Raw genomic sequence first — 252085 nt, 5'->3', positions numbered from 1 at the left:
GATATTCCCCAATCCTTCTTCTGGCTCTTCCTCCGGGGGGAAGGTCGGGAGGGATCTTCTTCCGAGGAAATGGAGCCGAAACCCGGGACTGAGGATCCGTCATTTTGTCTTCCCCCTAAAATGGCGACACCCCAGTCCACCCCTACCGATACCCCCTGTTAATCATGGCAATCACTAATTAAGTGATTGTCTGATTCCCCTATCCTATTCCTTAATGTACCCTACCCAATATTCCTTTTTATTTAACTACAAATTCCTCTTTTTGCTTTTGATTATTTTTGAATAATCTGTTTGTTGAGTTATATTTTATAGAAAAAAAGATCATCCCAGTTAATTAATACTCAAGATATTATGCCCACCTCGCAAACAAACATTCAAATTAAACAAACCACATCGCTATCCGCTGACTCTGCTTTAAAACAAGCGCCGCTATCCGCTAACTCTGCTTTAAGAATTTAAGAAGCTGAACATCGCAAGCGCCGCGACGAAGCAAATTCTAAATCAGATGAAGTCACAAATCCTGCTGTGCTTTGTACCCTTAATTTGGACTTTCATTTAGGACAATTTTATATATTCCAGATGAAGTTTTTATATGTTTCATATGTTGTAATCACAATTAGTTTATCATTTTTTAATGTCTTTCAATTTATGTTTTTTTAATAATATGTAATGTTACAATTTGATTTTATATTAAGTTGTTTTGTTGTAATTATAATTAATTCAGTCTTTTCTGATATTTTTTGACTTAAAGGCTGTGTTTAACCATTATTGCTACAGGAATCACTCAGCTACTATATCGCTTCAAGCTTGCTGTATTGCTGCGAAATTTTAAAATTTATTAGTTATATTTAGTTGATTTTTTATTATATTTAATTCAAATAATTCCATTTAATTATTTTATTTAAATTAAATAATTGTGATTTTAATCATTCTAATTCAATTTTTTAATTTAATTTCTGTTAACTATTTCATTTTATTTCAATCGCCTGACTTTATCTGATTTCAATTCTATTTCAATTATTTACATTTTTTACATTATTTTAGATTGTTACTCAGAGCAGCAAAACAGCAAGTTTTGTGCAGTCTTGTGTCTAATTTAGGATATTACTACTCTTCCTGCCCTATAAATGCAATAATGTGTCTTTCATGTCCTTTAAGTAATTTACAATGTTATCATATGATTTTATATTATTTGCATGTTTTATTAATTTGCTTAAACCACAGAATTCTCCTTCTTTTTGTAAAGGAAAAGAGGGAGATGCGGTGGTGTGTTTTTCTTTCATTTAATATTAGTTTAATATCTGTTTCCCCCCCCCAACCCCCCTTTCCCTGCCCCTTTCCCTAGAACCTTCCCTGTCATTCATTCTAGCCCCCTCCTCAGCTTCCAGATGTTAGTTCTGCCCTAAACTCCTCCCCTGCTATTCCCTCATTGGTTGCTGTTTCTACACCCGTCCTCCTGAGTTCTGTATAAAACCTTTGCCCCCCCGCCCGCCGGGGTCTTGGGGCTCAGTGAATAAAACCATCCCGTTCACCCCCAAGTCCCGTGTCGCCTTCGTCTGTCCCCGCGCGCCACGAACTGAACTGCAGAGCTTGCAGGGGGAAGCGGCCGCCCGTTCTCTTCCCTCACCGCCCAGCACGGCACGGCTCGGAGTGCCGCGGCGAGAGGAGCGCGTACCGCGCCACAACAGAGAAGGTTACCCAAATAGCTTAGAGTAGCTGCCTTTCAGACAAATAAGTCTGGGTGGAATTAATAGTATCTTTGATCTGCATCTCTCAGTTTTTATTCAGAATAGGACATCCTACATTTCTCCGCTATGATTTTTGCTTTTTTGACAAGTTAAAACACCAGCTTTTTTTATCACTACAAGCCAGTGATAACGTTGTCTGAAGGCACCTGCTTTCATTGCCACTGTGGAGTGATTGTGATATCCCAGAGAAAAAAAATCTTCTCCAGCATTCAGTTAAACTGATGGCTGTGTAGTAGAAAGCACAGTTTAACAGCACAGTCACAAAAGCTGCCAAGTTACACCCAGGTGTTTATACTCAGAGGCAAGATTACTCTTTAACACAAAGTCTGCTCAGTGTGTAATATAATTGTAATTTTAACTTCAAGTAATGTTTAATCATTGAGTCATAGACGAGATTATTCAGTTCTTTGCAATGCATAGGCAAGTTCCACTGTCTTCAGATTTATAAACAAGCATCATAGTTACCCTGTTCTCCTTCTTTTCTTAGATGAAACATTATTTCATAATTTATAAAAATCTTTGGTTTTAAGGCAAATTAATCTTTAACAGTGGAATGTAGTTAATGAAGCTTTCTGACTGGCAGCTCTGGCATTCTCTTAAACCAGTGGGGGGTTCACATTCACAGGTCAGCTGCGAAAATAAATAAAGCAAGCAGTATTGCTTTTCCTTTATTAGCAAAGAAGGCCTAAAAAGTCATTCTCAACACAGAAAGACTTGACTTCTAATTAGTGGTAACAGCTTGCTCACTCAGTTTTCCCTCTCTGATTGTCATTTCATTGGAAGAGTAGGAACCAGAATAGGAGTGTCAGAACAGAAGAGAAGTGCTTACTGGTGGTCCTATCCTTTCATCTCTGGACAACATGGGATTATGTCTTGCAGTTTACCATATCCTCCTACATCCCCAAAGAGTTCCCAATAACCCTTCCCCTCTCTTATGCCTCCTATAGCTCCTCATAATGCATGTCCCCATAGATATTTAGGTATCTAGCTGGGTAATGCTGTGTAGTTATCTGTGGGGTGACCAGCCATAGCCCCACAGCCTGACCCAGGGGTGAATTATCTGTCTTCCCATCAACAGGGGTTTTCCTCCTATAGCCAGATGTTATTTTCCACAAAACCAGTAGGAACTCTGAAATTTCAGTTTGGCTTGAAAAAATCAGCCAGTACCTCCAGTTGCTGTGGGACCAGATGGATGCACAGACACACAGAAAACAGGATCTTATGTGGTCAAGCTGAAATAATTTTCTCAGTGTTTTTACTAAACATTCTTCTTGCTTTCCACTGGAGATTTCCATTCAGTTTTATAATATTGTATTCCCCCTAGTGTTGACAAGAGGAGTTTGAGAGGGCAAACAAGAAAAGGCAGAAATTACTTATAAAACCAGGGAAGACATCTAATCTGCATGTGTCTTTCCAGTGGTTTCATGTCACCATGAAAAATGGTCGTTTGTTTCTCATCCAATTAATGGTTCTCAACAGCTGTTTTTCAAATTAATGAGATCCTAAGATGATGAGACTGAACTGAAATGAGAAAATCATACATCCTAATGTAATGTGTTACTGAGGCACACAGACTACAGCATTCCTGGCAGATTGTCCTGAAAAGTCCTGGTCACTTCTTTGCCTACAGGAACTCGATCTCCTGACACTGGCATGGGAGTGTTTCAGCTAGCAGAGTGGGGCAGGAGCTATGTATGATCAAACACTAGCTAGAGCAGAGCTGAAAAGTCACAGCTTACCCTTTCAAGTGAGCAATTCTCCCCTGTGCTCTCAGGTGACAGATAAATACACCAAAAGCCCTGAAAAAACTGATATTGAATTTTTTAGGGTTAAGTACCTTAAAGGAAGAAGAAAGACAAGCATGGAAGCTAACATGTAAAGAAAAGACTTGTTATTACCTGGCTGTACATAACCATTCTTTCCTGCACTGACTCATAACTTCAAATATGTCCCTTGCTGCAAATTGCCCAAATCCCCATAATAGGAAATGAAGGTGCAAGGCTGTGTTTAAGTGCTGATAGCCAACATGCTCTTTGAACAGCTTATGAAGTGGTAACCTTTTTGAACACTGGTCCATCAGACATGCCAGAGCCATGCCCAAAGCAGAGAACTGAAACCCAGTGCAGATATTGCAGGTGCTGAAATAAGACATCAACAAGAATGATGAATGAGTGGCACAGTGCAGATGAAGGGGTTGGCCAAAACAGGGAGAGCACTTTTCTGAGGTCTACACACCCAGAGAGCCTTGCAGGATGAACCTTTTTAGTGGCAGCCATCTCAGTGATGATACTGCGTGTACATTGGACATGTACTTTGCAGACAGGATCTAGAGGTTTGAGATGTGGGTTCTGTGGTTCTGGCTGTAAATCAGACATTTTCATGGTCTGCCTGCATTCATTGATTAAATCAGCTTGGGATTTTTCCTGAGGCATCCAGGAAAAAAAAATAATAATTATGGTCTGTAAGCACTGTATCTTGCTAAGTTTCGGTAAGTTAGTGGACATAGATCCATGTGTGTGTTTGTAAAGTACCTCGTCCCCATATGGGTGCATGTGGGTCTGCACAGGCTCTGTGGGGCTCTGCAGCCTGCAGGAGCCAAAGGAGCAGGGAAGGTGTGGAATATGTTCTCTGTATGACAGGAACAAAAGCTGCTGGTGGAACCAAGGGCCTTCACATTAATGAGCAGCACAAGGCTCCAAACTATCGGATAAAAATCCAACATAGGCTCCTAAAGACTAAATCTGGGTCTGGGATGGGTAACTCAGCCTCTGGATATTGTGGCTGTGGGCTCTCTGTTTGACCTTGGACTGATGAAGGTGGTGATTGCTTTTGGAGCTTTTGCTGCGGGAGGTTAGCACAGGATCCCAAAGAAAACTCCAACAAATTGGAGTTAAGAACTTCACCTTGCCGAGCCCAGCCCGGCAATTCCCACGGACACAGCCCGCAGGGACCTGCCAGCTCTGCCCGCTGCCCCTGCCTCGGTTCCCCCCGGTCTGGGGCGGGCGTTCAGCGCCGCTGCCCCAAGGTCACCGCTGTCACCCAGGGCTCCCAGCTGCCACCACTGTCACCCAGGGCTCCCAGCTGCCACCGCCCGGTCACCGCTGCCACCTAGCGCTGACAGCTGGCACCGCGCACTCACATCTGGCACTCCGCAGTCACATCTGGCACCCCGCGCTCACATCTGGCACTCCGCAGTCACATCTGGCACCCCGCGCTCACAGCCGCCCCACCACCCGCGCCAGGCTGGCTCCCGGCAGCTCAGCTCCTCAGATGTTTCATTTCAGTCATGCGGTTACTCTGCGCAGGATTTCCTAAATAAAAGTTTGCAGAAAGGTATTTTATAGAGAGAAAAGCATGCGAGGAGAAGCACTCAGATTTAAAAACAAAAAAAATGCTTTGTTAAATCTATTAATAGGGTAATTTAAGTTGAATAAGCTGAGCTGTGTGATTGCCATGTTGGCGGTGGTTCAAAGACACCAAAAGGAAAACATAAAGAAAAGCACCAGGAGGGTACTAGAAACTATGTTCTGAAGGACTGAGTCCCCTAAATTGTCAGCAACTATTATAGGCACTGGTAAAAGCTGTTTTGCCCTAGACTGAAAGAGTTATAGTGGTTAGGATGAAAAATTGATACTTAAAAATGCATGTATTTTCAGAAAATACTTACAGACATGTGGAAAATGTCATTATTAAACAGAAAAACTTGGTAATTAAGATGAAAAATATATAGTTGACAAAAATAATGAAAAGCATTTTTTAAATGTATGTATATGCATACAATACAAATATATATGCATATATTTACCTTTAGCTATGTTTCAGGCTATCACCATTACTTTTATAACTACCACTTTTCATTTTCACCAAAATCTGTAGAGGACATGATTTACACAATAAATACATGAACTCTTTAAATCATTATGCAATTTCTACTTTGGTTATAATTTTTCAAGCAGTCAAAGAGTGCATTTATGACTTCATACTGCTGTAAAGAGGATTACTGTGATCAGACCAGGCTTTCAGTGTTAAATAAATACACATAGTGTAAGGAAGTAAGGAAAGTTTACCCTGATCTCATGAAGAGACCAAACAGGCACAGGTGTGTTCTGGAGCAAAATTCTGCAAGTCAACAGCTGTTTGTTTATAGAGATGTACAGAGTATGGAAGGAGAATAACTATTAGTAAATATGTCTTTTTGATTTCTAAGTGTGATAAACTCTTTCCTCATTTCCAGGAACACAGTGCAGTCTGTGCACATTGTGAGCCGGGGGACAGGATTTAATTAGAGAAGAAGGCGCTGATTCAGCAAAGCCTTCAAGCTCATGCCAAAATTCCAACATGTATTTGAGTAACACTACTTTTGAAATCTTTTGTGCAGTCATAGCCCTAATGGGACATCTGTGCTCATTAGGACCATAGAAATGCACTGCCCCAGCAAAGTTCACACAAAGCATGGCCACTCCCCAAGCACTTGGCTGAAGAAATGCACATTCACACTGGTACATTCAAAGTGATCTGTGCGTAAATGAGAATGGACCCTATCATGTTCCTTCCTCTTGCAGTCCCCTTGTCTCTTCTTCCCAGAGCTTCACTCCCACCTTGCAAACCTTTCTGCTTCTGCCTCTGGCTTTGCAAAGATTATTTTCAGGTACAGATTATTGGAGGCCATATTTTTGGGAATCACAGCTATCAAAAGACAAAGGTCTACACAAAAGGAAAATTGTACAAAGGGAGATACAGAGGTCTTCCTTTCATTCCTGAATATACTGTGAGATATTTTTGCAGACCTAGCATTTCTGTAAGAATTTGGTTACACTGTGAAGGCCAAGTTCTAGGTATGTAAGTATCTATATCCTTGTGTCTGGTGTCCTCCTAACTGGATTTGAGCTTTAAAGATGCTTAACCATCAAGTAAAGTGTCTGCAATTTGGGATGAATGTGACTGTAATTATGCCATTCTCAAAGGTTTAAAGTGAGGGTGAAATGAAATACTTGTGGATAAAAAAATGATTCTTAGAGAACATACTGCCAACAGGCAGGAATAAAGATCTTACTTCTTAGAGCAGCTATCTGGGGAAAGGACAAAGGAACTATGGACTTTAACATGAGGGTGATTTTGAAGCCAACTTCATTATATTCACTTGCCTTGCATGTTTTTAGTTTGTGGAGCACTTTGTGGCCAAAAACCAGAATCCTGGTAAGAGCTGTCCAAATGCCTAATGGAGCATTCTGAGCTCAGAGCAATGAATGGTCCTTTGGACACATTCACACCACATGGCCGAAGGCGAGAGTTTTAGCACCAGAAGTCAGGCCAGGTCAGCTACTGAGTACTTGACCTGTGTGTGGCTGACAGCAGAGACTTAGGGAAAAGATGGATATAGATCTCAGGCAAAGTTTTCCTGCAACACCTAGGTTATCTCCTGAAGGAAACTTCTGAGACCCTTTTCTTCCTTCAGCACGGGGCCAGGGACCATTGTCAGTGAGACATGGACTACCTAAAAACCTGCTCTCTGCACCTATTTTTGGTCACCAAGGCTGGGCTGACACTGTAAAAGAAATACAGGGCTGCTGGGGCTTTTTTTGCACACTGAAGAAAACAAAGTGTGAACACTCTGTAACATCACACAGGTATGAGCCAGTGGTTTGCAAGACAGAGAGGTTCCTATCCTTTATCTTTCTCTAAATACAAATGTCTTCCTCCAGCAATGGTGCCACACTCCTTGGCTAGCAGCTGGAATTAACGACAGTGTGTGGCATCTGACAAGAAGACAGAGGTCTTGTTTCATTACCATGTACACTTAGTAAGTTTATCTCCATGCACAGTAGTGATTTTACCTCTCTCTTTTGAGAAAAATAGTGGAAATAACAGTATTTTTCTGATGCTAATGCTAGACAAGGGCCTGTACAAGTCATATCTGATGTTACAGCACAATCTGTTAATTCAAAATAGAAAAGCTGAGCACTAACCATCTACAAAATAATATACACTTTACATACTACAATAAAGTTCTTCTTCAGGCTGCTTTGCCATATTTCTATTTGCCTTAGAGAAAGCTGATGCAAATAACCTAAGATCATCAAAACCTGAATGTTTGATATCACAGGAAATACCAAAATTATTGTTTCCTTTCATTCTGAATCAAACCTCATTCAGCCTAAGAGTTGAATTATTTCAGCCTAAGATTTCAGCATAAATGCATCATACTGGTCTTCATACTAATTAACTAATAATTCAGTTTGCATTGCCAGACTTTTCTAATAATCATGTGTTCATCTAGATTATTTTTAATCATAATTTCATACATTAAAAATTGTAAAATCTGTATTGGAAAATACTCAAATTTTGTCAATCCAAATATTAATATATCAATTAGCAAAATTTGCTTGAATTCTTCTGTTAAGGATTTCTTTCAAATGTATTATATCCAAAAGAGAAGGCATCAGTTTGTGAAGATGGCTGCAGCAGCATGACAGGAAATCTTAAGGACATACAGGTATTCCCAGTTTTTCAGGTGACCAGAAGTGTGGGCTACAGCACTATGAGCATAAAGGACTCAGAGACCGTGGCGTGATGTTCCTGACAAAGCAAAGTACCAGCTCTTTTCAGGAGAGCCTAAATGGATAAAGACTACATGAACACACAGGTGGTGAGTTGAAGATTTTCTGGCTTTGGAAATGAGTAGGCATATTTGGATTATTTAAAAGAACCTTTGACTTTTTAATTTTTGCCATGTTGCCTTTGTTTTGTATTTCAATCCTTTTACCTCTGTTATAAGCTTAGCAAGAACTTTGTAATAATTCTCTAAGGTTTTTTTTTTTCCATAAATTCCCAGTACTTAGAATTAAAGGAAGACTGTATTATAAAAGGGCACAATGCAAGTTCAAATGCAAAATGTTTCATCTGTTTTAGTCAGAAACACACACTTGTTACTGCACAACTAAATGCATAGCATTACATTAAGAAGACAGCAAATTTAAAAACGTAGGTCCTGAAGGGCTAGAATTTTCCCACGGTGTGACATCCCCGGCTTTCTTTTTGACCCCGTCCCTATTGCACAGCATTGCCACTAGATGTCAGATGATGAAAGGGCCCAACTGGTCCCCACTAGTGAGTCTGGTCAACAGATGAACTGCGAAAAAGTGTTGCAAAGGGTGAGTCACCCGGTAAAAAATAGGTAGCTATGGATTTTTAGCTGTTCGTAGTATTAAATTATAGGTTTTCTAGAACGAAGTGCACTGCTGTGACACACAAGAACACAGGAAAACTCCTGAAGTCACCCTCTATCTCTGGGCTGTTACAATGTTTTTAGACCTTCTTTCAAAATGAACCCTGATTTATTGCAGGAGTTCTTCAGCATTATCACAATGATAACACTAAAAAGAAATGGAAAAATGAGACTCAGAACTTACTCAATGGAAATTAAAGTGAGATAAATAAAAATAAATTATCAGGTCTAATTCCTTCAGTCAGAATAGACTTACCTGTATTTAATCTCAGCTGTCTCCATGGCCTTGACCTTCAGCCCCACACTCACAGCTAAATTACAATAACTGTGGGGTTTGGTGGTGAACATGTTTACATCCAAGGAAGTTTTCAAACTGGACACTGTAAAGGAGAGGAGACTTGGTACAGTCTGTGTTGTGTCATGGAGTGGATGAATACTCTAAATAGAAGTTTAAGGGAATTTTTGCAAAGATCAAAGCTAGGAAGACAGCCCTGGACCATATCCTGGTACACAGCAGAAGCATCAGCCTAGGACCATGAATGCCATCGTGATCAAAACTTCCCAGGACAAGAGCTAGAAAGGTTAGGGACATGGAAAAGGCAATGTTCTACATAGAATAGAAGAGAAAACTTCTCACTTTTACTAGCATTCAGGCCAAGCTTTGCATTCTGTGATTACAGCAGTTTAATCTGGCTTCTCTATCCAAGTTTATAGGAAAAAGTGTACTTCAGAGAACTTAATTTTTTTTGTACCTTGTGTAAAGTAGAATGATGCAAAGGGATTTTGCTCACAGTCAATTATACTAAAACCAAAGCTGACATCAGATTTATTCCTTCCCAACTAGAGAGGGAAAACTATGGGACATAATATGTATAGTGTTGAATTCAATAACTTGGGATGCATTTAAATTGCTTTAGAATGGTGCTGTAGCATTATTTCATAACACTGCACAACCTTAACCCTTCAGTTGAATACTCTTATTAAGCACAAAGAATTGTATTTCCACTAGTGGAGACATAACATTTTTTTTCTAGATCTGATTTCCTTCCCTGAAGTGTCTAAAGGATTGATTTCCATGCAGTCTTTCAATCACTGTTCATGGTCACAGCTGTGAAAAGGCACCTGCTCCTGCTATCTGCTTCCAAGGCTTAAGCTGGGTTATCTTTCCTTTCAAGAAAGAAGTGCCTCAGTTATTCATTAGAAATAAAGTTTCTGGAATGCTGTGTCAGCGTGTTCTTCCTCTCTCTTTTGCTGTTATTTGCTACATCATTGTGACTCTCTCCCTCTGACTGCCCCTGAGGGATCCTGGCACACACTTCTGCCCCAGTGAAGGGCTAGAAGGGGACAATAATTTTGCCAGCAGAGAGGAATGGACTTTGCAAATTCAAGGATTACCTGAGAACCAACCCTTGAAAATTACTTTGAGAAATCAGTCTATTCCTGAGCTACCTGGGCAGAAACAGCATAACAATGTTATAGACATGAGCACAGTTTAAAATGTGGAAGTGTGAAATACAAAATCCTATATTAGGGGATAAATTTGAGGTCAGTTTAGAAAGTCAATATTAAATTAACAGACTGATAAGCTTGTTCCCAAACAAACTCATAGAAACAATTATAAAGGAATGGATCTAATGTTATTCTTTCAAAACTGGACTGACTCAGTACATTCTGAGGAAGTTATTTCTGACATATTATTGTGAAACAGGAGGTGGAAGAACAAAATGTAATCCACCATTGCCTGCAAAAAAAGCACATCCTGAAAAGCTTTGAAAGATCAGGACTGGAACATTTATCAGCTTCTAGTTTTGAAGAGAAAAATCCTGAAATGTCTGTGAGACATACTGGTTTCTTGTCTTCAGTGGAATAAATTGACCAGCAGCAGAGAATTAATGCTTCATGCTGTTAAATTAATAACTTTATCCATAACAAAATTTCATCCTGCACAAATTTGCATTTGGACATGTTTCAGGAGTCAGTAGAGTGCAGAGATTTTCCTCAAGAAATCAAGCAATCTGCATGTATCTGCCCTGTTTTGAAATATAATTTTAGATAAGAAGAGGGTTGTTTCAGTCTTATTTTTTTATTAGTACAGCAAAAGTCAGTGTTTCCTCTTTGCACCTTTGATGTCTTCCCACACTCATGTGGATAAGTGTATCATACCCAACCCTTCTTTCTTGTCCATATCATCACATTTTCTTCCCAACTGGCCATCTGTCATGCATATGGGTCTTACTCAGTTCCTTTCTCTTCAGGGTGCTCTGATAGCATATCCAGAGTTTTAGTAGACTTTATTTTGGGAGATGGTAAGGAAAATAAATCTGAATGTTAGATAAATGTCATAAATCCAGCTTTAGAACCCTGCAAAAAAATTGCAAAAGCCTTTTTTTTTCCTTGAATAGTCCACTGTTTCATAACATGGTTTTGTGGCTTGGTTTTTCAGGTTTTTTAAGAGCATATCCTTTCAATCATCTCAGTCTGTTTGGGTGGGTTTTCTTCATGGTGCCACAGCAATCTAATGCCATTGGGACATTCTGTTCAATGTCTGCTGTTTGTCCAACTACACTCCAGAACATCCTTCTTTCACAAGTTAGAGTTAACACTAAAGTATTCCATCAGTGTGCCTCTCGGTCTTTAGTCAAAACAACAACCAACGTTAAGCATGTCCAAGGCATCTGACAAGCCATTGACTGCAGATCTCTCTGCCAAACCTCAGGCTCCACAAAGCTCTGGATTACGTTTTCTAATCTGCCCCAGAGCTCATCTTTCATCTGTTTTAGTTCAACATCCGTATAGACAGTCATCTGAATAATTTAGGGGCCAAATCCAACATGATTTCTCCAGTCCTTTGATTTACCAGTGAGGTCCAGCTCTAGCCATAGATCTGTGACCCAGGTGACTTGTTACCCCCCAGGCAAACACTTCAGCAGCTGGAGAGGGTGAAGATGGATGCGTACCATTTCTGCAAGAGCATCAATCAAATTGTCACTTAGAAGAGGGCAAAAAATGTTTGTTTGGATCCATTCCAGCCCAAGTTTACAGCAGAAATTCCAAACCCTAATTCTTCCACTGAGATATACTGGCCTGCCCCTTCAGTTACTGTGAAACTAGGGACCAAAGGGATCAGAATCTCTTCTGTGAAAAATGTAAAGTTCTTTCAGAAAAGAATCAATCATCATTGTGCTTAAAGCTGTGACAATCTTTTTTTATTTTTTTTTTTGCTGGGCTTTCTAGACTTGGAGCAGTCAGCCTGTTTATACCATTTTGGAGCAACAGTCCAGTGAAATCCCATATACTGCAGCCACTCTTCACCACAGCTTCCCACAAGCTCGTAGAAAGTCACACAGGATTTCACTGGACTTTGCCAAAAATAACTAATTTCAGACAAATTCTTTGTAAAATAAACTTCCTGAAAAATATGCAATTTATATGATTTTTATTTTTCAGTAGAAACTGAAAAATGCCCCAGATTTCATAAACTGGTTCCCTTATTCTTCCTGGCATGAGAGTAATCTCCTAGATCTGTTACAAGACTAATTTTATTACCACTCCATCTGTCATTCTGAGGCTCACAGGGTACAGTACCACCTGCAAAAATGCTGGACAGACCAGAGGTTGCTGGTTGTAGCCCAGCTAATACTTTAACCAGTGCTGGGGACTGGTCTCCAGCAGTAGATATGACCAGATCAAAGAGAAATCATAGGACTGAGGCAAAAGTGAAGCATATAAGATGGAGCCTAAAGCCTAAGGCTATGTCTCCAGCAGGAGGTAGAATACAATTGAGACCATTCACAGGCATGGTGCCCAAGAGACATGAAACAGCTCACACTCAAGCTACTAAACTCTCTTAATCTCTTAGCTAGTTTGTCTACTTCCAAACAAGTTATTTGGGAATTGTCCCTGACATATGACGTGTCCTGAATAGTGCCTGGGAACCATTCAGAGGGTTGGTGTGAAATGAAGACACGCAAGAGCCATTTCAGCAATTTAGCAGGAAAGAGAATTGAGAACTAGTGCCTGGGAATGTTTTTCAGTACCACAAAACTTACTGACACCAGTTACATCCTGAGCATCAGTCCATCTCTCTCAAAGTCCATCAAACATCAGGCTCACAGATGCTGGTGCTGCAGTTTTCAGTGAGGCTTATTGGCAAAATATTTTGTGGACTATTTCCTTTGAATTTCTATGCCAGTTTTGTTTGTTTCCATTTAATTTTATGCCTGACAAGACATTTATGTCTGACAAGAGCATTCAGATGACTTTCATAAGAATTTGAATCAGAGCTGAAGTTGCTACAACTATTTCACAAGAGGCATCATAGCAGTGACTTGTAGGCAGCCACCACACCACAATTATAAAATGGGAAGAAATGATAAAGTAGGATATCCTTTGGAGACTGCTATTGCTCATTCAAACAGATGTGAGACACACTGGTCTAGTGGTAGGATGAACAGAGAGAAGACTGTGCTGGAAAGCTGGCCCAGTAAACTAGCACAGAATCTTTTTAGATGCACATACAAAACCCCATATACGTATGTATGTGTGTGTACTTATGAAACTTTAAGGATAATTCAGGCAACATACTGCAGAGATGCTCTGTGAGGGGTAATAGCAAATGGCTATGCTAAACCTGGCTGATCTGTAGCCTTTTAACTCTCTTCTGCTCCTCCTTCCACCCCACACAGCGTCCATCAAGGTGACTTTGAGTTCACTGTGACCAAGGTAGCAGTTCTTGTTGGAGCAAATTCAGTGCAGACCTTCCATGACCTCTTTTTGAGAGATTCTTTATACATGACCTACATTAGTGTTTCCTCTGCTGCTAGCCCAGTAGTACAGTTCTGACAGGTGTTCTTAATCTTCCTGTCTAAAGGGAGCACAAAGTGAAGCTGTCAAGGAAGCCACTGCCATGTGTCATTCATTGAAGCATCATTATACTCAGTCCAGACCTGTGATTTACTCCAGTCTCTGGACAGCAATTGCGAGGATGCCTCCACTGAACAGAACTAAAGGCAGACAGAGATTGCTCTACCATCTCTCCAGCCTCCCCAAGGCCACTAATTTCATAGGCAAGGTGAGATCTACACGCAAGACAAGGTTAATCAAATCATGGTTCCTGCAGTTTTAGAGGTAACAATGTCTAGAAGATCCACAAAATATTTATTACATATTCTTTCACATAGTACAAGGCACAAACTAGTCCTGAAATAAACTGTTCAGACAAAGATCTGTGAACACAGAAGAAGACAGAAAAAGACAACACAGAGGTATCCCCCAAACCACACCAGATGGAAACAACAGCTACCGCAGAGGTATCTTTAAGTCTGAGGACTTAAATCAGCAGACAGTGAATTAAACACATGTAGCAGACACCTTCTTACCTCAAGCACATTTTTCACCATCACTACTGCTCATCCCCTCTCCAGGAAGATGCTGATCATTCTTAAAATGCTCTCGTTTCATCTACACAGAAGTGAAATTTGAAATATTTACATGAATTAAGGTTGTCAATAATAAAAATACCTTAAAATGGTTAAATTTACAAAATAATCAGTGGAAAAGCAGTGAGTTTTTTCATATCTTTTCCCTTACAATAAATTTTGATAATTTATGTCTCTTATCTATCATACTGGTTTTCTCTGACTCATCTAAATAATTTTAATTTACTCTCTTTTTTTCTCCTAATGAAACGGGAAAAATGAATGTTAACTGAAAATTGAAGAAAGAGGCTGTTTTAAAAAAAACCTCCATGAATTTTACAAGAAATCTTTTCTGGGAAATTCTGACCCACCTATCTTAAAATCAACTCATACTTACTGAGCAAACGAAATAAGGTTGCACAGTGGACACAATGTTATTACAGCTGCTCCAACCACTGAGGAAATACATTGATTCATTCTAAAGAAACCACACTCAAAAAAGCTATAAAATCTTCATAGGAGGTATTGAATTCATTTGACTTGGTGAATAGAGGGCTTGTGAATAGGTGAATAGAGGGTGAATAGGAGTGGGTAATAAAATAAACATATAGGAAACTAAACCAAAGGTCTGTGCTACTGCAGTTAGGACTCAGCAAAGGCACTGTGAAGAACATCTGACTTTCCTTGAAGACTAACATTAGGAGTGGAATCAAAGATTTAAATCTAATTTTTCAGATTTTTCCACTGGATATTAAGCTTAGAGAAGAGCAGCCATGGGATGGCTGTTTTTCATGAGCCTTTTCTACCAGTACTAGAAACTTCCCTCATTTCGTAATGATGTTTCTTACTTGCAGTTCCTTCAGGTTTCTTTTTAGACCAAACAGTTTCATATAACTCCCTATAGATTTTCTACTTAGCACATTACACCAAAATCCTCAAATATTTTGTTCTGTGGATTATTCATTCTATTTTTTTTTAAGGTATGAGAATGTCTAGCTGCATCCCTGCAGATTATATTATGTAAACTGTACCAGCAAAGTGAAATTGTCTGAACCCAGTTGTGTAGATGAGGACTCAAGATTAGTCAGCCATAGCAGGGCTGCTGGGAATGTACAAGTGTAAATGTTGCATGCTTTCCTGAGGGAGAGACCACAGGAAGAGGAACGAGGGGATAGTTTATTATCTCACTGCTCCTCACATGCCACAGCAGGCTGAACAGACCTGCCTCTGCTCACTGTCTGATATCACATAATCAAAGTTCTTTATCAAAGGCACTATTTAGATCTCACTTCTCCCAGACCGTGGTACGGTGCTTAGACCTAGATGACCTTTAAGGTCCCTTCCAACCAAAACTATTCTATGACCCCATGATCATATAGCTGCAGTGAAGAAGTCTTGCCATTTCAAATACATCTTCAAAAGTATGAAAAATACAGCATTGTCAGTTTATAATACTTGGGGTTTTTCCAAATCTATGATTTTAAAAAGTTAAAGAAATATGGGAAAGAACCATCCAAATAGTATTTATAGAACTTCAGAGGAATCAGTAGCAAAGTAGATACAACACTGAAAATGAAGAGTAAATATTTATCCTTGCAGCAAACAGGCCTGATCCTGTCAGCCTGTGCTCTGTGGAGGCAAGGAAGTTAATATGAGCATATTGTCTGTTTCCAAAAATAGCACATTTATTGATTTATTTCTGTGATTAAGCTAAATTAGATTTCTTTCCCAGCTGCTATAACAAATACTCTGAAATGTATCAGCTCCGTATCCAAGCCATTTAATCATCAGATTATTTCAAATCCCAATATATAATTCTGCTCTTCTCCCTGGGATCTGCTGACAGGACACATGGGAATGGTTCAAAACTGCACCAGAAGATGTTCAGACTCATCATTAGGACATATTTCTTTATGACAGTGTGGTCAAACACTGGACCTTCCAAGAGAGGTGGCTGATGTCCCAAGGCTGTCAGTGTTTCAGAGGCATTTGGACCATGCCATTCGTAATGTGTTTTAACCATTGGTCAGCCACGAAGTGGTCAGGCACTTGGGCTGGATGAGCACTAAAGTCCCTTCCAACTGAACTCTTCTAGTCTAATCTAGACTAATCTAGTCTACTTCATGTTTATTTTGGTATAAATCCTACCATAACAAAGATGTGAGTAGTTCATGATGACCCCATGAATGTCAAGAGCAAGTAAGGATGTTAGCTTTGAACTGACACCAGTATTTTAGAATTGATTTGACAGTCAGTTTGGGTTGTTTGGCAATGAATGTATGGAGGTGCTACACGTACTGCAGCCCAGATAGAGAAGCCTGTGCTGCCTTCGGGCACTGTGTGTCAACAGCTCAGGCTTTGCTAAAGCTGGAGTTGGGGTAACACAGATTTCAGTGTTGGCTCATGATGTAAATTTGGTCTCTGAGGCACCCTGGTGAGGGGAGAGCCACCATGGCAATGCAAAAAGGAGGTCACAGCAAACTGGGGCTTGGTGTCTTCTCCCAAGGGACAAGTGATAGGACAAAAGAAAAAGGCCTCAGATTTTTCCAGGAGAGGTTTCTATTGGATAGTAGGAAAATTTTGTTCATGGAAAAAGTGATATTAAGCACTGGAGCAGGCTGTCTAGGGAAGTGGTGCAACCACCATCCCTGAAGGTGGTGTTTAAAAAGACATTTAGATGCAGAGTGTAAGAGCACAATTTAGGGGTAAATGCAGCAGTGCTGGGTTAACAGTTGGACTTGATGATCTTAAAGGAGTTTTCAACCTAAATTATTCTAAATAGGTAAAGAAACACCTATAAAATACAGAAAACTTTTTGTTGTTGTTGTTCAAAATAAGTAATCTATTGATTCAATAGTTAATTATCCAACAGTTAATTTTCATTTATTCAAAATGTAAATAAATTTCCTAAATCATTAGAAAGCTGAAAAGAGGCAAACAGTTTTTCCTGTGGCAGGCAGCAATATCTACTGACATGGGTTCAGTACCAGACAAGTTCTGCAGAGGTTCAGGGGTATCAGTCAACAGCTGGTGGTGCTCACTGGGACTCACATCTCACACCCTTCCACAGAAGAACTGCTTCTCTGAGCTCTGTCTAGAGGTGGTTACAAAACTCTTCCCAGTGACTCAACATCAATCACATGGTTCTGCCGACAGGCATGTTAGCCTAGAGAGAGCGGTGGGGGCATTTAATGAATGCAGACAGGATGTGGCAAGTATGAAGTTCAAGCCCATAAATTTTTCACCAAGGTTTTTCTTTGTGACAGTAAGTTAAAGGTGCATGAGATTGAATTTGTCTGTTCTGTTTGAAATAAAGCATTGACAAACCAGCTAAGATTAGGTAAAGGACTCCAAGAAGAATCTAGATTTGCAGTTCCTCTAATGAACAAGTTATTTTTCCTTTTTTCCATTTTTGTCATTCTTAAGGATTTTCTTACTTTTTTTCCTTGTCCAAAGCCCTCTAAATATGCAGAGAGAAGGAAAATGTGATTAATAGTATGAAAACCAGTTCCTAGAGTGGTTGCTATGGCAGTACTCAGCAGAACATCAGGTAGAGGTAGAAGAACGTAAAAACTGGACCATGAGGTCCAGAAATAGGGTTGATCCTTTTCTAAGTTTTTCCTTTTATGTAAACACAGAGCACGATGAGGAATGCTAAAACTCAGCCTAGCAATATAACACTACTCGAATAAATACACCTTTATTTAATCCTTGTTGGCATTTTGAAGAGCTTCAGTCTCACCTCAAAAACTCCTGGACACAAAATATTTTTACTTTTCTTTTATGTAGAACCTATTCTAATGGAATTCAATGAGAAATCCCTTCTGGTCTTTTCTCAAAGTCCTGCATTTCCAGGGAACAGGATGACATAATGTGAAACCATTGAAGAAGCTGTTTCCTTTCCCAAAAGAACCAGAAAAATATTCTGGAGAACAGCTCTTCAGAGGAAGAACCATCTTGTGGTTTAAGTGGTCCTATGCAAGACTGATGAGCAAAGAACCAGATATTCATATCCAGCCAGTATGTATTTTGGAATTCAATCTACAGCCTCTTCAGCCTGTGCTTTTATCAACACAATCAGGTTTCATCAAGGAGAAGATGATGACAGAGCAGAAACCACTCACCACTTTTCCATTTGTATTTTGAAAGAACTTACTGTGTGATCTTATAAATGGGGCCTAACACAGTAACTGCACAATTCTTTAGCTGAAAACAGAGGTAGAGGATTTGCATATCACTCATTAAAACACTGAGGAATCATAGTTTAAAGTATGGATATGAATGAAGTCTCGTGCCTTTTGTTGTTGTTCTGTTCTTTTGTCACAGCTGTTTGCATTGTACAAAAAAACCAAAATATATTTAAACACATTTAGTTTTTGTATTCCTTCCTTTGTGCCTTTTTATGCCAATCACAAATTTTCTCTATGAGAAACTATTTCATCCAAGACACTTCAGATGACTGCCAGGAGATTGGCCAATGGAGCTGTGTTGCAGAGAACCTGCAAATGTGTAAGACGCTTGCACCCAAAGCAATTTAAGCAAGAGCTTTGCTGCCTCTATTCCTTTTCCTAATAGATGGAATAAGCCATTTTGATCCCCAGGAGAGCCTGAGACCTAGATATAAGTGAAATATGAAGCTGTTATGTCTTCCCTTAGAACTGTGGAACCTATGCGGAAGACAAACATATTTCATGTCTGCAATTCCTTGAAAGATTTTTAATCTTTTGCCCTACATCTTGTGAATAGATCTTCTTTTTCTATCTACTTCAGAACAAAACCAAGGGGAAAAAACTATGATCCAAAACTGGGACAAATTTGTCCCTGCTTCACATAGCCTCCAGTTTTGCACAGCCAAATGAGTGTCCTGCATGCATATCCCTTTATTCTCTACTTCCATCAGAGAAAAGCAAAATCTTTCTCAGATTTAGCAGACATTAATGAACAGTCCTGAAAATCAGGATCAACACAAAAGGAAGCAGTTGTCAAGAGTTTAAGAGACTTGTTCAAAGGCACAAAGCTGTAAGCAAGTACGGTAACTCTGTGCATCAGCATCCATAAAAGACTAGCTAAGATAAAGGCAAACTACTTTTCCCAAGTTAAGAAAAGCTGGTGCCATTTTAACAGATGAATTCTCCATGACATCAAGATCTTTTATTGGGAGTCTGATTATTTTCATCAATACACCTCTCAGATGAAAATTTGGAGAAGCCATACCACCATCTGTCCACCAGAACAGAATCGCCTCAGACAAAGGAAACAGGACATTTGATCAGATTTTGTCCTTGTGGATAGAGGAAGGAGAGGAATAATTACTCTATGCAGGAAAATGAAACTACTTCTGGGATCATCTGCACTAAATAATTTACTTAACTTTTTTACACATTCTAGGATATTGAATAAAAACATATTAAAACATCAAAATAAATAACAAATCTAAAATGTGTGTTATAACAAATTATCAAACATATTTTCTAAGTGACATTATTATCACAGTAGAAAACATATCTATTTCTGTACTTATAAGAAACATTAGTTCATATCTATAATTCTTGTGTTTCATAGAATCAGCATTTAAATCATAGTATTAAATATTTTTTTATGGACTTGTAAATACTCCAAGAAACTTGAGAGCTAACTGAATTTTAATGTTCCATCAAAAATGCCAATTTTCTAATTAAAAGTTAAATAGGATATTAGAAGCCATCTATTTTTTGTTATGTAATGTTTCTTGTTGGGATTTTCAGTGCAACTTTGTGAATTTTAACATAACACATTAGACCTAAACCATCCAGAGACAATGATTTTCCATTTATTTTCACATTAAAATATTTGAATCAAGGAAAAGACTGAAAAACATTCAGACTTGCACAACAGGAATGCATTTCTCCCTGGTACTTTGTCTTGAAAGGAGCATGGAAAAGGTTCTGGTTTTTAATATGCATGATTTATGAATAGCAATAATAGCAATGATAAGCAATAAGCTTATTTGATGTCATCAATGGAAATCTTTTGAAGCATTAGCTCAGTCGGCTAGAGAGGTGACATTTTTTTACCATTTCAGTCTGAAAAATGGTCCCATCTACCACCACCATTTTCAGCAAAATAATAAATACTTGCTTATTGAAAATAAAAATGTGCTATTCCTAATTGTCTCTTTGAAGGAACATAATGTATTCTTATTCTTAATTTCTGTAGAGTAAAAAAAACTGTGACAAGCTTCTTGAGTTACATTTTTTCATGCTGAAAGGTGTTTTATGGAAAGGTTACAGTGATACTGTACCTTCTTTCTCTATGGGTTGTGACACAGAAGCAGCTGTTGAGAGGGGTAAAGAGATCTGAAGGGAAATGCAGGCCTGACTGAAATCACTGATTTTTATCATTGGCCTCAAGGGGTCAGAGGTTTACCCTGAGACTTAAGACTTGTGGTATCTAGGATACCAAAACCTTACCCCACACATAATTTATAGTAACTTGAAATGCATTTTACCATGCTTATGCAACCAAATCACTGCACAAGAAATCTATTATGTATGTATTTTCCTTGTTTTGGAGTTTCTCATTACCAGTGGTTTACAATAATGCCTCCTCTGTTATTCGTGTGAAGTATAAAGTTGCAAAACCTGGAGAAAATTAGGCGAGTCCTGTGCAATCTACCTCCACTCAGGTACTGCAAAAAGGCTCTGCACTGTCCCAGGTGAGCTCTGGCACTTGGTGCTGGCCCTCCCTTCAGTATTTCCTCTCTCTCTATAGTCGAGCTGCAGCACAGCACACTCCTATCTAGAAAGCCAAGGCACAATGAGGGTGCCGAAATCATGTTGCCACATGCCAGTGAAAGGTTATTTTGGGACGTCTTTGTCACTGATATCATCATCTTTTTTTTTTTTTTTTTTTCTGTCGTACCTTGTCACAAATGAGAAATGTAAGCGCTGAAAATGATTAATTTCTAATGTACCCTGAGCACACCCAGCAAGGAAGAACTTAAAGGAGAGCGCCCACGTGAAAGACATTCTGGTTCACTGAGTTCACACTGTCTGGAAAACACATTGAGTAGTCCCCTGCAAAGATTTACCAAGTTCCCTTTTGAAGACTCTCGAATTACTCCTCTTCTCACAAGACAGGTGCTTCAGAGCTTCATTCCTCTGGTGATTAGAGACCTGCCTGGCATTTCTCTGGGGTTTTTTCCACAGACATTTCTATATCCTGTAAATTTAATTGTCTTCCCTCCAGCTTAATCCCTAATATTTACTGTAATCAAATAATCATGTCCCCTCCTCATTGCAAAGATGCAAATTACTGCTGTCAACTGTCAGCAGTTTGGACTTTAATTGTGAAATTAACAGCTGCTCTCCCATTACATAGTTTTTTTATACACAAAATCGTTCCAGAGCAGAAAGCAAGAAACCTGTTCTATCAAAATTCAGCAGATTTAGCTCTTCTGACACCAGTAAAGATGACAGTGAAGGAAACTGGTGAAGTCCAGCTTAATATATGACGAACATCTGTGAAATTAACTGTGGAATTAACTGTAGAATTAATGGACTATGTGTTAAAACAATGTAGTTATCAGTTACTTTGCAACACATTGTAGATTAATAATCTTTGACTACCAGAAAATTTGGGCATATAAATACCTGTAGGATACAGTTTTTTAATAACAGCAATGTGTATTTTAGCTATCACTAATGTGTATGGAGATATCACTAGCATCGGTGCCATGTCTTCCTTTAGCCAAAATTTCAACTTTTTTCTGACTTTTTACTGTTTCATCTAAACCTCTAGATTTCTTTGTCTTTTATATATTTGTCTTATTTTCTACAAGGTATGGATAAATATACTGTATAACTTTTCATTTCATCGGCTTTGAGAGTTTTGAGTGATTTTACCCCACAGAAGTTTCTGCCATACCATGCAAGTTGCTACAGTGATAAACTCTGGAAGGAAAAGTCATTCAAAGGTATTTAAGGGGATAGCATAATTTTGTCCTCACTCTGTAAACTTATTGAATTTAGCATTCATTTCTTCTTAAACACATATTGCAGATATATACTGCTTCATATTTCTTTGTGGTCATAGCCATATGATGCACTCTTACCTTACCTTTTGAAACTGATAAATCCAAGCGTAAACTTTCACTTTGTTATTGTTCATGAGTTGTGCTACTCTGACTTCCCCATTCAAAAACAAATGCCTCTGAAGGGCCCACACACCAAAATCACAGCGTTCCTGGGCTGTCTCTTTCCCTTGAGGGTGTGAAGACAGGCTGTTAGATTTTGAGTTGTACAGCCTGGAAAAGGCTTCAGGGATGCATTCTAGGTGCCTTCCAGTATCAATAGGGGACCTTCAAGTGAGCTGGAGAGGGGCTTTTCACCGGGGCATGTAGTGATAGATAAAGGGGGAATGGCTTTAAACTGAAAGGAAGTAGTTTTAGATCAGATATTAGTAAGAAATTCTTTACTGTGAGAATAATGAGACACTGGAACAGGTTGCACAGAGAAGCTGTGGCTGCCCCATCCCTGAAAGTGTTCAAGGCCAGGTTGTAGGAAATCTGGTCTAGAAAAACATGTTTCTGTCCATGGCAGGGAGTCAGAATCAGATGTTCTTTAAGGTCCCTTCCAGCCCAGACATTCTCTGCCTCTGTGACTCGACGTGCTTAATAGCATGAGTTCTGTTTTACGTTCTGCACTCCGTGCACTAGCGCAGGTTTCGCATTACCCAGCAGGGCCTGCTGCCAGCAACACCACCTGGTGTTAATACGGAAATGCGAAGATGCTTTAAGGGGTGGAGAGAACATGATTACAAAGCTAATGTTTGTGAACCCAAGGGTTTCATTCTGAAAGCAAATGTGAAATTTGAGGAAGCCATAAAGGCTGCCAAACCCAGCAAATCTCTCCTCATACACACCTCTTTATACCTGTATTCTCAAGATGGGAAGTGCTCTTAGACTTCAGTTCTGCAAATGCTCACACACAGAGAAAATATATTTCCTCAGAGCAGAGGTAAAAACAGCAGAGTCTTGCTGTTTTCCCTGGAAGTACCTTAGTGTGCAAAGCTAAGCAAGCACAAAGAAATGTGAAGAACACAGACTGCCTTTTAAACACTGTCTTAATTCTCTCTTTGTTTATGGCACTGTAAATTTCATGCATACCCTCTGGAGTTAAAACAGGTGAAAGTGACCAAAAGAATAAAATCCACCATAAGAACAAGGCCTAAAATGGAACAAGGCCTACAGATTTAATAGATAGTTTCTCCTCAAGATTCTGTGCACCATAGATCCTCTGTACAACACCTGTACAGAGGTGTTAGTGTGACAGACACCCCCTACCCTTCCTGGCTGCTGTGCTAAGTCAACAGGAAATGTGTCTTCAAGAAATCTTTTTCTTCTTTCTTTATAGATCTCATAAGAAATCAAATCTGTCTTGCATTGAAATCCCAGCCCTACTGAAATCTCCAGCAAAACTGACACTGACTTTAAGATACAAATGACAATACCTTAGTTGATGTTATTCAAGGTCTCCATGACAGCCAGAGACAGCCACTGGAAAGCACAAGGAGAAACACATCAGCAATAGGCTCTGTCCTGGCAAATAATTTTAATGTTTGGAAAAATATGTTCAAGATTTAATTTCTTTTGCATCACTTAGAGATGATCAAAGTCCTCAGGTAAAACTATCCTTGATCCTGTTAGTAGTGTGGGAGAAAAGTGTTGCATTCTTTAAAAATTGATGTAGTAAATATTATATCATTCATTCTGGAAAGCAGATAGAAATTTTTTTAAGGTCCAACAGAAACAGGATATTCTGATTCATTTGTACCAGTAACAAGGAAGAAAAGGCAACCTCTAGCTGAGCATGATTTTTAGGAGAAGTAATTTCCTTCTCCTGCTTTAAACTTTCCCCTGAATACAGAATTCTACACCCAGGATGACCAAGGCTACAGGATACATCTTCAATGCTAAGTTATGTGCATTTGTATCTAATGAAGGTTTTTAAGAAGTTTATCTGATCTTCATAAAGTTCTATGACTTTCATCAGCCATTTGAAGGTTTTCAAATTCATCTGTGTCCAAAACAGACAAAAGGAAAAGGATGTAGTTTTATTTCTTCTCATCTGAGACTTTAAATAAACAGATATAATCTTTTGTCTATAGTCTATTGTTTGAATCATAAACAACTATCTGTTAAGAATGACCTTCAGAATGCTATACTGAGAAACAGAATATGAAACATTTTTTTAATACAAGGGTTCTGCCTCACATTTTATAATATTTGTAGAACAGAAAATATCAAGAAATGCACATGTTTCCAAAGTGCCCTGTTAGAGGGAAAAAAAGTGATTGAAGTAAAATACATCATTTAAGTATTTCATGTGTGCTTTTCTCCACTAGCAAATAATCAAAACTAAAAATTCAAGTGCTAGGTCAATTTAAAATTTTTACTATTATTGTTAATTTTCATTTCCATGGAGAAATGTTTTAACTACAACAGAATATTGCATCTGAAGATATGTCTTCTAATTTACTTCATTGCCCATTAACAATGTCAATATTTAGGCTATCAGAACAAGCAGATAAAGAGAATGGGAAACTCAAGGAGAATATATATCTGTTTAAGGAGCCTGTGGCTAGCGTGGCAATTGCTAAAGAACTTGTAGGAAGAGAAAGGCAGAAGGAATGGCTGGTAAACTTTAAAATGGAAGAGGTTGATGTGAGATGGAATAAGGCTGGTGAAATGTCATCTGGCAGTAGTTCCTAGTGAAGGGGAGTGGAATCAAAACCACCAGATAAGTCTCAAGCTTCCCCAAGTTAAAGACTTGGGGAAGAGTGGCTGGGAAGTTGCCTGGTGGAAAAGGACCTGGCTGTGCTGGTCAAGAGCAGCTGAACGTGCCCCAGGGTGTGCCCAGGTGTCCAAGGAGGCCGATGGCACCCTGGCCTGATCAGCACTGCTGTGCCAGCAGGAGCAGGGCAGTGACCGTCCCCCTGCACTCAGCACTGCTGAGGCCACACCGCCAACCCTGGGCTCCGTTCTGGGCCCCTCACTGCAAGAAAGACATTGAGGGGCTGGAGCGTGTCCAGAGAGGGGCAGCGGGGCTGGGGAAGGGGCTGGAGCACAAGGGCTGTGAGGAGCAGCTGAGGGAGCTGGGGGGGTCAGCCTGGAGAACAGGAGGGACCTCACTGCTCTCTGCAGCTGCCTGGTGGGGGTTGCTCCCTTGTCCCAGGCTACAAGCAATGGGATGTGAGGAAAGGGCCCCAAGTTCCACCAAGGGAGGTTTGGATATCGGGAAGATTTTTTTTCACAGAAATGTTTGTGAATCACTGGAACAATCTGCCCGGGGAAGTGGTGGAATCATTAGGCCTGGAGGTAGTTAAAACGCATGTAGGCATGAATCATAGTCTAGTGGTGAGCACAGCAGTGCTGGGTTAACAGCTGTACTTTATGGTCTTCTCTAAGCTAAATGATCCTAAATAGGCAAGGAAGTTCCTTGAAAATAAGCAATTTTTTTTTTTTTTAATTATGTAGTTATTAAACACTTTGCTTTCTCAAAGTGTGACTTTAGTAGTAGAAGCTGAAAGTAGAAACTGTCAGAATCTTGGAAAAATTTCTGAACTAAGGGTCAGAAATGGATTATATAATCCCCATTATGGAAGAAGGAAGGACCCAGGACTTAATATTTTCTACAGTTTGTTTCAGCTACCTAAAGCATTTTCTATTGCTATTTTAGGACAGGCTAAATCATTTCCTAGTGGTGTTTGTTTGTCATTCTTTTCAATAAAGAAAGCACACGTGACCAGCTAACATTAGAAGGCTACCTTGCCTATGAGCTTGTAGACACAGATGTAGCAAACAGGGCGAAGTTTCCCAACTGACTGATTCATACTCATCTGCCCACTCATCCTCCAATGCCTCCACAAAAGAAAAAAAAAAAAAAAAAAAGGCAAAACGAAAAAACACAACAAAAACCCAAATAAACAAAATCCCAAACAAAAACAAACAAAAAAAAGACAAAACAAAAAAATTCACACAACCCATGGAGTTATGCAAATTTAACTGGCATGAAGTTGAATGCTTTGTGGAGAATGTAGAGAAGAATAAAAATGTTGTTTGAAGAATAATTAGGGAGGGATACTACAATAACTCAGAGGGACCACTGGGAAAACTTTAACATTATAGAAATTTCTGAATTTGTGTCTTGTAGGGATCTCAGACATTGCCCATGAACAATTGAATAAAAGTTCCAGAAGAGAGCGAAGATGAGCTGCTAGGAACAGAGGTGTGGCATAAACCACACAGGACTGAGGGGCAACACTCTGTGGCTCATTTCATTGAATAGTATAAACAGTGGGAAGAAAGACATTTTTATGTTGTTTTGTAAGTAGGTTCGACAAAACAGAGAATGTGAAGATCAGCGACCCTGTAGATCTGAGATAAGGTCATGGTAATTTGCCATAAATGAGAAACTATTCGTTTAGAGAGAAAATGGTAATCTCGGTTCATTGTTATATATCTGTCAAAAGGTATAGGTTTCCATTGTAATTAGCATTTCTGATTAGTTACTTGATCCTTCCTTGCAGTAAGTGCTCAAAGACTAATTGCTGTCCATTTTTCAAATGTTCACTCCACACAAACAAAGATGCACACCTGAAAAGTATAATAATGTGGTTTTTAATGAGCTGTCCCATGAATCAGAGAACACAAAAAGTATCTGTCTTTATTGCCTTTGAGTTCAGCAAAGTCCTTATCAGACACTCCACATAATTAAGCTTCTGCATCTTAGAACACAAAACTCAGCATAATTGGATCTCTGTGTTACACAAAAGTTTCACTGCCAAGCCAGGAAGCACAGCTCATGCACTGTGAGCGGTGAGACAAATCACACTTGACAAACTCAGATTAGTCAAAGTAAACAGTTTTGAAGCAAACAGAGTTTGCCACCTAGTCTTCAACAAGCTGTGAAGAATGAATGCATTCATTAGCAATCTAATGGCTGAGCCTAAGGACATTGCAGGTTTGTATAGAGATCATTTCCATAACAAGGTCATTTAGAACTCCCTAGTCTCATGTTTGTGCAACTCTTGTCAAATCCAGAGTTGAGGAACTGGGCTGGAAAATTTGATTTGAGAATGTGTAGAGATTCACAGTGGGAAATGCAACCCAGAAATCTACCATTTCAACTACAGAAAGCTGGCATCCTCACCAAATGCTGGTCAACTTAAGTAGTCCTGGGACTTCTCAGGAGGGAACAGGGTTTTGCATTATTAGGTCCTAATTGGAGGAAGTGCTTGCTTCACTGTTTCATAATAACACACATAGCTGCACATCTATTGAATTTTCTGGACTGGATTTTAATGAACATATAATTATTTTGTTTCCTCCAAGCTAGGCTTTTAGGAGGAGTAGAAGATGAAAGGATTGTTACTCTTCTTCCACTAAATTTCAATTTAAACCCACTAAATTGATGTGTCCCAATTTCTGTAGATTACATTCTCCTGGCAACAGCCCAGAAAGTAGGGAGTAAGCTTGTTCTGGGTCCGCTGAATAGAGGAACATTCAAACAAAAACACTTGTATACCACGAAACACATTGAGCCACATTAAGTACATCCAGTACAAATGGTAAATGCAAATATTGCAAAAGGAATTGCTGTAGAAGAGAAAGGGTGTCAGTGCATCCAATACACCAAACTACAGAGACTACAAGTTAAGGCTGACTGCCCAAAAATTGCCCTTTTCTGTGGTGTCAGTCTTGCATTAATTAGCCTTCCTAATGGTTTAAAACAATGCCAGAGGTACATCCTGCTAATGCACAGGGATGACCCTATGAGGTCACAAGGAGTTAAACATTCAAGCCATGTTTTGATGTAGCCTCTTGAAGTTTTGACATTCACCTTATCTCGTTTCATAGTCAAGGAACTGGTTATACAAACCTCAAATTCCAGTCAAAATACCCATTGTCCCAATTAGATCCCTTTAGAAAAATTGTGTACTTTTCTTTTCCAAACATAAAGAACATATTTGAAGGTACATCCTTATTCCAACAAAAATATTCAAATGCCCAAGAATCAAATCCTACAAATATCTACAGTCAGGGTAGCTGCATTAGTAGTAAGATTACCAGATAGGGTGATCCACACTAAGTGTTGGGAGCAATATATCTCACCTTAAGTCTCTCATTAACAGAAATTTGCATTTGGACATCAGAGTACAGATAAATTGGCTTGCATCAAAACTCAAAAATTCACTATTGTAGATCTGCTGATGTTTTAGTCAAATTAAATATTTTGTTTGACCTGAAATATTTTATTTACTTCTTTTAAAATTTTAGATACTGTAGCTTTGAAATATCATGAGTAGCATAACACTATTTTATCTCAAAGTTACAAAACAGACAAATATTTGGGAAGGGCTGAAATTATTTAATGAATTTGGGCTGAGGTCACAAACTGTTCTATGCAACATGAAAGCACAACATTGTTTTAACAGATGGCTCATTTCTCTGGAAGAGTTCAGTCCATTCTGTTCCTGATAATATTTGGACTATATTAGCAAAATGCACCCTCCTCTGTTTCTGCACTGCAGGTACATTTGCACAAGGTCTATCCACACATCACCAGTTGTTAGTGACAAGAGATAAAGAATAAATTTGCACAGAATTTCTGTTTGGAGTTAGTTATCACCAGTTATGTAGAAGTGCATTTTTCTTCAGTTTTTGGGTACACTCACAATTTTCTTCCTAAAATATTTGATCCATCTATTGTCATACTGCCATCTTAACAATAGTCTTGGGCTCAGAAGTGGACTCCAGCTTATACAAAATATAAGTAGACATAAATCACTTACAGGAAGATTGAATCACAACCACAGAGCCAGAGAAGGACAGTGAGGGAAACTGGTTGTGAGAAGGAAGTTCTGTGAGAAGATAAAAAGATAATAGTTCCGTTTTCCTCATTTTGTTAAACTCTGGACTGTAGTTTTGATAAACTTTGCAACACAAACCTGAAAGAATAACTTAATATGATTTTTCTTCTGCAAAAGGAGGTGAAAACTCTTTCACAGCCTGGAAGGCACCAAAATAAAGAATTGATTCACAAGACAGCTGAGGCCCTCATAAATCAAAGTCTGTGGTTACCTTACAGACATGAAAAAGCAGAACAATATGTGCGTCACCGTCAGACTGTAGTACCACAGTATTTCTGATCATCCATTTAGATGTTTGATTTTGGAATAATCATGGATAACACTATATAATTTTATTTTCAAGAATAACCTTAGATACTATAATATTCTCAGCTGCATTAAAAGCAGAGTAGCCAGCAGGACAAGGGATGTGATTCTCCCATTCCTCTCTGCCCTTGTAAAAAGCCACCTGGAGAAAGATGTGGACCTGATGGAGTGAGTCCAGGAGACAGCCATGAGAATGGTCAGAGGGTTGGAGCAGGCTGAGAGTTGGGGCTGTTCAACGTGGGGAGGAGAAGGCTATAGGGGAACCTTAAAGACACCATCAAGTACCTCTGGGGGGCTACAAGGGAGATGGAAGGGGACTTCCTGCAGGGCTACATAGTGATGGGACATTTGGGAATGAAAGTGGGGAGGTTTCAATTAGATAGAAGGAAAAAATTCTTTGCTATGAGGGAAGTGAAACAATGGAAGACATTACTCAAAGGAGTAGTGGATGTCCCATCCCTGGAAGTATTCAAGACCAGGTTGGATGGGGCTCTGAGCATCCTGGTTGGATGGAAGGTGTCTCTGTCCATGGCAAGATGGGCTGGAACTAAATGATCTTCAAGGTCTCTTCCAACTCCCACCACTCTATGATTCTATAAGTACTTGTGAGGTAGGATTTTCTTCTAATGACTGACTTCTGTGTCTTCTGACCCCAACATATGCCTACTTTCAGGCAGACTGGCTCCTGTCAGTTCCCTGCTGTACTTGCAGTGTCCTTCAGCTCCCTCCAATGCTCATTCTGAACAACCCTCATCCAGAAATGATGGCTTTGTGTCTTTCAACAGGATAGCCTGAGATATAGGTTGGAGTAACAAATGTGTGGTCTGGGCACAAGGTTTCCTCTGTTCCCCAGCCTGTGCTGATAGCAGTTTTAGTCATGCTGCCTTCCTTGATCACCACTACTCGGTCAGTGCTAATGGAAAATAGAAATTATAAAACCTATATATTTTCTTCTTAATTTGTATTTTAATTTTTTGCCTAAAATATCATCATTCTTAGGTTTTCTTTCAGAGGCAAGACATATTGCCTCTTGTTTTGACTATCTAGTTCCTGCCATGAACAATCTCTGAACCTGCTGTTTTCAAACAGCAATATCTGCCACACATTTATAGATAGTTCTTCAGGGAGAGCTAAGAGCTGTGTTCAGTGTGTCAGAAATATGACCAAATTAATGCAAACTTCCTTTTAGTTTCATCCTTGGAAAGCTGGGTGCTCAGAAAGTCACAAAGATAAAGAATCTCAATGTGAAATTTCTGATATGGAAACATAGCAATTCTCTTCCTCTTCTTGGTTTCATAGGAATGTGGGAGCTTGCTCTTTGTCATCCTTACACACTGGCTGCTGAGCTAATACTGATTGCATTGCTCTAGAGCTGTAGAATTGTAACACAGTAGAAAGGAGTCCTCTTTTGGTAATACCTGGAATGCTTTAAATGAAAATTTAATTGAGTAAAAATTTTAGAAACAAAAAAATCTATTCAACAAATTGGATATGATCTGCCTTCTGCACTGTTGGTGTGATTGCCATATTCATACTCACATAACCTCACATCTTCCAAAATTTCAAAGAAACATCAACTAATACATGGTCAAAACATACATGGACATTAAATAATAGAAGTGAGAAAAGAAAGCATAGCCATGGTGTCTAGCTGAGCACTATGCAGTGTGTCTGTCAGCAGTTTCATGCTGGGATGCCATCACTGTGCTGCTATAACCAGGGGAGCTCTCTGTTTAGACATCTCTCATTCCCCAGTGCATTTCCTTCTCCCTGAGTTATTTTCTTGGGAATCAACCTGAGCATCACTTCCTGGTCCTGCATTGCAAAAGCACATTCCCATTAGCATTTAATATTTGAATATATGTTTTGAGCCTCCAAAGTGCTAGTCAGAAGAGAGATGGTGACACTCTAACAACATCCCTGTTTATTTTCTTATTCTGAAAACATAAGATGATGACATTATCCCAAACATCCATAAAGTGACATAAACATTTTCACAGAATTGTCTGAACAATAAAATATCACTGTATGTAATTCAAAGCAAGAATACATTTGCTCTGCTAACTAGGGTAATGCTGTTATTATCATCCAAAATAAATATTTGAAATAAATCTAAGAATTTTGCTACAACAGAAAGGATAGTAAAAGATAGATAGAGATGCTGAGCATTTTTAGGGAAAAAAAAAACCTTCTGACTTTTTAAAAAAAATCTGCTTCCAGAAGCCAGAGAGTCAGTTAAAATTCATCCTGGGTCAGCCTTCATTGCTCTGAGAAATTAGATCATTAGGCAATGCTGTTTTAGAACACACATTTTATGGTCACTACAGAACAGACACAGGATTTCAAAGCATGTGTCTAAAAGCCAATTTTTTTTTAACCTATTACCAGATAGAAACCTTTCCTTTATGTTATGTGTAGGCTTTGAGCAGTGCTCTGTATCTATGTTACCTTGATTTTCTATTGTAATGCAGCATTACCTTCAGACTAATAAATGTATATTAAAGCAAATGTAAAGAACACATTTTGTGTCATTCTCTTTAAACAATTCCTAAAGGTACATTACAGTAACTCTTCAGAAAAAGCTACCTGTTGCTTCCTTATATCAGCAGACAATTTTCTCCACACAAAGGGAAATTGCAGTGCCAGCAGCTTTGGCTGTACTTAGTGCTATTTTTATGAGGCTTTAAACAAAGCAGAATTTCCTAGACTGGATAATAAAATATTTGTATATCAATATGGATATTTTAAACTTTCCTTATATACAGTGATGCAGATGTATCAGGAAGAGGTGACAAAAAGGAACTCTAAGGAACTCAAGGGATGTGACACCTCTAAAATCCTTATAACTTTAAAGTGAGGACACCCATATCAAAAGAACAGTTTCTAAAGGTATTTGATTTCTCTTTGTTGGTGTTTTGTTTTTGTTGTTTGGTACTTAGGTTTTGGTTTTGTTTCATTGGGGTTTTTCTTTTGTGTATCAGCTGTCAAAGAGAAGGTTTTTTTCTTAGAAAAGTGATGAGTATTTTCCTGCTATGTTGATGCCTTAAGTTTTAGCTTTCATATATTCCAGATTCAGTACTGCATTAGTAGATAATTCTGAACTTAGTTAGCAAATTCTCCTCACAGTTCAGTTAGACAAAACAATCCTTTTGCAGCCTGAAAAACAAGGACACTATTGCAGCTTCAAGCCCAAGAAAGTATTAACAATAGCAAATTGAAGAGAGCATACTGGGAGGATGGGACTTTATAACCTGAAGTTGTAATTGGGCAATTAATCCCAATATGTAAATGGACCAAAACTTATAAAAGTGTGAAAACTCGTGACCAGGGGGTCCATCTTGGGCAGAGCCATGGTCAGGCTCTTGTACTATCCAAGGTGTATCCTTTGAAGGCCTTTTTAATAAATACCTACTTGAATCCTTTAACTCTGTCTAGCCTCTGTTCTAGGTAGCCTCTTAAGGCATCAGTGTCACCTTCTCATGCGAGCACTGCTGAGGAAGGACAACTTATTTTGGTCTTAGCACATACAGAGGATTTGAAAGTAAGTAAAGTTAACAGGGAAGAAAAATACAAGATTATCCTCTAGGTTCAAATTACACTTGTTTCTGGTTGAACTGAGTATAAGAACTGCTGGTTAAAATCCAGTATGCATTCTGCTACATGAACAAGAGAGCTTTTTATTTTTATTTGATGGATGTCCTGTTATGCTAGCACATGCATAAGGATGTGCAGGATAAGAAACAGGAGACTATACTCACTGAGATGAAGAGGAACTTTGGACAACAGACTATGTCCTACAAGCTCAGTCATCTACCTCCTACCAGTAAAACCTTTCTAACAATTTCCATGAGCTCTGGATCCTGCCCAGAACAATGAAGTGGCAAACCGGGAAGTGTGAAAATCCAAAGCCACTTGTGTTCAGCAGCTTACAAACCCGTCACTCAGCAGGTAGGTCCACACTGACCTTCAGTCAAAACTGGGGGTTTTCTGCCACAGGTCTTCTACTGCAGTAAGTGCCAAAGGGTTGAAGAACAATCAGTTCAAAAGAATCAGTGAGTTAAAATAACATATGAATTTGATAATTTCCTTGGTCATGTCCACAATATAGAAATTTTTCAGCACAGGGGAAATTCTACCCTTTCTGTTGTGCCCTTGGGCCGCAATACGTCTTGGATGGCAAGTTGAGCTGAAATGCTCCCCATGTGTAGGGCTAAACTTCTCCCCTCAAACACATCATAGTATAAAAGCATTTATTCTAATCTACATATGGATTAATAATTTGCCAAGGCCTGGAGGTAATGTAATATAATAATTATAGGTAAATAGAATACGTGAATGTCCTTTAAGAATATTAGTCCTCATTTAAGAAAAAAAATAATAAGAGCCAACTTGCCTAGTGAGAACTTACATGTTCTCTGGAAAATTAGCTCAAGCGTACCTTTCATTGCATAACATTCTGGAACAAATCTAAGTATTTTGATACATATATAACAGATTTAATAAAAATGAAGAATGCAGAATAATTAATAATTTTTATACAGTTATTTTTGCTCCATCAAGAAAAGAAAATCCTGCTGTTACAACTACTTGCACAGTGACCTTACTTTTAGATTAAGTTTGCATTCCTCTTCACAGTATTATTTTCCTCTGTTTCTTCTACCTCCCCTTTAGGTGAGAATATTTACTATATATTGTTGGGAAGGGATAGTTCAATAAACTGTTGACAAGCAATGTGCCACCTCTACAAGCTGGATCCAAAATAATAAATCCCTATTCTACATTTGGTAAAATTGTCTTAGGCTTACAAAGAGATGTGTGAGCTCTGGCCTATTCTTTCTTATTTTTAAGACAAATCAGTGTTTTTTCAGTGTATTTTTATTGTTGTTTCAAAGTTTTTCACACCTCTGGGCTCTCACTCTTCAGGTCATCTTTGCAGGTGCTTCTCAGCAAGCTGCCAGCACTTCTTGACTTGCTCTAACACTTCAGGAATTCTCCCAGTAATATGGATACAAATTATTCAAGATCCCTTGAATGATTTGCTAGTAAGAAATACCATGGGAATAGTTACAGGCTGCTAATTTGAATCAGCTTTTGCCATGAAGTTTTGATCCAGTTCTCTCAAGCAAAACTAGATATAGGTATTTTCATTGTTCTGATGACGTTCACAAAATACTTTAAAGAAATATAGTAATTTTTCTCTGGGATTAGCGTAAAATTCAGGCTTTGAAAGAGTATGTGGTTGGCAAATATAATGTTGAGAGAAAAGGAAAGGTGTAAGTGTAGCACTTTTTTTTCCATGTACACTTCACTTTGAAGAATAAACCAACTGGCTTCATCAGTCAGCTGTCAGTATCCCCTGTAAATTACTTCAATTGTGCTTGGAACAAAATCATGGTTGTTCTAGGATGGCTGTAGAGTCTGAAAAGTACAAGCTGAGGCCACTAATATGCTGCAATCACTGCTACAGAACACAGGGAAGGAAAAGCAGATGTTTCACAGCCATTTGCATTGACATCATGATGGTTTGTGGTCCAGAAAATCAATGCTGGCCATGGTCCAGCACACTTTATTTCCTTAACCTCAACAATATTCATAGTCTTACTTAATTTATAATTCATTCAACTATGAGCAAGTAAAAATCAATTAAGGTTTGGTCAGGGATTTTTCTAGATTTCATTTACCTTTATTCCTGGCTCTTGTGAACATACATACAAATAGGAAAAGGTCCAGCCTGGGATGTTAGTGTCCAGAGGCATCAAATGCATCAAATGCAGGTTGATAAATGCATCAAATGCAGATTGATATGAATACAGAGCACTCCTTTACATGCATGCAGCTTTGAGCACTTGTGTCGTTTGCACAGGTTCTTCAGGATACTACCACCTCTTGTACTGCAAGAAAATGAAGCATGCAAAGTACATTTGGTCAAGAAATATAGTACCTGAAAAAAAATCACTCATTTTCTTTTGTACTACAGATCTAAAATTCAGACAATCTAGTTCTAGTTATCTTGCTTCTGTTGGCCTTAAACACAGCTGTGTTCTCCAGAGAGAGTGGTAGACAAATGAGTGGTGTCTTTTAATCCACAGTTCTTAAAAGTAGCCTCATCAAGCAATCTGCTGCAACCTCAATTATCTTGGTGTTAGAGCATTTGCCCTACCTGCTAAACTGAATCTATTCACAGCAGACACTTCCTTCCTCTTTCCCATATCACCCGTGTAGCTATGGGGTGATTATCACATCTTCTTCAACCCTTTCTTCTCTAGATCTAGCAAGCCCATTGTCTTTATCATTTCCATGGAGGTTACGTTTAAAATAGCATTCCTGTGGCTCATCTCTCTGCCCCCTTCACCTGGTTCCCACATTCCTAGATATATGGTGCACATAACTGTGTGTGAAACTCTCCTCAGAGATGTTACCAGCACCTCTTGGGGCAGAATAATGACTTCATTTGTTTCACTTCCGGGATAATGTTTGTCTTTTTCAAAAGAGGAAAACACTCTTTTTACTCCCATTCAACTTGTGATCGACTCTTAACCAGTTACTCATTATGCCTAGTGATGTGCAATATTTAACCACAATCACAGCACATGATTCTAATTCCTTTTAAAACTGCACTGTTTGGCTGGATCTTGGAGGTCAAAGGATAAGTTTTCAACTAAAATATATATCACTGTCTGATTTAAAGTGCAAGAGTAGATTCTTCAAGTCTCCACTGTTTCTAACTCAGATACTTGTACTTCACATGAAACTATTAATTTAAAAATTCATTATTCATTAAAAAATTCTCTACTGGATCTTGATTCAGAACTTGAAAACTTATGATTGCCATATTTTCTGTTACAGTGACTTCATACCAGATATCTACTACTGTAGGATTCTCTTCCTTCAGTCCCACAGGGATAAATATATTTGATAATCATTAAAAGCTAATGAAGCTTCAGTTGGTTTTTCCATGCTATGTGAAAGAAATCCAGCTGTTGGGAAGATGCTGGAATCTGTGAAGCAGCTGATTAAAGTCACACCAGACCATTTCTAAGTACCTCAATGCAGCTCCCGCCTATCTAGTCCACCTGAGCTGTATGAATTGCTTCTCCATCCTCACCCACTCTGCAGCATAGTAAGCATGCTATAACCCTGCCCAGTTTTGTAAGGTAAACATAATTTTAGAATATACAGCTATAAATATTCAGATAGTTGTATTAGAAAAAAACTGAACAAACTACTAAGAATCCTAGAAAAACACACCCCTTTTGCTTCTGCCTTACCACCAGGCCACAGCTGTACTCCCTGTCAAACTAGAGCAGATATGTGGGTTTGACGTCTCTCAGATTCTGCTTCTACAAATCCACAGATTTTTTCTAATTGTCAAGTCATTCATACATTTGAGATCACCTTTAACTGCCTGAAACATGCATCTGATATCTAGTCACCAACCTTAGTCTAGAAGTTCTCCCATTCATGACAGTGAAACAAGAGCTGTATTTTATTCTCTTTGGTAATGTTCAAAATATGTCAGTGGCAGGAGTGTACACTTGCCTAATACAAATGAAACAAGTAAACCACTCCTCCCCTCAACAAAGAAATTGCACTGTAATGTCATTAATGTCTGATGGTAGCTAGAAAACTGCTGAAGAGGATACACACTCATGTTCAAGTGGGTTGTCTTCCCAGTTCACTGAGGAAGTGTGGATAGCTTCCTGATTTCTGCAAGGGTGCTTTACATCCCATGATAGCTCAACAAGTGAAGCATTCACACAGTTCAATTGGTTAGTCAGTAAAGTTTCATGAGATACAACCTCAAAGTGGAAGCTGGCAGAAATTGTTTCAAGCAGATTCATCATTACAGAAATTTTCCTAATCACAATTAATAAAATTTTTCACGTATAGGAACATTCAGGTCTCTTCACAATTTCTCCTCCTGTGTACTTCCAACCATAAAATCTCATGGTTTAAGTAGCATAATATCCCCTTATCTGCTCAGTGTATTCATTTGCTACTTGTTCACCATATGAAATGTGTATTGTCATCCTGAGGTGTGACTCATGTCACACTTTCTTCCATTCATAGCAGTAAAATCTACCCATTTCATTTGCCCTTACATATAGAGTCCTTAACGACAGAACCTCTTTCTATATTCTTCTGTTACACTTGGCTTGCAAGTTAGGGTTGTGCCACTATAGAATTACATGGGGTGAACAACCTGCTAGCATATATGCACTCTATAAAAAATAAGTAACCATATCTTCTAATTTCACGTTTCTCCTCAGTTCAACCTCCTATTACAAGACAAAGTTGCAAAGAAATAAGGCACATATAAATTCATAGAAATATTATGCAGAAATTAATAATCATGGGAAATATCTGACTGCAATAGAGTCAAATTTTGTAAAGAAGAGCCACAGAACAGGCCAGCTATACATCAGATCCAACAGGAAAAAAACTGTAAATAGCCATTGATCAAACATTAAACCAAATTTGCATCTTAAATACCTTTGGTATAAGCATGTGAACTTTGTTTTCATGCAACAATGCTCACAGCTTTGGCTTCTTGGGCATCTCTAAACCTGTTATGATCATCTGCAGGTTTTGATTGGGCACGTATGGTTTAGGGGCTTTTTGAAGCCTGGGGGAAGGTGTGGCAAATCATGGCAGAACTCTCCAGAAACCCACTTCTGCTCTTGCAATTAATGTAACTGCCCTCAGTTACATTCAGATTGAAATCAGAACAGTAAGAAATTTTTATTTCTTCATAGAAACAATGATAATAAGACAAGGAATTGAGTCTATTAATTCTAAAAATACTGGTATCGCCAAGCTCATGGTGCAATTGCGCTTTAAAGATCAGTCACTTCTGTGTATATTAAGTGTGGGAAAAGTCACCCTTGCTTGCCAAAAATATTAATATTTTTGAAATTAATACATATTTCTTCTCAGGACTTGGGAAGCTGTTGTAATCCACAGCACAACAGGTACAACAGCCTATACAGTCTAGTGTCCTGCTCTGACCTGGACAGAAAGCACATTCCCAGAGCAGCACTGCTGGTTTTGCTGTACACGAGAGATGAATTTCAACTGTAAACTACAGAAAAATATCTGTATTGCAACTGTGCAAAGCATACTGGATTTGCTTTTTTCCCCTCTCCTTGTCATGGTACAGCCATGGATCTGTTATTAGTGTAATGGAGTCAAACTCCTTCCACCCTCTGCAGAACAGTAATGACAACAACCTCCAGAGCAAGGCAGCAGGCTGGGGCAAATTAATTCTGCCTGCAAAGGTGCCACTCATTTGTAGGAAGAAAAAAAAGAAAATAAACCAAAAACATATAAACAAACACACAGACTCCAAAAAAATATAGGCAAGTAGGCTAGTTTCTTTCTTTCATAAAAATTTAAACTTGCATTGTGTAAAAATGCAAACTTGATTTACAGTAAACTTCTGGGACGTAGAATGAGGACTGGAATAAGTCTTTCAACATGCAATCTCCTGTTGTTACACATTACTGTAATTGATAATTAAGGATTCACGTATACAAAAGCCTATTGTTCCTGACCTGTGATCAGCCATAGTCACCTGGCAGTGAAAATTGCCTCTGGAGAAAATGTAATGATGTCAGTTATATTTTAAAGGGCCAAGGTACTGGGTGTGCCTCCAGGAGTGTTCCATGCTGGACCAGGTGTGTGTTTCCAGCCTTGTAACCAATCTGCACTTGTTGCACTTGGGTTCACACCTTGATCAGCTGGGCATGAGGCAACTGCATCCCTTTAGGATGGTGCTGAGCATTCCACTGAGGATGCTCAGCCTGCTGGACCAGACCTGAGCTGTCTGGGATATTCCCCTCCCACACAGGCACCTAGGCCTCAGCACTTGCTGTTTCACCCTCTACAGCCACTTAACTCCTTAGAACAGACAGAGACTGGTTTACTCAAATGGGGTTTGGTTAAGCAACCACTCAGGGTAGTGAGCAGCTGCACGAAAAAGGCTTCTAAAGTCAGCAAGGCTTCTTTGTGACTCACTCCTCACCATCCCAGTGCTAACAGCCCTTATTTGGTTGTGCACTTTTTAATGGTTGGATTGTTTTTTAATGGTGCCAAAGTCAAAATCCATCATGTTGGAAAAATCAGCATAACATGATTTGTGGGACACAGAGGCTGCAAGTTTGTGCAAGGAAGGAAATTTTTTGGTGAAAGAGAACTTCAGTGATATAACCAGATTTACCAAGAAAGTGATGTTATTGTCTTTTTACTCAGTTACTGGAAACTAGACAGGGCAATAGAAAAGGACCTGTCCCACATATGGAGTTGTGAGCAGCAAACAGCTTCCAGACATGAATCAGTGCTGAGAATCAGGAATCATTTGAATAGCAACAATAAGATTATGAAACCTTACAACTTCCAGGGAAATGTTGTATAAATTGTATGTGTGTTCACATACATCTGTTTATGGTCTTTTGCAATCCTCATGGCCGAATCTCAGTTCTAATGAGATAAATCAAGCTTCTGCACTGATCTTATATTGACTACATTCAAATTCAATCTCCTGTCTTCTATACTAGAGTATAACACCATGGAGGTAAGCCTGTAATTCCTTCGGAGCTGTTTTACTTCATGTCAATTTGCAATGAAATCTTGTATCAACTCTTGGGTATTTCAGGGTCACTGAATTTTTGTATAGAAGTAAGATTTTTCAAATCAGCCTAAAAGCAAAATTTTGGTTGATGTAATCTATACTCCCAGCACCTTTTCCAAAGATTTATACAAGTCTATGAGGTTCAGCACATGTCACATTCTGCAGTGTCTATCCTGTCTTTCAAACCCTGTTCTCCACAGCCACTAAAGCCCAAACTCACCATGGTGTCCCAGCATGTACAGACCCTTGCAAATCATCAGGATGAGTCAGGAGGAGCTGCAGACATTGGCTGCTCCTCAGTTTGGGTTACAGTCAGTGTGGTCAGGCCAAGTCCAGCATGCCTCCCATGCTGTCACAACTTCTCTGTCTGTCCTTGCAGCACCACCACAAGCTCAGTCTGTTTTAGGTGGAACTCTGCAGCTCATTCACAGGGTTCTGCTGCAGAATTTCAGGCAGTCTGAGGTTGCCTTAGTGCAAATGCTGTTAGGGGGTTCCTACATGAAGTAATATGGTTTTGTCAAGACAAGACGTATGCAGTGTTCTAGTTTACATCTTGTTTCAGTCATTTAAAGTATTGAGACAGACATACAAATGGATGGAGACAGCCAACTACAAAAAGATTACTATGGGAGGTAATGTAACTTTTCCTATCCAGGAAGGTTTCAAATCATGCTGCAGTGAAATGCAGCTGACTGACCTGTGACCCTCTTCTCTTCCCCATGTCCTGTGCATTGCTTTTGGAAGACAGAATGACTGCATGCAGCTAAAGGTTATGAATTCTATTTAAATGGAGTAAGTTCAATTATTACGTAGACATTTTTGAGAGATCCACATGTCTGTTGGCTGGAAGAAACAGCCTCTTTATCACTGACCAAAGGACAAGACAAATCAAAGAATTGAGGGTGTCTGAAGGTCACACAGGTAAGTAACACTTACAGGAAAGCCATTTGCCTTGTGGTTTGTTGCTCAAGATTATTATTGTAAAAACTTATCTCTATACTTGCATCTTTTCCCACCAGATGTCCCAATTAAACTGTTGTAAATACAAAGTAATTAGAGAAACAAAGCAAAGCAATTCTAGACACTGTGAGAAGATGGTAAATCCACAAGTTGAGATGTGTTAAGTTTGATTGCTTAACTACAAGTTACATAGATGTGCTAGTTGTCATCACATTGTTTGTGCTGCATCTGAACATCTAATCCCTTCCTCGGGCCTTTCCTTCCCTAGAGCAGTGGGATCTTGCTGAGAAATATCTCAATGCAGTTTGATCCAGCCAAACAGGAGAGAAGGATTGGCTTGTCTTGCTCCTGAGACGAGCTGACGCAATGCCGAGGGGCCCTGGCACGACCCTGGTGCCCAGGCAGGTATGCCTGGAGGGTTTTACCATCACACAGCCTGCAAAAATGATACATAGCCCTATATCATAGGTGCCAAGGTACTCTTTTGCAGACAGCCCCCTTGGGTAAAATCTATGGAAATGGACTGCAGAAGCCAGGAAGTTTCTGAATCAGACTGCAGTTCGCAGGACTTAGCTTCAGAAATTGTGATGCAAAAAACAAAACATTTTACTCTGCAAAGATATTTGCCGTGTCTGAATTTTATTTTTAGTTAGTCAAACTGAATAACCAGATAACAGAACAAAACCAATCATGTGTCCTGCAGATCCTAAAAAAACAGGTCTGTCCTGTTTCTGGTAGGACTTCAAATACAATATTGCATAATTCACAAGTGACCCAAACAAAACATTTCTCAGGAATTTTTGGCAATACTTTTTTCCTTGATATTCACCATAGTGGGTAGAAAACAGCCAACATCTAATCACCCATACAGTCACTTGCTTGCTCCCCATGCACAGTGGGAGAGATTAGGAAATGTAGAAAGTTTAATAACTGAAAGGATGGGGTGGAGTGGAGGGACGTTTTGCACAGGCTCAGCACCTGCTGCAAACAGATTGATGTCCAACCAGCCTCCAGGCAATAACTACCTTGGAAGACAACCCTCACTCCACATCTTTCTTCTGCTAGCCCAGTTTTATTGATGAACATGCATTATATCATATGGCATATTCCTTTGGAGAACTCAGGTCAATTGTCGTGGATGTGTCTCTTCCCAGCCACTTTTCCACCCAGCCTCTTCCATACAGTGTGAGAGCCAAGTGTGAGCAGAGAAAGTCTTCACATTGTGGGAACACTCTTCACCAATACCCAGAGCATGGGGGTAGAGCACCATGCATACTGCTATGAATAAATTTAATCTATCCCAGATAGATTCATAACATTCACAAAGATATTTGAGCAGTTCTCGACTTGTATGAACTCTTTTGTCTGCATTCAGATTGGGCCAAATTCAGCTGATCCTTCTTGCCCAAGTCAAATGACCAAGACAGTGATCATTCACTACTGAATCATTCATTTCTACTTCACTTTTTCATCCTAGTCATGCTCAAAGGAGACTCTGGTATTACTTTTTACGTAAGTATTTTTCTCTAGAACTCAAAATGTCTGGTGTCAATCAATGAGTTCCACACAGGACATAGTTTATGCAGCATGCTTGATCACAGCAGGGTTACTCTCCTCAAAAATGTGACAGTATAAGCTTTTCCATGGCAATGTTGTAAGTCTTCTTAACGGAATTTACAGCAACTTCTATTATTAAATGTCTCTATAGTATTGCTTTGGATCTCCTTGACCTTTGTTTACACAGGTCATACTCTCCAACACAGACACAGGTTCTCTACTGAATACGAGTCACATGACTATGATTTTTGTGCAGGAAATTATTTTTCTTGACCCATGATATTTTTTATTATTCAAGACCAAGACGAAGCAATAAAGTCTGCAAAATTCACACAACTAAATGTAAGGAAACAGAATCTGTTCCTTTTTGATATTGATCTTATCAGAATTTGATTTATTCATGCTGATTTTGAGCCCAAAGTAATGAAAATTTTTTCACTGAATTTTTAAAATTTCCATTCAAAAATTTCCATCAGGGGGCCGGGGAGGTTACAGGGTTACAGCTGCCCTGCTCTGTCAGTGCTTCATGCAGCTTTCTCAGGTTGCACTGGTACAGCAGGAGGTCTAAGATAGCCCTATTTGTTAGGAAAAGCTCCTCTCTTTCCCCTGAGAGCTCTCACCTACTCTTGTAAGTTATATTCTATATCTAGTTCTCAAATGTAAAGAGATTCTTCTGAAAGGTCATCCCATTTGTCCCAAGGAAAGGGACAAAGGCACCTGATGTCCACTTAGTCCAAGAGGGTACTTTTAAAGAGCTGTCTTCTGAACTGCAGGAACCTCTGAAAGTTTACTGAGCAGGGCAGTGGTTTCAGTGAGACACTGCTCGCACCCATCTCCTCTCTGCCTCTACATTGACTGGTACAGGCAGGCAGCCAAAGGTCTCTTGCAAAATGCCTTTGTGTATAAGTAACATGGGAAAAGCGCAGTGTGAAGTGATTACACAGTAACTGTACAGATAAAGTTACAGAAAAAGAACTTCCCTATGACCCTGTGGTTTCACTACTGGAATAATATGAAAAGAGAGAGACAAAGCTGGCTGCTAGCTGTGACGTGACATCAACAGGGAAGTTACAGGAAAGATTTGTTTAACGTGATTTCATTTACATCTTAGAGTATTGATGACATTACACTAACAAAACCAAAAAGTGAGTCACATGCATAATTGCTGCTTGGAGCTATCAGGATCTATATAAGGGTTTTAGCTCTGGTCTTGGGTGACAGAAAGTCAAACTCTTTCTGCTCCAGCAAGGCTCCTCATCAAAATGGGCACCATGCACTACCTCCTGCTTTGTGCTGTCATCTTCCTACCTGAGATTCCTGCTTTCCCAGTGCAACTGAAACCAGAATCATGGAATAGCATAGAACTTGAGAAAGTAAAGGTATGTTACATGGGGAGAAACACAACTACATTATGAATAATCTGATTTTAATACCTTTAATACCTTTTCATATTAACCTTGTCTTACATTACAACAGTTTTTGCAGACATGATATAAAACAGTTTAAACTTGATGAGTAGCTTAAACCTCCTAAGACTAACTTTAAAAAGAGACCACATTCCAACTGGTAAATAATGGGAGCATGTAATTTTAAAAATATTTAAAAAATGTTATGTGTACTGTGTTAGAAGACTCTAGACTTGAATGCTCAGTGAACTGTGGTAACTTGGAAGGGTTTCTTACTTGCAATGTTTCATTGCTGTTACAATTCTTTTTATATATGCTGATCTCTACTACTGAGAGAGCAGAATTCGGTAACTTGAAATGGAAAGATACAACTAAAACTAGACATGGATGATGCAGGATGATGAAACAATTAAAAAAAATGTAAAATGCAATTACCAAAATATCACAGATATACATATTAATCTTTATTTTCCCTCTCTTCTTCCAGGGATATCTTGATAAATTTTTTCCAATTTTGGCAAAAACACAAAACCTAAGCATAGAAGAAAGGATTAAAGAAATGCAGAGGTTTTTCCACCTGACTGTAACTGGAAAATTAGACACAGAAACAGAAGGAATAATGAAAATGCCCAGATGTGGTAGGCCTGATGTAGCAGAATATCAAACATTTCCTGGAACTCCAAAATGGAAAAAGACACATTTAACTTACAAGTAAGTGATGTTTCAAGTTTTCTGGGGAAGAGAATTGCCTTGTATCTAACTAGGTGTGTTTCCTTCACTGATTAAATGAAATTAACCTGTTTTTCTTTGCTGACAGGATTCTCAATTATACACCTGATCTACCCAGAAGGAAAGTGGATGATGCAATTAAAAGGGCCTTGATGGTATGGAGTGATGTGACTCCGCTGCAATTCCGAAGAGTCTTCACGGGCCGTGCAGACATTGAGATTAGATTTGCACGTCGTGGTGAGATACCTATCCTCTTTAAAATACATTGGTCCATATTTTACTCAAAGCATTCATTTTTATTGACATAGCTTTAAGATGGAACAAAGAGTTTGGAAGTAAATCAAAGTCTGCATAAATTTTATCTTCTTTATATCATGTCACCAAATTTCTATGTTATGATTCAGTTTTACTCTTACAAAAGAGTTAGAAAAATCCTTTCAGAGTCACAGCTGTGAATGAAGGGAGAATTCAGCTCCCAGTATGAGACACTTGAATTTAGATACTCAAGGCTCTTTTTGCCTTGATAAGTGGGCAAACTCCTGGGAAGAGCTCTGTAGAGCAAATCAGCAGGTTCTGAAGATCCAGCCTCCACAGGCTGGATTCCAGCAGGTTAAGACGCATTTACTTAGGCCTAGACTTAGCCTGGTTCCCAGAATAAGCACCCTTTGGCAGCTGGGGTGCATTATGGTTGGCCATAGAAAGTGTCTTCTGGTTGATTTGCTTCTAGAAGGAATCGTATGTTGCACCCCAAGATTGCACCAAGGTGCAGCAGCCAAAGCGTGGTGAGTGGGGCTGAGCAGAAGTCACTTCAGAAGTGCATCTGTGGTCTGGAGTAGTGCATGGACGTAGCCCTACCTGAACTTGTGCCTGGCATGTAAACTGACAGCTCAGACAAACTAAATGCCTACTAACTTGTTCTGTAGATCCATTGGCAATAATTACTAGAGCTCCATTGACACCAGGCTTGCAAGCAGATGAGCACCAAAATGTCCAAAGCCTGTGTGTCACTGATGGGAAGAACATTATGGTACCATAAAGACATGACCTAATGTCCCAGTCAAAGGCAGAAATGATGCTGCAAGCTGGAATGTGTTTTAATCCCACATCACACACTAGGATTAGGTCTTTCCTGCCTGTGTTAGCTGTGCCTTAAGGGCCATGGTCTGTGGGAAAGGACACAGGATGGCATCTGATTTCCCAACTACTCCTCAGTAAAGTCAGACACTCACTGTGAGGGAGAGGGAAATTTTCAAAGTTGGTTCAACTCTAATCCAGCTCTTGCTCTCAAAGTAGGAAACAGTAATATTCCACCTGCACTATGGCAGAAGTAGATAATAGACCATACCTCAAGGCTGGGAATAAATAAATTTATCTCTTCAGAAACAAGGTTATCTATCCCAAATCACCATCCACACTAAAATCAGTGCAAGTTAGAATGTCTAGAACTAATATTGCCCAGCACTTTTTCAACATCAAACACATTCATACATTAACAACAGTAGGGTCAAGCATTAAGCATTTATTCTGAAATAATCTCTGATTGCTGCCTCAGGACTACACTCCTGACAAAAGCACTGGAGAAATATATTCAGCTCTTCTTGAAACATGCAGCTGACTGAACTATCAAATACAAGACTTGAATTAAGTAATGAATTTGGAGAGTATTTCCCTAAGCCTCACTTCTCATTTTCACAACCTTGCTGCCATTGTAAGATTTTTTTAAGGATTTGCAACCAGCAAAACTAGCAAAAACCAACAGCATGCTTTTCTATTTGCTGAAGTTAAATATGACAACTGATCTCATCTGATGACATTGATTTATTTCAAATGCAGAGCATGGTGATGGAGCTCCTTTTGATGGACAAGGTGGCACACTGGCCCATGCGTTTGAACCTGGAGATGGGATTGGAGGAGATGCTCACTTTGATGATGATGAAAAATGGTCAGATATCAATCGAGGTAAAGCTCATAGGTGCAGATGAAAGGGAAAGGCAAATATTGTCCATGTTGGAAGAACACAGCCACGGGAAGTGCTTTCAATTACACTTCATCCCTCAGTATTACTTCAATACTAACATTTCTATTCTTTTCAAATATCATTTAAGTACTAGGGCTTCATTACTATGAGCACCTACATAATGCCTGTTCTGTCCATCATTTAAAGCACTTTTTGCAGGCTAAACAAGGACTGTGAGCCCTTGTTTCCTACATCAATTGCAAAAAGGTGAATTTACTTGCTTCTAGGAATGAGGTTGACCAAACGCAGAGTCCAAAAGAGACTCAGGGTCTCTAGAGGCATATGCAAGGAACAAGTAGATTTTTAATAAAATCTTACCGTTATATATGAAAGCTCAACAATAATGGATCAAAATCCTGGAGTTTCATTGCAAGATGGATTGAAATATACAAATTCTCCTGCTCGTTCAATTAATTTGATTTTTTAAAAAAAATGCCATACCTTTAACATCCATTTATGGATTTCTACGTTGCAGATGTCAATTTGTTCCTTGTTGCTGCTCATGAATTTGGCCATTCTTTGGGACTTGCTCATTCCAATGTCCGTGGAGCTCTGATGTACCCTCTCTACTCGTATCAGAACCCAGAAACCTTCAGACTTCCAGAAGATGACAGGAGAGGAATTCAGAAGTTATACGGTAAACTCATGATTAAATTTGATTTTCAAGACAAAACTTGCTGGGGTACAGCTTTCACTGTCCCTGATTGCAAGGGCCTCATCATGTTACCAAAAAGAAAGAAAGTGAACAAACTTGGCAAAAAACAACTCCTGCATACTCTGTCCACTCACTGTATTTCCTCTGTAGTCTGTTCCCACTGCAAGCAAGAGCTGACAAAGCAGCAGTGCATGGCTTGCTGCTCTGTCCTCCCACACACCTGCATTCTGCCAAGCAAATCCTGTGGTCCTTGCTCTGCAAAGGAGCTCTTTCAGTGAGTGGTGCCCCTGGCAGGAAAGGACAGGTATTGTGCCACTCACCATGTCCAGTAAAGGCAGAAATTCCTCAGCAACAGGGGAACATAACTAGAATTGATCCCACAGGACCGAATTTGTCAGGTTTGCTTTACTTTAGGCACTGCCCAACTCAGGGCATGCTAGAGGAACATTAGGAAAAAAACCACAGTTGTTTGCATTGTCAGTGTTCAGTAGGGTCTCTATCTTTGTGCTTCTTTTTTCACAGGGAAAAAGCCATCAAACTCTTGAAGAAAGTGCTTAACGAAGATCAAAGAATTCACTTCCCATTGTTTTGATGTTCCAAAACAATTTTAATCCTCCGGCTAATTAAGATGGTAAATTTTCAGGCTGCATTTTCCCTCCCTGAATTTTTATAATGATTTATTTGCACATTACACAATTTCACCTAACAAAAAAAAATAATAATAAAAATAAGTATGCTCTGTTTTCTTAGATTTTCTTTTTTCTTCTGGCATTTCACTGAGGGATTAAGTTACTCCTACATGCATGATAGACAGTCAGACAAGTATCTTTGTGAATAGGTTTATAGGCACCTTAAGAGCCCGACTGATGTAAGAATAGAAAAGGGTTTGTTCTTACATCAGTGGCTTGCTTTCAATTCCCATGCATGTCCTGCCACTTCACAGTATTGACTCCTCAGAACCAGTGTGCTTCCCATATGGCTCACACATAGAGGAGGTCTCCACAGTGCTTCCTTCAGTATGGGCTGGGATATTTTCCCAAAGGGAAAAGCTTTTCATCATCACGTCCTCCCTGGCTTTCCAGAGAAGCAGGTTTGAGAAGTAGTGGACTGGGATTCCCATTGTCCTCTGTGATATTCAAACGCCCTTGGGTATTTTAAAAAATATTTTTAAAAAAAGAAAAAAAAAAAAAGACAAAAAGAGGATATTCAAAAGCTTCAAAATTTGAAGGTAGAAGGTGCATTTATTAACAGTTTCCAACAGATGGCTCCCTGCGCACAGAGATGCGGAGCATAAACACCAGCTCAGTGTCACGGCCAGCATCTTCACCGCTTCCTAAACCAGGGCTACCCAGCACAAGGAATGACCGTGAGCCAGCCCCCAGAGGTGACACTGCACAGCAGGGAACGTGCTTTATCAAAGACTGTGCAGAAAAATACACTCCTAAGGCCACACAGAACAATTCATGTACAGGGCTGGAGAAGGCACTCTACCAAATGAAGCCAGGAGAACAAATACTTGACTGAAAGTAGTAGGTTTGTTTTCTAGCGTACAATTAACATCCTTGTGAACTGAGACAAATTCAATAGAACCCAGAAGTGTATTCCTAGTCCTGACAATGGGACACATCTGGGAGACAGCTTCCTGTGGCCACATAGGGTGACTGGCCTGCAGTAGGGCCAGCACAGGTGTCTGTGTCCTGAAGGATCCATCTCAAGAGAGGCAGCAGCACCAACTTAGCATCACCACAGCAAGTGAAATAAAATAGAAGCCAGGAATTTCGTCCTCAGAGACAGCCTCTGATGAGGCTGCCAGCAGCATTTTACTTCTTGTTGAGCTCCTATTGCCTTTCCATTGCCATACGGGACCTCTCCTCTGGGGAAAAGCGCTGCCATCGGCACCTAACCCTGCTTAGCAGGTGCGGACTGTGCAGTACTTGCCTCCGCCTAGCGGCACCGCTCAGCAACCTGCGCTGGCTTTGCACCCGGCGGTAAAGCGTGCCTTGCCTGCAAGCGCACAGCTGCACCACACGTACCATCGTCGGGAACCACAGCAGACTTAGCAAACTTCCTTCTTCCCTTTATCCCGCCGCATTCTGTGTCAGTTTTTACATGCTCTCTCGAATACACATCGAGGCACGTTATGTTACTCAAATGGCAACTTGTCCCTCCTTTTCCATAACAAAGAAGAAAAGACTCACCACAACATATTTTGGTGGGTTGGGGATTTGACTTTTTACTTGCTTCTACTACTGTTACTTTAAATAAAATGATCTTTAAATGCATACTTGCTGTTCCAGGTAGTACAACAAGCAGCAAATGAATTCTCAAATGTGTTAACATTTCTCATGGGTCCTTCGACTGTGCCCACTCCATCAACACACACATCTTCTAAGAGGGCAAAATCAATACCTGCTATACCTGGTACTCACAAGGGTATAAGCCATGCTATGCCTAACAGAGTCTTTCTTTATCAAAATGGTTACAAAAACTCACAGCAGTTAAGGATAAAAGGGAAAAATATTGCAAAATACACTAAGAGATTTCCTAGTGTTACTTTAATGCTCCCGATGCTGCTCTATTTTTTAATATTTGGGGGAATATGCACTATGAACTGACATTGCTTTGAAGTAGAAAAGTATATAATAATGGTGCTGTTGTTGGTAATTTGGCTTAGCATGGACATTTTTGCCTCAAAATTCTTGTAATATTTTCTAGGGGTTCCAAATATGGATGGAAAGAGCAGTAGAAGAGGTGGGAAAGAATCATAATGAGCTGAATTTAACTTTTTTCTCTCTGATTATGTTACTTCCTTCATTCTTACATTCATTGCCAGAAATATGAATGATGATTGATTCTTTGCATAAAAATAGTAAAGTTTTTACATCCTGGGAGCAAAAAATTTGGTAATAATTTGAGCAGAAGTCCAGATGCTGGCACTACTATAATATTGGAAAAATATTCTTTTAAGTGTGCCTTAATTTTGCAAATAAAACTAAACCACTAAGAGTTCCTCTCAACATAACTTTCCAAACAATTTTCCAGGATTATCTAGTCCTGATTCAAAAAGATTCAATTTTAATTTCCCAGTGAATAGAATACTATATGATAATAAGAAGTATGATCACTTCTCTTACTCATGTTTGCTGTGGCTATGAAGCAGAATGTTTGTATCACATCATTATCAGGCTACTTCCATAGTTCCAACAAATCATCATCAAAAGAGAATGGATAATTTATAGTCAGTACTTTCCACTGAGCTATTTGCTCCCACAAAATGTCTACAGTGCAGAAATGTGGATGTGGGATGCTCTGTACACATTCCCTGTATGTAAAACCAGAAATGAGACCACCTATTTGGAAGTGTCTGCCAGCTGTGCGGATCTGAGCTGCTTGCCAGGTCAGCTCAATTATTTCTCCATGTTCTGTCACACAACCTTTAGAAAAGCCCACACAAATTCCACCCCCCATTACACTGCCCATCTTCATATTCTGGTTGAACACACTGGGTTTCAACAAAAAGGTGCTCAGGAATCCAGCTTACCTATCACTTAATGCATTAATCCTAACCTTTGCACTCTGTCATCCTGAAATCTTTATTACCCTGCTATCTCTTAGCTCTAATTTCTGTTGTAAATCTTTCAGTTGTTACCTGTGCTTCCATTATGCTTATATGGTACTTAAAGTGATTGCTCCTCAGTTCTGTTTGTTTGGCCTACTTGTTATAACAGAAGAGGAAACAGTAAAAAATAATATTCACCCCTTTCCCACAAATTAATTACATGCTAGAAGTAGTACTTCAGGACTAGTTTATTTACAATGTAAAAAATCACCTAGCAAGAACTTCAGTGTGAATACCCTGGAAGCGCCTGATCAGAACAAACACATTGTTTTAAAAAGGATCCAGTATTCTGAGTATTTTTGTTAACTTGACTGGCATTCCTCCAGGCACCTGTAGCTTCTGTATTTTGCATGTAAAATGTTGCCACTATATCTATTTAAATAAAATATATTTCAGTGCAATCTACCCATCCATTCTGAGAATACCACATTTTTTTCACATCTTCAATCCCATTTATAACTCATGAGATCAAAGTTTTATTTTACCAAGCAAACAATGCAAAGAACCAGCAAAAAAGTAACCAGAAGTTTTATAAACCAAGCCTTAAGTGCCTAAATGCATTTTTTAGTCAAGCAGTAATTTAAAGAGTTGAAGAAGAAACATCACCTGGTAATTTGTGCTATCAGAGAGGTACAAATAGTGAAAGTTACTTTATTCCCTGTTGGAACTTCATTTTTAGGCTATATCTATAAAGCACAGCAAAAAGTACCATCTTTGTAATTAATTCAAATTTAATTTCAGGTATCAGATGATATAAACTGCGCACTCCCAAGATGATGTACATCATCCACAGCCACAGATGCTTCAAAGTGTACCTGCTTCAGCATGGGCCACCATCTCTTCCATAACCACTGCCACAGACGCTTTGAGATATGTTCTGCTGGGGACTTGGCCACGGCCACAGGTGTTTTGGGGTGTCCTGCTCTTGAATGGATTCATCCACAGGTCACAGTCCCTTCAATTCAAGTTCCCACTGGAGTTCCAGCCTGTCCAGCACAGCCATACAGACAGCAGAGATGCCTGGGCCATCTGCCAGCCCAGACACGTTCCCATTGCTGTTCCCAGGCACAGCAGAGTCAGATGATAACCAGCAAAACACTACAGCAAGCAGCAGAAGTAAAAGTCAGCCATTAATGAGCACTGGGCTCTAATATACTGTCAGGTAAGCAAGAACAGGGGCCTATCAATCAATAGCTAAATAGCAAGAAGAGCTACTAATTCAATCTTGCACATTTCACTGAAATCAGTCATTACCTCAAATCTTTTGAGCCCCCCATTAGGTGCTGAAAAGGACTGTTATCATTTAACCTCAGAGGATTCCCAGGAATTTGTGTTAGCAGAAGACTTAAATGAAAAATGTGAGATTAAAAGAAGATGGATGTACAGGCAATCACAGTGAGAAGTTCAGATATTTGAAAAAGCTGTCTCAAAGTACCAAGAGTTACTGATGGAAAACAGTTTCTTGTGATACTGGTTTTTGCCTTCTTGAGTCCTGCAGCACATTTTTTCAGTTCAGGACCAAAGTCTGATATTTCACCCGGTCTGGTTGAGGAGAATGTACTTTCCAATTACTTTGTGTCATTGCTACAGTATTGTCCCATGTGTGCCAATATTGTGTTGCTCACAATGAGCAGTGTATCAAAACCCCAAACGAGCCTGCAGCTCACAAACTGTTAATTCCCCTAAAGGTGACCCAATCTGCCAAACAAAATTATGCCCTGACCAAACTAATTCCAGTATAAATATTTTGTCTTACTATTATGGTAGATTTGAGCAGAAACAAAAGTGCATCCTCTGGAATCTAAAACATTTACAAAATGAAGACACATGGCAGCATATTGCAGCAGTGACCTAGTTCACTTGCATTTTTATAGCAACAACAGACATATCTGCAGTCTTTGCTTAAAAGACATCAGTCATAATTATTATCTGGAAAAATGAATCAGTTGAAGTGGATGAAAGCATTTTAAGACCATCAATACTGAAAGCCAGGAACCTGCTTTTAAAAAGGATCCTGTGTCTAGAGTGTTTTTGTCAACTTGACTGACATTCCTCCAGCCACCTGTAGCTTCTGCACTTCACATGTAGAATGTTGCCACTGTATCCATTAGAATAAAATACATTGCAGTGCAGTCTACTCGTCCATTCTGAGAATACTGTAGTTGCCATTACAAAAGCAAGGAACTCTATGACAGACATAATTTACAGATTTTTCAGCTGCTAATTTGCAAACAGTATTTATTGCTTTCAGAAAGATTTTGGTTTGTGCTTTGTACCAGGACTGATTAATTTTCTTGACTGTTTTTCATCAACAGAAGTAAGAACAAACAAGAACATATATGAAACCTACTAGAAACTCCATCTTATTTCAGGATACTCAATAACATTAAAATAAAATTTAGGAAAAAAAGGAAAAACTTGGCAGCCCTGTAGTTGAAGTAGACTGCTCAATGCTGCCTCCCTTGCAATGCACTGTCACAGAGTGCTAGGCTCTGAACTAATACAGTCTAAAGTTAAGAATTCTTTGCAGCTGATCTAGAAAGTTTGGCTATTTAAAAATAAAAACAATTGCATCTTTTACTAATCAGCAAACACTTTTAAAGGAAGCAAAAGGACTGCAAAGCAAACTTATAAGATTGTGAACAATGCATAGGTTGTACAGAATTATATAATTATTTTTTTCAAATAGAAAAAGAGAAGTCTGAATGTTAGAGACTGTGATGGTAGTAAAGATCAGATAGAATAAGCCAGGCTTGGCAGAGAAAACCTCATCTTGGGAATTTTTGAGTGCCTTAACTGTGGAGTTTTAATGTAGCTGTTTTTTAAAAGAAATTATGTATTTTTCTGTGTCTTCCATCAGCCCTGGCTCCCGCAGTGCTGAGGAGGCTGGGTCACAGTGGGCAGAATGTTGGTAGTGGCTGTGGCAAGGGCCAGGAGCCATGTCTTTGGGTCAGTGGGATGAGGCAGGAGGCAGAGCTCAACCTGTGGCACGTGGGCTCCATGCAGACCTCAGGACAGGGTCATTTCATTTCAAGTCCACAGCTGGGATGTTTTCTTTGTCTCTGCAGGTTTTCACCTAAGGCTGTTAAAGGAAAACATTTCACTGTCTTACATTTTTTCTCCTAGAAAACACCCACTGGGCATGAAATTCCCTAGAGGTTCATCTGAAGAATGCATATGCATATGGCTGCTATTCTGGATTTATTAATTGCAATGCAAATCCATACAGTGCATGAAATCCAGGGCAGACTTTATTAAACAGTTAAATTATTTTCCTCCAATGTTTCATTATATTGATTTTAACCCTCTTTCAATTCTCAGAAACTCATAAATCTAAGTCCATGACAAAAAGACAATACTGGTATTTTATAAAATCTATTGACAACTTCCCAAAGTCAATCTAAGTTTTGACATGGCATGTCAGACAATTTTTTATGATTCAGGTGTCTCTGCAGCAGATTATGTAATGAGACCTGGCACAGCACTCTTAATTCCTGCTTAGCTGAATCTTATTTGCCATCTTTCTATAATTATTTTAATTTTTATTTGAATAAAAAAGAATAACAGAAATATTTGAATAAAAGAGGCCGCTAATCAGATAATACAATGCACCTAATGCAAAGAAAGAGAATATGGTCTAAAGGAGACTCACAGACTTACACTGGGAATGAAACCATCTCTTGTTTTCTTTCCTTACTGTCTGCTATGATTTTTCAAGACACACCTCTCTCAGAAATGTCACTGCATAGAAAAAAAGTGCACAAAAATCATGTTCTTCAAATCAAGTGTGACACCCTCATGTCACTCAAAATGTTGAGAAAAGAGATAAAACATTAGAAGGACTGATGCAAAAAGATCTGTCAGATAAATATCAGTCATGTTTCCAAACCTCACTCTGAAATAGCTTTTTACTTTTTTAGTTTCAAGGGCATGCCAGCCTGTGAGATGACACACACTACAGCTCCTAATAAGCTTAACAATTGCACCAGACCTAATCATACTGGGTTCAGGATTTTTGTTATCAGGTTTAGTGCAAATAGAGGCCAGAAGCAATAGCAGCAAGATTTCATCATATTCCACTAACAGCATCCATCCCAAAGCAAAGAGTGTACCTGGCCACCCTGTCAGTGCAGTGTACACATTTGCATTATCCAGCTCTTCTGGACTCTGACAACATCAGCAAAAGCTGCTTGCCCCACTTATTTTTAAATAACATAATCATAATTTAATCATAATATAATCATAATTTAATAATTACATAATAATTACTTTGTTATTAGTTCTTATAATAATAACAAATAAATTTTCTTATTATATCTACTGTTTCCTCAATCTGTGTATTTGTTCAAGAAATGAAAAGTAGGAATTCTCCCCAAAATCAACACAATATTTGGTTGGCGAAAAAAGGACAAGTATTTTCCAGAATATTCTAGAAACAGAAATATAAAGTAAGCACAATTTTTATTGAATTGTCCTCTGCAGATTCTTCTAGTCCCTATGTGAAACTACTTTCTGCCTAATTTTTGATTTTTTTTTCTCAGTAAATGGCCTTCATGTCATTAATTTTCTAGTAAGTTTGCAATGAGGTCAGATTAGTATCTCATTTTTTTCACAAAAATTAACACAGCAATATGTTCACAACAGGCATGGATGAATGACTAATAGAGAGCACTAGGATCCTCCTCCTTTCCAAACGCAAGAGAAGAAACCAAAAATTAAAAAAGACTTAGTGAGCATAAGACAGCCTCAGTTTCAGTACAAGTACAAGAGAGCTAAAATCTCCTTGCAACAGCAGCAGTCATGCATGATCTGCAAAGGCCAGAATTAGGGCTCAGGCTCTTTTGAGCTGATGAAATTGTAATAATGCAAAGGCAAACCAACAGATTGAGAAGAAAATCAGGATAGTTTTAGCAATGGACACTGTAAGGTGCTGATGCTTCATGTGGCCGCTACTTCTGAAAAAAATATGGGGCTAATCCTGGTTATGTCAATATAATTTAGAACTTAATTCCTTACTTAAAAAAAAAAAAACAAAAACAACATTGCATCAAGAAACCCAGATTTGCTAACGGTCTGGATTAAGGAGATTGAGGTTTTGATCAACCTGTGTTCTTATCTCTCCCTCTACAAAGCTCAAGAGTTTACTTTGTGTTGCCATGAAGCAAGGATTAAAGCTGCCCTTGCTAGTATTTCTGCAAAACCTGTTGCATGTTCCTGTCTTTTCCTGATTAAAATACTTTCCTCTAAGCTAGCAGTGTTGCTCTAACTCCAGCATCTAAGAATATAAAAATTACATGGGATGTGAAGCAAGGTGCCATCTATTATGTCTGGAATACTGCATTTTGGGGTGGAGAATAAAAACTAATTTAAAAGTGAGATCTGTACAGAGCAAACATCAAGCCAAGTACAACATGGGAGTGACTGCTCTTGTTGTAATTTAAATTAACATTCCTTAGGAGAGAAAGACAGCTCATCAAGTATGTCAACTAGGAGAGATGACAGATGATAGTGAACTTCCATGGCACAATGGCTTACTAGCTGATGGGATGCACAGAAAACTACAGTGCTCATAAAACTTCTACTGATCAAATACTGAGTCCACAGTTTTGAATACTGACTGGAATTGGTATTTTGGATCCCCAGGTTTGCCTTTGCAGGTCTTTTCTGATGACCAGGTTTCACATGTGAATAAAAATAGTTTTCCTTCTTCAAGCTTGGTGTTGCTGGTTTTTAACTCATCCTTGTGAGTTAACCCTATGCTGGACCTGTTTTGTTTCACCTTCACCAGCTCCCCAAAGCCATTTTATCATGTCATGGATAAAATTGATCTGAGATGTTTATGTTTAGGATGTTTAGGTTGTTGACAATTCTGTTGTGAGGCTTTAATTTATAATCCTTGTGTCAATCAGTTACACACTTAACAACACAAGAACAACTCTTACCAATTAAGGACATTCCTCTAAGAGGTCAGATTGTAGCTCTGAAAGAACTGCCTTCAGGCAGTTCCTGTCGGGGCTCTGAGTGCTCTGGCAAGCCTAAACTGGTAATAACAAGCCCTGATCAACCTCACCTGTGACCTCTGTGTACATGTCTGTGTTCATTCACCCAGCAGCTCTATTTCAGCTCCTGCCTGAGCTGCAGTACAGCTGTGCTTATTCCCAGCTGTCATGACTCAGAGACTGGTTTTGCTAAAGGGACTCCAGACTGACAAAGGTGGCAGCCTTGTATCACGTCCCCTGGAGTGACATTAGACTTATGATATAGGCTTGTTTCTAAGTCGTCTCCTGCTGTTCTTTCCCAACTGGACTCCCAGGATCAGGCTCATCACCTTGATTGGGGCTGCTGTTAGACCCTCTCACTATCAGCATCCTGCCCTGCTCAGCTCCTGTGGAACTGCACCAGGTGAGTTCCTGTGGTTACTCTCAGCACCCATTCTCACTGCTTTCTGCCACTGGATTTCATACAAAATTGGGGGGGAGAAAGAGTCTTCTCACCGATCTTATATTTATGTGGGAATCTATATGGGAAGTCATTATTTACACCATGTACCAAATAAGTTTTCCCAGAATGTTTCCTTCTCAGTGTAGGAACAACTTCCAGCTACCATAACAAATTGCCATAAATTCACCTCCCACAGAACAACAAACACCAAAATGAAACAAGACCACACAAAGCAATCAACACAAGAACTTCCAGCATCTCTCTGCCTTTACACAGCAAAGATCCTGTGCAATTGTGCAACTGTGCCTCAGTGCCTGCTAAGTCATCACTTCTAGGTTAGCTACACTCCCATCTGCCACAATCCCATGACTGCTCTTTGTTCCATCAATCTTAACTGCTCTTTTCCTGCAGATACACAAGGTTTCCACTCTGGTTAAGCCTGATGATCACTGGAGTTGTGCAAGAGCTGAAAGATGTAGATATGTTAAAGATACAGATATATCTTATATAGATATATATCCTCTAAATGCATGTTAATTTAATAAATTACCATTGTTTTTCTCACTATAAGTTTTGCCTCTGCAACCAGAGGCCCTTCTACTTAGTTACTTATGGATTACTAGTATTTCTAAGCTTTTCTGGAATTAGGCTAGCTGGAGATACTAGTCCTACAGCCATCCTAAAAAAAAAGCTTTGGAGGATCATCTCAGAAAATTCACAGTAAAAAGGTGCATACTGATCCTTGGGTACCTTAGTGATGAAAGCCACACAGGAAGCTGCAGAACAAAGACGTAAGAGAATGCTGGAAGTACAAAGCACGCAGTTATTTTCACTGAATGCAGACTGAAGGACCTAATTAGGCTAGAATTAAAAAAGAATAAAGTATCTATCCACCATTTTAATTCACCACTCACTTGCTGAGACAGAATAAATGCATGTCTGCCTGGGGGGAAGTGAGCTCCTTGAGTACAGCTTCACACCCTGCCTATGAGCTCTCAGGTGAGGCAATTCACCCTCTCTGGCTCAGATATGTGGTTAACACGGGAACACCGTAGTGCTGCAGTGAACATAAATGTAGCAGTACATGCGAAGTATTCTACTGTGGGTTTGCTACTAATCCTTAATTATTCACATGAAAAATAGTTCTTTCCTCTGATAAATATTGTTGTTTCCTCTGATAAATAAAGTTGTTTTCACTCTTAAGAACATAGTAACGAATTCCCTTTGAAAAACAAATTCACGACACCACTTTTATGTTAGAGGTTCTCAGGAAAATTTTGAAAGAACTGAACAGTTATTCCTTTTCACTTTTCCCTATCGCCTTTGTAGTCGGTTTCACAATTTTCCAAGCGTATCGGAAAATTTCAGGCGCCTCGGGAGGGCGCAGTGAACCCAGGTGTTGGTTAGGAAGAGAAATCCACGCAGTTGAGGCTCTGCTGGCAGATGTTGAATGGTATTTAGAAAACAGGCTGGCATCACCAGCCGCGCGCGCTGTTCGCAGGCGGCGCTCCTGGAGCTCGGCGCTGTCCCACAGGTGCTCGCAGACCAGAACGCCGCTCGGGTGTCGCCTCTGAAGCACCTGGGGAAGCACGCACATCCCTCCGCTCGCTAGTCTCCCCTTACAGATACCGCAGCGCCCCACCGCCCAGCCTCCCGGAAAATGCCGGGAGAAGGGAGAGAGGGGAGCGCACCTCGCCGCGCCCATCGCGGCGCGCAGCCCCGCCCCGGCCCGCCCCTCGCCCGGCAGCGCGCAGACCGCGCCCGGCCAGCTCCGGCGGCGGCTCCGCGGCCATGCGGCTCCTGCGCGGCGCTCTCTGCGCGCTGCTGCTGCTGCTCGCCCGCGGCTCCTGTGAGTAGCGCCCGGGGGCACGGGCCGGCGGAGGCGCCGCTCCTGCGCCCCTCGCAGCAGCTGGTCGGCCCAGCGGAGTTGTGGCGACAGCGGGGCCGAGCCAGGCCTCGTCCCGGAGCGGGGCCGGGGCTGAGCCCGGGCTGCCCGAGCGCGACGGGGCGCGGCAGCGGGACGGGACGGGGCGGCGGTCGCTGGCGCTCTGCTCCCGATCGGGAGGGGAGGTGGCACGGCTGGCGTTTTCGGGAGCTGTGACAGAAAGCGGAGAAGGGATGTTCGTAAAGAGAAACTACAGCGGCAGAAGAGCCCCCCGGGGAGCGTTTGGGCTGGGGGGCGCACGCCCGCCGGGATGCGCGGGCGCGGCTCCGCCCGGGAGCCGGGGAGCGTCCCGGGAGCCGCAGCCAGGGCCCCGCACTGTGCGGCCGGGAGAGCCCCCGGCAGGGGCGGGGCCGGTCCCTGCCCGCTCCGGGGCTGTGCTGGGGGCGCGGCGCTCGGGGCACTGTGCGGCCGGGAGAGCCCCCGGCAGGGGCGGGGCCGGTCCCTGCCCGCTCCGGGGCTGTGCTCGGGGCTCGGGGCACTGTGCGGGCGGGAGAGCCCCCGGCAGGGGCGGGGCCGGTCCCTGCCCGCTCCGGGGCTGTGCTGGGGGCTCGGCGCTCGGGGCACTGTGCGGGCGGGAGAGCCCCCGGCAGGGGCAGGGCCGGTCCCTGCCCGCTCCGGGGCTGTGCTCGGGGCTCGGGGCACTGTGCGGCCGGGAGAGCCCCCGGCAGGGGCGGGGCCGGTCCCTGCCCGCTCCGGGGCTGTGCTCGGGGCACTGTGCGGCCGGGAGAGCCCCTGGCAGGGGCGGGGCCGGTCCCTGCCCGCTCCGGGGCTGTGCTCGGGGCTCGGGGCACTGTGCGGCCGGGAGAGCCCCCGGCAGGGGCGGGGCCGGTCCCTGCCCGCTCCGGGGCTGTGCTGGGGGCTCGGCGCTCGGGGCTGGTGGTGGCGCTGCGGCTCGGACACCCGCTGTGCTTTGTCCCGCTTCTGGCAGGCGCTGGCAGCAGTGCCCCTTTGTAGTGGGTGGTTCTAGCAAATGCACTGCCTTGTGCTCAGAGCACCACAGTCAGGGCATCAGCGTTGAGAGGCTCTGAAATAAGCCGAGAAACATACAGGTCTGTGCTGCCAGGGTTGCCTTGTCGGAAGACTGCCATGCGGTGCCACACAATTTTCCAAAGTAAAGAAGCCAAAAGATGGTGTGTACTGGAATTGACCCGCTGTAATTACTGCTAAGGAATCTCAGTCCAGCAGTGTTAATATGCTATTGTTTAATCTGGTGAAGTGGTAATATAAACTGATTTTTAAAAAATAGAATGAGAAATGTAAACAGCTTTATAATAGCCCTTCTAAAAAGAAGGGCAAGTTCCTTTAAAAGGAGTTAACAAGTAACCTGTTTATTGCTTTGCTTAGATCTTATGGCCTCTATTTAACAACAGCCTGTCATTTCATGTGATATGAGATTGCCCTGATCTGTCTTTTATCATGTTGCTTCCTGAGTGCATGTAGTGATTTAACTCAAAATATATAGTCACTGCTGTCTCCTGGGGCAGGGGTGATCTCTTGCAACTCCTGAAACTCAGTTGTAGTCCTTCCTCTGTATATGAATTGGTTGTCAGGAGCTCAGTTATGATTTGTTGAAAGAATTGTGCCCTTTTAAGGCTCAGTTTAATGTAGCTGTTGAAATAGCTTTTTTTTTCCTCCCCTCAATCCACTTAGAAACTTCCAGAAAGTGCTGCTGAGATTTGTGTTGATTTCAGCAGATGTTTGTGATCATCTAATGAACACTACAGGAGGAAGTGTGAACCCCATCAAATACTCCAATATGCAAAAAGTGAAAGTGGCAGTAGATGTGTCTCACTCCAGTTAATATTTTTGTGCAGTCTGGTTATTTCAATATAATGCTGCTCTTTTACTCTGCTGGACAGTTTATTTCTATGTGTCAGTCAAGTCAATGGAAAAAACGTTTTTTAACTAAAATAATACGGTTTAGAAAAAAATCCTTCCCACTATTATGTAAAATCCATCTGGCTTCCTAGTACCTGAGTAAGGAGAATCCCCTTTCCCTGTCAGGAAGTGGCCCCCACCCCCTTCCTGTTGTGCTGAGAAAAGATTGCTAGTGACATCTTCCAAGAACTTACTTGTACATAAAACTACTCACAGTAAAAACAGTTAAAAGCAGCAGCAGCCTCCAGGCCTGAAAACACTGCTCTTAGAACAGGTTATATTCATATTGCTCTAAGATCTCTTTAACCATTCCAGCACCTCAACTCTTCCTCATCTGGATATCTTGGACATCACTGAGCAAGTGGGTGATTTTTGTGTTGGAGTGCACATTGTCAGTCCTTCTGTACTTTTGGGGTTTTAAACCAACAACAGCAGAATGATGGGCATAAAACTCCCCTCTGTGCCCTCCATGCCTTGAAAAGCATGCTGCTTTTGAGAGAGCTTTATATAAGACTTTTGCCATGTCTCCAAAATGAATATGTAAAGCTGTGCTTATTAAAAATGAGAGTTTATATACCAACATTTTCTGCAGCATAAAGTTTAGCTATACTGGACATAAAGTACGTGAGCCCTTAGATATGAGTTTATCTTTTAAGTGGTGGTTGGAGTGAACAAATTGACCTTTGTCACATGCAGGTAGTTGACTGACTGTTGCCATTCATTTGTGTAGGTTCCATCTACCAGGGTTCAGCTATGGAGAATAGTAATTTGGTATGTGTCTAAGCTGGAGACTACAGATTCCAAATTACTATTTTCCGTTGTGTTGATTTTTGCAGGGCCTAACAAAATCAAGTCCATTCAACATCCTGTCCTTTTCATTTTTAGCAGGTATCAGGGCTGCCCTTATCACTCACTCTGAATGCATTTGTTTAACACACAAGCACAAATCTTCAGTCTCTGCCGCTTCAGAAATCTCAATTCCAGCTATGAAACAGGAATAACTGGGCTGATTTTGCCCTTTTGAAAGTTTGCATATCAAAATTGTCTCCAGTTCGTGACTTTTGATGCACTACAACAACAAAACCACAAGAGGCCCTGGAAGCACTCAAAATGCCAAACTCTGAGGGGCTTTCACAGGAAGCACATTGCCTTCAGATACACCCCAACCAGCCACAGTTCTGTGGTTTTTTAGCTGCACCTGTGCCTGACCTTAAACAGAGCAAAACAGAGTTGTTGGACAAAAATCATGTTGATCCTGCCATCTCTGTCCTTTTCCAGTTTGTGCTGCTCTGATCCAGTTTTAAGTTGGGTATATCCTTGTGTTGGTTCTTTAATAAGGAAAAACGAAAACAAGAGATCCTTTCTTTCTGTCCCTCTCTTCTGGGACACAGGGAGAATAGACCTCAGCACAGAGTTTCTTAATCTCTGCTTAAGATTCATAGGCCTGATGTTGTAGCTGATGCAGTGGCCCCAAGAGCTCGGCCTCTGCTCCTGCACAGGATGCTGCAGCTGCTTGCTGGCTCTCCCCCCTTCCTTCCTGTGCTAGCCCATGTGTGTCTACACCTGGGTCAGTGTGGATTTCTAAGCCTTCCCCTTCTGCTTCCTGGAGAAGGCCAGAACCCCTCCCTGTTGTGCTTTGGGACAGTTGAACTGTGAATCCTGTGGTCTGGGATGAGAGGTTCTACTTGTCAGAGCCATCACTGCATAAAAGCTGTGGTGCTTTTTGCTTTGCTTAACCCAGGAGTCCTTACTGCCTCTGAAGTTTCCTGTGTGCCACTGCAGTGATACATGCAGCTTCATATTCAAAGGCACAGTCTCAGGATAGAGAACACTTAGGGAGTAGTATCATTTTAAGATGTTTTTTTATCTCCCTTGTCCCATTCACTGCCATGTGTTCCAATGTGGAATATGCTTATGCAGAACTCCATTTTAAGGAGTATTTGTATTCTGGAGCCAATGCATGTTATTCAAATGAAGAAACTTACCAGTGTTTGTGTTTGTTAAGAAGGAAAAAAAAATAAGCATCTTTCAAACTGGATAAGGTCCTCGATGTCTTTCAAGGTGTGCAGTCCAAGCTGATCTGAACTAAACTAATACAGTCCTGCCTTTACTGCCACCTCTATTTCTTTCCCCTCTCTTTTAGCCAATTACATACCGAGTCCTTTCTGCTGGTTAAAAAATTTCTCTGCAGAAAAAAAACATTGTGTGCTGTTGAAGAGGGACGTAATGCCAGTTTTGTGGAGGCTTAGGTTTCCTAATCAAATAATTGTTTAATGTGGGGGAACTTGCTGTGATATAGAACAGTTTTAGCAGGATTGTGTCCTCTCTGGGGAAGCTTAGTTTAGGAGTGTCCTATCCTTTGTTTGTTTGTTTGTTTTCCCTAATCTCCCTAATTAAACAGTGTAACATACTTTGCAGTGCTGCCCTCAGTCTTGAGATTGTAGGGATGAGATAGAATAAGTTATTTTGCCATTTGTATTTGCAAACTTCACCATTTTGAGACTTTGACTAAGGTTTTGTAAGCATGAAGAAATTTCCCTATTTCTATGATACTTAGTTCAGGTTATTTGCTTGTCTTTTACACAATATTAGGTGATCAGAACTAAACTGTTTGTTAAAGAAAGAATCCACAATTGATCATCTTGTATGTCTGTGAATGTCAGTCTATTAATTCTCTGTGGTTTAAATTTTATCACTACTTTGGAGGTATGATCCTCAGTCCCATTCCCCACCTTCCAAATGCTCAGTGGATGCATTAGCATGCCCTTAGTCCCAAACTGAATAATGTTACTTCTTAGTGGAGCTAATTGTGTTATCACTGTTGTCCATTTAGGGCCAGAGAAGCACCTATCTGCTTGAAAAGGCCTGGCAAACTTCACAGGAAGAGATAGAAGTGAGAAGTTCTTTCTCTTCTGCTGTAGGTGATGTAGGTCAGATGTTATTACTGAAGGAAAGTGCCTGGTCTTTTGCCTCTTTCAGTCTCATTTCATCTCAAGGAAGATGAAAACTTGGGATGGGGATGATGGAAAAGATAAAACAAGGATGAGAGGAGTTTCAGTTCATTTGGTGATTGGGTAGTATAAATTATGTCACCTTTAATGCGCTCAGAGCAGGCTGTTGTGCTAATGTACTTTTATATCATCATCATGACTGACTCCTGTCCAAGGTAAATTAGTCATTTATATGCCCAAAGCAAGTGGCAGATGCTGAACCTTTTTTCCTTCTTCCACCTAAAACGATCTTATTATTCCTGTGTTTTTTAATGTAGGTAATGACGTCACAAACGGCACTAACAATGTGAACAGCACTACTCCCATTCCAGGCAGTAGGTTGCCAGGTAATACTTTTGACATTTCTGTTACTGTTCCTCAATAGCATCAAGAAAAACAGTATGTGTTATTGTGTGCCTTAAAAATAATTTGCCCTTTATTTTATTTTATTGAATTGTGAGCAGTTGTAGGACAGAAGGGAGGTACTCTGCCACATCTGTTCTGAGACAACTAAAGATGTTTAAGGGGAACAGTAAAACATGATTCAATTCACATATCCTTGGGTACCCCAGAGCAACAGAGGAGAAATAAAATGGGAAAATGCTGTGTATAGAACTAGGAACACCTGGCCATGTCAATTTACAATTAAAAGAGAACCAAGAAGTCTGCTAAATTAGAATTCCGTGATCTTCAGATAAAGGCAGAGCATTTTTTGATTTGAGTCATTTTTGCCCTGTACTACTTTAGTCATCTCATTTGCTGTTAGCCAACACTACTCTGTTCATTAACTCACTCTGTCTTGTGTTAATTGCAGTACTGACTCACACCCAAATTCCAGGCAGTAGATGTGGCTCTTTTTACCTGTATGAACATGCAGTCCACATCCAGAGCTGTCCCAGGGCTGCCAAAGAAAGCACTTAGAACATGGGGGAAACTCAAAGATGTGTTCTGGCTACAGTATTGGGCCTGTGTGGAAAATATTTAACCCCAGGCATATCCATGGCTTATACTGGGCTAAAAGTCAACATATGCAAGAATGAATGTGTTTGTAATTGTACAATCATAGACCCTTTCTCAAAGGCAATTAAATCTGCAACTTAATGCCCCAATTATAAGAGTCAGTATAAGACTTGATTGTTCAGTACACAGTGTGGGGGGCTACTTGGCTGTGATTATACCAAACAAAAAGCAATGTAATGCGCTCTGTAATTTCCACCCCCCCTACCGTTTTTTGGTATAAAGATGTAAATTTAATGCATTTGTTCTTAACTGGACCTTTCTCATAATGTATGCAATTGCAAAGAGTTTCAGACTAGACTTTTCCAGTGCTAGGAACAGCAGATCCATTCAGAGGAAGTAAGTGTAGGTCTGCTTCTTGATTGCAGTAGCTCTGTTGCTCTCCTCTTAATCTCTGAGGTTATATTCTTCAGCCATGCTGAAAGGCAGCAGAGCTGCTGCATGGCACATAACCTTGCCAGTGTTGGGAGGGTGCTGTAAAAGATGACAATTCAGAGAAAGGAGTGATCATAGAATGGGCTTTCACAATGGTGCAGAATGAAGGGAGGAAGATATGGGCAGTGACACTCGCAGGAGCAGCCCAGTAGATCTTTGCCAGGAGGAAAGGACACGTAATCTGTGAGAAATACAGAAGAGGCATGCAACAGTGTGGAGAGAAGTGAGTGGAGCGTGCCTGAGAAGCCTAGAAGGAAGGAGGACTGTAAGGAGGAAGGAGGGACAAGAAAAAGAAAACTGGAAAAGGAGAAGTGAAACAAATGAGAGAAGGTAAAACCACTAAAACTGGGTTACATTTTATGTCTGGAAACAGGTACATTCTTGGGACTTTTTTGTGTAGAGAACTTAAGTATGCAGTGACATATTTCTCAGAGTATCTGTCTGCCCCTACTTCAGTATCATCCCAGTTTGCAACAGAGATGCAACAAAATGAAAGAAGAGATCAGGGAACAGAAAATAGAACTGAAATAGACAAATAAAATTAAAAGCTGCCTTCCCTCATAGTGCATAAGTAGATTAAGAAGGTTAGTGACAGTATGGCTATTTTACAGCAGACAGAATAAAACATGACATAGAAGTGGAACACAACAAACAGAGGATGTGCAAAGAATCAGATGCAAGCCCTTTGGGCTCTGCTGTGCATACAGTGTTAACTATGTTCTTGTTGCACTGAGATCTGGAAGCATTTTGCAGAGGGATAAAAACCATCTGCTTTGGGAAGGACCACTCTCTGCTGTATTCCCAACTGTAGTCTCCAGGCACAGATTCCCTGAGGACAGTATTGTGTTGTGGGTAACTTAATTATAGTATGTTAAAATTAAAATGAATAGTACTGATTTTCTTGTTGCTTTTTTTCCCTTAAAGACAATAGCAGTTCACCCATTGTCACTGCATCATCCACACAATCTACAGCAACATCTACAGGAGGTATGTATCTGTTCATTACTGTGAACCTAGAAGTTACTTTCAAACCTAACCCTGATCATACCAAATTATAAAGAACAGGCCATCAAAAGTGGGTATGTGAGACAGGTGTTATTATTTTAAGGCTGGGAAGCAACATGCAAAATAACTCTGAAAAGAAGCTATATTGTTTTTCAAATTTAGATACCATACTTCATTAGTAATTACATTTGTGATACTGTTTAAACATGGGAATCAAAATTTAACTTCAAGAAAAAATTGAAAGAAGTTTTTTTTTTTTTAATGTTTATTCTTCATCTTTAAGCAAGCTTCTTCCATTTTCATGAAGTAAAGATGAATATGTTGTTAAGCAAGCAGTGCATATCTGTTTAATGTTATTTCAGAATAAACAGATTTGGGGTGTAATGAAATCCTGGGAGCTTGAATTTCAAGAATAGGACTCTATTTCCTTTCATATAATACTTATAGAATCACAGGACCATCAAGGTTGGAGGAGAACTTCAAGATTATCTGTCCAGCCATCAGTGTAGTACTGCCATAATCACCCCTAAACCGTATCTCCATGTGCCAAATCCAGGCTTCTCTTGGACACTTCCAGAGATGGTGACTCCACCAGCTCCCTGGGCAACTTATTCCAATGCCTAACCACTCTTTCAGTGAATTTTTTTTTCTAATATCCCCTGGCACAACTTAAAGTAATTTCCTGCACCATAGAAAATAATCCTTAGAGAGGTCCTAGCACAAAATAGAAACATTTAAGCCAGTATCAGTCAAGTGGAACAATTTGTCATGAGTGTGTTTTCATTGTTCTAGCACTACTGTATTTCCTTCATAACAACTGTAAGTAAGTTAAAAAAGGGAGTTAAAACATTAATCTTCTGGAAGAACTTGCACAGGTAGATTTCACTGCATTAGTAAGGGCTGGATAAGCGTTAATGTCATGCAGTTGTTCAGGCTGTGATGCACAGATAGACTATTGCATCTGAGAGAAGCTAGAGTCTGAGGCTCCTTTGTGCTAAGAGCTATGTGAAAGCAGAGCAGAAATGTTGTGTCTTCTTAAGATGCTTTGTGTATTTGTGGGGTTTTGTGCTGATCATAAAGTCCCAGCTATGTCATTTCATTTCTAATACAACTCTTATATTTTGTCTCTGTAATTTCCAGATAAACTCTGAGCTAACACACTCAAAAGTTGCTTGTTTTTTAAGTATAAAATAATCACGGGAAGGGAAAAAAAACCCACATCTTTGCAAGGACTTTCCTTTTGATAGCAAGCAAGTGGTGCAGCATCTCATTCTATTGCCTGCAGTGTAGCAGTTCAAGCATGTCTAACTTGGAAAGTCCCGAGATTTCTGTAATCTCTGTTCCCTTATGGCCATCCCCTAAGTGTGTGAAGCCACAGTCTTTCACCCACTCTGTGCTCCTTTGACTTCTGCTCCAGCTCTTGCAGGTTTCTTGGAGAGGTCTGAGTTTTACTAGTTTTGGATAATTACACTAAAAAGAGGCCTGAGCCCTTTACAGCTAGGCATAGAATAAATAACAGAGAGCTGTGCCATCCTTTTGGTTTTTTTGGTTTTTTCCCATTAGAAATGTTATAGATTTTAATACAGTGTTCATGTATTTTGATTATCTGTCCCAACCTCTTCAGAATTAAGACTAGTGGGTATATGTACTTACTTAATTTTGCTTAAAGTCTTTGCCATTATTTTTTGGGAGGGGGAAGAAGGAAGCAAAAGTCTGTTTCATTCAATCATTTTCCATGCAAGAGAAAGTATTTATTAGAAAGTACTTATTTTAGGAAGGGCATTCCATAATAGTCTTGCATGTTAGCACAGTGCTTACACAATTTGAGTTTTATGCCCATTCTTTTTGAGTTAGCAGTACACGCTCCTACTCCTTTAGTGCTCTAAGGATTCTTATCTATATGGTATATATATATTTTTTTAAAATTTATGATTATAGCATAGCTATTTAATACTTAAACACATGAAATACTTAATTAAATACTTACATAGCAAACTATGTAAAACAATTGTCTCTTTTAAAAACAAAGCATCATAAACCTGAACTACATTACTGGCATGCATCCTTTTTAATTAATAAAAAATAATTCGGGCAGTCAAGGTTTGTTCAGTGTAGTGTTTGATGAAGCCCATCTTAGGGAAATAAAAGGACAGATGTTGCTAGCAAATATTCTTTCATCTTCACTCTGTAAATTATTATGGGTAAGATTTTTCAAAGATGAACAGATTAATGCCTGATTCATGTCAGCTTCCCAAATTCTCCAGCTGCCTCAGATAGCCTCCCAATGATGTTTTGAAATGCCTGATGCTAAATACATCATGAAAGATAGGTCTAGAGATTAGACAGATTTTAATGGCTGTAATCTTGATTAAGTTAAAAAAAAAAAAAAAAAGAGGATTGCTACTAGAAAAGAGGGGGGGAAAAGTTATGTGCAAATGTGTTGGAATTCCTCATAGATTAGGATTTTTTTTCATCGTGACTCAGGCGTTTCATAGGGTAATTTAATGCCCATGGAATGAATACCAGTGTAACTTTGTGTAACATCATTTTATAATGTTATACATCTAACAGTTAGCCATTGTATTGCTCAGAAACAGAAGGCTCATTGACAGTCAGAAATCCCAGCTCAAAAACAACCCACCCACAGAAAACTGCTTGACACTTGCATCCAGATTTGTCCTCCTTTGGTGTCACTCATGTAGGAATGTACTTACCTGGTGTGGTCTCATGTCATGTAACTGTAGATTGTTTCATGTAGACATTTCCTTGCTTACTTCCTACAATGAGGAACCATTTGATATTTATGGATCATTGTGCCTTTGGGGAGTTTTACCTGTCAGTATTAAAATGTGCCCTGAATTTTATCTGATGTATTTTACGCATGCTTCATAGAGGAACTGAATTTTGGTAATTGTAACAAGGTAAGCAAATGAATATGGTGTTCCAGTTGTTCCATCTCAATGCATGCTCATTTCAAAGGGTTTTCTGGATTTATGGCACAATAAGTTATAACATGAAAGAACAGGAAAACAACATTTACAAAGGAGTCTGTATTTTGGTATTTGAGTAGTTTTAATGCTAAATGTTTCAGAAGTGCTGTGTAGGTGAGTTCCTTTCTGCATATTTACATTGTTATATTGATGAGGTTTTTTTGAAGTTTTTGATGCTCATATCAGCACTGGTAGCTGTAATACTTAAATCTTAGCAAAGACACAGTTTTGTATGTAATTCTTCATGTTTTACACAACACAAATTTTATTCTACAGAAGCATTTTAAATGCTGTATAAAAAGGGCAGAAATTGAGTATCACGGTTACTCTAGAATTGAAATGAAATTATCCTTCAATTTTTCTAATTTTAGACAATTTCAAGAAAACATGGATATAATGCCATATTTGGAATTCCATGTTGAAAAGCTTTTGAGGTGTGTAAAATGAGCCCAGCTTGTATGAAACTATAGAAATAATACAGAAGTAGACAGCTGCAAAGGAGCTGTTTCCCTCTAGAATTCTTTCATACATAAAAGCTGTTTGCATCCTACTGTCTGCTTAGAGAAATTTTAGTTGCATAACAGACTCATGTTTCTTGTTAGTTCCTTCTTAGAAAAAGAAATAATTGTTTTACAATAATTCTATCTGACTGCCTTTCATGAAAGTTCTAGGAATTTTGCTATAAATAGCAATTTCTATTCTTGAGTTTTGTATCATGGTATTTTTATTCTGAAGTTTATTAGTGTTTTCTGAGGAGGGAAGGGGAAGTGTTAAGTAAAAGTAAAGACACTACATCAATGAAACTTGAGAAAAACCATTCCAGCCTTTGTTTTAACCTTGGCAAGATTAAATAAATTACTTAAGCAGTACATTTACTTTAGCTGAAATGTTGTAATGTTTTATCCTTACCACATAAATACAGAATTCTCTGTGGTATGTTTTAATGTATATGGAACCCTAGTAATGCTAGTGTTTCATTCAGAAGTAAATGAAAGATCAGATCATTACTAAAATTGGGGGGTGGTGCTTTCATGCAAACCCTGTTCTTATCAGATAATCTTTGTTATCTGAAAATGCAGGCACTTCAAATAGAAAGTAACTCTTGATCCAGAATTTTACTGCATTTTAACATATTGTAAGTTGGGCATCATTCTATGGAACTGAGTTTTTACAAAAAAAAAAAAAAAGAAAAAAAGCTGACTCACCTAAAAGTCATTATATATTATCCAGGTTTTCTTTATAGCTTTTCCTTTAAAGAATTCTTGACCTTGAGGCTCAGAAATCAGAAGTTTGGTCTTCCCAAAGGAAAATCTGTATGCAAGCCTGGATACCATGCAGTGGCATTTTTGTTGTTACTCTGTCATTCTCTTTGGGTATAATAAATATTATCTTACTCAATGAGTGTACAGTTGTTTATTTTGACAAATTTTTCTGTGTGGTATCACAAAAATTCCCAGGTGTTTCCAGCATTACTACTCATCTGACCAGTACCAGTCAGCCCAACACCACCACCACTCCTGTGACCCTGACAACTCAGCCCACCAAAACCAGCCAGACAGGGACACCCACCACAGCCTCACCAGGCACATCTCCACAAGGCAGCATCACAGTGGTGACCACTTCTAAGCCTTCCTCCACTTCTGTAACAGGTGAGTTCACAGTTCAGGAGGCTCCTAAAGGCTCGGATGCATGTTCACCTAGGCTGTAGAACAGCTAGTTTGACAGCAGTGTAAAAAGAAAGAAGAAGGAAGTTATTTGCATGCTAAAAAACGAGACTAAAGTGGGAATTCATTACTAAGCTGCATACAATTATGTTGCTCTGAGCACTCCACTTACTGAGAGACCTGATGGATTTAGGGAAAAAAGTGCAAGTGGTCTTATCCAGCAGCCACCAGCAACAAGATCAGCAATGAAAAGGAGAAAGCCTCAATTTTAAATACAACTTTTGTGTTTGTTCAGCTCTCCTTTCTGCAGTTTATTTGAACTCTTTACTAATACTTCTTTTCCACAGCTGACCTGTATCTCAGAATATATCTACTGGCTTAGTAAAAAGACTGAATTCTGTTAGTAATGTAATGAATGTTACCCCAACAGAGAATAGAGCATGACTGTGCATGAGTCACCCTTTATGTAAAAGTTGTCAAATACAGTTTAAGTGTACCTGGTAATACAAAAACAGTGAGTGCAGAATTCAATATTTCTTGCACTTGGCTGGCTCTGTTCCATCACTTCATGCTTGCACTTCTGAACACATCAGGAGTGCTCACATACCAGTGAAGAATCATTGAGTAGATGAAGGTGTCAGCAGAAGAATTTGATCATGTAACACTCTGTATGTAGCTAGTACAAATAGAACTGAGCACAATCTGGTCTTCAGGTGGGAGTTTGTAGCAGATGTGACCAGTTCTAGCAGCGAAACAGCTGTGGCTTACCTGAGGCCATGTTGTCTGTGTCAATGTTTGTGTCAGGCTGCAGAGCTGATCTCACTTGGGACTGTGAGGGTACAATTCCATGAGACAAGGTAAAGCAAATACCAAGTGTTGTGTTACCACTACACTGATGGACTTGGAGGCTGTTGGGCCCCTCTTGCAGGATGACTCACTATGCTAATCTGAATTAAAGCAGCTTCCTTTTATGCTTGGGTTCATTTCAGGCCACCTTTGTGAGTTAAATTGGTTCATGGAGAGTATGAAAAACACTAGAACTGGCCTAAGAAGAGCAGGAGCTCCATGTAGAGAAGGAAGAGAGATCAGGGGAGAGAAAAGGCAGGGGGGAAAAGGGAGGTGGAGAGAAGGAACAGTTAGTCTTGAAGAGACATCAAGCAGTTGGGTCAGCTGTGCCCATGTCACCAGAATATGGGACTTAAAATCAGAGCCCTACATTTGTGTGCTTGGCTTGTGTCTTGTTAGTTGATCTTGGTTGTCTAAGTGGGTCTTTAGATGATAAATCAATGGTGAGGGCAGGATGTAGGGTAGTCCCTCAAAACACAATTTTGCAAGCTCTGTAACTTATGCCTTTTGTTTTCTTCTTTCTAGCCACATCAAAATCAGAGGCTGTCAAAACCTCCAGATTTGACGTGGGCAGTTTTGTAGGTGGCATTGTGCTGACTCTTGGAGTCCTAGTAATTCTCTACATTGGATGCAAAACTTACCATTCCAGAAGAGGCATTCAGTACAGAACCATGTAAGTTCCCAAGGGGTCATTCCTTGACCATTTATTACTTTCTTGAGAGAAAAAAGGAAAACCAAATGAGTATAATGAATTCACACATTTCTTTAATGTACATTATATTAATAGAATTAAGAGATTTAACTGTTGTTTTGTCTTTCGCCACTTCTGCCATTCCTCATTATGCCTCTCTTCTGTGTCTTGTTTTTTCTCTGATCTATTATATTAAATAATTTTATTCTTTTTAAAATGATCCTTATCTTTTAGCCTGTCCATGAATAGTTAACATTTCATTGAAAGTTTCTGCAGTTCGCAAGATTTCTTCTTTTTCCTAGACTCTGTTTGTCTGTTCATTCTTTGGTGTTTTCCTCCCCCTTGCCGTTAATGTATAGTGAATTCTAATCAAAGTTTCTTATCCTTACCAATTTTTTATCTTACCATCTCACTTGCTTTTATGCTTAGCTCTACTCCAGGCTTCAGGACCTACTCACATTTAGTTTAAGAGCTAGCTTACTTTTTCTTTCCTCTTCAGTGTCATCCATCTCAGTCAAGAAGCTTGTTTTAAATGAGGTGATGTCATTAGACCTGTTGGGATACTGGTGTTCAGGCTTTTTGTTCTATCTTGACTCCTCCTTACTGGTTATGGAATGAGGCCAGTCCCTGCTGCACCTTTACCCGAAGTGGTGTTTATGATGCAGTCTAGGACAATGGATATTGTAAAATTCACATCAACAGCATCTTCAAAACAAAGGAACCTGCTGCTGAGTGTGTGTAGTGGCTTTGATTAACTTTACTACTGGTTATGGGTAAGACAGGATAAACAGGCTTGAGCAACAGCTGATGTAAGAATACATGAATGACGTGTGAAAGACAAGCTGCTGATGAGATCAGTGAAGCTGGAGGAAAACAGTTCAGCTAACTTCAGACTTGGCTCAGAGAGGATTGTAACTCCCAGATCAATGTGTCCTTACTCCTTCCCAGCAAGGTGTCCTCTGCACACAAAATAATCTTCTCAGCAGAATCTGGGTGGTTCTTTCTCATGTTGACTTGCTTGTAGTGTAGAACATTAATTACTGTGTTTCTGTTACAGTGATGAACATGATGCCATCATTTAAAGGAGACTTCAGAGAAGACCGTGCTGGAAGCCCGCCTTGTCACAGCTGTTATAACTTCTGGAAGAGTGACTTTCATAAAGATTATCCCAGTCTCTAAACCGGTCTTGGGTGTTGTCCTGCAAAATGTTGAGAAGCTTTTAAACATCCTGATTTTTTACACTGGCTCTTGTAAGAGGAACTTGGCATTTTGCAGAGACAGTATTTTCTTTTCCCAGTAACTTGTAACCAGATTTAGAGAAAATCACATATTGAGTCATTTTAAGGTACACACACAGCTCTGAAATAGCTAATTATTAGCACATGCATTTGCATCAGTGCAATTCTAAGTTCAGGGTTTTTTTCCTAAAATTTTGTATTAAATTGTATTTATTTTGAAGTTTGATATGAACTTTAGTTTCGAAACTTCAGGTTTTGAACAACTCAGTTAATTTTTAATAGGCTTCAAAGGAGTTGTGGTTAGATAACTGTATAGAAGTGAATAGAATGGTTACTCTAAATGTCAGCCATTAGCTTACCATGAGATGCAGATGCTTTCCTTAATAGGCTGTATAAGGAGAGTAGCTGCAAGAAACATGGACAAAATGGAAGTATCCATCCATAACCCTTTTCTCTAAAAGCTTCTTTTTTTCTACCATGTCATAATGAAGCTTGTGTAATTGAAGATGTAATGAAAATAGAGAAAAGTAATTTTGCCATTATAAATATATATAAAAAAATTGGCTTTAAAGTTGAAGTTGGCAATTATTGGTTTTTATTATGAAGCTGTCTGCAGTGTTTTAGCAGCATTTGATAATCATTCAAAGTTATATAAAGAAGGGGAAAACTATAAGACAGCATTTTAGCAGACTATAAACTGCATTTTTACAGCTATTTCCAGAACTTGATCCTGCTGCACAGATGTACAGAGGCCTGGTCAGAAGCCCAGCTGAAGGCACTGGGGCATCTTTAGCTGATAGCTGAAGGCTCAAATACTCTGAGGGTCCTGTGCAGGATGGCTCGTCCTGTTCCCGTGTCACTTCTGCAGGTCCACTCAGGTTAATCTGCTGACTTCAGTAGATGGGCTCCTGACTTACATTGCTGTAAGGAAAACTAGAACAAGGATCAGGAAGCACAGGCCTGCATCTCTTTAAGTCACTGAATGATTGTTCAGTCTTGCTCAGGCTTCGCTTGTAGACCCATCCCCATTGGAGAGGGTTGATGTGTGGGTTTGCCTGTCCTGGTTGCTGGTGGCACCAGTGCCTCCTGCTGGGCACGGGGGAGATGGTGACAGGCGAGGAAAGTCACAGTGGGAACTGCACATTGGCCTGTTGGGGGCTGGGGAACAACTCGTCAGGGAAAGTTTAACTACTCCAGAACGGATTTTCTTAAGCAGTAGTTTATTCTGATATGCAATGTTAAAGTGGCCATAAGGGTTTTTTTTCCTTTTTCACGGTAAAACTGTTTCCAAGGCATGGGCAAACCAGTTACCCCGCCTGAAAACGGGTTAACAGGGCTGCTCCATTTTTTTTACTGTGTTTGAGGGTCAGGGGAGAGTGAGTTGAAGTAATATTTGTATTTTTTCTTAATTGTATTGTTTGGTGGAATATTACTGGATTTGACTTGAAGAGTTACAGAAACAATTCTTTCATAGAACTGTAATTCCTTACTTTGTAGAAATTAAGACAGTTAAGTGCAACTGGGATTGTCTCCCCTCTGCTGTACAGACAAATAAAATTAAATCTTTGGAGTTACTATGTTAATTTCAGTTGAATTTTTAATATATTATCTGGTTTTGTAATTCCCTCAGTCCTTTCCATAATCAACCATTTGACAAGAAGCATTCCCTATATATACTTTTAAGTGCTAGAATACCAGACCTAGTTCATTTTTGCCTAGTTGAATAATTTCTAATTTATTCTGTAATCTAATTACTACAGTAAAGCCAAAAGTATGTGCTTAAGACTTCAGAAGTGTCAGTGTAAACATAAAACCAGACCTCCTTTCAGTTGTTTGGAATTTAGACAAAGTGCAGTGCAGTTGATGAATTTTACCTTATCTTTGCTTTCCAACAGGAAATGAAACCCCAGCTTTGTTACTGATTTATTAAGGGAGCTGATGCTATGGTCGTTCAGCCCTTCATTCACTTGAGTTTACTAATACTTGTAAAGATGATTCAGTTGTTTCTAGTCCGTCCGCTGTATGTGTGTTTCCTTGGAGTGCTGGTGGCCGAGCAAGGCAGTTCCCAATTCCGACTGCCTTAGGAGGCAGTCCCTCTGCTGACACATCGAGGAACTGCATTTGCAGGGTCGGTTTTGAGCACCAGCATTCGATTCATTATTGCAGCTCTTTCAGACAGCCCCTCTGCAAACATTTTACCCTTCATCTTCATGGGTTTGTGCTTCATGTTAAAGTGTTTTTATTTAATAGTACAGGCTGGGGGATTCAGTCACTGACTACAGAACATGGGCAGCTTAGGTTTGCTTTCATAAATGTTACTTTTGCCCTTCAAACACATCAAGATCAGACTTATAGTCACATCTCAGGGCTGCAACATTCTGCCTTCAGCCCATGGGTCTTCCCTTTTTATGCAGCTCTCCTTTAGCCTGTATTCCAGTACCAAATTGTAGCACTTCCAGCATAACTGGTTTGATGGGGCTCTGCATCAAAGGCTTCAAAGCAGTGCAGAAATGCTGCAGTGGTATACTTGTGTTTTTATTTAAAAAAAGTCCATACTGTTAAAGCAAGATCATACTGCTGTGACTTGAACAGTAACTTTAACAGTATCCTTTTGTAAATATTTCAAACCTTTCTTCTTTGTTCAGAGCTCTTATGTACTCATGCCACCCTATTTTTGCCCTGAAACGTCACATAGCATTCTTAATATGTTTTGTTTAAAAAGATGTAAGCAACAATGTGACATTATTACCAAAAGCTAACTGGAAGGGCATCAGAGACTGGAAATTGCCTAGAGAACTCAAGAGGTTAAGAATTTAGCTGTGATATGGAAGCAGAGGGAATGAGAATGGATGTGTAGAGAAAGTAAAATTTTCTAGATGGCACCGAAGACCCAATTGGTGGTTCTCACAGCTGCAGTGTTATTTCCAAAAATGCTGTGCTCCAGCTGGGAATACTGCTGTGCTCCAGACACAGGATGTATGCAATACCCCTTCTATCTCCATCCCACAGCAAGACTGACCACTAAATTCCAACAATCCTGAAGTTCACATCCTCCACACCCTCTAAGAGCCTTGCAAACACATGCTGTCACCTCATGATAAGCCATGGGGCAGAAACACTGATGTCCAAGAAGTTGAGCTGCTCAGTCAGCAGAGCTGCACAGGGTGCTGGGGTAGAGGCCTGTTTATTGCTTAACCCGGTCAGAGCTCTGGAAAATGCTTTCAAAGAAGGAAGTTAATGCAGAATGAAATGTGAGCATGGTCAGCTGGTTCACAAGTGACAGAAGTCACTGGACCCTCTCCCAGTGAACCACCACACTGTTACCCATGGTTTAACCTTTTGCCAGGGTTGTTTGCAATGTCCTGCAGACAAGCCTGACTTTCTTGGAGTAGTCATAAGGAGAGTGTAAGTGCTCACATGCTCACATTATTAATCAGGGCATCCAGTCATTATAGCGAGGTGTAGCAGAGTCATAACCTGTATCAGCCTTCCTGCCAAAACTAGGTCACAGTTTTACCCACTAGTTTCTAGATCAAGTTCTTCCACTTCTCAAAGCAATTCAGGTGCCTAGTGCAGAGTGCTGGTGCTGTTTGAAGCTGCTCTTTGAAGGGATATTCAAAACATTCAGTGATGGGCTGACAGGTGTTGCAGGACCTGAGGGAGATACACACAGGCATCACAAATGACACTGAACACTTTTTAAAGCCCTGAATATCCTCTCATCTGATTTATATGTAGTTAATTGCAGTGTCTGAAAAACTCTCACCCCACACAGTTCTAAAGAAAAATGCATTGCTTAAAAAGTCTGCCTGCTAGTATGTTTTTTCCTGTCCTCTTCTCTGCTCAGAAACAAGGTGTACCTGCTAGCACCGCCACACTTTTCAGGTGAGCCTGACCTACCCAGCTCCCCCTGCAGGTTCATCTTAATCTGTAGAAAGTAATCTTACTAATTTCTCACCTGGAATAAATCAATGAAATTTCAAGTCCTGAGATTGCTTTCTTAAAAAGTTGTCAAAGGCTGTGAAAACATCTTAAGTTGTTACACAAGACAAAAGAGCTTTTAGAGGCATTTCAAAACCAAGAAAGGAAAAGCACATGAATCAAAGCTGTTTAAAACTACATTTGAAACATTTGATTTGAAACATTCACATTTTTAGTAATAAAAATAAATGGAAGCTGAACAAAGCAAAAGTCTGCATTTTAAAGAATTACAGCAAGCCAACCTACAGGTAAAGAATCCAGGTCTGGACTGAAGACTGTGTTATCCACACTCAGGCTCTAAGTGTGGGCAGCTGTGGACTGAACTTTAAATGAGAGCCAGACAAACTGACTCCACCACTTCAGGACCTGTTGCCATTAACCTGGCAGTATTCTTCCAGTGACTGACACGAAATCCTTGCAACCTACTTGTGAACACCTTTGGAGGTATCCACCATGCAAGTCTAGGGATACAAAGCTGAAAAAGATCATGAGTCAACCAGTAAGGGAATAGGAGCTCCCAAAATATCAGTTTACCAAAACAAAATCCAAGACTTCAGAGATGCCTGGGAGATCCTATTATTTAACTGCACAATCCCTATAAAGTTCCAAACACAGAAAAGTAGCTTTTACATTTAATCCCTAGCACAGACTGTATGGCTACCCTCTGTCTCATCTTTAAGGTCACAAGGACCAGGATTTCTGTAATTTGGAAAATCAAATCAGAAGGAAGTACCAGATGCTGTTGGAGTTTTGGGGGGGGCTACTGTTTGTTTTTAAATAGAGAGGAAATCACCAAACAGCAGAGAAGTTCACTTCCCTGTTCAAAAATGAAGACAAATGGAATGAAGTTTTACTTTACTACTGCAGGCAAACAATCCCAAACTTTGGTAAGGAAAAGACAGCATTCTAATCACTGCAGTCTACAGAGAAAAGTCAACAACAGCAACAGAATAAACAAGCCCAAGTTTGAGAAGTAGAAATATTTTAATTCAATCTTCATAAAAACTATTAGTAATATACATTGCACAAGTATCAAGACATGAAAAATCTTTACAAGTGCTGCTGTTCCTGCAACAGATAGCCTCTTTTCTCCTTAAGTCGAGAAGAAAGCTAAACCAGAAGTAGCTGAAGTTAATTAACATTAACTATTAATAACAGCAATTTTAGTATATTTCCTCACATCCACATGGAGGAAACTCAAAAGAAGAGTTATGCCAAGCTCCATTTTAGGAACTTAACAAAAAACTTCTTTGAATTAAAGTGACACTAGTGAAACTACTTTCCCTACTCAGAAAGGAAGGCCAGAAAAACCTCACCCTAATACTTGGTTATTTTTATGAACAGAGAATCTTTGGCACCGAAGGCCTTCTATACATAATCATACACGCATCATAATGAGGATATGCCTTACTATCACAAAACTTTTGTTAGCTTTCTGTACCACAGTTTTCCATTCTTGAGATACAGCTGTGTTAAGCTTCAGCAGTGAAGTATGGCAGAACAAAGACATTTTGTGAATCTCCCTCTTTACGAAAGAAATGTCCGGACTGTACCCTTTATTATCCCCCTGCAAATAGGGCATTTTCTAAGGGATGGTGCACATTCTTTGCACACCACTAAGTGACCACATGGAATAAAAACAATAGAAACTTCTTTGTCCATGCAAACTTTACATGTTCTTTCCTCTTGCAATCTTCTTAATTGTTCTTCCATAGGTAAACCTGGAAAAAATAAGGTAAGTTTTTGTCAGCCTGAATATATGTGAATAGATCAAAACGTTATTTATTTAGAGTGTAGCCATGCCCCTTTCCTTCCACCTTTTATTTCGCTGCCTCTATTGAGTAAATATAGATGGCAGTGAACATTTTCTAGAGCTCAGAAAGTGGCATGCAAGGAATTAGTCTGTAGTACTTTCCAGTTCTGTGAGATGATGGATAGCCCAGGGGTTGGAGGCCAACCAGTGTTTACATTTTAGCAAATGTTTTACTTTTCTTGGTTGGATATCAGAAACACAAATACAGCCTGACTGGTGGAAGTGGGCTATATCCAGGCTTGTATACTTTTCTCCAGTCTATTAACAGATTAAACTGCAGGACCAGAGCAAACTCAATCTCATGTCTGACAAGTTTTTACCTACAGACCGTTGGTCAAACTAGATCTCAGGACACCTATGCCCACTCTGGAAAAGCATAGATGATATGTTAACCAATTACTCATTCTCCAGTCTTTACCAAATGCCTGAACGCTTGTATCAGGATCAAGTCCAGCATGTGCTTCTCGGATTGTTGAGCTCCAGAAAACTCTACATCCTGTGATGTGCAAAAGCATGAGCAAGGCACAGGACACAGCTGATAGCTGACAGACTTGCAAGTATGCAGAAGCACTTAACTTTTGGTTAACTTTTTCAGTCCATATTACTAAAGCAGAATTAGAGAGAGGGTAAAGCATCAAACCTATTTCTTAACCAAAGTAATTTTTTTTTTATTTTAGTTGTCTTTAAGATAGAAGGTAGAATTTAAGGTACCTGAAACATCTTCTGTGGGAACGTACTTGATGGTCTTCTCCACTAGAATAAAAGAAAAGAAAATCCTTATCATTTAACTAATCTATGTTCAAACAGCATGTTTGTTTCTTTTTCTTTAGACTGTTGTGAGAGCACTGGTAAGACCTCTATAAAAGGATATCCTTTAAAAACAGAAGGAAACCAGAGACACATACCAAATAAATCCTTGTAGAGCACAGGGTCACAGTCTCGCAGACAGTTCCTGAAGATGCTGGCTGCTTCATTTCCTTTCACTAAAACTGTATCTATCAGTTCCCTTGCCTGCAATGGTAACTGAGTCTTCTGCTTAATAACATCATGCTCAAGTTCTGTTATCACTTTAGCTGACAGTAAACTGCCAAGGATTGGCAGTATACATGTTAAACGCTGGAATAAAGCCATTCGATTCTTCTGGATCAAGTACAAATCATCTGGAACACAAGGAGGAATTAGATAAGAGAATTAGGAATACAATACTCCAAGTTGCACTTCAGTTTAGCAATAATGGATATTCTTTAAACTCTACTTGCAATATTTGCTTATTACACATTATTAATAAAACACTCAGCAAGTTTTAATGGTATTCACACAATGAACAGACTTAAGGAAACCACAAACAAGCAGCTTCTGAGCCAAAGCCTGTTCAGCAAGAAAACTTCCTGCTCCCATCTCTAGGTTAAATGATCACAGAGGATCCCATGTAACTCCATATTAGTGAGATTTATACTCTCTGGGCAATTGCAAAGAAAAAACTAACACCACCACTAACTCATTGACATGCCAGAGGTTAACTTTTGTCAGTGCTGGGCTGTAAATAAAATAAAGCTCTTCTATGAAGCATCCAACACAATTACATACAAGAAAACCAGAAGTACAGCACAATCAGATTCTGCAGACTATTTTAATACTCTACTACAAACAAGAACAAGAAAATTTCTAGTAGGATTATAATGCTGAATCCATCTATGTTTTTTAAAAGAAATACAACTAGGAAAGAAGCATCCTTAATTTCATTTATAATTGAGAAGTTTCATTCTGCTTCACAAAAACAAAATCAGAAGGATTTCTTCAGGCTTCAAAACTTACATGGCATTGAAGCATCAGGAAATGTTAAAGATACATCAAATAAACAAATTGCTGTCATATATGGGCTGAGTCAGACAGAAAAGCAGATCTTTGTCCATCTTACAGAATCTGAATTTGTAGAACTTTGTGGCCTATCCTTAGGAGGTAGATATGGTGGCTTACTGATTCAAGCAGCTCAAAGAGCAGCCAAACTTGGATAAAAAATAATAGCGTACCAACTGTTTCATTGACAGCAATATAAAGGCACACAAATGAAAAAAAAATGGCTTTGGAAAGAAGAGGTGTTTCTGAACTCTTGGCCTCTGCTATGAACCACTTTCCTAAAAGGGAGTGAAACAATTCTCAGGCTGCTGGCTCCATACAGATATCCTGACAATGCTTTTATAGAAGCTGATCCTAGCAGTAATTAAACTAAATCACTTGGCGCATAAAAACAAATATAAAAACTATACATATTACTAACAGCTTCAGATTTCACTTTTATTTATGCCTGATGCCTACCTGATGCTACTTCTTCCAACTGCTTTTCTTTCTCTTCTTGAATTGTCTCATCTTCAGCCATGAGCAGATCAGACACAAGATCATTAACAGTCTTGTAGTTTTCTCCAGTGGCCAAGATTTTACTTTGCACTGTTTGCTTTATTAGCCTTCTACTGAATCCCATCTCCAAGGCAGCTTTAACCACAGGCGTGTTCATCATGATTGCATCTTCTGAATGGCTCTCTCCAGGTTCAAAATGAATAACTAAAGAAAAAGGAAAATCCTTGTGTATAACATAATGAATAAAATATCCATACAACCCCAGAAAGTCAGATACATCAACATTACCTACATACATGAACACTGACCAGTAAAAAGTTTCAACTGTTTAAAGAGAATTTTTTAAGTAGTTTTAAAAATGGAAGCCAGCCAGTCCTAGCAGCTTTTTTTGTACTTCAGTAATTTCCAACTTCAGCCTTGAAAAATGGCCTGGGAGTGTGCCAGGGGTGGGGGAGGGAAGTCAGTTTATAGTACAAACAATTGTTCTATTCCAACTCTTGATCAGTAATCTGCATTTAATTTAGTAAACACCAGACACATGGGATTCTGTGTCATTGTCCTCAGTCAGGAGAGACTAGGACAGCATACACTCCCAGAGGGTGAGTGGGTTTTTCCACCATAACTGGAGTCCAGCCTAGAAAGACTTCACTGTATCAGCTTGCCCCACCTTCTTCCTTAACTGCTGCTGCTCAGCTCAGAGCATTTACTTAGTTGTGTGCCAAAGAGATGGAATTGCATAACTGTATAGTCATGACACCCTCTAGCAACTGTTCCACCCAGCTCAACACTTGCTTTGCTTAACGCAACCCTGAAATAAAAAAAAAAAGCAAGTGTGCAACCCAAAAATTTTAATATGAGCTGCTAGTATGAAAATAAGGAAAATGAAAAACAAGATCTCTTAGAGATGTTTCCTCAGAGCTTGTCAATTCAACATTAAAATTATTAAAATTTTAGGAAACAAATCTAAGAATTGGCTATCCAAAGCTAACTCACTTAGCAATCATTAAGCTTGCAGAATGCTGGGGGAGTTTAAAAACATGCTTTAATATACATACTTGGAGGATCAAGGTTTTCATTTACAGGTGGATCAGAGGTCGACAAGAGCTATAGAACACAAGAGAACTATGTTAGGATTGAAGTATTGCTCTTCCTTCTAAGTAGCTTTCTAACATATTGTTTGTCATCAATCTTGCTAAGCTTCCTACCCATTAAAAATTTCACCTGCAGTTACACAAGTCTGCAAATTTGTGCAACTGTATAATCAACACAAAGCTACTGCTGACCACTTCCATGAAGTGAAGTCTGGTTACTCTTGCCATAAGAATTATGAATACAAATAATTCACATTGTCCATGCCTGATTTCTGAAATAATAATTACTGATCTGCACTATTCAGTGTATAATCAGTATTTCACTCTGCTAACACAAAGGAGCTCACTGCTTCATAGAACTCTCCAAAAGTAATCTGTAGAGGTTAAACTCTACTAGTCAAAGACTAGCCATGGTTCAGCACTAGTTTTTTTCATGTGCTCATGAAGAGAATTTATGATGTTAAAAACCCAGGAGAAGCATAAGCATAAATGAGACAGAAGAATTAACTCGAAAAAAGAATACAGCACTGTTCAACACGGGAAAACCAAAGTTACAGGACATTAAAAGTTTACCTGTTCAAGGAGATGGGGAAATCTGGCCTGAATTTGATCTACAAACTCTCTTCCTTTTACACGAAGCAGATACTCACACCTGAAACATTGACAAAAGTGCATCAAATTATACTTTCTACCTGCCAAAGGAAAAAAAACATAGAAGAATGGACAAGTTTAAACCCAGTGGAAGTTAAATATATTTCTCTTCCTTCAGAAGAGAAAAAATACTCTTAATTGGAAGCTTGGTGCAGCCTAGTGTCTGGTGACACTTGCATAAAGTTTTTCCATGACATCCAGCTATCAGTAAGCTTATGTATATAAATGCAGCAGCTTTACATTCTGCTACCACTTGTTATCAAAAGGGTATGTCATGAGAAATGACACTATGTCAGAATCACTACAAAGTGCAGTTTCTATAAGATAAGCTGTTTCTATCTTGCATCTCACCAATCTTACCTCCTACTCAAATCATTCTTAAGAAATAATTTAACAAAATATGATACCATTATCAAAGCCAGGTCTGCTTCACTAACACAGATTTATCTCTTATGTACATTTACTGACAAGCTTAACACAGTAAGAAACAACAACTGACATTTAGCCTTACATGCATCATATAGTCCAGCAGTAGCTGATAAATTGCTGGAGATCTACAATGAAAAGAACTATTATTAGCTTTCCTGAAATTAAGTGCAACTATTTCCATAATGGAGGTGGTGATTTCCACAGGCATAGATAACAATTAGGTATGAAATTGCCATTTAATTATAGGTGACATTAAAAAGTTATTTCTGTTCTTTTTCCAGTAGAGACATACTAAAGAGCCACTGAAACCTTCACAAGCCCTTCCACACATAGGAAAGTAAACTGTGCAAGCAGAAAAACTGGTTCATGAGCATTCAGCATGGGCACAAACCCAGAACCAATGAGTTAAACATTCATTTTACTTCATTTCTCAGCAGCCTTTGCTCCCCTTGATCAGGGAGGGGGGCACTGACTTACTGAGTGTTTCTCTTACACAGAAAAGTATGCTCATTAACAATGCAGTCTCACTTGTTGTTAGTGATCTGGGGACACAGACAGCTTTTAATAATGAAGGGGAAAGCATTATATGTCATTGTCAATGAAGAAATGTTTTAATTACACACACCTACAGCCTTCAGAGCTTTTCTACATACATGCAATACATCCAAATTAGAGTGAATCTGCATATAAAATAAAGTTAAACAGAACTAGTAAGTGCAGTACATATCTACCAAAATTAAAAAATTTAGGAATATGAACAAATTATGATGAAGATTTTGCAAGTTACCTTGGAAACCACTTTGCATGCTCAATCCATGGATCATCTCCAGATTCCCAGCACCTTAAGCCACCATCACAGCAAAAACACTTCACATCATCATTGCGACCTTAAAAAAACACAAGGCAAAATATCTAGCAAACCCTGACACAACTTACTTGAAAGTAAATGCTGATATAGCAGCATGAATAAAACTGGACAAGTCTGGGTTTCTTACCTACATAGTAAAAGCCAGCATCTGCAAGCTGTTCAGGCTGAACTGGAATTCTGGTTGGCCAATTTAAAAATGTTTTAACACGTGCTTCATGGGTTTGCATGCTCACATTTGAAACATTGAAACTCTGCTGGTCTCGGATAAGGTTTTCCACAAAAGGGCAGTTGGGATAGTGTCTCCGATGCTCTGACACAGCATTATCTTTTGGTTCCCAATTATACAGCTGACCACCACAGGTAAAACAAGCAACTTTGTCTGCTGTCCCCAGGTAATAAAATCCAGCCTTTGCCAAATCAGTGGGTGAGAGAAACGTCAGTGGCCATGACTGAAAGGTGCATAGCCTAGCATCTTCTGTCCTCATAGAATGATTGTGAAGCTTAGGGCTCAAGAATGGAAGGTCTTCAGCTGCCCTAGTAGTTACTGGGTCATGAGGAAAACTGGAAAATGAGCCACTGAAATATCCAACCTGTTCTAAACTTGGAGAAAGTGCTATGGAATGTAGAGACGGTGGCAGACTGTTTGCAATTGAGGGTGAAAAGGCAGAACGAGATGACAATCCCGCGTTGTTATCTGAAAGCATTCTTTGAACAAAACTGCAGCGAGGATACAGCTGCTTATGTTTTTCCATAGCATTATCTCCTGGCTGCCAGTTATCCAATGTTAAGCCACAACTGAAGCACTTAACTTTATCTTGCACACCCGTGTAATAAAACCCAGCCCGGGCAAGGCTGCGCTCTGACACCGGCGTGTTCATGGGGAAGGTGGAGAATGTTGACATTCTGTAGAGTTCACAGGACAGGTCATACTTCAGCTCGTCACACAGAGCACTCTGCCTCATGATGCTAGTCAAGAAAGGGCTATCTTCCACTGTGTTCAAAATGGACTGTTTTGGGAAAAATGGGACAAGTCTTCCTCTGGGAGGTAGTTGTGTGCATTAAAGGCAATTTGGAACAACCCCTGTCTGTACAAAAGCAACTTTTAAAGTGTAACTTCAAATGTGCACATGAATAGAACTGACCTCATGATTTAACAGCCTATAAACATTTGGCAAGTTCTTGTACCCTAGTTTAGCAACTTCTTTCAGCTCAAAAGTTTCCCCATCCCATTTTAACAATTGAAGAAAGCATGTTGAAAAACAATTTCCATTAAATCACATAAGCATCACATGCTTTATGTGTTCTGTATATCTGGGAGAGCAGTAACAATTTGTCAGGCTAGTGGAGGTTCAGATCAAAAGAGGAAAAAAACACAAATGGGTTTATCAAAACCCTTTGTCAATAAAGAAACTAAATTGGGGGGCAATTAAAGCAATATTGTTTCTATCCAAAACATATGTTAGATGATTTAAGGACAAGATTTCACCCTAAACAGCTGATAAATATGTAGCTTATACACACACAAAGATTTTAGTTTGTAAAACCACACTAGGAGGCTGAAAAGAAGACTTTATCAAGTTCAAAGGGCACACAAAAAATAGAGACCCTGAATGATGGTACTAAACTAATCTTAGTATATTTGCCACTACTGAACTCCAAAAAAAACCACCTCTCAAGTTCTGCATATTGTTGTAATAAGTTGTTAAGACTAAAGAAGCTGGTTTACACTCAACTTCACATGTATAGAGTATTCAGCTATTAGAGAAACAAATCCTATACACTGTCTCAGACAAGGATGAACTCTCTTTATTAACAAACCTGGGACAGGTTTGTCTACAAGTCAGCACCGAATCAACAGAGCACTTCACTTTTAACTCGGTGCCTTAGTTACAAGTACAGAGTTAACCAATTTAACATAAATTAATTGCCTTGTGTTGAGACATTCAGATGCTTTATACTGTTGAATTAAGTTTTTCCTGTATGCCATGGTTATGGCATACAGAAGCAAACAGAACTCTCAGATTAAAAAAAAAAAAGTATTTGATGCCTTAGTTTCTTTATTTCTGCACAGAACTACCTCCCGGAGGTAAGACTGAAGTCCCTTCTAAAGGTGCCTACGCCTCCATATTGGTACTGACTGTCCTCAAGGAGAAATTTTAAGTATCTTTTGTGGCAGAACAAAACCTGTAAGGAAGAAAAATAGTGTTTTAAAATACACAAGATGAGGTGCATGTAATGTCTATGCAAACAGCAATTACACTAACTGGAACAGCACAAGCTTTCTGCATTTATAATATGTTAAGGGCTGGGAGAGACCCTAAAGATCCTCTAGTCCCAACCTCCCTGCCATGGGCAGAGACATCTTCTAGTAGGAGCAGTCACATCCAACCTGGCTTTTTTTGTAGACATCCCAATTGCCACTATTGAGATGTCCACAACCTCTCTGGGCAACCTGTTCCAGTCTCACCATTCTCGCAGTAAAGAATTCCTTCCTAATATCTAACATCAGCTTCCTCTCTTTCAGTTTGTACCCATTACTGCATATCCTGTCACTACAGTTCCTGACGAAGAGGAAGGCTCTCTGGCTTCCCGGCAGACCTCCTTCGGACCTTGGCAGGTTGCTAAGGGATCTCCATGCAGCCTTCTCTTCTCCAGGCTGAATAGCCCCAAGTTCCTCTGCCTGTCTAATGTCAGCTAGGAAGTTTCAGGGAGTCAATTTCACGTACTGTGAAATGGAGTGATTTCACACAGTCCATTTCCCTCTTATTGACGCATATGCAAAATTGTTTAACCCACAAGCAGAATTTTTTGGCAGATTAATCAGGCTACTTAATCGCAAGCTGTATAACTAAAGGTAAAATCCTGTACTAAAGAAGTTGCATACATTTAAATTGGTTTAAGCTTGTAGATTCCCAAACAATGAAGACACAGTTTTATAACACTGACGTAAAAGAGTACTGGATTTTCTTATTTAGGTAAATCCAATTATATTTGAAGCAAGGGCATCGGCAAAACTGAACTTCCCTAAAAATTCAAGTACGGGCAAACACAAAGTTCAAAGGGTTTTTACATATTTAGCTATGAACACATATAAAGTTAGGTATTTAGTAGTCTGGTCGATCGATTTCCAAACAGCTTTTCCAGGAACGCCTCGGTTACGATGACACAGCACTGCAGAAACAGCTCCCTGCGCTGAGGCCCCAGCTCCTGAGCAGCAGCGCCCGCACGGCGGCGACAGCCAAGGCCCGGCCCCCGGCCGCGGGCCGGCCCGCTCCCCGAGCGGGCTCCAGCGGGGCACCGCGCCGGGGCACAGCCGGCACCCGCAGCTCCTCCAGCCAGGCCGGGCACAGGCCCAGGGCACGGGCACCCCCTGCTCCCACCCCGCCGGGCCGCGGCCCAGCCCCACCCCCCTGCGCCCCGTACTCACGGCCTCAAGCGCAGCCCCGCAGCGGGCCCCACCAAGGCCCAGCCTATATGCGGTGCGTGGCAGGGGCGGGGGGAGAGGAGCCCGCCCCGCGCCTGGAAAACTCCGGCCAGGCCGGCCCGGCAGCTTCGGGCTTGGCCCGGGCGCGGGCCCCGCCTGATGGCGCTGGCCCGCCCGGCCCAGCCCGGCCCGGCCCAGCCCGGCCCAGCCCGGCCTTCCCCGGGCCCGCGGGCGCCCTCGGCCGGGCGCGGGGGGGAGGCGGCGCTGCCGTCAGCAGCCGGGACTTTCCTCCGCCCCCTTCCCCGGGCGGGGGAAACCCGAGCGTGCGGGGATTTCCAGGCGGCTGGCAGGCGGGCAGGAAGGGGAGCGGCCGGAGGGGCCCGCGGAGCCGCTGGGGCCCGTGCGGGACGGCGCGCCCGCCGGGGCCGCGGGGCAGCACCGCTCCCCAAACCCCGCGGTTCTCCCTGACACCGGCCCCCATCGCTTTGCTCGGCCGCGGTCCCTAATACAGGCATCTCTGCCCCCTGCAACATGACCCGTGAAAGACTTCGGTCACTTGAAAGCACTGGGGAAGATAATGAGGAAGATAAATAAGACCATAAATTTCCACTGGAGGGGTTTAAGATGTTATCGCTGCATATCGAAATCTGAAAAACTTCCACAGTACTTACCAGAACGCTGACCAAGAGCTCAAAATGTCCCAGCACAGTCATGGTCTGGGATTTCCTATGAACAAACAGCAGATGAGAGATTTTAAAAAGCCCTGTTTTGTGATGACAGATTGGTAGTAGGGTGTTCACACAACTGAGAACTGAAGAGTTAAAACAAGGAAGTGTAACAGCATTATGACACTTTGGGTAATTCTCTATATCAGAGTTCCAGTAAAATGAGTTCGCGAGAAACTCATTCATATATTTTCTAAGACTCTTTCAAAATTCCTGCTATATGTGATGACATTTATCATATATAACAGTACGGTCAAATTTGAACGGTGGCAGTGATATCTAGTACAGCACGGCTTCTACTGTAACACTATCATCATATAATGACAGAAAAATTTTTGCAGCAGTTGCAGAAAAAAAAGTTAAAAGCTTCCTTTTGAACTTTAAAATGGTTGTCAGATCCGTGATATATTGTTTTAAGGAAGCTGCTGACACCGGGAAGAGAAGGTTCAAAAATGGAGCCAGCTCTTCAAACACCTTATGTGAAGAGCACTGAGGTGTGGTTTTGTTTGACATTGGGAACTGTTCAGTGCTATGCAAGGAGCTGAGCTCTGTATTTATGTGTGGCTTTAACTGCAAGTGCTTAAAGATGTACTTTGACTGGTTATCTCCAGTTTCAGAACTTCAAGCAGGACTCCCCAGATGAAGTTATACTGATCTATTATAAGAGATTCTTGACGTTTTACTGTACATTCTCCCAAAACAAGTTAACCCAGTGCTTCTCCTTAACTCTCCTCCCTTCTTTATGCCACTCCACACCCAGCCACTATCTGCCCTTGCCCCTCTGTACCCTTGGCCTCCTGCTAATCTGGCAATAGCAACTGCTATTTCCTCCCCTCCCAGGCCTCCAGGCCAGCAGTTTCAGGTTCTCCCTTTGTCCTTGGCAGCCTCATGTCGAAGTGGAGGAAGGGAGGGGGGATAAAATAAAAAGCAGGCTAAAATGCTTATGATAGGAGAAAAAGAGGTGCAGCTGCCCTGAGCTGTCAGGCACTTTCTGCTTGCTTTGCCTCATTCAGTACAGTAGCAGCCCCCCATTCCCAGTAATTTCTTCGCTTTCCAGAAAAAAAGTTAAGAGGGATCTTCCCGCACTTAGCTGCAATGATGGACTGTCCTTTACCCAAAGGACATGAAGTAAGAATGTAACTAAAAGGTTCTTCTTAGGACTGAAATTCCTGAGGAGCAGTGCATTATCATTAGCGTGTCTGGCTTCAGCCTAGGGCCAGGGTAACTCTCCAGAGATGGAGTAAGAGGACAGCAGTGATGCTTAAGCCCTACCCAAGCTAAATTCAGGCTTTGGCTTTGGTTCTCAGGCTGTGGCCTATCAGTAGGACTGTTTCTTATTCCAGCCCTTTCACCAACTGCAGCAACCTTCCAAGATCACAGTCTTGACCTGAAAACTAGTGAGTGGATGGGTAAAACAAGACCCTGGGCTTTGCAGACCCTTAGCTCTGGAGAGGAGGGAAGAAGGCAGCATTCAGATAAAGCTGTCCTCAACCACAAGAAACCGCAGAGGTCAAAGTACTAATAAAATTGCTGCTGCCACATTAGCAGGGTTTATGCAAATAAACCTCATGGCAGTGTTGACTGAAGTAGCAAAGGTGAGAGGGCAAATTTCTGGAGGTGGAAGGCAGTGACCTCACAGCATAAGTGCATCATCACACCAAGTAGCACAGCCGGCCCTTGAAGTACCTGATGCAACTGCGAGTCCAGAAGTCTTTTCTCAAAGTCCTGCTGAATGTCAGTCTCCCCATGCTGTCATCCTTCACTGATGCATTCTCCAGTTTACCATCTTCCACAACATTAAATGTCTGGCTTTAATGGTGCCTCTGTAATACACCTCTAAACATCTATGAAGAGGAGAGATGGAGAAAACACATATTGTCATTTGCTTTCCCATTGCTAGTGACTCCTGTATCCATTCTCCCAAAAATCTAAAACCCCTTGTAAAACCTGTTTTAAAAAATAAAACCAATTATCACTGCCCACATTTTTCAGCTTCCCAAAGGTATCAAATGCCTTCATGGGACATGATCTGCTTATTCTGAACTCCATAGTGTTGGCTTCACTGCAAGCATGAATCTCCATTCCAGCAGTAAGGAGTAGGTTTCCTCTTATAAACTGACCTAACATGGTGATTAGGGTTCCATAAAAAACTTCAGAAGGAATTCTTTAACTCTTTCAGGACATAAGGGGAAGATGATGAGAAAAATAAGAAAAAATATATATTAAGGATAACTTTGGAAAAGCTGACTTGAGGCAAAACATACCATCTGTAGATAAAGTTGTGTTATCTTTTCAATTTACAAATGAAGCCAAGTCTCAAGAGCAGAGTAGCTCTAACATCCTCTAAACATGAGATCAGATAAACTATGTTGTGATGATCTATGTGGGTGCAACTACCCACTTCGTTTTGACTAAACACAGCAATATAACTTTAGTCACAGGTTTGTTCACCTTTGCCCAGGGGGAGAGGAATTGATGTTTCTCTTCAAAACCTCTCTTCACCGGGAGAGGCCTGATGAGCTTAATATCCACAGACTGTGAATAGCCAGAAGATGCACAGGAGATAAGAGATAAGAGAACCAAAGAATGAGAACCAGATTAGCATCAAAGGCAAAGGATCAATAACCAATAGGAGATCGAACACTAAAAGTTGTGTAATTTAAGACCAATGAACATGAATTTCTTTGCGTTTTTTATATATAAATATGTGAGAAGTCTGGTAAAGAACCATGTGTATGATATTCACTGCACAACCTGGGCATGTGTCAATGAAATAATTTCTGTTGCACATCCTGGCCAGAATAAAGTAATGCCTTGATTCTCTTAACAGTGAAAAGATGTTGTTGTAGAGTTTCTGTTTTTCCCATAGTTTCTTTGACAAAGGCACCTACATCTACACCAGCAATAATTATTACTTTTACTTTTTCTAAATCAAAATTTTAAATTGCATTTGGGCATATAGCAAAAAAAAAAAAACAAAAAAAAAACCACAAGGGACAAATATCTAGATATTTAGGGCATCCATGACTCATTGTGATAACTCTAAATGTTCAAGGAAAAAAAAACCATCCTGCTGCTCCCTTTCTGAAGGTCAATACATTCACAGTCTGAAAAGTTTCCATTCCCTTTGCACACAGACAAGAGTTTTCTTTTTCACATCCTCCTACGCAAAGGATCACGAGTACCAAAGTTTAGGTTTACCTAAATCAGTTGTGGATTTTCTCACATTTAGTGCTGCGATAAATTCTCCTGTAAGCCATAAGTAGTCTCAAGAACATATCAAAGCCACACTGAATAAGTTGAGGCTTTTAAATCAGTCAGAAACTCTCATTAATATTTACTTGAAAGATAAAAAATAATCAGAATGAGTTGCAAGAAGATCTTGGTTCAATTCTCTTTTTAGGTTGGAGAATCTGCTCACTTTTCAAAGTTTTATCATCTGCTTCTAGGAAGACCATTTTATTCTCCTGGTGGTAAAACAAACATACCATTCAACAGCAGATAGAAACGTGAAGAATGGCAAAGCAGAGATGACTTGACTAAAATAAACCACAATCAGGCGGGAAAGAGGACCACTTATATATCAGGGAAATAAAAATACTTCAAATTTTGTCAATTCAGAGCTCCACATTCCTGGGTTTTTCCAAAGGAGTTGTCTTTCTAAACAGCAAGTTGTCTGCTTTGACTCCAAGTTACTTCCTGCTGTCAGAGTAAGAAAGCTTCTTTATCTCATTTCCCTCATTTATTCCTCATTATCTCTCTGTAGATTTTAAAACCTTCTCAAGGTGTTTAATTTGCTTTAGTTGAACCAGCTCTTGCCATTCATGTTCTTGGGGAATTTTTTGTCAATATTCCTTCAACTGAAAGAGACTCAAATGTGGCACTGTTTAATTTCCTGAGGATTATACTGGAGGTTTTCTACCAGGACTGCTGCTAGATTCAGGCAATTACAAGTGATTTGTAAATCATGCTAAATATGATTCCATCCCACTGTACCTAGAAAATAGGTGATTGCCTTGACAGAGTGCAAAGAGTTTAAAAGGCCAAAGATCTCAGAAGTCAAATCATCCATTCAGAGGCTACAGATACAGGATGAAGTTTCCCAAAATACCTACATCACCTTTTCAAATGGCATATAAACACAGGGGAACACACTAACTTCTACAAACTCACATACAAAGAGGAGTTTGAGCTTTCTGTTGCAACATGCAAAATAAGGCCCCAATTCTGTAAGCAAAACCAGAAATCTGATCTCTGTGCCTGCCTGAGTTCCCAATGCAGCTCATGGGGAACTGGTTTGTGATTTACAGCAAAACCAAAAAACCCCAAGCCCCTGTGTGAAAACTGAACAAGCCATAAATCAGCTCTCCATGAACAACAATGGCACAAGCAGTTGTAGCAGACACAGGGTTACATGACAGGACTGGGGGCTGCTTAGGTTAATCCTGCTGCCAAATGGTACTAAAACTGCAGCCTGAGAGAAGCTGAGCTTTCCAGTTTTGTATTCTGCTGCATAGTACTATGGTTTTTAAGGACAGAAGAGAAACAAGAGGAATCAAAGGTGTACTGAAAATGCTTTCACTTTCATTTCTTAAGACTTAGAGGAAAAAACAAATTAAAAGTAGTGTAGTATGCACTACTGAAAAAATAGTTTCTTTTAGACATTAAATTGTAATATTTTCATGAGAATATATTAGAGTAGAACAGTGAAAACAAAAAGTGATGTGTCTTTGATAAGGGGTTAAGCTAGCATTTTTTGGCTAGTCGCTACAAATGGATTAACTTACATATTATGACAAGGTTAGAAGACTGGGTTTCTAGAAGATGGAATGTGCTGTCATATTTTTACAGATTGAAAAGTTATTGGGGTGGAGTGGACAGACATGCTTTCTTATACAAAAAAAAAAAAAAAAAAAAAAGGATTGCATAAGTGAGATGCCAAAATCAGGCTAAAATGACATGAGATTTATGAGATTTCATGCTGAATACTCACTTGGTGTTTTTTAGTGGACTAGCTAGAAAAACTGCACTGTTCCTGATGCACTTATTCAGAAGGACCACCTCAGACTCAGAAATCAGAGTATACTGACAGGACTTAATTTAGCATCAACCAGTGACTACACTGACCTAAAATCCATCTATCCCAGTACCATGCAGTACCAGATATCCCTGGTATCAGCTAATCTCTTTCTGTAATGAAAACCACCTCAGCCTTTAGTACAATAATCTGGGCCTATTATCTGAAGGTCAATGTTATTAATTGTGATAATCCAAAAGGTCACACCAGTCCTTATGAACAAAGATTTTTGTTTGGGGAAAAAGAAGTTTGCATGCAAATTGAAACATTTTTGTGTCAGGAATTCAGAGTGGCAGTGAGCATAGCTGGCTTGGGAAACAGGAGTTAGATGCTGTGTTCATTACCCCACAGTGCTGCTGAGACAGAGGGTACGGTAGCCTTGGGGAAGCAAAGGGTCCTTTGTTTCTCTGCTGAGTTATTTCAGCAGAGAAAAGAGCACTGTCCTAAAGATCACTGAGATCAAAGGATGTGAAAAGGGCAGAGGTAAGATTCTCCCACCCTTCTGTTGTGCAAGACTTAAGAAAGAAAGCACCCCATTCCTAAAACACCAGACAATAAGAACATTTTTTGAACAAAAAGAAAATCCTGATAAAATGTGCTTGTACAGCATCTGGAAAATTAAGCCCTAGCCCTTGAGGCTTTAAGTCTCTACTTTAAAAAACATTAATGTCTTAAGTTGACATGAGATGGATTTTATCCTTTTCTGAGAATAAAGTACATATTTAAAACAGACTAGACCACCATTTCTGAGACATAAGGTGCTGTGCTCCCTTCAGGCTCTGAAATACTGGAGATTAAATTACCATCTAAGGGCTGGCACAGTAGAAGTTTCATTATCAAACGTGTTGAAGCCTTAGGCACACGGCATGACTTCTAGCACCACCTGCACATTGGGAAGTACAAATCAAGGGTCTGAATAAAGTACCAGTGTCTTGAGGCTTGATACTGGCCACTTGCCACTTCTTTATGACTTCCTTAGTTTGATTTTAAAGAAAACTACCTTTTATCCTGTCTCAAAGCTCTTCCTAATAGATTTTTGAATGTATATCTAACTAGGAACATTGTTTGTGTCTGAACTTTGTCAAACACATAGTGTAGGTCTCCAGAACACTGTCTCTTTCACTTGGCCACACAGTTATAAGCACAAAACAAGCTACTGTGAGAACATTTCCAAAATTAAGCAGGTTATCTTACTTTGAAAGTATATACAAAAGTTTGGCATTGGCCCAGGACTGTAGGAGTTTCTGGTTTTTGTGATTCTGTTTTTCTTACTTGGAAACAATAGTGGTATTCATGCCTGGGCAGTTCATGAGGTTACAGCTTCTGAGGCTGCGTTTCTGAATACACAGCAATCACTATAAAAGATGCAGCATACTTCAGTGTTACCACAGTGATTTCCCTTCTGCTGGCTCGTGTAGAGTAATTTAAAAATGTGTGTGTTTTAAAGTGAAGCAGTGCTTATGCATATGAAGCTACTCAATCCTGCATCCAGACATGTAGACCTGTGGGCCAGGACTTGGTAGACTAGAATACATGTACTTTGTTATTGTGAGTGCTATTCTTTTGTTTCTGTCCTTTCAAATCTCTGTCCCCCTTCAGGCCACTGCTCTCTACCCAATGCTAATCTCCTGCACACAGAAAATGAGCACATTTATACAATATCCTGTTTGTCAAATGTTGTTTTGTCCTTTTAGTTATTACACACAAGCATTCTTCAGCTGACAAGTTGTCAGCTGCATTGTTTGCAGGTTGTCAGGCCTCCCACATTACAGTGTACTTGCCCAGCCTCAGAGAGAAAGACTATGGCTTTTTCATAGACAAAAATAAGCAAAAAAATTCATTGTAAACCAATTTAATCTGTTCAATAAATAGTTGAACAAAAGACAAGTGTCTGCAAAGCAATGTGTGTTTGTCTTCACTAACATAACACTATGGCAGGCACTGCAGTGAGCTAGAGAAAGCAGGCATGCCACATCAGCTCAGAAACAAAAAGAGCTGCTGACCAACAAAACTCTCGTGAAGCACCAAAAAAGGGTGCAGAAGCTGAATGTCAGTAAAGAGAGGGACAAAGGTTACAGTGATGCAATTGTCAAGAGAGAATCATCTAGTAAATTCTGTAAGGGCTATAGAACAGATATTTATATCTGAGTTGGTCAGTCCTTATAGTTGAATGGAAAGAAGAACACGCCTTTAGGACGTGCTTTTGTATTAAATCCTAAAATAGATATTTCAAATGGATTACATGCATCACCCCAAAGTGCGTTTTTCTTTCTGTTGATTGCTAAGGAGGTGGGAGTGTTAAGGCACTAGGGAGGTTGTTCCAAGGTCTTGCATTTTTGTAAGATCATTAGGAGGCAAACATAACTAAAGTCAGAGGACAAGGGAAAATTATAAACAAGTCAATGGTTGTTCCAGATATAAATGTTTTTAGTGCGCGGTTTATGTAGCAAAGGCAGGAACTCAACAGTTTTCTCACGAGCCAGACCTGTGGTCTGCTGCACTTTCTAGGAATAACAGAAAATACAAGAAATTCTATAGCAGCAAATTATGAGTAAACACAGCAGGTCTTCAGATACTTTCTTCCCTTTGTTTCTGTTCATTTTGCACTTTTTTCCCATTAGAGACAGAATTTGATTAAAAACTGAAGAAAAACAAAACTAAAATTCTTCCTTTTGGGGCATGAGATCAGAACAAGAGTTAGTTTTTTTGTTTCTTTTTAAAAGCACTATTTTGGAGGGTTTTTTTTTGTTTTTTTTTAAAAAGCTAATTAAGAAAGGGTCATTGTTTTACTGGTGCAATTACATATAATGAGCTATGGCAATAACATATTCCTAGGAGGATGCTATCTGTAGGTGTCCCTTGGCAGACCTCAGCGCATGTAACACCAGCCCAGGAGGACTAGGCCGGGTAGCCACATGCCCTGGTCTCAAAAAACCTTTTCTGAGCAGCAAGCACCTTCTCATGGTTGGCCTGCAGTAAGGGCACTGTCCCCACTGCCACATCTGAACGTGAAGATCCACATACTCACCAGCCATGGCAGCTGCATTTCACATCGCAGCAGTTCAGCCATCTCATCCTCATCCTGTATGTTCAGCAGGTAAAATGAAAGCAGGAGGTGACTGCTGTTGAGGCAGCCAGAGGGAAGAGAGGGGTATAGGGATAACTGTTCATTGGGAGGGTGGTCCTGCAAAAGAACGCAGCAGTGCATTTCACACATCAGAATTTTGGAAAGCTGAGCAATCCACAGGCGGGTTCAGGCACATAGAAACTTTTGACATACTTACAAAGTGTGGCATGGGGCCAAATTTCACAAACAAGTAGTCAAGATAGTCAGAATTTTCTGGCTGCTCCCACCAAGGACTGTGTTTTCCAGAGAATGATCAATCATGTGGCATGTCAGTGGTATTTTATTGCCAAAGAGGCTTCAGTGGAATCTTCAGATTTCAGATTGGTTTCTGGGAAATAAACTTTCCAGAGAGCAGGATATTTGACAGCATTAGCCTCAAAATTTGTGGAAATTGTCTTTGAGTCTGAAGGGATGTGAGAGTTCATAGACTGAATATGGAATTCTCCAGTCCATGGAGCCAAGGACTCAGAGGAGCCATGCACATCACTGCTGCAGGGCTGGAGTGTTTCTATGGTGAACATCTGCTGTTCCAGCAGAAGTGTATGCAGCAGGCAAAGTCCATCCTTGAGGTTCCTTGGGCTAGCTACAGTCATCCGAAGTGCTACAGACCACAAACCTCAATGGAAGGCTGTTGTGAAGAGAGGGAAGAAAAACAGGCAGACTATCTCCCCTGCCCCTTGACATCCCCCATCATCTCCTGCAACCAGCCACTGCTGAGCCCACGAGACTATGCTTCCCCCATCTGTGCCCCAAAAGGGAGCTGCAAACAGCTGTCTCTGCCCCTCAAAGAGAATTTACAGGAGCTTGTTGACCTGCAACACAGGAGAAGCCAAGATTCAGGTAAAATCTGTGACATGTATAGTGTGGTATCCAGTTCAAAGGACAACCAGGGCAGGCCATGTCCTGCCACGTGGCCATATTCCTGGAGCAGGAGGTGGTTCTTGTGAATTTGGTTAATGCAGATCAGCAGGTCATAGGCTATGACTTAGGCAATGAACCTCCAGGGCTGCTTCTTGTCACAGGATGTTAATGTGGTAAAAATTCATGTAAAGAGGAAGAACAAAGTACAGCATTGTCTGCAATAATTTAACTACCCATGTGCTAAGAGCTGAGGGTGCATGGCCTTTTTGCATCCTACCAGAGTTTACAGGTACTATTGCACTTTTCTATACAGTTCTATTACGTGAATTCATAGAATTATTTCACTGGACCAGGTTACTCAAACAACCACTAACCCAGCTTTGAACACTTCCAGGGATGGGTCATCCACAACTTTTCTGGGCAACCTGTTTCTGTGTCTCACCACACTCACAAGAAATAATTTCTTCCTAATATCCAATCTAAGCCCACCTTCTACAGTCACATCACATGTTATAAAGGTTTTTCCTCAATGACTTTAACTTCAGAGAAACCTCTCCTTCAGTCATACTCAGCCACTTGCCATTTTCTGAATGTTGATTCTGAAAATTAGGGCTAGGAAATATTCCTGGCAGTTCAAATGCCAGTCCTTCTCATAGTGTGCCACTCTACACAGTGGACTCTCTGCTGAATGCTGATTCAGCTCAACTCTACGTTAGTTTAAAAGAAATTGAACCTGAAGAGAACTGGGTATCAAAGACTAAAGTATGGAGGTTTTCAATTTATTTTTTTTAATCAGTTGGTTAACAGAAAAAGAAAAAAATTTCCCCCCTAGTTTTGCCTAGCAGAGTTAATTCTTCTCTGTCAGCTCTTTCTGAAAACTAAAATAGTAAAAAGTGAATTCACTTTCTCTAAAATTAACACAGAATCCCAAATTAATTAAATTATGATCAACAATAGAGAAAAAGATAATGGATTTGCTAATCTCACCCTGTGTAATTAGGCATGACAAGACTTATCTCTGCTCCATTGGAAATGTAGCAACGAGTACAAAGCAGAGACCCAGGGAGCTAATTTGGTTTCCTGACCCTTGGATTTGCAGAGGTACCTTTTTAAAGCAGTGACTTGAACATCGCGCAGACACTGCCTGACACAGGCCGGTGGGGAAATGCCAAAAGGGGACTGGTGGTGTTTTAGCACCACCGGGTGGACAAATAAGGGGAAAAAAGTTCATTTTTGAGACTGTATGCATGGGTGTCCTGGCAGGAAATAGTCCCATCTCAGAGCAGGAGCCCTGAGCAGTGTCCCAACCTCACCCGTGCTGTTCTTCTTATTGACAAATATCTCAGGAAGTTCTCACACATCCCTTCACCGAACTAGGCATTTGTGTTAGACTGCATGTGATCCCAAAGTCGGGAAAATCTTCCCAGAAAACATTAGATTTGCAAATACAAACATAATATCTGTAATAAATATGACCACAATAGAAAACAAACATGATCTATATTTTTTAATTCAGAATTTCAGTTGCCTCAGAAATAGCTCAGATATTGCTCAGACACTTCTCAGTGTTTTCTGCCAGTTTTGTTTTTCCTTTGAAATCGATGCCCTGGTAGGTAAATGAGTGGGTTCCTTAAATCACAGGAAAAAGCCCTGCTTAATGTAGTGTTTCAAAGTGTTTCTTACACCTTGACCATTCTGTGGTCTTTTGGACAGTAATTGTTGTGTGTGGCTGGCCTTGGACAGCTTTTAATGCTACTCACAGGAGATATATGAAGCCATGTAGCAGCTGTAGCTACTCAAGAACTGCTTTCCCCTGGCACCAGATAAGATAGTTTGTTGAATTAAGTAAAAGTTCTCTCATCCTCCCACCTATATTCTATGTGTTTTACTGGCACACTTCTGCTGAAAGCTTTGGCCAGCTCTGTGCCCTGTGACTTGCCTGTTATGGATCTGTTCTTTGGATTACACCACAGCCCAGAGAGCCCTTTGTGCTACTCCACGAGAGCACATGCTGTCTCCTTATGGGACACTTACCTTTGCCTGACATAAGCCAGGGAGAAGGTGAAAGCTTGGGGCATTCTGGCAGCAGGACCCCCACGGTGGCCCGTGTCCCCGCTCACCAAGCTGGTGGAAAGTAGGCAGAGATGGCTCCTTTCCAAGTTGATGCGGGAGACAAGGAGTGGCAAGGTTCCCAAAATATATCCTATAAAAGGATAACACTTGGGCGACTGGTGAGTATCCTTTGGGATACCTGACCTCACTGCTGTAGCCAGGACATCTCTCCTGGCAGCAGCTCCAGGGCATACTACACACACCCTTTCTGCAAATTCCACATTTAATAGCACATTTGCTGCTTGCTTATCACACACAGCCTGCTTGCTTAAAATAGAAGCATTTGAGCTGACGCCTCAGGTCCTCTCAGCTTTGAATGAAGGAGGGAAAAAATCCCCTTCAGAAATTCCAAGTGTACAAATTGTAGTTCTTGCTAATCTGTGTCATGTACTTCTCCTTTGTCCCACTCACACAGCTCTGAGGGTCAAGTGAACTGCTCAGTCAGGTCAGGTAGATTTCTCAGCTCTTTATAAAACATCTGAGTACTTGAATCCAAAATAATGTAGCCACAGACAACTATTCATGTGCCTAAAGAAAGTGAGAAGGACTAGTATTTTGCATGTTAAGGTAGTTTGGTGGAAGAAAATCCACCTCCTACCTACCTGCCACTGTACCATACCAGACATGGCATTTATGTCTTCAGCCTGAGCACTCTATAATCCTTGGCTGTTTGATAGTTGAAGCATCTGTAGGAAGACTGGCAAATTGTGGCATTGCTGCAAGTTATTTACAACCCAGACATGTTGGTTGTAATAATTTAAAACTTCAGAGTAAGGAGGGAATTCACAGCAGCTCCTCTGCATCCTGGGTACATGAGCAGGCTATCAGGCCAGGGGCCTCAGCCTGGTGGCCCAGGTGCCAGGGCTGGTTCACCCTTTCAGCTGATGGCACACGAGCGCAGCCACAAGAGCACGACCCCTCACTTGCTCCTGGGAACTGCACAACTCATGGAGCTGGAGACCTGAACACACTGGGACACTGAAATCACTCAAAATCAGCAGGGATGGGCAGTAAGTGTATTACATCCTGTGCAGTATCCCCTATCACAACAGCATCAACCACTTTCTCTCTTCTAAAACAAATAAGTTGCAAAGACAGCTGGGCTGAAGGGAAGCCATCTGAGCTATGGACTTAAGCAAGGCAATGAAATCCCTGAAAGGCAGTATTTTAAAAAAATGTGTTAAAAGTTCTGCATCCCTAGAACTTCTTGCTGGTTCATTCCAAGAAGCTTCTCAACTCTTGCTTTACCTGTTGGAATTTTGGATCATTTGAGTCCTCCTAAATGTTGCATACAGGGAAAGTGGGTGTCTAATGCCGGGTCCAGCCTCCATTTGGAATAGGAAGATCCTTAAGTATCTGGTTCTCAGCATCTGGGAGATCTATTATAGAGCTTGTTCAGAAAGCACACTTGGTTCTGGCTGGAGCAGAGGGCCTGCATTTTGTCTCTCCTTACCGTGCACTGCCCAGCTGTTTGTGCACCAGCTTTCTGTGTCAACAGAGCTGCTGCTGCCAGGTTCATTCAGCAGTTTCACAGGCCAGCATCTGTGACCTTGCAGTTCCCAGGCCTCCCTTGGAACAAGGCTGATTAAAGGAGAGATTGTGCTCTCTCACAGCTGTCCCGGTAACTCACAGAAATAGGAAAATATATGAATGGACCATAAATGCATTTGAATACAATGAAGTTATTGTTCCTGCTCACCCAGCTGTGGCAATGACTTAAGGAAAGCAAAGAGTTTGTGCCTTGATTTTCATACTAGGCGTACGAGGGCTTTAAAAAGCACAGATGGAGTATATGACTCAGGTCTCTCTTACCCCTCTTGCCACATGACTGGCTCAAACCTTCAGGCTCTCTCACCTACTGCAATTCTGTTCAGAGCTGTAGCAATATGTTTTATTTCCCAACTGAACTTCCATGGAAATGCAGCCCAGAGACCTGAACCTGTCTGACTTAACAGTGCTCACCATTTCCCTGCCTGGGGACCAATCAGCTTCTCACCCTGTCCCCTGCCCCATCTGATCCTCCCCAGGAGGCACCAATAAGCAATTAACCTTCTCATTGAGAGCTTGTTCCTCACAAACACCATTCCATAATTGGGTAACAGACATGGAAAGGAAACAGACCAAGATCCAGCCAGCACGTTCCTGCACGCAATGCCACACTGTGCCACTTCCCTCTAGTTCATGGTGCCACCTACCAAACCACCTGATTACATGCACCTTTTCCAGAAGACAAAGAATGTAAGTGGAGGGTAAAGTCACAGAACTTTAGTCATAAATAAAGAAAATTGTGGGTTCCCTGCAGTTCTGATTTTCTGCCTAGGTCTCCATTCTGACAATATCTGGCAACATCCCAACATTTTCATACCTTTGCAGCAGCTGTGCAAAGCAGTTTCTTCCTCAATGCAGTGTGTTCCCTTTGCTCCTAGTGAGTGGGAAAAGTGAGTGCACTCACAGAAAACCCAGGTACTCGCGTTGGTTAGTGTAGACTGTAGATTAGTTTAACAGCAAATAATGTAAAGGAATGTACTACTGAAATGCAATGGGCTATTTTTGAAAGAAACACTCTTGTTCCACCATTGCAGCTGGTGGAATGGTTCTCATCCCAAAGGAGATGTCCATTTGTATGACCATGATTAAGCTGCTGGTGTTACCCAGCAGCTGGATAACTCCACATCACAGGGATTCATCACCATTAATCAGGTGCCAATGAATTAGGTAACTCTCCAATTACACCCACAGTTCACCTGAGAGCATTATAGATGCAAAACCTGGGGGCTCAATATCTGGGGCTTCAGTGTGAGAAGTACATAGAGCTACCATAAAATAGTACCTGGGTATTGCTTTTTCATGAACATGATGATCGAATTGAGTGAACATCAATCCAGGGAAGTGTTATGCTAGATATCAGACTAGATAATGATGAAAATGTCTCCTGGATTTACAGCTGTGAAATGGCTGAATCCTTTCTACAAATGACTGGGCAGACTTAACCCTGTGAATCCAAAGTAGAGCTGGCTAACCAAGTTGTCCTGTAGACAGTTTATCCTGTGTCATTGGTGAGCAACAAATCTCCTAAATATGCCACTTGTATCTACTATCTTGTTTTTGAACTTATATCTGAAGATGATATAAAAGAAATTCAAACAGTGTCTGGGTCTTATAGACTAGATGGGTGTTACAGACTATCAAGTTTTTTAGTTGCCTTTATCTGAAGCTCATTCATGTGCAAAATTGTAAGTCAGTTATTTCTTCCTTGCTTCTCACATGCAGATTTTTCTCAGCATCAGGAATTTTAAAAATCATTACAAAATAGGCTGGGACTGAAATGAAGCACCTATTAATATTTCTGATTTTGGGAGGAAACCAGATTTTACTAAAAGTGCCTCATTAAAATGGAGCTAGTCTAATCTAAATCATGGCTAATCTAATCATGGCTTCCTTACTGATTTTTTGCCTTCTTCCTTTAAATAATGGTTCATGGTCTGGAAGCAGCTTTACATAAATTGCCCTATGAAACTCAGTATCGTAATTCTTAATGTAGTCAGAATGAATTGTAGATTTGCCTCCTTTTCATAACCCTTTTAAAAAATGAACCCCAAATATTCTCAGCTGAATTGAGCAAACCTTTTCATCTTTTCAGAGATGAATATTAGCAGAATGAGGAGAAAAGAGCAAAAGATAAGGGATCTCAGATACAAATGCCACCCAAAGCTGATGTTCAAGAGCTGATAGGAGAATACAAGGAGCTGCAAAGGAGGAAGAGCACAGCTGCAAGAAGTGATGAAGGGAAGCTAATGATAGATGAAGGAGGATGAGAAACAGACACTCCAAGGCATGCATTCAATTCTGCAGGTTACATAAAATGATTATTACAATTTATGCACTTCCCTCCTTTTCTGGATGATGCACATTGCAGATAGAGTTGGTAGCAGTGCTTGCAATTACCCCCGCCTGACAGTTCTTGTTATAAGCTCCTGCTTTCAGTTGCTGCTAAGTTTGTTCAATGTTACTCATCCACTCTGAAATGTCTTTTGCCAAGGCTTGGCCTTGGGCTGATTCTTTCCCTTTCCATTTTCTTTTGGGAGGAGGAAGGGGGAAGGCAGTTGCAGTAAAAATGGTTCTGTGGTTTCCAGGGCAAGATTAGGCAACTGTTTATTTGAGCAAGAGCTTGAAATTTGGCAAAACAGGGGTAGGTCACCCCGATGCCAGAAGATGTAGCCAAGTTATAAATGTGTTTTCAAAAAGTCTTAGCTCATGTAGTTTAGCAGAGACTTGTCAGCTTGGCAGATGAATTTTCAGAGGGTTATGTCAGCACAGGGCACAGTGTGTGCCAATTTCCAGGCCCTCACAGGACTGTCCCCAGCAGAGCTGGATGATGCCTGCCTCTGGTGCTGCCACAGGTCCTGAGCAGGGCAGGAGCTGCCTCTGGGTGCCCAGGCTGCCACTGCCCTGGGGGCTCAAGGCTGGAGGTGGGGGTGGGCAGGGAAGTGAGGCTGAGGTACCAAGGTAAAAAGGCACTTGGATAACAAACCATGCAGAATCAGACTGTGGTGACACAAGGAACTGGAAAGGTAACTGCTAATGACCCAGCCTAGCAAAGAGCCCAGGAACCTGAAACAGGGTGACTGGTGGGATAAGAGGTGCAGGGTGGGCAGGAGGATGAGGAAGGAAGGCAAGACATCTTGGTGACATCTACCCTGTCCTTTCCAGAGCAGAGCTGAGGTCACCTCCAAGAGAAATCAGGAAGTCAACTGGCCTGTGTGATTTTTCCTGCTCACAGGGAAAAGTGCAGGTTTTCTGCACTGGCTGAAAACCTATAACTACTTTTCCTTCATTAGGTCTAAAGCTTCAAGTCTCCAGCAGAGAGATGGATTAGCACTTCTCATTGGAGCACCTCAGCTTTGAATCAGGGCAGACATCTCTGCCATCTCTCATGCATGCTCTCCCCTAATGCTGCAGGGGAGATGAGGAGTGAGAGGCGGTGCAGAGCCAGACTGGCTGTCTGTGCTCCCTTCTTTGCTGCTTGGTGAGGAAAGAAGAGCAGCTGTCCCTAGGCTGGGCTGCACAGAGGTGACAAAAGGTGACAAAAAGGTCCTGATGCCAGGCCAGGCATTGCTTCCAGCCCTGAAGCACAGCACGGAGCAGTTATGGAGGAAGAACTGAAGAAAGGCCAGAAGCAATGGCCATTAACCCTTTCCTTACTCCTGGGTCCTAATGATCTCTTTCTTCCTCAGCCAAGTCAGCAGTCACTGTTCTCTCACAACCCCACCAGCTTGTCACTCCAATATTTTCAATCAAGATAAAGCTAAAACTCTGTCCCTGTCATGCTAGCCTGTCTTCATTCTGCACTTCAGCATCTTCCCAATACCACTCCTCCAGTGACCATTATATCTCAGGCCTCAGCTCCAGTATCATCTGAATATCCCAGAACCCTCCTGATAACTCAAACCCAGTGAGAGCCCTCTAGAGCCCTCCTGGCTCTTGCATTAATCTCTGTTGCTCTGTAGCCTCCACACACTTACACTCCAGTCATCCCCACATCACCACCGACCCTGCTCCAACAATCCCCCATCCCTGGTGCTGCCCAAGACCCCAAGCTCTGGTTCCCAGTGGCACCCTGAACACCTTCTCCTCTTCATGCAGGGAGAGGTGCACACAGAGATGTCACCAGCTAACAGCACAACACTCATCTGACTTTTCTAGATACAGCCCACTGTCCCCAAGGTTGGGGTTCCTGCCAGCTGACCTTGGACACCTGGATTCAGTCCAGTGGGTGTCTGTTTCCTTCACAGTGGTGAATGGAGATAACTGAATACTTTTAGGGTACCATTGACCTGCCTCCCTCTACATATTTACTTGCCCCAAAAGCATCATTGCCTCTCTAATCACTCTAGGTGGAGAGAAGAATTATCTCAGTTTAGATGTGTCCTTTGCTCGTAACACGGTGGGGCAAGAAATGCCAGGGTGGTAAGTTATTGAAAAGCAGAAATAAGGGAAAGTTCCAGGAATGATTTCTCTACCAATTCCCCCTTGTTCCTAGAACACACCATTCTCACCAGGGTGTTTTTTAGAACACATTTAAATGTTATCTTTTGTTAAGGTCAGGATGTTCCAGTTTGATCAGCTTGACCAGAAAAGTTGGTTGAAAGTTATAGAGACTGGAGAACGGAGGAGACAAGAACGTTATGCGCTGGATAACTCCTGCTTGGGCTCGTGTCTGTAATTCTCTTATCAGTTTTCTCTGTTGAAAATGATAGTGTAGGAATGGAAAGGCTTCAAGAAGGGATGCAAGGGCTTGGAGCTTTGGGAACAATTTCACACAAGGAGTACTTGAATGAACAACAGTTTTTCTGCTCAAGAGTAGGAAGAATTAAGGAAAAAATGACAAAATATAAATAGGAATAAAGTGAACAGAAAATTATTCCTAATTTTTTGTAAGTTACAATTTACAAAAAAAAATATCAGACAACATCAAATGAAATTTGTAGAGAACAAGTTCAAGACAAGTGAAATGCAATGTCTATTTTCACTAGAGTTAATCAGGCAAAGAGGTGTGTGACTCCTTGCCACATGATGTAGTGGGTACTGAAATGCTCACCGTTTGTCAGGAGAGTGTTCAGGGCTCCTACACCACCCTCACAGTGTGCAGTGTGTGACAGGCTCCTGTGCACTTCAAAACAGATGTGTGTGCCTGCGTGGCTCCCAGTGCTTCCAGCCCTCTGCTCTTGGCCACAGCTGGCAAGGAGGTATCTACCTCTGCAGGGCTTTGCCCTAGGTGTTTCTAGGAGAAGAAGATAGAATTTAAACATGAAAATTCAGAAAGGAAAGCACAGTGCACAAATATGTAGATAAATAGATCTAAGGTTTTTTTTTCCTGTTGATCTCAAAACAGTTGTTTTCAAAGTTTTACAATAGGAAATCTGATTTATTTTTTTGTGTGTGTGTGTGTGTGTATTGAAACAAGAAAATCTGAAATAGTATTTTCTTTCAAAAATTAGTCTCAGCTCCAAGCTCCTTTTGCATAGCACAGGCTGGTTGCTCATTCACTGAATATTTTCATTATGTGCTTCTGCAGGGAAGTTAATTTGTAGCCATATTTACCTGAAGACTATATGTATTACAATGAATAAGCATAAATAATGTATGTTTGAAGGCAAGATAGAATTGCCTGGCAGCCTTCAATCTGTCATTCCTTTGACTGCTAACTTGGCAATTTGTATGGGACAAGTTATAAACCAAATAATCCCAAGGAAAGGCTTTCATTGCCTACACAGTGCTGCATGTATTTATTTTTTAATTCCATTCAGGTCCCAGGTGCTCTCAGAATGCCAGAGTTTCAGTCAATATTATTTTTTATACTCCAAAATCTTCTTTGTTTAGTTTTAAATGGAGCTGTTAAATCTCCTGTGATGACTGGGGCAATGTTATTTTAAAAAGATATCAAAAAGTGTTGAAGCTTTTTAAAGTCTCCTGAAAGTTTCTGGTCAAGATAAAGTTACTGAGGAGTGCTAAGACACATCCAGTCACAGTCTGGAGGCTGACATTATAATCTCTTGAGGTTTTTCTCTTATCTTTAGTAGGGTGACATGGTGCCCAGCAAGAGCTGCATGCTCCTTTTGAACACTTTTACTGATGGTGATTCTACCACTTCCCTGGGCAGCCTATTCCAATGCCTGACCACCCTTTCAGTGGAGAATTTTTCCCTAGTGTCCAATCTAACCCCTCCTGAGGCCATTTTCTCTTGTCACTTGGTCCCTGTGAAGAAGCATCCTCTGAAACTGAAGGCTCTGCAGGTTGCCCTCAAAGTGCCTCTGCAGCAGCACTGAGTAGGGAAACTCTTAATGGCATCTCAGCACTAACCCACTGCCATGGAGGAACAGTATCCTTAATGCACATCACCCACTTGCCAAGGGACTTGCAAAGCCTTCTTCTCCCTTTGTAAAGAGGCAGGCAGTGGTTTGCTTGAGTTGGCAGAGAAGAAAATCTCCTAATGCTCTCCAGCTCATTCCCTCCTTCTTCTTCACATACAAGTGAAAGGGGGAAGGAGGAAACTGAGCCTGCTTCTGGGGATGAAGCAGCTGAAGATCCAGTTAAAGCTGCCAGAGAGATTTCTTCTTTATTTACTACTGCAAAGCAGAATATATTTGCCAAGGATTCAGTTAATCTTCATTAAAAAATCAGTTGACCTATAAGGCTGATGCCTTTCTTTGTATCACTACAAATGACACATCCTTTTGCTGTTTCAACATTGGTGGCATGAAAGTTTAACAATTAACAAAAAAAGCTAAAGTTACCACATTAAATTTGTAAGTATGCACTGTGAACAACATAAAAATAGCTTAGGATGCTTGAATCATTCCAAACCAAACACAACCTAAAAATAATGAAGTTAAATTTAACAGAAATCAAATATATTTAAGATCCAGGAAATGTTAAGCTAAAATAACCCCACTTTGCTCTGACTCTAGAAAGTTATTTCAGGATCATAAACACTATTCAGATTTTAACTGAGCTAGGATTTTTTTGAGGTTTCATCTGTATATTTTCTTCTGTTTGAGATTCTAGCCTTTACAAATGTTTAGAATGAGGCATTCAAGAAGCAATGTAGCATTTAGAAATGGACATTCCCAATTGACTATTCTGTCTAGAGAATTTTTCAGTAGGTAAAGGATTGAAGACAAAGGAAATTCTTCAGTTTAAGACATAACCATTTCAGAAGTTAAGCATGGCTCTGTATAAGTGAATTTTGCTTGAATAATGACATTTTTAAAGAAAACCAAGAGACATATACTGCCATTTACTTCACACTTGGTAAAAACATCATTCAGTTGCTTAAGTAATGTAATCTATGATGAGGATCTCTTCTGATTTTCAAAACATCAACAAGCTTATATTCAGGTTCTATATTGGGCGTCCATGCTTCTATATCTTATATTTTAAAATTAGTGTGGTTCCTACCAACACTTATCCATAAAGCCTCAAAGCTTCTGAATTAGGCAACACTGTGTAGGATACATTTCCTTTCTCTTTTTCTTCTTCTATGTAAGCAGCTGGTGCAAACTCCATCTCTTTAAAAATAAGTTGTCAAGTATTTTCTTCTTTCCTGAGAGATAGTTTTTATTTATCTTAATTTTTCATATAGCTGGGTTGAGTTGCCATTCTGTTTGGAAGAAGGAGGGGAAAGACTACTGCTTCAGAGAGGACTGGCTATATGAGTTTAAAATTCTTTTGGGTTGGAAAAAGTAGCAGAATTATACCAGAAGAAAAATTGGGAAGGGTCAAAAAGCAAATTTTAAAACATCAGTTGTAATTTTTAGACAGCTCATTTATTATAAAGGAGAAGAAGAAATGAAGTCTTAGGGTTTTGTGTCTGTCAGTGAAAAATGTAGATTCTCCCGGCAGGTAACAGCAAATTTCAACCCAAGTTTGGTGTTTATGAGCTCTCTCTACCAGAAAACCACAAACTAATCACATAAATGCCACAAAATACAGAAAGTCAGCTTCAGCTGGACACTCACAGCCCTCAGGCCGTTTCAACAGCATGAGGGTCACAAGGACAATCTCACCTGCTGGAGTTACTTAGTGGCTTCTCCAAGCTGGTTAAGCCAAATCTCTCAGCACACACTTCCTAAAGCTATATGGATAGCTTAAAAAAAATTCCCTTGCTCAGATATAGCACTGCCACAGAAGCCCAGCTTTTTAAGGGGATCTCTGCTCTTAGTGAATTTAATGAGTTAATCCCATCATCACAGGATTTTTCCTGGATGTGTGGAGTTTGGAGGACTTGCTCAGGCAAGGATGCTGGTGCCTGAGTCACCAAATCACTGGAGATCCCAGTCTTTTATGTATAGCTCCCTGTGGCTATACATATACATACATATACACATAGATATACATATACACTGTTCTGACAGAAGCACAGTGCACAAAGGGGCTGTTGGAGTATCTGACACCCTGGCTGGAACACATATGGTTCAAACCAGATTTGCCATTGTAGCATTTGGATCACTTTTCAATTCCTCCCAGATCTTCTAAAGCAAAGGTGCAATTTCCCATGTAAAGGGAAGGTTGAAATCATGGAAGTATTCATCAAGGAAAACTGGATTCAGTTGTTGTTAAAGGTCCTGAACACAGATCTATGATTTACTGTATGCTGGAAGCAACGTTTAGAGTTCCCTGTCATGGCTCTTAATTATGTTGTGCAGAGTTCCAAGCTTATTTAAAGTTGCAGCAGACAAGTATGATTTGTATGCTTAGGATCAGGATGATTCACTCAGACACATGAAAACCCCTGGCCTGTACTGGCAAGGACAGCTCAAGGTCTGCTGAGAGTGGGCTCTGCTGGTATAGACTGTAGTTATTCCCTTGCTTTATTTAAAGCCAAAAAGAAGAGGCAATTTGAAAGTAGTAAATTTAAAATAATTACTATTATAAATCAGGGGGAAAAATCCAGCTAAATGGAGAAATCTCTTTTAGGGGCTGCATGTCCTACTGTCCCATCAGCTGTGTTTCAATTTTTTTTTCCCCAGACAAAAAAATAAGATAGGACCTAAACCAACAATCCCATTATTAACTTGCAATTTATGGCATAACACAGCTGTCCAAAAGGATGCTGGATTACTGGCTCTGTTTGCTTTTATCTATCCACATTCTGAAATGATTCACTTAATTGAGTATTTCTTAAGTTTAACTGTTGTCATGCTTTGACAATTGAACTGCACGATGGGAATGGGATACATTTCTGACACCAGGCTATAACACCCTCCACTAAAAAACACAGCAAAGGTGACATCATGATTTTTTTGGTAAATGATGTAGAGATTCCACATACCTACTGAATGGATGAACCAAGCAATTCACCTTTCATCAAAACCACTTTGAGATAGCTTTAGAGGATTAGTAAACTTCATGGGAAGTTACAGATGAAGGACAAATGTGCTCTCATTTAAGTCAATAGCACTGACTATGACCACACCACTACTGGCACCTTTGCAACCACTTTTGTCAGTCCTGAGCCTGACTACAGGTTCCTGTTCCCCTCTCCTGGCCAGACAGAATTGCATTAACAAGTCTGTAACAACTTCACTAGTCAGAAGTATCAAATGACTGGTTTTGGTTTGCCCTTCCACACAAAGCAAACTAGAAGAATTTGCTTGTATAAAATGGTTATATTATTAATATCTTATTTTCCATATCAGGGAATTAAGAGAATTACTGCATTTTGTAGATCAGGCATCCTGATTGCTGGCATCAGCTGCAGTCAATAACCTCAGAAAGATGGTGTGGTATCTTCTGTGCAAGCTGGACGTGTATGGTGCTAAGGAGGTCTCTGCAAACTGGATTCAAACACTACTTGAAGAGAACAAAGTGTTCCCAATCCTCTTTCCAAAAATAGAAGAGGGAGAGACAAGACTCCTTAAGGCATTTGCCAAAATGATAAGGGAGATGAACAAAAACCACTCCCAGCAGTAGTTCAAGCTCACCAGAATGCTGCTTTCTTATTCCAGTGCTGACGCTGCTGATCCCAAACTCTTGGCAGTCCCATCTCACCTGTGTGGGGCAGCAAGAAACAGCAACATTATCTTGCCTGCATTTTGTAACAAAATCACTTGAGCGGGGGGGGGGAAATGTTAGCAAACTTCTGAAGGAAGTGACAGACTCTTTGATGGTATCACCTACTTCGGCATGCCTGGGCCTGAAGCCCCACCTCTCACATGTTGTTCCCTGTACATTTAGGTCACTGAAGTACATCTCCAGGGAGGGGCTGTCTCCTGAAAGCTTCAAGATACATTGCTTCCTGTCTCCCTAATCAGCTGTGCAACAGGGTAAATTTAGAAACAAAAGGCAGCGCAGCAGCGCTGGCAAATGGGTTTAATGCACATTAAAACCTGATCTGGAGAAGTCAGAACAGGTTGTGCATGTCTTCAACTCAGGCTCTGAGCAAAATCATAAATGACTTGCATACATTTAGCACCTTTCATCCGGAGAGAGCCTGCAGTATTTTACATAATAGCAGTTATCACCTACCCACCCATGAGCAGGCACCTGTGGAAGGCAGGGCAGGCTGCACGGGCCAGATGGGGCACAAGCGTGGTACAGAGGCAAGTGAAGGCGATCATCTCTATTCAAGCACACAGGAGGAATTTAGGTGGGCACATGAAATAGCCAGGTTGGAATTTAGCCAGGGAAACAGTATGAAACAGTGCTTGGTTGGCAATAAATACAGCGAATTATTTAATGACCCTGAGCCAAACACAGCATTTCATCTTAACTTACTGAAATTTCTCCCAAACATGTTTATATTACACAAAATTCTCTTTCAAGTCTTCTGAAGCTTGTTTATCCAAGGGTAGAAGTGCGAACAGCAGAAAGTCAGCTACAAGGAAGACCTTCCTCAGTAGGGAAAAAAAAAAAAAAAGAAATTGTAGAGAGAAAGTTTTGAGGTAAAGGGGGTGGGAAACATGCCACTCCCTTAAGGAAAATACATACCAGTAAACAAATGATGTGTAAGTCTGCAGGCCATCATTTTTACCACACTGCTCTACACCAGAGAACGTGCAAAAAAGACTGTTCCATTAGAAAAGACCACACACTTCTTTGGCTGGATTTTTTCCCCTCTTACCCAGTTTGATGCTTTTGTTTTTGCCAAGACTGGTATCTGGGCTTAGCTTCAAGCTCATCAGTACTTCTCCCCTAGAGTTTCAGCCAAAAATACATCTTTTCCACAAAGGCTGGATGATTTTCAGGATGACTTTACTTCTCTGCAGGAGGTTTTTCTCCTGCTAAGTGGGAGCTGTGCTCAATCTATTGTATCTTGGCCACACTCAAACTCGACTTGCTGGTTTAATTCACAGACAAATTGCACACATGCAGTACATTTAGTTAGAAGACAGATAGCAATAAAGCACCCCTTACCACAGTGGAAACATTTTGTCCAGTTTATTAAAGCAGTTTACCTTATTTAAAGCATGCAAATATTTTCAATAGAAGAAAAGAGGAGGTACCAAACAACATTTTAAGCAGAGAAATAATCAAAGCTGGACAAATAGAAGCAGAGAAATAATCAAAGCTGGACAAATGGAAAGTTTTAACAATTTATTTAGCAAATAAGTTTTTTGGATTTCATTTTTGCATTTTTATGCTATCAGTATGCTTGCAGGAGCAACAGGGGTTGCTAGCTGATATAAGCAAGGGGTCCATTGATCTGAAATGCTAGGAACCTGCATTTTCTAACCTAGTCCTTGAGCTCTAGCAGTGGCTCCAGTTCTTCAACTTGGTGCTTGGAAGTGGACCTCACAGGTCAGCTCAGTCTTTCAGCCAACCCAAGGCTTGGTCAGCTCCATCCCATTTCTGAGAGATGCTCATCAAACTTGTTCTTTGAATGCTGCCACAATAGAGCTATTACAGCCTCCTCAGGCACAGCAAGCAAACAGCCGGAAGAGTAAAGAAGGTTTTTCTAACCTAAAGTACACTTTACTCCATGGATAACAGATTCATAGTGGCACTTGCCTTTTACTTGAAGATCATCTTTCCCCATTTAGTCAGCTTTTCTGTAGAAAAACAGCCCAGTTACTTTAATCTTCCTCTCTCACATTTTCCTCATCACCACTGCTTGCCTCTGGACATGTTCAGTGCCTGTCTCTCAGCAAATGCTGTACTCAAAAGTCTGACCAGCACTCCAGCTGCTCACTGATATGAACCAGTGCAGGATTCCCTTGAGCCTGTTCTGTTTGCACTTGTGCATCCCATGAGAGCACATATATTTTTTTGTCAGCTAAGTAACACATAAGTCAATTTTGTGTTGATCTCCTGAGCCACAAAAGCAATTTTATCTATTGAGTTAGTTATTAGGTCCTAATTTAAGATTCCTCTAGCTGACTACTTAGTACATATGTGCAGATCTGTCTCCATTGGTTTGTCTCCATTTTTTCTCCAAACACTTCATTGACTGATCTTGTCTTATGACACACTCTAAGCCACTCCAAATTTTGTGTATTTCTAAACACAGTTCACAAATACGTGCAAAGTATTAGTTCATATAAATGCATAAAATGTAAATCTCTCATCTGAGATTGGAGTATTTGGATAACACAGAAAGTATATCATCCATTTTTACAGATGACACAATGAGAAAAAAAAAGAAAAACAAGAAAGTCTAAGATAGTAGCCACTGGAGTCAGTTCTAGAAGCAGTACTGTTTGACTATTATGGGATACAAAAATCTCCTGTTTGTTCCAGTAGCAGGCTAGGTCCAGTACAAGCACAGCATGGAGTCCAAAGGGCTAATTCAAGATCTAAGGTCACATAGTCATAAAATCATTATGGCTGGAAAAGACTTCCTTTGATTGAGCATGCCCTTGTCAGCTAGACATGGCACTGAGTGCCATGCCAGTAGTTTCTGGTACACCTCCATGGGTAGTGCCTCCACCACTTCCCTGGGTGCTGAGGGGGCACTCCATTCCCCTCATAGAGATCATCAAGAAAGACATTAAACAGGTCTGGCCCCAGTATGGAGCCCTGGGGAATCCAACTTGTGACTGGCCTCCAGCTGGATGTAACTCCAGTCACCAACTCTCTCTAGGCTTGGCCATCCAGTCAGTTCTTCAGCACCCACTACGCAGTGCACCTGTCCAAGCCATGAACAGCCAGCTTCTCCAGGAGAATGCTGTGGGAAATGGTTCAAAGGCTTTTCTGAAGTCCATGCATACAACATCCAGAGCCTTTCCCTCATCCACAGGCAGGTCAGATCGCCTGGTCATAAAAGATCATGTTGTCAAGCAAGAACTGCCTTTCCTAATCCCATGCTTCCCAGACTTCTGGCTTCAAAAGTATCCTGAGTCTGCCTGGACATCTACTTGGCATTTTATATTCCAGTGCTGCTGTTCTAACAAATATATACCTAGCAACAAAGAGCTCAGAAGTAGCTACAAAGTGCAGAGTAAATCCATGTTAATAAATTTTAAAACAGTCTAGGCTCACCTATGGAGGCATTTTAAATCTTTAAAACAAAAGAAACCCCAGAAACTGTAATGGGATCTTGGGAATATGAAAGTAATCCAAAAAACCATCTTAGTCTCTGTTTAAAGACAATAGCTCAAGCAAGTAGCAGTTTGTGCTGTGTATCAGTGGAATGTGGCACTCCATTGTATTAGGCACCCACTAGGGGTTAATCCTTGCTATGAGTAAACTCCTTGCTCTATAATGTACCAGTTCGTGTCTCAATAGCCACACACACACATCTCTCTTTGTGACTGTGACAGAATTCATACACACTAAGGTGCAAAGCATGGATTATGCATTAAATGTGAAGGTAGATGTCAGTGTAGAGAAATCTGTCCTGCAGCCAACCTCCCTTTGGTCCCAGATAAAAGCAAAATGTGCTCTCTCACAGGGAGCAGAGACTGGCAACACTACTTCTCTTACCCCAGCTCATTGGTTTTGCATTGTGTGCAAAGAGCCTTCAAATCCCCAAAAGCTGACTACTCAAGTCTGGTTTCTTGAGAGACAGCACAATGGAATAATGTGTGTTCATATTCTCTCATTATTCATTCTGGTTTTCTGATTGAAATGATTCTATGTCACACCTAAAACCCTAAATATTTTAAAATAAGCAACAACCATGCAGACTTTGTAACTGGGATGACACTTTTAGTGTTTTTTTTTATTTTTTTCCTTGTGAAGCCTAGAACAGATATACTGCTCATAAGAAACTGAGTTGTCTTTAGGCAGGAAATTAGTGTTTATGTACAGAATATCTATATATAGACACACACAAATATATGCAACAATACTCTATGGTGTATATATGTATAATGATGCAAGACTCCGCCCCCCCCCCCCCCCCATTCATGACCATTCAACATACTTCTACACCTAAAGGTCACTCTGGCTTCCCAGAAGCAGCTCAACAAGAAAGCTCAATCTAAAAAAATAACTAAACTTAAGGACTTAGGCACAGAAGTGTTCAGGGAAGAAAGAACTGGTGCACGTTAATGTGTCAGTGGCAACTGTGCAGGCTTTCCTACCAAACAGAAAGGAATTGAAGCTAACTGGTGAGCAGCACAGGAGGGCTAACTTGAGTCAGTTCACCTGCTGAGTGTTCACATGCCAGTGAAAACCATCATTTGGTATGCATGGATATACAACCTTCCTGTAATGCGTTTGTGTGTTTAAACTTGCAGAAGCAGATGCATACCTTACACTACATTGCAAAGATTATATTCATATGTGGTGATGTCACCGAGTAGAAGCCCCAGAATAGCACAGCTTGAGAATGAATTAATAGGAAGCACTTAATGCTTAACCCTCAAAGCATTTTGCAAACATTAACATTTCAGTGCTCCCAGGACACAAGTAAAACCATGCACACAGCTTTCCTGAGAAATGGTAAAATGCCTCGCTCAAAGACTCAGCAGGAAGTCAGATGTGCCATTAAAAGGTGGGAACTTGGCAACATGTACCCAGGTAGATTGTACCTGATTGCATTTTTAAAAAAACCTTCTTTATCCTGTTCCAGATGTTGCCAGTGCAATCACTTCAATAATGCGGTCATGTTAGATGTTAGTGACATTGAAAATAAAATGCAAACAAATATGAAGTGCCAAGACCACCAGATGTCTGAGCCTTTTCCAAAAAAGTGAGATATTTCCAAAAGGAGCTAAGAAACATGGTCCTCATGCTGCAGCAGTACAGGTCTGCTTCCTTCCTATTTTTGTGAACATCACCAGGCTCCATTACTTTCTTTTCAAGGTGATGATAAAGCAAAATTGCAAAATGGATGATACAGCACATATTACAATAGCAAACTTTACCGGCAGAGATGACAATTGTGAGGAACCTGAACCTTATGGCAGTCATGGATCTCCATGTAAAACCAGCTTGTTTTCCAAACCATGGCTAGTATATGGATGAGAGGAACTCGGATGCAGATACTACTGTTTGAGTGACAGATTTTCTAGCATTCTTGCCACTATGCTGCAAAGAGAAATTTCTATTTCTCAGTGATTTATTGGTGTTTTTGACAGTCATATTAATTAGAAAAATCTATATCCACAGAAAGATTACCAGATCCTGACAGGCTGTTCACTGGAACAAAGACCTATAAAAGGAGAGTCATGTTTTAAGTGAAACATTTGAAAAATAAAGGAAGTCACAGTTTTACACGCTGGCAAATACAAATCTAAACTCCATTGATTTACAGCAGTTGCTTGAATCACCTGTAGGCAGGGATGAAGGGGGTGGCAGGTAAAGGCTGCATTGATAGGAGGCCTTTAACCAGCCCAGCAGTTGTCACCTTCTGGAGCAGTGACACTTTTCCCAACTACAGCCTGAATCTCACCTGTATGGAAAGAGCCAAGCTGCCCCACAGGCTTTGCTTTTGCCAGCAACTTTTTGGACTACATTGATAACCACATTCAGGCTAAACCCCACTGGCCTAACCAGAAGGTACCTCACTGTTACTGCCATTTACTGTGAGATGTCACCATCTAAGTCACACAATTTATTAGCACCGTGGGATTGGGATTTTGTCATACACAAATATAACCAGTTACCTCGTTTTGACTGTAGACTTTGACAGCCCAGGATTGCAGCTGAACTTCTCAGAGGCCTCTGGGTCACACTTCAACAATGGATAATGGGTATGAAAGGGTTACATCGCTAAGCAAAGTCTGAGAATAGCCTCTTGTCAGTCAAGAGAGCTGAGACAATCGTATTGCGTATCCAACAATGAAACTATGAAGGAAACACTGAATTACTCTGTCAGCTTAAAAGAAACCCATAATGGCTAACATCAGGTTAAGTGCTGGGTAGGAGTACTCCAACAGGAGGACTGTTGTCCCTGCTCCTGATAGGACAGCTGGCTGCAGAAATCAAAGCAATGACACAGCCAAACTTTTCCAGTCTCAAACAAGAGCAGGAATCCACCATCGGTCAAAAAAATTATGCTTGCTCATAACCATCCTGTACCAGCAGTTGGGCAGCAGCACATTTGGAGTCAAGACTAATTCTGTGTTACATTACAGACTTCAAACACGATGGCAGTGGCAATTCAGAATGGAGGAAATCTGCTCTCCTCTGGGGACAAACCTAGTATTACAGTCCAGTCTTTAGGTGTTAGGAAAGCAAAACTCACAGATGGTAAATACAATAAATAATTTAAAACACACTAGAGCAGCTCAGAGTTGACATATATGAGAGGAGAAAGAGCATTTCAGGTGAGATTGAATGTAGCCTTTTTATGGACCTCTAGTTTGCTGTTTGCAGGTCACTGAAAAGAAAGCCTCTTAGGCTGCTCCTGACCCCTCCCCTTAAAAAACAAATGAAACAACCCCCTTCCCCCAGTCACATTTGCTAATAGACAGAAAAATCCCATAAAACTTTGCCTCTCATATGCTAAGCTGAGCCAATTTAATACAGAAAACTCTTATCATCAGAGTGACCAACTGCATTCCCACATAGAGAAAATAAAATCAGTCTGTGACAGCCTAGATCTGTAGCATTCACTGTTACAACCTCTGCATTAAAGACAGAGAAGTATGTCTGAAAAAGTAAAAACAGTGAGTCTTCCACCAAATCCATTAGGCAGTTTTGTCAGATGTGTCAGTACTTACGTTTCTCACTCAACAGGCTCCCTCTGTGCCTAGAGAAAACACATTGGCTCTTTTATTTAAGAGGCATTCAGTACTGGATATGGTAGTTGGTACAAAGCTCTACCCTCTGTTCTAAAGACAATTTGATTCTTCAGTTAAGAGTTGGATTCACATTGACATTTCATGTCAACCAAGATCTCTCCATCCTGTATCAACATCTTCCTATTTTGATGACACCGAAGTTTAGAGGGAGCAGATAACCCCTGTTAGCAATAAGAAGTGGTGACAACAAAGGTCAAGAAGCACACCATTACTCTTCAGGAGGAATATATAAACCCTGGATGCTGACACTGTAAATGAAATCAGTGGCCCTGGTTTATCTCTGAACGAATGTCCAAAACAGGAGGTGCTACACAGATCATAGCCTGATCTCAAATAATTATTCTGTTGATGATCAAAGATGAAAAATGCTTTCTTTGGCTGATAACTGGCACTTTCCTCCTTGGAAGCATATTATTTCTGGCTTATTGAAATGAATACTTTTTATTTTTAACTAAGTGTTGAAAATATTTCAAAGAAAATTGTGAAGTGAGCCTGTAATACCTGGACCAAATATCCTGTTTTGCAGTAATACAGTCTATTTAGGGCTGCCTCAGAAGGTCACTCATACTTCAACTACTGCAGTATGTCACCACCTTATAAATGAGAGTGATACCAGCAAACAAAATCGGTACCTTATCATTCCCTGGCACTGGCCGCCTACTCCCAGGTGGAAGGTGTGATGTTACATTTAAATTTAAAGGATCTGGGTGACTAAAGCTGGCTATGAACTCAGAAGTACAGGACAAACTGGTTAATCCATCAAGGGCTGTATCCTTAACTAAGAAAACACACAAATGTGCTGAATTCCACAGGATTGGGGCATTTGGTACTGAACAGTAACAACTCTGGAACTGCTAAAGTGCTAAGAGTGTATGACTTTGGCCTTTCCAAACTGCACTACATTTAATAAAAAAAAAAAACCATCTTTCAGATTGTTTTACAGATGGTCAAAATTAATGAAACCTGTCAAGATAATTTAAACTAAAATCTTTGGGCATTTTTCAAGGTATGTCATTACGTATTTCACAATTCATAAGTCAAAACTTGGAAATGGAAATAGTGTGTCTTTATTGATAGTCTGCCACAAATTAATGCATAAACTTAAGAGTTAGCAAAAAATGTATCTGCCATCCGAACATGGCAAGCATTATCTGCAAAAAGTGGATGCTTTCTTCTAGTAGATACCAGATGTTCTGTTATTACCAGGTCTCACTATAGTGCCATTTGCAATTAAAGTATTGTTTTACACAAGCTGCATGATGCTCACCAGAGTCACTGTCTCTTCATTCCTGCAAGCACACAGACATGCACACATCTTATTAATGTTAAGCCTTTACTGAAGTCAGTGGAACTCAAATTTGTCTCTCAGGTGAGCTTGCACACCATATTTGCAGAACTGGAGTTTACAACTACAAAAGCAATGACAAGGGGGATAAGAACAGATGCACTACAATAGGCATGCCAACAATTCAATGCATCTATCTTACTGAAGGAAGTCATATCTTTACATACTATTGAATGTTAAAAACAAACAAAGATGGTTAAGCACAAAGGATATATTTATACCAAATAAAACAACTGAAAAAGTATTACATAAAGAAAAATAATGTAACAGAATGTACTTAAGTACCTAGCTTACAGTCATGCTCTAAAAATAACATTGTTAAGTAATATATATAATTTTGGACATAATTCTCTAACATACAACATGATTCTGTGATTCTAAATGTGGAGAGTACTTTTTCCATGATACAGAACACAAATTATTTTATACAGGCACACCTGCTAATTTGTATAAAAAACATGCTTGTAAGTGAAAAGATCACTGTAGTACTAATTTACCATGTAGTGTTAATCACGTTGAAATTGTCTCTTCTCCTTTTGCATTGGTGAGCGCCAACACTGAATGGTACAATATTTGATCCATATGGTAAACTGACACTGCAACCTGTTCCCAAGCAGCAGCCCTACCCGGGTGTTAACAGAACAGTTCTGTACAGCCCCATCTGTCTGCATATAGTGTATTTAAAACTAACAGCTATTACAATTATTACAATGATTTCTGTTTCAATATATACATCAGTATAAAATACTACCCAAAACACTTTTGCATTTCAAACAATTTTAACCACTTCATCAAACAATGCATTTGCAGAATAATAAAAAAAAAAAAAAATCCGAATTAATATTGATTGCCAACAGTACAGCATCTCTATGGTATGTTTCCTAGTAAGTAAGAGAATGGAAATGTCTTAATTAAAATAAGTATCACAAAACATAATTAATGTTAGAGCTGTTCAAGGATTCCCAGTTTGTCAGTATCTAACCTAAGCCATGCTACTCAAATACAGTATAAGCCATTTAGTGTTTCTACAATGAGAATACAACATTCAAATATTAAAGCTGTGACGAACACACAAAAGCAAGGAAAGAGAATTTGTTCTGTACTCATTTCTGTTGTAGTGAGGTACAGCATGTCAGGAGTTTGCACTCAGTGCATATCTGGTTGTGTGCATAGACTGAGGAATGAGATGCTGCAGAGAAGGACCTGGGGGGTCTTGGTGTGTGGCAAGTTGAACATGACCAGCAGTGCCCTGGCAGCCAGGAGGGCCAACCCTGTCCTGGGGAGCATCAGGCATGGCCTGGCAAGGGAGGGGATTGTCCTGCTCTGCTCTGCACTGGGATGGCCTCACCTACAGTGCTGGGGGACAGTTCTGGGTGCCACAATGTGAGAGGGATGTTGAACTACTTGAGAGTGTCCAAAGGAGGGCAATGAAGGTGGTGAAGGGCCTTGAGGGGAAGCCGCTCCTCACGGCTGAGGTCACTTGGTCTGTTCAGCCTGGAGGAGATGAGGGGAGAGCTCATTTCAGTCTGCAGCTTCCTTGTGAGAGGAAGAGGAGAGGTAAGATCTCTTCACTCTCAAGACCAGTGACAGCACTCAAGGGAATGGCCTGAAGCTGAGTCAGAGCAGGTTTAGGCTGGATCTCAGGAAAAGGTTCTTCACCCAGAGGGTGGCTGGGCACTGGAACAGGCTCCTCAGGAGAGTGGTCACAGAGCCAGCCTGACAGAGGTCATGGAGCATTTGAATAACACTCTCAGGCACATGGTGTGAAGCTTGGGGTATCCTGTGTAGGGCCAGGAGTTGGACTTGATGATCCTGACGGGTCCCTTCCAACTCAGCTTATTCTGTGATTCTCTATGTGCTGCGATACCTGGATACAACTGTGGAAGACAGCTGAAATAGAATGAACTCTGAATTTCCTTGCTGTTGTGGTTTTATGTCAGATTGTTCAAGTTAGGAAAACTTAGTGTGTGTTTCTTTTCCTGAAGGGAGGGAGAGAGTAATTCAAAATGAAGTTGCAAAAATGCTACTAAAATCCCTATCTTGGACACAATAACAATGCTTTAGGAGCTACTGTGTCATTGCACAATATAAGTGGCTTATTAATTGCTGAATTATTGGTGTAGCAGAATATATATCATTGTGAATGTGTTTTAAAAATTATTATTTTAAAACTTGCCTGTATCCCATAACAAACCATAAAATTTTGTGTTTTTCAAACACTAATACATTTATGTAAAGTAGTAAATGTACATTTGTATTGGCAAATTTAAAATCTCTGCCTCTGCTGCTTCAGTTTTTAAAATAGGGTTTGGTTAAGAGTTTTCATTCTTTACAACATCCTAAACCAGAATTATTTCTGAAGCATAAAAGAAATCCAAATGGCAATAGTAATATGATGGGGTTTTTTGCTTGTTTTGCTGATTTGTTCTTAGCTTAAAAAATAATCAGTGTCTTGAAAAAAAAAAGCAAAACAGTAAACCCCAAAAAAATCTCTTCTCAGGAGAAGTTCCTGCTAACTGAGAAATTTTTTCCAAAACTAAGTTTCACGCTTACAGTATTTTACAGTCATGTTATACACCCTTGAAAATAAAGGCTCACTGTTGAGAATGGTGACAGGCCCTTAATTATAGAGGTGTTAACTGGTGACACTATTTTTCATCAGAAAAAAACGCAAAAGCCCCACAAAAATTCATAGCTTATATTGAAAGTTTGATTCACGCTCATTTTGTTCATTTAAAAATACTCTTTGGAAACTTGTGTCAACTCCTGCAGACAACTTAGTGATACATCTTTTCCTGTTAAAATAAAAATTATTTGTATTCACCTCTACCCCATGCTAAACTCTACTACTAATATACACTTCATTACCTGCTCTTGTCACCATCTAACACATATCTTTACAGTCTTCTACATATAGTGTCCAGGGCTTATTTTTCACCAAACAGAACTTGATAACCATTATACTTAGAAGTTTTTTGGTGTTCTAGCCTTTTCATTGCAACTCACAGTGATATTAATAGTTCAGAATTTTTGTCCGTGTTAACTTAAAATAAACTTTTCATATTTTTTTTTCATTAAAGATTTTAAAATGTGAACTGACTTAGAGATCAAAACTGAAAACCAGAAGAGAGATTAGATGTAATTTTAAAATTGTTCTGCTACTTTAAGATGCATTTAAAATTTGTACACATGACAAAGGACTATAACTTTTACATTGCTGTAATCAGATTCTAATTCAAAGTCTCACAAATACACATGAAAAATAAGCCACTGGTCATGAAATCTAATGATTACATTCAAAGCTAGCCTTTAAAAAAATAAAAAAGTTACAGGCAAAACATATTGGTTTATGTACTCACTAGCTTATCAGGCTACAATAGGCATGGTTTAAGTATAAAAAAAAGCAGACAATTTAGATTTAAATAAGACTGTGTGAAATCAGAAAAAACCCTTAGATTTCACTTAAAAAAAAAAAAACCAGAACACCTATAATTACTTCCCATTCTACAGCTACAGTTAAATGAACTAACAAAAATAATCAAAGTATTTTTGACAAATGGAAGTTAGGCTAGAGTATGTGGCAACAATCAAAGTTCATATATGTTTCTATGTAAAATGACTCATGATTTACTATAACATAAAATATGAACAAGAGCACTTTGTGGCTAATGCAAGAGCTATTAGTAAAACACTTAATGCCAGTCTTCAGCCCTCCTTTACGTCGTATCTCCAAATCAGTATTGACTTCTTTTGACCAGATACATCATTTTTGGCTCGTCACCCCAGTATGTCATGTTTTACCACTTGCCACAGGCAGCAAGAGACAACTAGCTGAGCAAACTACAAGCAGTGACATGCAGAAATTAACTCTCAAATCTGAGTACTTAGATAAAATGATACGCAAGCGCACACTAGGACAAAAGGAATGGCATTCGTCATTCAAAATAGGCTCATCATCCCTCCCCACCCCCCTCCAACAGTAGTTGCAACAGCAATAGAAAAAGATCAAGAAGATGTCTGTTCTTCAGAGTCAACTGTGGAAAAAAGTCAGCAATATATAACAGCAGCGATGGACAAGGAAGAGCAAACCCAAACAATCTTGAGTATTTGTTCATTTACTTTTTCTGAACACAAGCCAAAACATTGCTTGTTCTGAACTTCAGATACAGATGTCCTAATCTCCTTAGATCCTTCACAGATTTAGAATTCAGTCTCCCTGAGGCCCCTATAACCAAGTAAGAAAACTCTCTTTATCTAGCTTGGTGGCTGCCAAGACAGATTCCATGTCATTAAGGATGTCAGAGCTCAAAGCCTCTTGCAGACTTGGCATCAGTTCTTCTCCTTCTATATTCATCCCATCTCCTTCCAGTGTCCCAAGGTCCACATTTGTCCCTGGAATGGCTTCAAGGTAGTCTGGGAAACGGTTCTGATGGGATGGTATGTTACTTTGGCCGATACTGTCACCTAGTTATAACACAAAGATGGATATTAAGTATACTAGAAGTACCAAATCGGCAATTTATCAGGACAACTGGTTAATCATGTACTTCTTGCATCATACAAGCAGTGTGACTCACAGAAATCCATCACAAATCCCAAAGATAATTTGGCTGCATGAAGATGTACAAAGAACAACCCTTTGTTCCCAACTTTCACCTACTGACCCAAATCTTACAGATCTTTGATGTCATCTAGCATAGCTTAATTTTTACACTTGAAGGAAAAAGACAATATTGAGTCAAATATAATTTTGGAGTAGTATTAACAACACTGGATGAGGTACTTGAGGTATAATGCTTAGCTCTGAACAACATTACTTCAAAAAGCAAACACACTTAAATTCCTTATAAAAACAGGAGTAATACTACTTACGAGCAATTTCCCCATCCTCCCAATATAGTTGATTACAAATATATTTTTTTCACAAATCTAACCATAATGTTTTTATCAGAAAAATAGGGTAAATAGGAAAAGGTAGAAAACAATGCAAAAAGCATCAGAGCTTTTCAGAATTGCTTGTTTTCTTTGCAAATGGATACAAGTGTATTTGGAAAGCATGCATCAAAAATGTACAAAAATCAGACCTGTATCCATCTCATCCACACTGTTCAGGAAGTCATCTGGGGTTCTGGGTACACTGTAACTGCTCATGCTAAGTCCACTATCTGTGCTTTCATCTCTGGAGTGATATGTTCCACTGTAACAGAAGATAAAGAGTTAAAAAAATGAGGGTAGAGCACTGAAAAATATAAAATAGATGCAGACCTTTTCCAATTAAAACCATATTATTTATATGGTACACCTTTTTTATTTTTATCCATAAGGATAAAAAAAAATAAGGCTCAAAAAATATACTTCTAGCTAATGTTCCCATGTTTAATCAACCACTGAAGTGTATTTTTAGGTCACTGCTGTTATAAATAGCTGGAACTCCTTTAACAATTCTTCAGTTGCTTCCCACTGCTGCATTACTACTTGTTCAGTCACACATGTCAAGGCAAGAGAGCACCCAAATATAAATCAAACACTGGTACAGGAGCCATCCTATAAACAAACCCTGCTCACAATGATCTTGCTGACAGAATAGTTAACCAAACTGATGGCATGGGGCCTTACATACCTTCACTTTCTGACTGCCATCTCCTGCCAGCGCAGCAAGCAAGACCAAGAGAGTCACAGTGGAAAATGTGGGAAGGGGAGGGCAAGTAGGCCACTGTGTTGAGATTATATAGCTTGGTTTTGGTAGCAGGGGTCTGCAGGGATCACTATGCTGTGTGACACAGCAGGAAGAGCTGATCCCATGTCAAACAGCTGCTTCCAGCTGTCTCCAAAGTGGTCCAGCTGCCCAAAGCTGAGCCCATCAGTGACAATGGTGGTACCTTTGTCATAACATATTTAAGAAGAGGGGAAAAATGCTGAACAGCAGGTGGAAGAGAGGAACAGCCTGCAGACCCCAAGGTCAGTGCAGAAGGAGGAGCAGGAGGTGGTCCAGGCACCAGAGCAGATATTCCCCTGCAGCCCATGGTGCACAGCCCATGGTGAGGCTGCTGTGTCCCTGCAGCCTGTGGAGATGCCAGGGGGAGCAGAGATCTGCCTGCAGCCCCTGGAGGATCCATGCCAGAGCAGGTGGATGCCTCATGGGGGCAGTGACCCCACGGCAAGCCTGTGATGGAGCCAGCTGACAGCACCTGTGGTCCCATGGAGAAAGAAGCCCATGCTGGAGCAGCTTTGCTGGCAGGAGCTGTGGCCTGCATAAACAGCTGTTGAAGGCCACCATTACTTCCCTCTCCTCTGTTATTCTGTCTAACAATCTCCTAATATTCAGTCTTTACAAAATATTTTCAAAATCTCTATTTCTTCAGGTTGTGTATTCTGAGATTCACTGAGAATCCATACTGATTTTCCATGTGGCATCTCCAATGAACATCAACTTGGTTTACTGTTCAAATTATCATTTGAAGATATACTAATCCTTCTCATGATGTACTTGTGAAGTATATAGTATATGCCTTTTTTGTCAAGTATGAAGAATAAAAAATTATAAACAGCTATTCAACATCGGATCTCAGTAGACTGCCTTCAGCCACGTATATAAATATATATATTTGATTCTGTGAAGACATCTTAGCCACGCAAGTAAGGAACCTAACATTTCTTTATAAATCATAAATATTTCTCTTTTTTTAGATTGATTTAAGAACAGAGTCACCACACATTCAATACAATCCTAGTAATTAAACAACTTAAAACTTCTGTGAACAAAAATCTGGTTTACTTTATGGGACAAAACACTAAAAACAGAACTGAGACTATGCTGAACTAAATCACTCCAGAGGAGAAAGGTTTTTGGCTGCTGCTCTCACACTTGGAATGTCCAGTACTTCTCTTCAAATCACTTCTTAATACATATTTCCTCTTTCTTCAACAAGGATTTGTTCATTTAGTAGTCATACCACCCAAAATTACCACATGCAACTAAACAGCATTACCCAAAATAGAGTGGATTCTCCTTCAAATAGTAATTGTTAAAATATGTGTATACAAAAGAAGAAATACCAATTTAGGAGTTGGACAGAACTACCATCACTATCACTATAAATCTAACCAACAGAAATATATAAACAAGTGTGGCAAATCAAAAGTCTGCACTAATGAAGTCTGCACTGATGAATATCCCATTCAAAAAAAGAGAAAAAAAATCAAATATACCATAATGATAGTAAGTACTGAAGACAGCAGGCAGATATGATTATGCATTTTAAACCACTACTGAGCGTTATCTCAAATTGCTCCAAAGTAGTGATTTTCTAAGAATTGTTAATGCTTCTATTATATAGGCAGCAGAAAACATTAAACAACCTAAACTCTGAATATATAACTCTGGGGCCTAAATTTAGTGCTGTCTCACCAAAAACTTCATATACACCCTATAAAGATAGAAACGAGCATTTCTCAAAGTCTGAACTTTAACATGAGGAGTATCAACAGTATCAACAAGATCTTTAGGTCAGAACTATTGGACTGCTTTCTGAGACAGCATTGCATATTCACAAATGTCCTTTCTTAAAAATCCCTTTCCCACATCCATATGACAAAATTAAGTGTGGTGCCACACATACACCAGCCTAGAAAGAGACAAATTTTCAGACCTATATGTAAATTAGGATAATCTGAACTCAACTCAAGCACAGATTTTCAGTATTTTGTATGGGGTAAGAGCTACATAAAAAAAACCCCAGTTAAACATATATGTAACTAGGCAAGCAGTATCTTTTTGCACTTTGCAATAAATACCAACCTGCCATAAAATTACAGAATGTAAATTTGCTCTTTCTAGCTTTTTACTCTGTTTCTAGTTAATGGTAAAGATACATCACTTTATATTTTGTGTAGACTCACAACGGATAAACTGTATCAGCCCACTGCCATGGCCCATTTGAGACCTAAAGATGCATTTCCTTCAGGTCAGAAGAAATGTTTTGAAGATGTGAGCACCTGTATGGTGTATGATGGCAACAGCCTTCCAGAAGTTCAAGCTAGAATGTTACTACTCCATATTGATACCATTACCTATCTAAGAAGGCTTCCCTTCCAGAAGTTCAAGCTAGAATGTTACTACTCCATATTGATACCATTACCTATCTAAGAAGGCTTCCCTTCCAGAAGTTCAAGCTAGAATGTTACTACTCCATATTGATACCATTACCTATCTAAGAAGGCTTCCCTTCCAGAAGTTCAAGCTAGAATGTTACTACTCCATATTGATACCATTACCTATCTAAGAAGGCTTCCCTTCCAGAAGTTCAAGCTAGAATGTTACTACTCCATATTGATACCATTACCTATCTAAGAAGGCTTCCCATAGGAGAGCAAGTCAGGTTTAAATTGTCTTGTCTCTTTTATTTCTTAGAACAAAGCCAGCACAGTTGAGGCTCATGCAAGAACACCCTACAGGATGGATTCCACATAGGATAATCCCTCAAAAAAAAAAAAAAAAAAAAAAAAAAAAAAAAAAAAAAAAAAGAAAATCAAGTTTTCTAATCAGAACTGTCTGTGCAGGAATAAATCTTCCCAAAGGGATTACCCAAAATACAGATATCATTTATCTCAAGCTGCAGCAGTGTCTCTAAAGTTGTAATGTTTGGTAGGAAGCATTTGCAAGCTGAAATTTGAACCGCATTTCCAACAAAATAAACACTTCAAGTCAGAGGGATGTAGGAAAACGTTTTATGAAAGATGAGTCTATACTGTAAGATTCTAAATCTTGAATGAAAATACCCACTTCAAAATAATACAGCACTTAAAATGAAACATACCACTATTTGTAGACCTAACATTAGCAGAGTAAAAATACTGCTAAATACCTGAAGTGGAGGGGAGGGGTGAATGGAGAAACCTTAAAATGAACCTCAAGCTGCAATGCTAAATGTACCTCACAGTTCATTTGATCTCACAGCAAGCTATTCACAAATTGAGCCAGTAATTTGAAATGACTGTTAGTCAACAGATTATGCAGAGGCAAACATGTTACGACTTTGAATAAAAACCTTCCTACAAGTCTGAACAGACTACTTCCTCCCACAGGAGACAGCTTTTAATCTTCAGCTTTTACTAGACTTGCCATTTAAGGAAAGATTCATTTACAGCTGTGGCTCTTGGCACAGACAGATGTTCAAAATAAACTATTACATGTACCAAACAGAATTTTAAATCAAATTTCTTTCCTCTAGTAGCTACTCCTACAAACCTGTTAAGAAAGGGATCAGAACTATTTGTAGTCATTGTTCTCAGTTCCTGAGACATTCCAGGAGATGACACGGGGTTTTGAGATCCACCATCTTGTTCCATTGTTGGAAGCTGGCTACGGAGAGCCAATTCCTAGAACAGCAGGAGAGGGAGAAAGAGAAATCATGTCAAGCATTTGAACGCACTTTTTGGATACATGAACACATGACATTATAGATAATTGATGCTTTTACTGCTTCCAGTTAGAAGAGTTAAGTGAAATTAAACTAGTTTCTGAGGACAAAACAAGAATATGTACTGGCTTCAATGAAAATGCAAGTTCCAGCAGCCATGACCACCATTACAGAGACTGCACTGTAAATGTATTTATGGATATAAATATCTGTATGCTTACACAAATATTTTCTAGTTCACTTCAGTATCTTTCCGCTAAGTCTATACTTAAACGAAAACCAGAACTGTTATTACTATCTGACTCCTAATACAACCTGTTTAGCTCTGCTAAATAGCATTTTATCCCCATTTCTTTTAAATCCTGATTTAGTTCCTGGCTTCCTTTGTACCTTTCTTGTTTCAGTCAGCAAACTTTCAAGTCTTTCCCTAAATGTATCCATTCATTATTCCTGTTTGAGCCATACATTTGAAATTTCTGACTGATCAAATCAGTGATTAATTCCCTAAGTAAATTTCAAAGCTCTTCAAATTCTGAGTAATTTCTTAATAAGGCCAAGACACTGCACTTCTGAAGTTACAAACCTAAATTGAATATAACTTCTTACACATCTGAATGTTCACCAGCTTGAATCAAACCATCCAGAAGGCTTGCAATTACTAATTACCGAAAGTAAGTGTTAACATAAAAATGCATTCTCTTAAGGGCAGATGGAAATAAGCAACATTTTATGTCATTTCCAGTGATTCTCTCCCCTTTTTAAACAAGTAATCCGTGAGTTACATATGTGAAGATACAGTAATTTTCTTCAAGCAACCATATTCAAACATCATCAATGTCCCACCAAGACTGAGCTTTGTTATTGCAGAGATTGATAAATCTATTGACTATCTTGTCACTATTACTGGTAGTGTGTGACTTCCAGGCTGTGCCTGGGAAGATAATCTCAGGCAAAACCAATCCTGTCAGTCTTGACAATAATCAATATTTCTCACTTGTAAAAGGAGAGGTCTTAATCCATTTTCTGTGCTAAGCTTAAGGACTACTGTACGGTAGTCTTTTAGTATATAAAACTAACTTTGCCCCAATTTTCTTTCCAAATGATTTCTTTTTATGAATTCTAAGGTTATTTTATTTGATTTCCAGCAGACTGTGTATTGAAGTTTTTCTACTGCCAGGTTTTGTTTTGTTTTCTTTTCTTTTTTCTTTCTGCATATGTTTCACTCCCATTCCTGTGGATTACAATTCTACATTCCTTTAAGTTTTATGTCTTGCACTAGAAAATTTTCTCACTACAGTTGATTAGATCTCTGCAGATAGCGTACAAGCATACCAATGTTTTTTGTGTTCATCACACCATTTACTACTTCAAGTAAACCCAGCCCTCTGCTCATCACCACTTATCTGGCCACTGTTCTAACAAACAGTAATAATACCCCATCCCCATTTTCAGATCACAGGACGTTAAGCATCTTTTAATAATTTCTAAAGGCTTATCCATATTATTTTCATTTGCTTATGTAATAAAACCAAATGTAAAGCCTATATAATGACATCTTATTCACAGCTAAGTTTGCAACCTTGTATCAGTCACAAGTTACCTGATATACAGGTAGACTCATCCATTTGTAAAGAAGAAAGAAGCGTTCCTTCCTGGAATTTCCCAAACAGTGATCTAAAGAAGTCAGAAGGTCTTAGACCAGCTATCCCAGAGATAACTCAAGAACTGCTCACCAAGTGCTTTGTCCTTTTCCCCTTCCCTCTTGGTTTGATCTGTACATTACATCTTTATTTCCTTGGGCTGCAGTCCCTGATTTGGACAAAGAGGAGGAGCCAAAAGTGCCAGCAGACTGCAGAAGCAGCTTAATCACATACCAGTGCCACAAAGAGTGGTAACAAAGCAAAATCTACATGAAGTCATTCTTGTACATGAACTAAAGTGACATTTTATTTCCTTTGTGTGGCCTTTCCAATTGGAACTGCCTCCTGATTCAACAGTTGTGAGGAAGATAAGAAATCCAGACACCCCCTTTTCAAGAGCTACTGACAATAGGAAAGGAAAAAAAACCGCACAATTTTTCTTCTGTTACTATAAGAAAAAAAGTCAGTACAAAGGAACAAGAAATTGGGAAAAACAGGGAGGTTACCTTTGTATTTTTTAAAATCCTCAGAGTGTAGGAGAGGTTGAAGTTGCATCAATACATGAACTTAAACAGTATGGTAAAAATAAATGTAGCTCAAGACACTAGCCAGCTAAAACCAAAAAAAAAAAAAAAAAAAATCTCATTTCTCTAAAGGCCCAGTAAAGAGATGTATTAAACCAGGAGAGAACTATATTTTGCCTATTTTTTGGCATGTACTATGTAGTGAAACTAGTATTTTTAAAATTAGCACTACTTTTATCTTTGTTTTAACAACATTGCTAAAAAATGGAAAACTGCAGCTATTTTTAACTATTTATAAGTAGTATTACTGCTACTTTTACAGGAGTCAGAAACACTTTCCCCTCAAAAGAATGTTATTACTCATCTAACTAATAAATTTATGTCATTCTGGGAGTCTGAAAGAGAAAGAATTACCAAAAAAGACAAACTATTGAGAAACAAATACAGGGCAATTTTTAATCATTCTCTAAGATAAGCAAAGTTTCCTAAAGGCCTAAAGAGTATGTAAAGACTATTTTTCCTAAAGGTATAAAAAAATGGAAGCTGAAGTTGTGTTGCTTGAAGAACAGTCTTTTAATTTCTCCTTCCTTATAAACCTGTTTTGCATTAAAAAGGTTGTAGATTTTCTATACTTAAAAAAATGTATGGGAGTGTTCAAGTCCCTCCCAGCTCCAAAACAGAGCAATGGGAACTCAAGGCTTTTAATTCATGCTTCAAAATATGTGCTTTATTAGAAGTATTTAAAGTATGGAGGCAAAAATAAAACTATTACAAAATCCTGCCTTAGATTTACATGAATTGAGCTCATCCTATTTTTTTAAGTATGTCAAACTTGTTTAAAGTACCTCGGAGAAAAGAAAAGCTTAGCATTCCTATTGTTAGCACAAAAACTGATTTTTAGTTATTCACAGAGACTAAAATGATCTGTCATCTCCTTAAATAATTTAAAAAATAAGGTCAGCACTGTGTAATTTATCTGGCCGACCTCATGCAGATTTTTTTTTATAATTCCAGACAGATTAAGTTTTACATTAAGTTACAGGTCATTCACACCATATTCAAATTAACTTTATCAAACTACCCTTTTAAGAGCATTTTTATCTTCATTGGCGTTTGAGGAAAGGCAGATGACTTGTGCAATTCACTTATTTTCTTACTGTATTAAACCTAGGATATGCTACTCAATTTGACTTGATATATCCTGATAATTGGTTTTGCAAATTTACTTTAAAAATGCCAATTTGTAACATTTCTGCCCCCAGTGATGACTCGACTTTCAAATGATTCACAGACCTTCCTGGGCGGGAAGAGAAGTTTTACGGGAAAGAGAAGACCACAGCAGACTTACAGCACCAGTTGCTTCTTCAGATTAAGTGCTTGCATTTTTGTGAGGGCCACAAAGTTACAGCATGTATACAAAAGAAACAGGGAAGACACAGGGACATGTGGAAGACGAATGAACTCCACAATGAGGTAACAAACCATTCACTGCTTCAGTCACAACCAGCACAGCCAGTGAATGCAGTTCTGATTTACTATACAGACATTTAAACAGGGTATTTATCCATAAAGATCTACACATATGAGCAAGCAATACAATTCTTTTGTTGATCTGTAAAGCTTAGAAACAAGCAGCAGATACAGAATGAGCAAGCATATACGGAGGAACTTGTCTCATAAATATGTAGTATGCTGATCTTACTAGCAAATACTCTAATATTAGCAGCAGATAAATAAGAAATCTTCCATTCTCAGCACAAGAAAATAGTCTGCACAACATCCAAGAATAATGCCATCAGTACCTCAACATTATTTGCCTCTATTTCTTTCCACAGCACACTGTAAGGGAAGAAATCTGTTACTTAACATCTGTTCAATTTTGTGACACATACAAAACTTGACTGACACCTGCTCTAAATTAGAAATTGTTGACAACCAGATTCTAACTGCAGAAAAATGAAAAGAGGGTGAGTGGGGATGGAGTGAAATTCAAGTCATGCAATCTCTTTACTAGGACAGTAATTTTAATGTTTCACAAATAACTGATGATGATAAGCACAAGTGACTGTTTTTAAATTTCTTGCTGATAACAGCATCACTTATAAAGTTGTAATTTTTGCTACAGGTACCTTTAAAATTTTTAGAATTTCAGTAAAATACATCCTCATTCAAACAAGAAGAGCCTCTTACAGTGCTTCCTATAAAAATGAAACTGAGGAATTATTTACTCATTCCAGAAGGTGCTAAGGTCTCCATACACAACACTTGGAATGTTAGTGTCACAACAGCATTCTGCAGTACCATGGCAGAGAGACCAAAACCTAGTAGGGACACTATGGTTACCCAGTACCAAAAAAACCTGACCATAGGTATCAATACAACCATGGTACTGGATCCAAGCTACATGGAAAAAATGTCAAGAGGGATGAGGATGTTGGACTAGATGACCTCCACCAGTCCCTTCTAACCTACTGAATGTGTGACACAAAAAGTTCAGAGATCCAGTTAAAAGTTAAGGAACATTTCTCAGATGTTTTTAATCCATCTATACAAAAGATTTCATTAGATGAAAGCTTCAAGAATGCCGATGTTACATAATTTCTTCACAAACAAAAGACCTTAGCAATCCCTCTCTAAAACAGACTTAGACTTCCCAGAATTAAGAGCACTGAACAGATGAAGATTTAATTTTTATTACTCCTTAAAAGAATATCTAAAATTTAGCAAGAGATGCAATTACTCTTCCACCAAGCACAGCTTTATCACCAGGGAATTAGGCAATTCCTCCAAACTTCATTAATTTTATTCAAAAAGAAAGAAAGACTTGTCTGAAGGAAAAAGTTGAACAAAGGAATTTGAATTATTTCTATACATTTTCTAGATTCCCTAGGTCAGCTGTACAGACTGGGTCTTCAATAGTAGCATCATCAGAGAAGACACAATATATTTGCCTCATTACTAGGCCTCAGGAAACATTTAGAGAACCAGAACCCAGAAGCAGTTTTCTAAGCACTTTCTTCCACCGGTGGCTATTCATTACATTACTGAGATGATATGGAAACACAAAAAGTACATTTAGATGGTTCATCACAAATAGTCTAGTATTATAAAACTTTAAAGGTGACATGATTGCCCATTCTTCTACCCAACAGATCACTCACACACACCTTGATTCATTAGTAAGTGCAGACTAATAAAACTGATCCCAGGCAGGAGGTATGGTAGGAAGCAAGGTTAAATATAAATGGAATCCTGATTTCTGTATGAATCCTTTCATCAGTTTCCACTCCAAACAGAGCAGAGTGACCACTACATATACAGTTGATGAACTATCAGTTTAGTCCCATTGAGTTTTTGCCGTTTTTTAGGATTTAAAGCCATAATTTCAAGGCATTCCAAAAACTTCATCTTACAGAGTTAAGTATGAAACTGATAACAAACGTCTTAATTTCCTGTATTTTTTTGAGTTGGCAACAAGAAGAAATTAGTGGAAGAGTGAACTATGACAGGGCTTTAGGCATAGAAGAAAATACAGAATATACTTTCAGCATGCCACAAGAAAAATATCCCCTGTGAATGACCTAATTATGTTAGAAGATAAGGTGTTTTCAACTGGTGTGGAGGAGTTCTCCTTGTTTATTTTCTTGTAAACCCATTATTCTTGAGGACATTTTTTTTCTCCTCCAGAATAGGACCTAATATTGATTGATAAGATTATTATGTGGCTAATGCTTTGCTAATGAATCAAATTAGTACATCTCAATTAAAATCCTTCTGTTCAAGAGCTACTCTGGTATTGTCAAACAAGAAAGTATTTTTCTAGGGTGTCAGCACTAAGATCTGAGGTTCCTGTATCTCAGAACTAGTAACATACAAGGTTTGTGGTACTCTTCAGAATGCAACAGCACATCAGTACTCACTGCTTCCAAACAGAGGATACTTTCTTTTATTCTGTTTTTCTTGCCTAGTGCATAAGAGATATTTCTTAAAAAACAAAGTACAGTACAAGCCAATATAAATACTGTGCTAAGAACCAGTAGATTAAAACAATGTTAACAATAGTAAGCATGAAGTTCTCTGAAAATATCCATAAATCCACCCTTCTGGAGATTCATTCTCTAACCAACTTCTTTAGCAACTGAAATAAGATCACATTAAGCTGTTTATTATGCTTCACATTTTGAACAATTTTATTTTGGTCTGAGCTTTTCATAACTATTGTTTCCTAAACAGAAAATGTATGTGTGCAAGAGCCAGTTAAATGTAAAAGTTGAAAAATTATTCTGCATAGCAATTATTTTGTTAGTCTAATCTATTAAGTAATTCTGTTATACTATGCATTCTTAAAAATCATAACCATTTCAAGTGACTTTTCATTAACTGATAACAGATATCCTTCTCTAAGATAATACCTGCTTCAACAAACTGATAAGAGCATTCATATGAACAGTACTTAAAAGTCACCAACTACTACCTGAGGTAGTTTGCTTCAAATAAACATCTTGATGACATCAGGACTGGAACAGCAGTATCCTCAAGAATGCTAAACAAGAAGGTTGTTTTCAATGTAAAAAAATGTGCAATGAATTCCTCGTTTGCTGTTAAATATTGATATGAAGTTGTGGCAATGCAGCACTCCTAAAAACAGTGTTAGAGCTGTGACCAGAAAAGTGAATCAAAAATGTGCATGGCAGAGGTTGGTTTTTTGGTCTTTTTTTTTTTTTTTTTTTTTTTAGGATGTTTTAATGTAGCAAAAAGTTTCCTGCTAGCCTAACTTAATGCTCTCATTTTTCTGATTATGCTGAAACATCAGTTAAGAGCCTACCTGATGTTTTGGAGAATTTGCTGTGCTGGGATTGATATTCCGCAATGCCTAAGAGTAAAAATAAGATGGATAAAAATTACTTTAGCTGCATGGTTTACCTATGCAGGCTGTCTTATAAATACCATCTTGTAGTATCAAGCCCCCGAGACAGGCCAGATGAGACAGGATAAGGGAGTTAAGAACTGTGAAAATCATGACACAGTGAAACAAAATTCACAGATTTACCCAGGATGCGTATTTGACAGATAAGCTTAACGACTAAGGAGAACAACATGAAGAGAACCAGTTGTCACCTGCTCCAAAGTTAGTCAGGTTCTCAATGACAACTGAGGCAAGAAGACAATTAGAAGGCCTACCTAGAAGCATGCTAGCACAGGGTAAAATGTCTGTTTGAGGATTAATTGCAAAGCAGGAATAGCAGAAGCCCAGGTGCTTAAGCGGAGAGAAAGTCCTGATGCCACCTTTGCAATGTATTCTTACCTAGAGTACTGTAAAAAGTAATGGCTGTAAAGATGACCCATCTTACACCAAGAGATGCTGAAGATTCCTACAAAACAGTCCTTGACTACAAAGGGGATAACTGAAGTCAGATTCCAGGACAGAATACTGCAGGTGATGAAGAAAGAGAAAAGCTGTCTTGAAGACATTAAGATGTTATCCTCTTCTGACACAAGGCCCATCACCCAAAGTGAAAAGGGAAAGATTTTAGAAGGTTTTCTTCAAAGAAAAGATTAGTGCTTTTTCTGCCAGTGTCAAAAACCCAAAGAAATATCTTAAGTATCTAGCACAGATAGTAGTAACTATTAAAACACTCAGATTGAACAATTGAAACAGAAGGCTTAGAATCAAAAGGAGATCAAGCCCGAATTCCAATCCAGAGATTGCAAAGTCCAGCCCTACACTCTAATATTTGCTACAGCCATATCCATATAGTGGAGAATACTGAAAGGCACAGTTTGCAGCCTTATTATGAAGTTTGAAATTCTTCAGCATAATAAAACCACAGGTTCAAAATGCAGCACGAGTTATTAGGTTGTTTCATACTCACTCCACTATCAATCGGGTAAGATTTTGGCAACAAGGCATCTCTTCAATGTATATTATATAAACTTTGTAAATACTTCAAAATCCTATAGACTGCAACAGGTTCTAAAACTGAAGACTTTCCTCCACTTAAAAGGGAGAACTAAACTGTGGGAAATAAGTTTTTGCACGACTTGTAACTCAACAAATATGAAATACATTATTAGGAGGAATATCCAATCACATCAACAGTACATACTGTCATCCTTATAGTTTGTGAAGCCTGCTCTTTAAGAGTTTTTGTTAGAGGGCGGAATGAGGGAGGAAAGCAAAATTCTTCAGTTTAAAAAATCAGATACTTTCACCACCAAGCTGATATCAGTAAGAGAATGAATTCCAACTTTTTTAGGCCTCAAAGCTTTTTGTATAGTCACTGGTCTCTAAGACTCACTGAAACAACAACTTAGAAAAAACAAAACGTAACATACAAAAGAAATAGTGGAAGTAGGTGTCTAACCTGTGGCCTCACCTGCCGAAGCAGTTCTTGATGCTTCAGTCTCAGCCTTTCTTTCTCCATCTGTAGCTGCTGAAGTCTCATCTGTTGTTGCTGATTGGAGCTACTCCCTCCCATCACACCACCCTGGGGACTCTGAGGAGCCAGAGGAGGTGGCTGTTTGACCGGAGCACTTTGGCTGATTCGCTGATTCATGGCTAAGGAACCAAAACAACAAGCATTTAAAACATAAATTCAAAGAAATACATGCAAGGAAAGCAGTATCCATGAAAGGTATACACTAAAAAAATCTACAAAATTACAAGGCATGACAGTACAAAACATGCAGCTACACTGATGTTCAGAGTGTGAAACGTATGTTCATGTGTGAGCAATTGATGTGTGGAAAATTAATGGAACAGTCTCACAGTTAAGACTACATACTTGTTCTAAAAGCTTCTGAAAACAGTTCAATGTGCTAACTGGTGAAAAACTCAAAAGTGGTAGTAAAATATTTCACATTGAATTAGAAAAATCTCTCTTCTTTCTAATAAACTATGCTCACCACAGACACAAATAGTAAATAATTTGTTTTATTCATGTGGAATCTTAGGTTCATTTAACTTGAGAACACACAGAACGACAAAATGGATCATTTCACCTTTACTGAAAACAATTAAAGGCTACTCATTGTGGTGCAAGGTCATGCAACCAGCATTCACATCCTTGTCACATCACTATTTTAGTGTTAGAGACTTCATTTAGAGCTTCTTGATAGGCAAAATTAGAGTTGGTACAGAAATGGCAGATAAATTATACAGCTTTAAATACTGGTATCAACCTAGAAAACACTTTGCTAGTCCTTAATTTTCTTTTACCCCTCAGAATTATACTTTGCATTTTGCCTCGGGAGCAGACACTAAAAATGTAACTTTGAAAGCATAATGCACAATGAGAACCCATCTTCCTTTCCCCTATAAAAGCAAGGCCTAAGACAATTTTATTTTATAAAATAATACATGACTGGAATGCATCTATTTAATGTATGAGGCCTGATTTCTCCCTCACATGACACCAATATGGTTAAAGTCAACAGAGGCAAGAGAGTTCCCAGAGTGAAAATAGGGTGGAAAAGGCTGACTGTATTGCAAAAGCACTATTTTCAGGAGCTTTCAGCTTGGAATTAGCTCTCCATCGTGTTCTCTGTAACAGACTGAATCTATTAAATGCATTCTGTGATGGAAGCCGTGATGGGAGAATGGCAGGGATTTTTTTTTTTCTGGGAATTAGGATTATGGTTTACAGACATTAAGAAAAAAAAAAAGAGAGCTGTTCTTCTAGGATGACAGGGTGAATTGTAAAAAAAAAAAAAAAAAAAAAAATCTGTAGAATTAGTTTGAATTAATGTTTTCATCATATAGACGACTCCTGGAATACTAACATTTCTAGCTACCATAAGAAAGAAGAATTCTCTCATAAAAAAATCTGCATCATCTTTTCACTGAAAAGCCCTTCAGTCTCCACAGTCTTTTGAGTGTTCAGTTTAAGGTACAGTAGTGTTGTTCTGTTCCAAGACAGCCAACATATATTTATCATATAATACAAAATCAATTAGAGACCCAACTCTGCAGTCTACCCTTTCAACTAATCCACTGGTCCAGTCCAGCACAGACTGCACAATCTAATGGGCAGAATGGTCATATTTTCATGAGTCCAGCTAACATAAAATGCTGTAAAATAGCTTACATTAATTTGAAACAGTATTTAATGTAGTTACTTGTTAAAAAGCTTCATACATATAACTACTAATATGATAAAACTTTCTGTAAGGTAAGTGCACCTGTGAAGTAGGAATAGAAACTGGATCCCAGTACCAAGTAGAAACAATTAGAGCAGCAGTTCAGTTCCAACCTCCAAGTCTTATCCTGACTCAGCATGAAAAAAAAAAAAAAAAAAAAAAAAAAAAAAAAAAAAAAAAGAGTGGGAAAATGACATTCCTGTGGATCAAAGCCTAAAATCAAGCAGTAAATGTTACGAGACATCCAGCACCAGTTCACCATCAGAACTGAACTTCAGGACAGAAGGTGACCAGAGTGAGCCAATTAACCAGCTTTGCCATGTGAGCTGTGGTGGTCTCTGGGCCAGTGACAGGAAGACTAGTCCCAAGACACCACCTAGAAACTGTTAAGCAAAAGTTCTAACAGCATCAACAACTGTCCTTTAAGGACGTGGGCAGTGAACATTTAACTACAAGCACCAGGAGCTCCACTGGGCAATATCTGCTGGAAGCCTGACAGCAATTACTCAACCTTCATTTATCAAAGCAGAAGCAAAGCTGAAGCTAAAAAAAACAATGCAAAAAGCAAGGCAGCCCATCTAGCAGTTTTAGACAAGACACTCCTAGAGTGGGGAATAAATCTCCTCCTTTCTCTTTTTTCAAATCTGGAACCAGGACCATGCTTTTTGCTCTATATATCTTACTCTCTTTCACCTTATAAGCAGAAATGACATTAGTAGGAGACAACAGAAATCAGCCTTCTCTTGCTGTTAGTTAATTCTGCAGCCCTATCCTCAGAAGTTCCAGGATTCAAACCCTACTATGAAACAAGGCTGAAGGTCAATTACAGTGTAAAGTCAAGAGGGAGAAAAGTTTGAAAATTACAATCAACTGAAATGAGCACAACTAAGTTAAAAGCAAAGCAGCTTATAGAATTTAAGTACCCAAAGCTGAAAAATGTCTATTTTCTTTTGGTTAAAAAGGCTCCCTTTATAGTCTAGTCTCCAATTATATAATCATGGTTTCAGAGTCCTACCTCAAGGCAGTTCACTGTCAAGTCATGTTGCAGATAACCTCATAAAAATTTAAGTGTCTAACCTTAGGTAAATAGTTCAGTACAATATCACTAACATTCCTTCAACATGTAATTAATTTGTTTTTCCTGCATGCACCATACAAATATCTCTTTTCCACAAATAGGCAGTTTTATATTTCCTGCTCATGCCACTTTCTGCTCTTTTTATTTCATATACGTGTGTCTTTGTGACAGCTGCTTGTATTATTCCTGTCCTCTCTGACCACTGTTTGCTCCATTCTTCTCACTACTGACTTTGCAATTTTAACTTTAAGAAATAAATTATGTTTCTCTGATGGTTGACATTTTATTCCCTCATCCTAGATCCCCAAAATGTCTTCTAATGTCCATTTTGAAAGTAATATAATTGAAAGGATATTTCTGAACATTTTATTATTTCAAGAATGAAAGTGCAAAATACTTCAAATTGATAAGACTTTAAAGTTTCTTCAGAACAGATTGTGGAGATGTTTTTATATAAGCAAACTCTTTTTAACTGTAAAATTAAACTAAAAGTTAGGGTATTAGAAGAAGATGATGCTAACTGAATTTTACTGACTTAACATATTCAAGTGAAGAACCAGTGAAAAAACCACAACACTAGTATAAATTATTTTCATACACCTTGGTGATTATACAAGTGTGCTATCTTTAAGGGAAATTCAAAGAAGAATGTAATTATCTATAATTTCCAACACAGTATTTAATGAAAAGGGGTGGGGAAAACACATCTTGTTTCAAATGACAGGAAAAACCAGAGGGTTTTAAAGCTTTTTATTGTTGATTTGGGGTTGAGATACTTTTGCTGGCTTGTCTTGTTGGTGAGCTTTTCTTTCTTTTTACATTCCAATTCCCCATTACCTACCAGGACACAACTGCAGAAATGAGCACTCTAAAGAATATTCTTATTAATGTGATCTCTGACAGCAGACTATTTTTTCTACACCTCATGTATTTGTAATCATCCTGACATGCACGGTTCTTTTTAAGTACTTTGAATTCAAAGGTGGAGCTTCATTTTATCTGTTAGCTAGGACTCACCAGTTTCTAATGCATCCTGTTCCTTACCTTCCATGGCTATGGAAAGCATTTAAATAAGGGGCTCTGCACCCACACAGCAGAGGCTGCAAAGACCTCACAGGCAGTGCAGGAACAAACAAGTCTTTGTTTCTAGAAGAGGGGGATTTGAGGGAGGAGGAGGGGCAGACAAGTTAAAAAACACGGGCAACTTAAGACAATAAAAAGATCTTGTCCTAAAATACTGCAGAATACAGTTCAATTGCAATTGCTGCAGTATGTTTTTGACAAAATTACTCATCTTTAAATGCTACACATTAAATGTTCTACTGTCAACAGCAGAAATGCCTCTTCTGTACTATTACCAGACAATACCTGACAATTCCTGAAAAAAGTTTATACTGCTGTCAGCATACATGAGAAAAAACCAAACAACCAAAACCAAAAAAAAAAAATTAAGAGAGAGAAACAATTACCAGGCATTGGTGCTAGAGAGAAAAGGCCAACAAATTTTTCACAACTCAAGCATAAAAGGCTAACTTCTCTCCCAAGAGTCTCTGTCAGTTGAAAATCCCAAGTCCCAGGGCAGTGACAGTTTGCAGTAACACAGCACATCTCCCCAGTGCAGTATTACATGCAGAGATTGCACCCTTAATGATTAGTACACACAGCTGAATGTTTGATGTTGCTTCTTTCCTACTTATAATTTTACCCTTCAAAGCTAAACCTAATTTTAATCAGCCAATTCGAAGACATTATTTAGTTGAACAAACAAAAACAAAAAAGCTCAGAATGCAAGCATACTATAGCTGACTGTCCTTACTAATAAGAACCAATGTTTTCATTGGGGGAACTAAAGAACTTGTCCCCTTCAGCTCCATTTTGAAACTAGACAGCTATTGTGCATAATTTTTGCCTACAGTCAGGCTTTTACCTGGTGCTAGTTTGCAACACTTCAACAAAAGCAAAAATCTTCTTTGATTACATTTAAAAGAGCTGTGAAGAAAAAAAATACCAGTAGGATTTGAAAGAGCCTTGGAAGTAATAAAAATATGTTCCAAGGGGCTTTTTAATATGTTCCAAGGGGCTTGGTACAACCATTTATTGTTTAATCAGGACAATGACTGAAACATGACTGGTTAAACAACAGCTTGTTGTTTAGCCAGTCATGTTTCTGCATTGTATTCTATATAATATATTGCTATGTTACCCTAAGAAAATCCCACTCACAGTTTCATAATGCTGTTGTTATGAAACAACCTAAAAATTAGCACAAAAAATATTCCATTGCTTTTAGTTTCTGATTAATCTGACAATCCTGGATCCTAAGAGTATTGGGGAAACTACAAATATACTGTTCTCTGGGCTCATTTTGCTGCTTTAAGTGCACAAACAAATCTTAGTGTCCTAGGCAAACAGAAATATTCACAGACTCCTTTTGGTTAAAGCAAGATATATCCAATGAAGATACTATTACAGAATCATGTCCAAACTATAGACTGGTTACTCTGCATTTATCAACTATTTTCAAATTAAATTAGTGTTTTTCTTTTAGCTTAGTACCTCTATTGCACCTGCTGGTTAAAACAATAAAAATGAAGTTCCTTTTTCTTTGATTGATCTGTTATTGTTTTTGAATTCTTTCTGTATTGTCAAATGTAGATGTGCAATAGCCAGACTGACTTGAGCACCATTAAGACACTACAGCATGTACAGACTCTTGAATCACTTGTAACTAAACTGGATTAAAATGCTGCGTCGGTTCTTTCCCCCCCACAGCAGTAAACAGCAGTATTTATAAAGCACTTTCACTCAATGTATGCCAGTTTCAGAAGGATGAAAATATTCTGGCCAGCCAGAAAAGCAAATATAAATTATATTCAGCAGTAAAGTAAGTTAAGTAAGTAGCAAACAAAACTCTTTAAATAATGGGGTCTTATTAAAACTCTCTTTTAACTCTCCACATAACTCTTTTTTCACTTTTTAAAAAAAAAAAATCAATTTTAATTTTGGAAGGTTAAACAAGTTTTAAATGACTTGACTTACAGAACGCAACTGAGATTCTAAGTATTAGCACTACAGAATATATAAGACATAGTGCACTGGATAGATTATGAGAAGAAACCTGAACTAATGTTGTTTAAATTTAAATTCTATGTATCAAACACTGAAGACTACAGCAAGTGCAGGAATCAAAGCTAACCAAGGCCTCATATGTTTGTCCACTGTCTCTCTGGCAAAATATATTTAATGAAAACTAGTCCACATGTTAGACCAAAGTTTTATTAGTGAAGAGTCTACATAAGGCTATTAGCTGTGAACAGTTTCACTGTTTAATCACCACATAATACTCCCTGGGTTAACTAAACAAATGACAAGCTTCTTTACTATTTCTTACAAAATAATGTGATAACTTTTTAAAATGCAGGTTTTCCTTAATTTATTTGAGTGGAGCAAGCTCTGTATATATGCATCTGCACATCTTCATTTTTTTTTTAACTTGTCATAAGCCCATTAGAAATTATTAAACAGAAATTACAAAATCCAGTAAAAACTACTACTACAAAAAAATCAACAAGAAACACTTCTATATATAAGAAACTACCATCATGTTTCAACACGATTGAATTCAAAAACAAAAAAACCTGACGTCTTTTAATTTAAGATCATATATTATTAGCTACAGACTATATAATTACTGTGTGTATATATATTTTGATTACAGATAATGAATCATGATCAAAATTATCCACCTTCAACTTTTAACACGGTATGCTCATTAACAGGAAACTGCAAACTGCTATATTAGAAGGATATGGTGGAAAAAGTGTCCTTGTTAGGAGTGCAGTTTCCTTTCACTATCACAGCTGCTTAGCACAAGGTTGCTAGCATGCATTATTTTTACTGGCACCAGACATCATTAGCAATAAATCTCCTTTCCTGAACAGGATTAAATTACTCTGAGAACAGAACAAACCCCCAAACAGGTATAAACTTATATAAACCTACTGTCCTGATTAATTCTTAAGAAAATCTTTCGTCGTCTAGAAATATTCTACCTAAAGTAGGTAACTGCATCCTGACACAATATTTGTGAACAGATTTAGTGAGTTCTTCACTGAACTTCAGATAGGAGGTATAAATACATCCTGCTTTCAAACAAACCCAGATTTCACTTTCTGGTATAATCATAGACAACAAATAATTATTTACTGTCATTACCATAAGGCAGCACCTGCCTTTTACAAAGTGATGCTTACCAGTGAAATTTCATCTGCCTCTGCAGATTTGCAGCAGGCTTTGACAGAAGTCACTAGTTCACTGAAAACTGCTGCTGCTTCATCTGTAAACATCTCTGACACGCATACCAAAATACAGAAGTCTTTACCCCATCCTAAGTGATCTCCTGAAACTGTTCTTCTGGAAAAACAGAGACATATAAGTGAAAAATCTAATACCACTAGACCTTTTTAGATGAGTCAAATCCTCCTTTGTTTTATGGCATATGTAAAGAGAATGCCATTGCATTTGCAGACCAAAGCACTCATGGCTCACGCTCTGCTTTTTGTGCAAAAAACTGAAGGCAGATCTGGAATTTAAATGAAGTGCTGAACAGGTAAGGAATAAGAAAGCAACACTGTGGAATACCTCCTTTTAACTTCTGATACTTAAAAACTAGCAGCTGCTCCAATGATGTCTATAATCATACTGTCATCATCAGTTTTATTTCTCTTTCTAGCAGTCAAGCAGCTAATGTACACAGAGCCCCTATGGCACTTTTCATAATAATATTAAACACTGTCTTGCCTTACCTTCCCCCTCATCCAAAATTCATGCAGAACTTCAAAGAACATTAATGTTATCTCTAAGTGGGAGTGATAAAGTCGTGGCAGTGATTGCAGCCTGAGGTCACATATTTTGCTTCATACCCCATTATCGCAGCTCCAAGAATTGGAAGACCAGAAGGAAAGAAACTGGGAGTGTGCAACACTGGTATGACCATAAGCTACAAGCCTTTAAGACCCAAGTTTAGAATAAAATAACAAGGAAACTCAAACAATATCTTGTTTTATTCCAATCCCTACAGACACTTGTCTGACTACTCTAGTGGAGTATTAAGGTCTCCACACCAAACTTAAACCAGCAGAGGCACCAGAAATCAAATGCCAGTTTCCAGTATTTTCTCACTTCCTTTGAATTTAATATATGAAGAACCCTCACAAGGCAAATTATTTAAGGTTGCATTTCAAAACCAAGTCCTACCGTTATTAACTTAAATAAAGAGTTAGAATCCATTTAATGTTATTTGATACAAAAGCCAATTCTTGGAAACTTACAGTAAAAAACCTGAACATTTTTAAACTTCAACTGGTTCTAGGAAATTTATTTTATAGGAAAAGCAGATGTTCTACTTCACCAACTCCAGCTCTGAATGCATAGCTGACCTGCTTCCTCCTATCCAGATGTTCTTTGAGTATCAAGAAAATGCATTACATTATCTGAAAGGCTTTAAAATCCAGTAGGATCTGTGAAGAATGACCATTGAACAATAGCAGAAAAGACAAAATGGTCCAAAAGACAAGTTCAACCTGACAGTCCAATTCCATCAAGGGAAAAAACCCTTGTCTAAATAAAATAAAAAACTAAGGCAATCTGAAGCCTCTTACTATGATGCTTGCAAAGGCACTGAGAAGGTAGGACGGCACGCTTTTACCAGATGCTCCACTAGAAAAGAATCCTGCTGACACAGGCTTAAGGACCAACCCCCTCCCACCCCCACTCCTTTGATCCCACATCATCTTTATGACTGCCAGTTCTTGGCATAAGAAGACCCTCCTTTCATACTTAGTTCTTTCCTAGATATTAAGGTTTGTGAATCATCCTAACACAAAATTGTTTTAAGGTCGTATTTGTAGACTTGGAGGATGAAAGTCTGAGCCACAGGAGTTCACTGACACTTAAGTGGTGTAGCTGAAGACCTCTAACCCATTCCAAAGATGTTAGATTTGAATCTTGGAATTAAGTTCTTATCTTGAACTTGGAGCACTCAGGTTTTAGACCCAGCCTACCCCACAGCTGTTCTGACAGAGGCTCTTTTCTGATGCATTATTTCTAAAAGCCTTCTCCAAGAAAGAATACATATTAATTACATGCCTTTATTTTCCATTTAAAAGCATGAATGCTATACCAAAATGCTCCACACCAAGTCAGTCCACCTAAAATAATTTTTCCAACTGATTTTCCTTCCACTCGCTTTTTTTCTAGCTACAATTCCAAGCACTAATTAGAAAAGAGCTATATCCGCACCTACCAGAGAAAATAAAGATGAATACAAAGCTTCCATCTGATGAGGAACATACAGATATAAAGGTTGTCTCCCTGGAAGCTCGGAATTCAGAAGCAGTAAGGGCAAAAACTCTTCATACCTTCTGCTTCTGAATACTGGAACACAGGAGTATGTTTGCACATACCATTCAATAGCTTTCTTTTCTTCAATGGTTCTTAAGATAGGTGAAAGTGGCAGAGAGAGACATTAATTCCTCCTTCATTTTCAATCACCATTAGCATCACTGTAATAACCAAAAGCTTCAACAAGGCAAAGATGAATTTATCCTGCTTCTGGAAGTATTAGTAGTCACAAATATTGAAAACCAAGCCCTTATATTAAAGCACAGTGATAAAAAAGAGTATGGTCATCCTCAGAGGAAAAATACCAACATAAGTTTCAACCTATATTAAGCACAGAAAGGTAAACTTCTGAGTCATTCACATGCTATTTAGGGTCACAGCACATATTTGTCAAGGATCTCCACATAGTAAATAAATGCAAGGATCAGTAATTTAACTGTCAAAGAGATTTTTTTTTTCCCTTCTTGACTGGAATGACTTAAGGAGGTCAAAAGTAAGAAAGCAACAGGAACAGAATTTTGTATTTTCTTGGCTCAAATGATAAAAACATAAACCGCAATACAATGTGTACAGCTTAGGTTTTCAAGGAAAACTCCTTCAAGCTCAACAGCAGCTAGCAGCTTGTCTCTATTTGCCATCACTCTAGATCAGAAGAGCCCACATGCCTTTTTTTCCTTTCCTGCCCCTTTCAGTTACACTTGAGCTCTTTGACTGAAAAGGTCTGGAACAGATTAAAAGTCCGACCACAAAATAAAGAGCCTTGGCATGTACTCAAGCCTGTCTGGGATACACATACACAGTGGGCCCAAAAAGGGAATCTATGCAGCAAGAAACCCTTAATCAGTCTTTTGGACATTTCTAACTTCTTTCAGTTTAACTGCACAGCCTTAACATTCGATAGAGTTTCAGTATGCACAAGACAAGCAGCTTTTGCCCTTACAGTTGGACCACTCTATTTACAGGAATACAAAATAGTTGTGAGAAGCAAGAATCCTCTCATTCACAATCTCTGTCCATTAAGGCATTTTCCACACTCCTTTTTAACTCCAGTTCATCTTTGGAAATGATAAAGTAATGCATGTAAGGAAAAACAGATACCCTGCAAGATTACCTGAGTAAATGTAATTGCAGAAGGCAGTGCTGATTTTCAAAATGACTGCTTCCTTTTCAGCCTTACGAAGTAATTGTGAAGTTGCAAATTACCCACACACTCTTGCAATGTGCAAACAGGTCTGTAGCTCTGGCTGGTGTTAAAGCCAGCATGGACATCTGCCAAAGGTGACACCCCACCTTTGGGCTCAAGTTGCATAGTGGTTCAACCTGTCCAAAAACTGGTGAGCAGTTTATAAACAAAGTGTGACAATCTGGTGTTCTCCCCAAGAGTAAATGGATGTTGTAAGTAAGCACTCAAGCCTATGAACCAGAAATGCAGAATTTCTAACAGACGTTTTGGAAAACAAAACAGAACAGTGACTGTTGAGTTTTGTAGCTCTGTATTTATATGGCATTCATGGAGTTAATGCCTCTCCCAAAAGGGGCCCACAGTTGTTGTTAGGTCAACCCCTGTAAAGCTTCAAAGGTTTTGCATCCCCTCAGCCTGACCTACTCAGTGATCTGCACACTGTTTTCATTTAGCTGCACTGAGCCCAAAAGTAAAGCCTGAAAACCACAGTGATCTCTTCTTTTTTTTTTTTTTTTTTTTTCTCCTACTGTTTTTCCATGGCTCTGGAAAAATAACTAAAATCCAAAGGAGTTGAAAATAGTAAGTTATTGGGAAAACAAATCAAGGGCAAGCTAATAAGGCTGAAACCCACAGGTCATGACTTTACAAAAAAACAGATATTTTAATGCCATACTAAATTATCATTTGGATAATTTATGAAAGTAGTTTAGAGTCTCCATATTACATGTGATTTCTATTCATATTCATCAGTGCCAATATTTTATTGAAAAGTTTGCAGTTCTGCTCTTCATACAGATCAAAAATGTAACTGAAAAAAATCACATAAAAGTTCTGTTTTGTTGAATTTCTCCATGTCAACTTTGTGATTGTTAAGTTACTACTTCTATTTCCAATATTATGTAGTCTTTACCCCACAGAAAGGTTATTAAAATAGGAGCAACAAACCTAATAATTCCTCATCATATTGTTTAATACAGAAAGTTTTGTCATGATAATCACTGTGACAAGCTGGAATTATAAGCTGGTATATGTTTCAAGTGTATTTAAACAGCATGAACTATTATTTGACAATATCCTCTTTAAGATAGCACAAAGGAAAGTAAATATTTGTTTAGGAATTAAAAGATTCTTCTGTGGTAAAGTTTTGCTAATTTAAAGGGATTAGTGAGCTGGACTAAAACTGTCTTAATAACTAATTTCAGAATGTCACCACTTTGGGGAACTGTATGGATCATGTGGCAAAATACCAACCCGTTGCATTAGAAACTTGGGTAACATACAGTCCTGAAGGATATAAGCTAATAGTTTTTATCTTAAAAAAAAAAAAAGTTATTTAAATAAGGCCTCTACAACTCAAAATATATTTTAATTGTATTAATAAAAGTTTTCAAAATATGCCTGCAAAATTAAAGCTGAGTGAACTGAAGCAAATCAAGAATTCTGAATTGAGATGAACTTTTACCAAAGCGTGGGTCAAGCCTTGGGTCTAGCCAAGATGTGGTCTTGTTCTTATGGTTTATGTAGTAAATTTCTCCATCCTGGGTCATAGCTTGTTCCCATCCATCGGGGAGTGGGCCTGCAATATAGAAGGAAGGAGTTGATGGCGAGCTCTTGTTTGCCCCAGCTGAAATTGATCTAAAAATATTTTAACATTCTACATATATAACAATACATGAAACAGAAGAGTTTCAAGTTCATTTCTGGGATTAAGGGCAAAGAAGTGCTGGGTGGGAATCCAAGGAACAAGAAACACTTCTATAATTTTTATTTAGGATTTGGACTTCAATTTCCCAACTTGCTTGCATCTTTCATATGTTTTTGACACATCATTTTGCTATAGCATTCTAGTATAAAACCAGCAATAAGTCAAGCCTGCCAGAATGAAACCAGCATGTGCACCAGGAAAAAGAAGCATAGCATAATTCTACCTCTCACAGAAAAGTTCATCTAGTGATTAAGACACAGCAGTAGCAACAAGCTAACACCGAGGAGATCCTGAAATATTCCTGTCTTTCACAAACAATTAAAAAAAGAAGTGACAAAATTAATTTCCTCTTTACCTCATACTCAACTTTTGATGAAAGCATTCAAGGCTTAAGCAGACAAAAATGCAAACCTGAAGAACAAGGCAGGCAAACAAGCAATAACAAAGTAAAGGCAAGAAAGCACCATGAGCAGTCACAAAGACACAGGGCTATGAACAGCAGTGCAACGCCTCTACAAGCAGAAAGACACACACAGGAAAAACTACTTCTAGAAAATGGTCAAAGGAGCTACATAATGATGCTGTGGAGTCCACAGTTATGTCTGAACACAGAGCCTGAGGAGTGGTTCCCATATGCTCCCATCAGCAGCTTTCAAGAAACTACCTTTCATTCCTATACAGTTCTTAAACCCCTCATTTCCATCTCTATGTGACCACATACATTCACCCATACTTTGCTTAGACTAAAAATTATTTTAAAAAATTACATTTATCTTGTCTTATCTAGAAGGTGCTTTACAAATACATGTTTTTGAATTTTTATACTCACATTGACATGGACTTTTAAAAGTATCTAAATTAGATACAGGAGGATCTTCCCTGTATTTTAGATTTAAGTGCAATCCTCAAATCATACAACAAAAAATTCACTACACATGTTAAAAATGTAAAAGAAATTAGAACAAAACCTGTTGTAGCAGCAAGCCATCAAGTTCTTCTACCCTTCCTCAGTGTAATACAGTAATACAATAGCAGAAGCCATCTGGCTGTAAGACTTGGACTAATAGATTATTCTGTATAATGTAAGAGATGCTAGGTATACCCAAACATCATTATTTCACACATGAGATTCAGGTATACCCAAAAATATGTGTCTATCTGATAAATGTCTACTGTATCCAACTTTGAACTACATTAGCACTTGACTGTAAATTTGTCCTGAAGTCATGCTCCTGCTGAAGAATTCAGTCTAAAGCTGGGAGGAGAGGTGGGGAGGATAGATTTGTTTGCTTAATCTCAAAAGATGTACTTGGAGAAATGTCAAAAAGAGTAAAAAAATAATTCAATTGCATTCCAGTAATATCCCAAGGCATAATCAGGACAAGAATTTCTCACTGTGGTCTTTGAAGATCCCTTGCAAACTACATTTCTAATTTAAACTTTCATTTTGGCTCAGAAAACAAAGCCCTTCTCTAACAACTTCACTACTCCATCATTAGAGCTACAGATGAATTTCAAGTGAGGAAAAACAGTGAACACTAGACATTTTCTTCCCACCTCTAACACTCTAAATATTGCCTACAAGTAATGAGTACCTCAGCTTTTATCAGAAGCTAGTGAACAGAACAGGCAAGAAAGAGTGACAATACTGCAAATGCTGCTTAAACCCTAAGATACTCACTGTACGAAAGGAATTTGATGGAGAAATGAAAGCCCCAGTGTAAGAGCGCTGTATTTTGTTACCATGCCCAAAGACCAGCCAGCAAACCAGTAAGATGCTTTTTTACAAAGCTGGGGCACAGTAGCACAGAGACATGCCCCCAGTCATCCAACTATATAAGTAAATGAAGAACTAAACCCGCTCCTTTACTGCTGAGCCAACACTCTAGCCATGCAGGCAGACCTTCTCATTACCACCCTCCTCAAAGTCCTGCTAAACCATGCATGCCTTGGAGAAACCCAGCAAGAAATTCTTTGTAAACTGCAAAGCCATAAAAACGCTCTTAGTCTTTAGGAAAAACAAAACCAGCCTTGGGGTGTCAGTCCTGCTGAACACTGAATTCTGTACTGGTCCAGCATGTTCCTTTGTAGCAAGTAAGAACAAAATGCCTCTGAAGAAGGCTGCCAGGAGCTGATCAGTCCATCTACCTGGTGGAATAATGCTTCTTATGAGATTCAGTGATCTGATGAGTACTAGCTTACTACTAGAGTCAAACCTGGGCAAGGTTCTCTTGCTAAATATAATGCACAGCTCTGGAACAGGACCATCTGCTCACCTGGCTGTCACAGCAGCAAGCCTTCCTTGCTAAGTGCTACAAATGACTGCAGAAGCAGAGCTTTTATCTCTAGAAACTTTTGGCATTAATAATCTAGCTTGCTTCCCTGGACAACAGACTGCTCTCATGTTTCTGCTGTCATTGTTACATATTGAAAAGGCAGTTCAAAAACTGAAATTATTGCCTTCTGTAATTCCTGTTTGGTTTTGTGAGTGATTGTGAAACTAGAAGACAGGTCTGATTTTCTAAAGGGTCCCTTGACAAACTCTATTAGAGGCAACTACCAGAGGAAAGAACTAAACCCATGCTGAGGAATAGGAGACACATTCACCCAGAGCATCTAGGAAAAATTATTTGCAATTACATGCCCATTTCCCCCCAAAAGCTTCAATAGGAACAGAATTTTCAGCATTAGATAACCTAGGTCACAAAAGCCGAGTCCTATATTGCAGCTGTGCAGACCTTCTCACCAAAATTTCCAAAATTACTGTAGCTCATGAGAAACAGCAATACTGGGTCTAACCAAAAGTCCATTTAGTCCAGGCATCTAGCCTGGGGTGATGGACAGATCTTGTTGGTTGCTGAAAGTAGCCCATTTAGTGACTGTCATATTTTATAAACTTTTAAATAAAGCACCAAAAACATATAGAGACCTAAAAGGTATAGAGGCTATGAATAGTCACTTGGCCTCCAAGTATATTGGGCAGTGGAACAGGCTCCTCAGGGATGTGGTCATATCCCCAGTCCTGTCAGATCTCAAGAAGTGTTTGGACAATGCTCTCAATGGTGTGACTCTTGTGGATGTCCTGTGGTTGCCAGGAATTGGACTCGATGATCCTTGTAGGTCCCTTCCAAATCAGGATATTCTGTGATTCTATCACAAGTTACTCTTTGGGCCAGTTTCTGTCTGCTTACTAAGTGCCAAAATATCTCTCTTTCAACTACTTCTTCAGTCTCCCCTCCAACTTTTGTAAATATGTAGCACAAACAATATCCCTGTGACATGGTCCCCCTACTAGTTCTGTTTACTGCCTCCTATGACAGTTGAACTCTCACAAATGTAAGTTTAGAATTATACTAACTAATTTGCACAGAGAGATACAACCCTTCTAGGTAGGGAATTCAATCTGCACTGAGTTACTTTTGAAGACAAAGTTACAAAAAAATTAAATTCTAATTTCCAAATGCAAGCCAGCTTTCCAGAACTACTGCTAAGCCATACTTCTGTAACTAAATATTTATATAATGGTGTAACTTCATATAAATAACATGCAATTTTAAAAGCCTGTGTGCATGTCTTTTTGCTGCATGTCTCCACTTCTTGTGATTTTTTTTTAAACTTTCTCATATGTCATGGAGTCTGGAATGCAAAGCAGAGCTTGCTGCTGGCAGATAGAGTGCAACTGGAAGAGTAACAAAAGCAAAAATGTAGTAGAGATTCAACTATGCTGGGATAAGAAGTGACTCTTGCAAGACTACAGTTCCTAACACTCAATTTTAAAACAAATGTAAACAAAGCTATATTTTATCAATGCATATGAGAGGGCATCTATATCTATCTACCAAATGATTATGCATGGACAACCTAGGAACTAGAATACCTATGTTCAGAAACAGGAATCACCTGCACCTAATACAAACACTGATCTCCAAAACCTTTCCTAATCTTTCTCTGTGAAAGCTGAACTTTCTCCCATCAGTCACTGTGGTTCTAAAACTTCCAAAACTTATATAAAATCTACAATATTTACATAAAGTACATATTTATATTTATATATGTCAAATTAGTATTAAAAGACACTATTTAAAAAGGGGTGGTTTTTCCAGATCAAGAAAGAAATTAACATTATTGTCACACAGATACTTAGAAACTCAAGTTTCACAACAGATCATAGTGCTGACTGTGCACAACACAGAGTTTTGTAGTATGACTGGTTACATAGGTGCAACCTGCAACTGAAGTGAGCAAGGACCTAAGAGAAGAGCTAGAACTTGTTTTAGTTATTGGCTTATTCCTTCCTACCTGCCTGTCCCCTCAGAGTTACGAATTCAAGTGTCCATTTTCTTACCAACATTTAACATGGCACTACAGCCTTACCTTAAGAGACTATGGAATTGCACTAGGTCTACAAACTTGCATTGGGAAACTCCGTTCAAAACTGTCACATAAGAATGAAGACAAAAGAGTACGAACACAAATAGTCTGCTCCAAAGCTAATTATCTAAGGTCTGTGCATAAGTGGAAGAGGCTAAAGTATGCAGTGCTGTCAAGCATGATTCAAGCAAGAATCAGAAAATAAAAGTATCTGAAGAACAGAAATACATAAATACAATTATCCCATCTGCTGTATCATCTCTTAATTGTATATGAAACAGCCACTGTTGACATATCCTATACACTTCCTACTGAGGTAAAGTTATACATTTGAAAATAAAATGCATAATTTTACCTCAGTAGGAAACGTATAGGATATGTTCCTAAGAAGAACAGCATACCATTATTACTACCTTTTTGTTTGTTTGTTTGAAATCAAGACAGGAAAAACTATGGGGGTTTTTTTCTGTTTTTTCTGTTTTAATATACATGTGGCATATTTACAAATAACAGTAATTCCTTTCCACTACTGAAGATGCAATCCTATTTCACAGATTAACCAACAAATGACATCTAATAGAGCACTGTGCTGCTTCTCTGCATACATATGGCCCAAACTATTTTAGTTGATTACAGGTAGCAACTAAGTTAAGAAAGACAGACAAAAAAACCCTCACTTTTCACACACTGATGACTTCCTATAAAGGATGTAGCTAACTAACACTCAAAGAATAACTCATCCACAAAAATCATGCCTGGAACAGATGTCCATCAACTTCCTTAAAGAAATGTAATTTGCAGCAAGATACCTAAGTGCTTCAAGAGATGGAATTTCTTAAGACAGATAACCCACAGATTTCAATCTCATGCAAAACTACATCTTTCCCATTTTTATATTTGAACAATCTTTTGACGTGCCCTTATAACATCTTTCCTGAATTATTCTTCTTCTATTTATCCAAAAAGACAACAGGTTTATCTCCGATATGTACACATCAGCTTTCAGAGTTCTCTTCTCTCAGCATCTTCAGTTTGTTTTCCTGTTTGTAGTTCTTGTTAATGTCAAGAACTCTAATTCTGGCTAAATGGTTAAAGCTTCTCAAGGCTGTCACAACAGCTCCCAGAAATCTCTCTTATGTTTCAGCACATCAACTTGACTTACAGGCTCCTGAGGCAGTGTACTACAAATTGGACAGTAACTTTAAGGGCTAAAATTAATGAGCACCTTACAAGGCCTATACAGAAAGGAAAATATTTCTCCTTTGTGGCATTTCAGACACTTTTTTGCAAGTCCGTGATCTCTAGCTGTCGTAATACTTACACTCGTTTTTTTCCAGTATCTTTCATGAAAGGCTCTCATGCACTAGTGTATGTTTCACTGCCAGCAATATTTCATAACAGGAAACTTCTTTCTTAAACGTCTCAACTTTCTTGAGATTGGGTATTCATCCTGAATACCCAAATTCGAACATTAAGTAGTCTTAAATCTGAGCGCCAACATCATGACTGTAAGTTCCACTGTGCTGAAGTGGTACATAGTTACTTGACTTTTCCATTTCTCTCAAAGATTATTCAAGAGGCTACCAAGGAAGCATAAGCTACCATGAGCTCAGTAATAAAAAGTAACAAAACTAGCTATAAGAGACTTTAGTAAAAACAAATATACAGTCATAATTTAAAGTTAGTACATAAACATTTGCCAGATAAGTATCAGAATCACATCCAATAAATGCAGGTTCAGTATTATTTAATTCAAAGCAGACTTTTGTTAATAGCAAATAAGGGTAAGCAAGTGCATCCAAAGAGCCAGTTCCAAGTCATACCACCTCAACTGAATTAAGCTTAAAAAATCCTAACACCACATAACATGTGATGTAATTCAGTATACACAGGAGTTCTGAGTCCTTCATGCACTTTATTAGATTCAGAGCACTTGGGGCAAAAAAAATTCACAGCATTTTCAGCTGATGTTCAACACAGTATCATCTCTGAAATTAAAAAGAAATATTCAATGAACTTGGATCCAAGTAAGTGCTTTCTCAAATCACAAGACAACCCACTTGCACATTTCAACTGTTCTTTACTGCACAAGTAACAATATCTATGCAGCATCACTCTCTCACACACTTACATCAGGCAATTACATGTAAATGTTCTTTCAAAAATAATCCTTGTGTCCAGATTGTTAGACTCTTTTTTAGTTTGTTACCACCCTATTATAATTTAACAGTACATTTTTTTGCTAAGGACCCTTCATTTCTAGAGTACATAAAGTGATTCCTACTTTACTATCAATATTTTTTTCCTGTCAATTCTTAGTACAACAGAAGGTTCGAGGAGTTACCTTAAAATACAGAATTTATGTCAATATTGAAACAGCAAGCACCTAGATTTAGCACCAATAACCAAAAAAGGCAGGTCAGACCAAGGGAATTGTTTCTTTTTTTCTATTCTCCCTCCTTTAGAAATGTCCCTACATAAACATGCCCCCTCTATTGCTGCAGGTTTCCTGGGATAAATTTACACAGAAAATAATCACACTGTTTTATTTTCACATCAGAGCCTGAGACCTTAATTGCTGTGAATCACGACTTCCTGAACTTGAACAGGACTCATTTGTTTCAGGATAATCCAGCCTCCTGGCCTAGCCAGCAAAAAGTTTGATTAACTTCCCCTCTAATACTCAGTCATGAACAGCGGAGTTTGGTCATGGCTGTTAATCTTTTGGTATTGTCTGCAGCACATGAATTGCAGCATGAAACAAAGCTGTCTAAACAGACCACAAAAAGCAGCACCAGAGAATAACCCTTGGGAAGTATAGGAACAGCAGACACACACAAAATACAGTCAGACTGTGAGAAAATAAATATAACATGAACCTCAGTGACAGACAGGAGGTGACAAAGCAAGGGCAAGACCAAGCACTCAAACAAGCATGGCACCAAATTTATCTGCTTGCTCTCTGCATAATCATATGAGAAACCTCTAAAAACATAGAGTAGAATCTATAGCAAGAACAAGAACATTTTACTGCTGTCTAGTGAGAGGCCCTGCCAGGCCAGCTGAAAAACAAATTTATATTCCAAAGAAAGACAAAAGACTTCCCCAACTAGAGCAATAATGACCATCATAGCGGATTTTGGAAGTAATAGAAACACAAGCGGAAAACCAAAACATCTCTGCTTCTAAACAAGGTATTTTCTTGAACCATTTAGGGAGGACAGGAAAAAAAATTATGTTCATATTAAATGTAGGAAATGTAAATAAATGGTAGTATACCATCTCTAGTCAGCGAGCAAATGGAGGCAGAACACTGTGAAGCACAAAAGTTTTAATGTAAATTGATATTAATTGAATGAAAATTCTTGTCTTCATCAACTTAGCAGCATTTTTGGTCAGAAGAAAATTGACAAAAATTTTGCTTCCTTACAAGTTTGAACCATTAATTTGAAAAAATAAAAACATAAATCAAGGAACTCCAGTGCTCTTTCTAAGAAATGTCAATATTATACAATTATCTTATTTCAGCTATCAGCTTCTTGTTTGATGAATCAGGCATCAAAAAATTTAAAGTTTCAAACCAGGATAACTAGAAGAACATTATTAAATCTGGACTCCCTCTCCCCCTTGATTAGAATAGCTTGTGATTTACTTTTAATAAATACAAATTTTGCTTACCTGATGCTGAGTTCATGATGTTCTGCTGCACAGAAGGACTGGTGGGAGCTGTAACATTCATCTGGGAAAGCATGGCCTTCCTAGGATCTTGCCATGTTGTTGTTTGATCAATATGACTAAGACAAAACAAAGCAAGAGTTAGGACAGTCATGCATTCACAACAATGATCTGCTAGCACAGAGTGTTTAACAACAGAATGTTAAGCTTGCCAACAACAGCCACATTCAAAACCAAACAAGAACTGCTTGGATTCTCTCCAAGGATCACTGTATGTCAGATTCTCAAACTCTTGCCCTGGCCACCACCACTTTTCCAACCAACAGATGCAGCAACCAGAGGCAGAACAATGGCTAGATCAGGTTCATCATGAGTACCATAATCTAAACGGTTGTACCATAACTAGATGTTGTACCCTGGAATAAAACATTTGGTTCCTTCTCTCTTTGATCACTTATTTGCCATTTTTAAATGTGATTTCACAGATTTTCAAACCAAGCCAGTTATGTCTGTAATCTCAAGCACAGCCCAGTACCTCGGCAGGATGAGTTTCTATTCAGGGCTTAGGGAGTGGTAATGAACTGGCTAGTATGCAATCATTAGTGTTCCCAAACTTTCTCTGCATAGACCACATGCCTCAGATTATTGGACAGACTACTCTCCTCCCCACTGACAACACCTGAACAATCTCTCTGTGGTAGTTGAAGTAACCAACCACACTAAAGCAGTAATGTGAAAGGAATGTGCAGCTGCCTTTCAAGTTCATGCAAAAAGAAGAGGACAGTGGGACAGTCAAGCAACCCACCCAGCCCACTGAACTTTGGAAGCTTAGATTTCTCTGTTTTTTAAAAAAATGGCAAGTACATTCACAACTCTCATTCATGGAGGTATTAAATTAAATGAAAATACAGAAGTGTAATGAATCATTATTTTATTTTTGGAGTATGTGATTAGCATATTTTGTTGATGAGCAACAGATGCAGGCTATTCTTAAAGGCATCAACTTTATCTTGATGCCATTAAGCAACACTGCTCTGAGAAGTCCATAGGGACAAAGACAAAACTCCAAATGCACAGGAACACTGACAAAAAAATTTGTTATCCAATCATTCAGAACTGGTATCAATTAAAAATAATATTCAGATAGTATTGTTATAAATAAGAATCCAGTGCATTATTAACTTGGTACCATTCTTTCCTTAAATAAACTATCCTTAAAATTATGCTTTTCTGGATTACGTGGAATGCCCTTTTCCAAATTCTTTAGCAAAACCACAACAAGTTACAAATTCAGAAGAACATAAAATGAAGCACTAGTCACCAAAATTACTTATGTCAAATTACTTATCACATTCTAATCTTCTGTTACAAACTAGACATACCACAAACTAGCTTTTAAAAAAGTTTTAAGATACGTATATTTATGCTCTCTAAACATGCACACAAGCAATTTCAGACCAAAAAGTTACGGAAACACTGTAGTAATTCATTTAATACAGTATGTGCCAGTTTTGTCTGGGGTAGATGATATTTTCTTCACCATGGCTAGTACTGGGATATGTTTTGAATCAACATGACCTCCCTCTGATCATCACACCAATAAATTATGCTTGATGGCTGGGGTTAAACCTTAACAAGATACTATTAAGCACACTACATCTTTGGTTGCACAGGTTTTCAAATATTCAGCTTCACTGAAAAACATGCCACATATAGCAAGACTTCTTTGTTTCTTTTTTAAGCCTATTTGTTTATAAAACATGGTGCAACATAATAAAGGCTGCCATATATATACACAGGACTATATATAAGCCTTCATACTGGAGAACAATTTTTCACTTTTCTGCTGGTCAGTTTTGCAAAGCAATGAAAATAGGTAAAGATAATACAGATGCAAAAACACTGCACTGTAATGCTTCACAGACCGTGTGTTTAAATTACTGTACCAGCATGTGCTACTCCTCCCCTGCATTTCTGATTTGTTGTATTTGCTCAACTCAGTTCTGGCAATAGTGGAAACTGGGAAAACACAACTGTACCCACAACTGTACACATTCATCTATTTCCATTTAACTCTTATAAAAATCCATGTAGCACTATGATCTAATAAAATGCAAGGTACATAATTTATAGTCCTTGTTTTATATGCTATTTGAGTGCATAATAAGAAATAGAAGGAAAAATGTTTTATCCCTGCATTACAGAGCCATTTTTACAGTTAACTGTAGGAATGCACTGAAGCAACAACATCCATCAATTTTTCAAAACATATCTGAACATGGGACAGATGAATGGACTATGGAAGAAGCAGTTGTAGATGTACCTCCAGTCTTGAGCACAAGAACAGCATAATTGATTCCTCAAGACCGCTTAAGCATACCACTTGAAGTACAGTTAATGTTCATGTGGAGTTGTTAACAGGGATAGCTATTTTAGGCAGTAGCAGCTTCCAGCTTTTCCCTAGCTCAGTATCATTTGAGAAAAGTCAGCATGTTCCTTACGTGACCAACTGAACTACAATCAGCAGTCTTAGAGCCAAGAGTCATGGAGGAAAAGTCTCAAAGTAAGCAAGCTGGCTATATTAATATCAAGCTGACCATATGACTGATTCAATAAAGCAAACTTTTTTCCCTCCCACTCAGCTCAGTGCTTCATGACCTACATGTCCATTTCCTCCACACCTTCCCTCAAAACTTTTCTCCTCAACCTCCATCAAATCACAGTCCTCATATTTTACCTGCTTCACACCCTGAGTGTTTGAATGCTATGTATTAAGAAAGTGTGAAAACACATCACAGTTCTTTCCTATAAATTCGAAATAATGCTCAGCTGACAGAATAGAAAGTAGGCAAGGTCCCACTTATATGGATGAAATGTTGAAATAAATCCTAGTATTATATGGAGGAATATAGAGATTCATTTTGTTCCTATTCGCAGCACATGGACCAGCGTAACTTACTATAAACACCGTGGTTTTTTTCATTATCAAGTTAAGTATTATTGAAATAGGACATTCTCCACAGGTAAAGATCTTTCCCTCTGTTTTGCACAGCAGCACAGAAAAGGTCTCAATGGACATAACAAGAACTGACATCAACGCTGCAATATCTTTCCCTGCATTAAGTAGATTTTTTTCTCAGTGTAGCTGAATTACACAACTGCCTTACATCAAAGATCTTCTATTTTACATGAGCTGTACCATAGCTCAATAAGCAACTAGTGTCAACACAAATAAAAGATTAAAAAATATTAGCGAATCACATTAAATCAATGTAACCTATAAATCATCCACTATATATAGTATGTATTATCAAATTAAAACTTAAAATTCTACCTACTCAGAAATGAGAAACATAGCTCTGTACCGTGTGAGCAGAACAAAGTGAGTAAACATTCCTGGAATTAAAGCAACATCTCTAGGATAATCAAGCAATGTAAGACATTTTATTTCACAGAATAAATTCTCAATTCTAACATCTATCTGGCACTATATATTATTGTTCATTTCATATTCTCCGTGTTCATGTCACGGAGAAGCAAAACTTTATTAAACTGGACAAACATACTATAAACTAAGGAAATCAGACCATACCATAAATGTAGGTCTGTGGTAAGTGGCCTTAGGAAAAAAAAACTAAAACACCTACCACATGCTAAGAATTTGTTAGCAAACTTATGTGAATTCTAGTATCAAGAAGAGTGACTGTTCCAAGACACATCACCCACCATCCTCCACCAAAAAGGACTTTCATGCAGTGCATTATGAAGAGCACAAGCTGCTTCTCCTCACTCATCCTCAAGGTCTACAGCCAAATGCAAATTTTATTTGCATTTTGACAAGAACAACTGCAAAGAAAAGAAAAATGTTCTTCTATTATGTACACAAAGAGAACTTCTGCAGTTACTAAGAATCAGAATTTCTAATTGGAAGAAATCTTTACTGGCATTAAACACTATCACATGCCTGAAGATTTGTCAGATTCAAATTCTAACCAAATTTTAGAGTTTAAGGTTTGTGTTTGTTGTGGTGGTGGTTTGTTTCCTTTTTTTGAAGGAGAAGGGTGTTGAAGATTTTGATTTGAGTTTCTGGTTAGTTTTTTTTTTTAAAGTATATTGGAAAAGAAGCAGGAGATCTAGCGACCAAAAAAAGAAAAGGAAATTTACTTTTTATTTTAAGAACCTTTTGGATCCTAGTAGATTAATAAAATAACACCATTTTAAAAACAAAGACCTCATCTGCCCCTTGTACAAAGTGTAAGATAACTTCCCATTCATTCTCCAGTTGCTGCACTGAAATGACACATGCTATTTTGTTAAAAGCTATGTCAGAAACAAACTAACACAAAAAAGACACTCAAATAATCATTTAAATTCTTCAAGAAAGGTTTATCTAAGAGGCCTTCAGTTTTGATATTATGCAGTATATATTACAACTACAGAGTCCCCATTGGCAGGTACACTTTCCAGGGCATGCTGAGAACTTAATTTCAGCATTCCCAGTCATTACAAAATCATATGTCTTTCTTGCCCTTTTTGCCTTTATTAGCATACAGTCACCTTATATATGCTGTATAATTTATAATTAGAACTCCCCTTTCACAGAAACAGAACTCCTTAGGACAGACACTATTAACATAAGCAGGTCAGAACTGCAAGACTATTTCACTGAAGTGTGCAATAGAAACGTAACGTTAGGAAGAAAAGCAAAAGAGAATGAACAGATATTCTAATCCTCTGTACCAGATGATCATACTGTATGAAATTTCTGCAACAGCAAAAAAACATAAGAGGTCTGATCTACACAAAAAAGAATAGATAAGAATAAATAATCCACCACTTCTCAGTATATTTGGACATGGCTCTTCATGAAAGGCCATTTAAAAAATTTAGTCTCAAACTCACAGAAAGACAAGTTTTTCCTAAGTATAAAAGCATCACTATAAAAACTATGCAAACATCTCTCCATAATGCAATACTTGTGTTTTAACAGTCTAGAAAAGACTTATATTTTATGTCTGTGAGAAAATTATTTTTAGTCTCTAGTGAACTTGAGATGACTAACCTTGGATTTTGGTTTTCAGATTTTTGGGACTCCTAAGAATTCACTGGAAATCACATTTTATGAAAAGCAAAACACGAACGCATACCACTGACCGCATCATGACAGACCTCCCAAGGGTGTTGACGTGGCACTGAGTGCTTTTTGTTCTGGGGATAGCTAGGGAAGTTTTTGCATAATATAAGCAAATGCACAAATGAAACTAAACCTAATTATGTTCTATTTTTGGTGTGAAATTTAAACTTTAAATCCCAAATGACAGCTGCTCCATTGACTACCATGTCACCTATGATTCTGTTTTGTTAAATGAATGAGATATAGATTCTACTCTTTCATTTTTTCTTTGTCTTCCTAACCAGCTAGCTCCTTTAATCCATATAATGCATCACTTTCTGAAAGGTTTTCTCTTTTTATTTATATTTGTCTATTAACTTTAAGGACTAGTAAAGCGACAGTGTCTCCTCATAAATGCTAGAATTATTTTAGAGCTCTCACCAGCACATTTAAGCATGTCAGGTCTTGATGTATATACTGAAAGTCAGCTTTCCTGGTAATTCTGGGAGAAACTGTATATTTCTGCTCTTGAAACTACCACAAATTGTCAAAAAAAAAAAAACCAAAAAAAACCCACCAAACCCAAAAAAAAAAAAAAACCAAAAAAAACCAACAACCTAACCTCATTACCAAATCTTATACAAATTGTCCTGTGCACAGGCACTGTAGGGTACCTCCAAGATACCCACTTAGCTACTATTTTTTCAGGCAGGGAAGAAATCAGTATATCTACTTCTGCAGAGGCCTGAGCTCTAGACCAGAATTCCAATATGGCAGTCTGACCAGAGGGCAGCCGTCAAAGTGGCAGAATCCACTAATTCAAAAATAGAGCTGGATGCATATTCCTAAGAAAGTGGCAATAGCTGGAAGATCAGTTTGACAGGGCTGATAAGCTAGGTGGATTCCCACAGGTAAATTTTCCATAGCTGCATTTAGAAATGAGATGAAAATATGGTTTCGAGTATAAGGACCCTCGACATGAACCCGTCTAATTACCACTGTCAAAAACTGGAGTGAAGCATGCAGAGACTTCTAGGTTATGGCTGCTGATGATCTTAGGATATTTACACACAATGGAGCAGATTCAGCTTTGCCTGAGGATAGAAGGTGTGACATTCTTTGTGCATGCACCCTTTTTTATCCTATTCAGGGAATTTTGAGAATTGGAAAGGATCAAAACATGAATCTAATAAGTCTTCAGATATATGGGCCATATTTAATTAGCATAGCTGACTTTGCAGGTGCTGTAACAAAATTACAGATTTATACTTTAAATACATTATTTGAGAAGATTTAAATTCCAAGCAGGAACAGTATAGAGAAAAGCCTGAAGGGGAGATGAGACAGCTCAGTTAGCAATTACCTCTACCCTTAGTTCAGTCCTCCATAAACATTTCCCTGAACTTGCACCATTCTTAGACAATGATACACACTTAAAGTGACCATAAACCCTTTAAGGACTTTCCATCTGGCTTTGTACAGAAAAAAATCCAACAAAATCCAGAAAAAGAAAAGGCTGGTTACAGAGCAATGAAAATCTCATATACTGAGAGATTATATTCCACCCATTGCCGAGGAAAGCACTGTTTCTCCACTTGTGTTGTCCATTTATTTGCAATATTTCCTTAGGATTCAGGACTGTTATTAAAAGTACATGGCAGTAATATTCAAAACTTCTTAATTTCACTATTTCCCAAAAAGCATCAGAAAAAAACCCTAAAATTTGTAACAGTTTCTCTCTTAAGGATGGTAAGGTCTCCAGGTATGGTCTAATTCCTGAAATAACTAGAAACATTGATACAATTTTCTGAATATTCCTAAAATACATAAAATGGCTGTATTTTTGAGTTTTCCTTATTCTTCCTTCTGCTTGGCAGCCTTAATGCATTAACTAAACAAAGCTTGTGTTGGACTACTCCATCTACACCACTGATTATTTTCTCACCAAACTGCACCACAGGCGTATGATGCCAGAGAGCACACTGGTAAAATGACAATAGACGGTTCTAACCTTCATTCAGCTTGCAAAAGCATACCTTAAAATTGACATGCAAGTGGTTCAGTGTGCAATCCTGTGGTGCCACAGCTGTGATTTCATTAATTTTGAAATATAATAAAAGCAAAAAGTAAGAGAATGGTGGGCACAAGCATCCTGTTGACCAGGTGGGAAGAGAGCCTGTCAGAGTTCAAGTTCCTTACCCTAAGTATGAAATAAAACTACATGCTATCTTATGAAATTACAGGCAGCAGAAATTCTTCCAGCAAATTAATGGTCTGAATCTGAACTAGAACAATGCAATATGGCAAACCTAGATGCATCTGACAAAAGTCTAATTCATCAAGAAACAGATTTTGCACACAGTCATTACTAGTCAGACAAGTTCTTCAACAAATCTCCCGGGAATTTATTCCTAAGGTGGTTGAATATTGCAAGATACTAAGAGGTACCAGAAATTCCAGAAAGCATGGCCCACAAAGCTGTGGACACTAATACACAAAACACAGTGTTTAGTATTAAGGTATTCAAAGGCAGCCTTCATTAGCACTGGCCTGCCTGCAGACAGTGCACAATACATACACCAAGGAATTAAAAACTAAGCTTTCTGTTCTGATTATAAACACCACGCTGTTTTGAAACTGCAGAACAGCACTGCACTTCTTAGGAAAGCATTAACAGAAAGGTCCTCACTTCAGAGTATGTAATGCTAAAATGGATGTGAGTGCAGCAGGCAGTCTGACCACACATGCACGATGAAAAGATGGTGAGATGAAAAAGAAAAGAAAGAGATGAATGCATGATGTGATGTTCAAAGGTTTGCCAAGGTAGCACCACTTTTATTATAATTTGCTGTTGAAACAACTACCTTTTGTCAAAGCCAAAATGGAAGCAATAACATGCATTATTATTTTGCATTTATTATTCTTATTCCTCCTGCCCCTTTTCCTGCCTTGCACTTAAGGACCTCATATAGAAAAGTAGGGCTGGTATCACAATGCTTACAAGTTTTTAAATTGATTCCCAAAAGTATTATTCTTGGATTCCACTGCGGATTTCCCAAATAAAATAATTTTCAGAGTTTCAGAAACAAATAAGGAGTACAAGGACATTTTAATTTCCAGAGCTTTTTCCATTACTTTGAAAACTATAAGACATAGCAGTATTATAGAGACTAAAAAGAAAACTCCTTGTTTTGTAGTCTTTTTACCAGTTCAATTATTTTCCTTGTTTTGTAGTCTTTTTACCAGTTCAGTTATTTTCCAAAGTCTATAAAGGACTAAATGCTGTGATCACATTCTCTGTCACCAGATTTATTTAAACTTCCCCTCTTAGTTCCCCAGCAGAAAAAGAGGCTACTTTTAATGGAAACCTCCCTTACTTTCCACCCTACCCCCAAAGTTAAGAGGTTTACTTTCCATGGCTAAGTTATTCAGCATATGAAGAATTCATCTTTTTTTCTCTCCTTAATTTTCAATGAAAGAGATAAAGATATATCACCAAGGAGGGCAAATCTAAAGGAAGGAACTGTCTCTACTGCTATTTCATGTGAAATTACTATATTTGTTTGACTTTCCAGATACCCTCCTATACCCTTGCTTAGCAAATGTGGAAGACCTCCCCAAGATGCCTTCTGTAAAACTAAAGACAAGATTACACAAACACTAGCTTTCACATTTATTAAGGGATGGCAGATGATTTTCAGAAGTGATGGGCCATGGAATACTTTATTACTTTTGTGTCCTTTTATCTCAGAGATTCTGTCTCATTTCTCTCTCTTAAAAGGAGACAAAGCAAGAGGGAAATCAAATGCTTCTTTTCATGAAGAGAAGCCAGGCAATTTTACACCCCTATCAAAACACCCTACTTTTGTTGCCTGAAGGTTTTCAAGTCAGAGAGGCTTGCCTAAGCATGCTGCAATAAAAGCTGCTATAGGCAGCTGTCTTAGTATCTAAAGGGGGCTGTTCCTAGCAATCCTGTCGATTAACCCTGAGGCTAACCACCACGAAGGAAAACAAAATATTAAGATAAAAAGATTCTTTAGGTTGTTTCCTTATTGCTCTAAGTAGGAAGTCTCAGAGGGCAGTTCAAACTGGTTGCTTGACTGTTCAGACAATGATCACTCCCATATGGCCTTGACAGGATGAGCAGACTCTTAAGAGAACCATTAGGTAGGACCTACTGGAAATGAAGCCTTCTGCTACAAAGTGAACCTGTTTTTCTTGCCATTAAAATCATTAACATTGGCATCTCTTTTTAATTTATGTTTCAAAGCTCACACTTCACACCCGAAGTTGATAATCTGTTCAGATGTTCTCAGTTTTAGTCATACAAATAGTCTTATGGACTATCTTTTCCCTCATTTGAAGGCTGCACTTTATTTCATATAATACCCAAGTCATCTGTTTCCTTCTTATGACTTTGTTTCAGGGAGAGCATTTTATTTTTACAATTCAGACAACCATCACGTGCTGCTAAGGTAGGAGGCAATTACTCCTGTCCCTAAAGATTCTGCAGAATGCTAAGTAAAACAAAGAAGAGAATCTTCCAACAGCAAGTTGCTGCCTGAGTCAGTACTTGTAAGATACCTGCTCAGTCAACCCTAGGCAATCTTGCATACTGTTTTTTTGCCAGCAGAATATTCTTTTTCCTCCCCCACCCTTCAAATCCCTGAAGACAGATTTCACAATCCACCAGAGGCAACAGATTTCTTGACCCCAGATACACAATATTGTCTGAAGGCTATGCTTTGAAAAGTTATTTTTATTTAACGTAGAGTGGCAAAGAAAATACAGAGTAAAAGCCTGAGAATAAACTAAACTACTTAGTGTATAATTTTAATTATCATTTAAATGTACAGCACACTTAAATATAATAGCTATTACATTTATCTTTAAAAGTGACCTTAAAATGTTTTTGACCTGAGGCTTTTGAAGTTGCAGGTTCTACATTTCTCTTCACCATTCAGAAAGAGTTTAAGGAGCATCAATTTAAACATATTCAAAGGCCCATTGTAAAATAAGTAAAGGAAATTAAAATAATTTTGAACTCAAATTTCACTGCATGTTTCAGAAGTTATCAACTGGAAATATGAGTCTCCTTTTTGGTTTATTATTAAGAATTTGGGTATTCACAGAAATTGAAAGGTTGAAAGGATTACTGGAGTCATCCAGCCCAACTGCCCTGGCTTGAGTAAGTAACAGAGTAATAGCAAAATCCAGGATTGAACAGAAACTAAAAGTTTGATTGTAAAATCATCGTCAACAAAACAAACCCTAGCTTTCTAGCAACAATTAAAGTCTTAATCTATTTGATTAAATCATCATAATAAATACCAATACCTCAGCATTTATGTATTTCATTTGCAGTAAAAAGTAAAAAATACTTTCTGAGTATCTTTTGGTACAGAGGGAATTACAAATAGGGATGACAAAATATGCCAAGCACATGATTTTATCTAAAAGCATATCACTTTGATTACTAACAGTTCTTAAAGTATTAACAGTTTAGTCTTTGCCAAAATTAGCAACTACCATGCTTTATCAATAAACATAGTGAAGTACTTATTTAGAAGTTGTTCAACCCTTAGATGCATAACAGATCACAAAGCAAAAACTACAGATCTCCTCATTTCACTGAATTTCAGCAGATTTGTATGCTTTGAAGTTCCAAATAAATCCTATATAACTTAAAGTTATCACCTTAACTTAGTACAAATTAATCCCAATTTTATAATCCCTGCAGTCTTCATCTACTAGTTATGAAAATCAAAACTTGTCACTGGGGGAGCGGGATGGTGAAGGGACTGGATGCTACCATGAGAGAGGGGGACAAACATTGTATTAAATTATTGTAATATATTTTTAAAAAACATGTACTCACTAGACTCATATGTCTAGTATTTAAAATCATGCTTACTAGTAACAGGCCTCTCTAAAGATATGAATACACCCTACCCACACAACAGATCAGACAACAGGTCACTACTGATTACTACTAACTTCTGCCTCAGAAGACAATTGTGTGGGTTTTTTAATGGCTAACATCATTATAATCAAGCTTTCTTTCTAGCATCGCCCCTCCCCACTTTCTACCAGTTCAGTTTAGAGACTTCCCCAGTCCAAATTTTATGCTTGGATAATACAGAGCTTATTTTTCTTCAGGAAGTGAGATCAGTCCTCAACGCAAGAACTCCCTTACAGTGTTTGCTCACCATTAGTCAGCACTTCCCTATGACCCACCCCTTTCCTCCACTCCCTTTCAGTTACAAAAGCCGTCATTATCAGCTTCCAGTTTTTTAGGATTTTTGCCTGCAAATTCACAAACTGTTTTAGAAATCCCCTGGAGGGTAAAGCAGGTTTTTTTTTTCCCCATGAGTATTGTCACTTTGAACTCTTGGACAAACTGAGTTCCTTTAATCTCTTCTATAAAATAGACTTCCTATAGCCAAGTATCTTATCACCATCCTACAGGACCACTTTTGTTCATCAACTAGGTAGCCAAAATTGTTTTAAAACTTTCAAATCAAACAAAATTCTCACTGCAAGCTCTGGAGGTTGTCTAGGTTTTGTCAATTTGCTTGGGTTTAGCTCATTCAGTAGTTAGCCTAAAAAATTCCAAAGACAAAACATATTTGTTTCACAATCCATTTTTGGAAAATATAATGCTCTTGGTGTCAGAAGAGCCAGCATGCATATCACATATCAGTAATTTCAACACATGAGTAATAAGACACAGCTTTTCTGAAATTTAAGTAGTAGATTGGAGAACACAGTTAATGGAATGATATTGAACCCAGTTTTACGCCAAGCTCTCAGGAAGCAAGCCTGTATAAAGGTTACCTGATACACACCTGCTAGGGCAAGGTGCCTAAACTGCACATGAACAGTTACAACACTCAGTGACTCACTGTCACTGCAAACTGCAGAATATATCCATTCTTGCCCTTTCAACTGAGTACTCTAAACTATAATCTTCAGATCAGAGCATGTAAACAGTACCTGAAGGCAAAAGATTAAGGATATCTCAAGAGGAGATTGAAACTCCCAATATATTTTTAATTCATAATATTTCAGACATCCACACTTAGCTTGCTAGAATTGAACACTGAGCTAATATAATCCTTTTGGTCTGTCCCATTCCAATAATCTTTGATATTCCTATAAAATGGCTGAACTGTATTTAGTCACCATGTAAAGAAAGCTTACTGTAACAGATGTCTTTTTTTTTCCACATACTTTTTACAATCAGAATTAAGGAAGAAGGAAACAAACCACTCTGCTCTTCAGCTCCAAGTTTCTTAGTTTTGAACCAAAAAGTAAACATTTACTTGGCTAATGCTTTCTAAGTTGCGGTTTAACACTTCATAGTTCCAGGTACTTACACAGCAACTTCCTTCCAGAATTTATCACTCAAAGTTCAGTAGCAAATATTCACTATTTAGTGTTATCTTAAAATTTATTTTGCAATCACTTCATTATCACTACACAGGTCATAATTTTAAATTTTATCTCAAAACCTTTTAAAAGTAAACTGTACATTAAAAAGAAAAAAAATCTATTCCAAGATATTGTGATTCTAGTTGTATAAACTGGGACATTAAACATTCTGGTCACTCTTCTCTGATATTTTGTTATCCTTTAAATACATTTTCAGAAATCTATTCCTTCAGAAAATCATCACAAAATATTTATGTTCAAATGAGACCAGTAAAGGACTGTTATATGTCTGACAACGTAACATGCTTCTTTATAAGAACTCTACTTACATATTTATGTTTAGCAAGAGCAACAAAATTTAAGAGTATACCAAGAGCAAAGAATATACTGCAGGGGACATATGAAAGAATGTCAACCAGGCCCTGGGTTGACTGGCTGCATTTCAGAGTCCCATTTCTTTGTGCTACATTTCTCCTCACCTCTGACTTGACTACTCATATATGCTGAGCTTGTCAGGATTGCAATCTTAAGTAACTTGCAGTAGTCATGTAATCTTGCAGTCTTATCTGGTAACTCTCTTACTCTACTACAGAGAACAGCTGCTTGGACAGCAAGCATCACCCAAAGCAGCCAAATACCACCTTCTGTGCTAGAGCATGCATGGAGCTGGCTGGAAGTGGCTGCTGCCAACACTGCTCCCACACGCAGGAGGAGCAGGGCCTGGGGCACTCCTGTCCTGCTCAAAGAGAAGCCAAACTGCTCTTTGCTGATTGTGTCCATGCAATCAGTGGGGTATTTGTCCCTTAAATACAGTAACTGTAGTGAGACCACATCAGTGTCAGTACACACAAGACAAATTAAATCAGCTGACAGACTCATGGTGATACAATATACTCAGAAAGTCATCTGTGATGAAGGATTTCAAACAAATCAATTTCTTGAATATCTTAATGAGATGTTATCTAGCACCTTATCTGAAAATCACTGAATATGTTAGAGTAAAAATGTCCTACAGGTGAAAGCTGCTGAAGAGCAGTTTGCACTAAAATAAATCACACCCATTAAAAATTAATTTGCATCCTATCCAGAACTGTGCAAGGATCTAATAAACTGTTTAATTGCTAAAAATCAGTAGCTATTTTGTGAGATCATGCCACTCAAGTAATTTCTGTACTTTCATAAAATTGAAGGAGACTACACTTCAAAAGAGCAGATGTTAAAACACGTTTTATCTGACTCCATCACTGCTATTTATTTATTTATTTACAGTCATGTAAAAAACCAAATTCACAGTGAACACTTCAGCACAGTACTGGAGGTGATTAATTAGGGAGTGGCAGAGAAAAGGATGAAACATCAAAAGAAAGTGAATACCATAAGCATAAAAGAACAAACGTCTTGCAGAGGGATCTGGCAATCTTTTAATATCAACTTCTCCCAAGGAGCCAAGCTGCATGAAGAGATGCTGAAGTAACCAAGGAAGTAGGTCAAAATCTGCAAATTTACAAACCACAGGAAGAATTCTTGCCGAGAATGAATGAGCTGTTGAACCCTCTGGTCTGGGAGATAGACTCTCACTAGAGTGGAAGGAAGTACTGAACAAAGCTTTAGGAACCCTCTCCTACTCTCAGGCAGAGGAAGAACACAGAGCATTTTAGCTCAGGTGGGAGAATAAACCAAATTTGTTGAGCAGAAAACTACCACAGATGAGCAATACAAGTTATCAGAATACCAAGAGTAACAGAGGGACACAGAGACATTTGTGTATCAGCAGCAGCAGCACAGTGAAAAAACATAATGGAGAAGAGACACTAAAAGCTGATTTAAAATTCTCCCATTGTTAAAACAGGTTTGATTTTCAATGTGTACAAGCCAAAACAAAACTTTACATACTTGCAAAGCAAAACTACAATTCTTTCTTTAAGCATGTATTTGAAATTCACTGTAAGCATTAACTAAGAAATGGGAAAAAAATCATCAAAAGCTGCAAAGCAGTAAGTTTTACAGTAAAAATATATGCCAGCTGCATACAAGAAATGATCACTTCCCAATGCTAGAATTATTTTTTTTTTAGCATTGTGCAATCCTCTTTTGAAAATCTTGACCTCCAAGGAAAAAAAAGTTTCCTCACTCTCACATTGCAAATTATTAGATGAAATGTTTTTACTTCACCATAACTGGTAAGAACCAAGATTTTTCCCTTAGTTTTGAACTGAAGGGTTTTCTAAATATCCCAGCACCCTATAGAAATGTGCACATACTCTATGTAAGGTGATAACACTGTTCTCAGTACAGAGAATGCCAGTACTGACTTAGCAGTTTTTTGCACAAAGCTGCCCATTTGCTCCTTGCTCTCCTTGTTTTTGCTTTGCTGATCAAAGGAGTTGCCAAGTTTTTTCTTTACCATTACAAGGCAGGAAAAATGGCTCTCCTCGGAGAGGCCCCTTGTGGAGGTCACAAAGGTTAGCTCCACAAGCCCTGGAGTCTGCTCTGATGCTGGAGTGATTGGCTGGCTTCCCTGCAGTTAACCTGCATTTCCCCTCCTTCACAATAGTGCACTGGTTATGGAAACTAAATATGAAAGAACTTGGTGGGGGAGGAAAGAATTTCTATGGAGACACATTCTAAAACACAAGTTCTACTTGTTTGAACAGCCTGGAAACCTAGCATTCTAAAACATTTGATTTTTCTGAAAAACTCAAAAATTGCAGGCTGCAAATCTCTCTATTTTGAACGGTAAATTCACAAAGTTTGCTCCTTTTTATTTGCATACAAATACATAAATACTAGTCTGCCTTGGTTTGCAAAAAGTTTAAGATGTTTATTTGCCCCATTTCTGGACTTAAATAAGTGGAATCTACACATCACACCATCCTAATGAAGACTAAAATGAAGCCAACTAATCAGGATTCAGATTTGTAGCACTTTCCAACTCCAGAGCAGTATCACACCTAAGACACTTTTTTACTGTTAGGTCTTAAAGTTAAGTAATGAAGACATCTTGAGATATCAAGCAAAACAGTAATTGTGTTTTAGATGGTTGATTAAATCCACTTCCAATTTTTTATAAATTCAAATCTACCAATCCACAGGTTTTTCTTATACATAAAAAATATACCCCATAGTGTATACACTGAAAGCTCTAAGCCAGTTCAAAGCATCTAGTCCTAGAAAATGGATTCAAGTATTGGTCCAAGTAGGGGAAAGTAATATAAATTTTGTACCTTAAAGAATTAACTTTCTGAGGCTTCATATTTTGGGGACACAATTTCATACCACTTTACAAATAAAACTTTCTCAGCATCGCTCGAAAAGCTTTTTTACCACCCTGAAAATCAAGCCAGGCTCCTTCCTCTCTATATAACTACATGTGTGAAGTTCTGTCTCCAGTGCCATCACCCATATGTTTAGACAGATGAAGCCAATTAAAATTCAGCCAGTGTGTTTGATGCTGAACCTACCTCTGCAGCTGTTCTGAGTTCATTATGTTACCAGGAGTCAAAAGTACTTCCAGAATAGTCAAGATGTGCAGCCCCACTAACTAGGTATTTCAAACTGTTTAAGTACTCTCAAGATATAACAATAACTAGTAAGAGAGAGGCTCGTACTACAGTTTTATCTTCCTAGGTGGAACCAACAGACTTCCTCTTCTTAGCCAGTTGCCTCTGTTCACAAAACATTAAGGAAAACAAACCCTCTCTATTGGGACACAACAACAAAATATCAAGAATGCCAGAATCCTAAGCTGAAAACAATAAAATACATAATTAAAGAAGGAATATTATAGTTCATATAAAAACACAGAAGTGGAAGTGGGATCTTGACCCAGTTACTTGGATTTGTTTGCCTGTGAAAAGATGCAACAGAAGTAGACACCTCACAGGGTCTTCAGAACTACTTCAACAAGTTTAGATGTAGATGCAAGGAGAGATCTATAAAATAGCCATATTGTAATAAAAAGCAGAAAATATATGTAGGAAAGAGCTGCACCTGATCATCATTAATATTTACTGAATAAATTTTTAAAGGGGTACAAAAACACAATACCAAATTCCTTTTCTCCTCTTTTGCTGGACAGCTTTTACCACCATTTGCTGTTTTTTTATTAGTGGGTATAATAAGGCACAGCACAGTTCTGACAAAAAGCTTTATCAAACTTCTCAAGCCTCTTAAGGGGTGGGCCACAAAGGTCAGCACACCTAACACCTACCAAACCTAAGACTTCCTCCACTCATACAAATGCTGGGTACACAATGTGCTGGCCAGCAGAAAGCACAGACACCAGATCACCTGAGACATTTGCAATACAAACACATCGCTCAACTTTCAAACTTGCTGTGACAATAAAACCCCAAACAAGAAAGAATTGGGTCAAGAGTCAGTAACACATGCTATTTTGCCACCATGCACATCTTTGACTCCCTCAGTACTGAAGAGAAATTCTTATTCTTCTGGCTGGTGTTGCTATGCAGACAGGAAGTCTCCCATAGTATATGCAGCAATAACATTAAGGCACTTCTCCTGCTTTTGTTATTCAGGCAATACAAGGCAAAACCCCCTTATTACACCGCCACCACCTACCCAAACCACACTAGGGGGCTCTGCTGATGCCATCACATTTTCTGACAAGTATTTACTTAATGATTATATTATCCCGTTCCTATCTAAGGAATTAAATTTATTATCTGAAAAGTGTGGAGCAACATCAGCTTACTGCAGCTTCTGTGCTCTTACAGTCCCCACAGTTAAGAAAAAGCTTTGGTCCAAAATATCTAAAATATTCAAAAGTAAAAATGCCAACATTAGACACTAATAAATGAACAAAAACCCCTCTCCATAAGCAGCAGTATGACAGGGGAATAACTCAAATCTGTAACATGGGAAAAGGCTAAAGTTCAGGACTACAGTTTTGTAAGTTTTTATGTTAAAGGTTCAGATTGCTGTAATGTTTTAATAATATCATATTAGGGCCAAGGAATAGATGCACTGTAACCAGCCTCCTTCTGCTGTATGTGATATAGGAAGGACATCCAAGACTGTTTTGGAAAGAAACCCCCTTCAAGAACATACTTTATGAAAATGCTGAGTAATTGCCTGATACAAGACTCAAGCAATTTAAGAATCTTTGGACTGGCTGTAGGACGAAGTGTCTTACATCAATCCTGCAACTGTACAGAAGAAATATGTTCAGACCTATTGCCTTTTTTTGAGCAAGTTACCGAAAAATTACTAAAACCAGTCTGAACACCTGTATTTATTAAATTTTGAATTGAAAAGAGCTTAATGTATGGCAAAAAGCTTAAATGTTTCATTTGCACCTCAGTTTCATTTCATTTTATGACGCATGATGTCACTAAGAGGTCAATAAGCTTATAACTTCCAAATTAACAACAAAAAAATCCCCATATATTGACATATAACATAAAAGTAAAAGAATAGACATAAATGGGGATGAAAATAAAAATAATTCAGTTTTATGTTTTCTACTTGAGTAATATGTATGTCTCAACTCATCATTATGACACATGACCTCCAAAGTTAGGTTTTTAACTTAAAATGTGACAAGTCTTATTTTTTAATTTAGCCTATAAACACCAGTAAACCTAACACTATGTTGTTAGTGCAATTTCCAAGATTTTTATACCAAACCAACTGGACCAAAGCAATCTTTACTATAATTTCTTTGTTCATACCAAACATATACCCAGAGAGGTAAACCTGATCTACTAAAAAATGAAAACCCCTTTGTTCCTGATATTTTAAACACAAAAGTTATAAGAGAATGCAGAGATTTTCCGATAGGAAAGGGGAGCAGGACAAAGAACACAACAAAAACAAACATGCCAAAATGTTTGCTTACAAGGTAACTTAGCCCAGTGGTCTCCCAATTTCTTTACCACAAACCTTATCAGTAAAACAATTTTGAGTATGCACCCACAATTTATGCACATTTATAAATAATATACATGTAATACATGATGTATATTATAAATAATATACAAACACAGGAAGAAGAAAAGGATGTGCTAAAGATGAACTAAGCACTATTTTACTTCTTAATTTTTATTTATTAATGGTCCAAAATACATTTTCCTCACCCCACTGGGCTGTCTTTCACAGCACTTGGATTATACACACCCCATGTTGGAGACCACCAGCTTATACTGTCTGAAATATGAATGCTATCCTTCTGAAATGCACTCACTTTCAGAACTTGGTCTTTTAAATGTAAGTGGAACAACTTTTGGAAAGGCTGATGACAGCTGTATTTTAAATCAAGGCTAAAATAATATATCTTTTGATTGTAACTGACTTTTGTTTTTAACAGGGATCACATTTATTACATTCTACCAAAGGTTTTTGAGACTTCTAGTAGGGAGGAGACAAGATAAAGCTGGCAGCATTTAAGAGTGCAAAATACTGTTTTGTAAGACGTTACACAGCTTCACCTTTCCAATTGGGGGATCCATTTAGGCACATTACAAATATTACCTAAAATTAAAAGTCTACACTGAAAGCTACTGGAATTTCTGTTGCCTGTTTTCATAAATGCAAACAGAAATCTGATCTGAGGTTCATGCTGAAGGAGATTCAGTATGAATTAATTCTCCACTGAATACAACAGGACTGGGAGAGGGAGTGAAAGAAGGAAAAAAGATTGTTCTAGTACAAAGCCGAGTCCAAATCCAGAAGACAAAACAAAATCATATGCAGCAATGAAACCAGGGCTTAAAGGGCACCACCCACTACAAAGACAAGGTCCCTCCATTTGCTGATAGCTAAAGACAAGAAACCCTTTAGTTTGCCATGATTTTCACATCAATTCACATCTGGAAGGTGACCAGAGAGTGACTGATCACCTCCTGAAAACTATTACTTCAGAGGATGATTTTAGCTTGAAGGATGATGATCTATTAAGAAAACAGCTATGATAATTTACAGAAATATTTATTCTAAATGGTATTACTTTTTGCTAGATCAGGTGGTGTAGTCAAGCTGTTGAGAAGAGGGACAGGTTTAGCAATACTCTTAGTGATTTCTGAGCTATTGGGTCACAGGGTTCCATTTCTACATATGGAAAAACAGAAAAAAAAAAATCATGTGCCCAAGAAAGTCAGGAAGACAGACAACACTTTGAGAAAATCAGCTTTACATTGATCCAACACTCCCTAGGCACATAGTATTAGCACCCCAAGACAGTCATCAGAAAGACTAAAATTCTTTGTGACTACAGTTGCCTAAAAAACCCTGGAAAAGGGGCAGGGGAAATTATGGCCCACTTACTAAGCTTACATTTGTTATGAGAGAGTGCTATTTATAATGTCACATGCTAGAACTTGTTCCCAAGCTAGCTAAACCTACACGCTTAATTGACTCAATAGACAATGCTGCATTGTTAAGACTAATCTCTTCCTACAGGCTACAGTTTCCAAACCATGAAAATTTTTATACATTTTAATTTTTTTCAGGAGTTCTGAAATCAGAAAACTTCAAAATATACATGCACATACACACACACACAGTATGACAGTAACTATCACTAAAATTCACATATCCATATGCAAACTGAGTCATCAGAAAGTCCAAGTAAAAGAACATAGGAGCCAGCGAATTTTTAAAGTTCCTATTTCAGACATCCAAGATGGAAGGGACTAAGGAAGAAAGCCTGGGAGTGTGCTCATGTCAGCATGGAGCAGCAGCTCTCACATCACACTAGATTTTGACTAAGCTACCTTATAAAGTATTTGTTTCCAAGTTATTTCCCAAGAGGAAGGTTTTGAGAACATCTAATTAGTTTGAAGTCTGACAAGTTCACAATTAAAAAACAATTTAAACAAAAATTACTGAATGCTGCAGACAGACTGGATTGCAGACTACCTTAGTTTTACACAGCAAACAAATTTCATTAAGTAATTCAGCCAAGCATACCAACTATCAAAATAATTGCTGAATTTTAGGAATTGGAGTGATTCAATTACTATTTATTTCAAACAGCAAATTGGTTCAATCACTTTTATAACCAGCTTCAGAAAGCTGAATTTTGATCTCTTAGGATTCATCAAGCTATGTTGATTTTAAAATACTCCTGATTCCACCCCGCCCTGAAATTGATGAAAAGAAACAACTTGGAGAACAACACAACTAAACCTTAAATTTTCTTAAGTAGCTTTAGGAAAAAATAACAAAGTCAAAAAATAATAAAACTATGCCTTCTCAAACTACTGCCAGATGTAAGTGATTAGCAGAACTGAAGTATTCATAACATCACCAAGCAACTCTGAGAAGAGCACTTGAGTTCTTTAAGTCAATTGCGATCAGCTGCTCTAAATGCCTATAAACACACCTAACAGTTACCAAAATACAGAAACTAAAAGTCAAGATAAACATTAAAAGGCATCAGTGTACACATGTACTTATATCTTTCTGTACAGGCTTGCTGTTAAATACGTTTACCTTTGACATTTTTATAGTTATATAATGAAGATTTGTATTTGAACTCCCTCTTTTTGTTGCTAGTATCTCAACAGGATAGCACTCAACAACCAAAACAATCATCTTCTATAAACAACAATGCTTCACTGAAAAGACAGCCTCCAAAAGGATATATTTACATACATGTAATATTTCTCAAATAACATGACAGCAGGAATTATATGAGCACTACTGATAAAACCTGGTTTAGGTAAGTCTCCCATGTCTCATGTTTCATTGACTCAAGCTGAAAGCAGCCTTCTGAAACACTGGGGGTTTAAATTAACAACCATCATGGCTTTCCTCTATAATGCATCTCCTAATTTTTCCATACCAAGAAGCCATCAGGAGAACGAAACAGCTTTGCAATAACAATGTATGATTCCCTTTAATCTGAAGGGGTTTTTAGGCAGAAGGGCATCTGGTCCCACTTGTTTCACTTTTTTCTGATCGTCACAAAAACACTATTATTCAAGCTGACTGTAAAAATTAAAAGAAAAAAGATGTAGATAGAAAACTGCTAAATTACTTAAAGCATAAAAAATGGACTCCAAAAAGTCAAACCATGTTGGAAAGACGCTCTTTCAATCGCCACAGGGTCTAATGATATTTTGACAAGACTGCAATTATGCTTCTGTTATAAGAACAGATCTTGTTCTCCGCGTCTTGCCAGGATAATACTGCTTTTAATTATTGCTTTTGTTGTGAAGTGTTCCCTCAGGCAGTAATAACTTTTATAATAATTTCAGTATGTAGCATGTATTTCCCCACACCATTTACTCAAAATTTCTCATCATTTGGCCTCACAGATAATGCCCAGGCTCTTGCTTCCCGGAAGGCTTCAAAACATGGCTAACCCCTGCCATGCTGAGCAAGACACTGTTAAAACATGTCTTTGTACAATTGTTTCCCTCTGCTTCCCCCAGGAATAAAGAAACATTACGTGCCTATCAGACTGGCACAATGACAAGAGAACCAAATTTCCTTATAAACCTAAGTCCCAGTTTCACTTTCAGGAAGCAGCACACACATCTTTCTTCTTTTCCAGTAGTTGATATGCGTTTTTAGTGTACATTTTAAAAAGAGTTGCAACCACTGCTGAAGTGTCATAAGATGCTGATTTTCAATTCCATTTACTGATCACCAAAGCTGGGTAAAACAATACAAGTGCAACTTTTCTTCTTAAAATCAACTGTATAACCCACCTCTCAAACTTGTAAAGTTAAGCTAAAGGAAGTTCCAAACCAGAGTTTCAGCAAACAGGCTGTTACTGAAGCTGTGGAACTACAGACACACATTTACCTGAAGCTTGAGATAAGTACACTAATAGGTGGGAGGGAAATATTATGAAATCCCTGTCAAGAAAACTAGGCCTCAGATTTAATCCACTCACTGCCTCTTTTTACCACAAACAGCAGTGAATTAACTAACCTGGCTTTTATTTATAAGTTACTAATTAATAAAATATGACTGTCTTATTCCACAAGAAGGTGGGAAGTTTCAAAATAATTTCTATATGCCAATTAAAATTGGCTTTACAAGGTGTTTTGGTAGATTATATTGACTTGTAAAGTCAATAAACATACTGAAGGGACTCATTTTTAGCTGTCACATGTTCTCTGACCATCTTCAAGAAAAGAAATTGAAATATTAAATCTCAGTTCCACTGAAACATTCAAACTTTGTGCCTTTTCTTTGCTTGATTAAAGTGGTCTCTGTATTTCAGTAGGTTCAAGTCTCTGAAGTTTGAGGAGACTGTTTAAAAGCAACAGTATGTTTATACCTTCAACAGAGGGAAGAATTAATGTTACAATTACAAACAAAATTATAAACATTATTACCAGTTATTTTTCATTACTTTTTATTTCTCTAATAAAACTAATCCAACATTCTGTCTGATCTCTCAAACACAAATTAATTTCAGAATCCTGTCCCCATTTCAGGCACAGTTTCTCCTGCATGGGCTTTGTATGACTTCACTGGAACTCAACATTTAAATAGACGACTATTTGTTAAGAATAAATGTACATATTGTCAACAGCAAAACTGATGGATTACATCATATGGCCTTTATCAAGAAGGTCAAACTAGGTGACAGATGCCTCCAGTGTTTCCAAATTCCCTGGTGGTAGCTGAAAAATGCAAAAGCAACCAGTAAAGAGCTCCAAGGCTTCAAATGTAACAAAAAATGAAGTTAATTAGTAGGAACTTTATTTAAGAGACATAAAACCACTCACACCAAAAAAAAAAACCAGAATTGTGATTATGTAATTATTTTGAGACTAAAACCTACCGTAACATTGAGCATTTGCAATCTTAACTGCCAATTTCTTTTACACTGCTGGCATATTAGCCCGGAAAATAACTACTGATGGACTTAATCAGAGTTCAAATCCAAACCAATAATAAACACCGGCTTTCTTTACAAATGGCTGAATTGCCCCAGTCAATAGAGATCCACTGGTTGCCTCTGAACAGCAGGCTATAAGCATCAATTTAAGAAATTATCATTTTGACCCTTCCCCTTTTCTTTCAGAGGAAGCTTTACTGCATTACTCCATTCCCAACATTTCTCATAATAAAGCAAAACATAATCTTGGAATTAAAATGGACTCACCAAACAGAAGCAGATTGAAAAAAGAGTTGAAATACTAGACCTCTGGTGATCAATACTATTAATACCAAATCCTTCACTAAAGAAGGCAGTATCCAACCTCTAGAAATCTGTAGATTGGCTTCAATTAATCCTACAATCAAAAAGCTTGTACTATGAAACAGAAAAGTACTAAAAAGGAAATCAAAGTAATTAATTTTTATTGTCTCTCTCCTGTAGTTACTGGGTGACATTACCATCAGTGGCATATCTAGTTCTACTAGAAAGAAAAAACAGCTTACAACCAAAGTGTAAAAGAAGTGCATAACTCAGAACTGAGATTTATTTCTTTCTGATTTTGTCACACTGGATATGCTGTAGAGTTACTGGGTAAAGACTATTAAAACCCACATAAAATAGCTTTAAATTTGAAAATTTCCAGAATCAGAACTACCACCTTTAGATCTCAGGCACACTTGATAATTTCTACTTTGTATAGCCTGAAATTTCTCTCAAAGTTCTTGACTGAATTTACACAAAATATTTAACAGTGTTGTGCTTTTTTTTCCCTTTTTGTTCCTTTTTGTTCCAAGGATGTGTCAGCCACTGAAGTTCTCTATTGTGCAGTGAGAATTTTAATGGCACTTATTTCTTAAAACATGCTTTTGTGTTACAAGTTTGACTTCTGCTTAAAATCATATTGCATGTATTTTGATCTCCGTATCTGATTATATACATATGGGAGAATAAAAGGTTCACAGATTAATACTTCTTTCTGTAATGAAACATACATTGAAACTATTTGCTCTATCCTCATATAGTTTGACAGTTAATTAAAGCATTCAAAATTTACTTCAGTTTTACACAGCACAGCAGTTAAACCAAGCTGGTCAACTGGAAGAACAAGTCATAAATAAAAAAGGAGCAAGGAACAAGGTCATTTTTTATTCTGATTTTTGAGATGAACTGCAACTGCAGTAACTATTTACATAAGGAACAAGACATTTTAGAAAAGGATCGAACTTTAGAAAATTTGTAAAATACTACTGATTACTCACACATTTAAATGTTCAGTAAAATATCTGAAAACAATGGAACAGGCTTGAGTTCTTTGCTAATATCAGTTCTTCCAAGAATAAACCACTACAAATTCCTTTAGTAGCAGACCTGTACCTACAAGTTTCTTGTTTTCCTACATCAATTCCTGTTGGTCTGACATTCAGTATTCTTCATCACCTTGTTTAGCCTACAGCAAACAAAACAGCCACGTATATTTTCTGAGAAAAAAACTGCAGCAAAAACCCAAGCCCATCCCACCTCTTAGGCATCCATATCAAGCCTAACTTTACTACAGGACGTAAGGCAGCAGCATGCTAATTTTGTCACTACAGATTATACTGTACAAGCATGCAACTGTAATTTCAAACTGTCATTACTACTTAAAAGTGTGCCAAATCATTACTTCTTTTATTCTTCCTGCTGAACAAGTTTTCTTTAGCATGAGAAAGAAATTAAGAAATACCAATATTGCATTATTTCTTTTCTATCTCTCTAAACCCTCCCTCACATTACCTGCTGTACGAACTTGAACCTTGCCCAGCATTTCAATTTTGCTGGTAAGTGTGCTTCAAGAACTTGCAATATGTTAAACAACAAAAAGCCCCACCATGATCAGCAACAAAAAAATCCAACCAAGAAGGACGAGTGTGGTGTGGATACACTTGTGAACAAATTTATGCATTTACCCTTCTTAATACAGCTTGCATTCTGTGATTTACTCTATTGAGACAGACATTCAGAACATCTGAGACTTTTACTTGCTCAGTTATACTTACAACACAAAGCTTTTGAGAACAGAAAATACTTGTTCTGATTTTACCTGGCCTAGGAGCAGTCAGAATTTCAACAGACCTATTACTTAAAAGTTGAGCTGCTAAGTACAATAGTTACAGTGTTAAATATCCCACTTAGATCTAGTACAACTCATAGTACTTATCAATACCTCACTTTAGATCTAAACCACTCAGCTTTTGTAAAAAAAAAAAATCCCTCCATTTTATTTTTAGCACACTTTGATCAAATTATTATGGAGTACATTTTATGCCAACAAGGCAGATATTCTAGGGGAGTCTGTTATACACCACCCAACCAATGAAGAGGCAGATGAAATATTCTGTAAGCAGCTGGAAGAAGTCTCACCATCTCTAGCCCTTATTCTCACGGGAGACTTTGACTTACCAGATGTCTGCTGAAGTACAACACAGTAGAGAGGAAACAGTCCAGGATATTCCTGGAGTCTGTGCACAAGACCTCCCTTACAGAGCTGGTGAGGAAGCCAACTAGGGAAGGTCTCCCCTTGGACTACATGTTTGTGAGCAGAGGAAGACTGGTGGATGGTCCGAGGCCATTTTGGTCACAGCACTCATTAAATGAGAGTTTTCAATTCTCAAAAGTAACAGGCATCAGCAGTAATGCCACCGTGGATTTACAGAAGGCAGATTTTGGCCTGTTTAGGAGCCTGATTGAGAAAGTCACTTGGGAGGCCATCCTAAAGGGCAAAGGAATGCAAGAAGGCTGGACATTCTTCAGGAAGGAATTATGAAAGGTATGGGAACAGGCCATCCCAATGTGGTAAAAAGACAAGCTGTTGAGGAAGACTGGCCTGGCTGAACAGACAGACCTGGCCAGAAGTAATGATAAAAAGAAGAGTTTGTGATGTTTGTGAGAAGGGGCAGGCAACTCATGAGGACTACAAAGATGCCATAGATTATACAAGGAGAAAATTAGGACCAAAGCACAACTAGAAGTTGTGATCACTGCTGCTAAGGGCAATAAAAATGTTTCCATGAATGCACTGGCAACAACAGGAGAGCTAAAGAGAACCTCCATCCTTTTCTACAAACAGGGAGAAGCATAGTGACAAAGGATGATGAAAAGGCTGAGGTATTTAATACCTTCATTGCCTCAGCTCCTCTTAATAGTAAGACCAGTTGTTCTCAGAGTACCTAGCCCTCTAAGCCAGAAGACTGGGATGGGGAGCAGAATGAAACTCCCATAATCCTAGAAGAATCAGTCAGTGAGCTGCTACACCACACAGACATGTCTCTGTGGGGTCAAATGGGATCCAACCAAGAGTCCTGAGGGAGGTGGTGGAAATGCCACTTTTCCTTCATTTACCAGCAGTCCTGGGAACTAGTGAGGTCCCAGTTAAGTAAAAGTCAGCAAATGTGATTCCCATCTATGAGAAGAGGCAGAGGAGCTATGACAGTACAGGCCTGTCAGCCTAACGTCAGTGCTGGGAAGGCCATGGAATAGATCATCTTGAGTGCCTACACTCAGCACATGCAGGACAACCAGGGATCAGGCAGGCCCAGCCAACACAGGTTTGTGAAAAGTAGGTCCTGCTTGATCAGACAGATCTCTTTACATGACCAGGTGACCCTCTCAATGGATGACAGAAAGGCTGTGGATTTTGTCTAGGTGGATTTTAGTAAAGCCTCCGGCACCATTTACCACAGCATTCTCCTGGAGAAGCTGGGTGCTTATGGCTGGCAGGGGCTACATTGTTCACTGGATAAAAACTGCCAGGATGTCTGAGTCCAGAGATCAGTTGTGAATGGAGCCATGTCCAGCTGGCACACAAGTGGCACACAAATAGGGTGAGCCCAAGGGCTCAGTGTTGAGGCCAGCCCTGTTTAATGTCTTTTCTGATGATGTGGATTAGAAGATCAAGTGTCCACTCAGCAAGTTCACAGATGACACCAAGTTGGGTGTGACTGTTGATCTGCTGGTGGCTCTGCAGGGCAATCTGGACAGGCTGGATCTGTGATAACAGCTGGTCAAGGCCAACTGCATGAGGTTCAACAAGGCCAAGTGCTGGGTCCTGCACCTGGGTCACTGCAACCCCAGGCAGGGCTACAGGCTGGGGGCAGTGGCTGGAAAGCTGCCAGATGGAAAAGGACCTGGCTGTGCTGGTCAAGAGAGCTGAACGTGCCCCAGGGTGTGCCCAGGTGTCCAAGGAGGCCGATGGCACCCTGGCCTGATCAGCACTGCTGTGCCAGCAGGAGCAGGGCAGTGACCGTCCCCCTGCACTCAGCACTGCTGAGGCCACACCTCCAACCCTGGGCTCAGTTCTGGGCCCCTCACTGCAAGAAAGACATTGAGGGGCTGGAGCGTGTCCAGAGAGGGGCAGCGGGGCTGGGGAAGGGTCTTGAACAGAAATTCTAGAAACGGCTGAGGGAGCTGGGGGTGTTCTGCCAGGAGAACAGGCAGCTCAGGGAGCAGCTCATCACTCTCTGCAGCTGCCTGAAAGGAGGGTGTAGCCAGGGGAGGTCAGTCTCTTCTCCCAGGTAACAAGTGACAGGACAGGATAAAATGGCCACAAGTTGTGCTAGGGAGGTTTATGTTGGGTATCAGGAAAAACTGATTCACTGAAAGGGCTGTCAAACATTGGAACAGGCTGAACCACTTCCAAGGAAGTGGTGGAGTCATCATCCCTGGAGGTATTTAAAAGACATAGACACGTGGCACTTTGGGATGGTGAACATAGTGGTGTCAGGTTAGCAGTTGGGCTCCATGATCTCCTCCTTTCCAACTTAAATAATTCCAGGATTAAAAGTCACTTGTAGATCAGTCATTAATTCAGCTCAATAAGTTTCTTTTTACAGTACCTTTCTAATACCAGGTGCACAAAATTTACACTGTTAAAAAACTAAAATTAATGTTATGTTCCCACAATGAAAGTTAACTACAGTACCATTATTCATTTTGTGCAGATTTTGGATCCTGTTAATGGCTTGAACAGGCTGAAACTCAGTTGAGCACTTGTAGGCTCAAAAAATCAACACTTACATGCAGTGACAAAAATCCAAGTTGTCTTCCTCCCAGCACTCCTCCAAAAACCCACACTATTTCAGATCATCCAGTTAAGCTAGAAGTTTTGGACTGTTAAATTACAAGGAAATATAAATTACAAGGAAACAGAAGATTCTATACAAAGGCTACAAAATTATATTTCAGCTTTATTAGCACATCATCTTTGATAGCACACATCATGTGAGCTAACAGTTCAATTCAATATTCAAGTTTTTTAACTAAAGGGAAAAAAAAAACCAAACCAAAAACCTCAAAACCACAAACCAAAACAAAAAAAAAAAAAAAAAAGAAAAAAAAAAAAATCCAACCACAAAACCACCGCACACCCCTTGCAGATTTCAGCTGAACTTTGTTCATACAAATCTACAACTACAGCCAAGCCAAGTTTATGCATATTGTTAAAATAAAATCAAGCTCAGATCTCAGTGAATTAGCTACAGAACACATACTGGATCACAGCAAAATATAATACTTAGCAAGCATCAAAGTATGCCTTTTTTTCTGGATTGTCCTTTTATTTTTAGTTCGAGTCCTAAGTAATTAAGACGTGTGTGTATTGATGAGATTGGAAGAACCATTGTGTCACCCTAGTCCAGTTTCAGTGAAGAAAGGTGGTAACTCTACACAGATGGCTGCAATAAAACTTGAAGTTTACAAGCCAGACAAACATGACTGCTTTTTAATTTTTCTTCTCCATATGGCTCACTAAAAACTCCTTTTTCCTATTAATTTTTGCTGTTTGCAAAGTTCATATTAAGCTAAATATTAATACTATAATATTAATATTAATAATTAATTATTATATTATATTATAATATTATTTATAATATTATAATTAATTATACTATTATAATTAATTATTAATAATTAATAGGTTTATTTACTAAAAGAAACCAAAACCAAGAATGACCCGCTAAAAGCCCCATCTAAACCAAAGAATTATACAAATTTATCTATATTATTTCCTCTGTACCCCACTGATGTACCACATATTTGGACCAGAAGACTGACATTTTCAGTTAGACACCAAAGTAGACCATCTTACACCATGTTTCCAGCTACTCCATTCAGTGAGACCTGTGTTTCTATAAACAGCACAATAATGCAAATTCCATAAACAGAAGATTATGATCACATACCTACAGGTGCCTACACAAGGGGGATTGGGGTTTTTTTGTGTTTTTTGAACCAAATATATCAAAATACAATTTAAAACGTGAAATTTTGTATACTTTCTAAACTCACTTCTTGAGGACAGTAGTCAACCAACTCTGTATTTTAGATTTAGGATTGTTATATTTGTTGAGCATCACCATAGCTGAAATGATGTGCATAAAGATTAACAGAAAAACCTAAAGGGCCCCTTTTCTGGAGGTTCATAACAGAATCTGGATTCAAGACAGACAAGAATAAACATTATGCCTTATTACTCAATTACACTTGCAATGACAGTGTTCAATATCCCCAGTGAACTTATTAGAAAGAAGATATCTGAAGAACACTGCTTAGAAGCTTTAGTCAAGAATTCAGAAATAACATTTCAATAAAGCCTTAAAATTTTGTGTTGTTTCTCCTGTACATGTAGGTTTATGTTCAGCCACTATGAAGTTCATTAAAATAGTGTTTGATTGCATCACAGGGTAAATGAGTAAAAACAGCATTAGTTGAACCTATAATATATTTACTGCAGACAAAACAAATGGATTAAATACCCACTAAAGCTGCCCACAACAAGGCAATATAGAATTCACTATTTTTTCCACAGGAAATGGTAAGCATGTGATTTTGAATTGCAGAGAATAGTATTGACAGTAAATGTAAAAAATAAGCAAACTATACAACAAAAAAATAATGCACATTCCCCCCAAAAAACCCCAAACCAAAATACCTAACCTACCACACAACCAAGAAGCTCCTCTAAACTCCCAATCTCAGTCATCCCAAGTGTAAACAAAATACTTTATGGAATAGAGGCTTATTTTGACAAAAAAGTACAACTAGATTCTGATGTCAGGTGTAATGATGCCACATGCACCTCTCTTTAGTACCATTACTGATTTGCTTAATTAACTCTTGGGATGCATCTACCTCACTTCCTCTGAGAAGTCACACCATGACCTGGATCAGAGAATGAGTTAGCTGCAAAAATATAATCACAAAAAAAGCTGATATATGACTTATAGCGTAACTGTGCACAGCTTCAGGTACAAAACCCAGAAAGACTGCCTCAGACAAAATCTGTACACAGAGCTTGCTTTCCCTCTTCAAACTCTACCTCTTCTAACATCTTTAACCTCATTAGGGTCTGCTGTCTTCCCATGACTTTACTTACCCACATCCCATCTGCCATGACAAGTTCAACAATGGAAAGAGAAAAATTAAGACTGGCTGTAGCAACAAGAACTGGGGAGGACCACTGCTGACAAAAGACCATCCCTATGTACCAATGTGATGAGCTCACATTACAGCCACGCTCTGGAATCAGATGAGAAGTAAGCACTGTAATACTTCTTTCCAAAATCAAACTACATTATAAGACATGCTTTCCCTATGGAAATAAGCTTCTCTCTGTTCTATCTGGTTTCCTCTTCTCAGTTCTAGCTTGCTCAGAAACCATTATTACAGTACAGTGACAGTACAAATACAGAGGATGATTTCATAGACAAGGAGCAATTTCTTCAATTTTGACTCATCACTCACCATATACATTTAAAAAACCATGTTATAGACTGACTGAAATGCAATTACTGTATTATACATCCAGTAACATGCCAGCACTTCATGAAATTGCTTAAATATGATATATGCTTAAAAGAAATTGCATAAATATGATCTGCAAGCAACAACCAAAAAAAATTGATACATGTTAACCAGGTATTCCAGTAAGGCAGATCTCCGGATGAATTACTGATTAAGTATCACACTGTAGAGTACAGCACAGTAATTTGGAGAATTTACTCAATGTAACGAGGTCATGGAATATCACAACACAGGACTAACTTAAGTATATGAAACAGACCATAAAAATGTAATAGGCTGACCCTGGTGGGCCACCAAGTGCCCACCAAAGCTGCGCTATTTCTCCTCTCCTCAGCTGGAGAGAAAATATAACAAAAAGCTCATGGGTTGAGGTAAGGACAGAGAGATCACTCACCAGTTACAGTCACAGGCAAAACACATGATGCAGGGAAACAACTTTAATTTATTGCCAGTCAAATCGGAGTAGAATAATGAGAAAAAACCCCACAAAACTTAAAAAACATCTTTACCCAACACTTCCTTCTCCCTGAGCTCAACTTCACTTCTGATTTGTCTGCTTTCTGCCTGACTGCAGTGCAGGGGGCAGGGGAATGGGGGCTGCTGTCAGTTCATCACATGCTCTCTACTCAGGGGAAAGGCCTCTGCTGCAGTGTGGTGTCTCTCCCATGGGATGCAGCCCTTCACTAACAGCTCCAACATGACATCTACCCACAGACTGCTCCTGTGTGAATTAGCAGGAGCTGTGTGGGTCCTCCCCAGGACAGGCTGCTCCAGTGTGAATGCCCCATGGGCTCGCAAGTCCTGCCAGAAAACCTGCTCCAGTGTGGGCTTCTCTCTCCATGGTGTCACAGGTCCTGCCAGAAGCCTGTTACAGTGTGGGCTTTCCATGGGGTCACAGCCTCCTGGTCCACCTGGCATCCACCTGGTCTGGCATGAGGTCCTGCAGGGGCTGCAGGTGGATCTCTGCATCCTCATGGACCTCCATGGGCTTCAGGGGCACACCTGCCTCACCAGGGGCTGGCAGCAGAAGCTGCAGGGGAATTTCAGCTCCAGAGACTGGAGCACCTCCTATCCCTCCTTCTGCACTGACCTGAGGGTCTAGAGGGCTGCTCCTCTCACATACTCCCACTCCTCTCCTCAGCTATTGCTGTTCTGCAGCAGTTTTTCTATCTTCTTCTTAACTATATTATTCCAGAAGAACTACCTGTCACTGATGGCTTTGGTCTTTGCCAGCTTCTTAGAGCCAGATGGCATTGGCTCTGTGAGAATGGAGGAAGCTTCTAGTAACATCTCAAAGAAATCATTCCTATAGCACCCAGCTATCAAAATCCTACTATGCAAACCCAATATAGCAACTGCCTTAATTGCTCTCATTTTAATCACAAGAAAATACTACCTAAAAATAATTTTTTTCTCTAGTAGAGAAACTTCATCTGCTTTACAAAATGATTGTGTCCACCAGGAACTACATCAGATATTTGGCTGTGCTGCAAAGAAAACATCTTATAAAGGATCGTTTTAATAGGAAGAAGGGAGAATATGGCATCTCCAACCTTGACTGTTTTCCAGCCTTGGCTCAACAGGTCACTTCTGACCTGATTAAGCTTTAGGAACATTTGTGTGCTTTCAGCAGAAGGTTGGAAGAATGACCAACCTTCACTAAGTACTAGGTTGGACAGACAATGACACTAATGGCTGTGGTTGTGAACTTCAGGGGAAAAACAAATAAAAAAACTCCAAACCATGTCTAGATCACTTGTTGAGTCATGGTTCTTTGTCCAGTCAACTTAAGAGCTGGACAATGCTGAGCTGTCTATGCAGAATCAATCAACCTTTACTACTGTGAGAAGAAAGTTTCCACTGAGCTAATTAGTCAGGTGTTTTTCAGACTCAGCCAACTGTCTCCTTATTATCTACTTACTAATTGCTACATTTGAAACAACATATTCCATATCACAAAATCAGTTACAGATGGTTGACAATCTTTAAAATCACAATTCTGCAGAGCCAAATACTTCTCTTTTGGTTACTCAACTATTGTGCTATGTAGACATACTGCATGGCACAGAAAAATATGGTGTAAGCATGTGATATTCAGATACTAAGAAGTATAGCATGGTATAGGCAGAAGCGGTTTTGTAGCAAAATTTAGTAGCATATCAAATGACAGTTCCAAAGCATGGTTGAGACTGACATTGTTTCAACATCACAGAAACAGGGTATATGAAGAAACATAAGCCATCTTCCAAATACACTGCCACTGCTCACTTCTTTAATTACCATTCAAGACCTACATACATTGAATAGGTTCAGTACCTCTAGTATATCATTAAGTACATGTGTACTATCATCCACAAAATGTTTTGTTCTAGAAACTGATCCTTTTAAAAGCACATACACATCATTTTCTCAAACCAGCATACTTCCGTTTCATGGAAGCAGCTCCCAAACACCAGCTAGACTCAAGTGCAGATGACCTTTCTCTTTTGAGATGAATGCAGCAAGAGAAGTATTTGCCTCCCAACATTTATTCAGAAGGCTCCCCTTCTGCAGACACAGCACTCACAGTAGGCATTAAGCTTCAGAAACCAATGACTACACAATCTAATTAGTAACAGCAAGTATTGTTGGTTTTTATTAAAACAAACAAAAGGCAGCTACAGGATGCAGATAGGTCCTGATATGACACAAAAAACCAGTTACCAGTAAGAAACTATAAAGCAAGCACACAACACTAGGAAGGAGGAATCAGCAGCTCTTGCACCAGAGGTGGGTCTCTCGCTTACTTCCACAAGAGCCTATACACTGGAATCTATCCAAGAGAAAGCAGCAGCAGCACCATAGTTCCCCAATTATACAAATGTACTTTTGGTCAACTGCTAACTGCAAAGAACTGGGGAGAAAAAGAAAGTATACAGAATAAAAGGACAAGTGGCAGTAAGAATAAATTGAGTAATTTTAGATGGAAGGTTCAGAATGGTGAATGCTGCAAAGCATCCCTAACCCTTCACTTGAAAAATAACAAAAATTGGAAAATGCATTAATTCAGGATATGAAAAAGATGGGTGGCAGGGTTAACTGAAAAAAAGCTTCTATTCCAGGAAGATCCAGCAGATCTTCAAATTTCAAAAGTGGTTTCCAGAGGAAAAGACAGCAATCTTGAATAGAACAAATATGTACCAATTGTTCATTGTCACATTTAAAGTAAGAACTGGGCACCACTGAATGCAGCTGATGGGGGCCAAGCTTAGTAGAGATGGAAGGTGTTTCTTCATGCAGTGGACAGACAACCAGTGAGACAGACTCCTTGCCAAAGCATGCATGTTAAAAGGGATCTCAGGCAGAGACAACACAAGTCTTGGAGGACAGTTGGAAGCCAGCAGAGTTCTCAGAGAAGAGTATTTGCTTGAAGAGCAAAGAGATACGCCTGTTCTGCTTAGTCTTTGCAAGAAATTTGCTCCTGATCACTACTAGCAAAAAGAGAGTTACCTGGACAGGCATCTGGACGTGGTTTGTATAAATGGGGGAAGTTTCAACTAATGCTGTTAACAAGCTCTCTTACAAAAGCAATGTCGGCAGGGCCCAGCAGTTGCTGGGTTTTAAAACTGAACATCTTGAACATCTAAAATACTTCAAGAACATCAAGAGGAGACTTAAAGAGACCAGCATAGCTACTTGTACTGCATCCCTACCACCAGCACTGCTGGTTTTTATATCCATTTCTATCACGTATCATCTTCTGATTTTTTTCCTTCACCTGATAATTTTAATTATACTTTAGATGCGTTACTCAAAAAGATACCTCTATGATAAACACAACACCATCATCTGCTTCTGCAGTTCAGCCTTGCTGTAGGATCCAGCAGCACTATCAAAAATGCTGGGCATCAACATGAGCTAAACAGCTTAATAGCTTTGACAAATCAATTTCTTCTTTAGCAGAAATATTTCCTCAAATGGTATGCAGGATTTATACAAACCTAAATGAAAACCAATTAGTCTTAATGAAGTGCAAATGAAAGGACTGTGGTATAAAGCACAGTGTGATAGCACAAGTTGCTACTGCACTGCAGCCTATATATATTAATTTAATATAACTTTTTGGTGTTTGCTTGCAAGAATTTGTATCTTCTTTATTCTTCTGCAGCTTGCAGAACAGACAAGATTTTTAGCTGGAAGTCAAGAACTGAATTGAACCATATACAAGAGAACATCTTTTATCTAAAGTGCATCTTGCAGTTTGACTAGATGAAGAGAGACAGTACGTGCATAAATACCTGCAAACGGCAGTCGAGACTGCAAAGTTTTAATCAACGGTAGGTGCATAACTGAATGGCTGCATTCAGTTTTTATATACTTCAGTAAAGTAGTCTAAGGTCTCGTAAGTTCATGTCCCAGCTGCAGGTAAGGACTATAATGATCAAATATATTTACCAGGAGAAATCAGAAAGAAGTCATATAAGCTAGTTAAGAAGTAAAATCAGCGTGCATCAGCAAAACTGTAGGTTTGCTTATACCTTTCACATAAACAATTTTATGAAGTTATAGGCAAACTATGCAAAGATCCTGGCAAAGTAAAAGGCATCAACACCAGGATCTCCTGTATTTCAAATCAATTCCACACAAACACGTATGCACATTTGCATGCAGAAAACAAGAGCTCAACTGTTTCTTGCAGATATAAAGGACTTCTTCCAATAAATTTTATCCATTACAAAAAGCCAGCAATTGTCACTTCATTGCCACTCCCTCAGCTATTTGGTAAGTTAGTTGTTACCTTAGCTTGAAAACCACTTAAAATCGTCCCCCTTAGGTTTCAGAGAGCAAGCCTTTGAGGGCATTTAGAAAAGGTCAAGTATGACACAGACAGGAGCCTACACTTCTACTCCAACAAGCCTGAAGAACAAAGCAATCAGTTAAAGTTCATCCACAATCTCCGAGTTGCTCACCATCACAGCATAAACAGGATTCAAACTGTAGCTGTCAGCAAAAGCTACACAAATAGCTGCACCAGAAGAAAACAAAAGCATCCCCCTTCTGCTTCCCTGCTCCCTACTCCAACGCAATACCAAAAGTGAAAGTTGGAAGATTGGTACCACAATGATGAACTTGATTGACTGATTCTTTTTCCTGGATATATTACCAAATAAAAATGAAATTTAATTAATTAACAAAACAATGAACTGTCCAACTTCCTCAACAAATTTGCATAACACAAAGCTGATCATGTCAGGACCTGTCGGACAACGTCATAAAAAATGGGGACAACTTGGAATTGCAAACAATCTTTAAAAGCATGTAATTAAGACTTCCTTTGACCTTGTTAACATGGATGCTAAAATGTTAATTCTTAACTAACTGTTTATGCTAAGGGCTGTTTCACATTTTCTCTTCCTTATGCCTAACCAATGTCTAAATTACCAGAATATTAAATATCCAATAGATCTTTTTCCTGTTATTAGTCATTACAGGAAAAATAAAAAGACAAAGCTTCACAATCACAAAGATTAAGAGTTCTAACACTACAAATCTGAAAGTTTGTGCGCTCTGTTACTTATGAATTATTTTGTTCCAAAATCTTAGGTCTGCTTAGTTTTAGAATTAAAATCTCACAAAAAGTGAAAACCTGAAATACCAGCTATGAAAGAGAATGCTTACTTCAGTTCAAATTTTATATTCACTGAAAAGAAGTGATATACACAGTCAGAAATTAGGTGTGCATGTGCTTAGAGGCCAAAGGTATAAAAATAAAACACATGTCCACACTGATGATAACATAATTCTGTAAACAGCAGCATAAAAAAAAGCTTTCAAAAATATATCCACACATGAACTAGAACACAGCCAATTTTAGCTTAGTCAGGCTCTTGTGTACAAATTCCTATAACCACATAATTTGCTATTAAATGTTTTCACTGAAATCTGTAAGTATTTAAAATATTTCATTGTTAAATTAGTACAATTCATCATGACCCAAAGACTATCACTGAAGTCAATGGACACCTAAAATCCAGTTACAGCACAGTATTATTATTATTATCTGCAAACATGTTTTTCTTATACATGCAAAAACAGCCTCTAAAGATGGCATAGAACATGCTTCAAAGCAACTTTGCCATGGCCTTTCATATATCAGATTACACCTTTTTAAGTATATATATTTAAAATCCTTAACTCATGCAAAGCTGGCTGCTCTGGGAGTGACAAAAATTTTGTAAATAAAAATCGCTACTGAATTATGTGTTCATTGGACATATCAACTACACCAACAGCATAGCTAGCAAACACAGGAAGAAATTTCTCTTTTACTCTATTTTTCACCATTCTAAAGAGACAACATGAAATGTTGCAATCAAAATGATTGCAGAGGACTTGCCATCCAAGCTTTTCAAATAAGTACAACAAATTAGAAAAAATAACTGAAAAGTGAGATCCAATAAGAAAAGATACCTGTGAGGTGCATTTATTTTCTTTAATCAAAGAATTACATTTTGCCTATAAACTTAGGCTTCTTCACTTTCAGATGCTTTATTCAGCCATAGATGTTTAACTTGATAACCAGTAAAGGCAAAAAAGTTATTTGCAACAAAGGAATCAGAAAGGGAAAGTCATCCTTGAAGTTGTAACACTGTTTAAACAATACTATGTAGCGCAGACAGACTTCCAACCCAAGTTCTCAATAAATCAGAACCCATTGGAGATAAACTAGCAATAGTTAATGACCTTTATTTCACTTTCCTATAAAAAAATTCAGCAGAAAAAAAAACTGGCTTCACAACCTCAGTGTAATAATCAGTAACTACACTGAACTCCTAACACTGATCTAAGTTACCAAACAGCATGTCAGACACTCAACAAGAGATCTGGTCTTTCACTGTGATGCAGCAAAGCCTCGTTAGCAAAATTAAAGCAAAGTCCAAGATTATTTTCAAGACAGCTTTTGTCTCCTTAGCAACTGACATGACCGACAGGCAGCATGCTGGTAAAAGTTTTACTTTATAAGGCAGCTTTGTATCATTACTTTGACTTAACCAGCAATTTAGAATACTTGCCTGAAATACAGTGTGAAGTAACATAGTTAAAAGCCAAATAAAACAGCAACAGAGTGAATCCCAGAAAACAGACTCCAAGAAGCACTTCAGGAGGCCATGAAACAGTGACAGAGCTTAGTCACGCCTTACAAAAACTTTTGTTCTCCAAATAAAACTCCAGTTTTATTTAGCAAAAAGTAGCTATGAGATACCGTTTTTGTATTAAAAACAAATTTTTCCCATGTTTTAAATTCCTATTCAAGTGCTTAACAAAAAATACAGTTCATCTGGTAAATTTCCCAACAGAACTTGACATCAAAATCAGGTTGAGCAAACTGTTTGGGAGACAGTGTCCAGCCAGCACATGGCATCTATCTGTTAACATTCCAATCCAACATTCCTCCAAGAATTTGTTTCCCATCATGCTAACCCCCATGCTGTTAAATTTCCCCTAGACACAAGTCTGTCATTCTCTTGGGCTCTTGGGCCAAATACATGGTACTTCAGCCATATCTTAGGGGCACCTACCAGAGGACTGCTACTCACAGAAATCTCCCATAAATTTCCTGCACTCAACCAAGTGAAATTTTCTTTATCATTTACATGAGAAACCGAGTCAGGGAAATAACAGCATTTTAACATAATCACTCACAGCTTGTTGCCACTAGGAGAGGAAAAAAAAAGAAAAAAACACACCTTAAAAAAAAATTTACTCAAATAACAAAAGACAGCAAGTTCCACCCACCATTTTTGAGTTTTACTGCACAGGTATATGAGAACTGTACAAACAATAAATGCAAGTATGTTGGAATGTATAAAAACACAAGGACACAAATTAATACAAGAACTGAGCATCTATCAGTTTTAAGTTTTAAAAGGTTAAACTAAATCTAATTACATCATCTGAATTTTTCCCAGCTATGAAGATAAAACACATGTAGTGCTCTGGCCACATATAAAAGGAGGATGAACATCCCTAGTTTTGGATGACAGATCTCTGTTGCTGTTTACCTCATTTTTGTTCTTCTTTTCTTTGGCTGGTTGCAGAGGAGAGGTGTCTAGTCTTAATCAAGATTGCTTGTAACTCAGATTAGTTTTAATCTTGTACCTCAGCCCTGAGCAACACCTCTTGCTCTCCTGGACATCACCTCCTAAGCACTTGCACCCAGTGCTTACATCCCATACCCATACCAGAAAATGTGTCTTTGAGAGCAACAGGAACTCTGCTTTACTTTTACATGTGATTTAATTTAGGTCCTGACATTAAATATTTCAGCACTCCCAGTGCTAATTAGTTACTTTCTCTGAGGGTTTAGTTTAAAACCAGACAGAGTGAAAAATCCAATTTGCTTGCTGTCTCAGCTTTTAAAAATTTGCAGCTGTTGTGCCACAATTGCAGAGGGAAATTGAGCAAAGTATAAATGGTGGCTTTACATTTTGAATTTTAAAGCTACTGTTATTTTTTCATTTCCAGAAGGAGAAAGATAAGAGACTAAGAGATGAATCTTGTAAAAATCTTGGGTATGATTTTACCCAAACATGCCACTGATCAGTTCAACAGTATTTGCCCATTAGAAGCTTCTTGCAAAAATATGATGTAGCGCTCAGTCTTGCATTCATGGGAATTTTCAAATTAACATGCTTTTATTATTTTACTGCTTTCTGTCAAGCAGGAATTTCCATCATGTGACTGAGGGGTTAAGACTATCCTATGCAACAAGCCAGATGACTACTAAAAACCCCACTACTGTAATTTGCCATCTTCCACACACAGGGGAAAAAAAAAAAAAAAAAAAAAAAAAAGCAGCAGAAGTAGTTCTACAGCAGTGCAATTACAACCATAGAGCTTAATGTTACAACTCTAACTCAAATATAACCAGACAAAATATTTCATAAGTAGAATCACAGAAGCATCTTTTTAAAACATGAAATTCTGATTATTCTGTATTCAAACACTCTTCTTATTACTAATCAGAGATAACTTAGTATTTAAATTATAAGTTAAGACTTGGTCACAATTACAGCTTTCAACACAATAAAAAGTTTTCAGAACACCAGTAAGATAAAGCTGATCTCAAATTTGATTCAGGAGATAGGAAAGCAGTATGAGATACCTATATAAACCCAGAATCAGATACTATAACGCACAAAGACTTTTATGAAAAACATGTGAAAGACAAAAACCCATGGGAAGAAGAAAGGTTCAGATCAACAACTAATTAAAAAAAAATCCTCAGAGAGATTTTAATTATTTACTTCCAGCTAGGTGCCACAGATGCTGTGTTTTCCCCAGCTCTATTTTCTTCTGAAGATAATAAATGTCTATATGCTTATAAATAATAAAAAACAATTTGTGAAAACCATGAGATATGTTTTTGGTTCACCTGAAATCATATCTCAACTGCTTTTTGGAATAGTCTTATGAAATCACCTTTGTACAGCAGAGTACTGAATGCATAGATAACGTTGTTTCACCAAACACAAGGAAATGTGTTCCACTACTTTCATTGATGCCAGTCTCAGTGCTAACACTAATGAGGCATATTTGCCCTTATTCTTCCTCAGCACTTTCAAATATATTGAAATGTCCAGTAGAACTGTGAATTCGAAAAAACTTGTGTTATTGTACTTTCATAGGACTCTTCAAAGTAAGAAGTAGAAGGAAAAATACACACTTAGTAGTACTGTGACTGTCTTCCCTTAAATTGTCAAAAACATACCACAGCAGGCTTTTCTTTGAAAGTGTTTTAACTAATGTTTTTCCTTCAGCAATGTTCCGAAACTGACAGTGTCCACAGTCCCATTTTTTCATGGCTTTTTCTAGGGAGATCTTTAATCTTTTGAGTATTTTCTTCAACAGTCAAATCATCAATATAAAAATGTAACTAACTTGACATATTACAAATAGAATTTAGCAACCAAAGATCTTCAAAAGTGAAGAAGCCCGTCAAAAGCAGTGGCTACAGTTTTGGATTCTAACAATACTGCTATTTTACGGACCAGCTTGCTTGAACTATAGAACTATAAACACAAGAAGTCATATTGATGACTCCGAATATGCACTTCACTAAATTAAGGTATTCAATAAAATCTGCAGCTGTGGCTGCAGCTTTTCCAACAAACATCTTTTGTCCTTGCAAACTAAGATTACTTTGGTGGGGTGGAGAGACCGAGGGAAGCAGAAGATACTGGTGTAGTGGGTAGTACCAGTAAGGGGTAAAAACAGGATGCAAGAGAAATTCAACATCGTCACTGGATATTTTTCATGTGTGACGTAAGGAAATTAAAAAAAAAACCAAAACCAAAAATCATAGCAACAAAATCCCCTGTTGTCTTAACACTACTTGGTTTTGTAACACCCAAAGCCCTATCTCTGAATGGAGCACATGAGAAATGTGTAACAGAAATCTTTTTTTTCTGCCAGATGGATAAACACCTCAAACACACCCACAAACACTAATGAAATCCACCTTGGCCTCCTTCAGGAAGTCATTCAACACTTCACAGAAAAAATAGGAAGCTGTTGATAAACTGCTTGCAAGAACTACTTCCTGTAGGAAAAATAATTACAAGACTTTTTTGCTGGACAATCAGTTAACTTTTCCTCACACTATGACAAGAGAAAAAGTATTACACAAGCTCTAATTTAACTCTAATTTAAAATGATACAAAAGTAATGCTAAAACTGAGCAAAATTTGTTTATTCTTTCTGCAAGCTGTTGTCTGCTACTTCCACTGCACAGTATCTTTTGCCTCGAGAGCGATTCCCTATCTTTCTGCACAGTTCACCGAAATGTCAAGCAGCAGCTGGCTAACAGGAAGCGGTTAAAAAGCAATGCAATTGACATCACCACACAAACCAAGCTTGGCTTTTTTACTGTATGTTTAAGAATGGGCTACACCAGTGAGAGATGACTCAGATGTGACCACTTACTAACCAGCAAGTCTTAACTTATGAGCTCCTCTGAAGGAGCAGTATCAATAAAAAATAGTTTTACCAGCTGTACAGTAAGCAGGCCGTAACCCACTGCTAAGGGAAAATTAAATTCAGCATTACTACTCCTAACAGTGAGATGAATGCTAATGAGTGGAATTCTGGCAAATCATATGTTGGGCATTCATACATAAGGGGGTCTATTTATCCAGATGATAAACTAATTTACAAGAGTAGTTCTGGTTCAAACCCTATAGTAGTGCTCTCACCTTCTTTTAATATGTATGGATACATGGGGTATGTATATAAAATATCTGGCCAAACAACTCCGTGCATCTATCTCTATGAATACACACATACACAGATGATTAAGTATTTTGTCTCCCATATACACTATTTTAATTTCTTTGCACAAATTACTGTGTTTGCACTGCTCGACTCACTGATTAGTGGAAGTGACTGTAATTCCAGAGTGTATTAAGTATGATACTCAATTTTGTATTATTCTCTTTGCACCGTAGCATATTACGATAACTACAACCATAAGGCTTACTGACATCTGGAAAGGATCTAATACTGTTACCTATTCTGCAAAAATCTTTCTAGAGCCTGATTACCAGACTGTTCACAGAGTAGCTACAGAACAGAGCAAGTGGAAAGAAAGAGCAATGTAGCCAATGAAGAAAAAAAGCCAACTACTTGAAGAGACACTAGAAATCTGCATATCGTAGAAGGAACCACATTAAAGGTAATTTACAATCAGAAATTTTAGTACTCACACGTCAAGCAAATGTTTAAGATATAACTAGGCAAGATGTGAGCTTTAGCGGGCTTGTAGGATGTGAAATAGAACTTACCACTCATCACTGAAAAAAACCTTTAGTATACAAACTTGCTACTCAAAGCTTTTATTAAATTTCTTTGGGCTTCCTACACATACAGAATAAACATTGTGCTAGCACTTTAAATGCTTTTTACAAAACTTAAAAAACTCCAATGATGCTGGTGGATCTCACCTGTAGATCATATTAAGCAACCTTTTATGAACAAATGTTCTTCAAGTGCGAACAGAGCTGTCCTCGTTAGACTCTCCCATGCCACAGCATCACCCAAGGAAAGCCAAAAGGAAACAGCCCATTACACTGTTTAAAGTCTCCCAAGGGTCAGCATGTGACCCAGCAGGGAGAGGTTCAAAAAGCACAGCCTTTATTTTTTTTCCTAACAACCTGGTTTGTTTCCACTCCTTTCCCCTTCAAGACACATCCTTCACAGCTAGCAGCTCTTTCAATCATTTACTTTGGATGTCTGCTTGAGAACAAACGATCTTGCTCATGCAGATGAGATTGCCAGACTTGTGTGTACTTTCCAGTCTCAGGCTCTTTATTGTTCTTGCTGAAACCTGACCCTTTGAAATGGATACCAGGACACCAAGAAAGGACAAAAAAACTTGCAGAAGAAAAAGAAAAGATTTTTGTGGTAATAATCAAACTGCAAAAAAAGCTTTCCAAGAATAAATCTTTCACTCTGATTTCACCTGAGTGAGCACAATTTAAAAAATTCATTAGAAGAGCAGGAAGACATTTTTCATCTCTTAAACTCTTTCATCTTCTGTAAAATTGACAGTGCTATCAAGAACAAACATTTGTGGCAGTAAAACTTTAAAATCAAATATCTATTTTTCATGCTTCATAAGGTGCTCTTTAAGAGCTCTAGCACAGTCAAAACAAAACTTTGCTTTTCATTTCAAAACTCATTCTGTTCTTTCCTCAAGGTTCAATGAGCTACAGTTCTCAAATAGCATAAATTACACAGTTCAAAAAACCTTCTACTTGTGCCTGCTGAAGAGCTCATATTCTAGAACACACTGATCTGTTAAACTTCACCAAAGAAAATATCACATCTTCACAATCTATAGCAATGCTTATTTTCATATTTCTAATAGAGAATGATTGTTCTCAACGGGGAATCATCAGGCTCAAATAATTTCAGGCAACTACTGCAACCTCTTTTCGGTTGAAAAAAGAAAAGGCAAATTTCTCTGTATGGAAATACCACAGCTACAGGAACAAGAAACATTTTTAAGAAGTTCTGCAAGTTCAATTTTCATTGCAGACAATGTAAATTTGTTATTGTTTTTGAAGCTACAAGATCAACTACTTCAATTGTATTAATCACAATTTTGAGTGAGAAAAGTAGTAATAAATATGTTTTTCTTGGCTGAAACAAGTTTTCCATAAGTAACACAGTGTTACCTCTCCCTACACTGCAAATGACATATAATGGGTTATTTAGAGACTTGCTGTTAAATAAAAAGTTCAAATTATAGTCAAAGTATTTGAGGGCAAGTTATGGTCTTGGTGGGCACATTTTCAGAAAGAAGGACAAATCCCTGCTGTTTTAGAAAACTGCACAGATTAAAAGAGTTTCATGAATTGAGTGTCAAATGGATGGCATATCTAACTTTTTCTTCAGTTATAGAAACGGTGATACTAATTTCACTGTGTGGAAAAGTTACAGCTCTAGGAACATGAAACAATGATAGAAATTCTGAAATTTCCTTTTCATTGCCAGGAATGTAGCTGAGTTAATATACAAACACAAATACTCTAATCAAACACATATGTTAATTACCTCAGGAAGAGAGAATAGGCAAAAAACATTTTGGTTGTGTATTTAAACAATTGTCTTTAATCAAAACATAAGTCCTGCCATACTGTCACTACAATACTCTCTAAAGTTAACTCTGTATTTCTACATCTCTATTATTAAAATGAGGTAAAATGTATCTTGACCTGCACAACAACTCTGACAATATTCCGCAAATCCAAAAGTCTCGTTGTTCAAGAATGACTATGCTAATTTCACTGATTTTTTAGTACACAATATAATGGATAACATTCTTTAGCTAAGATTAAGATAGGACAAATAGTCACAGAGTACCATAAAGTTTTCAGAAACAGTAGAGTTGATATGTGAGAAATACTTAAGTGGCAGGGTCCCCTACTTAAAATCACAAGCATGTTTTTAATAATACATATTTTAAAGACAATTAAATTTACTGAAATTCTAAGATTGTAAAAGCATATTTATCCCAAAAAAAAAAAAAAAAAAAAAAGCCAGAGATACAGCTAGTTGAAAAGAAATTTTACTTACTTAAGAAAGTATCTCTGTCCAGATGGTGTCTTAGCCATCTCCCAACCTGGTGGCAAAGGTACATCATCAGGGATCTCAAAAGAAGACTGGCGGAGGTGCTGAGAAGATGGAGCTCCAGGTCCAGTCACTACTCCAGAGGGTGTAAGTGTCCCTGGAGAAACAGCTCCCAGCTGCAGTGATGCTGGAGAGGAATGAGCTCGGACATGCTGTGGGGTCAGGGCTCCTGCTGTCCCGGCATCAGTGCTGGCCTGCCAGGAGTGAAATGATTTTTATTAAGATTCCCATATTTCAGTAGAAATGCAGCTGCCAGAAGACATTTCACTTTAAATTAACATTTCAAGAGAAATTCATAGCTCAGTTGTTCTAAAGTTCTGCTTATTTTCTAGTTACTGTTCAAGCAAGCCTCCATATAGTCTGGTAAATCAGCATCACAAAAGCCCTTGTGCACGTCAAGAAATATTAACTGTATGTGTTGAGAGCCCTTAGTTTGATTTTGAAAACTAAAGTTCCTACTCCTCAGCACAGGGTTAAGAACAGACCTGCCTGCAGTCAGCAGATCTCATCCAGTGCATTGAATGATTTGTTACTGGACTGCACCCACTCACTACTATCACACCCACTTTCTGCTGGAGGAGTTAATTTCCCACTCTCCTTTTCAAGTGTGGGTGTGGGGATTCAAGTATATGCACACACCACACCATTTCCCCCACACCCGTAGGGATTTAAAAGATCACACAACGAGAAAAGCAATAGTGAAATACAAACTGGCAGCAGTGAGTTCCAATGGAGGAAGACTTATTAATTCAACCATTACAAAAAACCTAAACAAGACTGAATGTAACATTTCCTAATAACTAAAATTTTTAAGTCAAACTTTTACAGTCTATCCATGCTTTATCCAAAGCAAAGCTTCAGCAAAAGGTTGAACCAGTCAATCAGAAATGACCCACAAACCCATTCACAGAAGTCACCACTCATAAATATACAGAAAGTCCTTGCCAGTACTAAATATATGCCCAACATGGAACAGAAAAGGCAGGTCTAAAAACCTGGTTAAAGTAAAATTGGCTTTTAAAAATATATTTACCAATTAACTGGTTTTATAGACAACCAGAACAACATTGGCATCTATAATGAGATGCATGTATCAATCCCTGTCACACCTCTCTACAAGGTATTGCACCATAAGAGGACCCACTTACACACTGTTACACTTCTGCTTCACTCCCTCACACTTCATGTGTGCAAGCACATGAAGTTCCATGTGTTCAAATGGAAACCTTCAAGCACACATGAAGTTCCATGTGTTCAAGTGGAAACAAATCAGTTTTCACTTATATGCAGACAAAAGAAGCAAGTAGTAAATCAAGTGGATTTATAATATTTTAACTCCTGAGAATCACAGAATTATAGAAAATAGAGATCTTTTCTTTAAGCAGAATGTTTATGTGGCACAACTAAACAAAAAGGAAAAATGAAAATAGTCCACAATGAAGCAAATGATTCTCTCTTGCTTTAGCTGGATTTCAAGTTTATGTTTTAGGAACCACTGAGTGGTACTAGGAACAGAAATCGAACTAAGTATGATTTACAGGCAAAGATTAACATACACAAGGAATGTAAGGCTAAGCCTAAAAGTACAACTGAAAGTTGTATGACTATCACACACTTTTAGAGCATTTCAAACATGTTAGCTATTTAACTGCAGTTAATGTATTTAACAAGACACAGCACCAAGTGTTAGACAAATGCCTACCCATTCAGATTTGTACACAATGGAACCGCAATGAGATTTGCACAAGTTGGGAGAACACTATACATAAACCCTTATTCCTTGCTGGATTTCAGTACATTATTAAAGGTCTGCAACTCAAAAGCTAGCAAAACTACAGAAGCAGATCAGCTCCACCCCTTCCAATTTCTTTTCAGTCTTCCTATATGAAGGCCAGACTGCTTTTTTTGAGTATTTGGAAAATGAATTAACTCCTAGGCTGTGAGAGTACGTGCCAAGGTTCAGCCTGGAATGAACTTCTGAAGTCAAGCTATAAATCGTTCAAAACAGAAGTTTAATAATGGAAATGTTGACAGACCCTTAACAACACGGGTACCAGGCACCAGTACACAGCGAGTTTCACCCTTACTGGCTACATAGATAAAGTGACAACAGCCAGTAATACAACCTATTTTATAGCTTAGTAACTAAGTTCATTACTTAATAACACTTGACTAGGTAGGCACAGTCTCCATCCAAAACGCTGGTTAACATCGTTAGCTTTCGCTCGTATTCACACCAGCACTTAGGTCTTGGTACAAAAATCCCTCTGCTTAAACACCAAACGCTGCCGGAGGCCAGACAGACCCTGCCCCGCAGACCCCACCCCGCTCCTCCCCGGCCCTGCCCCCGCATCGCCCCTTCCCCCCGGCCCTGCCCCGCCCCCTTCCCGGCCCTGCCCCGCATCCCTCCCCCGCTCGCTGCGCGGCCCTGCCCCGCATCGCTCCCTCCCCGGGCCGGCACGGCCGCGGCCCCAGGGCTGCGAGCCCCGGCCGCAGCCTGCAGTCGCCGCTGCCCGGGGCGCGGGCGCTGCGCCCGGCGGACCCCGAACGCCGGCAGACCCGGCGTCTGCTTCGGCAATTAACTTCGGATGTGCGTGCGTGTGTACGTGGGGGGTTAATCCTACTCAAAACAGCGCTGTGCTGAAATGGTGGAAAATCACATCCATATTTACTGTCTGACGGGGCGAGGGGGTGTAGGTTTGGCACCACTTCATCGACCCCTTCTACAGAGGGCAGGGAATTGTACCGCAAAGCGACATTCCAAGCGAAGCGTTTTCACCCAAGTTTTAGGGGCTCACCCCCACGGTCGAGGCCGAGATGGCCAAGGAGCGGATGTGGAGTTCGGGGCCCCGCCGGAGACAGGGACGGGGCCGGCGCTCGCCCGCCCTCCCGCCGCGGGTCCCGGCCCCGTCGGCGTCTCGGGGCGCGGGAGGCGGCCCTGCCCCAGGGGGAGAACAAATAAAGGGGTGTGGGGGCGGCGGAGAGCCCCGACAGCCCCGGCCGGGCGCCCCCCGCCCCGCTGGCGGATTCCCGCCCCGGCCCCCTCCCCCACACGCCTCCCCCGGGAGGAGCTCGGCGGGGAGGGGGAGCTCGGCCCGGCCGGGCTGCCCCCGCCCGCCCGCGGCGCGGGCCCCTGCCCTCCCTCCCCCTCACCTGGCGGGAGTGGGCCTTGGGCTCGGGCGGCTTGAAGAAGGAGTCGGGCAGTTTCCGCAGTCGCATGGGCAGCGTGTGTGGCACGTTGGCGCCCTTGGGGTTCATCACGGCGTTGAACAGCGCCTCCAAGTCGGTCTCCGAGTCGCCCCGCACATGGACGATCTGGTGCCCCGCCGGAGGGGGCCCAGCCCCCGGGGGCTGCGCCGCGCCGGCCGGGGCCCCCGACACCGGGCCAGGGGGCTGCGGCGGCGGCTGCTGCTGCTGCGGGGCCGGGGGCTGCGCCGCCTGCGGCGGCTGCTGCGTTTGAGGCTGCCCAGGATCCATGGCTCCGTCGGGACCCCCCGGCGCTTCCCTGGCGGGGCTCGGCGGCTCAGAGCCCGGATTCCCAGTCCCGCATGCCCCGCTCCCCGGGCCGCGGGTTCGTCCTGCTGTCGCCGGTGCTTCTCACCCCTCGGTCGGGAAGCCGACCCGCCCGCGGCAACTGGCAAAACAACTCCGGCCGTGCGGCGCTTCCCCGAGCCCGGCCCAGCCCGGCCGGCGCCTCTGTCCCGGCGGCGGAAACTAACTCACACAACACACCAAACAAAAGTTCGCAGTTACGCCCGCCCGAATCACTCTCCGCCGCCGGCTCCGCCCCTCCTGAGCCCGCCCGCACCGTATCCGAGCGAGGGAGCCCGTGCTCGCAGCGCTGCTGCGCGCGCCCGCCCGCACCGCCTCCCGCCCGGGGCGCTGGGGGCGCTGCGCGGCCCCGCGGACCCCGCTCCGCCCGCGGCCCGGCCCGGCCCGGCCCCGCACCGCCCCGCGCCGCCCGCCCGCTGCCGCCAACCAGAACTTTTATTTCTCCCGAACTTCTATCCCAACTTCCAGGAGGCCGCTTCGCCAGGGGGTTGGGAGGGGCGGCCGCGCTTCCCTGCCACCGGCCCGGAGGGGCCATCGGGCCGGGACCCCTCCCGCCGGTCCCCTCCGTGCTATCTCCCGATTCCGCTGAGCTTTCACCGACTGCAGAGTCTCCCCTGCAGATACGCGTCGCGGGTCTGTAAAGCAGGCTCATAAAAATGACGAGACCTCTAGAGAAATACTTTTTATTAAATAACACGGGTGAGGGAAGGGGGGAAATGGCCAAGAAAACAGCTTCCACAACTACACATACCGGAAAACTACTGTCATTAACCACACATTAACATCTGAGTGAATGAGAAGTACTTCTGAGCACATCATCAAGGAGTAGAGCTTTCCTCGTCAGAAAACTATGCAATGTCTACCTGAACCCAACAGAAAGAAGGCAATCTCCATTATAAAACTGGGCACCAGCCAGGTTTATAACTAGTTTGCAAATAGGCTTTCACCGAAACAGTGATACAGAATATTCACGTGTCGCTTGCAGGGATCCACAATCAAGTAGGCAAAAGTCTGTTGGTGGCTTTTGTTTGAAGGGTAACACAGGCCATTAACATCCTGAAAGGAAGAAAAAAACCAAAACCAAAACAGTATTAGGGACAACAGAGATATCTGTAAGAGAATAAAATCTGAAGTTAATAATTTTGTTCCAGTTGTAACTGTTCATTGCACAGCAAAATAAAACAAATACACTGCAGTTTATTTAAATGGTATATTTCCCCATGAGGATCCCAACACTACAAAATGCACAGTAATTCTGACTGGATGTATCAAATAACCTTGAGGTAAATGTAATATTTATATAAAATGTAAAACATACAAGCATGTGTTTACACAATTAGAGCCTAAAATACAAATGATTACAGCTAATCACGTTGCCTTTGAAAGAGAAAAATAATCACTATATTAATACATAAAGCTGTTCCATCCGCTGTTATGTTTTTCACTTAACATTTGCTGATGCATCTGTTCAGGTTCCAATATTTGCATTTAAGCAAAACGCTTATTACAGATCACATTAACAACTTTGGACTATTATTGGAAACATTCTGTGTGCCAGTCCTCAGAAAAGGTTTGAAGGGATTCTAGACACCTAGCTGCAAAATCCTCGTTCTGAAAAAAATACATTCAGCTGATAATTAGCAGGGGCATTGGGTTCTTCACATTAACATCCTACGTCTGCACATGTCAATAAAAGCTTCAGTGTTGACAGACCAGCACAGCTGGACACACTTCAAATCCAGTAGGGATCCAAAAACTAGATGGAGGGATTTTTAAAGCATTCGGGTTTTTTATTTAGTTAGTGTGGTAATTGAACATGTGAAAGATCAATAAATATGTAGCTGACACTTCCTTTCTTTTAAAACATATAACAGTTTCCTCCTGCTCCCCAACACCTTTGTACAATAGTTGAAGAGATGTGGGTTCTGTTACACTTTTCCTGCTTGAGGGAAATTGCTACATTGCATATATTGTTCATTTTCTCCAGGAAAATTTTAAACTCACAGACTACAGACTATTCCAGATTTCACATATTTTCATTTTTCTGTTGAAGCTGTCTTTCTTTGCATAAAAGGAAGACAGCTTTTTTTGGACCAAAGAAACATGAAAAGTGTAACCTCTTTCAGTGGTTAAGTCAGTCAGATGAGAAGGAAAAGAGCTGGGTCACCATTTCTGCACCAAGGACCAATTATGAATTTTATTCTTTAGCTGTTACTGGCACCCCGCTTTCTCCTGCTGTTTTGAAGAGAATTAATCCATTATTAGATGGTCTGAGGGGATGTTTTGTTATTAGATGTTTTGGGGGATTATTCAAACCCTAAATCTTAAGATAAGCACCTCATAAAAGCACTTTTTAGACAGGTAGAGATTTGATGTTTATTCCCAGAATTTTCCAATGGTAGTCAAATACCACAAGCTAGAAATAGCATTCTAATTTTAAGTGGCACAGCATATAAGCTCTGTAGCTCCAATTGCAGGATACCTAGCTTTCTTCAGGTGTTTTCTAAGGATACATGTATAACAAACACTGAATTCTCAACTGCAGTAAGGAGAGCAAATTTTTAAGATTTTATAGTGCTTAGCATCAAGAGGCCTTTGGAATTTGATCCAAAAATAACCTAAAATCATGCATGTAACTGAAGGAAAAAAAGTAACACAAGATCAGCATCAAGACATGATTGTCAGTTAAACTCTTTTCTCATTGGTACTGAGGATCCCACTCCTGCAGTCTGTGTGGAATTGATTGAGGTTTTGAGGTTGTGGCAGTTGAGATTTTGAACGAGCCCACTAAAAATTTGTTCAACAACTCAGGAACAAAAACAATTTAAGTTCTGGTGATGAGGCATTTCAAGCAATCACCAAACCTAGTATCAGGAAAATAGTTAATATAATATAACTAAATGAAAAGGTTCTTAATTTTAATGAGCAAAAGAGGTCATAAAACCCCTAAAATGCTTGAGCATAAAGGCTCTGATATTTACATTCATGCATATACACAATTAAGAATCATACCAATTCCATCTGCAGTGTGGACTTTGGTTCATACATGCAGGGGGTGTAATGATTGATTTACTTATGTTAAAGTAGGATAATTTTATTTTTTATTTGTAGCAACACAGCTGATGATTTAAGAATACATATGCATAGCATAAAACAGAAATAAAAATACTGCTGAAGAGTCTCAAAACTGCATAATGTAATTAACAATTTTCAAAAATACTTCTTGAAAATACTTAAGCTGTAAAAGTGTTTAATTATATGCAAAGCTCCAAAGTTCTCAAGGGTATTTGGAGTTCAACAGAGTACTTTGTCACAAGATCTAAAATTATTTCTCTTGTGATGCCCAGGTCTATGAGGTTTTGATGCGGAAGAGCTCTACAGACATTTGTAAGAGAGACCTCAACAAATTGGAGGGCTGGACAATGACCAACCATATGGAGTTCAACAAGAGAAAGTGCTGGATTCTGCACCTGGGATGGGGCAGCCCTGGATGTATGGGCAGACTGGGGAATGAGATGCTGCAGAGCAGTGCTGCACAAAGGGACCTGGGGGTCCTGGTCTGTGGCAAGCTGAACATGACCAGCAGTGCCCTGGCAGCCAGGAGGGCCAGCCCTGTCCTGGGGAGCATCAGGCACAGCATGGCCAGCTGGGCAAGGGAGGGGATTGTCCTGCTCTGCTCTGCTCTGGGGCAGCCTCACCTCCAGTGCTGGGGGCAGTTCTGGATGCCACCATATAAAAAAAGACATTAAAGTATTAGAGAGTGTCCAAAGGAGGCCAATGAAGATGGTGAAGGGACTTGAGGGGAAATTGTATGAGGAGTTGCTGAGGTCACTTGCTCTGTTCAGCCTGGAGGAGACTGAGGGGAGACCTCACTACAGTCTGCAGCTTCCTTGTGAGGGGAAGAGGAGTGGCAGACACTGATCCCTGCTCTGTGGTGACCAGTGACAGCACCTGAGGCAACAGCACGAAGCTGAGCAGAGCAGGTTTAGGCTGGATCTCAGGAAAAGGTTCTTCACCCAGAGGGTGGTTGGGCACTGGAACAGGCTCCTCAGGGAAGTGGTCACAGCACTAGCCTGACAGAGGTCATGAAGTGTTTGAGCAACACTCTCTGGCACACAGTGTGACCCCTGGGGATGGTGCTGTGCAGGACCAGGATTTGAACTTGAGCATCCTTGTGGGTCCCTTCTAACTCAGCATATTCTGTGATTCTGTGAATTTATTTAGAACTTTGAGATATTTACATCTCTAACAGTGTGCTTTTTTAGATACAGTTTTAAAATTGTGCTCAGCTGCACAAGTCACTTTTATGAGATCAGCTTTTTAAAATTTATTTATTTTAAAAATTATTTATCTACTTACATCAGGCTAGGAGGGTATGTCCTTTTCTTCCAGATACAAATCAAGAAAACTTGGCTTAAAAACTGTCAGAATTATAGTAACATTCTACTGTTATTTATCAAATGAACTCAGAAACTAAATCTACTGCAGTAATGTAGTTATGTCCTTGAGAGAAACTTTTCACCACAAACACAAGACATTTGTGCTCCAGTAAGTGTCCTTCTTGTAAGTGCCATGTGGACTGGAGTAGTTTTGATCCACATAACTATCAAACAGTCTAGACACATTGTTTAAACCTTTCTGTTTTTTGAGAGAAAATTCTTCAGGATGTTCTTTAATAGAAATCGTAATTTCAGAATAATTCTTCAGAATGTGCAGTAATGCATGGAGGATAGCTTGCTCTGCATTAACAACGGATCTTCTTTTGTTCATCTATTTTGTTTACAAAATTTGCTAGAGTTTGGTTAGGGTTTTGTTTGTTGTTTTTTCTTTGTACTGGTGATATTTAATGTATGGCAAACAAGGGGAGCTCTTTAATGTCTATCTGCCTAAACACAGAAATCTGCAAAGTTCACATCAATGCATTTGATTTAGAGGTGTGAAAGGAACAGTAATAACAGAAGAACATCCAGTTACCAGGGTTTTGCTTTTTTATTTTTATTACAGTCTGCAGCCTAGCAAAAAGATAAATTTTGATACACCCATAAAGTCTTTATTTTCAAAAGCCTTTTATGAATCATACATGGTACTTAAAAGATGATGACCAACATATGAACAACTGGGCTATTGGCAACCTACAGGGAAGTTTGTGCAGTCTGAAATTACATCAGCTACTGCTGTTGAAAGTCAGTACATTATCTGACATTTCATTATCACATATTCTGGTTACTCAAGAAGAATTTGGAGTAGTTCATCCTACTTAAATGACAGCTATGCTGAATCTAGTAAACATGCCAGTTCTCAAACTTATCTTGATGGTAAATGTATGATTTTGCAAGGGAAACAGATAGGAATGAGACTTGACAAGGGAGGGGAAAAGAGGTTAGCAGTTATGTCACTACCCCAGCCTTTTTGTATACTAAACTTCCTTGCAGTCTTTACAGAAACAGATGCAATACAAGCTATTCACAAAGCTCTAGCAACATTTCAAAAAACAGAACTACAGGAAGTCAAGAGTACATCCTTGATCCTTACTGTTAACTCAAGTTTTATTATTATTTATTATTAAACCCAGAATTACTCAGATTTTTTTATTTTCATTAGCTAATTTCTGGATGACTATTATGACTTCCACTGTAATCCAGTAAACCTATTTTTAGTGAGTGAGCTACCAAATAAAACTTTAGCTGCTGGTTACTAATGAAGAGTCAGTAAAGAGGATGAGAAACTGGATGAGTTCAGAGAAAGAGTTAATGAATAAAAAAGTGACAGCTATGGGAAAATAGCCCATTACAATGGAATATTATATTTTCTTTGTGTAAAAGTAAATTCATTATTGTTGTGTTATGCATATTACTGCCAGTAAAATCCCATATAAAAATTATTAATACTTACATATGCAGACACTCTGAAGACTGTAGAAATAATATGTATTTCTTTTGTTTCAGGGTTCTTTTGAACACTGAAATACAGGGGTATAATACATACTTAATATATATCATAAGTAGACTCTTTAATAGACTCTATCATAAATAGGCTCTTTAATTTATTAAATACATTTTAAACACATGCACTGTATCCTTGCTCAAATTTTATGAAAGTCAAATTTATAGATAAAATTCAACCTATGTCATATTGAACATGAGAAGCTATGTGGCCACTGTTAGGTAACATTATTATCATTATACTGAAAAATATTTAATATATTTAGTAATCTGACTTGGTTTCACTGTTCTCAGCTACTAAATCACAGTATTACCCAGACATAGATGATTCCAAATACAGAGTTTTCATTTTCATAGATACAAAAAATTATACAGCTAAACATTTCATAAAAATATTTTCCCATATTCTTTGAGAAAGAAACCTGCAAAGTAAAATGCATCTTAATACAGACTACAAGAAATAGAAGCATTACTGATGAAGAAATACATTCTTTATCTCATTTTTATTTATTATATAATTATAGTTTAGGTTCATTTTTTCTCCTTTGGAATTTTGTATTTATAGTCAGCTATGCAACTTGGGATAGGATTAGTTCTGAACTTTTATATTTCTAGACTGTTGTGAAGATTGCCATTTCTTCCATCGCATTTACTAATAACACTGAATATTATTGCAAAGAATAATATCCTGAGGCATCTCAACCTATTTAAAGTATTTTAATATGACACTTTTCCTGCAGTCTGCTTTAAGTGATGCTTACATTTCTTCAGAAATTAGATCATGCAACTTCTTTCATTTATCTAATTTCGTAGATTCCCACTTACATTAACTCACTGTGGAACAGCTGAAGCTTAAAACTTCCATACTTACGTGCTTCCAAGAAATGCAAAACCTGCCTTGTCACAAGTTGGTTCCATTCCCAAGAAAGGTCCCAGTATAGACAAGTTACAAGAGGATGTGTGAAACACAGCCCAGTTGAACACCACACCAGATCCAAACTGTGACAGCAGTCCCCTGTTACCAGCGCTTTGGCAAAGCTTCTTTTTGTAAGAACAAAGGAACCCCAAATCAACCAACAGCACCTTTGTTGATTCAATCTCTGCAGCCAATAAAAGAGATTGACTCTCCAATTAACTGATTTCATCTGTAGACTAGTGATACAGTCATGTTTGAACCTATACTGTGAGACTGATCTTCCCTGTGGTCAGTCAGTAGTGATGCTTTCTCAGAACTTTTTGTTTTGTCTGACATGTTGACATAGTCAATGGTGGATGAAGACAGCACTGCTGAAATCAGTACTGACCCCAGCTGAGTGTCTTCCCACCCCTCCAGAGATGACTGCCTTCCTAGCAGGACAGCTCAGCTACCTCATGACTCAGCTTCTGAACCACTGCAATTTACAGACTAGTGCATTAAGCCAAACTAAGATGTCACTTTATGCTGACACACTAGGCTGTAACTGCAGCAGTTCAGAAATTCTTCAACCATCTCTGTGGAAAGGGTGACAACTTTCAGAACATGACGTAGAGGATTAGTGGTATTATGGCCTTCTACCATGTATCACCACCACCAAAAGCAACAGTTGTATTTAAGTTACTCTGGCTTCAGATTCTTCTGTCAGAAAACTATGTTATCAACTTCTGGTTTCTTAATTTTCATGTTATATATATATATATATATATATATATATATATATATATATATATATAGTGTGAGAACCCTGGGCTTGGTCTGGGGTTTTGTGTAGTGGTATAGTCTCTCCTCCAACCTGTGCTTTCAAAGAAAAATTACGCAGCCTCTTGTTGTTCGGTCTCAAGGCAGTTTATTGTTAATTTATCTAAAAGATTGTCTTCTCGGGCTGTGGCTGCTTGGTCAGCGGCCCAGGCAGAGACACACACACACCCTGACATCCTCTCTGTCTGTTGTCCTTCTCTCCCCCCGCCCAGGGCTGCTGCTATCTTTTATATTATATATTACGTATTACATGTTTATAGTTTCCCCCCCCCCAGTATCTAGTACTTATATTACAAAGTGCTTTTCTACTCTAAACCAATCTGTGACTGCCAACATCACCAAGAACATGGAGGTAAGGAAGAAGAAGGAGGAAGAACAGGATCAGCCCACTTTCCTCCATCTTAGAACTTCTGACCCCCATGTACAAAGTAAAAACCCCCTTGTACAGGTGCTAAAACCCCTCTGTACAATAATAAAACATTTTTCCCTCTATTTTGTGACTACTTTTACTATACTATCTAACCCTTGGTGACTGCTTGTTCCACCTCCAAAGTTGGTAACTCATTCTATGGCTCAAACTCAAAATCACAGCTGTTTCCAGCTGCCTGCCAGGATCTAAAATGCTTCTGACCAAGGCCTAGAACCTCTAAAAATGTCTGAGAGACATTTTCAGTTCCAACAATCTAGGATACCAAAGTAAGAGTTGACAAAGTCTTCCTATTTATTCTATGACCTTGGGAAGTTTTCCCCTTGTGGTTAGCTTCCTGTAAGTAATTTTTCAAAATGTTTATTTTCAGTACTTTGGTTATTTTTTAAGGCAAAAAAATTGTGTCTGGTAAAATCAGATGCGATTCTTCCTTTGCTGACTTGAAAGAAAACCAGGAGGTTGCCTTTGACAAGCTCATTTGCTCTATTTATTATTTTTCCCCTGAAAGGTTTTAGAAAAAAACTATCTTGTCCTTTTGGAGAGGATAGTATTTCCTTAAAAATAATGTTAATTGCCCCATGTTCTTTCAAATTATTAACTTCTAAACTATTCATTGGATATGGTAGTTCATCATTTTAATGTGCATCTATTCTCTTTATATGAAGAGCAAACATCCTCATGGTTTCTCTATTGACTATAGGCTTTATTTATATACTGACCTGACTGGCAATATTTTACTAGGCTTTCCAAACAATAAAACAACAACTTAATGCCTTCACATACATTCATTCATTATGTGGAAAAGGGCATGGAGATGGAGATTAAGAAAGGAGAAGAAAATAATTACTACAAGATGCTACAGCAGCTGTCACCATGGAGAAACACTGCCAGAAAAATCAGGGGTTTAAGTATAGAGGACCAGATTTATCAACAGAGATTCATAGATTATATTTTAATTAACAATTTTATGTTATGTAAATATTTCATTTAAATCAAAATACTACAAGGGATAGGGATTTGAAATTATTTAGGTTATACAGGGTGTAACACTAAACACTAGAATTTTGGATGGATTCATCTGATGACAGACTCATTACTGATGGGAAAGAGACTACAAGTTGTGCGTTAGATTTTTAGTAAGAATATATCATTCTTTTTGCAAAGAGAAAAATATCTGCCACTTCGTATTTGGAAGTCCCTAGCTTGTAAAATATCTAGAGCTGTTAATTTCATAAAAATTATTGCATTCTCTCATAATAAAGCAATGCACATGCTTTGATAAAATGAAACCTCAAAACTTTTGACACTATTTTGAATGCTAGTGCCTTGGAGTTAGAACTCCAGGTATGACCAGAAAAAAAAAGCTGTAATAGAGGTAAATAGGGAAAAGCTCATTAACAGGTCTGCTGCTTCCAGCAGTAAATGCATTTCTGTGAAGTTCTTCATGCCAAGGCTCTTGCCCATACGGAATACTGTAACAGGACTAAACAGTGGCAGTTTATACATCCGTAACTGTTATTAGACTGAATTCATTTGTGGCAGCTGATTTTCAATGCACATCATCAGCCAGCAGCTAATAATTATTGAAGTATCAATTTGGTTTTTTACCAAGCCTTCTGATTCTCAAACGTAAAAACTAAACCTTAAGGACAGTACAGTTTACAGAATTTTTAATATAATGAAAAGCTTTTAATATCACTTTACAAAGAGTAGAAAGTGTCCAATGCAACTGTAATCCAAGATACAATGAAAACACACAGAGGATAGCAGTCTAAAAAAAGAATTTGAACAAAACCTGGTATTCAATAGGAATTTGAGGGCGAACTTTTTGGTAAACAGAATTTAAGAGATCACTACTATCATCAACAATCTTTTACTGAAAATAAGAGGCTAAGAAAGTAATTACTAATTACTAAGAAAGTAATTTTAATTGCTTTATTTTCTGCTGTAATTTGTGCAAGAACGAATTAATACAGTGCCCAGAAATTAGAAATTAAGTCAAGACTGTCATTAGTGTCCCTATTCAAAGCCTCTCACTGTCTTTTTCTTTCTTAACACAGTGGAAATAAAACAGAAGCATCATTTTGGATAAACTGGGAACAGGGGGAAATGAGACCAAGAAAAAGGCAACTGTGATTCTGAAGGGGGATAAAAGGTCTGAAATGTCAAGATCAAAAGCTGTTCTCATGGGACTGACAAAGAACTCAATACCAAAGGAGAAAGAGAAAAGATTCAGTGAAATGCTAAGTTTTGTTTTCAGCTGGTAACCAGTGCTAACACCAGCTCTTCTGGCAGTGAGAAACCAGCAGACATTTACAGGCAACAGAGAGACACATGGTAGACAAATTCTGAAGATCACTTACAAGGTCACTTTAAAACTTGGGAGGATAGAAAGCAATCTGCCAACTGGCAAAAAAACCCCAAAAACGAAAAAACAAACAGCACAGGAATAGATCTTGAAATATTTTCTTATAAATATATTTAGAGGATAGAAGCACCACACAAGAAGAAAATACAAAAGGCTAATAGGAAACAGGTTGAGGATACAGAAAAGGTAAACTTTGAAAGTGGGATGAAATTGTGGGAGGATCTTGGCAGACTTTTTTTTTCTGTTTTAAGTAATAAGAACTATTTGACATCCTTATCAAATTTTACAGCATGAAAAGGAAAAAGAATGGAAAGAGGTTTAATGAGATAGGAAGGTAAAGAAAATTAGTGGTTTAGAACAGAACTTGAATACGATTTGGATAAAACAACTCAACAGCAAAGGGGAGCAGTAAAGTGAAGGAACTGATTGAATTTGCACTTTGTCCTAGATTAATTCAACAACAGAAAAGCAGAAACAGATGCAGTCAATGCAGAGTCACCTATGGCCCAGGACTGAAGGAACATGCAGCTTGATTCAAGTGCAGAATGAACAATGTAAAAGAAAACTGAGGGTAGAGTTAAGCATTGATGGATCCTTTTATGTCAGATGCTGTATTTCTGAAGAACCCACTTGATTCTCATCTATGTACGAGATGAAAATACCAAAACTACTCATATAACAAAAATTTTAGTAGTATCTTTTACAATCTTTATATTCCCATCAGCTTAACTAAGAATGAGTCTACATTCCATTTCCCAACAACCAGAACATAAGAAGTTTTGTCAATCAGAGAAGTCAGTTTTTGGATATATCAAAGAAGGCTGAAAATTGTGGTTTTAGTCTGAATCTAAACCTCTGATCAATTACCTCTAACCTCAGTGGAAAAAAAACCCCTCAAATAAAGTTTATAACTATTTCATACACTAAACCTGGGAAAACAAATGTGTGTTAGTTCACTATGTCATGTTAACAGCAGGATTCTATCACCATTAGCTGTACACTGTGAGAAGTGTACTTGCAGAACTAGGAAGACCAAAATTGAACTGTATTAAAAAAAAAAATCAGCAGGGATAAATTATATATGGAACTGGAAGTTTCAACTAATTATTTCAATTTTTAAATCTTAAATTAAAAGCAGTCCAATTGAAAGTAGCCCAAGATCATATAGGCAAGACTTAATTGTTGGTATTTTATCAATGACAGTGGGAAAACAGTCTGTTTCCAGTACTATGCCATGTTTTCGGCAGACAGTCACAGAAAAAAGTATCTTTAAATTTGGAATGAATTACAAACAATCCATAACTGTAATATAAAAATGTTCTTATGTCAGACTGATGCAATTAAAATAGCATCTATTTTACCACTGAACTACTACCATTGTTCCATGGTATTTTGATAACTGGACACAAATAAACTTGCAGGTGGATTAAATAACAGCCCCATTTTTGAAGCAGTAATGTACAATAAATTTACACAAATCAATACAAAGTATCTGTGTACATGTACACAGCTGTACAAAAAGCAAGTAACACTTACCTCACCAAGTCTTTATAAAAAGCTTTTGTAGTTTCTAAGTATGGGTCAACTACATCTTCAAACTGGCAAAGAGTTCCTCCAATGCAAAAATGCTTAAAAAGACAGAACAGAAATTCTTCACGATCCAATTGAGTAAATAAGTCATAATGGTCAGAATCCTCCAGAAGCAAAACCTTGTGGAATAAGGAAAAAACAAGGAAATCAAATTCATAAAAATTTATTTAAGATTCAGTTTATAAATAATGCTGCTTGTATGCTGTATGGTACACAGAAATTATGTCCATGTAAAATACATGGATGAGGGATGGAAATACATATTTCTAAATCCTTCTTCCAATGATGCAATTAGGTGTAAAATTCTTACATATAAAGCAGAATCAGTGTCAGATTTATGTCCAAAAGACATAAAGGAATATTTTTCAAGCCTTGTTATTTCACTGGTTAATTATCTGTCATGCTAGTGAAACAAGCAATCTGAAATTTAGCTACCTATATTTGATATGTCAATTGCTGCTAATCAATGGGGCAACTGTTTTTGGCAACATTTGCTTTTTCACTTTTAAATTGACACAGTTATTTCATATTTGTAAAGGAATTCTAGGATCTCCCAGAGGAGATCACTCAAACTCCCATCATTCTTTATTACAGTCTCCAGTGAGCCCTGATCCGTAGCCTGGATTAGCCAGACATGCACCCAGCTGCCTCCATGCGTGTCACCTGCCTTTGGCTGAGATATTATATGAACACAGAGGACTTGCTAGATTAGTGTCAACACTGCTTCATGTAAATGTGGACAGGAATTGTAACTCACAATGGCTACAAGACATTTGAGTCATGTCAGCCAAAATGCAGATGCCAGCCCAGACAAACTGGTCAAAGTTAGCCATAAATCCATTGCTCTCTGGCCCTCTTTATAACAAAACTACAAAACCTGAGTAAAAAGGGGTCGGGGCAACAGCTGTTCTGGATGGCCACCTCATGCATATGCCAACCTCCCTGGCTGAAACAAGAGAAGACATGGCAGGTAGAAAAGGAACATGGAGTCCTGCAGCCAAAGGCCACCCTCTGACACCAGGAGACAGTTTGGTGCCCCCTACAGTCTTCTGTTCTAGATCCCTGACTAAATAATTTGAAATTTTGAAGTCATTCCTGGATTTTGACTTATTCTTTCTGATGTCTTAGGAGTAGGAATCACCTTTGTTTCAAACCAATGTTAAACCCTCAACTTGCAAATGCTGACACACAAATCACTTCCATGGGAAGGAAACTGGGAAGACACTGAAACCCCAATAATTTCTAATTTTAAATGTTGCCTCTAACCTTCCTACATAAAATACATTTAATTTTCAGAAAACATTTCACATGTACCCAACTTATAAATAAATACAAAGTATTTTGAACTGCTAGGCTACAAACTACATCTGAAATTCAAACATGAGCTTGAGTTCTCACCTTTTCCCAGAACTTTACAAGACAGACCAGTATTTCAGGCCACATCCTGTAACCAGTGTCACTGGTTCAAATACATTGCCTTCAAAGGATTTGCCAAGTGCAAATGAGTGCAACTCTATAATTATTTAGTACTTATGTTGATTATATATACAAGGAAGAGCAAAATCCAGTTCTCCCACACTATGCTTTGCTAATGCTACACAAACATAAGTTTAAAAAATGGTTTTAGCTTATGAAGTAAAAAAAAACACAGTAAAGACATACATTGATTAAAAGGGTGCCACTGTTAGAGATTATTTTCCAGATAATCTGCTTTCTGACACTTCCACTAGAGTATAACAAATACTTTTACATTTCAGACCTGTTCAGGAGTTGTATTTAGTAATTTTCCAGTATTATACTGAAAAGTAATTTCCTCTTCCATAGCTCCTCTTGATTTCGAGAAAATGTATTAAGATGGCTTTCTTTTCTTTATCTAGTGCCTTCAGATATTATATGATCAGCATTCCTGTCCAGGAATGCTTCAGGATATAGCTATCAAATACATTCAATTTCATCCACTACCTGAAAGGCTGGGTGAACCTACAGCTCTGAGTATCACAGCACCACGCGTTGGCATCCTCCTAAGCAAACAAAGCAGCTGCATTTCCCCCACACACCCCCAGCACTTAACTGCCTGAAACATGGGTGGGTAGAAGAAGGGTTAACTTTTTTTCTCCCACCTAAAAATGAAAGAAGGCTTGTCTAGAAAACAAGTAATTGCTTTCACATATTCAGGCACTGCAGTGCCTCATCTTGGTGAGTGAGGTAAGTTGTTTGTAAACCATGGCTATTGATCCTGTTTTTACCACTGCCAGAAAAAAAGCAACCTGAAAAATGTGTCCTTATAGTACCTAATAAAGTAGGAAAAATTATAATAAATTATTCATTACTATACTGACCTTCCTTAATTCATCAGAGATAAGAATATCATCGTAATAATCATCATAACATTTCACAATAGTTCCAGCTTCTCTAACAATTCCTTCAGAGTACAGCCGATCAAAAAATGACATGGAAATCTGTGTACAGGGTACCACTGTAGCATCAATTTTTGTCACTTTGGAACCTGGAAGATATAGGAAGCTGGTTCTGTACATGTTTCATGTTTAAAAAAAAAAAACACACATCATGTAAGCATGACTCAGTCACACAGTCACTCAAAGTAAAAAAAAAAAAAAAAGCTAAAGAAAGCTAAGAAGGAAACAAGTGCAAAGAAAACATTAAATTCATCTGACTATTACTTTCCATTAACGCTCATGTGTCTGCTCCCTCTGTTGGTAAATACCATCAACCGAAACTAGGGATAGATGGAATACCGTGTGAACCCAGCATCGCATTAGATCACACCCTCAGAAAATCATATTCCACAGGTTAAGCCTTAAAGCATCTTGGGACATATGCCAAAATTGGCATGATGAAGTATGGAAGTCAATAGCTGCTAACAGCACTCCACAAAGTAAAAACCACAATGAACATGGCCTCAAAGAATTTTTGATTTGTTAAGCGTTATATTGAACTTTAAGCTCTTTTGTAGCCACTGTAAGCTTTATTAACCAGCTATTTCAGAAGATGAAAAAAGTACTATCAGCACTTCCTGTATGAATTTGGAGTATCATCTGGAGTATCACAGTATTTATTGTAATCATTAAATGCAGAATATATTTTTCTATAATTTTTCCCCTTTGCTTGCAGATCATCCAAGCCTGGATCCTGTTGCTCACAGACATCTAGTGCCATTTGAGATGCCTGCCCTATAGGAATCAGTCCACAAGGGCACATATCTTCCCTATATACAGCGTTACATCTACAAATCTGTCTGCATGGTGTTGGATAACTTATGGCGTTTCAAATAGCATTAGGTCCCATGTGTAAGAAGCTTTGGACTCAGCCCAGTTCTGTCTCTCTCTACAGTCCAAGTGCTCCGCATAAATGTTAGAACATGTTCTCTACCCATCTCCAGGTCTGCCTGAACAACCTTCAAAGTGCTTCTGAACAGGAGAGGGGAGGAGAACATGAGTGAGTATTCAGCACAAGGGCAATGTGTCTCAGAAGAGAGACTAGTCACAACATTCCATTTATTCTTATCTCTTCTCCTCTCTAGGTTCCCTTGATGGGAGACTGGCCAGCAACATAACAGTATCCAAAGACTTTTTACCATACAATTAAAGATAAAATTCAGTGCTGTCCTGACAAATTGACCCAAAGGATGACTAAGAATTACTATTCACGAAATGCCCAAATCTCCCTCTAGATGACAGTGTTTCAGGACCAGGAACATGCCAAAAAGGGATGCATGAACCATGGTGCTTCCAAGACCACCTATCATTTCACTCCAATGCTAATCTTTGTAAGTACAGCATAAATTTTCTCTGGCCTCTACCTGCAGAAAACCTTAGGATTTCTCCCATGTACTATTACAAAGAGACTATTTATTCATAGGTTAAGTAGGGCTGGTATTTTAATACCTAAACCTGGGTAAACTGTACCACCCAACCAATCAAGACCAGGAAAAAAAAAAACAAAGAGAATTTATAAGTTGATAGCTTGAAAATATGCCTACTTAAGCTAAAATACTGACAGAAAAATTTAGAATTATTTTATTGAACCATTGTGATGTCAAGAAAATCTGTTAAAGACAAAAGCACAGCATTTAATTGCTTGGCTTCCTGTCTACAGACAATGGTTATGAGAAAGGGTAGCTTTCATTGAAGAGAAAAAGGTTTAGTGCCTTCTCCTACCGGTACATACAATGACTATACAAAATAATCATATGACATAACCAAGAACAAGTCAGAAAAATAATGAAATACAGCATTGCAATCTATGAAAAATCCCCAAACTGATATATATTTATTTATTTGTACTTCCTCCCACCTCCTCACTTCCAGTTTCCTCTAACTTCTAATTCTCCAGCTCCCTTTCACAGGGATTGAATTTTTATTTTATAAGGGATTTATTATGAGACATACCAGCTTTTATCACATAAATTATTTTAAAATTAACATTAAAATCTGAGTTGACTAACAAACATCAGATGCTAAATGACTTGTGCAAAGTGAAAGTTCCAGTTACTAAGCTAAAAATATAGGAAATTGAGCTATTTATAGGCCTTAAATGATAAGGATTTTATTGGTGGAAGGGAAGGAGACTTCTGCTCTGAAAAAAGGCTTTATGAAAACTTTAATAATGAAAAAAAAAAAATCAAGAGCTTTGTAATTTGCTCAGTAGTTCAGAAAACCAAACTACACATGGAAAACTTTAAATACATTGGAAGGTCCTTCTCTTTATTTGAGAAGTGAGATTTGAACTTCAAAATTTCCTGGACAAGAATGTTTTAATAGCATTATAAAAGTAAGAAGAAAATGAAGAAGAAATGCCTTGCCAACTCTACAAGTGGAAAACAAAGAGCTGAGAAATCCTGAAACAGTTTAAGCTTATTATAACAGCCAACTCTGGAATATCTATAAAGTGCTGCCAGTATTAACATATTGCATATTAACATATTAACACATTGCATATCTAGTATGGGGCAGATAAACCCTAGATTAGGTATATTCAGAATTCCTCCAAAATCAAATAAAGCTTTTTATGTAAGAAAAATATCTTGTAACTTACCATTTACAAAACAGTTCATATATAATGCAAGTTCAGTGCTCAGTACTTAAAAAAATATGGTATTTCAAAAGTAAAAGGTGTAGGTCAATGATTTATGGTTTCATGAGATATCTAAAATTCTTTGCAAATTATAACCTATACTAGTAGTTGCAAAATTGCCGATTTAAGATTACCTTCCAGATTTTAAAACCCCATTCTAAAGACAGAAATTGTTGAAGATTTAAGCACATATGGTATTTCAAGAATTCTTTTTTAGGCAAATCCTAATTTTTTATTTACACAAATAGATGGTAACTTTACCCCTTTGAAGATAAATTTTCAAGTGTTAATTGAGCTTAAGCAGATACAGTCCTGCCTCCCTAAGACCACTGACAGGTGCAAGGCCAGCAGGGAAAAACTACTATTTAGTTCTCATTGCAGCTATTTAAAAAACACAAGACTCAATACATAAATGGGTATGCATCAAATTTGCTCCTTTTGCTGTTTCTACTTCTGAAATACCAGAGTAACAGATGAATAGGTGGCTTAAAACACATCAGAAATATCAGATACTCTGACAGGCAGTCAGAACGAGGTGAAAAAATTTCCCTATTAGGGATATTTCCCTACAGGCAAAAAAGTTTGGTTTGAGACTAGATCATTAAGTATTTTTCTGATCAGAGAAAGCAGACTAGAGAATATCATTGTGTATCATTGACCTAAAATGTTTTATTTCAAGCAATGTTGAAGCTGAAGTCCTTGAAACAATGTATTATTGTGGAATTCTACCAGGACAAAAAACGTAAGTAAAAAGGTGAGAGGGGACCACAGCCTTAAAAAAGAAAAAAATATGAAAATAAACACTACGGTAATGTTTTATTAATTTCCTTTGTAATGCTGATATCTTTCTGTGGATCCAGAAATACTTTTTGCCCAAGCCCATGGAGGGCAGGGAAAATGAGTTTTCTATGGATCTATCTAAACCCCATCTCTATTATGCATTCAAATTATCTCCTGCATTAAAAAAAAAAAATTACTAACATTTTTGTTTGTAGCAGGATAAATGCAGTATTTGAATCAATGTAGACTATGTATTTTCTTCAGATTTTCTAGAAAGCAAAATAAGCATGTTTTCAGTATTTTTTAACAACAGGAATGTTGTTTTAAAGTTACTCCACAGTGATAAGCAAATCTGGACTAATGTATCAGAATCCCTGAAGAAGAAAATACTAGAAGATGATTTTTACCTCCTCCCCCACACAGCTGATGCCTACTATATTTTCAAAAAATGCACATGAAGACTAAGTATAGAAAAATGTGCCAACATTCCTCACCAAAAATAGGCAAAGAATGGGAAGATGAAATTTTAAGAGCAAACAGGGTATACCAGCTGTTCAGGATTTAGAAAGGGAACCCTTCCAGTCCTTGGGACAAAATGCTTCACTTCTGTGTGGAGGAAGATTGAGAAGAACCAAGAGTTAAGCTGGGTTACTTGGCAAGAGACCCTCCACTCTTAACACAAGGTATGTAACCTGCTGACCTCTGCTACAGGGACTGTCAAGTTGTAGACTAGACAGATAGCCTAAAACAAATCCTGTCTAAAGCAAGAAAAGGTTTACTACTGGCTTAAAATACATCTATTTTCTTTCTGCTTACCAGAGAAAGAGGTACCTGAAGGGTACTTGAGATATTTTTTGCATTTTATATATATATATCGATTGTTTTACCAGTTGGGTGAAGAGTTTGTAAAATGGATTTTTGCTGACAAAAAAGTGGCAATGTCTAATGTTACGGTATATATAGTGGGGGAAAACTTATGCCAATTCCAGAGAGCTGAAATGGAAAAGTTAGAAAATTCCCAAAACGCCATTAAATATTCACACACAGTAATATTGCAGACAAACCAAAAGAAACTAGGGATTCCCACTACCCTCTTTTAAGGTATTCCTATTATGGAAAATCACTTTGGCAATATGCAATAAAATTATGCATAAAATACCATTACATTATCACATGCAATAGCCAGCAATTTTTGTGTGCCATTTACATAATGAAAAATGCAATTTCAAAGTGTAGCCACAAATTTGCAGTTTGCTTCTGGCCTTCCTGCTTTAGTGTCTCATCTGCATCTCTGCGAGACCTAATGGAGTGTGTTCAGAAGTTCCTGATATGGCAAGAAAATTAAGTGACCCTCATGGCACGGCTGCAAGCAGAGCAGCCTGTCCCATGGGGCTCCTCTGTGCCTCCACCACCACAGCTGTACAGACAGCAGATTTACACGAGCTCAGGGTGTGCTCTGCTGATCCTCTGCTCTCAACTTTAATTTGTAACAGAGCAATCATCTCAGACCTGTCCCAAGACAGGTCATTGCCTCTACAGAATAATGCCCTTCTCCAAATGTTATCTGCATATGGTACTATTGTAATTCCACAAATAATGCAGTTGTTTATGTCTGGATACATGATCAGGTCAACTGGATGCCACAAACAATTTATAAACAGTTTCAGGTGCTTGCTTTATGGAATGATGCAGGGGTCACAAGAATAAAGGGCACAAAAGGTGACAAATTAGTTATTTTATTCTAGAAGTAGAATCTCTTCCTATTACTTAGTAAAAGAATTAATTCTTTAAGGTATTTCGACGAGCTGAAAGCGCATATATATGAACTGTCATTATGGCAAATTAGAGCAAAATAGTTAAAACACAGACTTTTTTATTTAAGATTAATTTATTCTAAATTTACCCAACGTGGTCCATTGTCCAGAAGCTGACAGCAACTTTAAACTGGAGTTCACACTTTGATCATTAAAAAATGCCTACAATATTCAAATAAGAGAATACAAGTTAATGAAATGAAACAGAAAATCATCAATCATAGTGCCTTGGATACTTTCAATCCAGATTGTAAGGCTCCAATTAGTAAGCAGGTTCCGTATCATACCAGTTTGTGTACTAAATATCACACCACCAAATCCATGGGTTTGTAACTCAGTGTAGCCAGTATATTTTATACATAGAAGGCATCTTCAGGTGCATATTTATGTATGTAATATTCATTTTTATAGCAAAGCAGTTTTAGTTCAAGAACACAAAAAAATGTATGAAATTCACAGAGGTACAAAAAACTGAAGATGAAAGTTCTATCTCTGCAAACAAGGTCATTGAAGTTAAAAACTAAATGCCAAGTGTAATTTTAAAATTTAAATGAATTTGAAGCTTGGAGAAGTGTAGAAACACACAAAAATTATTAAACAGATAGAGAGAAGATTCTTAAGTTATTGAAGGGATGAAGGATATATTCCACAGTAAGATTTGAAGAATTCAATCTTATTGATTTATCAATTAAAAGGAGACATCCATAGTAATGTTGATAGGTGGCAAGTTTCCAAGATAGATAAGCCAACTAAGAAAACCCACACTTAAGAGAGTGAATAAGCACTGAAAAAACTGCTAAAAAAAATGAAATTATGGATCTTTCAATTTCTGTATCACTAAATTTCTTTATCACTCTTCCAGGATACACAGAGATCAGACATTACATGTAATGGTCCTTTTTTCCCAATTACTTCACAGCTTTTCAGATTTCATAACTTCACAGTGATATCTTTACATTTTTAATTCAAAAGAGACAAGCATTAAGAGCGTGAATGGGTATTCTGTAAACTTCAATAATTTGAAATGTTTATCAGTGGAAGATGAAATAAATATTGGTGCATTTCTGTGTGAAAAATGTCTTTAAGATATAAAGAGGTTGAATTCTTTATCCAGGATAACAATATAAAATAGACATGCAAGATATCAAAAAGTTATTTTTAAAATAACAGATGTAAAAACCACATCGTTTTTAAAACCACAGGTTTGGGTTTTTTCGGTCTGCAAACAGATAAAGAGATTTGACTTTCCAGATGGCAGGAATGGAGGATACAAAATCAGCAAGATATTTGAGTCTCAAAAAGCTGTGAGTTCAAAATTCTAGTATAAAGAAATGGCATCCAATAAATTTCAGAACTTTTATTTCCAGGTATGTGGTGCACAAGCACATCTAATTGCACTGTGAATTTACTGTGAGAAATTTACTGATAGCTGTGAGCATGTACACTGTTTTAAGTCTCACACTAGGTAGACTTCCCAACATGAAACCCTGCAGCCAAGATCAGCATCCAGTTCAGATTTCCGTTCTTGGGAATCTTGAAAGGCTAAATTGTTCCCTCTTAAAGCAGAGTAACATTAGTACAGACTAAAATATTTTTACTGGACAATACAGTTAACCCACAAAGTCAAAGACTTGAGCACCACACCTAAGTCACCTGCTTTCAAGAAGACAGTGAGCAGGCCAATAGCATTCAACACTGCTAATGTTGAATATAATTTCATGGCAGGGGGAATCAAAATACAAAGGATTTAGAACTACCGTAAGAAACTCATCCTTTTGATAGGGCTTAAACTGCTGGTCAAAACTGAACGCTTGCGCTGTGATCCTGCCTTGCATGGACCTGAAATGGAAAAATGAGATTAAATATTCAGAAGGCATACATAATACCCTATTTTGACCAATTATACTTTGTTTTTTCATCCCCATTCTCAGTTACAAGCGCCTCCAACCCTGCGTTGGAGGGCTCGGGCTGCGCCGGAGCCCCGCTCGAACTGAAATCGATCTGGGCTCACTGGGAGGCCAGGACAGACCCTCACACCTCACAGGGCGCCGTCTGCCTGCCCCGAAACTATCGAGGGGACTTCACGCGAAGGGCTTGCAGGGAATTAATGAGGAAAAAAAAAATAAAGATAATAGACGCGGACCCGCCGCCACCAGAGCAGGCGTCCTGTGGGCGCGGCAATGGCTGCAGCCCTCAGCACGGCCCGCCCGTCCCCCCGCCGCCCTTAGGCAGAGGCATCCCGCAGCGGGCGCTGCCCCCACCATTTGAGGAGTCGGCCGGCGATGTCCCTGTCCTGCAGGCAGGAGAAGGTTTTCTGCGGCAGCGCTCGGAAGGCGAGCCGCGCCGCGCCGCGCCGCTCCGCGCACATCTTCCGCTCCGGCCCGCGGCCCGCCCCGCTCCCAGCGCTCCGCCGCCCGGGAGGCCCCGCGGGCTCGGCCGGCCGCCTTCTCTTCCTTGTTTCCTACAAAATCCCGCCGTTCAACAGCAAACTTCTCCCCTCTCCCCTCTCTTCCTGTCTCTGCGCCAGGAAAACTCAGGCTTGCCCAGCAGGCCGAGGCAGGGGCTGCCATTGCTGCCTTTGCCGAGGCCTCCCCAGTGCCGTAACACCAAAACTAGCTAGGAAAAGGCCACAGTTATGAATTATAAGCTTCTAGCGAACCAGGGCTGCTGTTTGCTTCCCAGGGGGTAAAGCCGTTTGGGAACAGCAAAGCCGTGCTTTCAAACTCTTCCCAGTCGAAATTAAAGGAAAGACCATTGTTCCTTCAGGAAATTAGTTCCTCAAGTCTAGTAAAGCTAGGGACACCTTGCACAAGTTGGGGGATTTCCTGCCCCTTGCAGGGAAAGCGGTGAGAATTTAAGGCTGCTGTGCATTTCATGCTATTTCCTTCAGCAGCCTACCCCATCCAAAGCCTGTGCTTGCTTTCCAAAACTGTAATTTTCCCATTAATCTATTGCTCAGGCTTAGCAGCATTCCCATGTCTAATAAGTTTGGCAGTGCTTCTGTTGATTTCTAATTATAAAAAAAAATAATAATTAAAAAAAATTAAATTAAGCTGACCCACATCTTTGATTAGAAGTCAAAACTGCTGGCACACATCACCTGGTCTCATTGGCCTCTAAAAGGCTTCCAAAGATTTGACTTCTGAGACGTTCATCAAACAGGCTTGTACCAAAGGAATTCAGAATAAATTGATATAATAAGCCTGTTAAGAAGCCCTATGTTAACACAGTTTCAGTAGAATTAATTGCTTACTACATACTCACTAGATTTTCTAACATTGCAGTGGGCTGCAGTTCAGCAGCCCAAGTTGCTGTATAACAGCTATGTATGTGAGATTTAAGGAGCCATTCCCCTATATTTTCTCCATTCTGTTTTCTCCAAGTGTTTTGCAACACACTTCCATGTTTTTTCCCCCCAATAAATTTTGCTCATACCCAAGCAATGAGGGAAAATAAAGCTACGGTATACTTCAAGATGTTTAAATGGCTGAAGATTTTTTAATGGTAGCTCAAGAGGGGACAAAGAAAAAGTTTGCCTTTCTTCTCAGTGTTTAAATACAATGTAAAGTGGTAGCATGTGATACAAATTATTATAACCTTCTTCTCAACAAGTCTCCACCTACTCCAGCACTATCCCATCTGTTAAATTCCTCTTGCCACTAATATTATTAGCCAGTGATTAAATAGCCAAAGTGAAAGAACTGGTTTGGGCAGGGAGTGATGTGTAGCAACCACTACCAAACACATAAATTTTTAATTTCAAGTTGTGTGGACTCAAATGTAGGATTTAAAAACCAAACAAAAAAAGACTGAAACTTTAGGTCTTTATGGAAAAATAATCCTACTGACAGTAAGGATTTTATCTGATTAAAGTGTTGAATCAACTAGCATATGCTCAAAACCCCACAGAAATCTAGAGTGTTTAAACACTCTGATGAATCAGGAGTAAGGAAATGAGCAAGGACTTCAGGACTGACCCAGAGGGATCAGAACAGGAAACTCTGAACTATGGAATTAATTTCTTTAATGTTGTGCCATTTACCTATCATAGATTATGATTCAGTAGTTCCAGTTTAAGTAGTACACAATAATAAAAGTTAAATTGGGACTTTCAGTTTAAACACTGACCTCAGTATCCTCTGATGTCATTAACAACAGCCATGTTCATGGCTGTTGAAGAAAGTCAGGCACAGTACTCTTTTAAACACAGACATTGAACTTGGTTTTTTAAAATGTTGAGGATTTTATCATCTCACAGAATACATTTGGAGGGTGGAAAATGTATCTTCTGTGAAATGAAGTCTGATAAGCATATACTGTTAAGCAATAGTAGTCACTCCCTTTTAATCAGACAAATTTTCATCATTGTTTGTTTTTCACTTATTTTCTTATGTATGATTTTGAAGAGTTTTACAGTGCTGAATAAACTGTGGGCCTTAAGTGCAAAGCAAACAAACCAGCCTTTCCATGGCAAACAAAAATCAAATTACAGAGGACCAGCCCTGTTGTACCTCTGCAAAGTGCATCAGTCTTTAAGGCAAAGGTCAGCTGGTGACAGAGGAGCAGCCTGTTGGAGTAGTGGTGAAGAACCTGAATGGCAGCACCTCCCTCCCTCCTGCAGAAGTCTTCAGCATCACTGAGGGATAGTTAAGCCATGTGAATTAGCCAAATGGAGAAGGAAGGGGGTAATTATCAGTCTATATATTAATTTGTGACATAAATTAGTCTTTCCAGTGTTAAAATACTGTGCAGTAAGTCTGATGGAGAGCAAATTAAAGTTCAGATCCTGCATCCAGTCTGTAATGAGGACTAGAACCACCCAGCATGGAAGGCATTGTACATTACAGTGAAGTTCAACTCCTGCAGAAGACTTATGGGGGTATCAATGTCCAATTCTAGGCACTTGCACTGATAAGAGATTCCAGGTGCAAGTCAAATAAAAAGCCAAATAAAGCCAAATAAAAATGTATCTAAAACAGTGAATAGAAGTCTGTGGTATATCTGAATGTCCCCCTTTCTCCACCACCACCCCAAGGGTTACTCTTCAGTAATTCAAGCTTGCAGGGTAGGAGTCATTGTCTGCTTCAGAGTCAGACTCTAGATCCCAGATGAGGGCAGGAATTAACATCTCTACTTGCTCTGTTTTTTTCTTTTCAAACACAACCAACTGGAGACCTTGTACAGGAAGATGAAGATCGGGATTTTACCATCTTGAGGAAGTCCAAGCTCAAAGCTTTTATATCTCAAGTGCCTCGACTACTAGGGCTGTTGTCACATCCTGAGTTAACCTGCTGCTGTCCTAGCAAGTGTATTTCTGAATCAGTGTCAGGACCCTACATAGACTCAGCAGCCACTTTTTCCTAGTGGTAGGCCTGCTGCACAGCTAACTCTGCTGTGACCTTGGATCATACAGCTGAGTGGGACAGAATTGTAAGGCACCTCAATGGGACCCTAATCCTCTTAGCTTGGAAGCTGCATTTCAGCCCCAGCTGTTGCCCCAGCTTCTTGTTGGAGCTGCATGGACAGCATGCTTGTACCTGGCCATAAACCCACCAGTCCTGGTCCTGACCTCAGATTCACCTTGTGTCATCCCCTTGTACTGGTCTGATGATCTGGACTTGTGGTTGAACATGGTCACTGTCACCAGACCTGCTTTGCTGGTTAGGCTGCTGTGGGATGGGGCTGTGTCAGGGAGGGCACTGCCCTACCAACTTCACTGTCACTCTTGGCTGCCAGCTCAGCTGATTTTACAGAGCAACTCCCTCTTGCAGCTTCCTGACATTCAGTGGGTGGTTTAAAGTTTGTTATATTTATGGCAGATTTGTCCATCTTGTCTGTCTTAGTTTAATCAGCTTTGTATATCTGAGTGACTGCTCCATTAACAACCTCTGCTTCCAAAGACTGTGTGGTACATTGCTATATACATGTACTACAGCCTATTTGAATTAAGCCTAATGAGGCTTAATTCAAAAAGTAATGTATATATCTAAAATATGGATAATTTACAATTAACATCTTAAAAAGTATTTGGAAATAAGTAGTAACGAAAATATGTGAGGTTTAATACCTACAGTAATAGTATAATGATAAAATATAATATATATTAATATATATTATAATATACACAACAAGTGAAATGTCCAGTTTCAAATTCACCTTATGTTTTGAGAGTTCAACAGTATACCCCATTTCTTGTAGGTCCACAAGCCAAACATATACTTGTATACACAGTTTTCCTGCACAGTTTACATACAAAAGCTTACAAGGTGTCTGGGTAGTTGTATCTCAGAAACTACTTTGCTGTGTAGAAAATAATATTTTACTGTAGTAGTTGGAAAACATAAGCATGAATTTGTTTCTATAATTTCTTGGTTAAGGACTTTATGAAGGACGGGACAACTCTGGGGCCTGTTTGAGTTACAAAAGAACCTTTATTACTTGGATTTAGGCCTGCAAATTCTTAAGAAATTCTATTTTAAAATGTTTTTTACTTATTCTGGCTAATGTTTTCCCTTATTATTTGTGTAGCCATACTTCAAGGTGTTTTGTTAAAAATTTCTTTAAAGCATAACACTTTATCTCCCTGTAAGTGCCTAAACACAGCTGAACCAGGCTACTGGATGTGCTGTTTTTCTCTGGACAGTGATCTGGGTGTTTGTAGGAGTGACTGAAGATCTGGGTGCTGGAAGCTTGATTCAGTTGCTTGAGCTTTTTATCTGCCACGCAAGGAGGCTGGAACATCTTCATGGGGCTGCCAGATATGACACAACACCTAGAGGAAGCCTGTACTTCTCCAGACTGGTGGCTGGAGGCCAGCTGGAGATTTTAAATGGAAGTAGACTTAGAGGTGAGAGCTGACACCTGGGGGTATGTTTCAGGTTCAGAGACATAATTTTAGGTGCCTACTTGTAGGTCTTTATAGATCAGATAAGCTTCCATTATCATCAAGGGCAATCAGGATCTCAATTTAATTGCAGAGAGAGGCATTTCAGATGCCCAAGGTAGTTTTCAGATTGCCCCAGATACCTCTTTTCTGGTTTTCTGGAATGGCAGCTAGAGGCTGAGTCTACACTTAAGTAGGGGTGTATCTGCCAGTTGCAGGAAAGGCCATACCCTTCTTTGTCTCAGATGGAGCTAGGTGACCATGTGCAAGAACCTGAACTGACTTCCAAGTCAGTACTGTGCTTAGAGTGAACAGATTTATTCAGTTGATGAGATGAATAAATCTCCATAAGATGACCTCAAAACATCTTAAACTTCATAACTGAACAACAAAATTGAAAGCACAACTGTCTCTTCTATTGTAAAATTACTATTATCCCTCTTGGCTCTATACACCTTATTTTCCACCTATACTCTTAATAAAGCATCTAAGACTATTACCTTCCCACCAGTATGTTGTACATCCCAGTTTAGCCCCTCTCCCCCATAAGCATTGTACCCAGCTTTGGGTTACTTGGTTCCTTTTACCCACACTGACCCTCAGGTTTCTTTGCATCCTCTGTAGCTCTCTATGCCATGGCTTTCAGGTCTCGCTCACACGACCTTCACTTTGTGTACCAAAGCCAGGGGGTTGTTGATTTTCCTTACAAAGAGAGGGCAGAAATATCACCACTTTCTCTTCACCACCTTTTCTTCTCTGAAAAGGGGACACAATATTAGTCCTATATTTAAACATGTTCTTTTTGCATATTTTATATCGGACTGCTGAAGTACAGATGGGTTCTAAGCAGTTCACTAATGTATACTCCCTGTGTGCTTATTCTATTAATTATTGACCTTAATATTTCTTGACTCTTCTAACTGAATGGGACTTTAGAGGATTTCCATTTTTTGGGGCATCAAAGACAATATTCAGTCAGTAACTGATGGTTTTACAGGGTGTAATGAGGCATTTGAGGAGTTTATTAAAGGTTTCAAGGAGGGAAAAGGAAAGCTCAATTTCAGAAGGAAATTGTGTGTGGTTATCCAGCAGAATTATATTTACCAATAATATTGTTGAGGTGACTTTGGAGGTGCATGTGTTAAAATTAGCAGTGAACAAGCAAAGGTTTGCCTGCAATATTGGTTTTACACTGAGAGAGATGATCATGATAAATCTAAATGTAGTTTGACATAAATAGTTTGAAGGTAGGATAGTTAGGACCCACAGAGACCTTGATTTCCCTCCTACATGTATATGAATATGTGTCATGTATGTGAGCTACCCATTAATACATTTAACTTTGAAAATTTTACCTAGTGAAAAATCAGGGCATCTACAGCTGCTGTAAAAGTCAGGAGTTATGAAGGGTTAAGCCTTACTGTGTGGGTTTTTTTCTTATCCAGAGACTGAAGCTAAAGCAAGGAGGGAAGCTAATAAAATGTGAGATTTAGAATTTAGCACTGTTGCCTATCAGGATCTCTGGTTTTGGCATTAAATTCAATCTTTTTTTCAGTGCTGACAGGCAAAACAAGTTCTGATGCTCTCTTAAAAGCTGAGTAAGAAATCATGTGACTTTTTCTTTCATAAAAATAGCTTTTATTGCAAAATCAGTTTTTTCCTTTGTCTGCTGTTTATACTGTTTAAACAAAGTTTATTAAGTGTTATAAAATAAGGTACTCAAATGTCATCTTCCATTCTGACTGACAAGCATCCTTCATTGCACAGTCATGGATCTTAACCTAAGCCGTCTGAGAGACTGGCAATCTAAACCCTGATCCAGTCTGGAAGGGTGGAGAAACTGCTCTGGTTTTGGATTTGCCTACTAAATTTACAAGGTTTTTGCTGAACTGCAGTACTTGTTCTTTGACCTTTATAAAATGCCTTATTTGCTTGTGAACTTATTTTAAACCATTAAACTAGTCTAAATTCCTATGCAGATTTTTTTCTTGCTATTGTTTTCAATCATATAGAGAAGTCTAGTATATGCTATTCTTCCTAGACAGGGGAGCAGGGCTCCACTGTGAATTTGCTCCTTTTGGGCTTTGCAGAACTGAAGTCAGTTGCCAATGTGACCAAAAGCTTCTACTGTAATCTAAATGAGTGATTTATCACTAGACCACAAAGAGCAGAGAAGGTAATTCTGTTGGGCTGAGGTGACCAAGATCCAGATGCTTAGTTATATGTCTGAGCTGCCACTTTGGAAAGTTCCACTCTAAGCAGAAAGATACCTAAACTGTCCAAGAGGAAACAATATCTTACAAAAGGACAACTTCCATATGAACAATGAGAACTGAGGCATGCTCTTGAATTGAAGTGTCCCTGATTTCAATTAAAAGCTCTGGCTGCTAATTCTGCGGTCCTTTTCGTACTCTTCAGCTCAACAAGTATGGCACTTCTATCCAAACAGACACTTTCAACAGTGAGGCTGATGGACACCTGTCCTATACTGCCCTCTGATCTGGAGGTTATAAAAGGCAATACATGAATGCACATTTCCCCTATGGGTAAAATCCACACAGATGAAAGGAGAAGGGTGACACAGCCACTGTCTCTCTTGTTTTATGAGGATTCTCTCTACAAGGACACCTCAGGGGATGCTTACTGTATTGAGCTTGGGAAGTCACATCAAAGAGGAAAGTCTATACTTTGAATCTTGATAGGTCTAGGACAGATGTTCTGTGAAGTCAAGTTTAAGATTGTTTTAGACTTGTCCATAAAAATAAAGAAAATACCAAGAAAAGGTTTTTGGGGATAATTTTTCTCCCTTTTAAATTTTCCAGCCAATTATCTTGCTGTTTCCCTCCACAATTATTTCTACAGCAGCCAATAGATTAGACTTAGATTAGACTTTTTCTCAAGGTGAAAAAAATGTACCAGTACCTCCTGCCACAGAAAAGGCAGAGATGTTTCATGCAATTTGACTCAATTTTGATCAATATGAGATAAAGAGTCTTCCAGAGACCTGGCAATAATGGGTTCCTTGCTAAGCATCAGGTGCTGTGACTGTCCTAGTTCACCTCCACAAATTCAACTCTAGGACAGACAAACATATCTAGGGACCTAGGCATAATAAGTACAGGGGAACAGAATGCACCGATGTAAATGTCTAAAGCAAAAGTTTCTTGTTATTCTACTTAACGTAAGAGACAGGCTGTAGCAATCAGGACTAATTGAAGAGTGAGGATAGCCTTTCAAGGATATGTATTTTGAAAGTACTAAGGCAGCACAGCCTGAAGTCAAACATAGGGTCAATTTAGGAAAATGTGTGTTGTCAAAACAAAAATGTCACTTGATATTTCTATATTTTCTATGGAAGAAACAGGAAACACGTAAACTTTTTGTTTAAGTTCCAGGAATTCTGTGGTTAATTCAAATTTGTTAGTGGCTCTGGGAATTTTCTTCAGCGTGCAAAAGACTACAGGGTTTCCAGGAGACAGGAAAACCCAATGTAGTCTCCCAGGGCAGAGTTGAAAATATAAAACTCGGGTACCATAGCTTATGATAGATGCACAAAAAAAGCCTTGTGCCCAGGCTTCTCCCTCAGTGCAAGGCTGAAGTTCTCATTAGTGCTAGAAATTTTAGGGTCTGAGAACAACAATATAGATTTTAGGAATCTATATCTATTTTATATCTATTTACACAATAGAACTATCTTGAATTCACAGAATGGGGAAGACCCAAGTCCTTATTATTCTACCAAGCAGTGCTTATTTGGTGATAAGAAACTAGGAGGGTTTTATTGATTATTCATAGTTTTGGTTTTGATTCATATAAATTGAGATTACATAATGCAAGCCTACTTCTCCTGAACTTACAGTTACACAACAGAGTAAAGTAACATATTAGTGAATATGATTGCTATGTTATCTTTGCAGACACCTCCTCCTGGATCAGCTGGTGTTTCTCTTCCCTACTTTCTGTTCTAAGCTTCTGTGTGGTTGCTTTATAGTGTTAAATAGTAATCTTCTGACAGCTCTGAGCTTTAGAATCCACACTGAAGGAGGCAATTCCTCTCTGAGATGCAGGTTCAAGACTGAAAGGAGAGGCAGAGCTCTTGTTTATGGGCATGAAGTGTGTGGCCTAAATCTTTTGTATGTCCTCTGGTAGGAAACCAAATCAGAGAGCTCATCACTTTGTCTACTTTGCCAGAAGATAAAAGGATATGTAGGCTAGTTTGCTTCTGTAATTTTTCTGGTGAGAATGAATTTGCATCTGCAAATTGAACAAAAAGGCTCCTGCCGATTCACAGCTACTAGAGCAGGATAGTATTCTTGCAAGCATAGAAGATTCTTCTAGAATCTGTCTTTATATTGTCTTCCCCATAAGGTGTTTGCATCTCTTTTCAGTCCTTGAGTCTTATAAATCATTCTGTATAGTTGCAACATCAACATCAATCTTGGCTTCTCTTTGACTCCATTCTGAAAGGATCAGTATGAATGAGAAGAGCATCCTCTTAGCTCTCTAAATGAGTGTGTACGTCTCAGTTACTAAAACAATACTGTCCCCATGGGGAAATGACAAAGTCACTCTAAGATATGAGCCAGTGAAGAGTCTCACTTGAGTTTTATGCTGCACTGTTTGCTTTGAATAAAATATTATGTAACTGCTTTCTTAAAATGTTTCCAAGAAGATATACATTTACTTGGAATAGCAAGAAACTAAATTGAGTCACAAACTATACATTCCATCCCCTGCAAAAGATACTGAATTGTCTTTTCTGTTCAAATGACATGATGAAGAATTAAAAGTCTGTTTTAATTCCTTAGCAATGAGTTTGAAAGAGAAATGGAAACATTTTGCTTTTGATATTAATACTTTCTGTGTTTCAATGTCTGTTGAAATTAAAATTCCCCTTGCTAGAGCTCAAGCTAAGAAGTGATTCTAAAGTTTTCAAATACAAACTTTATAATCAGAAGTCTGGCAGAAGGATGTGAGTTTTTTCTTCTGAGGGATGCATGATTTATAGTGCACAATCTGGCTCACAGCGGGAACAATGGGATCACTGCCATTTTCTCTAAAGCTACAATTCTCTTCCTATTCATGTTGTAGTTCAGCTGAGGAATATTTAGACTAGAGTGGTAAATGTTTGGGTATTAAGACCCTCTTAGGAAAAAAATGCATAAGAGACATTTAGAGAACATTTAGAGAACTAACATTTAAAGAAATTATTTACATAACAATAGACCAAGAGGTCCTTGCCGAAATATAGACTAATTGTGCCAGACATGTGCATACAATAAAAGAGTTTGTAATCTGGAGGAGAGGTGTAAAGAGTTTTCAAGCTGTATCCAAGACACAGCATGTAGGGAAAGGTTAACATGCTCTTAATAAACCCATAACTTCCTTCAGAGCTTAATCTATTAAATGCTCTCAGAATAGTACACAATCTGACACTTCACAATTCTATTTAGAGATATCCATGCATTTCAGAAAGTTATACATAATTTTCTAGAGAGCTTGTAAGCATTTCCTCATTTTATAAACACAAAGAAATACAATGATTTTTACAAAAGGCTTGTGAGAGAACTTAATGCATTAATACCTTGAAATGCAAAATGATCACTTTTTGTGGATGCTTAGGTTTACAATCTTAACACAAAATTTTACAGAACATACTTTTTAAAGTTAGATGTAGAAGACATTGAGAGTTATTAAGAGAATATCCAAGCGTTCAAGGAATGAACAAGGGATTTCAGGAAGCAATTTTTCATACTGATATATCTTTTTATTTGTCATCAGACAATTAGATCTCTGATGTCAAATATCCTGAGAACTGTAATTCTAGCAAATCATCAGGCTCTAAGATGCTATTTGCTGTTGCCATTATTGAAACTTGGTAGGTTAAATCCCATGACTGGAGTGTGGCTGTTGATGGCTGCAGGCTGTCTAGGACAGACAGGCAAGGAAATAGGATGAAAGAGATTGTCTTCTACACCAAGAGGGGTGTGTGTGATAGAGCAGAAAGAGATCTCTCCGAAGAATAACCATAAACAGATTGAAAGCTTATCGGTAAGAATCAAGATACTGAGACAACAGAGGGAACCTTATGGCTGGTCTCTCCTACAGCTTGCCTCATCAAGGAAAGCCCATTGGTGAAGCCTTCTTGTTCCAGCTACAGGAGGTATCACACAGGCTCTTGTCTCACTGCAGGACAGTAATACAGAGAGCAGGATCAAGTACACCCCCAGCAAGTTTGCAGATGATACCAAACTGAGTGGCATTGTTGACATGCCTAAGGGATGGGACTCTGTCCAGAGAGACTCTGACAAGCTCAAGAAGTGGGCCCATATGATCCTCACAAAGATCAATAAAGCCACATGCAGTGGCCCAGCAATGTGCGTTTGCAGCCAAAAAAGCCAGTCATATTCTGGGCTGCATCCAAAGCAGTGTGGCCAGCAGGGTGAGGGAAGTGATTCTGCCTGTCTGCTCTGCTCTTGTGAAAGTCCTCCTGCAGTGCTGCTTCCAGCTTAGTGGTCCTCAGCACAGGAAAGGTGTGGACCTGTTGGAGTAGGTCACAAAAAAAAAAAAAGGTCACAAAACCAGTCAGAGAAACACATAGCCACTCGCTCATCCCATACTGGTGGGACTGGGAGAGAATCAGAAGAATGAAAATGCAAAGGATTCACAGAAGAATTCTGTGACCACAGCATGGTGACAGAAAACTCATGGGTTGAGACAAAGGCAGTTTAATATGAAAAGCAAAAGCCACACATACAAACAAAGCAAAACAAGGCATTAGTTCACTGTTTGCCGTGGACAGGAAGGTCCAGAAAAGCAGTGCCCCACTGTGTGTAACAGTTACTTGTGAAGACAAACCTCACTCTGACATTCCACCCCTTCTTTCTTTCTCCCCCCACTTTACATACTGAGCGTGATGCCATTTGGTCTGGAATATCCCTTGGGGCAGTTGGAATCAGCTGTTCTCATTGTGTCCTCTCAATCTCTTGTGCACCCTGAGCATCCTCATTGGTGGAATGGGGTGAGGAGCAGGAAAGGCCTTGACTCCATAAGCCCTTCTCAGCTATGATGAAAACATCTCTGTATTTTCAACAGACTTTTCAGCATAAATCCAAAGCACAGCCCCATTCAAACCACTACGAAAAAAAATCACTCTATCTCAGCCAAAACCAGTACAATGACCTTTAGAGGTCATGTGCAACCCAAACTATTCTATGAATCTGTAAAAGAAATCTGATTACATTGGAGCAGTGAAGGTCATCATATATATGTAAGGTGGTCCCTGTATAGAAAAACTTCAAACTCATTGGCATCAAGTTCCCTATGGTAATTGAAAACATAGTCAGAATTAGTTTATTCTCATTCATTATTTGGTTAGCAACCAAATAAAAAGGCTGGCTACAATTCTTCCTCTCTGGGCAAAAATAAAGTGAATGCCCTTCATGTTTATTTTTGGTGTCTTCCTTTATTCCAGACATTTATTTTAGCAAAATCAACATGTTGACTATGTCCTAGTGAAGCCTTGATAGTAAATGTGAACACTCTCTGCAACATTATCAGAACAGACAGATTTCTCAGACTCTCATCCTGTCATTGGACAAAAGCCCTCAGCTAGACAATACAACTGCTTGATTTGTGGGAAAGGCAATGTTAAGATCTGTAAATTGGCATTAAATGGAATCAGAATTGTTTGCTCCTTTTCATCTCATTGAACATACAGACTGTTTGGCTGTGTTTATACTGCTGAGTTGATTCAAGCCTTGAAGCTGAATAGCACTGACTGGCTTGTGTCCACACTCCAGAGGGTCAGCTCCCTATAAACTGGCTTCTCTCAGTGACAGCTGAAGGGCTCCAAAACAGAGTCAAGGAGAGCAGTAAGAATTAAGCCATGTAGCAGTAAGTGTGAATGCCTGAGGTCATTACCTGGTCCCCTTTGGTTTTGCAGTATAGATATTCCCTACAGAAAAAATATCCAGTTGCTGTGAAAACATATAAGCAAGAGGCTGGAGCACCAGTGATAATGTGTTCATCTGACCAACTCTTTATCCTGCACAGGACCATTCCCAGGAATCACACCATGTGCCTGAGAGCAGTGTCCAAATGCTTCTTGAGCTCTATCAGGCTTGGTGCTGTGACCACTTTCCTGGCAAGCTGACCACTTTCCTCTTCCAGTGAGTCTATAGGAGTACATGTTACAGCCTAGAAAGAAGGCTCTTCCTGGAGACTTTCAGGGATATTCATGTCTGGACAAGCAAAGCAGAGACCTGCTTCTCAAGACCATGGTCACAGCAATCAGGAATCACAAAGAATTCTGTTGAAAGCAGGGCTTACAAGGATCCCATATACGCTAGGCAGTTGTGCCTGCCTGCACCCAAGGGTTGGTTACCCCTCCTGCATGTATGTACACACACAGCTGGGACACAAAATTCATATGCATGTACATGGACATACAGATAGATCTGTGAAACAAAAGTAGCACTAGTCATGTTTGTATAAACCCAGATTGTGCTATGACACTCAGTGTAATATTAAAATGCTGCTAAGAAATCTTCCCAACAATGGAGACATTGATTTGCTGTGGTCCTTTTAAGATGTTGCCCTGGGCTGCTATTGGGAAGCTGTTTGCAGGCTGCCAGATATGTCTTTTTGTTGTGTAACACCAAGGGTGGCTTAGGATGTGAGGCTGTCTGAAATACTGGTTAGTCTGGGAGAAGCCAAACCCGACATGAGTCACACTCACAGTGTATCTTCGTGCGGTGTGGGGGTGGGACACTGGCACACACTATCTCCTCCTCTCTGCCTAGTTCTTCCCAGCCCATAAACAACTAACCTTTCTCCAGATTGAAGCTTGGAGGTGAACTAACACTCGAGTAGCATGAACAATCAGGAGATAACAGGCGCAAAAATCCAGCAGATACCAGCAAGATAGTATAGACATACTTTGTGTTTACTAAATTTGAAATAACATTTTTCCTTTGTGTGTTATCTTCCATCTAGAGTAACTCAAACTTTTGCAGTGAAGTTGGTTAGTTGGAAAAATTATTTAGGTAATATTGAAAACTCTGCCTTGAAAGCTTGAGTTTAGAGACTAGAAAGGTGTAATATTAAAACTCTATTAATAGTAAATATTGAACATGCTACTGCAATATATTGATTTCCCTTGATATATTCCCTTGAAAATACAGTCCCTTACTGATGGCCAGATTATCTTTGTGGAGGTTATATCCTAGGCACATAGATTTATCTGGCTAACTGATGGAAACTGTAATCCATATTCACTGGGCAGAATGTCTGAGCCTGTGTATTTTATTAGACTCTAAAACTACCTCTTATAGCTTCACTGGAAACATGTGGGATTGAAGGGAATGTGTTTAGACAGTGACCTACTGATGTAGGTACCCTTCAACTGGTGGCACAGTCTGGGACTCTTCCCCAGTGCAACATTAAAGCTACCTGCTTTAGGTGAGAGTTTAGTGTTGTGGTTGCAAGCTGTAGTGTGTCACTTGTTTTTGGGGCCAGAGAGTTGTCTCTGATACATTTTATTTATTGGCAAATACATCAAAACTGATCCATCCAGGGCCAGCTTAATTCTGAACACCCAGTGTCCCAGTTGCATTGGACACATCAGGAATTAGGATGCAGATATGTCAAATTTTCTCATTTTAGGTTTGACAATTTACTTTTGGAATTCCAACACTTAAGTTACTTGGATGAAGGAGAATTGGCTACAAGTGAACAAAGTTTTGTCTATAGGAAGGTGTTCATATTGGCCCAAGATATGCCACAGGTGCATATGCACTGGTGATCATCATGTTTGCATGTTATATGTCCTTTTATAGCCAAATTTGGTCATCTCAGCTTGATATCTAGTTTTCTCAAAAACAGCACAATATGCCAAGAGAGAAACTGAAGAAGTCAGTAGACCACTTCCAAGTCTGCCTCCAATAGCATGGATGTCACCTAACTTCTACACAGTGCTTATGGCTGAGCTCATCTGTAAACTCTCTTTCAAGTCATTTATGACAAATAAATATTTTTAGGGAATGATTCATCTGACCTATTTCAGAAATACAGGAACAGGTGGATCTATACCTTAAAATGTCTTGTTTCTCTCCAGTTGTTATAAAGGAAGCACTTGGCAATATTCTCATACGTAATTTCTTCACAGTTACAGGAGATATACATAGCTTCTAATTCCTCAGTCTACAATGGTGCCATAAAATTATTTGTTAGATTTTCTTCACCCTTTCTGAATAAATCCATACACAGCAGAAGTAGGCATCTAGATGTATCAAGGCATAGCTTTTGCTCATGTGCAGTCCCGTCATGGTGGTCAGGCAGTGAAGTGAGCACAGACCTCAGGGGGGTGTAAGTGACACATGGTGGCCCAGGGAAGGGGGGCATTTTGGGGGCCCTCCTCAGCACACAGCAAACACAGTGGCCATGGACCTGGTGAGACCTGGGCTCTGCTACAGCTGCAGATTTACAGTGTGGTAAATCTCCAGCTTCTCAGCTGCCAAAGGAAACATGAGTGGCCACAGGAGTCGCGTTCTTTATAGGAAATGAATAAGCACAAAAGGGCCATCTGATACCCCACAGGCTAATGTGTGAGCACTGTCTTATTAAGGACAAAAGAGATCTGAGGGATTGGCAGATATGTCAAATTTAGTAGTCTGGCTTTTTTATGTCAATAACTCCGTCTTCTCTAACCCTTCATATTTTTTGTTCTCCAGAAGAAACAAACAAACAAACAAAAGTAACTTTTAGACTAATTCGATTTAATATATCATGCATTTTATAGTACCAGAAGGATTTTAAAATGCTGTATTAATTATGGGCCAGATGTTGTATGCAGGCTAAATTGATAGTACTGTTCAGGGCTGCCACAAAGCTGTGTGTTTGTTGTCAGCTCTCAGGAGAAGGGTAATGTAGCTGACAGCTATGTATCACTGAACAAGAATTTTGACTGAGAAAATCTGTATGATTTTAAGAGTTATATTGTCTTTTCAAGTGTTTTCTGCAAAATTTCTAGAAAGGATTTATACTCTGGTATTCAGAAACTGAACAAAAGCATTGTCATTGGATTATTGGATTCACCTCAATTTGCTGTGATGTGCTCTGTGCATTTATTGCTTTTTTTGGGTACCATTTAAATACTTTTGTGCTTGGCTAATAAATCATACCTGAGATTTTAAAATCTTTCAAAAAAATGTGGACACATAATTTCTATTAAAATGAGTGGGAACTTTGGACTATGTCCCTAACTTGGATTATTATAATGTTGTACAAATAATTATTAATCTCAATATATTGAATACTTTATTTCACCTTCTCTCCATTCAAAATTAAGAAGAAAAATAGAATAAAATAAGTACTTTTGATAAGGATTTAATTGCAACCTATTTGTTTTGAATTTGGACTTTTATCAATAGCACAAAATCCAAATTAAAGTATTTTGCAGAGAATAGTTCCACTTTTCAGAATCATCTTCCTTCTACATTCAAAAGAAAAGTAGTCTCCTCACATGTTTTCTATATTCCTAGCTCCATGTTACAAAACTCAAGCTTTTCCTTAGCTTCCCATTTTGCAGAAGTCCCCATATAAGTGTGCAATACTATTTTTAGCAACATATAATAATAAATATATACAATTCAGTATATATACACTATAATACTTATTACATCTCTTAATATAATAATATAAGAATATTGAAAAGTATTTTTTATTATGCTCTCCTCCATTTGGTACACATCCCCAGTGTTTAAAAAACCCATTGAGTAATAGATTCGGAGCTATCAGCATGCTGAATTAGTAGGGACATCTGACTCTCCAAATGGGATCTGATCTATTTTATCTGACTGTTTTAGAGTATAATCATACTAACACAAGTTTGATATAGTGTCTCATGATAATCTCCTTCATCGAAACTGTAAATCAAGAGATTTTGTCTTGTATATAGTTTAATTTACCAATCTTTGGTATGACCAATAGGAAACTTGAAATATGTTTTGGTGGAGCTGCCTGTTTGTGCAAATCCTACTAGCCAACAAAGGCCCCTTGAAAAGATAGATGAAAGAATTCTAGTATTTACCTCTCTTGGAAAAACTGAGTCCAGATGACAGGACCTCAGAAAACAGAGCCATTAGATGTTCTGCAGGAAGATGGCACTGACTTTCTTCATGCTGTGCTGCTGTTGGGTTGAAAGGACGTTTTTCTTTTCTGTGGGGTCTCTGTTCCTCCATTAATGGCAGAGTCGGAACAACTTAGAACTGGTCTCAACATTTGTTTATATTGGATGAGGAATGGAAATGAGCCACTCCCAAAACAATTTCAGCACAACTTTCTGTACGATATTCAGGCAAAGCCTATCCTGATGGTGTTTTAATTTGGGTTGTTATAATGCAAAACTATGGAGACTTACAAGCTGTCTGGAGAGGAACTTTTCACAAGGATATGCAGCCATAGGCAGCCATAAAAAAATAAATAAATGACCTTAAACTGAAGGAGTGCAATGCTTAGATTAAATATTAGGAAAAATATTGTCCACTGTAACAGTCATGAGGCACTTGCACAGGTTGTCTAGAGTGGTTGTGGATTCCCCATCCCTGGAAGAGTCAAATGCCACTTGGGATAGGGCTCTGAGTAACCTGGTCTAATGGAAGGTTTCTTGCCCATGTCAGGAGGTTTGGAGCTAGGTGGTCTTTAAGGCTCCTTCCAGTCCAAACTATTCCATGATTCTTTGATTCTCTGATATTTGTACAGAATCTCTCAAATGACATGTACCCCACAGCATTCTTAGGTGAAAGAAGAGATGAGAGTGAGTCTGCTACAAGTGCTGATGAAAAGTAAAACAAAACTAGAGGCAATATGCTCTCTCCAACTCATATGCACAAAGGACAGTTTTGTTGCACCTATACAGTCAATAAAGTAATAAATTTGGACCACAGCTGCACTGGAGACAGTTCAGGAGATCTTGCTATTCAAATTACCATTTGCTATTCAAATTTGGCAAGCTTCACACCTTGCTGCAGGGTCTCCTGGGAGTGGTAATGCCATAGTTAGCTGAGTTTGAAACTTCTTTCCCTTTCCTCTTCTCCTTTGCAGCCTGCCAAAGCTTGGATCCAGAAACTTCTGGTCCTGCAACCATTTTCCTTAGGTATTGATATGATAGTGGATTTAATGACACAAACAGAGAAAAAAATAGGCCTAAACTGAGAAGAAAACAGGAATATTTTAGTATTTTAGATGCAATCATAAATCTCAGAGGTATTAATCTATGTAGCTAACATTTATGTATCTGTGTAGAAACTGTGCAGTGCCTGGAGCATTTCCTTGTTGGAAATGGTCCCTGTATAATGTTTATTGTTATACTGCCATTTCCGCTCCTTTCCTGTCATGCACTCGTGGCCAGAAGAGCATAAAACATCTACCAGATCCCTGAAAACAGGAAAGGTGAGTACTGAGAGCATACAGGGGGGTCTCTCTTTTGCAAGTACCTATTTTCTAACCAATTATTTCTTCTTTGAATGTCCCCTATGTAACAGCCCTTGAGGATAGCCTGGAAAATACTTGTTTTACTTCCAATGCTGTACTCATGAGTCAGAGCCCTGAGGTGTCTCAGGTCCCTGCCCTGGGTGTTTGTTAACATGTTTTGGGGCTGTGAAGTACAGCTGAGCCATGGGGATGCAAATCTCCAGAGAAGGGGAGGATGGAGATTGGATCTGTGACCCCTTAAGTTACTCAGTGGTTTGACTCAGGAATCTTAAGGGTTTTTTTTAACCTAAATAACCCTGTGATTTTAACATGAGCTATCAGAGCTTGTGAGCAAGGGACCTAATAAGGTTCAATGGCACTGAGATTAGACCATGTGTTTGGACCATTGTAAAAGCAGGAGACAGACTCAGGACACAGATATTAATTTATAGTAGAATGTAACCTCAACAGAGTTGGAGAAGTATTTTATATTCCTCTTCTCTGTCCTAATTCATTGAGATAATGAGGCAGCACAACTGCTATGACTATTGGTTATCTATCTATCTTAGAAGCCAGGTGACTATTGACATTAGTGACTAGAAGCCAGGGCTAATGATTTAGTTCTCCAAAGAGTATTAGCCTCTGGAAGATTCAGAATGACATGCATGTACCTTAAGAGAATACATAAGGTAAGGACAGAGGTCCAGTACCTAATCCATATCCAAATTTTGGTACTCACCCATGAACATGAATGCTACTATCTTGAATTAACAGACTACCTGGGCATCAGTCATTGGTTCAAGGCATTTGAGACTCCAAATCTACTTGTCCCTCAGTGCTCTGAAAAATGAGGTACCCATAGAGTACATGTAACAAATGCAGCTAATGTGGAACACACATTACCAAGGTAAGGGGTGGAGGAACTGGCCCTGGTAGCCTATTGTGTAGGGGTCTAATCTTCAGGCAGTGAGTTTGCCTTAATAGTTTGCTCTTTCCAGTAGGACCCTTTCTATCAAGTTTACCTTTTTTCAAAATCAAAGCATGGGGATCTAATAATGCGTGTCTTTTCATATCGACTGAGTGTGTGAATACAAAATATGATTTAAGAAGACTCACTGTGGAGCTTATTTACAAAGCTGGGGACAGAAGCTTTCTCCTGCTTGACCTCAGCCTTGCTTTTCTTACTCTGGTGTTAGGTCCCCAGAAACATGGAAAGGGCATTTTTCAGAGGGGAGGCTGCGTGATCCTGCTGTAAGTACTGCATTGGGTGTGAATGGCAATGAGACTAACAAGGTAAACACAGAAGGCAATTGCAATTTTTTTTTTTTATTGTGAAGATTTAACATAGGATTCATTGCTTTAAGCACTGCCTTGTTGTCAGATCATTGCCCTTTGACAGGGCTTTAATAACTGGAATAAAACAAACTGTCGGGATTGTCTCTCCAGCTCTTCATAATAAAGCAAGCATAAATGCTAGAAATCAATTGTACTTGGATAGGAAATTTGTAAAGGAGAACTTTCTTTCTAGAAAGTAAGATTTATGGGAAGGGTGGCTTTTGTGGAAGATAAAGAATAGTTAAAACCTTTGGAGGAAAAAAAAAGGAAAAGTTCACCTTTTTCTATCACTTAACACCAAGCATTCAGCCAAAGGAAAAAAGGTATGGATTAAGCAGAAGACTGCCAAAATTAGTTAAAGCTTATCGTTCACATATTGCCTAGAAAATGTCATTCATTCTTATCCTAATTACTTCAAATTTGGCCTGTCTGGCATTCAGTGACAAGTCATTAGCAAGACAGACAAGCTGCTATTGCAGTAGAGTCTGAACTCTTCTGGAAAAACATGCAAAACATTGAAAGGCACAGAAAAAAGTGAGCAACATGTTCCTATTTCCCCAGACTTACCAGAGAGCAAAGGTACAGGATAGGAAGCAAAGATCACCTGAATCCATTTCAAATGTGTTGGAAAAATTAAGGTGAGAAATTCTGTGCAACTTTCCTGTAACACTGAGGGCAGGAGTTGATGAGGGGATGTTGTATAACTTATTTTAAATTCTACTGGCAGTTCAGGCAGAGGACATCAAATGGAAGGTCTAGCTACAGTTCCATCACAGGATTTAAAGATGACTGTTGCTGTTTATCCAACATGCAAAGACTCAGCTCTTGTGCCTTTACTGGGTCCTATTGTCACAGCACAAACTGAACATACATATCAAAGGTGTGCTGTCAATCTGTATAATGTCCACTGTCCTCTGTGCCCCTGTACTGCAGAGTGTCTCTTTATGTGCAGTCTGGCCAATCCATGTTCTTTACAACAGAAGATACTATTTAGAAGCAGTTTTCTGTGATGTGGAGCTGGCTACCATCTGAAGGTTTGCCTGACATGCTTCTGCTGCCCTGTCTCCTCACCTACTCTCAAGTGCTTAATATGTGGAATTGGCCATCAAATTTGGGGTTGAGGGACCTCTCATCTGACATGTGCATCAGCTGTCTGGGAGAACAAGCTCATGAGAGTATTACTATAGCACTTGATATTTGACAGGACCTTGAATAACAGGCTAATAGTGCTGTGTGCTTATTTATACCAGCAACAGCACAGTAGTCAGTGCAGGTGAAATCCGGTAGTCACATGCCATGATAATGATTAGCTGTTCATGTTTCACGTGAGTATGAGAAAGTGGTGATGACAGCTGTGTGGCACTTTGAAGCCAGATGCCTCCTGTATTTCAGCTACAGTGCCCTTTAATCTCCTAAGAGCCATGCTGGATTTTGCTGTGCTCTGCATGACTTCATGTCTTGCTGTGACACTCCGAGACAGCGTCCTGCTGAGGTTCTCTGAGCAGAATTGGTCTGCAGGCTTCAGAGCTGCATTGTGAACACATACAGACAGGTCAGTCTATTTTCTAGCACGGTGAGTGTGGAAAAGAACCTCCATTTTCTTTCTACTGCTGATCAGGCCAAATTGCCTGGCAGCATTACTGATGTATTAATTAATGTGCTGTACATCTTCTGGATGCACAATGACTGCTTGGCTGTCACTGATAAAGAGCAGGCTCACTGATAAAGAGCACACAGGGTCTGGGGCAGCAGGAGGGAAAGTAGCTCTCAAGGTATTGTTATTTCACCTTCTTTGGTTCTTCTGTACTGGAAGAATGTTGTAATGTTGTTTTGTTGATTATGGATGATTTGCAAATATTAAGCTATTTTAGAGTGACTCAACCATGAACAAACATAAATATGTGAAAAGGCATTTTAAGCCATGTCTCCAGAAATCTTTACATGTAATAAGCTTGAGTATGATGTTTCAAGTAATCATTCTGAGATTTATTAAGGCCAGAAACATAAGCCTTAGCTAATGCAGATTTAGACCACTCTGTATGTGACTAGCTATTTTCCTGAGAACTTTCTGACCTAAGTGTGTGACAGAAGCTTTCTTTTTTAAATAACCTTATGAATGTTTGCTGGCATGGCAAAGCAAAAGAACAAGATACAATAGCCTCTTGGTATAAATCTCTGTTAATGAGATCAGGACTAGAAACCTCATTGTTCAACTCACATTCTGTCTGAACACAATCTGCTTCTCAAATTATAAATCAGGGGCAAGACACTGTACCATTGTGTAACCCTACACTCTGGCTCTGGAATGTTTCCTAGTCATAAGAGGATTGTCATCATTTCATTTACGAGAGAACTATCAAGCAGGCCTGGGCCATATTTAGTCTACAACCCCCCCCACCCCTTGAAAGAAGACAAATACCCCTGCCTGCAGCAGGGTATTTTTGCAGCAACAGCACAGAAACATACATTATAGTGTGCCACATCCTGGAATCTAAAAACAAAAGAAAAAAGCACTGTCAGAAGCAGTGCTCATTACCAAGAAAACTAATTTGTTTATGCATACCCTATATATCTGTATGTCTCTATAAAACAAACACACATATGTGTAATAAGATCATTGAGTTGGAAGGTTTAGTTCTGTCTGCAAAGGCACAAAGCCTCTGCCAT

At 39.0% G+C, this 252085-nt stretch overlaps 5 protein-coding genes and 1 long non-coding RNA gene across 14 annotated transcripts; 2 read left to right on the top strand and 4 right to left on the bottom strand.

Annotated features, from left to right (window-relative positions):
• The first annotated feature begins 43932 nt into the window (after positions 1 to 43932).
• Positions 43933 to 48758, top strand: MMP7 (matrix metallopeptidase 7). Its single transcript, XM_021529390.3, has 6 exons — positions 43933 to 44132; positions 44647 to 44870; positions 44977 to 45125; positions 46722 to 46847; positions 47381 to 47542; positions 48083 to 48758. The coding sequence occupies exons 1-6, from the start codon at positions 44016 to 44018 to the stop codon at positions 48103 to 48105; spliced, it is 801 nt and encodes a 266-aa protein (XP_021385065.2). The 5' UTR covers positions 43933 to 44015; the 3' UTR covers positions 48106 to 48758.
• A 10614-nt stretch (positions 48759 to 59372) lies between these two features.
• Positions 59373 to 75894, top strand: TMEM123 (transmembrane protein 123). The gene is made up of 6 exons (XM_021529336.4): positions 59373 to 59469; positions 64712 to 64780; positions 66810 to 66872; positions 71338 to 71529; positions 72916 to 73063; positions 74139 to 75894. Exons 1-6 carry the CDS (start codon positions 59412 to 59414, stop codon positions 74161 to 74163), a joined length of 555 nt encoding a protein of 184 aa, XP_021385011.3. The 5' UTR covers positions 59373 to 59411; the 3' UTR covers positions 74164 to 75894.
• Positions 75895 to 79265: 3371 nt separating this feature from the next.
• Positions 79266 to 89137, bottom strand: BIRC2 (baculoviral IAP repeat containing 2). Of its 2 annotated transcripts, XM_085575655.1 has the most exons (10): positions 88935 to 89134; positions 85635 to 87691; positions 85427 to 85526; positions 84726 to 84764; positions 84133 to 84211; positions 83524 to 83572; positions 82430 to 82672; positions 81019 to 81273; positions 80825 to 80866; positions 79266 to 80021 (listed from the first exon to the last, which is right to left on the bottom strand). In XM_085575655.1, the coding sequence occupies exons 2-10, from the start codon at positions 86467 to 86469 to the stop codon at positions 79828 to 79830; spliced, it is 1836 nt and encodes a 611-aa protein (XP_085431781.1). In that variant the 5' UTR covers positions 86470 to 87691; positions 88935 to 89134; the 3' UTR covers positions 79266 to 79827. The 2 variants fall into 2 exon arrangements, with proteins under 2 accessions (XP_085431781.1, XP_021385010.1); XM_021529335.3 differs by lacking the exon at positions 84726 to 84764 and having other exon boundaries at positions 88935 to 89137.
• Positions 89138 to 89354: 217 nt separating this feature from the next.
• On the bottom strand, positions 89355 to 101000 carry LOC146768649 (uncharacterized). 2 transcript variants are annotated; one of them, XR_014953897.1, is made up of 4 exons: positions 98018 to 101000; positions 97762 to 97917; positions 91343 to 91500; positions 89355 to 89657 (listed from the first exon to the last, which is right to left on the bottom strand). It is a non-coding gene; the product is annotated as an uncharacterized LOC146768649 (long non-coding RNA). The 2 variants fall into 2 exon arrangements; XR_014953896.1 differs by having other exon boundaries at positions 97762 to 101000.
• Positions 101001 to 120569: 19569 nt separating this feature from the next.
• Positions 120570 to 208180, bottom strand: YAP1 (Yes1 associated transcriptional regulator). Of its 7 annotated transcripts, none has more exons than XM_085575681.1 (9): positions 207579 to 208174; positions 204372 to 204619; positions 159010 to 159125; positions 150718 to 150831; positions 138819 to 139012; positions 137279 to 137326; positions 130118 to 130248; positions 125955 to 126067; positions 120570 to 125334 (listed from the first exon to the last, which is right to left on the bottom strand). In XM_085575681.1, exons 1-9 carry the CDS (start codon positions 207900 to 207902, stop codon positions 125096 to 125098), a joined length of 1527 nt encoding a protein of 508 aa, XP_085431807.1. In that variant the 5' UTR covers positions 207903 to 208174; the 3' UTR covers positions 120570 to 125095. The 7 variants fall into 7 exon arrangements, with proteins under 7 accessions (XP_085431807.1, XP_021385006.1, XP_085431830.1 ...); XM_021529331.3 differs by having other exon boundaries at positions 138831 to 139012; positions 207579 to 208173; XM_085575704.1 differs by lacking the exon at positions 150718 to 150831 and having other exon boundaries at positions 207579 to 208180.
• Positions 208181 to 208644: 464 nt separating this feature from the next.
• CFAP300 (cilia and flagella associated protein 300) lies at positions 208645 to 230128 on the bottom strand. The gene is made up of 7 exons (XM_021529402.4): positions 229989 to 230128; positions 229485 to 229566; positions 227817 to 227889; positions 222379 to 222545; positions 219986 to 220158; positions 213870 to 213936; positions 208645 to 209033 (listed from the first exon to the last, which is right to left on the bottom strand). The coding sequence occupies exons 1-7, from the start codon at positions 230093 to 230095 to the stop codon at positions 208902 to 208904; spliced, it is 801 nt and encodes a 266-aa protein (XP_021385077.1). The 5' UTR covers positions 230096 to 230128; the 3' UTR covers positions 208645 to 208901.
• Positions 230129 to 252085: the final 21957 nt, after the last annotated feature.

Source organism: Lonchura striata, chromosome 1 (genome assembly GCF_050655825.1).
Source record: "Lonchura striata isolate lonStrDom1 chromosome 1, ASM5065582v1, whole genome shotgun sequence".
NCBI classification, from domain to species: Eukaryota; Metazoa; Chordata; class Aves; order Passeriformes; family Estrildidae; genus Lonchura; species Lonchura striata.
Note: the sequence above shows the minus strand (reverse complement) of the source record. Positions and strands in the feature narration are given on the sequence as shown.

What these genes read in the sequence shown, in the direction of transcription:
- MMP7 (XM_021529390.3), top strand. Translation starts at nt 44,016, where the DNA reads ATGGGCACCATGCACTACCTCCTGCTTTGTGCTGTCATCTTCCTACCT. An exon ending in AAGACACATTTAACTTACAA is followed by an intron (nt 44,871 to 44,976) that starts GTAAGTGATGTT and finishes CTTTGCTGACAG; the next exon opens with GATTCTCAATTATACACCTG. An exon ending in ATGGTCAGATATCAATCGAG is followed by an intron (nt 46,848 to 47,380) that starts GTAAAGCTCATA and finishes TCTACGTTGCAG; the next exon opens with ATGTCAATTTGTTCCTTGTT.
- TMEM123 (XM_021529336.4), top strand. Translation starts at nt 59,412, where the DNA reads ATGCGGCTCCTGCGCGGCGCTCTCTGCGCGCTGCTGCTGCTGCTCGCC. An exon ending in GCTGCTCGCCCGCGGCTCCT is followed by an intron (nt 59,470 to 64,711) that starts GTGAGTAGCGCC and finishes TTTTTAATGTAG; the next exon opens with GTAATGACGTCACAAACGGC. An exon ending in TCCAGGCAGTAGGTTGCCAG is followed by an intron (nt 64,781 to 66,809) that starts GTAATACTTTTG and finishes TTTCCCTTAAAG; the next exon opens with ACAATAGCAGTTCACCCATT.
- BIRC2 (XM_085575655.1), bottom strand. Translation starts at nt 86,469, where the DNA reads ATGAGGCAGAGTGCTCTGTGTGACGAGCTGAAGTATGACCTGTCCTGT. An exon ending in TTCCCCATCTCCTTGAACAG is followed by an intron (nt 83,573 to 84,132) that starts GTAAACTTTTAA and finishes TGTGTTCTATAG; the next exon opens with CTCTTGTCGACCTCTGATCC. An exon ending in TCCCACAGAAGATGTTTCAG is followed by an intron (nt 80,022 to 80,824) that starts GTACCTTAAATT and finishes TATTTTTTCCAG; the next exon opens with GTTTACCTATGGAAGAACAA.
- YAP1 (XM_085575681.1), bottom strand. Translation starts at nt 207,902, where the DNA reads ATGGATCCTGGGCAGCCTCAAACGCAGCAGCCGCCGCAGGCGGCGCAG. An exon ending in TTCGGCAGGTGAGGCCACAG is followed by an intron (nt 137,327 to 138,818) that starts GTTAGACACCTA and finishes TTTTACTCTTAG; the next exon opens with GCATTGCGGAATATCAATCC. An exon ending in TCTGATCCCTTTCTTAACAG is followed by an intron (nt 126,068 to 130,117) that starts GTTTGTAGGAGT and finishes CTTCTGTTACAG; the next exon opens with TGGAACATATCACTCCAGAG.
- CFAP300 (XM_021529402.4), bottom strand. Translation starts at nt 230,095, where the DNA reads ATGTGCGCGGAGCGGCGCGGCGCGGCGCGGCTCGCCTTCCGAGCGCTG. An exon ending in GCCGGCCGACTCCTCAAATG is followed by an intron (nt 229,567 to 229,988) that starts GTGGGGGCAGCG and finishes TTTCCATTTCAG; the next exon opens with GTCCATGCAAGGCAGGATCA. An exon ending in AAAAGGATGAGTTTCTTACG is followed by an intron (nt 227,890 to 229,484) that starts GTAGTTCTAAAT and finishes TGAATATTGTAG; the next exon opens with GCATTTTTTAATGATCAAAG.